The following is a 208,778-nucleotide window of genomic DNA, read 5'->3' as shown; positions in this document are numbered from 1 at the left end:
AAATAGCAGCTTTAGTACCGCTAGCCTAGAATGGCAGCTTTAGTACCGCTAGCCTAGAAACAGCATCTTTAGTACTAGCCTAGAAACAGCATCTTTAGCACTAGCCTAGAAATAGCAGCTTTAGCACTAGCCTAGAATAGCATCTTTAGCACTAGCCTAGAAACAGTATCTTTAGCACTAGCCTAGAAACAGCATCTTTAGTACTAGCCTAGAAATAGCAGCTTTAGCACTAGCCTAGAATAGCATCTTTAGTACTAGCCTAGAAACAGCATCTTTAGTACTAGCCTAGAAACAGCATCTTTAGTACTAGCCTAGAAATGGCATCTTTAGCACTAGCCTAGAAATAGCATCTTTAGCACTACTAGCCTAGAAATAGCATCTTTAGCACTAGCCTAGAAACAGTATCTTTAGTACTACTAGCCTAGAAATAGCATCTTTAGTACTAGCCTAGAAATAGCATCTTTAGTACTACTAGCCTAGAAATAGTATCTTTAGTACCGCTAGCCTAGCCTAGGTGCTAAGTCTACTTATTTAGGTCTTTATTTCGGGTATCTAGCCTCCCGACTTCGTGCTCCGCCCCTTACGATATAGAGCAAGTACCCTATCCCCGTTTAGAAGCGCTTGCTAGTATAGTATATACGTTAGAAGCTACTTAATAGCGGAGATAGTGCCCTACTTCGAACGACGCGGGCATTGTCGTTTAACTCGTTAAATTATCGACGGTAGCGACACTACTACTATCGCTTTCTATATTATAGCCGATTCTAATTTATAATCTATAGCCTACGGCCGATTTCTACTCGGAATATCTAGCCCGCTATCGATTTTAACTTAGAATTAGCAGCCTACGGCCGATTTTAACTTAGAATTAGCAACCTACGGCCGATTTCTATTCGGAATATCTAGCCCGCCGTCGATCTTAATTTAGAATCTATAGCCTATAGCTAAGACTTTCTATTATACTAGGAGGGATTTGCGTCTATCGGCCGCCCCCCTCCCCCCCTTTTCTATATCTCTAAAACTGTATTTAATAGACCTTAAGCATCGACGACTCGTATAGGATATAATAATAATATATACGGGATAGTAGACTTAGTTTAATATAAGTTTTACGTACTACTATATAAAGCATCTTATAGTATTAGTACGGTTATATTCTTCTTAAACGTTAGTATCTCTTCGCGACCTGCTTTTATAGGCTAAATAGCTACTAGAACCTCTACTACGGTATCGGCGGCTCGAAGCTACGCTTGCGGAAGAACTTCGTCTACGAACTAGGGCCTTTGCTATCCTTAGTAGTGCGGTATTAGCTATAAGTTGCTAGCTTTATACTACTACTAAAGTCGATTACTATATAATCCTCCTCGAATTGCCTTATCCGCTATATCTATATAAGATCTTTATATCTCTTAAACTAACGGATCTTCTAAACCTCGGGATATTCCGGTAGCTTCGAGGCCTTCCGCTCTATAACTATACTAACCCTCTTGCTTTCGACTAGGCTAGGAGGAAGATTCTAAATCCTGCCTAAATCCTTCTATTCGTATACGATAAACATATTAGAGCCTTAGATATCGCGAATGTCCTACTATAGCTAGTTCTATTTAATCTCCTTCCGATCGAATTCGATAACAATAAAGGTCTATAGTTTAGCGGCATACTACTTATTCGGTTTGTCCGTACGCTATTCCTTACGACCGATCGCAAGTAGAGCTATCGATCCGTCCTTATAAACAACCTCGCTAACTTTAATATACGAGACCTAAAGCGTATAGTTAGTGTCTATAGATCCTTAGCTTTCTTAGATCTATACCTACTAGTCTTAATACCGTACTATACCTCCGTCGACGTCGAAGTAGGTAGGAGCTATAGTAAACTTCGGTATTCGGGTTAGCTTAGACGTATGTTTAAGGTTCTAAGAAGATAGCTATATTCCGGAGGTTATTATTATTATCGATAAGATTAATCGAGGGCTTAGTATAGGCGTTAAATACCTACTTTCCTATACGAAGGGCAGGTAGCAACTAGCGCCTACTTCTAGAAGCGGCATATAATAGTAGAAATGTTACTACTATTAGCTAGTAACCGGCCCTACACCTATAGGCTAGTTTTGAGCCTATATAAGAGGCCTCCTTCTATAGAGTAGACAGATTATTAACCTCGTATAGCATATTGTTTATGTTACACTTCTATAATGCCTATATTGTAGGGCTCTAGTTATTAGCCTAAGCGACAGTCTCGTTATCCTATCTTGCTAAACATAGCTGCCTATATTGCTATAGGTTATGTTACCCTCGGTAGCCTGTACTATTGCTACAAGTAGTAGTAGTAGTATTAGTTTCCGTCCTTTACTACTAGTATAACTTAAACTATTATATACCGCGTAACTTCGTCTATTATCTACGTATACTTTCTAGGCGATAAGGAAGGAGCTCTAGTAGGTAGTTAGTTATAGTATATAAGACTTTAGTTAACGGCAATCCCCCTTCCCTTCTTTAATAACAATTATTAATTACCCGATAGTATAGAACACTCGAGCTACTTCGACGAAATGTCTAATAATATATAGTAGAACTAGGGCTAGTAGAACTAGGGCGGAGCGCTATTGTTACTAGCTTATTTCGATACGGATATAGGTCTAGTTCGTAGCCCTTAGGGAATAGTAAGTGCCTATAGTCGTCGATTCGTCCGTACGAATACTAATATTTAAAGGGTATTATTATCGGCATAGTTTAGAACGGCGTAGGTAGAGCGTTCCTAGGTATGCTCTATTTTGCTACGAAGTAGTACGATCTGCCGAACAATAGCGGCCCGGCGACTATACTATAGTTAGTCGTATAGACGCTAGTAGCGGCGAATAATAGATAAGGCGGTATTACCTTTGCGTATTAGTTTAACTCTAGAGAGGCAGGCATTTAGGGCCTTCCGAATTAGACGAGGCAAGCTTCTTTTACGCTATTCGGACGTTATCGCGACCTCGACGAAGACTACTAGCGTACGTTAATAATCCGAGACTCGTATACTCTGTTCCCGAATAGTTACCCTTAGGTCCCTACGCGTTAGGGATATTAGTATAACGATAATAGTCCGAATAGCGGTAACCGTATAAGTCTATAGTCGGTATACGAGCCTACGTTCCTAGAATAGTACGCGCGAGTATACGGGCCTCTAATGCAGCTAGTACTACCGACCTCTCGATAAGCAAACCGAAGGCAATAATAAGAGCTAACTCAAGCCGGAGATATTATAGGCGGGAAGGGCAGGGAGCTCTAGAAGTTAATAGACAAGAGTGCTAAAGTAGTAATATTATAGGAGGGCATCTAAAAAGCGTTCCGCGTTATAGCCGATAGCTAGGCCTTTATATCTCTATCTTAGAGCGAGAAGTTAATACGTTAGAATAGGGTTTATAGACTCGCGAAAGTTAATCCCCTACTTCCTAGCGACTAGTAGAGAACCTGAATTAAGCTATAGGTCCTAGTATTGCGACTAAGATTAGTATTAGTATATTAACTAGTAGTAGGTCTAGCCGACGAGTACTATATCTTAAGGGCTAGCTTAGGTAGCGATCGAGCGAGAGGCTATAGATATAGCGCGAGAGAATTTTAAGGCAGACTAGGGATATTATCTAGGGCAGACACCTCTACTAATATCGCCGAGATCTATAGGAGGCAAGAAGGTTAATAAGAAGGGCTAAGCATCGAGTATTAATATAGATTTCGGTATTTCTAGTATTAGTCTTATTATTTAAATGTTTCTAGCTTTGATATTAGTTATTTAAATAGCTTCTAGGTTGAACTTAATAGATTCGATTCCCTTTGCCTCGATAGAGTATAGTATTCCCTCCCTCGCCTCCTTCGTTAACGCCTTAGAGCGTACTACGACGTTGCTAGGAAGGAAGGCTAGGTTATAAGTTTCCTATTCACTTTTAGAACAATACGAGCTTACTTAAATAACTAAACCTGCTAAACTTACCTTACTCTTATAGTTATATATTGCGTACTTCCTAAGTCTATCGATATAATATATACTTTCTCGCTCTCCCCTATAACAACGTTACCTTAAATACAAGAACTACGTTAGCGGTACGGAAAGTAACAAAGATAGCACTAGTACGCCGCAAGTTGCTCTAGTAGGCTCGTCTCTACCTTAGGTACGCGCTAACTAGGAAATGTAGCCGTTATAAAGCTAAACGAGGGCGATATATAAGTAGCGGTAGCATAGATCCTACGGCGGGCTACTCGCTTCGGGGCTAGGTACGTTATCCTCTAGCCTAGTAAAATCGTCGTTTCTGCCGCTAATATAGATCTAGATAGGGTACGGTAGCACCGCCGTAGGTACCTTAAATAGTACTATTGCTAAATCTATAAAGTCTTAGACTATTCGCGCTAGGTCTATTTAGTCTAGCGCCGCTTGCCTTGCCGCCTCCTATCGCACCTCCGGCCGGACCTATAGTACTACTACCGCTACTACTACTACTATTCGTACCTACTCTACCTCCTCCTCCTCTAGTACCTATATGTCTCGTCGTACGTATCGACTTCTACTAGTTCTATCTGCTTTAGGTAGTAATCTTCGTAGTTTTAAAAGCTTTTGTTTTTGCTTAGGCTTAAACCGGTCTCTAGAAGATAGGCGAGAAGGGCAAATACGGTCTTAGTAGGTTAGTTTCTAGCAATTAATAGACTACCTTTAGGGCAAGGCCTCGTTCGATAATACCTACCTTAAGGCTATTGCCTTCGCCGACTACCTCCTCCGTTAGACACTATTATAACGCTTCGCTCGTAGTTAGACTCGGTCTATCTTAGGTAGCGGTATCGAGGCTTTTAAGGGTATATACTAGTCTCTACGTATCGTTTACCTAGGCCGCCTTTCTGTTAATGTCGATATAGCTAACGGCACTTTCTAGACTGCCGATATACTTTATTAATCTACTATTACGGTGCTCGCGATATTAGCGACCTTATTACCGGTATTTAGCGTAAGGGGGAGAAGGGCAAGTATAGTGTTAGTCTTAAGAAGTTCCGGAAGGTCCGCGTTATTGCTAAGCGCCGTAGCTAGTATAACGAGGATAAGTATTATATCGAGCGCTTTATCTACTAGGATGCTAAGCAGTATAAGGTATAGGTTACTAATCCTCGAGGCAATAAGGTAACTATATCCCTCTACGACTACTTCGCTAAGAAATACAATATCTGTCTCTACTACTTTCTAAAATCTTCCGAGAGTAACGTCTGTCTATTACGTCGAGACTTGCCGAATGTCTTAGGCTTAAGGTTATTATTAACCTTCTTATTTTACTAAGGTCTACTACTTATCTTAGGCTTAAGGTTATTATTAACTTCTTATTGTTGCACTTCTCGTCTATCTATTACGAGAATTTGCTAGTTGTTTTAGACTTAAGGTTATTATTTAACTTCTCGTAGATAAGTACTAATTGATATCGGCCTATTCTATAAGGCGAATAAGGTAATAACCGAAGCTGCCTAGGGTAAGTTCCTTAACCTAATCCCTTAATCTCCTTAGGGCTATAGGACTTGTTTAACTTGTCGATATTGCCGTAGATAAGGGACATTAATGTAGGCACTATATAGCCTTGCTATTATCTAATTAGGCCCTTTAGTATAGTAGTTAATTACGCTCTACGGCATAGCAACAGAGCGTAATTGCTCGAAGATCGCCTATTAAGCAGTTATATACCTCTAGCCTTAGCTCTGTATTACTCGCAGAGACTTCCTAGGGCCGGAGGTAGTACTACTTAGGCATCCGAGAGCGGTTACAATCTATATACTTGCGTTATACTCGATCGAGAATGTCTCTTTTATACTAGAGTAACCCGGGTTCGAATCTCGGAGGGGCTATCTTCTTTTGCTTAGGTATTAGCCTTTTATAGAGGTATTGTTCTTCTAGATAATAACTATTTTGATCTTTTTAGACCTTTATATAATTCGCTATCTTCTTTTGCTAGTCCTATTATTATACTAAAGTCTTGTTATTATGCTAAAGTCTTGTTATTATACTAAAGCCTTATGCCTAATATCTATTTTTTAGCTCTTTAAATATAGAAGTAATATCCGCGCTCCTTAAGCCTATAGGCTCCGGGATTCTAGTACAACCGTTGTCGCGGCGACGCCGGTATAATCTGTAGGCTTCTTAACGACTAGACTAGCTTAGTCTCTAGTGCCCTTAAATTTTGCCTTAATTAGAGCAATACGAGCTAGTATATCGTAGGCGATAGTCGTTAGCGATCGTGTTTAGCGGATAAAGTCGTCGAGTTGCTAGATATTTATGCCTATAGAATGTTTAGCTACGTTCCCTACCCTTAAGATATAGTATATCTTACGGCTAAGAAGGTTGCGGTTAGGCGACGTATGCTTCTAGACTAGCGGCGTTATTAATACTAAAAGTTAATAAGAATTTTCGGAGACAGGCTTCTTAACGTATAGTACCCGCTACTAAGAGGCTCTTAGGTCTTATTAGCCGAAAGTTAATAAAAGTTGCTAAAAGTTCGTTCGAGGTAGGGCCGCGGACGGGCCTACCCTAGCTAAGCCTACGTCGCCTATCTAACCCGTCTAAGCTACTAATTTTTACCCCTCGAGTATTATCCGCGCGCCTTAAACCTACAAAGTTTATAAGTAGGGTTTGTAGGACCTCGGGTCCTCGGGAGCTATAGGGTTTATCGTCCTCTACGCTATAGATTCGAACCGATTAGAAGAGGAGTTTTAGGTCGAGAAGAAAATGTAGTAGCTAAGGCGCGAGGATTATACGATCTTATATATCGGTAGAGGAACGACGATAGCGATATTAACGATCGGATTTAGCCGCTTAGAGCGCAAGATTTAAATAACAAGAGGTAGAAAACGAGGTATATCGCAGGTATATAGGTATAGATATTATTTCAACTTAAGAATCTATATATTTAGAATTGCCGACTCTACGGTATCGATAGCGGCCGCACTTTATATTGCCGGCACTACTATCGTATACCTACTTGCCCTCCTTAGTATATATACGATAGGTATAGCCTAAGCGGGTATAGCGCTTATAGGTAGGCGTACGCAACTCTCCTTTATCTATCTCTTCGATACGGCCGATATGCGTTAATCTAATCTATATCTCGTTCGAACTCTCTATCTATAGCTTTATAGTCTCGGAATAGTAGGCCTTATTAGCCTATAGGCAGCGTAGCGCAATCCGTAGGCTACTTAGACCCTTCTTCTTCTTCTTCTTCTAAGCCTAAGCTAGTGCTAGTACTAGTGCTAGTGCTAGCGGTAGTAGCGCCCTAGGTACTAAAGTCGAGGCTAGAGGTAGCGGAGGAGGAGGTAGAGAGATAAGAGGCAGGCCTTAGCGAGAGCGGTCTTGCTATCGACGCGCCTATATACTTAGACTAGAACGCCGAGATAGTGCTAGAGCTAGTAGCGCTAAGGCCGCTATATTAACGATACTAGGATATATTAGCTACGGCCTTATATAAGGCGAAGATAGAAGGTATACTCGTCTAGGGTATCGATATCCTAAACCGAGCCGCCCTACTAGTCCTACTAGTCCTACTAGTCCTACTACTACTACTATTATAGTAGAGGCGCCTACGCCCCGGGAGACAGAAAGTCTAGTATAAAGTCTGCAATTTCGTCGAGTTCTTAGTTAGATATAGTAGCGACTGCGACGGCGAGGTATTAAAGGCGAGGATAGTATATATCGGTAAAGAAGAAAGAGAATAGAAGAAGGTCGGCGAGGAGTCTAATTTATAAGCGACTCTCTTATCGAGCTCAATTTTACCGTATCGATCTTACTTCGGTATTATACCCTTACTATACGCCTTATAATACTATCCGACTACTATTGTTACTTTAATACTTAATTCGTTACTCCCTACCGCCCTTAGCGCTATAATCGGCCTCAGGGATATTAGTTATTTATAACGAGCCGATATCGTTTATCGAGTTTTAGCAACTTTTAGCCGCTTATAATACGGTCGTTATCTAGAGATAGCGAGAATATCTAAAGTCAAAGTATTAGTATATCGGCTAATATAGCCGACCGGCGACATCTTTTACTAAGTTTTATTAGCTTTAAGCCGCTTACAATGCGGTCGTTATCTAGAGATAGCGAGAATATCTAAAGTTAAAGTATTAGCATATCGGCTAATATAGCCGATATCTTTTACTAAGTTTTATTAGCTTTAAGCCGCTTATAAAGCGGTCGTTGTCTAAAGATAGCGGGGATATCTAAACTTAAAGTTTTAGCATACCGGCTAATATAGTAGGATATACTATTAGTCGCGGTAGTAGCAAGATTAGCGAGATTCGTAAGAGCTCCGGCGCCCGCTTTACTATAAGGTTATACCTTCGAGACTGTTTATCCTTTAGCGACTAGATATTATTCGGCAACTTTTATTAACTTTCGGCAAGTTTTAGACTATTTATATACGCCTAGGGTTTATTAGTGCTATAGACGCCTCCCGATAGGTACTAAGTCTACTAAGGGAGTAAGGGTTATAGCACTCTTGCTACCTCTAACTTAATTAATACTATTCCTTTAGTGCCGCCTATACTAAGTAAACAAACTAGCCCTTCGGTACTATTATTACTACTAAGGTAGAAGAGGCAGATCTAGCTTATTGCCGAGAAGTAGTTAATATAGGGTAAAGTGTAGTAGCTACTATAAAAGCAACTATCTTCTATATTTCTTTCTCCTTTCTTCTATAATACTTGCGCCGGTCTAGGAGATACTAAGCCGGCGGTAGCGACTAAGGGTCCTAATACCCTTACTAAGTAAATAAACACTAGCTTAACGCAATAGGCATTACTACGCTCGATAGGGAACCTTCGGGCCTATATAGATAAGCAAACGGCGTAGAAGCGAGTAAAATTAAAGCATTAGAAGCGAAGGTAGAGGCTGCTACTCCTACTAAGACTCCCGCTTAAGACCCTAACGAAGCGCGCTACTAGTTAGAGTATCGAATTCAAGACTCTGTCTAGGTCTAGGACCCTAACGAAGCGCGCTACTAGTTAGAGTGTCGAATTTAAGACTCTATCTAGGTCTAGGACCCTAACGAAGCGCGCTACTTATTAGAGTATCGAATTTAAGACTCTATCTAGATCTAGGACCCTAACGAAGCGCGCTACTAGTTAGAGTGTCGAATTTAAGACTCTATCTAGGTCTAGGACCCTAACGAAGTACGCCGCTAGTTAGAGTATCGAATTTAGAACTCTACCTAAGATACTAACGAGTATAAGCTTAAGGCTAGTACTACTATCGAAGAAGCGCTCCGTAAACGGCAAGCCGGGCCTACTCTCGATAAGCATTCTACGGTCGATAGGATAGGCCTACTCTCGAAGAAGCGCGCGTAAACCCTAAGCTAGGCCTACTCTCGATAAGTACTCTACGATCGATAGGATAGGCCTACTCTCGATAAGCTCTCTATAGTTAATAGGACGGGCCTACTCTCGAAGAGCGCTCTATAGCGAAGGAGCGCTCCGTAAACGATAGGCGCACTATAGACGATAGGCGCTTTGTAAACGATAAGCTAGGCCTGCCTTCTAAGACTACGGTCGATAGGATTATATACGTATTTAGCTAACCCGAGAATATTCGCTAAAGCTAAAGGAGACCTAATAAAAGCCGCTAAGGCCTTTAGTAGTAAGTACGCAACTCTTCGCGATCGTGCTTTATCTTGCCTATATAGGGTTAGCGTATACTTCGTAGTCTAGGGAGTATACCTTATAGGCGTATCCGTACCTTTCTTAGGTAATTAGTTGATATTCTAGGCAACTTTAATAGTAAATAACGGGAAAAGTAGGGCCTTGCTATTGTTAATCCCCCGAGTAGTAGCGGTCTATATAAAGTTTTAGTATCTTTTGTAAACTTTTACTAACTTACGAGGGCCCGAATATTAGAGCGGGTAGATATTATAGGCGACGTTAATAGGAAATAGCGGAAAAAAGTAGGGCCTTACTATTATTAATCCCTCGAGCGATAGCGGTCTATATAAAGTTTTAGCATCTTTTAGAAACCTTTACTAACTTTTAGCTAATAAGAGCCTAAAGATTATATCGGATAGAGTATTAACCCTTACTTCGATTCTGCTCTTATAGGGCGAACGTAGAGCTATTACCTCACTTGCCCTACATTTTCCTAGTAGTAAAGTTTATATACTATTATTAGTTAGTTTTACGTTGCTTCTTAGGTAGACAATAGAACTTATCCCGCCCTTAGCCTTATATATATATTTCTTCTCCCTCTATCGTTTCCTTCCTTCCTTCTTCTTCTATAAGACATCGTATATACCCTCTTACCCTCTTCTATAACGTTACCTTAAATATAAGAACTACGTTAACAGTATAGAAAGTAATAAAGATAGCTAGCCCGTTCTTTCGCCGCCTATCGGGGCACCCTCTTTTTAGTATAGATATATATATTAATTAGCAACTTCGGAGGCATTTAGAGATTAGAATACTATTAATACGTATATAGGGCGAGCGAGCTCTAGCGTCTACTACTTCGCGCGCGTAGCGCGTATCCCGCTACAACCGCCGCCGCTATATCGCCCTTCGATTGCATTTGCTATAGTAGTAGCAGTAGCAGTAGTAGTAGCAGCTATAGAAGTATGCTAGTTTTAGGCGTTTTAGGATAAGAATATACTAACATCTCGAAGTCCGACTTTCTTTATAACTCCTATAGGTATAGTAACGTACGTTTTTAGCTTATCGATTAATCCTTAGATATAGTACTAATTCGTAGAATAGCTATTAGCTTCTGCTAGCTCCTCCTCCGCTAGCTCCTCCGGCGTATATATCTTTAGTCTTATCTGCTTATAATCGCTAGGCGCTAATATATTGCAGACCTCTACTATAGTAGTAACTATAGTAGTAGCCGTAAGGCGGCGAGTAAGTATTGCTTTGCTCTATTACCTATTTTAATTAATACTAACTACGATATAGTAATATCGATATAAACTTCGGTACTAGCGGCGACAAGTAAGTTATTGCTTTGCTCCGTTGCCTATTTTAATCGATACTAACTACGATATAGTAATATCGATATAAACTTCGGTACTAGCGGCGATAAGTAAGTTGTTACTTAGCTCTATTAGCTGTTTTAATCGATACTAACTATACTATAGCGACGACTATAACCCTACTAGCGCTAGTAGTAACAACGATAGCGATAAGTAAGTTATATATTCCTAGGCTATTATCGTATTTATATATATACTAACTATACTATAGCGAGAATAAGCCTTTTATTAGCCCTACTACCGTAGCCTTCGATACTGCCGCCCTCCCCTCTCCTACTACTACTACCGCCGCCGCCCTCTCTCCTCCTCCTACTACTACTACCGCCGCCGCCCTCCCTTCTCCTCCTACTACTACTACTACCGACGCCCTCCCTTCTCCTCCTTCTACTACTACTACCGACGCCCTCCCTCCTTCTACTACTACTACTACTGCTACTATCCCTTTCTTCGCTCTGCCGGCCGTAGTACTAACGATAGGCGGGTAGGTTAGCAATATACCGCCTATTCCGGCCGGAGGTGTTCGCGTACCTCGCTCTTAGCTAGCTAGGCCGCCTATTCTAGGCACGACGCCTAAGCCTACTTAGGTTATAGGAGAGTAGTAGTCTCCGGACACTATCGACTATAAGTTAGACTAATCGAGCGAGCGATTAAGGATTATACTAACATATATTATAGCGGCCTATATAAATCGCTATAAGTAGCTACGCTACGTCGTCTATATTATAGAAACGACCTTAGGCTATCGTTTCGCCCGTCCGTACGACGCCTACTATCGCGATAGCCTTAAGTACTAGAGTTATTTAGTAGGTATTAAGGCCTATATTAAGAAGCCTAGTCGTAGTTGTACTCGCTACCGTCTCCGTAAGGTATAATATTCTTATTATATTCTAGATAGAATATAATACTAACTTCGTTACTTTTAGATCTCTTACTTCTATCGCGACGAGGAGCTTAGGCTCCTACTTAAGAAGAGCCTAGATCGCAAGCTAGATAGTTTCGGTAGTAGCTACGGTAGTAGTGTAGATAGTAGTAAAGGTAGTAGTACTTATAGTAGCGTCGCCGCCTGCTAATTTTTACTTATTCGTATAGTAAGTCCTAAAATATAGTAGTAAGACGTATATCGCTTACTAGGTGTTCGGTATTTAGGTATAGTAGCTAGTCTACTTCTTTATTTGCTTTTTTATTTACTAGCCTTCGGGAATAATAGTACTCTTTGTTATATTTTTATACTCTTAGCGGTCTTCTATTTAGTATTTAGGAGAAGTAGTACGGCTACTATAAATAGAAACTCTTCTCGGTCCTCTAATCTCGTTACTATATTACTTTACTATATTCTTCGGCCTTTACCTTATATCTACTAAGTTAAAAGCGCTAAAGTCTAGGTATATAGTACTCTATAGATTCGCCGCGGCTCCGCTTACCGAAGGCCTCCGACTAGCTAAAAGTTTATAAAAGTTAGTAGACGTTATAGCGGCTTAATTAACTTTTATTTAAAACCCTAGAATTCACGAAATTAGCCTAAAGCCGACCTTCTTCAACTTCGGCGCTCTCTCCTATATATCTTATCGCAAAGATTAGAGTTGCCGGCGGCCGCACCTCGGCAGGAAGCATCTCGAGGGTCTCTGGTATCCTACCTCCCTCCCTTGAACAACGCTGATTATTAGGCGGATCAATAGTTAGACTCGCAGAACAGACCAACCTCATCGTCGCTACCGCCATAGGTATAGCGTCTTGCCAAGCAGTATGGTCCATTATTATTGCGGAATCTATAGTGGCCGCAGGGAACACGTTGGTCCATTGGCTCTACGGATTTTGCGAGCGCTTTGCAAGGCTGCGCGTCGACGATGCTTGAGGATAGTTTTATGATTTATCGCCACATTCGGGCATCACACGGTAGCGATGGCCGGGAGTACGTCGCCAACGGCGGTGCAACTTTGAGAAGTCCACCTGCTATAGCCTGCGTTTTCCTAAAGCAGACGGCGGAGCAGGTGTCGATTCGCTATAGCAACGCGATAGCCGCACCATTTGTGTATTCTCCGATCGTTCTGCCAATACCCAAGGATCCATGCTAACAAAGAGAAAGACACAACCATTTCGAGCCCCTCGATCCCCTGTAAAACTCGTCGCCTCGGAGCGTTCGTCGGCAAAACTAGGATTCTAGTGGAGTTCTCATACAAAACACGTCTATGCCAACTTATGCAAAGCGGATTCGACCGACCAGATCCCCCAGATCTTATACAGCAGTTCTACGGACTTAACCCACGGACTTCGTTTAGGGGATAGGCAATTTACTCATCGCTAGGGTCAGCTATTGGTAGCCGCTAATGGTGATGACACCAGGGTACATGCAGGTGTACAGGAACAGGAACAACAAAACGGAGTAGTCGGGATCTCACGTGGGAAACTTGTTGCATGTTCAGGGTTCATTCATCTAGGCATCCAATTGCACCTTTGATGAGTTGGCTGCTTCGGCTGGCAACCCATGCATACAACGGTTCAGCAGCGACCATTTCAGGAAGGTTTTGTACGATTCAATCTCACCGCCGTGAACTGCCGTCTACCTATCGGGCAAAATGGAGCGCACGAAGCACCGGCTGCCCAAGGCCTATTCGAGCGTCAAGATGGTGAGGTCTCCGTCATCACTACTACTGCGCGTCCCACCGCAAGTTGGCGCAAGAGTGCAGTGAACCTGCATGAGCCAGGCTCCCTCGTTTGACCCAAGATGATGGAGGAACTCAAACGAGCTGCCACACCACGATGGTTCAGGACTATATCATCGCAATATCATCGCCATCAGTCCCCGCTCCATCCGCATTAATGAATGGGCCATGGACCTGCCATCGAAGACTTCGCATTCGCACAATCTTTTTCAAAGATTTCCACCATTTCGCCGGCGCCGACCACGTCACGCAAGATCAGAAGACGGACTGACTGTTGCTTCACCTGCCGCAGAGCAGGAACGGGATCCACCATACACTCTGGTAGGTCAACTATTCCCTTCGGCGCCTTGTTCCGCCATTGATTGCGCCGTCGCTATCAGGCTTTGTCGAACCCCTCCGATGCCAGCGTCGTGCAGCAGCGTCGCAGAGAAGCACATCGTCCACGGCCTCTCCCTTGGCCACCAGTTGTAAGAGCGATCAACAATGTCTCTGAAGAGTCACTGGTTGATCCCGCGATGTTCCCACGGAGCAGTGAGCTGCCATATACGCCCTTAGCAATACCCGAGAGAGGCTAAAATGCCATGTGAGACACTTATGTTTCTAAACGAGGCAAACAGAACGTCATCGAGAAACACAATTCTCATCAGGATCAAATTGGCGGTGCTGATGCCGAGCAGGATGATATATCCTTGGACTTCTCTGTCTTTGACGACGATTTGCTGCAACCTGAGACACATCAATCGCAGCAAATGGAAAGACGGATCGAGAGTCCTATGGAGAGGCCACCGAGGTGCGACAGCGCGATCTCCCCTCAACTTTCCGCCAAGGAATTCATGTGCTGACGGAACACAGTGATAGCAGCATTCAGCGCTCGCTTGTGTCGGCAGTATCACCATTACTGCCGCCGAAAGCTTCAATAACCATGTCACCGAATGGTCCCATCGCGAATGAATTTTCTCTCACAAACGGTGCCTCATATTCACACGAAGATGCGCCGGACTCGCAGACGGATTCGGTAGACTCTATCCAATCTGCCGCTCCGGCCGATCCAGTTCTGCCGCCCTTACAAAACCCCATTCCTGACAAGAGCGACTTGCACAACTTTGAGCTGAATAATGTGGATGACCCTAACTCCTGGGATGTGCTCAAGCCCAGACCGAGTGCGGAGGACCAGGCTACCCAGGTCTATTCGCTAGAAAGACGTGCCGAGCAATTGTACAGCGCCGAACATCTCCGCTTGATATTCGAGGATCCCAAGCTTCTCACCAAATTCTCTGCGTTCTTGCGCAAGTATCGACCGTGGAGAGTGCCCATTTTGCAGTACTACTGGAATGCAACCAAAGCGATCCGAGCGATCGAATACGCAAATGCAATCGTTGAATCTTTATCGGAAAAAGCGGCGCCGCATACCAGTACTGCTCATCCACCTGGATCAACACCCCACTCTAAGCTGTACGCTGCCGCCAAGGAAGCTTTTGACGAATTGCTCAGGGATGATCTGCACTATTTCATTGCTCAAGCATACATTCAGATTGTCAGCGTTGTTATTCGCAGTCGCATCACGGGGACATTGGCTGCACATCTGCAGGAGGCATCCAATGGGCTGGCCGAGATCTTCTGCATTACTGACCCAAGCCGGCCCGATAATCCCATCATATTGATTTCGGAGCAGTTCACTCGCCTGTCAGGATACAACTCGCAATACATTCTTGGTCGCAATTGCCGATTCCTCCAAGGGCCTGGGACGACAATCGACTCCAGACGAAGAATTGCCATTTCATGTCAGGAGGCCAAGGACCATACGGAGATCCTGGTCAACTATCGGCGGGATGGAAGCCCATTCTTGTGTCTTGTGATGATTGCGCCCTTGCTTGATAGGTAAGCCTTTTGTTGTATTCCCATAAGACGGCGCCGACGCCATTGTCTGACATGGTACAGTCGCGGCAATGTGCGCTACTTCCTGGGTGCTCAAGTCGACATCTCGGGGCTGTTGAAAAATTGCAGCGGCGTCGAAAGTCTAGCCCAGCTGGTAGAGCAACAGTCGCAGAAGCATGCCAACTCGGCACATGATGATGTCCGAAAGAAAGCGGACCCTCTACAAAACGTCAAATCACTGAGTGAAATGTTCAACGCCGCTGAGCTCGACATTGTTCGCAAGCATGGCGGTGCGCTTTCCAAGGGTTACAATCACGTGCATGACGCCGCGCCGTCAACACATGTCACGGGTCATGACAATCTGCGGCGAGTGCTCATCAGTACGAGCTCCGACGAGTCAGACGACGAGATCGAGAGCGGCAGTTCGATGAACGATCCAGCTGCCGGATTGATGCTCAAAGACGGCACAGCAGGCTTTCTGAGTGGCATCTATAAACATGTAGGCTCGGCACTTCATATTCGTCGTGGGCCATCAGCTGACCGTGGTGCGATATCAGTATCTTCTCCTGCGTCCAGCGCCACCGCTTCGGATCCTGTTCGCTTCCCCAACGTTGCGTGTGCCGGGCATATTGCAGTCGCCGTTTCTCAATCGCATCGGCGGCTCAACACGGATGCGAGCAGACTTGCAGAACGCATTTCAAGACGGCAAGGCTGTTACGGCTCGGGTGAAATGGCTCGCAGTACCCAACGCTAACGGCGAAGGGGTCGGCACGACTCGATGGGTACATTGCACTCCGCTCAGCCATGTCAGCGGTGGCATCGGGTTGTGGATGGTTGTGCTCGTGCGGCCGGATGAGACGGACAGTGCCGCTGAAAGTCTGAATTCGCGCAGCGGAAGTCGGCTGGAAAATCGGGCGCCAACGCGGATGCGCATGACAGCGCACGTTGATGACGGCGAGAGACGAGGGCGAGGAAGCATGCCAGCTACGCGAGAAGAAATGGAAATGTTCGAGGACATGCGGAAAGTGCGCAGGTAGGTAGGTGAGTGAAGGAAGCATTGGGGCTGGCGAGGGTCGCATGCAGCAATGCCGACTTCTCTCTTGCAGGACCACGCATGTTATTGACCCCCCCATTGCATGGTACACCAAAGCTATGGGGGTTGTCGGAGGCAATCAGAGACTCGCGAAACTTTGCCAAGTAGATAGATAGCTTCAGTTCTGCCCACAGCTTGCAACAATATGAGCGTCCACGCTGGCGGATTACGCGAATTACCACCTCCACCTCGTCTTGGAGTTTTCGTGGCCACCTGACGTCGAGGCGTATGTCGATGGAAAGAGGCTGTATGGTCGAACATTGTCACACGCCATGCCATCGCCCGACGGCTGTCAACCCGAGTCAGAACAGGCTTGAAGGAGCTTACTAATAGATTCGGATCTCGCCAATCCTGCCGGAGTCAAGCATTGTCCCTGCCGGCAGGGATGCGTCGTCGACCCTTTTTCATGCGGGCCAAGGCCAAGCGCAAGGTGCAGCTGTTGATGCGCAACACCACGTCCATGCCAGCGCAGTTACTGCCAACTTCCAGTCTTTCCGTCGTAGCGGAGATCCACAGGCAGCACTATGCTTGTGACCGTATATTAACGGTGCTCCGTGCCGTGCTGTATTCTTAGACACCCGTGTCTCGTCATCTTGGCCCGTCGACGCTCCCGAACGCTGCATCTCTCTCCCAGCAGACACGCCCGCCCGCCCATCGACGCCGTCGCCGCCGCCGCCGCCGCCGCCGCGTGTATCGCTGACACAACGTCAAAGCGGTCAAAGCGGAGGGAGGATGAGATGAAGTAGAGACAGGGATGACTGGGGCACACGCACACGCACACGCACTCGCACTCGACAAATGACGACAAACAGTAGTAGTGCTGCTCATAGTCCCACCCGTGCCACCCCCAGAAGAATACAAACATCCCGACGCCGGTAGCGAGACACCGTTCCCTATTCACTGCAGTACATCCACTATCCACACCATTCGGCAGCGCCTTCCGTTCGCCTTGGTGCTGGCTGTATGATATCGTTGCACCACCATGCCTGCCTCAAGCATGCGCTCCGCCCTCGTTGCTGCGGCACAGCGGAGTCGCGGCGCGCGTGCGAGAACTGGAGCTTCCTCGCTATCGACTGTCCCGCCTGCGGAGACCGACGAGGACTATCTACCCGACCTGGCTGCGACTGCCGCCTCTATCCTCTACCGCTCACCTCTGCCTTCAAAGCATGCCAGACCAATATACATCCTCAACGCCGCCGCTTTCCCCGATGCCTTCGAAGTCGACTACGACACGCTGTTGTCCTACGTCCTAGCACGCCTGCCGGGCGAAGATGAACTCATATCCGGCACTGAGTACGAAGTCATCTTCTTTGCAGGAGGCACGCCCGACAATGCCACGACAGAGAAGAAGCAAGGGCCAGCAACGGGCTGGTATCTGCAGGCCTACCATGTGCTGAGCAGAGCGCTGAGGAAGAAGTTGCAAATGCTGTATATCGTACACCCGAGGACATGGGTCAGGGTGTTGATCAATGTGTTTGGAACCATAGTCTCGCCCAAATTCAGGCGCAAGATCGTTCATGTCAACTCCTTGTCGGCTTTGGCACTACACATTCCTATCGAGCAGTTGTTAATACCGCCGTCGGCATATCTTCAAGACCGAAAAGCCTCCCCCGAGATCTATGCCCCATTTGTGACAGGCAAGAGGGCGTTTGGCGTCCAGCATGCCTTGCCGAAAAGCATCATCACTGGAACGACAAGGCTGCCGAGAGTGTTGAGGGAGGCTACTGCCTTCCTGCTGTATCCAGACAATATCGCATCCGAGGGCGTCTTCAGAATCCCTCCGCACTCTACGCTATCTGGAGTCCTAAAAGAAGCCTACGACCGAGGTCAGATGTGGATTGTCTGGAAAGAGCGAGGCGGCACTCTTGTTATGCCTGGCATGGACGAACAGCTTGTGCATGAGATTCGGCTGGAGGACGCTTATGGAGTGCATCTTGCGGCGTCTCTGATCAAGACCTGGTACAGAGAGCTTCGAGAACCCATCTTCCCAGAGTCCAGCTATGCCGAGCTCCGCGCACGCTACAGCCATCCTGACTCACAAGTCTCGCCTGAAGATTTGGTCGACTTCCTCCTTCCTGGCTCTTCTGCGTCGCCATTGACGCCAGTCTCGCGGGAGATACTTTCTCGGCATCTATTGCCACTGCTATCCCTTGTCGCATCGCACGAGCCCGACAACAAGATGAGCGCTGAAAATCTAGCAATCTGCTTTTCGATGTGCCTGGTTTGCGGCTCTAACCAGCTAGAAGATGCAAAAGCCGCAAGCATAGTCAAGCGAATACTGAGAGCTGCTATTGAGATGTGGGCGCAATTGAGGACGGGCATGGAAATTGAAGAGAGCGCATTCTTTGCGGATCTACGAGCACCTAGTGCTCTCAGCGAATATGAAGATCCGCTTGAGGATCTAAGGCCTCGCTCTACCTTGATCGAAGTGGGTGACGATAAGGACGGAGAGATTGGACATCGAATTCGTATGAATGAGTCCGACAGCTCACCGGGAGAGTCTCCAAATGAGAAGCCAGCGCTCCCACCGAGACGAAGATCAAGAGCGACGTCGCTAAAAAATGCGCTGAATGCTGCGATCCCCAACATTGACCTGCCCAGTCTGCCTAGGCGCAAGCCTGCACCTCAATATCCCGAGACACCTTCACCATATTCTGATCACGAGGGTACGATAATATCAGAGACAGCGATTGTGGGAGAGCCTCCAAGGTACTCAACTCTGTTTGGCGCGCCAAGCAGGTCATTACATGGGACTGACTCGCCTCCTAGCTATGTGCCTTCGCCAGCCGATGGCCTTGGCCCGCCCAGAGAAGAGGCTTATAGTTTCGATTCTCAAGATGAGAACAAATTTGATGTGTCACGCCCCCCGCCGAACGCTATCATCACTGGCTTGCCGAAGCGGAAGCCCGTCAGTAGAAATAATTCAGTGAAAGCGAACACAAGCGACCCAGCTACATCCAGATCAGCTTCAGGAGACACATCACGACAGCAATCAGATCCGACTGCACTACTTGCAAGAATGGCGGCACAGCAGGCTGCGAATAATTTGGCCCAGAAGAATGTCATTGACACATCAACCATACCTGCGATATTGCGACCTGGTGTGCCGAACTCAGCTCCAGCAGATTTCGCTGTCAAGACTCCAGAGGATCCAGTCTTCCGCAAACCTTCTTGGCCGGCCTCAGCAGCCAGATCACAAGGTCCAAACATCCAGTCACTTGCAAAGCCTGTCCTCCCAGTGCGAAAATCGAATACTATCGTCCCTATCATAACTGGTCTGGACGGCACGCATACAGATTCTGGCGTGGTGAGAAAGCCGAGAGCACCGAGTGCCGGCTTACTGAAGAGAATGGCGAGCATGGAAAGTCAAGAGGTTGAGAAGAGTAGCAGCAGCAGCAGTACTGGGAATGAAAGGCTGGGTGTCGCTCCACGACCTTTGAATCTCAGGAAAGGTAGCGTTGATGATTTGAAGAGGCTTTATGAAGAAAGGGCGAGTACAGCTGAGGCTTTGGCTGTGATTGGGGGTGTGAGGAGGGCAAGCAGTAATCATTGATTGGAAATTGCATGGCATGGCATGGCATGGTACGGGGGGTGCATCTCTGAGCGTTCTGATCCTTCACTGCGATTTTTCCTTCATAATTCCTAGTCGAGACTTATCACTCATGAGATACCCTAGAATTTTAGCTTGTGCGAGCTTCAGAGTCGAAGTTGGCACGAAGCAGTACGATGAGTTTGTGGAAATTCTTTCTAACGGAAGACCTCGTGCAGGCATCTGGAATTCAATCAGTGCTGGCAGATTTATCATGGCTCTTGAGTGTTTGAACTCCAACGTCATTCCCAGGACGAGAAAAAATCGACCGGATCCTCAGTTTAACGCAGTTGCCCGACGATCAACGACTACTCCTTTGCATACTTCGACAACGAATCGACCGAGTATCAGATCAGACACGAAGGTGCCAGGAAACCTCAGGGCTGAATGATATCGTCAAACCGAGACAGACAGCTATTGCTCGCTCACTGCCCGTCTCGCGCGCGATGGAACGCAGACATATCAGTTTGCACGGTTCGATGGAATGTGCGTCTCGTATCTATCGGCGAAGAAGGATGAATTGCTTCGGAGTCTCTCGTTGCGCAGCCAGATTCATCGGTCAACAAGCTCGACGAGAATTTTTCAAATCGAAGGTCTTCTGACGCATGCATGATACAGAGTCGACAGGTAATCAATCTATCCAACCGGCTCTCTCTCTCTCTCTCTCTCTCTCTCTCTCTCTCTCTATGCACCATGAATGCATGCATGCCTCTGAGACTCTGCTGCTACATTAGCCCTGCTAGCAATTTTTTCAGCGACTCTCGGCACCTTTTCTTCAGCAACTTTTTTCTGGTCAGAGATTTTCTTTCCTTGTTGACGGCCTGGTATGTATGATATGGCAGAAACCGGCCATCAATCAGGCCATACATAATTCTGTACTTCTTTATTGCCATAAGAGTTGGACTGGCCTTACTGGGTTCCTTCTTTCCGCCTGCGACGTAATACAGATGTCTCGATAGACGAGTCGAATGGATTGGCGTCTAATGTCTGTCGACAGGATTCGAAACGGAAGGCACTGGCTTTGGGTCCACACACTTTCTTCCTTACATGTCGCAAACACAAGAGTTCGAGCCTCAATGTTGATGTGGACTGTCTGTGGCTTCGAGGAGATAATCTGAACTCTGCACTCAAAGGGCAAGAAGCGCCCTGCAGTCCGTCGGCATCGAAGTCTCTGCGATGTGTCAGCAGACACTACTCTGAAACTATATATACCGGAGTGGCCCAGCTGCCTATTCTAACAGCGCTGGTTAGGCAACAAGAGAGCCGCGGCTACGGTTCGAAGCTTTGCAAAAAGAATTATCAAATGATCATGAGTCAAGGGCTGAGGATCAACGATGGCTCTATCTCTGATAAGAACAGCGAGAGACGAGCATGTTCAAACCCACTTGGTCATGGAAGCCGATGCCCTTGTGGCTAAGACAAAGCAGAGTAGCTGCATCTTTGCTCAAAGCTTGCTGGATATTATCATCAGGCTCTATGAATTGTCTCCAAACAACATATTGGTCGGGAAAGAAGGCTTATATATTGCACTCTGAGGCCTTTTCGGGCCGAAGCATCGAACCTTGGTGATCTTCCGCGGACAATAATGCATAGGACAATTGGGAGGTTGACGTCCTGAACGATGAAATTCAATCCAGGTTGGTTGGTCGGTCGGTGCTCGAGGCTGAAGTCTGCTCGCACTGTATTTTGAATGGGTATCTTCAGTAACTTCAGCGCCTGCTTTCATCTAGCTACACTTCGACAAGAATTTGAGCCAAGGTTAGTCGCAGAACTCTCTGAGCATGAGGCAGGCAGTCTCATCACTTAGCCAGCCAGCCAGCCTTCTCATTGACCACCCAGGAAGCTGGTGGTGATCACGGCAGGAAAGTTAGCTGCGTCTCTTGTGCGCATCGCCTCGCCGTCAATGCGCAGACACCAGCCCAGAGCGCAGCTTGACTTCGCCATCATCAGAGATTCTGGCTCATCGGGCCCGCTGTGAGAGCGGCTGGAAGTGAATGGAAAGTCTCTGGGCGCTGCTGCCGTTTTCCCCTTTGCTGGCCGGGCTTCAAGAAACGACAACGAGCTTGAGCCTGCAGCGATGGTACCTATTATTGTCAACCTTCTAACAAGACTTGAAGAACATCAATAAGATTCACAGCTCTGTTTCAGCACGCGATTCTACTACCATTATTGCAAACATTTCCTTCGCTTTCCAGAGCTGGTCCAGGAGACGAACCAGCATTCAACTGTTTGTTTGTTTTGATGCCGCGCGATTGATTTTCCGCGTCGTCATCATCAAGATTTCGAAGTGGAAGAAGGAAGGAAGGAAGAGAAAAGACTGGTAGACATTATGTACGACGCGGTGGGATGGAAAATCTTAACGCGTTGAAAGAAAAAGGAAAAAAACAACAAAAAAAAAAACACAAGTCAAACCACACACCACTTCCAGTTATTACTATCAATCAATAGGAAGAAACCCTGATTTTTTGAAATCGAAAATTTAACCTCGAGCTTTCTTTCTTTCTTTAACATCACCTATTATTATATGTACCTATTAAGACTCACCCGGCTACATACATGTATCCTAATAAGCGAAGCCATTTTCCACCCAAGTACTATATGTACCATTGTATTGAATATCCACCCCGAATAACAAAACCAACATCCAAGATCAGCTCCTTCATTCATTCACAGAAGAGCAAAGTAATAAAGAAAGAACAACAACAACAACAAAAAAAAAATCTCCGGTTCCGAGAAACGCCACGCCGCATTTTCGCTTGTTGGTTAGCTGAGATCGATAGATCGAATCGATATGCATAGTACATACGACGACGGGGGGCAAGGCGCGCGCGCGTGTGACGTACATCAATCCCAAAAGAAATAGTCCCATCCGAGGGACACGACACACCTCACCTCACCTTTCCCTAAGCGGAGCTCATCTCCTTCTCTTTCCTCGGATGGGGGATTTGATCCGTTGGTTGGGTTGGGTCCTCCGTTCTACAGTACTTGTTGGTCAGTGGGTGACGGCTGTATTTGCTGGAAAGGGGTGTGATTCCGAAAATCCGGCTATGCCGCCCCGTGTGTCCGAAGCGACAAGTGTCTGGGGTTGCTCTTGATAGTGTGAAATTATTGTTTGTGATGCTTGGATACTGTGCTTTCTTGTTGATAAGATCTAGTAGTACACTTCGCACAGATTTTTGGCAGTTGACATCTACAGCAAAGCTACCACTTCGTCCAGATTACTTCAAGGCTGTAGTGGTTGAACAAAACTTGGAAGGAAACTCAAAATATGGAAACACGACTCTTTCCCAATGAAAGAAAGTCCAGTGCAAACCTGGCGCCGCCCATGGTATCTATGCATCTCTCGTCTCTGCCAATGCGACATCAACTCGTCTCATCTTCTACAAACGCCTCAAAGGGCGTATTTTTCCGAGTTTCGTCTCAGTGAAGTAATATCGTCGCCGGTCTGGTGGCAGATCTATGAGCGAGACAGCGTCAATGAGTGGTCAGAAAAGCCTTTACGCACATGTGATTCTCACCATTCATAATCTGCAGGGGATGTTGTTGGTGTTGTTACACTGGTGGCAGTCACCGGTCTCAAGCTCTACTCCAGAGCCGCACTGGTAGCATCGAGACAATCTTTTCTCGATCTGACGAAGCGTCGAGCCCATGGTGTCCAGACGCGAGTTCAATGCCTCCATCGACTTTTGGCAATTCTCGACGAGGGAGATCAGTTTCTCCAGCGAGTTGTCTTTTCTGCAAGCAAAGCATAAGCAGGTTTTCGATGGGAGTGTGAAGGCTCAGGCTGATGACTTACTTGGTCGGAGACACTTCGCGATATTTGCAGTCGAGCTTCTGTTCTTTGCACGACTGACATGGTGTCTCTCCATCGCACTTCTGTTTTCTCTTGCGGCATTCTTCACAAGCCTGATGGCTGTCAATGCTCTGGACTCGATCAGTTGAGAGGGAGGCAGGCACTCACGGTAGCGGTTCGCTTCGCCTTCTGCCGTGGCACAACATGGCTTGGCGTGATGGGCACTGCAGGATACTTCATCGTCATGGGACCATTGTATGCTGGTGGTGGTGTCGCTGGACCTGCTAACGAAGCACCACATGAAGACGAGGCGCTACTATGGCTGATGAACGAATCACTGGTGTTATTGTTGTTGTTGGTGTTGCCGTGGTTGTTGATGAATGGTTCTGAGTGCGAGCGGCTGACGGCGAATTGATACATCGACTCAGAGGTCGGAATGTAACCTTCATACTCGCCATTTGGCGACGAAAAGGGATTGGGGTTGCTGAACAGCACGGCTGTCGGCGGAGGTGGTGGCGGAGTGTAGAAGCCAGCATGGGTGAAGTCCTGATATGCTACACCGTCCATGCCAATGCCACATTCGGTTGCGTGTTCCATCATACGGTGATAGGTGCGCTTGACGCCTGCCATTTGATCGGACAAAGACATGGTCGAAGGGTCGATATGATGATGATGATGATGATGATGATCGATCGAGATCCGTCCAAGGGCTGAAGCAGTTTCGAACCAGAGGGTTGGAAAGACAAGAGGAATTCCGAAAATGCAATGAACCGAAAATCAAGCGGAAAAAGTGGTGGATCTGGAGATTGAGGTGAACAGATGCGAGCCTCGAGTTCAGTGGGAGATGGAACGGTCGAAGTATCTATATGGAGTGTCGTAGCATGCTATCCGCGTGCAGGTCGATGTGGGCGACGGTGCTCACCCGGCTCTGGGGAAGGGTCAGGTGCAGGAACGGGCAGACAGACAGACAGTGAAGGGGTCTGAATGTGGCGGAGGGAGTCCCCTGCACCGGAAACAGGTAGGTGGGCTGCGTTGGCTTGCCAGATGTAAGAGACGTCGGCCGGGTCGGTGGATGAACGAAGGCAAGTGAGGTCCATCGACCCAGATTCCCAGTTATTGATGTGCATGGATGGGGAGTGCAGCAGCCAAGACGCAGACAATGCAATGCAAGATGTGGACCAAGGCTCGAAGGACGCTGATGCACGGCGCAGTCAAAGAGGAAAGAGGATACGTCTCCATGCATGGAAGGGACGCTTGTCCGCTTGCAGTCGGGGAGCTGTGCTCTCATTCAGTACCACCGCCCAATTCCCGGCCGTGCCTGCATTTGTTCTCTGCTTCCGCGCGCCTGGTTGGTGGTCAAGGCAGGCGCAGTGTACGGAGCAGGATGCTGCCGACGCCAGGGAGATGAGGAAGTCCGCTGGTGGCGTGGTTCAAGTCAGCAGCGATGCCCTGCTCGCCCAGGTCGGTGGTATGGCCGCTGGGCCGCTGTATGGGCGGAGCTGTATGGGCGGAGCTGTATGGCGGAGCGGTGTCGACGGAGCTGTATCGTGCAGGCAGCTCACAGAGGAAGCAGCTGGTGTCAGCGGAGCGAAGCGGCGGGAGAGTGCAGTGCGGTGCGGTGCGGTGCGGTGCGGTGCGGAGCGGTGCGGTGCGGTGCTCGTGCCAGACCAAGACTGTGCCGAGTGGTGTGTATGGCGTGCATGCGTACGGCGGCTCTTTCTCCGCCCACCACGCCAGCAAACCTTATCGACGCCGGGTATGCGTGCATACGCCATCCCGCAGCCCGCAGCCCGCAGCCCGCAGCCCGCAGCCCGCAGCCCGCAGCCCGCAGCCTTGAGCCAATCGAGCAGCAGCAGCAGCACGCGTGCATTGGTCCATACTGCAAGTCCTTCGCTGCCCACTCGACAGCGCAACAATCCAGCGCAGCTGTCCGAGCTCTCCAAGCTAGGTAGCCTGCCCAAGGCGCGCCCTCTAGGCTCTCGCGTCAGCACTGGTGATGGGACCACAGTGTTGTGCAGTAGAAGCCCGCCGTTCCCAGGAGCATAACGACGCCACCCGCAGATCACCGTCTTCACGGGCACATCGCCGTCTCCACGCGAACCCACTTTCAATCTTGATGTCGCGTGCAGGGAGCTGGAGCTGGAGCTGGAGCATCGTCCCAGCCCGGCGTAATCGAATCAGATGTCCCGTCGGTCGTGGTCTGCACAAGAAAGGACAGCAACACTGCTGTTGTCGCTGCTGTTCGTGGTACAGCATTTGTCAATGGCCCTGCCGTTTGCCATGCTCTCGCATGGTTCGGCGTGTTGGTCGCATGTCTTTGAAAGCTGTGATGTGCCTGCGGGTGAATGCAGTTGAGGCATCTGGGAAAGTGCTGCTCATGGCCTGGAATCCGGTTCACGTCACACAGCCGCGTCGCTGAAGCCTCCCTCATCTCAAGCCACTAGACGTCTCACACCCTTTGCCTCACTCCCTGATTTCTGCTGGCCTCTCGTCACTGCACGAGCTGCTCTCACTCTCCACCTGAAGTCTAAGACGGCCATTTCTTGGTCGCTCCAGCCGCATGACTTGCCCAGCAACCGAAACCGTACCCATATGTAGACGCTGCGTCGATCGCAGCCAGCCATGCTCACATACCTCAAACAAATTCCACCAGCTTGTCAGCCTCCCCCAGCTCAGGGCACAATAATCAGAGCATTTCCGACATTCCCTGCCTTGTGAGCGACCAGCTTTCTGCACTCTGTCTCTGTAGCGGCCGTTCCGAGAGCTCCCCAGAGTGGCGCTGTACCGTCTGTCATGCCTAGTAGATGCAGTAGGGCCCGTGGCAGCTTTCCGCCTGCCCAGCTTGCCTTTGGGCGCTCTGTCCTGGTCCACATCTAATTGGCTTTCTCTGATTCTGCCAGACTCCCAGCACACCATCATACGTTAGCGGGACAGACGGCGAGGATCTGCAACGTGCATTTGGCCGGCCTAAGCCTTGTTTTGGGAGCTGCAATCTTTAGGATGATGGGTCAAGCATCATCACAAGCGTAAGTCGGCCTTCAAGCGTGCTCAGTCCATCTCAGTGCCCACCGAACAGGTCTGAGAAAGTGCTCCGGCAATTTTCGACACCAGCCTTGCATACCAGCCCCCTGGCAAAGCTTCTTCACTCAAACGAGCAAGACAGGCCTTTGACGGAGCAAGGTCGGCACTCATTGCCTCTTATAGTACTAGCAAGTTACACAGCAGATGAACCACGTTGACTATGCAGAGGTCGATAAGCGAAGCGAGATTGTGGAGGAGTGCATTCGGGTCATGTCTTTTCACCGCATTGACAGGTCCGGCGTTGTACAGCATCGATTCGCTGTCCACTCCGCTGCTGAAGCCTGAGAGATTGGAGGAAGAGCGGTAAGTTGGCGTTGCACAGCATCAAGGAACGTGCCCGATCTCTGTCTCTTCACGCAGTTGGCTCCGTTCGAAGTCATTCATGCGAGGCTTGACAGCACAGACCGCTCATCTGCAAGGTCGTCGTTCTATTGTCCAAGCGTTCGTGTCGATGCTATTCAGAGAAGAGATGGACGCGGGCATCTCCTCCTCCTGTCTCATCGAAATGTCGAAGCACCGAAGAGCAAGCGATGTTCAGATGTTCAGCCGCCGACCTGGAAGCCGCGCTCGACTCCAACCTCACTATTCATCTGGATTGCGACAGAAGGATATCCAGACGCGTCCAGAACACGCAAATCTTGAGCACGCCTTGAACGGAGATGATTGTTGCAGGCCAACAGCCAGCCTTTAGCGTCGTTACTGTATGACCAGTAGAGGTGGATATTCTCCCAGAGATGCAAAAGGCATGCCATGGATCCCATGCCGCATTGCTCTCGTCCATTTTCTGCATCGAGGTCTGAGTGGCCTGTGGAGTGCAGGACTTCGTCGGCGGCCACGACGAGGATGCCTGTTAGCTTGAGCCCAGGCTCATGTATGGTGGTGTGGCGGTATTGACAGCCACTGGTCGCGTCAGCGTTGAAGGCCTTCTAGCATCGCGTAGAGAGCATCTTGCAGAGCGAGGAGCCAGTCGCAGTCGCAGTATCTCATTCCCCCCCATCATTCATCTTGGCACGCGTGTCAATACTACTGCTGTCTTCCTTCCCATCTTGTTCTTCGCTCCTCCTTTCCAACGTGTTGTTACGCGTCTGCAAGACGCCCGGGCGTCGCAGTGTGGGCTGTCTGACGATCTGCCACGCCCGATAGGCATCGTCATTGCAGCCCAGCCACGACCGCAACTGCCAAGATGTTCAACCACTTCCTTCCTCCGCTGCGGGAGATCGATCAACTCTAATTTTTAACTTGCCATGCTTCCCTCGAACCTTTCTTCTACCCGAAACCTTTCGCCTCTGCTTTTGCCGACTACACGTCTTGCTTTGGAAGCAAAAGTCCGTGAGCATCACTGCTTGCCTTAGTCTGCATGTTCAACTGCGAGGGCGGCACGCGGAAGCAAGAAATTCCATGATGACAGGATTTAGTCCATTGCGCCTCTCTCAACCTTATTATGCAGTTGCTAATAATGTGCCCTTATACCCGAGCCTGGGCTGGGCAAGATAGGTAACAATATACTCTACATGTTCTGCACCAATGCATGTTCAACCAGCATATACGATGGAGCCATTATGATCCGGTGTCCACTTCTCGCGCTCAATACGTCTTTCGTCTGCACGGACTAACTGGAATTCGCCGTCTCCTGATTCCTCTGCATCCATTTGGGATCGGGCTCCCAGCGGAAGGGCGAACAACATCCCCAAGCTGTTCGAAACAAGACACTACGCATATTAGGCCTCCCCTAAAAGCATCATCATCTCACGCAAGCAGCCCTGCGAGTCTCGTCCGCGAGACTAATAACAGTGATCGACACGTTCGATCACACGGCACATCTTGTTCGCCCCGAGAGTTACAGTCAGCCCTTGCCTCTTTCGCCCAGGCCAAGAAGACAGATGTTCGGGCATGTCCTTCCTTGATCTCAAGACGTCCGTCCGAGTCTCCACCAAGGATTCGCCGCTATGATGTCCTCACCTTCCTCGGACCTCAACGAAGTCGACTGTGAAGTCAGGGAGTCGGGCTCACCCTGCTCACATCTCAATCCATCCTTAGAGCGTTCAACCAGCTGCCTAATCTTGCCAACAAGCCGACGAAACCCAGGAACGCAGAAGTAATCCCTCCACCAGACCGACGACGGCCATCATCCTGCCCTCCTCCTGAGTTGAGCTTGTCTTCATATGAAGACGGACTTGGCTGTATCAATGTCTGACGCGAAACTTGAGTGCAAGAGCACGGGTTGGCATGCATTGGAATCATGGATGTGAGTACTACTAGGATCACGCGAATGAAACGTCGTGTGTCTCGATTGACCGTACAATCAGCGAGCTGCCCTGAACACATCGAGCCTACAACTTGCCTAGTGCTGAACAAACGATCATCCATAGCCCAGCCTTCACGTACACGTTAGCAGCCAGTCGTTCAATTCCGCCATAGTCGTCAAGAGTGGAGATAGAAAAGGGGCGCAGATGTTTGAAGCCTTCATGAGCACGGCGAGGTCATAATCTGGAACCTATGCATGCTTGTCTCGAGATACAGTCAAGATAGGCGGCGATAGATAAACGACGTGAACTTTCACCATCCACTTGGTTCATTCAATCTTGAGTATGGGCTTCTACCCATGCGTCAACGAAGTCTGCGAAGCCAACAACATTCCATCCCGCATCAACCTCGGAGACACCAAGTACCGAACACTCCTCCCATTCTGCCTCCACTCAACCACATCATATGGCGTGACAATGACAGACCCTCGTTCCATCACTGAGCCTCGATGCGTACACTGTCTGGCCGGCTCCAAGGCCTCTCTCATTGAAAGTCGTTGCTTGATGTTCTTGAAGATGCCTTTGATGCATGATCTTGTCGATTTCCTTGTCGGGAATCTCGTTTCCCCAGGCTGAGGCTGGTCGCACCGCTCTCCTTCCTCGATCTTCTCAGTAGCCGGAAGAGATGTACCTCGCTCGAGATTTCTGGGTAGTGGAGGTGCCGGAAAGGTGTCAAGCATATCTCGTAGGAACAGGCTCGAGGTTGAGCTCGGGGCGTTTTGGTAGCCCGTTAACGGCCGGCAGAAGTCGGTGATGCACGCACTGATACGGGTACTGCCATGTTTGATACGACCCCGAAGGTTAGCCCTAGTGCTGAGCGTCGATGAGGCTAAGATGTCTGAGATTCTTCCGGGAGCTGTCTGGGGCCTGTGTCCAACGCCGCTATAGCCTCGCTCGTTGATGCTCATCGACAGAAGGGATGCTCTGGGATCATTACCAGAAGTCAAATCCAGATCCCCCTTGTGGATATTCTGAGGCGGAAGGAAATATAGTGCCGGGTCAACGTCAGGAGAAACCTCAAGGTGCAGCTCGAAAGGGATGTCCTCTAGTGGAGGCTCATAGCCGCTGTCATGTGCGCTGCTTGCAGTGCTCGATCGAGCTTTGAGGTATGGTGATGCGATGAGTAAGTCTTGCTGAGGTGCTTCTTGTGACAAGGCCACCCGCCTTGCCCATTGCTCTGGAGCATCATCTATCAGCCCAAAAATGGTTGCAGCAAATTGGTGACTGGCGGACGTGCCGATGAGCGTAGCTTGGTCAGTGACGCTTGTTGATACAAATGCTCCAGAGAAAGCACCTATGGACGGGTGAAGCTCTTTCATAGCGGTGTCCATGCCGGATTGTAGATTGCGGTGAGATGGCTTTTGCTGAGATGTATGACCTCTTGTAGCGCCTTCACGCCTATATGTATACCACATACCATGACTTTGGCGCTGTAGACTTGTTTGCGGCTGAGAGACTTCGCAGACCTGTATCCTTGCGATATTGCCATGTTTCATGCTGTTGAACGGACGCCTGCAGAGCATATATGCGCGGTGGATGGCTCCTTCGTTCATGATGCAATGATTCTGTGAGTGTTCGCCTACGATCTCGGTTGCCTCACGCGAACAGAGCCAGCAGTCGTGTTTCATGTTTTCGACAGCCGCCAGTCCCGCTGCGAGACATGCGGAAGGCTACCTGATGAAGCATATGAACATCATGTCCATTGGGCGATCGGGTCTAGAAGCTCGGCTGAAGTTGCACATCATCTTATTAGCAAAGCTTGGTCAAGCCTGGCTGAAAAGTCTACGGCCGCCTCGAGAAGGTCGAAGCATAGAAATTGTTGCTGGGTCGAATCTGCGGCTCTACGCCCAGGTTGCTGTGACAAATACCTCAAGTAGAGAAGTGATATGAAACAGCCGAGTTGCGGCGTGAATTCGGGCCGCATTGTCGACATGTGCGCAATGAAGCCTTGTTTGGATCAAGATTGCCAATCTGCTCTCACCATCCGAGGCTGATCTTCAGATAAACTTCAAGCGAGGAATGCCGAGAGATGAGTAGCAGGGTGTCAAGGTGCAGCTTCCTGGAGGCCAAGCCGGAAGCAGCAACCAGTGCAAGCACACTGGCCAATTTCAGAGATTACCTCGTCGAATCGCAGGTAAGATGGTGATTCCCGGCGAAGTATCATGGCAACTCTCGTGAGCAGCGCTGCCAGATTCGTGCAAGAGCGGCGACAAATTATTGAGGCACTTTCGACAGTATTGGTGGCCAGGTGTCACTCCCGACAAATGAGGCTCACTGTCTCGAGATGAGGCTGGGGATACTCGATTGCCTTCGTCTCGTCGATCTCGTATGTCTCAGATATGGCAAGATAGTGTAGGAGATATTCCACGGAGAGTCCGAACGAGATGGCACCACCAGTAAACCAGGCGCCTTTCTTGAACCAAGCCCAGCAGTCGTTCACACTCTCAAGATTGACTTTCCAGATCATGTATGCCAAAGTGGCAGCCGCACCACCACAGGTACCGAGGAAGTAAGCAGGGCCTGCACCTATTGCCAGGCCCGCTCCAGTCAGAAGCGCGACTTGCACGCCGCCGACAGCGCCGAGAAAAGCTTTCGCGTTCGCCTGCTGGGCTAGAGCGATGCTCTTGATGCCAGCCTTTGCGTCATCTTTGATATCTTGGTAGGCGTAGATCATGTCGTAGACGATTGTCCATGCAACGCAGCTCCCGTACAAGCAGGCTGCGGAGACGGCAGCTGGAGCATTGGACAACAGATCGATGCCAAGAGCCGGAAAGCCCATGATGGCGCCCCACGAGAAGGTCAGTCCAAGCACAGCTTGCGGATAATTGGTCACTCGCTTGGCTAGAGGGTAGGATGCCACCAAGAGCAACGAAGGGACAGCATAGAACAGACACTGGGATGGGAATTGCAGCAGGAGAAGCAGGCCGCTGAGAAGCTGGACCGCGAGATATGGTATGGCTTGTTGAACGGTGATGGCGCCTCGCGCGATGGGCCTGAGCCGCGTCCTTGCTACATGAGGATCGAGATTCCGGTCCCAAAGATCGTTCACAGTGCAGCCTGCTCCGCGCATGATCACCGCGCCGGCGAAGAAGAGGCCGGCGGTATACAGGACCGTCGCGGGTGGCAGCACGGGCGAGGCCACAGGCGCAGCCAGCAACGTGCTGAAGAGGCATGGCAGGAAGAGGTAGTAAGTGCCGGCAGGCTTGTCCAGACGGACCAGCTCGGCATAAGGCACGCACACGCGAGGTAGCATAGCCAGAATGCCAGTGCTTGGTGGTCTGTATGGCTCCAGGACGGCTTGCTCTTTCCTGCTTTCCGAGGCCAACCCATTGCTCTTGCTCACTGCGCGTCCACTACTCGCTGCGCGTTGTATCGTGGCCGTGGCCGTGGCCGTGGCCGTGCATCTTCTGGCCAGTATTTGACGCGACGTTTTCGCGAACGAGCTCGGTCGCAGCAGCGGGGAGGTGATTCGCAGAGAGGCCATAGTGCTAAGGGGGGCGACGCGACCTGCGCCTGCGCCTACCTTAGATGCAGACGATATACGCGTCTAGACATACTCACCGGCGATCATACAGCTGTCAATGCGATAGAGAGTGAGTGTTGCTTGAATAATGGGAGCTCAGTCGAAGCTTCCGGCTCTGTGTCCAGTACAAACTTTGCAGGCGCCTTGGCAAGGATCCCGACCTCCGCCTCCGCTCTTACTTCTAGCCTCTTGCCCGCCACCACCACACCAGTCACGTACGTCCATCACCTTCACCTTCACCTCACCGCCAAGCGCGAAGCCAACCACCGACACCGCCGCCGACATCTCCAACATCACCGCCGAAGGCTGGAATTGAGCTGCGCGACTCTTTCCAGCTGCTTTGCCAAGCCATCGCGACCGCGCTCTCGCGACAGAGAATGCGCGTGAAGCTGTAGCTGGCTGTAGCTTATCGCCGCCGAACGCGCTGTGTCGGCGAGCCAGCGTCTCACGCCCATCACGATTACATTACCTGTGTACACACGACTCCGCCCAACATGCCGGCCCAGCGGCCCAGGGCTTCATTTGAGCCCATCCCGCCAGATTTCAACCTCAAAGCGCTGGTGGAGAGCACACCCAACTTTAGCTATGTCGACCGCATATCCTGCGAAATGATCGACCAGCAGGGCATGGAAAACTTCGAAAAGCTCGTGCTGCTACATGTCGTTGTCGGCGGCAAGCCTCTGGTCATAGACGGCTTCGAAGACCGTCTTGACCCTTGGACTTTCACTCCAAAATGGCTGCGCGACAACTGCGGTGATAAGGTCGAAAATGCGCGCAACCTCACTGCCAAGGAGAATCTGCCTCTCACCATGGCCCACTATCTGAAGAACATGGGTCTTCTTACCAACCAATTCTTCGACAAGCCTGGCGCCTATAAGGAGAAGGGTAGGCAGAGGGTGTATCTGAAGGACATTGATTGTCCGCCAGTGTGGTGGGACAAATTGAAGGACCACATCCCGCCAATGCTGGCCTATTTGAATGACAGCACAGGCGACGTCGGTGGTCCTGGTGCAAAGCCAGATCCGAATGCCACTCAGCCAGGCCGTCGACTGGGAAAAGGCATAGCCAGAGCAGGCGACTTGATGAGTTCTCTGCCTCCAGATATGCGTGCTGAGAATCTCATGTGCTATATTGGACACGAAGGCACCTATACTCCTGCCCATCGCGAGATGTGCGCTTCGCTCGGACAGAATCTCATGGTAGAGGCATCAAATACTGTTTCAGATGACGGAAAGGCCGAGAAGCCCGGGTCTTCAATCTGGTTCATGACCGAGTCCAAGGATCGTCACATGGTCTCGGAGTACTGGCTCAGCGTTCTCGGCCACGATATCGAGGTCGAGAACCATTTCGCGCAAGTCGTTGCCTGGAAGAAAGCCCCGTTCAGCGTCTACGTTGTGGAGCAGCGTCCTGGCGACTTCATCTTGATCCCGCCATTAGCTCCGCATCAAGTCTGGAATCGTGGTACCCGCACCATGAAGGTTGCATGGAATCGCACTACAGTCGAAACTCTCGAGATGGCCATCAACGAAGCGCTTCCCAGAAGTCGTATCGTGTGCCGCGATGAGCAATACAAGAATAAGGCCATCATCTACTATACCCTGCAAAAGTACGCCAGTCTGCTCATGGACGCGCAGCGACAGGCAGGCATGATGCCACGAGATGCTGCTCACCACTTTCTCTACTCCGGCAAGCTAAAACAGCTCATCAAGGACTTCAAGCGCCTCTTCGCGCTTTACAGACAAATTCTGCTGACCGAGATGTTCAACCCCTCCGATCGAGATGTACCGAGGAACATGACATACATTCCATTCGACTCAAATGTGACCTGCGCGTACTGCAGAGGCAACATTTTCAACCGCTTCTTGACATGCCCGAGCTGCAAAGACCGCCTCGGTCATGGCGCTGATGAGGATGGCGATCCATATGACGTGTGTATGGACTGCTATGCCATGGGCCGTTCATGTGCTTGCATCAGCGGGCTGCAATGGGTGGAGCAGTTCAAGTGGAAGGAGCTCGTCAGCAAATATGACGGTTGGAGAAAGCTGATTGTCGAGCTCGACGGCGGTCAGGTCACTCAAAAGACCCCACTTCCCCTTACCGAAGAATTCAAGAGATATGGCAAGAAGACTTTGGCCGAGGTTTGCAAAGACCAACTCAAGAGGCGACCATTCAAGGATCTCAACAAGCCCGACGAACCGAAAGATGATGACGAGTCGGACGAGGAGATTGTGGTCGGCGACGATGGCACGGTCAAGAAGCTGCAAAAGAAGAAGTCCAAGACCTTCCTCAAGAACAACAAGCCTTGTCACATTTGCTGCCACCGACATCCGATCTGGAAGATGGCACAGTGCACAACCTGCGATCGAGCGTGGTGTTACGGCTCACTTTTCCGGGGATGGGACAAAATGCCCCAGGAAATTATGGAGAATCCAGACTGGTCCTGCCCACACTGTTTAGGTATCTGCTTTGCCGGAGCTTGCAAACGCGAAGGTAAGATGACTCCATATGAGCCGAAAGGTACCTTACTGGGCCACGACACCAAGAAAGTGGCCGACGTGCGGTCCGTCGAAGCGTTGGTGGACTTCTCAGTCAGCAATCTGAATTGGCTTAAGGACGATGATCCTGCGAACCGCGCAGATTCGCGTCGCCTTAAGAAGGCAAGAGCGGAAGCTGCGGCCGACAAGGAGCGCGACCCGGATCTCGACGACGAGGATGTCGTCGATGAGACACAGGTGGAGATGGAATACTCTCCCGACGCCGAGGGTGCGCTCGATCCGGCCCTTGGAGGTAGTGGTTCGATACCATCTGGCCGACGCCAGAGGTACAGCATGTCCGGAGCCTTGGAGGACGAAGATGAAGAAAGCGCCCTCGCACGTCAACTTCAACTGGCCAATTCCTCACTTCCTGGACCCGCAGCTATGGCAGCTGGCGCACCCGCGCCCGATGGCTACGCACCGCTTTCATCTGCTGGCTATTCTGGCTATGGCGCTCCTCCAGCGAATATGTACGGTGACCCCTCTGGCGACAATTTCTATGTCTACCCTGGCTACAATCGCGATGCCTCCGATCCTGCTGAACCTAATGGCGAAGCTCTTCGACCCTTTGGGAAGCGGAGAAGGAGTCGCAAGAATGCCGAAGAAGATGACGAGGAAGATATTGCAATGTCAAAGGCGCCTAAGCAGAAGAAGCCTCGGCTTGCGGCTGCTGGTTTCAGATCCTATGACTTGGCCGAAGAGGCCGTCGGCCCACAGGCAAGTAAGGCCAAAAACGAAGCTCAGAGGCAATTCGAGAAAGAGAAGGAGCGAAAGGCCCTAGACAAGGCCAAGGCCGAAGGTCGATTCATCATGCTGCAAGCCGCGATCAAAGGCAAGAAACGTGTTGTCCGGCTGAGCATTCCCGGCAACAGACTCGCGCAAGTCATTGCCCAACAGGCAGCGAAGGCCGCTATGGCTGCTGCCGCAAATGGAGACGCCGATGCAGAGCACGAAGACGAGGACGGCGTGCTTCAGTCTGCGCATGCAGATCACTATGACGAGGACGAAGAGGACGCCGAGGGTCTGCTCCTCAAGAGTGACATTGCACCCAAGAAGAGGGCTAGCGACGTGTACGAGCAGAAACTGCGAGACGGCCTGGTGATCACTGGCAACACGAAGAAGGCCTTGGTTCCTGTCGAAAAGGACGAAAGCTACGGCTACGTCTATCGCGAGAGGCTTCCAAATGGCAAGCGCGTTGCTAGGCACCTCGGCACGGATGGGCAACCGAAAGAGCGACGAAAGAAGGCCACGAAGCATAACAGGAATTACGAAGAGATTGACATTGGCTCAGATGATGACGACTTTGAGAATGACTCTTCCTTTGTGGCTATTAACAGTGCCACGAGCAGGGGTCGACGCTCACTGCCGGGCTATCTACAGAACCGCCACGCTGATGATGACCCTGACGCGCCTTCTGAATTGCCTGAAGACCATCGTGACCGACCGTATCAGCCATCGCGACAAAATCGACCGAAGGCTAAAGCGTCGCGGCTCAGCGATGCTGCTGATGCTCAACTTCAGCAAGAAAGCGAAGCCGCATCAGCAGAGAATACTCCTGCAAAGAAGTCCGCTCATCGACCATCCTTTGGCGGCAAGCAACCATCGATGCGTCCTCACAATGTCGACAATCCGATCAGTGTCGAGGACGATGGTGACGACAGCGACGACGCCGATGGTGTTATCGATGCGGTCGCAAATGGCAGCTCCGGCAATGACAATGGAACACTCGTCACGAACGGCTCGGGTTCTCGACCAACAAGCAGCGGCAGGCCTCGAGGCCGACCATCCAAAGCAGACAGTGCGAAGACAACACCCAGCAAGCAAGCTCAAGCCATCGATGCCGCCGCTCAGCAAAAGCGCATGGAAGAAGAGAATCGTCTCGCAAAGCTGCAAATGCTGGAGATGCTCGAAGGCGGTGGAGGTGACGACTTCGGCATTGGAGCACGTGGTGACTTCAACGACGTGAGCATGGCGGATGACTTCGAGAGCGACGGCGAGGACGAGATCCCAGCACGGAGGGTCAAGGTCTAGAATCTTGTTACTGCTGTTTGCTGCTCGAGCAGTCTTGAGCCGATGCTCAAATTCATGGTTTGGAAGGTTGAGCGACTGCAGACTGAGCTGACGCCTCATCAGATGTGTCGTTGTTTGACAGGGTTCTATGGTCTTGGCGCTACTTGATGATGTTTGTGATTGCTGTATGGATGCCCAATTCCGATTCTCAATGCACGCTCTTTCATCCCGAGTTCCAGGTTGTCTACTGCCGTGCCGAGAGAGGGAGGCGTTTGCGCCGAAAGCTTGATGAGGATTTCCGACTAGCAGTAGTCCGCGTCGACTTCATGGACCAGGTCTTGATGTATGAGGTTGATGCGAGTCATTGAGCGCTTGCTTCTACATGGTCTATGAGGCTGTGCGTTCGACAGGGTCTTGGCGTAATGGGGTAAGTAGTCTTGTGAGTTGCGTTTTGTCACATGTTGACTGTTCTAGGAACTGGTTACCAAGGGCTTCCTTTGATGAATTCAGTTCTTGGGTGGCAGCCTGGACTCGCCATTGAGATCGCCTATCTGTGCAGATCTAGTGGTGGCTACCGAACGTTTGGTCGTCGGAATTCCTGTACGAGCGCGAGGCGTGGTCATGGGCATGCTGCTAGGATCTAGCTACTTACTGTATATATAGCCGTGGCTGCATTGATCATGCTCGCTTTTGAATCCTCGGTATCGCTGGTTGGACGGCGGTACGCACGTCTAACGCCACTAGCCGTGAACAAGTGCCCAGGCCGTGGTTGCTTTCGGTAAGGTGGTGCTTCCGGTGGAGTGATACACGGATCGTCTTGGTCTCTAGATTGATAATAGGTGTTGTTATAGGTGTGTGTTCTGCAGCTGCTTCGATTCTTTCTCAGCTTTGGCCCTCCCTCATGCATGATCAACTTCGTACTTTCTGGACGGTTGACGAACAGCCACTCGGTGACGATCGCAGATCGCAGGGAGGTGACTGTAGGGTTTACGTTGGTTTGCCCGTGTGATGTAGTACTTGCAGTCACTTGGACATGCCGCCGTGCGAGCCGCGAGTGAAGAGGTGGTCAATTTGAACGCGCGCTCAGAAGCAAGATTGAATCGTGGATGTCTCTGCTCGGTCAGATATTGCCGTGCACCTGCCAACCCATGAAAGTCTGCAAGACCGTCCAAACGGTTGTGGCTGCTGTCACATTCCAAACGCTGTGCGTAGGGACATTGAGCGGAACCTGACTGTTTCCGACTCCGGCTGGACAAGTGCAGCTTTTGATGGTATCCAGCCGATCAAAGCAGTCAGAGCGGCGACGGCGTGCCTCACGAGCATGACAAGACATGTGCGTCGTGGCCAACTGCTCCGGAATGGCCCTGGCGGCTTCTGTCGGGACGAGAAGCATTGAGTTGGACGATCAAGCGTCTCGCTTTGCTCTGGACGCGTTCAATGATGCTTTTTCATGCACGGGCAATGTCACGGTGCAACATAGTGCAGTACTTGCCGATCTTTGCGCGTCTGCTGTCGGGAACGGCTTCTCGCCACAAGTCCACGGAAACACAGGCTCGCATTGCAAACGATATGGCTGTCTCGGATCCTGTAAGAGCGAGCGCACTTCGTATCTGCATTTTTCGTCATCATCGCCCATCTCACGGGATACATGCACTGCGATGCCAAGGAAAATGTGAGAATGCAGTGAACGACATCAAATCATGCGAGTGTCCTGGTCTTTGTTGAGGCGGCATGTGGTCCGTGGTCACGGCGACCATCACCCTTCTTCCTGCTGATCGGAATCCGTGAAAGACTCCGAATGGGGTTTGATTGTCTCTCAGCCTGCGCGGCGAGGCTCAGCTGTACTGATTATCTTCTGAACGGAGTTCATGTCGTCATTGCGGTCGAGATGTGCATGATGTTCGCGTCCATCCTAGCCTGATCTTGCGATGATACGGCTTTTGCGAAATCTTGTTGATCTCAACAGCAAGTGAGGTCGCGTTTGTCTTTCGATGATGCTCCTGGAGAATGATCTTCTCGAGTTTCTGCTGCTCGGCGTTTCAGATGCTGTTCTTTGGGGCCCAGTGGGTGATTTGACAGGCATGCTGCAGTTTTCCTGCTTCAGAATTCTGTCGCAGCAAAGGCAGATCAGATGTTTCATACTTCTGCAGGGCAACAACCTGGTTGTCGCAGCGGCATCTGCCATGTGAGCTCGAGCGTAAGAGATGCAATTCTGAATCGTCACCACGTGCATGATTTGCAGTGCATGCCGTCGTTTGGATCTGTTTCGTCTTTTGGCTCCAAGCCTAGGCCAGCAATCATGCCCAAACACTGCTGCTTGCTGCTTTCGCATGATTTGACGGTCGCAAAATTGGTTGCTGTGGTCTCACGGTCATGGTCATGGTCATACATCGCATGAGAAACCGACCCATGCCAGTTTCCGCAACCGCAATCCAGCTTCCTCGGCATAGCTGAACGGGTGTGGCTGATTCCTCCCTTCGAAGACATTCAAAGCTAAGATCTGTGCAAAGTCCATGTGCAGTGGCAATCGTGCTACAGTAGGATTTAGCCCCTGCTAACGTTGAGACATCTCGAAATATGAAAGCTTACAAGCGAGTTGATTGATGCCCTGTCAACGTCTGCACAAGAAACATTTTTGCCAAGCAAATCTTGACAAATGCGTAGTTCACGGTGCATGGAGGGCACTGGAAGAATGAGAAACGCAAGACCATTACCGTTTCTCACAGGCTTGGCTGTGTCGCAGGGAGAAACCAGCGTGACGGACCTAGACCAGCCAGTGGAAGCGATGGGCCAAGCAAACGTTGATCTTTGGAGTGTTGCACGATTCTGCGTGCCATGCGCCGTGGTTGCTATACGCTCGACTATGCCTTAGCAGAAGATAGATGCCTTGGAGCCAGGCCAAAGCGTTGAAGCGGTCCACGCGCTTCGATACGCTAGAAGGTGTGTCCCAGAGCCCGGAAGTAATTCGAGCCTTCTTTGGCATTGCCTATACCTAGCTGAGTCCTAGGATGCGCATCGCGCAAGCGAGGCGTGCAGCGCTGAATTGTCATTGCAAAAACTCTCATAAGTAGGCCTTAATCGCACTCGAGCTGACTTGCAATGCTCGTTTAACGTGGCTGCTATATCCAAAGCACAAGCAAATCACTTCACAAAGGATCTTGCAAGAGGTCCAGGTAAATTCAGTGCCCAGGCTAGGGATTGTCAAAGGATGACTTCACTCTTGACATGCCTGTCATCGGGCCAGCTTCTGCAACGTAGTCTAGTAATGTCAGGTGTGAATGCTTCAACGCAATTTCTGAACTTGAAGTTTCAACTCAGTCGTGTGCACACCGAGCGTCCAGCACTCTTTAATGAGTATGGACTTTCCCCGAAGAGCTTCGACAGGAGGCAGCGCCCGAAGGTGAAGCGCTACAACGGTAAGGGTGCATATAACCCAATTGCAGTGGCCTCCATGAAGGCCTAGAGTCTTCAAGTGGTCTTTGGCGAGTATGTCGCTTGTAGAGATATTTCCCATTGGCCTCGCCTCGCATTCAGAGGCGAGTTGACCCAGGCTCGACTTTCACAGAGCGCTCAATGGCGATGTTTCAAAGCTCTGCAACCAAAGATGCATTTGAACTGTAATAGACCACCTGGAAATAAGAGGGTTGCAAGCTTAGACTCTAAATGGACGTCTTCGAGAAGAAGCTGAGAAGCATCCGGACTCGCCTCGCTGCGCCAGCGCACATCGCGAGTCATGGGCAGATGTCATCGATGTGGGATTCGGGCGATCTGCTGCAGATCCACTTTTGCACCGCCACATGTGTTTGTGAGCTTATATGCTGCTGTTGCTGTTTGCCAAGACCATGGATCAGCTTGTTCAGAGTTGAGACCGTTCTTACGATGTCGCGTCCTGTCAAGGGTGCAATACAACAGCTCTGAGCTTCTCGGTGAAGGGACCGCTTTTGCCCTTAGACTTTATGCAGCCTTACAAGCGCGACAGCAGTGCAATCATTCCGGTCGTCTAAACACTTCCGAAGGCTACTGTTTTCTCCCCAGTTTCTGGCTAGCAGGGATCTCTGCCCATTGAAATCGCCTTTTGCTTGGTCAAACTTATTCTAAGCGTTTTAGCCCTCCGACGTGTTCAGACGCTGTATTTGCATTGGCAGACACATAGCTACTCTGCCCTGTGAGCATGGTGGAGCCATGTGTGTGCGATGCTGTAGTGGCCGCAGTGGGCCATGGCTCGGCAGAAGCGGGTGGACGGCAATGTCGATATGCTTCAGCTGTCATTCTGACGTTCCAGGCGGCAGCGAAGTCGAGCTCGTGCAGCGTGTAACGACGTGAGCTGCTCCTCGGCGGACGCGGGACGACGGTACTGACGACTCATCGTGCGGGTGCGAGTGCGAGTGCGGGTGCGGGAAATATCTCGGGCGGCGGCGTGCCTTTCCTCGGCGGACATCATTCATCATCACCAGCTGGTCGATGGTGTGAGAGGGCAGGAGATGGAAGGGAAGGGAACTAGGATTGGCGGAAGAAAAGCTGCCGTGCCAAGGGAGAAAGCCAGGGATTTCATGCGCCACAGCCAGCGTCATGTCATCCCGAGCATCGACATGTGTCAGGTCGACTTCAAACGTGACGCGAGTTCGATTCAATTCATCAGCACTGCAAAGAGAGTTTCTGCAGCCCAAGACGCTGGCGGCAAGGCACAGAAACGAGCTCAACGAAGGCCAACGGTCACACATTTAAACTTCAGCCGAGACATGAAGATAAATCATTGGCGTGAACCTTCAGAGTCAACTTGGACGGCTGGCCTTGGCGACGCTGTAGTAGTCGTGTTGGTGGCACTGCAGACACCGCAGGCCAGCCAGGGAATGATGGAGCCCGAGAGACGGACTGTATGCAATTGTCAGAGGCTGCATGGTCCATGCGACGCCATGTGCGGTGCAGTGCTGCCGCGAGAGGTTGACGCCTTGGAAGAAGACCAGGAGGTCGAGGCAATGAAACGAGTATGAAAAAGCATGATGAGCGCCATTGCTTTGCAGTCATCTCGTAATTATTACATTTCTGCTCTCCGGACTCAGCATAATGCCGTAGACCGAGACACGGAGGATTTCACCGAACATAATCCGCGCTTAACGTTTTCCTCCATGACAGCCTCCAGGTGCCTATTACCATTCCGTGAAATGCACGCTCCTCTACCTGGCATACCAGATAGAAGGACTCCACGACCATCCTCGGGCCAGGTGTGGTCATGCGTAATGCTTTTCCCAATCAGAGTTTCTTGGTCCTCGATGATTGTACCGTCGACAGCCAATACATATCGCTGGAATAGCTCATCAGACTGCGTGAACTTCGGAAAGCTTCGCTGAGCTCTATCGAAGCTCACATGGGTCCCAGGAAAAGACATGCTTTGCTCAGTGGTCCCGAAAGTGCAACACGTCTTTTGCGTACTGTTCGAAGTGTAATGCGCCGTGCCGTTCTGCCACGTAGAAAGCGAAGCGCCCTGGTCGCTTCCCGAATGCTTGTGGTCGCGACCTGAGGTATCTTGTAAAGTAGTAGAGATATTGCCCTGACCGGTGTAGTTGTTGCTGTTCGAATAAGAAAGGCTCTGGCTCCAGTAAGTGTCTTGTGAGCCCGAAGAGAAGTTGACCGTCGCGCTGATGAACAACTCTCGTTGAGCCGACACGTGGTAGACCAAAGTCTCGTTAGTGCCATTGCTGAGCTGTGAGAGGTGCGACGAGACTTTGAACTCAGGAGCTTGTGTGTTGACTTGCACATCACTCCCAGTCGTGATGTGGCCGGCCTCGTCAAGCTATACAAAGATCTTGCCGCTGAGTAGCCAGTATTGATCGGTAGTCTCAGAAAGAATAGCTTGGCCTCCCGAGCTATCGTTCAACCCAGAGACCGCCAGACCAAAGTTGTGCGGGTTGCCATCGCACAGCAATGGCAACCATGGTGTGATATCTATCTCATCCTCTTTAAGATCGAACGCGTCTATGCCAACGACTGGGCGCCAAAGACCAGGGACGACACCACCAGTGAAGATGATGGGAAAGGGCCAGACCACTCCAGCGAGCTGTCCGTCGATGAAGACTTGAACCTCACGAAATGGCGAAAACCCAGGCAAGTCGCCATAGGTTTCGTTGAAGGTGTAGATGTCAGATTGCAAAGCGTTGCCGAACCAAAACTGTCGCTGTCAGCTGGGGTAGTCTTGTTCCGTGTGTTTGTGCACACACCTCTTCCACACTCTGCCCTGTAGCTGCAATCGTGAAGATCGCCTTCACAATGTTTCGTGACAGCGTCACGGTGTTCGAGGCCGTGTCCTGCGGGAATTGGAAAACACTCGCCTGGCCTTGATTGCCAGTCCTGTTGGATATTGGGACGACCAGATCGGCTGCGACTAGTGAATCGTCGGCTGTGAAATATGCTGCCGTGAGGGTGACGTTGAAACACGCCGAGCATATATCGTTGATGAGATTCGAGGTCAAAAATGAGTGTCTGCTGTGTCTTGAACAAAGTGACTTTGAATGGATTTCGGCCCGGTCTTCTTGATGCATCCTCGGCTCGGGAGCAGGGGTTCCTGCTGTGCATTCCGTGTAGCAGGATGCAGACTGTCTTGAAATGCATCGGCCTTCTTCCGAAGCAATTTGTTGGGCTGCATCGCGTTGACGAGGTGTGATAGGAAGAGTGGTTCGCCGGGTGTCGGTCATCGTCAAGGGAGCTGTCGTGCTGTCAAGTCGAAGGGACTTTTAGATTGCAGCGGACGCCGAGCCGTAAGTATGGGTCCAGTAGCGAGCGACGGCTGTTTCTGCGACTTCGCCCTTGAATCGCGCTCGGTAGAAGTTGAAGACGGCGAATTCATCCTGGGTCATCAAGTAGGAGTCGGGCGAGATGTTGATGCGTGTCCAGATGTCTGATATGGCAGTCTCGAGATAGGCTGATACTCGTGCATCAAGCTCTCCTTCGCTGTTGCGAGCGATGTCGACGGCACGTTGGTAGTTGAGCTCTCCTATGCCATCGATGTTGACGGCGGTAGTGGCGTTGGTGTTTGGTCCCATGGTGAAGAAGTCGTCGTCCGAGCGTTGATAGGAGGTGTCTGATGAAGCCTAAGAGGGTGGGCTTGGATGTGGCGATGGCGAAGGTGCGTTGTATATGCATGGCCTCGAAGGTTGTGCAATGCTCGTGTCAGAGATGATAGTCACTGTGGATGTAATGGAGAATTGACGAGAAGAGTGGGCTCGCCCACCCTGGACAGAGGTCAGCGTGTGGGCTGAGGGCTTTTATGTGCTTCCCGAGCTGGCCTAGCTTGCTTGCACAGCTGCGGGTGTTGGAGCACCTTGATTGCTTCACGTCTGCTCGGCATTCCTGGCAACGTCAGCCTCGCAGGAGGTGATTGAAGCGAACCGCTCTGGGCTGCCGTGCCGCTAGAAGAAGGCTCCACATAACTAACCTTCGCCAGGCAATGAGCGAAGTAATGGCGAGGGTATGGCGTTTGGGTGTGTTCGTCCTGCTGATCAAACTCTCCAGGCTGCCTCTGCCAACTGCACGCACGTCGCACGTCGCACGTCGCACGTCGCACGCCGCACGCACCCACGCACGCATCTCCTTCAGCCACAGCAGACACAATCATCGGCGTCGGCGTCGGCGTCGGCTGTTGTGAATCGTGCTAGGGATGCAACTAATCATCGGATTGACAACTATGTAACTATACAAAGAAGAATTAGGAGCCTGCTATAGAAACTGTAGTTAATATACCTATTATGTGTCCTTCCTCTTAGTACAGGTTAGCTAATAGTATTAGCTAACTAGCATATTACCTAACTAAACTACAATACTCCCCCTTAGGCTAAGATAATATACTGTTTAGATTAGATACTTCAAATCTAGGCTTAGAGCTTCACTTTATCTTCTAACTGCCTTTAGATGTTAGACTATATCTGCTTTATATACGGCTTTATATACTATACTACTCGCACGTACTTATATTATATTGTTTGCTAATTAGTTTGCTTTAGAGTAATGTCCTTAGTCGTAATTATAGGGTTAGTAGGCGCCTATAAAAGACACTTAAACTTAACTAGATAACTTAAACTTTTACAATCTACTCTTTAGCAATCCTCTAAGTACTAGCAGCCTCTACTAGAATTTAAATTCTTACTAAAACTTTTTAAGTCTAATAGCTAGCCGAGACTTTATTATAGCGATAATTCTTTACCCTAGCCTAGGGAGTATAGCGAGTAGTATAGGTAGTAGTAGCAGCGGCGGCGGTAGTAATAATCTAAACAAGAATCGGTACCCTTCGCGTTATAATAAGCTCTAGCTTATAGAGACTAGTAAGTGTTGCTATTAGAGTTTCCCCTTTCTAATAATTTGCTAACTAGGCGCAGTCCTTAAGGAAGTTTAGTTAACTATCGCGATTCTCTAGAGAATTATCTAATACTTAACTAATATTAGTCCGGAGTAGACTCCGCCTTAGCTACGTAACGTTAATGTTAGGCATTTCATTACGAGCTAGGATAATGCTCGGCTATTTCTAAGTATGCCTCCGCGCCTGCGTAAGGCGGCTAAGGTATTTAATTTAGGCTCTAAATCGAATGTCAACTACCTGCCTACCGCGCTTGTATATACGGCTACTACTAGACGCGTGCATACTAGTAATAGCTAGTGCGGTCCTTGCAAGCAGTTAAAAGGTCTATACTTAGAGTATGTAACTCTAAGTTATCGAATTAATAGCTAGGATGTTGCTTTCCTAAAGGGCGCTTGTACTAACTATACTAGCCTAAATTATTATAGTTAATGCGAGTTCTCTAGTAAGTTAAATCTAGTCTTATACATTTTTTCTTTAAAGCAAAAAACACTAATTCTTTTATTAGGTTACGTCTCTCGGCTACGCTCTAATACGAATCGTTAGACGCCTATAGTACCTCTACCGCCTCGCAATCCGGGGAGCAGAGTAGGTACTAATTAGCGTCGTCTATACGTACTAGTCCCGTCTAGTATCGATTAGAGTACTCCTTAGGGCGCCTAGGTAGTAGCAAATTTGCTGCTATAGTAGGCAAATGCTTATACCTAGGCTACTGCTTAGGGACGTAGTCGTAGTCTAGGTTCTAGGTTGTCTACTAGTCCTAGCTCGACTCGTGATTCTAGTAGTCCTTAGAGGGGTTTCTCTAATTACGAAGACAGTAATACTAAGATAGGTAGCTAATTAAGGAGATTCGGTTTCTTCTAGTAGATAGAGAGCTATAATGTATGTTTTCGATTTTAAAATAGGCTAGGTAGTCTAGATTAGTAAAAGCCTTGCAGCATTAGAGAGTTTCTAACTCTTAAGGGCTAGGGTATTTCTTCCTACTTAGTCTCAATGTTGTTATAAAAGAAATTTTGCAGCTTAGACTGTATAGTATAGCTAGGCTGTTTCTAGAAATTAGAATAAAATTCAATAAGTATATAAAGCTTGTTTTCTAATCCTACAAATAAGATTTTTCTTTCTAAAGGAGTAACTTAGGAGTTTGTCCTAGAGACGCTATATTATTAGAGAATTTTGTTTAGAGATTTAGGCTTAGTGAAACAGTCCGCTAGCTGTTTGTTAGTAGTAACGAATTCGATACTAATCTTTCCCTAGGCATACTGTTCTCTATAGTAGTAGTTCCTAAGGGAAACGCACCTCGACCTCTTAGAATTTGTATAGTCCTTAATAAGGGAAATAGCTAACTAGTTATCTACCTAGATATAAATCCTATTGACTTCTTCCCTAGTAAGTAGTTAAAGCTTAGTCATCAAATTTCGGAGCTAGCAGATTTCTCTATATACTTCTATTAGAGCAACATACTCTGCTTTAGTACTAGAGAGTACGACTTCCTTCTAGAGCTATAATCTCTATATAATTAGAGTGTTGTTAAGAAGTATAAGGGCGCCTAATGTTAATCTTAATAATAAAGGGTTACTAGCAAAGTCTGCGTTAGAGTATGCCTGAAATTCCAAAGTTTTCTTCTTTCTAAAGACAAGTCCTTTGTTAACTATGCTAGTAATATACCTCTAGAGATGTTTAGCAGCTATAACATGCTTAGGTCCGGGATTCTAAAGGAACCTAGCAAGGTAGTTGACGGCGTAGCTAATGTCTAGTCTAGTCTAGTTAGCTAGAAACTGCATTTTACCAATTATAGTATTAAACAGCTAGTAGTCCTAACGGTTATAGGGGGTTGTAAGAGGCTCGTAAAGCTTCTTAAGTGGATGCCTTATTAGCTTATACTAGTCTAAGCTATACTTCTAAAGCTTCTCTTTAGTATAGTGTATCTAGGAGATAGTAAGGTTTCCCTCCTTATCTTCCTTTAGATAAAGGCCTAGAAATAGGTTAGACGTAATAATCTTAATTGTGTACTTCTTACGAAGACCTTCAATTAGAGCATCGATCTTTACCTTAGAGGTTCTAAAGATTTAGAAGTTATCTATATAAAGGAAGACAAGAATACTATTACCTTGCTATAGGCAACAGTTACTCTTTGTCCTACTTAGGCTAAGTTAACGAAAAGTGTCTAAAGCATTATAGTACTAGAGATTAGCAGCCTGCTTAAGGCTATATAATCCTTTTCTAATACGGATAATCTACTTTAGAGGGTGCTTCTTAAACAGGTACGCGCCTTCTAGGGGTCTAATAAAAATCTCTTTGTCTAGAGGGGGATTTAAGAAAGCAGTCTCGATATTAACCTGTCTTCGCTTCTAGTTTTTGTTTACTAAAAGCCTAAGGACAAGTCTAGTAGTAGCTGCTCTTAGTATAGGAGTATAGGTGTTAATATAGTTAAGACCTTGCTTCTATATAAAGCCTCTAGCTGTCTATCTTGCCTTGTATTTATTAATAGAGCCGTCTAGCAGGTATTTGATCTTGAAAACCTATTTTCCTATTAGAGGTGTTCTGCCTTTTAGTAGGGATTCGGCTAGAATCTACTCGATTGCACTAGACTTTTTAAGAGACCTTATCTCTTTTGTAACGGCTTTTCTCTATTTATCCTAGTTAGGCCTTTTTAGGGCTTTAGCTAGGGTTGTTAGGTTAGCTAGCTTCTAAGTATCTTTTATAGTAGCAGCTATAGCAATCTTAGTAATCTTGCTATAGTTATGCTTAGCTACGGCTCTGCTAGACCTAAGTCGTACTTCGGCTTAAGGAGGGTTTAGCTAAGGTAGGTTAGGAGCCCTCTTTCTCTTACTAGTAGTCTTAGGGACTTAGAAGGGAGTAATTAGGGTGTCTTCTAGTTTAGCAGTATCTGTTTCTTAAGTGTGCTGATTTTTCTTAGGAGTAGCTTCCTACTAGGCAGCTAGTAGTTCTAGTTAGTGATTTTGGAGTATTAGCTTATTAGCTATAGGTGTTAGCTAAGGTGGTGTTCCTTGCTTAAGTATACCTTACTCCCCCTAAGCTGTAAGGGAGTCTTCCTAATCTTCCTAATTATAAGCCTGCTAAGGCTAAGGGATGCTACCTCCAAATAGCTCCCCCTAAGGTTCTAAAGAGTACTAAGGTGTTTAGTTATTACTAGGGAATAGTACTAGGATTCCTAACTCAAATGAAAGGTTAGACTAGGTTTCAAGTACCTAAATGGTCTCCTAAGGGACAGCTAGTCTTAAATACTCCCCCTAAGCTTAAAGGGTACTTAGAAGCTTAGTAAAATTGTCTTTGTAGACAAAGTCCTCGTTGAAGGTAACGTATAGAGAGAATCTAATGTTATACTACTATACGCCATCCTTCTAGTACGGGTTCTAAAGTAGATAGTTTGTTAACGAATTTTCTTAGAATCTAATAAACTAGTAAACGAAAGCTCTTAGTGCAAATTTCTAGGAGTTAAGTCGTTTAACTCCGGATTCGAGGTATTTGAATGCCTTATACTAGCTAAATCGTCTCGTCTTAGACAGGTTAATGTCTGTACTGCCGATATTTAAGTCTAATTCGAAAGCCTTAAGCGGAACTTCCTTAGTTCTTAAGTTTACTAGTCTATTAGTTAGGTAAATCGAATATATTACTACAAAGTACTAGTAGTATATTAGTAGGCTAGAGTCAATTATCATTGCTCTTGCCTTAAGCAGAATCGTCTTGTTTAACGACTCTGTAATGCTATTCTGCTCCGGTATATATAGTATAGACATATCCTATCTAATACTAACTTCCTCTACAAAATGTACTAGATCGTTGTTAGTAAACTCTCCCCCGCTATTACTAAAGATAATCTTAAGGATTTTGTTGTATTGCCTCTTGATTCTAGTTATCTAGTTAGTTAGCTTGTTACTACTTATTACCTTGTCTTTGTTTCGAAGTAACAGACCCTACCTAAGCCTAGTTTTAGCATTAGTTAGGATTATAATATACCTGTTTCTAAACAGATCAAATAGTTGTACGCTAACAAGGTCAATATAGACTTCGTTAAGGGCTTTTTCTAGTCTAGTTCTGTATTCTCTTAATATAACTCTTTAAGCTCTCGAGAGCTTGTAGGTCTTATAGTGCTCGAGTTTAGATATATCAACTTCTTCTAGGCCTAGAATAGCTTCCTTAGTAGCTGTTAGGATCTTGTTACCGACGTAGCTAAGTCTCTAATACTATCTCAATATGTCCGCTCGTAGTCTAGCGATAGCTAGGGCTAATAGCTGCCCTTTTTAACTCGATTCTAAGTTTAGTTTTAAAGCTAAGCCTAGCATTTTAACTCTAGCATCTTTAAGGGCAAGTACTCCTTATACTTCCTCAACCTTTCTAATTAGCTTGCCTTTAAGTATTAAAGTGCCTAAAGGTCTGTCTAAGTAAATGCTACATTTCTTCTAAAGACGCTCTACTAAGATTAGGTTGCAATCTAAGTTCGGGGAGTAGAGGACGTCTATTAGAGTAATTAGGGTTTTCTTTCCTTTATAGGTTAGGAAGATGTTAACAGTTCCTAATCGTAATACACTTAATTTTCCTACTGCTTAGGAGAACTGAACAGGCTTAGTTAGGTACTTAAGATCGCTAAACTAGCTCTTGTTCCCTATAATATATAGTAATATACCTATATCCTAAACTTTTGTGTTAGCTGTTAGGTTCTTAGAGCTTGCTATAGCTAGTCCCGGCTTTGCAATAGCTCCTTTAATTAGGCCCCTACTAAGGCCGTCTAGCTAATAGTCTCCTTTATCTTCCGAGTTAGAGGAGGAGTCTAATTTATCTTTATTATTGTTAATAGTACTACTAGATTTGCCCTTTCCTTTGCCTTTACCCTTCTTACCTTTGTCTTTATCTTTGTCTTTACTCTTGTCTTTCTTTCCCTAACTAGGTAGTACTATATTAGGGTATTGCTTATAGCACTTAGCGTTAGTGTGTTTATGCTTATACTAAGTGCACTAGTCGTTATTATTGCCAATAGCCCCTCCAATAAGCTTTAAGCCGCTAGATGACTGTCTAGGAGGCTTTTCTCTCCTTAGGGACGTTATTATTGCTTTAAGGGAGGAGTCCTTAGCTTTAGGCTTATTATTATACTTCTAGGATCTAAGCTATTCGTAACTAGAAAGGCCCTAAATGAATAGCATCCTAATAAGCATATTAGGCATCTTAATATCTAATAACTTTATAGGCGCTTCTATTATTGTGACTAAGCTAGCAAATTGTTCTATCGATGTTTAGAATCTGTTAAACTACTACTAAAAAGATTCGTAGTACTGCTAGGTATTCGGATTAGTAAGGGGCATCCTAATATGCCTAATGAGTTTGATAGTATTAAATATGTCTACGGTTACAATAGGCTTATATAGAGCCTTAATGTAGTCGTATATATCCTTAGCTAATTTAGGTATATTACCGAAGTCTAGTCTAAGAGTAGGGTCGAGTCTAGCAATAAGTATGCCTAGGGCTTAGATGTCTTTCTTCTTCTAGTCCCTAAATATGTCTCTATACTACTGATCGGCTAAGTCCCCTATAAACATACTTTTTAGAGGTGGTTTTATTTTATTAGCCTAGTTAAGTCTATAGAATACTATACTAACTAGGTCCTTTTCTAGAAGGGCCGCCTAGAATATAAGCTTCTAGTCTTAGAAGTTAATCCCCTTCCTAAGAACCTAATTCTCCTTTGCTGTCTTTGTCTAATTAGTATCTATCGTTCCTAGCTACCTTTTAGTATAGTACTAGGTAGGGCTTATAAGGGACACTTACTAGGTTTTAGTCCGAACTAGAGCTCTTAACTAGGTACCTAATAGGTCTAGATAGCTAGCTCTGTTTAGTAGACTCTAGAAACAGTTCTTTTATAGTTGAACTAGACAGGTAAGCGTATACGCCGGGCTTATAACCTGTTGTAAATCGTACTAGGGATGTAACTAATTATCGGATTGATAACTATATAACTATATAAAGAAGAATTAGGAGCCTACTACAGAAACTGCAGTTAATATACCCATTGTGTGTCCTTCCTCTTAGCACAGGTTAGCTAATAGTATCAGCTGACCAGCATATCACCTGACTGAACCACAACATCGGCGAGCACCTGGCCTGGCTTCCCTTCCCGGGTGCCGAGGCTGCATAGAGTTCGAGGTCACGGCGGCAACTATTCTAGGGTCAGGTCGAGTACTCCATACGCCATTGTCTGCTTCCAAAATTTCTCCCGCCGACAGTGTGCCGTGCGTGGGCCTCCGTCTCTATTGATTGCACTATGCATGCCTCGGTGACACCCAGGTACCGGCTGACCACATCGTCCACGCCAGCTCTTGGCCCGCAGACAGGACAGGCACCCCCCATTTCTGCAGCGCATCGAAATCTGGCCCCTCGTGCAGCCTTGGTGACCCTGTGGCTAGAATACAGCCTGCGTGCCGACAATGCCGATCACCGGTGCACTGTCGAAAGGGCTGCGCGCCTGGCTCAGGTCAGCTAGTCGTACGAGGTGCTTTCGGTCAAAGCACGAGTCCACTCTGCACACAGTGAGCGAAGATCAGCCCTGTTGGGTTGGGCAATTCATCGGGAGGCGGCGAACGCCTTCTGTATCATAGCCTCGATGTGAGATGAGAGAATCCAGAGGCTTTCCCATCCAAATTTCGCAGTGAATCATGCCCAACATCGATTATGGCAAGCGATCTGGTAGAGGCTCCAAGCATGCGACCTTGTTTCAGAGCGGAGTTCGACATGTTCACCGCGTCCGATTCGTCCGCTTGATGCCTATAGCAATCAATATACAGTACTAGATTAAGGTTACGTCCATCAGTATATGAAACATCTGCACTTCGAAGCCGGTATGGTATTTCTGCACAAGATCGAGATTGCTTCAACATGGCAGATCTCTTTCCGATTTCGATTCCATACATCTGCAAAGATTTCTTATTCAACGCAGATCTCCAGTCCAACGCTTCTGTGGACTTGGGCATCCAAACTGCATTGATAGACGTTCGTTTCGCCACGCCAGCCGGAGCCCTAGCCACTGTAGCCAGGTCTTCGATCGGGGACACGGGCACGCCTAGTGTACGATTCAATCACGAGGCCCACCGCGAATGCGGTCGTTCATCGGATCCAACAAGAGACCGTATCCGGCCCGTCATGTTGTTGTCAGTTGACAGTTCGTGATGATGTCTCGGAATCCCGTGTGGAGGAGACAGCGTGCTGATCGCCGGTCGGTCCAAGCCGGCTCCCGCAAAGTGTAACCACTTTTTTGGGGTTGGGTGATGGTCAAGCTGAGATTCTATGCACCCATAGCCCGAAGCCACACACATTCGCCGACGCCGCTACGGATCGAGCGCGATGCTCAAGAATCCTCGCCTACTCCAGCTTTTCGCCCAAGCACCCCTCCACCAGGCAGTCTCGAGGACGCCACTGAGGCAAGGCTTCGCCAAACAGATCTTCAGACCATCATCCAGAACAACACCACAAAGGCGCAGCTTCGCGAGCGGCGATCTGCGCTTCTGGAAATCTCAGAACTCATGGCGGTTGCATTCATCGCGGGTATGGCGTCAGGCACGACATAGCAGCGGTCAGGCAACGGAAGCTCCCAAAGCGAAGAGGACGCTGTCTGACCGGATGAAGGATATGTCGAGAAAATATGGATGGACAGTCACTGGCATATACTTGGGCTTGTCAGTACTTGACTTCCCATTTTGCTTCTTGGCTGTGAGGTGGTTCGGTACAGAGCGCATAGCGGGAGTGGAGCACGCAATTGTGGATGGCTTCTGGGGTCTTGTGGAAAAGGTCATTCCGAGTTTGACGGAGAGGCGACTACAGAAGCAGGCTGCTGAGGCTGCTGAGGCGGCGCAAGAGGCAAGCGATGCTGTTGCAGAAGACGCCAAGGGCAAGAATCCAGGTGAGCTCTGAACATTTTCTGCGGAGAATCTTCAGAAACTGACTCCATTTGCCAGGTCTCGGAACACAATTACTATTGGCGTACGGAGTGCACAAGTCGCTCATCTTCTTCCGCATACCCCTCACCCTCGCCATCACACCAAAGGTGGTGAAGACCTTGCGGAGTTGGGGGTGGAAAATCGGCAAACAGGCCACATAATGGATACAGCCATGTATGATGGAAAAGAGATGGTTGAGCGAGGGCAGGGCTCTCCACTCGATTTGTTTGTACAAGAGTTCGGATCAGATAGACTAGAGATAATGACTGCGCCAACTCTGGCGCTTGCATCGCGTTGAGATATCCTTGTATAGCAGTCGAGATGGCGTACGTGTCCAGCGACGGGCAGTATCTTTACGCTGGCCACAAAGTCGCGCTGACGAGAGTGATATTTGTCCACGCCTCTTGAACTCCGTGACAGCGTAGCACATCGATTGCCTTGCCGCGACTTCGACGATGAACGTGATGTTCGGTACGCGCAGCTATTATATCTCGCGCCTGTTCAGAGCGCGTCTTCTACGATGGCTAACCACTTCGTCGCAATGTCGCTTCTTCTCCAAATGCTCGCCTATAGCGCGCAATTTGATGAAAAAGGAGGGTCGCGTCAGCTAGAGTTAGTGCGATACTAGCGACACGGTGACAGGCGACATAGGCAAGCCCAGCGGCCGCCCATCGAGGGCCAAAAATAAGTATAATCATTGAAGTGGCCGTAGCCACGTTTCAGAGATTAAACTGAAAAGAACAGATACTACACTTGATCTAAGCCAAAAGGCCTGTGAAGATAGTCAGTAAGATGTTGTTGATGGTTGATGAAGGGTAGGGGTGGGTGTTGACATACAAAGAGAGCTGAAGAAGAAGAGAAGAGAAGAGAAGAAGCTCAGCAAGAGTGCGAAAGAAATACCTCTCGCGATTGCGGGCTGAGCCGTGGCGTGACTCGCTCTGTGCCGCGTGACAGAGACTGCCAGCAGCGGAAGTGAAGTGAAGCCGAAAACACATGAAAACCTGCTAGCGGCTTGGCACTCTGGCCCACACTGTGTATATTACCGATCTTCCTGATGGACCCTCGACAGTGTGACGCTCCGCTCCACAACGCGAATGGTAACTTACCTTCAAACCCTCGTTAAGCACCAAATTCCCAAAGTCCATCGGCCCTCTGCCGTCGCCCCTTCAACTTCGACAGCTTTAGATACATAGGGACAGCTTTCCGTCTCCATACGTGCGTGTACCGTGATCTTCCCCGCCAGAGCGTGGTCTTTGGCATACCAAGCATCACCCATTCTCTTCACATTTTGCAAATATTCGTCATGGTCGAAAGTTGGCGGAAGCCTGTTACACTCGGCTATATTGTCCTCATTCAGTTGAAGTATCCAGCACCCTTCTCCTGCAAATGCCCAGACTGTTGGGAGTCGATATCATTTGCAGGCAGGAAGGCCAAGATCTCCGGGAACTTGCCACTTAGGATGCGGGCCAAGCAGTTCTCAATTCTGGGTATGATGTTGTATCAGTTGCCTGTGGAGAAGGAAAGAGGGCAGCAGGCTGTCTATACGTATATGATTCGTGAGATAGTGAGCCGAAGTCATGTCTAGGTCACCTGAAGCTTCGAATGATGAAAAATGGCTCGCAGCTGCCATTCGAGAGCAGAGCAAGTGTTGCAGCCCTAGATGATACCGAAGACAAGTAGTTTGGTTCTCCTCAGAAAGTCTGCCGGCATTGATGTATTTATCTACGAGGAGCCATAGCAAAGGACGAGTAGGTTGTGTAAAATTGATGCATGTCGAAGATGAACTCCCCTCAGCCGCTTACTTTCTTGCTTCGAGAGTGCTTGTGCCGCCATCTATGTCTTTGGACGCAGGGGGAATACGAGCAGTAGATTGACGGACTCATTTATTGAAACATTGCCATCATAGCACTCGAGATCACTGCCCGAGCTCTGGTTTCACGCTTTTCCAGAAGGCACACTGGGCCAGCAGGTCTGCCTGTACCCTTTCCATTCTCGTTGCATTGCTCTGCAACCAAGTGTGATTCTGCCCAAACTTGTCTGCTCTTGCTTCGATCGCGCTCCATGCAAGCGACCTCTTGGCCGTTCTGAGGACGAGGAGGTCATTGCTGGACATCATTCGCTGCATTGTGCTTCGTGGGCGATGAGCCATTGTGGCCGATGACACTCCTGCGCATCGCATAGTCGTACGGAGGCCGTGACGAAGCCCGATTCTATATCGCTGGCAAAGGCTTTGATGTTGTCCGACTGTATGGCCGGTCGCCATACTGAGGCTTAACCACTGCCGATGAAGCTGTTGTGCCTGTGCCTGTGCCTGTTGGTTCGGTGCCTGCCAAGCATTTTCCGGCCACTCGAACGATTGGATTCAGCCGAAATCTCCGCTTCACGGATACAACTGTTACATCCCAACATCATCATCGGATGCAAGCATCCTGCGCTGCTGGCATCCTGCGCTGCTGTTGCTGCTACTGCTACTATGGAGTGGCAGGCCGCAATCATGTTCTGTACAGCATCGTCCTCACCAGCTTCTTGTTCACTCCAGGCCAGTGCACTTGGTCCCGCTCACCATGTCCGGCTTGTCGATATTGCTATGCGTGGCCACTTCTCTGCAGGCACGCTACGCTCGGGCAGAACGCACCGACGCCGACAGCATTTTATCCCTGGTCGACCCCATCATCGGCACCACGAACGGCGGCCATGTCTTTCCGGGAGCCACTTTGCCATTTGCCATGGCTAAGGCTGTGGCCGATGTGAATTTCGAAAACCAGGCTGGCTACTCGTCCTACCCGGACGACATAACCCAATGTCTGTCCTGCTCCTCGCCTCCGTACACTGGCAGTATCACAGGTTTCAGTCACATGCACGATTCTGGTACTGGAGGAGTAAGTTTGGATCTTCAAGCATTATTCACCGACTACATGATGAAAATTTCATCTCTCGACATTCAATGAGAGCAATATGTTTAAAGTTTGCCTGACATGTCGTTCAACAACACAAAGTCGAAGCATTGCGCGTGCTCTACCAATCATTGGCTGACCTCATGATAGTCACCCTCACTCGGCAACTTTCCCATATTTCCTCAGGCCGGATGTCCAGACGACGACCTTAACCGGTGTGTGTTTGCCACCGCCGACCGAGCGGTTCCGCGAGTCAATGGCTCCGCGGAAGCTCATCCGGGCTACTTTGCTATTACCATGCAGACCCAAATCAAAGCAGAAATGACTACTACAAATCATACCGCCCTATATCGATTTACCTTTCCAGAGCAACCAACGGAAAAGAATGCGACTCTCAGCCCACTTATTCTAGCAGACCTTACAGATCTACCCCGATCCAGAAGCAATGGCTCAATTTCTGTAGACGGAGAGAGTGGCCGCATCTCAGGGAGCGGCGTCTTCAATCCCAGCTTTGGGATCGGCAGCTACGAGTTGTTCTTCTGCGCCGACTTCTCTGGAGCTGACCTTCGAGATACGGGTGTTTTCATGAACACCCGAGCTGGAAGCGAGCCAAAGAATCTTTCTGTATACACGGATGGTATTAACAGAGTCCTTCCTGCAGGCGCCTGGGCTAGATTCAAGGCACCAAAGAGTAACAACCAGATCCTTGCTCGTGTTGGCGTAAGCTTCATCAGTACTAAGCAGGCCTGCAGTAGCGCAGAGAAAGAGATCCCAGACTTCGACTTCGACAGCGTCCATAGCGCGGCGCGGCAAGCGTGGGACGATACTTTGAATGTCATTGAAGTCAGTCCTAGCGGTGTGAACTCCAGCCTGCTGCGCACTTTTTGGAGCGGTGTATACCGCGCCGGCATATCCCCGCAGGACTACACTGGCGAGAACCCGCTGTGGGAAAGTGATGAGCCATACTACGATTCTTACTATTGCATCTGGGACTCTTATCGTAGCATCCACTCCTTGATCACCCTCCTAGACCCGCTACACCAGATCAAGATGATTCGCAGCCTGATCGACATCTATCGACACGAAGGCTGGCTTCCAGATTGCCGCATGAGTCTCTGCAAAGGCTTTACGCAAGGCGGCTCGAACGCCGATGTGGTTCTTGCCGACACATATGTAAAGATGAAGCAGCTGGCTGCCGATCATGGCGTTGACTGGACAATGGGCTACGAAGCTGTGAAGAAGGACGCTGAGGCCGAGCCACCAAACTGGTCTGTCGAGGGCCGTGGAGGTCTGCATTCTTGGAAGAATCTCAAATACGTTCCTACTAACGATTACGATCCCTACGGCGTGGGCCCGTTCTCGAGAAGCATTTCGCGGACTGTCGAGTACGCTTATGACGACTTTTGCATCGCTGAGATGGCCCATGGTGAAGGCAATATGGCCGATTACGAGAAATACGTTGACACATCCGGGTACTGGGCCAATATGTGGAAAGCCGACCAGAAGTCGTCAATAAATGGCACCGATACTGGTTTCACGGGCTTCCTCATGCCGAAGTTCCTCAATGGTACTTGGGGAGACCAGGATCCCATCTTCTGTTCGCCGTTGTCGAATTTCACATCCTGTTACCTAAACCCAGATGGTCACGAAACGTATGAAGGCTCTTCGTGGATGTACAGCTTCTATGTTCCTCATGACATGGCGTCCTTGATCACCACCCAAGGCGGCGCTGACACCTTCGTCAAGCGACTCGACTTTCTTCACGAGAGCGGTCTCCTCTACATTGGTGACGAGCAGGGTTTCCTGCTAACTTACCTCTATCATTACGCCGGCCGCCCTGGAAAGAGCGCCGAGCGCATTCACTTCTACATTCCATCGCAATTCAACGACACAGTGAATGGCATTCCAGGAAACGACGACTCTGGAGCTATGGGATCGTTCGTCGCACTTTCCATGATGGGAATATTCCCCAATGCAGGCCAGGACGTCTACTTCATTACAGCTCCATTCTTTGAGGAGGTCTCGATTAACAACAAGCTTACCGGAAAGAAGGCGACCATTCGCAACGTGAATTTCGATGCAGACTACAAGAATATCTACATCCAGAATGCCACCCTGGACGGCAAGCCGTATGCCAAGAACTGGATCTCACACAGCTTCTTCCTGAATGGAGGCGTGCTAGAGCTCACCCTTGGTCCGAAAGAAGGCTCTTGGGGCACTGCGGCTGATGCCTTACCTCCAAGCATCTCCACGAGCAGAAACACGACCTATGGCGCGATGTACATGTAGAACTTGTACTCCAAAGAAGAAGATAGCCTTGACTACTAAGACTAATGAAATTCATAACTCATCACTAGCACCAACCATTCCATCCATCCATCATCCCAACCTCAAATCTTCTTAATCGTCGGGTCCTGTTCATCCGCACCCAAAGTCGTTCCTGACATAACACTCTGATCATCTGCCCCAACCTTTCCCGCCTGCACCTCCTTCTCCACTTCCATCTTCTTCTTCTTCCCCCCAAACTTCGACTTCACCCATTGCAACGGTACAATTCCCTTACTCCCACTCTCCTTCTGACCACCCATCATCCTATCCGCAGCCCCGGGCTCCCCAGATTTCAAAGCCGCCATGACTTCCGCCGATCTCAGTCTCGCAGCCTCAGCTTTCTCCGAAGGCATACTTTCGCGATCCATCGTATTGGTATTCGCCGAGAAATAGAAGCCGCTGGAATTCCAGGAAGAACTCGTCGCCATGATTTAAAAATTTGTATTTATTTCTTTTTCGGGGATGGATTCCAGTGTTGGTGGGGCGCTTGTGGGGGTTTTATTCTTATTGGAGTTTGAGAATTTTGGGGATAGGTACTGCTGCTGTTGTTGTTGTTTTTGTTGCGATTTCTTGGTAGAGCTGGAAGGCTGATGAGATGAGAAGATCGAGTCTCTCGGGAACGGGAGAAATGTTATATCCACAACTGCGGTTCTTCGCAGTGGTGCAACTGCCCTTTCACACCGGATGGGCAGGTTTATTTTAAGGCTGATCTGCTGATCTAGAGCGCGAATTGGGCTTGCGGAGGCTTGCTCTAGTCTCGAAAGGAAGCGGAATGTGGTTTGGTGTTCTGGAAGTTTTGAAGAGTGTAATGATTGTTCAAGAGTGGTAGAACATGGGATAGATCATCTCTGTTGACAAGTGCTGGTACTGCCCAATCTGCTTGTTGTGTCTATATATTGAAGTCCCCACCGCACGTCAGTATCGACTTCGACAGTGCATCGCGATGTTCAAAGTCGGGTGGCGCGCAAGCTGGCTTTGTTCGGGCTGTGCAAACGTAATTCATCCTTCTCTCACATCCTCCCTCCGCGGCAGTCCTGGGCCCACAATCTTAGCGAATGAGCTTCTGAGCTTCTCTCGATACTGATCCCTTTTAGAAGCTCTTACATGCAGGAAGCGCTTGAGGCTGTGAAGAACTGTCTGCATGCTCTCGTGTTTCTCGGCGCCAGGATGCCGAATAGGTCGGAATATGGACCATCACAGTGAGGCATTTCGTTTTGTCTTCAGGTCGAGACCTGCTTCGGAGACTTAGTGGTATCAGTTACGGTATGCGGTGCCAAAAATAGCGTTGTCCTTGAAAGTTTCCTGGACACTCTACAATTGTGTGGTCTACCAACTGTAGGATTCCTCCTTGAAATGTATCACGGCCGTCTTGTGCTGCTTCACCAAATCGCAGACAATGGAGCGTACGTCATCTGCCATGCTCGCAGGACCACTGACGACGATCAAAGTACCGCCATCGACCGCGACTTCTTGTTCGAGAACTGTGCGTAGCTCGAGTCTTTTTCCTTGCACAATTGTGGTCTCCGTCCGAGGGGCTAGGGTTTGCAAGATGCTTTCTATGGAAGCGACGAGTGCGTCCGTTCTGTTTCCCCAGTAAAGCTTACTTGAACCCACATGTGAAAACAGGTATGGAAGTATCCCTGTGATTCCGACTCCACCAGCGATACAGACCAGGTTCGCACAAGGATGCAGATCTTCATCGGGAATGATTGTCTTTCCATAAGAGGACTCGATCAAGACGGGAACTTCTTTGCGGAAACTGAGCTTTGAGGTGACACCTCTCCGGGTGCGAATGAAGAACGTCAGCCCTGTCCGGTAAGATGAGCGGTGCATCATAGAGTAACCATGTTGGGATGGGGACGGGGACGAGATGACAGGTTCGACGGCATGCAGAGCCGGTTTCTCTACGTCCGCAGCCAACGAGCAGGAGTGGTCGGATAAGGCGGTCGTTCCCTCCGTTGGGAGTAGGATGCCGGCGACAGAGAATGGATGGTTCTCCCAAACCTTCCAACTCAATGTAGGAAAGTATAGATAAGCATGACCTGTACCAGTGGCTCCTGGAATATCGAGGCGGATGTACTCATCACTCAAGACAGTGACATGTGCATGCCGGACACCATTCCGCGCAATTCTGAGAATCCGAAGGAGTCGATCGAATGCCCAGCACGCGAATGCAATATACACCCATGTCTCATATCCCCACTGGTGTCCGAAAGCCTCGACGACATGCCAATAGCAGCCTAGGATGACAACGAAAGACAGCAGCACATGCCACGCCAAGAAGAGCTCGTACAACTTCTGACGTATTGGGAGAAGCGATGTTGGCAAAAGGACGACAAGACCGATCGTTGCCACGATGCCCCAGACCCAATACGGCAGCTGACTTTCCGACGAGTAGTCGTAGCCTGGAGAGTTACGATATATCTGAAGCAGCATTGCGGAGTGTATGCAAGCTTGAAGGCAGCAGATGAAAGCTATCCACCGATGAAGCAGCAGAAATGTGCTATGCGACCAATTGGTAACCCACAAGAGGACATTATTGCGACCAGCATACAAGACCAACAGGGCGAGATTGGCAAAGCTCAAGATGCCAGTCCGATACGAGACATACGTCGCTGTCTGCTGGCTTGGGCTGGTGTACCATGCGTTGGGCCATCGATTCTCGTAGCCGACCGAACAGAGGACGATGTTGATCACCCAAAGGTATGTAATGAAAAGACCTTGTCCTCGAGTAGGCGCCACGAACGTATTCAGCCACGGGACACGATGTCTAGTGCCAAACGCTGGCGGATCAATGAATATTGCATTGAACTGGCTGACCCAATGTCGTGGAAAAGGCACGAATCGCAGTAGTGACAGGGCGATTGGGATACCGGCTCCACCCAGCAAGAGGACGAGCCTGTCACCCAATCTCAGTAGGATTCACTGACAACTCCAAGTTGACTCACCCGTAGCGCACATGCGTTGCTTCATTAACCTCGAATATGCCATCTGCATTGTAATTGCTCTGATATGTTTCATCACTGACCAGAGTCGTATGCATGAGCATTTGGTCGCTTGGCACTGTCGAATTCGGCGGAGATATGATATTTGCCAGAGTCTGTTGGTATGTTTGCTTTGGAGGAGGCTGATGCGATTGCCTTCCAACTATCCTCTTCGCCCACCATTGCTCGAGTCGCCAATCCGACACGTCGTGGCAGCGCGACGAAATGCAATACGCCACCTGCAGAAACGGAACGTTAATCACAGTGTCACTGCTTCTTCGTACAGTCATGATCACAAACTGATTCCAAGAAAGGATCATTGCTCGCGTAGCATTCTGCACTAGGCTTCTTCATGCCTTCCATACGTTTGGTCACAGGAGCGGACAACGTGTCGTTGCAGACCAGAGGATTAGAGACACTGTCGCGACATGCTGTCGCACATGTGGGCTTGTACATGGTAATTCCTATGGCTTGGTCAGCAATGGGGAAGCATGATGTTCACCAGTATTCGGCAACGTGCCATATCCCACAAACCCATGCCCAGGAACACCTCTAGAGGCATTGACCCACGAGACACTCAAAATCAGAAGACATCCCAGTATAGTTGTTGCGGAGGATGATTTGGCCATCGGGGATGCTATGAGCAATGAAAGCTCAACGCGTCAACGGTCGCTGGAGATGATGGCAGCTTATAAGTCGATGTGATTGTCACGTTGTGCGCAAGTTTCTCGACAGTCAGAATCTATACCAGGAATCCCCGCACCATGCCAGTTGGAGAACACCAAAGGGAATGATTCGGTACGGCACTCGTGATTCCAATCTTCGCAGCAGCTGCAGTGCAGTACAGGCCGCAGTAGTTTCTACACATGCCGGTGGTTGTGCTGTCCAATGATCGGCGGGAATGCTCTATCCGACAAAAAACTTGCTCAGAGGTTGCAAGGGTTTTGCGTCTATTGGCAGTTGGCATTTCTGGTGAGCAATGCTCAACGAAAGAGCTGGAGTCGCAATAATTGCCATCTACTGCTCAGCTCTAAGTTTTGAAGTCTTGGTCGTGGTGAATAGGAAGCCTGTGACATTGAGATGCAACTAGAGGGTAACTGTTTGTGTTTGTAGCGGGAGCTCTCGTGTCTCTCCATCGAAACGCGTTCTCTATCTGACGCTCGAGGGAAAGGCTAGAACTAACGTGTGCGACATGGCACCGTCTTTCAAGCTGTGCGGTAGGCTCAGCCGTACATGGCGGCCGAATTGGTGGAAAGCGCAGCCTGATCAACGGCACAATGGTGTATGTAGTCCTGTGGAGTGGAAGGCATCTTTCGTTCAGGATCCAAATACTCAAGGCTATCCGCCCTGATGATACCCTTTGTGGCAAGCAGGCCGTCTCTTCTTGTCAGCGTCGTGATTGACGTTTGCAAATGCTGATCTGGATGGTGCTCATCGAGGTGTGCTTCACTTAGGCATCGTGGGTCGCGTCGAAATTGCATTTGCGTTACGTTGGAGGAGGAATACTGAGGTAAACACCAGGCCTCAACTTATGATAAGGTGGGAAGTGAGGTGTGAAGTGTGGTGCAACGAGAGATGCTAATGAAGGTGGACGTGAACGTGTGCGGCCGCCGCAGCCACCGCGACTGACGCCGAGGCTTGGCACAGACCTCGAAAGGTCAAAGATTTTGGAAGATCTTGGTTTTGCAGTGGTAAGTGAAGGAGCTTCTTCCACTGGCTAAAACAAATTCGACACATATATAAATCATGATCTTATACATCCACAAGGAGATTTATCGAACTCAATTGCCCCGTCCAGCCGTAATACCTATGTCCCCTAGGCACGCAGTCCGAGCATCAGACTTTAGATAGGAAGCGCATCTTCGATGATCTTCATGTAGTCCACCTTCGGTATGCCCGATGAAGTCGCCTTTGCTGCTGCAGTCCCTGTTGCTGTGCCTTTTGCAGTAGGCTTCATCGACGTTGAGTCTGCGGGGCCCTCACACCGGCCCTCCTCATCCTTGACGCATTGAATGTCTTCGCGCTTGATTGGGAGAGAGTTCGAGAGTGATCCAACAGCTGGGAGGTTTGGTAGACTTGGAAGACCGCGTTCCTTGACTGGAATTAGCCCACTGAGGGAGCCGACGACAGGCAGGTTTGGTAGACTTGGAAGACCGCGTTCCTTGACTGGAATTAGCCCACTGAGGGAGCCGACGACAGGCAGGTTTGGTAGACTTGGAAGACCGCGTTCCTTGACTGGAATTATCCCACTGAGGGAGCCGACGACAGGCAGGTTTGGTAGACTTGGAAGACCGCGTTCCTTGACTGGAATTATCCCACTGAGGGAGCCGACGACAGGCAGGTTTGGTAGACTTGGAAGGCCGCGTTCCTTGACTGGAATTAGCCCACTGAGGGAGCCGACGACAGGCAGGTTTGGAAGACTTGGAAGACCGCGCTCTTTCATCGGGAGTACTTTGGTGAGGGAGCCCACAACAGGAAGGTTGGGGACCTGCCTCTTCGTTGGAAGTTCACCAGCAAGACCTCCAACAAGAGGGGCAGTCTTCAAATCGGGCAGCTTGTTCTCGCGAGCTACAATTGGCTTCGTGAAGCCTTCGAGGTCCTTGACAACCGTCCTTGCCTCCAGCTGCATGCTGCGTTAGCCAATATCTGCAGCAGATTTACGTTGTTACTCACGGCATCTCCAATTGGAAGGGCAAACGCCGACCCAGTCAGGGCGGCAACAATGAAAGCTGTGAAATGCATGATGTCTGGAAGAGTGTGATGATCTGGCTTCAAATGAGTGTCTGGCCACGAATGGGGTATGTATGGAATTGAGTGAGTCTCGAAAAGAGGAAGGGTGCAAGGAAAAACTGTCCAAGAGTGCTGGTTGAAAGGAAGTGCAGACTTAACTCGCGACAGACAGGAGTGCCTCTCTCACATGTGTCTTTGACAACCATGGTACAGTCTCAACGTGCTCGCAGTGTTGTCGCGTTCACGGCTCATGCTTTAGTTGCCCGGCTCATGCTGTACAAGCCCACGCCAGTGCATGGCTGATGGGGCAATTGTGGTAGGCCTGATGCCATCAACAGCCCAGGCCAATGATGTCGCTGGTATCATGATCCGGCACGGGTGTCACCGGGGGGGAACAGAAGTTGCCGCAAGCAATGAAGTGTGTGAATGCCGATCGCCGCCAGCGCAATAAGACAGGCGTTGCATAACCAAGATGCTCGAATGGGGATATCCGGTCGTTGATTGCTCTCGTCTCAGAGTTCTCCAGAGACCATGGTACTGGCACGGCACAAGGCGACAGAAGTGACTCGGGGAGGTTCAGACGTGGTTCCGGCAGTGTGTCGCGACGAGAGCTGACGAGGTAGTCGCCATATTGCACTCAGAAATAGATCGTGTCAGGACACAGGAGGCCAAGGACGCTCGAGCCGGCTGCGGCTGCGGAGAACAAATTGGCTTTTCCGGATCTCGGATCTCGCCGGATTTTCCACTCTCTTGCTCGCTCCAAGTTTCGTCAACAAACAAGCACTTGATGGTAGTTGAGAAAATGCTTACGCTTACCTTGGCCTCCTACCAAATGGCACAGGCAGCTGATATTAGCTCATTGTCAATTTGATGCTCTGAAAGCACACTTACAACGCTGATGAAGCCCTTCCACGTTAGCCGGAAATCCGCCACCGTACGCCTCATTGATCTGGACATGGTTATGCGTCAAGCCTACTTGTGGTCCGACCTCTGCTGGAATCTGCACGGCTCGGCAATTTACGCCAAGAGCTTCCCAGGCTGCATCGACTTCAGGACTACCTTTCCTGCGATAGACGTTTTCTTCCATGAAAGATCCATTGAACTGCTGGATGTGGTATGTGATATCCAGGTCTCTTGTTACAGGCGAAGCAGCAGCTGTTTTCTTGATGCAAGAATCCACTTCCGGGCTTTGCGGTCTGAAATTGAGCACCACCAGTGTCGCAACGCCAGCAGAGATGCCGAGAGTCAGAGCGAGAAGGAAGGCGAAGAAAATTGCCCAGCAAATGTTTTCCGTCCGGAGCAGAGCTCTCTGTCTTCGAGTGGTGACGAGTTCTCCAGAGTCGCTGTAGTCATCGTCAGAACCCAAGGGCTCGTTCTTCAGCAGAGGAATTGCGGCCATCGCTTGGTGCTTGGTGTGGAAATTCGCTTCAGAGAAGATACGACCAGTTTTGAACGTTGCTCTGGGCCTCAAAAGCCTCCCCGGATCTCGAATCGTACAGCTATGCTTCTTGGACCTTCAGCTGCGAGGACAGTCGGTAGTGAATTCGAGGCGTTCTTCTCCCTTTTTTGACGAAAGCTGCATGCATTAGGGTGAAGCACAATACGCCTCAGCAGATACACGAGGGCGCTTACAGTGGCTTGCTTGCTAGGCGCAGGGCTATGCTTGGCGTGCGCTAGTCACATGTTTTCGATACTACCCAATAACACCACGACCTGAAGTAATCTGACAGCATGCTTCTCCCTGCAAAGCTTCCAGTAAGTCAGCTTCGAGATGTCCATCGCCGCCGTTGGGTTGTTCTATCGCCTTCAAGAATCATCGGAAAAGCCGCGACAGTTGGCTAGCAATCATGATCGGCGAATGCATAGTCTCAGCCCAATGTGACCAATGCGCCTGCATTCAGACATTACAGAAGTCTGAGTTGTCATTGACAGGATCTCAACATGAGCCAGAATCCGAACGCGAACCCTGTCCGGCGATTCATCAACAAACTCAAGGGGAACTTTTTCAGTCTCCCGCCATCTCTTTCGGGAGGAGGAACCGCCAATACTACTGATCAGAGACCTGGCTCAACGTTGCCAACGGAGCAAGAGAATCATGCTGCGAGGGCTTCTGCGCCGGAATCGACTCCAGAGCTTTCTCAAGCGGAGCAGATGGGCTGTGACACTGGTGAGAAGCTAGATCATGTCAAAACAAAAAGAAAGGCAAGCGCTAGGTTTCAAACGGAAAGGATTGGTCGACCGCCAACTGAGTGAAAGAGCTGTGAGGACGTGATAGAGAACACTGGAGGGCTACTTGCTGCTAAGGCTACGTGCGACCGAGTGTTCTACGACTCAAATAGCTCCAAAGTGAACCTCAAAATCTGGTAATGATTTGCACTTGAAGTGTGTGTGTTCGATGGTTGAATTGAGTGTCTACGGAAGAAGCGAGAAGTCGCTAAATAGGGTGCCGCGTGTGTGCACGGACCTAGGCACATGCCTCAGGATTCAACTCACCCCCTCGTGCACATGCAAGGCACGTTGGTGAATACAAAGTCGCTCAAATCAAACAAGGTAGTCATTCAATCAGTCAGCAACCCAGGCATCTTGCCCTTCCAATGGTTGTTTAATCAGTTAGCAACCTAGGCATCTTGCCCTTCATTGGTTGTTCAGTCAATCAGCAACCCAGGCATCTTGCCCTTCTAATGGTTGTCCAGTTCAGTCAATCAGCAACCCAGGCATCTTGCCCTTGCAATGGTTGTTAATCAGTCAATCAGCCGCCGCACCCCCTGCTTCCAGCAGATAGGTGTTGATTGCGGTTCAGTCAGTAGCTACGACACCCCCTGCTTCTTGTAGGTGGGTGCTTAAAGCAGCCGTTCAGTCGTGGTTCAGTCGTGTCAGGTCCAGTCGTATCAGGTTCAGTCGGTTTAGGTTCAGTCGGTTCAGGTTCAGTCGGTTCAGGGTTCTTTTTGAAGCAGGTTGGACCATGCTTCTTCTTGCAGTAATTGCAGTACTGCTTGTCGGTGTTCTTGTTGTCGTCCTTCTTAGCCAGCTTAGAGCGCCGCTTGGTAGGTGTGAGTTTGCGAATGCCGCCAGTCGCGACAGTCGCAGTAGTCGAGTCGGAAACGGCCATCTTGGCTGTTCAGTGTCGGTCGGGTCTTGTTCTTGTTCCTGGTCGCACCCCCTGCTTCTACAGGAGGGTGTTCTTCTTGTCTCAGGTCGGAAGCAGTCGAGGGCTCATAACCACTTGAAGTGTATGTGTTCGATGGTTGAATTGAGTGTCTACGGAAGAAGCGAGAAGTCGCTAAATAGGGTGCCGCGTGTGTGCACGGACCTAGGCACATGCCTCAGGATTCAACTTTTGCTTGGCTCACGATTCCGATTGCTCATTTGCGCAGTAATCGCAGTGCTGACATACCAACGTACCACTTCACGGCACACATTCCGCGTAGGATGCCGAAATAGGATCCCAAAACATTGTGTAGCAGGCTGCGAGCCAATAAGACGCATGATCTTGTCGTACGATCCTGAATAGTGACATTGAGCTTAGAAGTGAGCTGCATATGCCGCCTAAAGCTTGCATGATCTGATAAGCTATTTTGATCAGATAAGTAGATGAATTTGCTCGCGTGCCAAAAGCCTCATCTCCATCCACTACATACCTCTCCGTAAGCCCGGAAGCATGACTTCAACTACTCATAACATTTCTGCAGAACCAGAACCGGCATCGGTCAGCAATGCCATGGGCAACACGCAAGAAGACATCGAGCTCTCCGATAGCGCCAATGCTCAAAATGCCACCAAACTCGACGACCCATACCTCGTCGCCTTCGAAAGTCCCTTCGATCCAACCAAGTGCGTTCTCCTTCCAATCCATTTGCTCCCATCTTCGCTGACACCTCCATCGTATTTCGCAGCCCCAAAGACTGGGACAGAGTCAAGAAATGGACGGTAACAGACGTCCTGTCAGCAACAGGATTCAACCGTATCATGGTCTCGACGATTATGGCTCCTGCTATTACGACGATCGCCGCCGAGCTCCACATGTCCTCTGCTGAGTCAGTCATGGCTTTAAGTATCTACTTGCTTGCTACAGCGTTCGGCCCACTGGTCATTGGACCTCTGAGTGAAGTCTGGGGCAGGAAGCCGATTTTGCATGCAAGCAATATTTGGTTCCTGATTTGGAACGTTGTCTGTGGGTTTGCGAAGACGAAAGGAACGCTGATTGCTGCGAGGTTCCTGGCTGGCTTTGGGGCCAGTGCGATCTATGCTCTCGCGGGTGGTGTGCTTGGCGATGTATGGAAGCCGGAGGAGAGGGGGAAATCTCTGTCCATCTACATCTTGATTCCGTTACTTGGAGCCGCAGTTGGTAAGTGAAGTATCACACTGGAAGCTTATCGTGCTGATCTCGAGCAGGGCCGATCATTGGTGGCTTCATGGCTGAACGGACCACTTGGCGCTGGATGTTCTGGTCGACGTCAATCTTCCAAGCTGTCATGATCGTGGCATCTTTTATGGCATTTCACGAAACATACGCACCACTCATCCTCAAGCGTAAGGCAGCGAAGCTTCGCAAAGAGACTGGCGACCAGCGATACGTCACTGCAGCTGAGCGACTCGAAGGTGGACGTCCACTACCCATCTCACGCATTGTCGGAAGAAGCCTAGCGAGACCGCTGCGTCTTCTGGCATTCCATCCCATCATCCAGTACCTCGCCTTCCTGTCAGCCTTTCAATATGGCATTCTTTACATCGTCCTCTCAACATTCTCGGATCTCTGGGTCAAGCAATACCATGAGCGCATCGACATTTCCGGCCTTCACTATATCGCGCTTGCACTTGGAGAAATCTTGGGCTCACAAGTGACTGGCCCGAGCATGGATGGCACTTTTAAGTATCTCAGAGACCGCGCTAATGGCGAAGAGAGGCCTGAGTGGCACGTACCAATGATGGTTCCAGGTGCTCTACTTGGTCCTATTGGACTCCTTTGCTATGGCTGGGCAGCTCAAGCTCGTGCTCATTGGGCGGTTGTTGATCTGGGAGGAGTGCTGTTCGCGTTCGGAGGACAGATTGCTGGACAGCCAATGCAAGCTTATATCATCGACTCGTACCCGGAATACGCCAGCTCTGCGACTGCTGCGAGCCAATTTGTGAGGAGTGTAACAGCGTTCGCATTTCCGCTCTTTGCGCCGAAGATGTATGAAGTTCTTGGGTACGGTTGGGGCAACACCACCATTGCTTGCATTGGGCTCGCCATTGGAGTGCCTGCGCCGTTATTTCTGTGGTATTATGGGAGACGACTCAGGGCGAGAGCATATGGTCGACTCTGGTGGGATATCTGCGCAGTAGGACTACTACTTGTGGCCTCGTTGCAGCCAAGACGAAGTCAGCAGTCTGGTCGGGCAAATGTGCCAGCCTAGCCCTCGCCGTCGCTGTTTAGCAGCGCTGCTTCCCAGAAGTATTTGAAGTTGGAAGAATGCGTGGATTTTGCTGAGGTTCGTTCAAATCAGTTGTCGTGGTGAAGGATGAAGAGCAAGCTCCTTTTCCGCATTCATCCGCCCCGCCCCGCCCCGCCCCGCCCCGCCATTGAGCTCCACCTCGCCGACAACGCGTCTCTTGTGCTTAGAAGGGCGCGGCTATAGCGAGTTTTCCCGGGCAATGCTCTCCCGTAGGCTACTTACGGATTCTCAATGCCGCCGCCTGCCATATTGCGATCCTCCATAAGACGACTTGTCGCGACCAGATCAGCAGCATTATCCAAGAGGTCCTTCACAGCAACAACCGCAACCATGGGCAAGCAAGAGTGGATCTGTATCCTGCCCGACGGCGCCGGCAAGCTTGACGCGAGAATGAAAGTTAGGCCGTATGTGATCAAGCAGGGCAGAGGATGGCAGCCGGCTGACAGTCTCGCGCAGACAGCATCTCGAAGGTGTCAAGCCCAAAGTCGCCTCGGGTCTTGTCGTCATGGGCGGCGCTACGCTAGATGAACCCATAAAAGAAGGCGAAGGTCTGAAGATCAATGGGTCTATAATGATGGTTGAAGCAGACACAAGAGAAGAGGTGGAGAGGGCCATCAAGGAAGATATATACTACAAGGAGGGTGTCTGGGACGCAGAGAAGGTGAGTCGATCGTCGCTCGAGTCTTGTCAAGCAAGTACAACTGACGTGCAAGCAGGTTCAGATTATGCCCTTCAAGAGTGCCGTCAGAGAACCATTGAAGTAAATGTGCAGCGCAAGCAGCTCACGGTCATGTCTAGAGAAGCTTCCCAGATTTCTACGATCAGATCCTCGTCCATACAATCAGGACTCCTACTGCTCACTCACTTGTCTTAGATTTCATACTTTGAGCAGCGAGCACCCTGGTCATGTTTCAAGGCCCTGCCATTCTCACCATCACGCCCCAGAATGACACTCGGACCAAATCTTGCTTTTTTCACCTGCATGATGCTGAATGCTTTGGGCTGCTGGCATGTCGTTCAACACATGGCAGTGCTTCACGTCGAGCTTTACCGCTGCTCTTCTTGTATGGCGGCACAGTATGGTAGAACACGCCGTGCACCATACAGGCTGCCAATGTGGCGAACCAATGAAGGTAGTTGTACTGCATGTCTCCTCTAGCAGCCATCAAGCCAAGGCATCTAGCCGAGTTGAAGCCGGTGTACCACGATCAGCTTTTTGACAGGTGAGACAGACGAGTCGGGAATGATGCTTACAGATCCCAGAATATCCTTCTTTCACAAAAGCACTTGCCAAAGTTCCCAGTGCAAGCGTGAGGCCGACAAGCACAGGCGCAAATGCCGGACCATACGTCTTCGCATTTCTGGGTCCAAGGCCGACCCCAAAGGCCAGAAAGAGCTGCGCCAGTGCGAAGACATATTCAAGCACGAAGAGCTGACCTCTCGAAACAAGCTGCTGATCGACCGTACAACCAGGCACAACGCCAGAAGGGAAATACCCGCTCTTCCCCAGCCCAAGCCTTAACCAGAATCCTCCTACTATGGCACCAACACTCTGCGACACAACGTAAATTAAACTCCTTGGCAAGCTCGACAATCCTGCAAACAGTGTTCCCAAGGTGATCGAGGGATTGAGGTGTCCGCCGGAGGCAGGTGCGGTGGTGTACACGAACAATGTCAGTGCAACCCAGTTCATGAGAGCAGCATATAATGCTATAGCCATCGGCGAGACGGAATCTCCTAATGTAGTAAGAGCATTGGCGCCAGCACCAGATACGAAGACGAGCAGACAGGTCCCAGGCCCTTCGATCAATCCCATCTTGTAGTACTCAAAGACCAAGAATCCCGGCGGGTCCAGAGATTGGGACAAGGAGATTATCGGTGCGGCATCTGGCTGTTTCTTCACAGCCTCGTCATCTGGATCGAGGCAGAGCTCTTGATTGCCTCCAATGCGACCTGCGAAAGGGTGCTCGCGCACTTTTGCACCTTGGAAATGGAGTTGAAAGGACGCTGGGTCATTGCGAGCTGAACATGTCGTGACTTTCGACATTTCGATATCGTGCCGAAACTTTGCGTCTCAGTCTAGAAGTCGTCTCCTCAGACTTCAGTCCATTTTGTGGGGTACGCCTGAGATGATCCTTCTTACGGAAGCTGCTATGTCAGCAGTGACCAATGGCGGGCACGAAAGACGACCATATTCCGTCAGCTTGGAGTGTCATCAACAGGATCAGGCTTTGACATGAGCTTACAGTCGTATCGTCTCAGTGAGCGAATCGACCAGTGGAAAAAAACCAAGTCAAAGATGGCTTGCTTACGTTTCAGATCAGGGGTTCACTCCGAAGAAGGATTCTCTACAAAGCCCTAAAGACGAGAGTGAATCAAAGAAAAGCAATCACGACTTGATATGCCAGGAGCAAATTGGATCATCGATATTCTGCCAGTCGCGCACTAACCATCACTGGTCCCACTCAAGTCAGGCCAGAATGAGAGGGCAGGAACCTCAACACGAAGCTCTCCATGGTAACGTACAACCAGTTCTGCCACTCGATAGAGGTGCTATGCACAACATCAGTGTCAGGATCCGTCAGATTGTCAGTGTCCTGAGCACCGTCTGCCTCTCCAATCCCGCCATCTGTGTCGGTATCAGGATCTGACAGGTCGTCACTGCCCTGAAGACTATCCATATCTCCCAGCCCGCCACTCATGCCGCTATCATAGCCGTCATCATCATCATAATCATCTCCATAATCGTCACCATCATCATCAAATGAGCCTAGGGAAGACCACGATTCATCGCTAGCTTCCGAAGCTCCGTCATCGAAGTCCGTCTCACTCACATAGAAACGATCCTGCAAGTCCCATTTGGCCAGTCTCGCCGCACGAAGCTTTGTACTCTTGCGTTTCTTGGCTTTCTTCGCTTCGAGAAAGTCCTGGAGGTCGCGATTCTTGTCTCGGATTATTGCTCTGTAAAGCCTCTTCCGCTTTCTCTCCCCACGTGGCGTGAGCTCGAGCTCCTCGAAGATAGGGAGATTCATGCTGACGATTGCCAGAGCGAGCTGAGCTCGAGCTGACGCAGAAGCAATTTTGTACTCTTTCTTGAGTGCCTTCGCAGTCTTCTTTTTGCGAAGTACTGGCGGCTGGCGATTCGTGGAGTCTTGACCATGCTGCTGAGGACTTCTGATACTTGGCTTGGACTCTGGCAAGCCCTTCTGGCGATTACGGCGCAGAGTGCTGCGGTCAGAGACTGTCGGTGCTGCAATCAATTTCGAGATCATTGACGCGCAATGTTTGGTCATAGATGGCATTCTGGTTCGGGGCATGGTGTTGTTCCTGAAGTGCACCCTTCTTCGTTGTCTTGGGAGGTACATGTACATTTTGCTTGGAGGTTTGATGTAGGCTGTGGGTTAGAAATGCAGGCCGTTGGTCTCCAATAAATAATGTGTAGGAGAGATCAGCCTAGAGTTGAGATGTGTGCTTTTGGGCGACTCTACCTGCATGTTCGGCCAAGCTCTAAGACAGCCTCTGAGTCTGACTCTGCAGCTCGCGACTCAGCTCGATGTAGCAGCGCCGAGTGAAGGGGAGCAAGACAGTGACCAGACCATGGTCCGAGGCGGACGGCCTGTTCCATGTAGCCTTCCGCTCTTGTGCCTGCTTTTGCTTGGGAAGTACCGGACTGAGGTTGCTTGAAGTATCAGGTCTTGCCTTTCTTATCGCTCTTTCGCTGCTTCTCGGAGTTCTGTCTATTCAGATACTCTTACGCGTCACCATCGTCTACGGGGACCTTCAAAGTGAGTCCGATGGGAAGGGCCTGAGTGTGTTCCTTCAATCTCGGCGTTCAATTCTTTCCTTTCTCTCCGCGACATGCCTGACCATACGCTCGCGTCTTGAACTGGCACTGATAGAGGCCATTTGATGTTGTCAATCCCTCGAGGACTGTGTGCGAGGCCGGATGTGGTATGAGAAAAGACTCTCGAGCCCGCAGGAGTATTGCGTTTAGGTGTTTGTCCTTCCTCCAAGTTCCTCTGGCGCCCACTCTGGCGGAATGTCGATTTCGAGAAGTTTGTTCTAGCAAAATGATTTGACAATTTCTAAGACCCTTGCAACAACTTCAACTTTCTACGATGATCGAAGGCTGGAGATGGCATCTGGTGCATTCTCGTGGAGACTGCTGTTATCAATCGTGGCTTTAACCACACACCGTTGACGCTGCTTTTGAATTATGGCCCATGCTTGAAGAAAGGCCAGGGATTTTTGAGGACCAGCGCTCGGGTACTGAAAAATCCTAGATTGGTATTGATGTGACAGCATTGCCGAGACTGACACGAACCTTTCGAACTTTGTCTCGAAGCAAAATGATGCTTGGACTCTGATTGATCTGCGACGAAATTGTCTACCTGCATAGGCTCGCATACGTACGAAGAGACCTGAACAGATCATCGCAGCAGCTGGCTCCAGAAGGACCAATGTACCGAGCTGATCCTGAAGAAGCTTGAAGCATGTGCAGTTACTGCTCCCGTCTCTTTCTACACTTCCTCGTAACACTTGGCTGCCAAGGGAAATGCGCATGGGGAGAAACAGGTGTCGTGTGTTGGAGGAAGTGAAGACCCGACAATGCAAAGTGAATGTGCTAACCCTTAAGGCTTGGCATCAGTAATCTCCGGCGGTTATTTCCGTTCTTTGTTGATGCAGAAACATGTGACACTTCAGCTCAGCCCAACTTCCTTAAATGCAGACTTCTAAGCGTACAGTAACATCACCTAGAGATCGACTCGAGTGCTAAACCAAGGGACTGCGTACTTCCGATATGTTTTGGCGCGTGCGGTGTCACTTTTGTGGCACCAGACAGCCGTATAGCAAGTCTGTCACCAAGTTCCAGTGCAATACCTGCGAGGCCATCAATTTCCTCGACGGCAAAGGAAACATTGTCGATACTCCTGCAAATGTCGCCGCGAATACCCTCGATCCTCAACAGCAGGAATCACTCCTCTCCTTGACACGTTCGCAGCGTAGCGCCAGCACCAGCCAGAATCAGCCATCATTCTGTAGCACATGCACGCAGAACCAGCACCTTTACAACTCAATACTGGCGGAATACCTGCCCGATGAGAGTCATCCTAGCTATGCTGCAAAGGAACGAGCTCTTTCAGAGTACAAGAAAGAGCTGGAAAAGCGCTATCCGCTGGTCTGCAAGCGATGTGCGCCGATGGTGCAGGGCAGGATAAACAAGGCAGACTACTTTGGCATAACTCAGAATGCTGCGAGGCTGGGCGCAGCAACCAAAGCTCGAGGCGGAAGGGCAGCATATCGCACTCGCGACGATGCCTGGAAGAAGATCATGCGCAATGTGCTGCGGCTCATTGGCTTTGTGCTCTACCTGGGCCTGCTTGCACAAGTCGGCTTCCATTTGTACGCCATCCTCTCGACGTGTCTCTCGTCTGCCGCACTCCCGGAGGAGCCTGATACTATCGAGGAGAGCGAGGAATACTTTGCGCCAACAATCATGCAATGCGCGAAACGGGTAACACGATTTACGTTCGACATTCCATGCTATAATCTGTTCAGCGCCTTCATTCCACGCACCTTCGCACTGGCGGCAATCTTCCTTTGGTTCAATCCAGGAATCAAGGCTTGGTATCATCACACGCGCCGCATTGAAGCTGTCCATGGGCAGAACAACTACTTCTATATGCAAGTAATCATCCTTGCAATTCGGAGCATGGCGTGGTACACTGTTTCGGACACCACGCAAATAGCGAAGCTTGATAAAGAACATGTCGTTGCTATACACGGCTTCGCCATCCTTTTCATGCTCATGACACAGGCCATCGCGAACAGAAGCATTGTACTGCAGAATTGGACGATGAAGGGCAAGATGATGCCCAAGCCTGAGGAACAAGACATTCTCACGGAAACAGCGGCTGAGCCAGAGCCACACTTCACATCGAAACCGTCGTCAAATGATCCTTGGAAATATCTTCGAAGAGAAGAGCAGCCGTCCTGGGATAGTCTTCTGGCACCGAAAGAAAAGCAGCCAATACTGCGACCCAGTGTCGGCCTCTATAAGCCTCCACCATCGCCAGAAGATTCTGAATTTGGCGACGAAGACGCTATGGAGACAGACTATCGACCAGTCATGCGCTCGTCGCAGCGCCTGAACATGCAGCAGCGACCACGCTTGGAGCCAACGCATACCTATGTGAATCATTCGAATGCACCGCCGCTCGGCTTTGGAGATGTCAGGGACGGCTTATCAGGTGTAGAATACCAGATGCGCGCCGCAGAAGAGCGTCGACAGCAAGAAGAACAACAGAAATTGCAGCATTTACCAGAGCGAAAGTCACCATTCTACGGTAGCTTGCCACCGGCACCGATGAGCATGGAGAGACGACTTCGCAACCCAGTGCTGAGACCGACGGAGCCAGAGAAAGTGCCGCTCAGTCAGCAGAAAGACTTCATGGCGCAGATGCGTAGAGGCGTAAAGGCCGTACAGTTTCCAGAGAAGGGCAGCAACTTTGAACTCAAGAAGAGCACTTGGGTACTTCCGAGTGATAAGAAGGAGTTGGGCTTTGAGGATAGATTCATGAACACCTTTTCGTTGCAAGATGGGAGTCCGGCTGGACAGAAGAAGGGCTTGTTTGGGCTCTGGTAGACCACGACATAGCACGGAGTGGCAGACATCTTGATTTGGATAAAGGGCGTTTGAACAGGGTTGGTTTGGTAATGTACAGCATGCGCGAGCGTTTGTGTTGATGATGAGATGACAAGATACCCTATTCGCGCAGCATGGCGAAGAGCATGAGCTTGAGCTTGATGCTCAGTAGTGTGTGAAGCATAGCAGATGTCTGAACCGGTGCATTTTCTGTGCCCAGTCGCCGGAGCGACTTCTTGGCATTAGCAGACTTCAAGGATGGTCTATCGCGCTCTCCTCCATGACTTCATCTCCTCGGGCATGGACATGGACATGGAAGTCGACACGTCGCAGTCTCCGGCGTACCCACAGGCTCGACAGCATCGCACTCACGCTCGAAGCCGACATCATAGTTCCAGCCAGCCATGGCAGCATCGACCTGCAATCCCCAGTGCTCTGCGACGCCGAGAGCGAGCGACACAGCAAAAAGATTGTACGCGATGGCCCACCATGCATTCCATCTAGCTTGACGCGCAGTCAACCTTGCGATGTCTAGCACTTCTGGTACTCGTGCAAGATTTGGAGACGTGACGATGACATTCGAGGTCTGCCAATTTGTGGAGGCGGCGGGTGAGTGAGCCAGCGACCGTCCTGGCGAGAGATCTTCCACCCATCTCTCAAGCTGCACATGACTGCTGGCGCTTCGGGTCGAATGGTGTCCTGGAGACGAAGGCTTCCAACAATTTCCCCATCAAATCACACGTACACCGTACTTTGCTGAGTACGCCATCAAGTGCACTGACCGCGCGTTGCACAGCGCTTACGCAGGCTGCACATGTCAAGCCCTCGAGGACGAATCTCGATGCCACAAGACGGTCCTCTGCTTCTGGTAAGCAATCGCTGGGGTCATCATCGAATTCGTTGTACTGGACTTTGAGGAATTGTAGGTCGAGAAGTTCGCAAGCTTTGACAAGACGATTCATGCAGTATGCTGTGAAGATACAGCATGCCATTGTACGGATCTATCACTTTGCACATGGATTGATCGTATTATTGGAAGTTGCTCGCCTTGTCATGAATTGCTGACATAGGTAGGCCGCCGCATCGCACGGTAATCGGGTAGAAGTATTTGCGGCGAGTGTTGTTCAAGCTGAGGGACTGGGATCCAGTGAAGGAGGACAACATCATGGTCTCTGGCTACCTGCTGACCGCTGTTGGTATGGAGGAGGAACTGCCACCATGGTGGGTTCCTGAGAGATGCAGCTGACAGTTCCAGGTATTTATCAAAGCAACACTGGCGATCGACGATACTCCAAACCTGGCGCGTTGAGATTGGAAGTGTCGCCAAAACATATCTATCCGTACGATCTGGGATCGATCGCCGGAGCGGTCAACAACAATTGGGTACAAAATCCATACTGCTTGTTCCCATGCGAGCCCAATTGGATCTACACTCCTTGCAAGTAAGTGGTCGTTGACATGGAATCCAGTCCTTGTGTCGCCTGCCGATTGATGATCGACAGTCTCGTTGGCATCACTGGCATAAAGCTCTCAGATCGCTTGCTAGGGCGCGCTCTCATGGCGATGCTTTAGAGAAACGATTTGAGACTTCTCTCGAGGAAGAGTTCTCGCAGCAGGATGATAGCATTTTACCCATCAGGAGCGAGCTCACAGGTTTCACAGCAAGTCTTCTTCTGGGAAAGGTTCAGCGAGTCGGGACAATCGCCGATGAAAGCGCTCCAGATCCCCGGCCTGGCAGGTCGTCTATCAGACGGCATTAACTCGACGGAGAATCGATGGATCTTGTCTTCTATCGTGGCAAGAAACGCGGGAATTTCGACATCGGCTTCACTCGTCTAGTACCTGGACGAGAGTACTTGCTTGGCGGCGAGTCGGCGATCGCGGATAGACGGACGTCATTGAAACTCACGCCCGCATGACGGGAATCGAGATGGAAGAATTCAAATAATATCGAGATTGTAGTCTGTGATGCGATGCGATGCGATGCGATGCGATTAGTAAACCCATGTTCTTGTCGAAAAACCTTGTGTGGCGGCGATCGACGTCAAGAACGATCGGCAGAACGATCAACCATGTTCCGATTCTGACAGATTGTCTGTATGTACAGTGGTCCTTGCTTGAGAAATGTGAGGCTGCTCCATAGCATTTGTGCTTTTCGATTGCCGGCCCTGTTCTTCATCGATGATAGAGTCGCTGTGACCCCTGAAAATTCAAGTAGTGAGCGAGAAGAGCACGGCAGAAGAGGTGAAGTCAATTGAGCTTTCTTGTAAGAAGCTTTGGCGTACCTGTCGATCTGTGTTGTATGTAGATTGCTTACTAGGTACCGATAAGTGTCCTGAGACTCGTAAGCAAGCCAGTGCCGAGCTCTCATGGAGGCAAGAAAAATGCCATTTGAGTCCAATCAGGCCTCTTGGCTTCGGCGAAAGAGCATTCGATAGAATAGAATGCATGGGAAAGAACGACAATTATGCCCCGCTATCAGGCTCAAGGTTCGACATCTGGTTTGGCGTCCAGTTCGAACAACGTTATCGAGGTAGATGAGCCTAGACGTAGCTACAATGCTACATGTTCCTAGGCAACAAATGCATACAGCGATTGTGGGTTAGGAGCTCGCCATTTTGGGTCGAGCGAGGTTTCGGCAGAGGAACCGAGCTGTCAGGACTCAGAACTCAGGAAGCATCGCGCTATCGAGTCTGCTGCAGCTAGGGATGTTGGAATACAGCTTTCTGTAAATGCAGGCTCTGTACACTGTATAATACACTGGTGGACACCAGTATACATATGTCGGCCCCACCCGGATACTAGGATATCTGAGGATTATCGAGTAGCCTAGCCGGCTGCAGGCAGGATATCAGCGTATCCGATAACTCCTCATTGTATGTACACACCAGCTAAATTTTCCGCCCCTGCGTACATAGTGTATTACAGAGCGTGTACCCATACACATGTATGTGTAGCTCCATCACTAGCTGCAGCGTACCTGGTATTAATACCTTGCAGACATGAGCAAGGATGATGCTCGCCCGCTGTTCTTCTGCAGGATCGTCGCTTGCACCGTGCTTCACGATCATCGCTCGCGCTATTCGACCGTGCCTGATGCGAACTCCGCCCACGCTCGCAAGCGACGGCATACGCTCAGAGGTCGTCGGCCGGTCGTCACACTGGAAGGCATGATTCATGAAGCATCGGATGCACCGGTCGAGATCCCCTTCCTTTGTCATGCCAAGCTTGCTTGCTCACCGTTCAGCCTTATCGCCACAAGCGGGGAGGGGTACAAGGGCAGGCATGCAGATAAAGGGCCAGTCGATTCGAGAAGTACTCTATACGTACTGCACCTGCACTTCAGCACCGTGATATTGGATGAACCTGGGTAGACGGGCGCTAAAGAGGAGATACCCCACAGCGATGTATAGGACTAGCAAAACAACCATACGTGCCCTCCCCCCCCAACAAGGAAAGGGGCGAAATTGGAAGCTCATCTTACTGTAGCCATCCTTGCAGCACATCTGAGGAGTTGTATCCATTGCCGCGTCGTCAGCCGGAGAAGTCGACTCGTGATGATTTGTCAAAGTCCTTGGTGACTGGCATGGGAGATTGACGGTTGCAAGATGCATGTACGTGGCCAGTAGTGAGAAGCGAGTGAGAGTGGGTGGTAGGATGAGCTTGCTACGTGTAATTTGAAGTGTTGTCAGACGAGGCAGTTCACGTTTCGCCGGAGTGCAGCATCCATGACACGTGTGGAAAGGGTTCAACAAGGACCCGGTTGCCAAAGATAAGATATCTGACTCGCTTTGTGAGTTACCACAGATAGGTCCCTAGAGTGGCTTGGTTGTCGTTTTCATGGCCGCGCCGTTGCACTTGATAATCGTTGTGTACCAGGCGATGCAGAAACAGGCTCGCGGAAGGGCAAAAAATATTCTAGCGATTGGAGGTGAGCAGGCAATTGATCTTTGCAGCGGGAAGCGGCACAGATGTGTCTTGAGAAGTCATTTCATTTCGTGCTGAGTGCTGACTGTGTCGCGGGAACCGCTACGAGCCACTCCATGTGATGGAAAACAATGCAGATCCCTCTGTCCAATGTACCGAGGGTAGCGTCCGGAGCGGACAAGCGATAGTAGCCGACGAACGCTCCGAGCGGACGAGTTATTACAGGGGATAGGCCACTGAGTTAGATACGGAGGCACAGGTATCCCTTTGTAAAACTCGTCCGCTCGGAGCGTTCGTCGGCTAAATAGGCATTCTACCCTGTAGTATCTATATACTTAGCAATTAGTGTAGCGCCTTGCAGGTAAATAACAAGGGGTCTATTAGACTCGTTTAGCATATAACTATGCCTCTTCTAGTGCCGCCGCCTTCGGAGGTAGGATTCTAACTCCTAAAGGTTTAAACCGTAAAGTTAAACACGCTTATTTAGCACTAGCAAATAGACCGCTTTATAGCGACTATCGCTAATATAGAAGAAGCCGATAAAGAAGATAACGAAGGGTAGTTATAGTAGGTAGATAAGGCCTTTACTAATCTAATTAAGTATAATAAGTACCTATACTCGTCGATAGCGGATCTAGTTATTAAACCGGTGTCTATTACGGCGCCTCGAGGGTTAGATTAGGAGCTATATATTGCTAGAAATAAGGCCGATATTAAGGCTATTAGCGTTAATAATAGGGTAGGCGGCCTATATTATCTAGCGGAAGACGATAAGAATAAGATGCCCTTTAAACTACTATAGGGGACTAAGTACAAGCGGAAGTTAAATTTGCCTTTATACCTATAAGGCGACTTGTTAAAGGTTAATAACGTATAGTATAAGTTCTTCTACTTATTATAGACCGACGAGGTTATAGACCGACGAGGTTATAGACCGGCTAGTTAAGTATACTAATAAGTATATAGAGACTCGAGAAGAGTTTAAACTAGACTTATTTAGAAATCTACGGATCGATAGTAAAGGGCAACCGTAGATCTTTGTATCCGGACATCTATAGAAACTAGTAGGGCGTAAAGATATAATAATCTTCGTAGCCCTAATCGTCTATATATCCGCAATCTAAATAAACGATAAATCGGACTACTAGAGAGACGACAAATACTAGCCTGTCTATTTAATCGCTAAATATATAAGTAAGTAGCGCTTTCGACAAATTAAGGCCGCTCTATAGTATAGAAGTCCTATTCTAAGAGGGTCTAGTTTGCCTACGTAGGCGTAGATCTTGCTATTAGCAGACCTGTTATAAGAGAGGTTTAAGACTGTCGTTATACCTAGTACTAACTTATCGATCGACGAGTCTATAATCCGCTTTATAGGACGATCTAGCTATATTATAATAATGCGAGGCAAGCCTATACTAATTAGATACTATGTCCTTTGCCTATACGAGGGTAGATACCTATATTTCTTCTTATTCTCGAGCCCTCGAAAGCAACACTCTTAGGAAGCCGAAACAGACGAATTCGTAAGTTGAAGTAACTAGGGTTCTCGAGAGGCATATTGTCGTCTACGAAGAGCCTACAATCGCTAAAATCGCCGAGCGCGCGAAGGAGAGTAATAAGAGGCGTCGAGACAGGCTTAACAAGCTTGCTAGGGATAGTAGTTATAATAAATTAAGTAGTGTCTACGAGGTTAATAAAATAAAGGTCGACTTCTACGTACCTACCTCGAGAGGCGCTAATAATACGGAAAGCGCCGTAAGCGAGCCTAGTAGTATATAACCGACTAACTACGCCTATAGACTCGATCTTAGCGTATAGCTAAGTCTGCTAAGGGTCGCTATCCTTTAACTCTTATTATAACTCCCTTTCTAGATATACTTCTTCTACGTCTATATAGATAATTTGTTTAATAATATAGTCCTATTCGCTATACTAAAGCATCTCGGTATTACTATAAGCGGCACTATACGATCCGGCTCCTTATCGTAGCCTTAGAGAGGCGCTAAATTCGAGAAACTAGGTTAGGTTCTAAAGAACGGGATAAGGAAGAAATCGACCTTTATACTACTCGAACGTAAGACGACTCGTTTCCTATTCGATACACTTATATATAAGGTAATTTACGGTATAGCGGCGATCGTCTAGTAGGATAGAAATCTCGTTTAGTTTCTTACGAATGCTATCGACTGTAAGAAGGGTATGTTAGTAGGTAGATAGGGTAGTAGTAGGTACGAGTAGTATTCGATAAGGAGCTAGAAGGAGAGGGAGGAAGGTAGGCAAGTTAGCCTACTGCTAAGCGCTAAGCCCTGCCTAAGGCATTGAGACCCTAGCTTTACTCGAGCCCGGTTATATACCAATTACGTATAACCTCTTTAGTCCTAATATACGCTTCCCTTCTAAAGGCCGCGCCCTCGTAGCCGGTCTTTGTTCTAGCCTTAACCTCTATTGCTGCTAACTTAGTAGGTCTAATAAGCCGCTTAGTCCGCGCTAAATCGAACGTATAACTACCGATTATATAACTATATTAAACTTCACCTCTAAATAACACAATGTACAACTCTAACTGCGCTATCTCTATATATAATAAACTATAAAGTAATATGTATCTATAAGAATTAAGGGCTATCGACTAATTATAATACGAGCGCGTCTTCCCTACTGCAATAGGTAGACGTACGAGGTATTATAGCACTGCCTCTGTTCTAAGTAATATCGTACGAGTTCTTTGCGTCTACTCTAATAGACCTAGAAATGTCCGCTCCGAGGGTTTGTCCGTTCCGAGGGTTGTTCTTATTATTACGAGGGCTATTATTTACTGTCGTAGTTTCGCTAGCCTAAATTAGTTAGGTTTGGCAGCCTTTAAGTGTTAACTAATCATATCTTTTCAAAAAACTTAGTTCTTCTAGTTTCTATAGGTAAAGGCTATTATAAGTGTAGTAGTAGAGGTTCGCCTCGCTTAAAGGGTCGGAAAGATCGAGGAGTAACCTATTATCCGCAAGATCGACCTTGGCTAGCTTAGCTCTATAGTTTTACCCTTAGTTAGTTTATTAGTCGCTTAATCTTTTAACTTAGTTAAAGTTTTAACTTAGCCTTAAAGTTTTAATCAAACCTTTAATAGGCTTAAGGCTTTAATTAAAGTTTTAATTAAGGGTGCCTTAGGCTCGTAGTATAGGTAAGGTTGTATCTATAGGCGTAGCGACAATAGTAAGTAATGTTAACAATAGCAGCGCTAGTCGTCTTAGCGCTAACTTTATCTTGCTTTCGATTTCCTTCTTCGACTAATAATATACTCCGTAATACTGTTACTAATATAGCCGCGCCGGCCGTGTCGCCCTTTAGCACAAGCGTAACGCCGTCGTTACTATTATTATTACTAACACTATTCGCCTACGCGCGCGCGCGCCGCCTCTATCGACCGCCTAGGCCTTAGGCCTTAACAGAATAAAGGAATAAGAGGGGGACCTAAATACTAGGAGAAGAGCCTTATAGGGCGTATTAGTAAAGAGGTAGAGCCCTTAAAAGAGTATGCGATTAATTAATTAACGCGTCGTAGCGCGCCTAGTATAGTCTTATTGTCCTTTGTTACTAACAATTGCTTGTCTCTAATTAGTTAGCTAATAGCACCCTAGGGGTAGCATTATTCTTAGGCGACATTATAGCCCTTAGCCTTCTTCTTGTTCTTTATACTAGTCCAATACTTATCTAACAACTTAGTTATGTCTTTAAAAGAGTCTTCGGCTTCCTATAAGTCCTATTTAGGTAAATAGCCTTACTATCTTAGGAGGTACTCCTTCTTGCCTTACCTAGTCCGATAGTTTAGGATACGTTCTATAGACTATAGTTCTTCGCTATTAGCTAAGACTTCTTCTAACTTAGCAGGCGCTTCGTCGCCTTCGCGCTAGTAGTATAGTTTAAGGAGGGAGATATAGAAGGTGTTATAGATAGTATAATAAGGAGGAAGCTATAACTAATAGGCCTATATACCCTTAGCCTCTCGAATACGGAATAGGCTAATATATCTTAGTACGAGCTTAGGCCTTGTTTTGCTATTAGGTAATAGGTGTTTGCGGATACGGAGGTTCTTCGTACTAAGTATAACTATATCGCCTTGTTTAAAGGTTATTAGCGTATAGTACTTGTCGTAGTAGGTCTTTTAGTACTCTTAGGCCTTTGTTAACTTCTCGGCTATCTTAGTATAGATTTCTCGCATCTTCTAGACACGTTCTATTGCCGCTAGTATCTCTAGTACTTAACGCGCTTCCCTTTCCTTACGCTCGGCCTCGAGCGAGGTAAATAGATCTTGTAGTAGGGTAGCGTTTTGCCCTATTATAGCTATATATAGCGAAACCTTAGTTAATAAGTATATACTGTTGTTATACACAAACTCTATAGGCTATAGGAGGTTGACCTAATCCTTAGGGTTCTTATTAATATAGCTGCGTAGGTACTGCTATAGGGTAGCATTCTGCCTCTCTGTTTGTCCGTTAGTCTATAGATAGAAGGCTGTTAATAGCCGATGCTTTAGTCTTAGCTATAGGCATATTTCGCTCTAGTAGTACGATATAAATATCGAGCCCCTATCGGAGACTATCCCCTTAGGGGTTCCCTAATAGGTATAGAAGATGTCAGTCTATAGCGCCTCTGCTATATTAATAGCAGTCTAATCTTTGCGCGCCGGGATATATCGAGCGCCTTTAGTAAATCGATCTACTATAATAAGGATAGCATCGTATACGTCCTTACTGCCCCTACGCTTAGTAGGAGGAAGGCCTATAATAAAGTCTATTATTAGCTTAGCAAATAGCTTCTTTAGAATAGGGAGCGAAGCTAACTCGCCGAACGGCAAGTGCTTCGGTGCTTTAACTCGCTAGTATACTATATAGGTCTGTATATACTCCTTTATATACCGCTTACTATTTAGCTAGTAGTATGTACGCGATAGTAACTCGTGCGACCTCTCTATACTATAGTAACTAGCGAGCTTACTATTATAGTGCCTCTTTAAAAGCTCTTATCTAATCGATTGTCTGTCTCCTTTCAGAAGCTCCGTGGATGCCTCAGGTTCTGCCAAGAACCGGCTCTAGCGGAGCGTCTAACGACAACTTGTTAGAAACTATAGAATTTAGGCTTCGCATATAGTAGAACAAGCTCTATATCTCTACAACTATAACAAATGGCGACAACTTTCGCTAAAGGGGGTTCTAGCGCCTAGGACAAATTATATAATACTTAGAATTCATCTGCGAAAAGTGTAAAAGTGTAGGCTATACGGACTGAAAACTGCAGATTTTGACTAGGCTTCGCGTTTGTCTCGACGTACGGCTATATAGGATAGCAACTATATACTCTAACGATTTACTTAATATATCATCTGCATCGCAAAGGTCCCCTCCTTTTATCCCCGTTACCCGTTTGGTTGCGCGATACTTAGTTGTTATATACTGCGCTTCTGCGGAGAGCTAGTCTAGATTTCGAGATAGCAGCATTCTAACCGTATCTCCTCGTTTTCCGCTATTCTAACGACACTAAGCTTATCGATAGCACTCTGCGACTTCAGCATAAACTTGTTATGCATAGAGAGAGCCTACGTCCTTCGTAATCGAGGTACCTTGTTGTCCGATAGTCGCGGCGACAACTCTATTGTCGTATGTCCGATTTTAGCCGTTCTTTCGACATCTAGGACGTTCTAGGCGTATCTATTCGGTCGGTATCTCGTGCGTGCTACAGACGTCTTAGCTTGATTGCTAGTAAAGCGCCGATAAAGCAAATAGCGTAAGACCGGTGTCTCCGAGCAGCGCGGCGTCGTGTTTACTTACACTTAAGGTCCGTACTTTTGTTTCGTGTTTCGTGTTTCGTGTTTCGTGTTTAGTGTTACGCGCCGCGCCTATAAGCTTGTTAGAACTCGCCCTCTATATCTAATCCTAATACACCTTCGTAGACAATCTAACTACTCTACCTAGCTATTATGCTAGGTTAATACTCCGGCCTTAGTAAGAAACAGAGGCAGAAGGCGAAGAAGGCGGCTCGAGATACGAATGCCGCTGCTGCCGCCGCCGCCGCTACCGGCGGTCTAACCAATTTCGGCGAGATATCTACACCGACAACCTAGCGTAATTAGCGCCTACAAGGACGACTCGCTATTAGCCGCTATAATCTAGTCTTCGATATACCTCGTCGCCTAGAATACCTAGCTTACTCGTATACACTAGACGACCTTTAGAACTATTTTAGAGATCGAGTCGATATAATCCAGTTCGAATATCTGCTCGAGGAAGTGCAGCTGTTAGTATAGGATGCTGCTAAGCATCGTGAGGCGCGGCTATTCTTTAAGGAAATTATCCGTAATATCGCTAAAGAAGAAAGAGAACGGAAGAAGAAAGCCGCGAGAAGTCTGATATATATATACTAGATCGAGCTCACTTCGCTATTGTTCTATTCACTATGCGCCTCAATAATGCTATCGGTTGGCTATTGTTACTCTAACTCGCTTACTCGCTTACTCGCTTATTTACCTACTTACTTACTTACTCTATAGCCTCCTTAGCGTAACGGTTAGCCTCTACGGATATCAAATGGCCTATAACGAGACGACTAATAGACCGCACGGAGCAGAGCTTGGTTATTAGTTATACTTGGGTCCTAGTAGATAGATAGGTCTAGACGACTAGGCATTATCAACGCTAGAGGTGCACCTCCAACTCTAGGACCAACTCCGTTGCCTGTATTACTTTAACCGCCGGTTAGGTCTATTACCTAGACTAGATTAATTATCGTAAAGCTACCGACATCTACTATCTCTTCTCTAACAATAGCCGCATCCCTACGATCGGCGCTACTATTAACGCGCTCCCTAGCATTAGCGCTATCGATATTGTCTATACCATAGATAGCCTAATCGTTGATACTAGTACGAGTAATACCTATATCGAGAAGGCGGTTAGACTCGTTCAAAGCATCAACGATACTAGCGATAGCCTCTACCCCTACAGCGAGGATGTTATTAGAAAGGCTATACTTCCTACCTAACTCGGTGTCTACTAACGGATTAAACTCTGCTAATCCCTAGTCAACCAATCTCGATGTATACGAGAAGATCTAAAGGGCCGCCTTCTTTTCGGTATAGTATGAAGTTGTCTTTAGACCGAGGGCCTCTACTATCTTCTGGATGTTAACGGTAGCTGTACGGTTCTAAGATACCAATTCTATAGTCGTAGCGAGGTCGTATATAGAATTGGTATAGGCCTTAATATCCATCTAGAGCTCCTTATTTAGCATTTCTTATATCTCATCTGCACCTACCCCGCGACTATTACCTAGATCGACGACAGTAGAGGCTAATATAGCCTTCTATAGAGTTGGATGAGATGCATAGCTCAATAACCATTAGAAGTAGACTATTTCGCGTCTATAATTCCATTAGCGGGCACCGAGAAAGGCTAGGATAAGGTAGTCGATTATACGGCGTAGGTGTCCGGTGTCTATCTTCCGAATCGACTTATAGACAATTAAGTAGGCTTCAATCTCCTAGACTATCCGAGCCATAGTAGTGAATGCTAGGTCCTTAGCATTACCTTCATTATCAAGCTCTCTAATCCAGGCTTTACGCGTAAAGAGGGCTTCGTAGATAGCTAGAACGATCCTAATGTACTACTCTAGCTTTATAAACCTAATAACGGCCTCTACGATTTCTATGCGGCTACTAGCAATCCGAACGCGCGTAGCTTGGTCGTTAGGATCTGCTTTATCTTCTAGTAGACTAAGAGATGCTTCTAGTCTTCCTCTAAGGAACTCGATAGCTCGAGGGTCGGTAGGCTTTCTAGAAGCATCGATAAAGAAGTTCTTCTTCAGTTCAACGTAGAAGACAGCCGATATACGGGTTTTAAACGACTTGTCTATTACCTAGGCGTTAAGGTAGAACTGTAGCTTACTCTTACTAAGGCGAGGTATACTAAGGTTGATACTATCTGCCTCGATATTGTAGGCGAGCGGCTCGCCCTTGCTGTTCTTATCCCAATAAGTACGTAGCGGCGTATAGCTAGTATTCATCTCGATGTAGAAGAATGCTAGCACTAGTACTAACTAGGCCTTGCTATCGTATGCCCGCATACTCTTAGCACTCTCGGCCTTAACTATACGGTTGCGAGCAATAGTCATCTAGTTACTAATTACTAGGATTAGCTTATCCTAAAAGGCTTTATTGTCCGGATCGAGCTTAAGGAAATCTTCTAAGATATCCTTATACAGCTCATATGTCTCTTAGATTAGTGCTTCGTTATACTACGATACTAGGAAAGGGACGATCTAAGTCTTACCCTTAGCCTTAACTGCAATAGCCGGCTATAGGAAACGCTTATCCGGGCTGCTACCCTAAATATAGACGAAGAGATGGTTAGGCAGTCTACCACTATCCGCGGCGGCAGCGGTAGCGGTAGCTTGCTCTGCCTCTACCTATGCCTATACTGCTTAGGTCGATTAACGGCTACTCTTTCGAGTTCTCGCAGTAGGTTGTTTCTTCTGCTTCTTGCCCTTAAAGTCAAAGCCCTTAAAGACCTCTTTAATTACTAGAAACACGGAACCTAGAGCCTAATCGATGTTATAAAGGGATATAGGCTTCTTGTGCTTATCGCTAGAGATATTGCGGAAGATTGCTCGGACATTCAGCTCCTTGCTATAGTCAAGCATATCCTTAGTTAGGCCCTCTTTAGGAATCTCTAGATAGATAGCAAGATGCGACGTTGTTATATTCTCCTGCTTGGTATTAGACCTAGTTACTTAAGTCCCTCGTCGGTTCGACTAGCGATAGAAGTTATTATATACTAGAACCTAGCAGCGATTACGTCGAACGACCTTAGCGATAAACTTCCGATAGGCACGAGACGTTTTGCGGGCCAGTCGTTACAGTGTACGAAATGCTAGATAGATGCCGAGTGCAGCAAGAGTATTAACTACGCGGGCCTTTATACCGCTTGTATACAGATATAGGCCGAATTGCTTTCTAAACCACTCCGCATCCTAGGCGGCAATCGACTAGGCTATAACCTAGGTAATAAGTATAATGCGCTTACGCATGCGGCCAAACTTGTTACTAATGATATCCTACTACAAATCCTCGTCGACATCGATAGGCGTATCTTCTTCGATAGCGTCCGCCGCCTTAGTAGTATTAATGCTAGTTAAGATCTTGTCTATACTGTATCGCTAGTTAGGCAGCAGTATCTAAAGCAGCTTGTACTAGCTTGGTGCGGTATTCTTAATAATCTAGTCTATTTCCTCGAGCCGATATTCCTCACCCTCTATAACGCTATATAGATTATAGATATCGAAGAACTTCTAGCCGACTAATCGCCTTAGTTCTACGCGAAGGACCTTAGCGCTAACAAGACCTTCCCCTAGCATAACCTTTTTAATAAACCGATTAGCACGATGTCGATATTCTCGCTTGCTAAACCGCTAGAGATATAGCGATACAAGCCTAATAACCGACATATATTGCTTATTAAGCATATCTATAACTATATCAAACTTCTCTTCCTCGGAAAGCGGGCTCTTACGCTTCTTACGCTTGTCTTGCTTAGTCGATCTAGTAGCCTTCGGACCCTTCGCAGCACTAGCGGCCTTGCTATTCTTGCTATAAGATAGCTGTTCTGTATTAGACTTATCCTCCGACTCTTTATCCTCCTATTTACGGTTATATGCAGGGTTGTAATCAGGACTATAGGGTGCGCGCTCCTTAGCAAGGATATTATCTAGTACTACATCGTTACGACTACCCTTACGATCGGACTCTTCCTCGTCGCTTTCTAGGGCATCTTCGACGGTCGGCTCTATATACCGCTATACAATAGGCGCGTAGCGTAGGCGGAGGCTTTGCTTATTGCGGCCTACCTGAATAAGGGCTTCTTCTTCTACCTTCTGCCTCGCGCGCTAGTCGCGACGGAGCTTAGTCTTCCGCGCCTAGATAGCGACGGTATACGCTAGAAGCGCCTCGAAGAGATCACTAGCGAGGGTATCGAGGCCTAATAATAGCGGCGCGCCTAGGGGATCTGTATCTATCGGATCTGCTATAGTTACTTAGTTGTTGCAGGATTCTTAGCAATGTAGATATACCGCATATATGTATCGCAGGTAATAGAGGCTAAGATTAGAAGGGAAGAGGCGCTTCTTTTATAGGCTAGTAAGCAGTAGAGGTCAATGCTTTATCGGATAGACCTACCTTAGTAAAGACTATACACCGTCTTCTTATGCACTGTCTTACTTACTATACATTGTCTTGCAGCAGTCGCTTGCTACAAACACCTTTCTAGATCGATCCAACGCGCGACCAAGACGGACACCTACATATTTCGAGCGAGACTGTTTGCTAACGAAACCTTTTAATATACGCCTAGTCGCGATCGATATTGTCTAACAATAGTACACCGCGCACTTACGAAACCGACATTAATGAATAGCGTAGGCTTCTAAGAGCTAGATAAGGTATACATATGATTGTATGTGTCTCTAGCGTTGTGCAATACTAATCTCCGTAGATAGAATGCCCTTACTAAAAAGCCGAATTTAAGCTTTCAGAGTCGCTTTAGCGTATTCGATGTATCTTAACACTATAACGTCAAACACTTCCGAGCCGTATATAAGACTGGTTCAGAATTGGCCGCTCTATCTGATAGTATGTGTTTTATATCTATCCTAAAAAAAGCGACATGCGACCTTTCGAGCTAGCTTCGAGTAACCGGCGGTAGGAGGGTACATTATTACAACGCATCGAGATACGACAAAGGCGCCTATATTAATCCTACTCAGAATTGCACGCGCTACAAGCTTATATTGGTTTCATCGTTGTACGACAAAAAGCGATATCCGATGTGTTGTAGGCGTAGACCTTAGCGGCTAGCTATATACGACCGGCTATAGGAGAAACGATATAACACTACAATACAACGTCGCATATATATAATATTTATATTGGTCATCTTCCCTTTACATGCTCTATCGAATGCACTATTCAAATTTATGTATTTCGCGTTGTGTAATATACCTATATTTTGCGAATAGTCAAACCCGTACTTTTCTACAATTTAGCTTTAGACCCTCGCTTCGCTCGGGGCGGCAAGCCGCTAATAATAGAAGCAGGGTCTGACTAGAGACAGTCGATTGTTTAGCGGGGATATAATATCTGCCCTTAAACTTTAAGTAACCTTTGTCGTCGATCGACTAGTTATTACTCTTACTAGATCGAGTCGCCCGTCTACTTATAAGCTTATTAATGCGCTCGATAGCAAAGGCGTCCCTCTACTAAGTACGTAATAGCTTATCTATAAACGATTGACTATCCCTATTTATAAGGTTATTTAATAGCACCCTCGCTATCGAACGAGGTACGTATTATATATATCTAATAGTACTAGCAGCCGGAACTACTACAACCTCTTCTATAGTGCTATCGCTATAGATAGCAATATCTTCAATCGAGTTATTATAGCTCGAGCGATCTACGTCCTTCTTAACGTGTACTAGAAGAACGACAACTCCGCTATAGTATTTATTACCGCTACAGGGTCCGGAAGTCCGCTTATCCTACGCTTGCTTATTAACAATACGGGCTATAGCAATCTTATACTATAGGGTTAGAAACAATAAATTAATGTACTAAGTCTCGCTATCGTAGTTAGGCCGCCTCGATAGGCTATTAGTAGGGTTACTTACGCCTAGCCGATATAATACATTAAAATCGAACCCGGCGAGGTAGACGGCCTATCTAGCCTGTCGACCTATAACCCTAGTAACCTTCGTAATTCTACGGAGGTTGTTATAGTCCGTATAGACCTAAATTGTATACTAAGCACTATCGAGATAGTAGCGCTAATACTTAAAGGCCTCGATAATAGTTAGGAGCTCTTACTCGTAGGTCTTATATCGACGCTCTATATCGATTATCTTTCGTAAAAAGAAGGCAATCGGGTACTAGTAATAGTTATTATCTAATTGCTATAATATAATAGCCGATATAGCGAACTATAAAGCGTTAGTCTTAATTCGGATCTGCTTACTTAGTACGAAATAGTATAATAAGGGGACATTAGTAAAGCGTTGCTTTAGACCGTTAAAAGCGGCTTGTGCTCTATTAGTCTATTTGAACTCTCTAGTTAGGTTAGCCTTAGTTTTAGTAAGCTTAGTTAGGGGTATTATATACCGTAAATAGCCCTTAATAAAGCGACGATAGAAATTAGCGAAGCCGAGGAACGACTATAGTTCCTTAATTGACGTAGGAATAGGCCATTTAGTAATAGTTTTAATCCGATTAGGATTAGCCTTAATACCCTCGGTTGAAATAAGGAAGCTAAGGAATAATACCTCTTTAGTAGCAAAGGTGCATTTAGAAGGTTTGTAATACAGTCTATAGGCTTATAGGCGGTCGAGGACCTTACGCACTACGGCCTAGTGTTCTATAATATTAGGTAAATGTGTATAAACTAGGATGTTATCTAGGTAAACTATATAGAGATAGTCTAATAGGCCTAATAGGGCCCGATTAATATAGGACTAGAATATAGCAGGGGCATTAGCTAGCCTAAATAGTATAACTAAGTACTCGAAATAGCTATAGCGAGTACAGAAGGCTGTTTTCTATTCGTTACCCTTACGAATGCGGATACGATAGTACGCATCCTTAATATCTAGTATAGTATAGTAGTAAGCCCTAGAAAGGCGATCGAGGGTTTTATTAATAAGAGGGAGTAGACAGCGATCTTTAATAGTAACAGCATTAAGCCTACGATAGTCGACATATAGGCGTAGGCTACTATCCTTCTTTAGTACGAACAGGATAGGTGCACTAGCAGGGCTGTTACTATACCGAATTCGACTATTAGCTAGGTTTTCCTCTAGGTACTTACGCAATATAGCAAGCTCTCGTTTACTAAGGTTATAGAGGGGTCTAAAAGGGACCTCTTTACCCTCTATAATATTAATCTTATAATCCGTCTCTTTAAACATAGGCAATGTCGATACTAAGTAGTGTTAGAACATATTAATATAGGTCTCTCGAATAGGCTCTAGTATACGAGCAAGCTAATTAGGGTCTATACTATTAGGGGGCACAGGTTCATCGTTATTACTACTAAGTAGGTCGGCAGTTAAATTAGCTAAGGCGGGTATTAAGTTACTAATAAACAGGACCCTAATATCGTTAGGGCACTCGCTAACATTAATATACTTAATATCCTCTTTCCTAGCGATCCTAAATCGCTACTATTAGCTGCCTAGGTCTATAGCTATAGCGTAGTACTTGAGAATAGGGTTGCTAATAACAATATTAGATAGGAGGTTATCTATATCTACTGCGTAGGTAGTAAAGTCTAGAATGCGCTCGTTGCCGAGGTTATCTCTTAGTACTATATAGACATAGTAGGCTCTATAAGTTAAGTGCCGAGCGTTATTAAACTAAGCAAGGGTTAGCAGGTTAGTTCTAGGCAATTGTCGGAGGTCTAATTACTTAGCTAGGCGATAGTTGATAAGGGCACTAACTGAATTTCCCGGGTCTAGTATAACCTTAGCTCTATAATTGTTGCTATACGAGTCCGATACGAGACAGGTACGTATAATAGCTAGTACAATGTCGATAGTCTTACGCCGTATAAGGCTAACAGTTAGTACGGCGCTTACTCTTTTTTCGAAGGGTAGCCTATAGGGATAGCATTAGCTACTAAAAGGTGTTTCCTATACTTAGCGGAAGTACGGTCAATTCGGGCCTAGTCCTTAGGTTTGTCGCATTAGCCTAGTAGATAGCTAGTGCTGTTACAGTTAAAGCACTTCAATCCGGTTAGTAGGCTGCTATAGCTATTATTGCTGTTGTTAGCCGAGCGGTTAGCATTATAGGGATACGAGCCCCTTCTACGGCCCCTATCGCGGCCTCCTCTATATAGCCGGCGGCTACGGCCTCTTCTACGGTTATTGTTACTATTCCTATTGTTAGTATTGTTATTATAGTAGGAACCTTAGTTTCCTCCGCGGCTACTACGATTGCCGCGGTTAGTACTAGCTAGCCGGATCCTCGATTCTAGTCGTTATTAGAGCTAGATAGCTCGTTCGGCTGTTTCCACTTCGACTATAAATTAAATGCGTATTAGGTTAGCTTATTCGAATATACGGCGACGGTCTAATTCGAGGATAAGTTCCTATCTAAGTTTTAGGCGTATCTCGGAGATCTATATAGAATTAGTCTTAGGCGGAAGGTCGTCTTTAAGGGTTTTTAAATAGGCCTTAAACGAGCGGGCCGATTAATTAGTCTTCTATTTAGCTCGAAGATATAGGTCCTAAGCATATTATTGCCTTAGTATAGGGTTTCTAAGGGTATCTAGCATAATAGTTTTGTAGGTCTGCTACTAAATAGCGGTCTAGTCGTCGAGGGAGTCGAAATAGTTATCCTAGGTACGTTTTAGGTCTCTATCGATGTACTATATAGCATAGACGACTAAGGAATAGTTATCTAGTAGCGCTCTCGGTGTATTGCGCTAGTTAAGCTTATAGTTACGAATATAGTCGTTATATTGTTTTCGACTAGAGCTATCGAATACGGTACAATCCTTAAGTTTAGCATCCTTCTTTTAAATAGTTAGTAAGGAAGGCCCTACTATTAGTTTAGTTATCGGGGCTTCCTAAAGGCGGCGAAGCTTAAGAAGGTTATCCTTTAACTATTGTTCTTAGCGTAAAGTAGTAAGCCTGTTTTAAGTAGCTTCTTAAAGTCTCCCTACTAGTTAAGGACTAAAGGCTAGTTAGCTATATCGACGATTAACAATGTTATTAAGAATGTCGTCGACAGGCAATTCTAGGTTGTTACCTAGAGTTATAGGTTCTTTAGTAGGCTTAGTAGTAGGCTCTTTAGTAGGAGGCACTTTAGTAGGTACTTTAGTAGGCACTTTAGTAGGCACTATGCTACTAGTATTATCGTTGTTAGCACTGCTAGCGGCAGTACGGTTGTTGTTTTGTAATAAACTGGCTATTATAAAGGGCGACACTAATAATATATTGTTAGCCCCTAAGATGCGGATATAGCGGAATTAGTAGATATCGGCCTAGTATGCTTAACTTAGTGTAATAGGCCGTATAGAAGGCCTTGCTTGATAATTAGTACGGTTGTTTCGATAGAATAGTACGTATAGGTCCTATTCTTCGGGCGCAATATAGTTAGATTAGTCTTATTCGTAGCTATACCGCTAAAAGCTTGAAATAAGGACTATCTAGCTGCTACCCTTAAAGGGTAGATCGAATACTATATAAGAAGGGTATATTAGTAGGTAGATAGGGTAGTAGTAGGTACGAGTAGTATTCGATAAGGAGCTAGAAGGAGAGAGAGGAAGGTAGGCAAGTTAGCCTACTACTAAGCGCTAAGCCCTGCCTAAGGCATCGAGACCCTAGCTTTACTCGAGCCCGGTTACATACTAATTACGTATAACCTCTTTAGTCCTAATATCGACCCCCGAAGCCGTAAAACTCGCATATAGGCACGCCTACGAGCCTATAATAATACCTTTATCGATACCTACGTACGACCTTACTAGAAAGCAGAACGAGAACCTAAACAAATTCCGAAGATCGCGGCACTCTATAATAATTATATAGGCGGTATAGATATCTACGATTAATTCTAGTTCTACTATTTCTCTTAGTATAAGTCGAGGAAGGGATAGTACCCGCTATTCTACTTCCTTCTTAACGTAGCTATTATTAACGTATTTATACTTCTTCGAGGCGACAAGAAGAATAAGGACTTTACTTACTAAAAAGAGTTTCGAGTTAAACTAGCGTAGCAAATAGTCTAGAAGGCATAGAGTAAGAAGAACGCTCGCCTTACTAAAGAGGCTATAGCAAAGGCTCTTCGTATACTAACTCCGCTACCCCCTCGAAACTACGGCTAGTTTATCGCAGGTTATACCTATAATAGTAGTAGAAGAAGATCTAAACGCTATTAGATTAGGAAAGGTAACAGCTTGCCTATAGCGGAAGAGAAACGACGCCTCGAGTATAGTAGAAAGGCAGTCTACGTAATAAAGCCTCTATTACCTAAGCAGCGCTACTATCTCTATAAGTACGTAAGAACGGCCTAGCAATTCAAATAGTAGCCTATTAATAAGCGTAGTAAGTACAAGACAACTAAGATATATGTCTACTACGGTCCTATTGCTATCTATAGAGCCTACGAGGTTATATAGCATAACTAGCCTAATCTATATAACTTCTTTAAGAGTTAGGAGCCTAAGCAATCTTCGACCGCTACTAACGATTAATAACCTTCGCCGCTACCGCTATATTCGACTCCTAAAAAGCGTAGGTTAAGCACTGTTACTTTACGAGCGAGGTAATTGTCGCTTCTAACTAACTAACCCTTAACTCGAGCGCCTTAAACTCCGCCCTCTTAATAACTATTGCCTTACTTCGAGAGCCTTCTTTAACTACTAGCAACTCCTTAGCCTCCTTCTATAGAAGGTTTATATCTACCCTTAAGTCCCTTACTACCTCTACGAGCCGGTTAACCTTAGCTATAAGTAGACTAATATTAAACTACTTCTTAAGTAGACTTAGCGGTTTAATTAGTGCTAGAAGTGTGTCTTTACTAAGCTTATAGCGACTTAGTCGACGGCGTATATAAGACAACCGAGACTCGGTTATTAGTAGCTAATTAGTTATTAGAAGGTCTTAATCTACGGTCTATTATCTATATACCTATCTCGGTAGCGTACTTAGCGCCTCTATTATATATGCCTTCTTCTATACCTTCTTCTATACCTTTACTTACTAAGGTTTACTATAAAACCTTTACTAGGGGACGACTCGTAAAGGTGTCGGCTTCTTAACCCTAAGCTCTACTACGGCTAAATCCGAGATCTAATCGGATATCTTTGCTATTCGAAAGGCGATATAAGTTTGTATAGGGCTATACTACATTTAGTATTAGAAGTAGAACCCGATAAGAGTAGAGCTAGGGTAGGTATTCGACGGAGTTAACTACGGAGGCGGTTAAAGGGATAGGCATGCTACTATATACCGCGATTTAGCGAGATAGCGGACGGCGGTAATCCCTAAAAACGGGATCTAACTAGTTAAAGCTAGCGTACTGCCTAAAGGAATTATCCGCACCTTTAAAAAGTCTACGTCTAACGCTTTCAAGCTAGCTGCCGCTTACGGGGATTACCCCCGTCCGCCATCTCGCTTAATCGCAGTGTATATACTGTACAATAATGCATGCTTGGAAAGTCAAGGCGAACCTTGACTGCCGAAGATGCTTTGAAATTTGGCGGCATGTGGAGCCCCTAGACCGTTAGAAAAGTAATAGGCGTGCATCATTGCTTCCAATTGCTGTGCGGCGGCGCTCTAGCGTGCTTTGGTTGAGCTGACTACTCAGCGTTGGCCCGTTGCTGTGCTACGCCTCCGATGGACAGGCTGTGATGCGAGAGCAGAATGTGCTGCTATTGTGACTTGTCACGTACTGTAGTAGTAGTAGTACTGTATGATGCGTTGACCGTAGCTTTGACGCGTCCACAGACCGCATCGCTCTACTACAGTCCAGATATAAATCAGATTTCTCCAATGCTCGGCGTCGGCGTGCGTCGACTCCCAGGGGTCAGGCTGGCGAGAGAGCAGTGGTCGTTGAGGCTATTCTACCGTTTAGCACGGCGTCGCGCTGGTTCAAACCGTTGCGCTGGGCTCTTCTGACTGCGAAAGAGGCTACTCTCGTCGGCCGCATAGAGGTCGACGATCAACGGATGCCGGAATGGCGACGCTAAGGCAAAGCAAAGCCAGTCCTTCGCCATGCCATGGCCCATCATCATTGTGCCGACGTGCACGACGGCGCGTGAGCTTGTGCAAGTGGTCTCCTTGTCACATCGCGTCGCTCGCGTCGCTCGCCTGTCGTCGTTCCTGCCATCTGACAGACTGACACCTGGACAGCAGGAACGTCCCTTGCTTCTGACCTCGACCTCGACCCCGACCTCGACCTGGAACCTCATCAGGAGGCAGGAGTCAGCAGCAACACACCGGATTCGGCAGTTGGCATCGCGCACCCGACGACAGCAGCCAGGCCATAGAATAATACTACTGCTGCCCTACAATCAAGTCATTATTGGATTGCACCAGACTCCACCGAGCCCTGCGGCTTTTGATTGCCTTTGCAACGAAACTCCTGGTCGAGCGTGAAACCAGCATTCGTCGGGCACCCAGCGCGATTGCCTCCAGCATACGCTCGAGAAGCTAATTACCACGCGCATGCCCCGCAAGCCATCCTTGCCATTGCACGGTCAGTAACCAACTCTGCCTCGACCCCCAAACAGCTCCAATATTCTCAGTGGCACATTGCTGCCGACGTGCGGGCGACGCTCCCGACGGCATGGCATGGCATGGCATGGCATGGCATGCATTCCTCGGCCACAACACAACATGACATCCGAAAAGACTGACGACCCTCTCTCCAGCAGCACATTGTTGACGCCACCCGCGACACACCATCACCGCTGCCGCCCCGTGCAATCTTCATGGACCTGCGACTTGCACACTAGTTGGCTGTGACCCGGCCTGACCACTGCACCGAACCTCATTTCCCGACCTCTGCTCGACCGGTCTTATGGACGCTCCCCCCGACGAACCCGCTGCGCGTCAGCGCCCTCACAGCGAACACTGGGAAGGATCCAATGCCACCGCGGGAGCCCGTCCACCATCTGCCCCGGCCCTCTGCACACCGCATAGTGCCACATTACAGGCCAAGCGCCGCTCACGACCTCACATACAGACGGCCATCACAGCAGGCTTCGTCGCCCACATGACGCCACCACAGACGCCCGGCAGTCCGCCGCCTGACATGGACGTGGTGCCACTCAATCAATCACTTTTCCACAACTACCTGCGCGCCCTCTATGCCTTCGATCCGGCAACGAGTGCCATGCCAGAGGAAGACACTTCGCTTGCCACTGTCGCCATCAGACCTGGCGACCTCATTCTGGTGCATTGCATACATGCGAATGGCTGGGCTGACGGCACTGTACTCAATACTGGCGCCCGTGGATGGCTACCCACCAACTACTGCGAAGCGTACGACCACGCCTATTTGCGCAATCTTCTCAACGCCATGACTCAATTCTGGGACCTGATTGGCGCCGAAGAAGATGCAAATCTGTCGACGTTCGTAAGGCAAGACTATATCAGAGGCTTAATCGCCGGCGTCAGATGTCTTTTGGAGCGAGCTGACTGCTTGCATCGAGAATCCCCAACAGTCAAGCGACATGCCGGAGTACGGAGGATGCGCAAAGGGCTCTTGGCGGATTTGTCCACGTTGGTGCAGATCGCAAAGAGGCTGCAAGAGACCATCAGCGAACCATTTGCCGGAGAAGTTGTCCACGTGCTGCTCGATGACTTGATCTGCAAAGCATTCAAGGTCGTTACTAGAGCGGTCAGCTTCACTGACGTCTGGACTCAAGACACTGGCAACGACTCCTTACGATTAAGCATGTACGGGAAGCCAGTATCGGAGGCCCATCTGGAGATTGACACGGCAATGTCGGCATCGAAGGACATGGCCGGTCCAATCGACTCTGGAAAGCATCTACCGGAACTCGGCGTGCGTGCGGATGCTTCCCACGAGCCACAAGACGAACGCCAGAGCATTGACGAGAAAGCCCCGCGCCACTCGGTGGTGTTCACGCCTCCTGATGGCGTCGTCGCTCATCGTCTCTCCACCATAACAAAGGACAAGATTCCCCACGGCTTAGGATTACTAGCTTCTGAGCAACTCGCAAATGTACACGACGTCTGCATCAGTCACATCGGTGCATTCATTGGCCACCATTTGCATGCAAGACCTGCTTCTGAGCTGGTTGCCACTACTGAGCGCCTTGTGAAAGCGTGTCGAAGCATGCTCGCCATTATCGACGAAGTATATACGCATGACCCGCTAGCATCGCCATCCGTGCAGCAGGTGAAGAAGGACTTCGAAGTGAAAATAGAAGAGCTGGCAAAGTCCACTCAGGATGTGTTCAGATTTTCTGAAAATCCAGAGGACGACATCATCATGCTGCCCGGCCAGACCGACCATTTGATCAACCTAGGCACCAGCATGATCAGCAATACTGGGCAATGTGTGGTCAAGACACGGCAACTGATCGAGCAAATTGGAGATTTCGAGCTCAAATCCGCAGGTACTCAGACATCTAGGAGCAGCCGTGAGATTCAGCCTGAACAGTCGGTGGCAGCGCCCGAGGAGCCCGGCGAGCGAGATGTCAAAGCAGAAAATCGACAATCCATCGACATGAAGCTGACGCCGCCACCCGCTGCGCCTCCACCAGTGCCAGAGGAAGCACGCACCGTTGTAGAAGCGGAAAGTCCTCTCGCAACGTCTGCAGAGGCAGGATCGTCGACCGAGGAATTGAACAAGGACTTGCCACCACTACCTGTGTCGAATCATCGGAGGTCAATGGTTCGAGCCTCGCATACTTCAAGTATTCATGGCGTGGAGTCGCTGAAAAGCCCACGGACCTTCCGCTCTGACTCTATCAGCCCAGCCCGAAAGGATAGCTTTGGCATCTCGATAGCAGGCTCTACGGAGACATTTTTCAGCAGCACACGAGATTCAAGCATGACTGCTGCTTCCCAAGCTTCTACTAGGGCAACGACTCCTGAACAGTCTAAGGACTCTACAACTCCGGACCCAGCAATGATGGATAGCTTCGCGAGCCTGTCTAGCATGCGCTCGCTGGGTACGGAGGCCAGCTTAGACGTGGAGGCGCAGCTCCTGCAGAAGAGTTATGCACATGAACTTACATGGAACAAAGAAGGGCAGGTCACTGGTGGCAGTCTTCCAGCCTTGGTGGAACAGCTGACAACACACGACGTGGCACCAGATCCACAATTTGTGACCGCCTTCTTCCTGACGTTTCGAAAGTTCACGGAACCCCGAGAATTCGCCCGGGCCCTGATTGACAGATTTGATTATATCGGCGAGAGCAAGACGAGTGGCACCCCCGTGCGACTACGCATTTACAATGTCTTCAAAGGCTGGCTGGAGACGTATTGGAGCGCGGAAGCTGATAAGGATGCTCTTGGCGAAATTCGCTTCTTCGCCCTCCACAAGTTGAAGCAGGTGCTGCCCACGGCTGGTGACCGTTTGATAGAGCTGACGCGGAGAATCACTGAGGCCTACTCAAATGGAACCATTGACGGTCCTCTGGTCTCCGGCGTTGGGAAATCAAGCATGTCGATCAGCACGCAGACCAGGAACGATATGCCGGACTCCGTAGTCACCATTCGGCAGCTCAACGCTCTTCGACTCGCGGCAGAGGGTGGAACGCAGTGCAGCATCGTGGATTTCGAGCCCGTTGAGGTTGCTCGGCAGATTACTCTACTTGTCGCGAAAACCTACTGCGAGATCCGTCCCGAGGAGCTGATCAGTATGGAATGGTCAAAGGTCAACACCAAGAAGGCCAAGAATGTGCGTAAGATGTGCATGCTCAATACTGATCTGGCACACCTTGTTGCCGACACGATCCTGGCCCCAGATTCAGCCAAGTCCCGAGCAGCCATGATCAAACAATGGGTCAAGGTGGCAGTTGCATGCCTCGACCTCAACAATTACGACTCGGTCATGTCTATTATGTGTTCTATCAACTCTTCGCCGGTGCAACGGCTCAAGAAGACATGGGACGTGGTTAGCAAGAAGACCAAGGCCCGCTTGCAGGAATTGGACAAGGTTACCGACATGTCCAAAAATTACAACAGCCTACGTCGCCGTCTCGAAGCGCCTGCGGCGCCTTGCCTGCCATTCCTAGGTGTCTATCTGACGGACCTGACGTTCGTCATCGCCGGGAATCCTAGGAAGCGACATGTGCCTGGCAGCGTGACCGAAAGCGGCGAAGAGCTTTCTGTCATCAACTTCGACATGTACATGCGCATCGCCAAGATCATTAGCCATCTACAGAGATTTCAAGTGCCTTATCGGCTCAAGACGGTGCCTGAAATGCAGACGTGGATGGAATTGCACCTCGCGCGCATGCGTGCAGGCCACGATGATATGGTCGGCACCTTCCACCGTCGGAGCCTCTTCATTGAGCCAAAGGACAAGGATGGCGAGCGAAAACATTTCATGATTCCCGGCTCTCTTGGGGAAGAGCGGCCGAAGACGAGCATGACAAGCCATCACAGCGTTGACCGCCTCGACTTCTTTCACCGAAACATCTCTTTCTCAATGAAGTCGCCGTCTCCGAACTTGTCGGATGCGGCGGAATCGTCGAAACGGAGCAGCGCTCAATGAGGCACACGTTTGCCTAGAACGATGACCAGCACACAGTACAGCTTACGGTATTTGGAACAAGGAGTTATTTCTGGAGTAAAGTGGTTGGACAGACCAGAGCTGTTTTCTCTGTGTGTGTATACCTACCACAGTTTGGCATGTGTTATGAGATACCCCATTGCGTTTGAGAGCGCTTAGCTCTGATTTGATTCTACTAATACCGTCGATGGATTACCATGGTCGATGCCGGACGTCGGACTTTCACGAGATTGGGCCTTTCATGGCCGAGACACGGCATGGATCACAGGGGAACTGTGCTGCCGTGTCTGGGATGTGTCGACGAATGGAGAGGAGCAAGTCACAGGCACGACTTCTAATGTACAATGTAAACACCAGCTACCGAAACAAGTATGTAACAGATTTACTGTGGTCGACATGGCCGAAAGTGTCTTTGGCGCTATTCACTCCTTTCCGTGTATGGCGAGTTTCGCAAGCCACGCTGGCCGAATTAGGCAGTTGGGAATAGGAGGTCCGAGTAAATTGGCGTAACGGTCGTCCCAACATTCTGTGAAGGCGAACCCACGAATCCATCCACTTTGCACCATCCCGATCTGGACGTTTGTTTATACGCCATCGTGAGGCAAAAGTGTCGCGTTCTGGACACGTGAGAGCCTTGTCAAAACAACATGACCATGTCAAATGTGATTGTTGTATCCGCGGCTTTGGTGGAGATGAGAGCGGCGTTTTCCTCTCGTCCAATTCCGCTGCGGATCGCCGTGGCCGTGGTTACATGTATGCAAGATGCTGCAGAAATCTCGATATAGCGAGTCTTGGCGATGTTTTCCAGGTTATGCAACGATGACGGCGTCGTGGGATGGATGCATCGGCCGGGGAATCGCCCTTTCCTTTGCTGCCACTCAGACTCACTCTCACTACTCTCAGCGTTGCCAGCGCATGTCCTATGTTGATTCTGTTGCAGAACTCCGTGTGCCGCCAGTGCCTGCCACCATGATTCCGGGCAGCGCTTTCCGAGCCGGGCGGGGCGGGGCGGGGCGGGACGGGGCGGGGCGCAAGAAGCAGCAGCACCTGCCACCAGGTCACTTCTAAGTTCGCAGGCCACCACTCCCGTCGGCGTCACCGTCATTGTCACATGCAAGCCGTGATGAGCTCCAGCAAACTTCGAAGTCTTGCTCAAACTTGCTTCTTTGACTCCGCACACCACAACGCCACCACCGGACAGCGACCATGCTGCTGACGCCGCCCTGTCCGCCTGGGATCATGTTGGAGACACACATGATACATTCGATGTTTTGACCCCACTGCCGCACTCTTGCCGTCGCCCGCCAACATCCACCACGCCGAACAGCGCTGCGACCGCGCCGGCTGCGCAGTTGACCGCGAACACCGCTCAGTGGCACGCACAACTACAAACACACGTCCCGACAGAGTACTGTGCCATGGCAAACATGCAGAGTGCTTTGCCGGAGAATGACGGCATGGCTTCACTGCGCCAGAAGCTGCAAGACATTAAGCTGCTTGCCATTTCGACGGAAGAGAAGGCCAAGAGAATGCATGCACTCATGACCCACGAATACAATGCGAGACACGCGCACATACCCACACCGCAGTCTCCTGCGGGTAGTGCTGCTTCTGGTGGTGTGGATTTAGAAGGCACATCGACGCCTTTGCTGGCTGCGGCAGCCATGCCCATCGATCCTAAGAACCCATACAATCTGCGCCCGGGAGATCTGGATCCAGTTTCAGTCCACTCCCCAAGGCGCCTAAGCATGTCGACGGCCATCTGGACGAGACTATGCAAGATGAAGAACACCTGCCAGATCTCGGATGCATGCATTACAAGCGCAATGTGAAAGTGCAATGTTTCGACTGCCAGTGCTGGTTCTCATGCCGGCATTGCCACGATCAATCCCACAATCTCCCATTTCCCCACAGTCTGAATCGAAAGAAGACGCAGAATATGCTCTGCATGCTATGTCAGACACCTCAGCCAGCCGGGGAGACATGTATAAACTGTCGCGAGTATGCTGCATGGTACTATTGCTCGAAATGCAAGCTATGGGATAACGATACCAATAAACGCATATATCACTGCGATGACTGTGGCATATGCCGGGTCGGCGAAGGTTTAGGAAAGGACTTTGTGCATTGCAAGCGCTGCAATGTGTGCATATCCATCTCTACATCGGCCGCACATCCCTGTATTGAAAAGGCAACGGAAGGCAACTGTCCCTTATGTCTGAACGTGCTGTTCGAGTCGAGAACATCGGTAGTCAGCTTGCCATGTGGTCATTACATGCACGGTACCTGCTATCAAGACCTCATGGCTGTTACCTACAAGTGTCCCGTGTGCAGCAAAAGCGCTGTTAACATGGAATTGCAGTGGCGCAAGCTGGATGACGAGATTGCTGCGCAACCAATGCCAGAAGACGATGAAGAACTGGAAGGCCTACTCCCTCACATCGAAGGGACACCGGAGCCAGAAAGTGTCAATCAATCCCAAGATGCACCACAACAGCATCAGCGAAGGCCGCGACAAGTCTGGATAGGCTGCAACGACTGTGGAGCGAGGACGTGGTCACCCTTCCACTGGCTGGGCTTGAAATGCGGGCGATGTGACAGCTACAACACAAATCAGATGGCGCCCACTGCTCATCACGAAACGGAAGCAGAAAGGCTCTTCCGCCAGCAGCAACAAGGACACCGACAGCACGACTTTACGGGCAATGCAGTCCTTCAGAATGCCGGTATTGGCGGAGATGGTAATGCCGACTTCGCTGCTGCCAATGGGGCCTTGGAAGTGCCAAATCCTGCGCGGCTCCAGACACCCGAATCACCTTCGAACCAACCGAGTTCTCCTAGACTTGCCAGTGGCGCGCAATCACCTGGGCGCTACTTTGTGCGAGACGAAGACCTCGAAACGAGACGACCCAGCTTCGCTACAGCCCGCTTTACAGCTCCCAGTCTGCCCAATCTTCCCACCTTGTCTGACTTGGCTGAGATTCGGCGGACTCGCATGCCCAACTTACCAAACCTACCAAATCTACAAAGCATGCGACAGAATTTACCCAATATGCCGAACGTGGAGATGCCTCGATTCTCGCCATACGAAATGATTGACTCGCTTAGCCGCAGCTTCTCACCTATGAGATATTACTTACGTGGCTTGGATACGCAGGACGAAGATGAGATTGGATCTGAGCATCACCGTCCAACAAGTGCTAGGAGTGTGCCAGGCAGAGCAAGGCGCGGAAGTAAATTGAGGACGAGAAGCGACGCCGATGTCCAGAGTATAGACGTTGATCTTTTTGAGCAGAGCGATGATGAAGATGGAACGGGTGAAACTGCTGGCGAGGAAGAGAGTAGTGATGATGAAGGGGATGAAGAACAGGATATGTCTGATGCCGATATGCTTGATGATGTGGACGACGGTGATGCAGATGAAGGCGAGTTTGAGATTTTTGGACACCGCTGAGGAGGGCAGGGCAGGGCTATTCTGAGCTGAGAGGTTGGAGCTGGTCGTGAGCAGCGAGAGCCATTATTCCTAGCGCATCAAATCCTACAAATCGAAACAAGTTCCGCAAAATGGCCATTGCTCCTTCCTTTGCGCAGTTCCGTACATTGGCACCAAGCTGAACGGTACCGCCATACATTCTATGCCTCGTTCGCGAGGAGGAGTGGCGGCGCTGGCAAATGGCGCGGCGAGCGAGAAAGTGCACCCTCCGTCTTGCATGGCGACGCTGATATCTGAACCGCCACACTTAACTGAGTATGATATTGGGGGATGTTGAAAAGGTGAAGTTCGTGCGTGAGTTGAGTCGATTTGGTGTGCGGTCGAAGCGAATATGCTGGGAGAAGAGAAGAGAAGAGAAGGGGGGGGTGGGGGGGGGGGTGGATTGCACAAACTTTTGAAATTTTTCTTTTCTCTTCATTGTTGTCGTTGTTGGCGCAGAGGAGAAAGCGATATCATAGTCCTATGTCCTATAGGTATCCATCTCGCTGCAGCTGGCGCCTCGACCACCATTCGCCGCGTTCGTTGCCAAGAGCTCTAAGTAGGGGGGGTGGGAGGAGGAGTGCTGTATCAATTCTCATCCAAAGTCACAAAGAAAGGGTTGTTGGCTCATTGCAAAGTAAAGTGGCGGATCGTAACTTATGTTTGATGCCCCTCTTAGAGACTAGGCAAATTTTACAAAAGACATCTGAAACCGACGGTGTGCTATCGATGCGCAACGGCTCTATGGCAACTCTCTTCCTACGCGACTGACATCGCGGAAATCGTGTCGTTGCTGGCGTTGAAATCTGGAGCGTTGTCGTCTGAGCCAAGCCTTGGGCGACAGCAACGAGACCGTTTTGCAATCTTGATTGACATGGCCCTGTTGCAGGTATTGCGAAGAGCTCGATCGTTTCCTCGAAAGGCGAAGAGCCTTTGACACAAAACGTCGCATTTCATTTCTTGCCATCACTGCCTACATACTTCAGTGGCTATCAGGGGGTGTATACACCGAAATTTCCATGTGTCGGACAATCTGCTCATCAAACAGATGCCCCCAGTTTCAATTCTTGCCGTGCCAAATCTCCGTTTCTGACTTCACTTCGAGCCTCCAGAGTTGAGCCAAGAGAACGCAGACGCCCCACCTATAGGATTCGACTTCGTCTTGGGCTGTGCGGTTGTAGAGCCAGCAGACACTGAATTCTCCTTCGACGTGATACTAGCAGGCTTTGGATCGAGCTCGCTTCTGCGCCGACCTTCGTCGAAGAACCGGCTCTTTCCATCACCTGGGCTGGCAACACCTGAAGTTGGAGTCGCACTTGTTGAGAACGTTCGGCTGGCAGTCTTAGGCTTGAGCACTTTAATCCCAGTATCCTTCCGCTGGTAAGACTGTTCTCGACTCTTGCTGGCGCCTACCCAATCCAAGCCGCTCGATGAAATGGTCGAGGAACCAGCGCCATCTCGTCGCCAGTTGCTCCAGATTGCAGGACTGCTTCCAGAACGTAAAGGTGTCGTCTGAGATCCTGCATCTGCGGGCGCCTCTTCACGCTCCGATCTATCTGACTTCGTATTCAGCATCGTAAGAGATGGTCGTGCAGTGCTCGCTGATGGGCTTGTTGGTATTTCGCTGTCCGAGTTAATAGCACCAGGCCTTGCAGAATCGGCATTACCGCTTTCCGCCGCAATTGCACCCGGTGGTCTGTATTTGCCCGGGGGAGGGCTTGCTGCAGCGGATGAGACCGAAGCTGTCGAGCTAGCTTGACCTAATCCATTCAAATATGGCTGTTCCCTCGGAGACCGCTCTGACTTGCCTATGCGAGGTGCCGACTGCGCCTTGCCGCTAGCAACGAATAACGTGTTGAAAGCCGACTCGTTCTCGGGCCGAGATAGAGGAATGCTCAGCTTATTGCGCTCATTGTCGTAGATGGTCATGCTGTTAGAAGAGAAAAGGATGTCTGCGTTATGAGCACGGAGGACGTCGCTGCCCAGGAAGATTTGCAGTGCCCTTTCGTTGTCGAAGTCGCCCTGTTCGATGACACGAAACTCTACCGTAAGTGACGGCAGCTGCGGTGCCGGGCTACTGGAACGCGAAGATGCAGGATGGGGAACAGCTTCCGGGAAGAACACTGGCAGCTCCACTACACGGGTACCATCGTCTTCGACAGTAATTGAAGTCTCGAAGCCAAGTTTCTCAATGAGGCGCAGATCCAGAAATGATCTATATGAGCCAGTGCAAACCGCCGCATAGAGCAAAGCGTCGTGCTTGAAATTGGTGTTCATCCAGCATCGTATTATTGCAGGGACTGCACCAAGAAGCATGAGTCCGGGAGCTAAGCCTGCAGGTGGTACCTCCGAGGGCAATCTTGAAAGCGCGCCCAGTCCGAAAGCCGCAGTATCCAGATTGAGGCTGTTGGCTCGTCCTGATGCAGCAGAGCGCATTGAATGCGCAGAGCTGGCACGCCCCTCAGACTTATGGGAGGAAGTCCTCTCATCTAGTCGAAGACCACCAAGGCCACTGCTGGTGCGAGACAGGAAATCCACCGAGGGTCGCGAGGAGTGCGAGACGTAATTTTGATTGGCAGACTCGTCGAAGCGAACGCTGTTCGCCCTCGACGCAGATCCCATCCCTCTCCGAGGCTCGCTTTCTGCGTCCAGGTGCAGGCTACTCATCAGGTTATTGGCCTCGTCGTCGAAATCAGCAAATCGGTCCGAATGTGGTTGTTGCAGAGGTCCTGCGCCATTCGAATCAACTCGAATTCCTTGAGAGCACATTTTCAGATACGTACCGTGCTGCGGCGTTCCACTCAATACACTAGGAAAAGGTGACTGGTTTCCCCATACACTCTTCATACGCGCATCATCCTCCTGCCTTCTCTCTAGTCTCGCTATCCGCTCGGCGTGCTCCGCCTGAATCTGTTGGACTCTGGTGATATCGCCTTGTAATCGCCAATTCTCGTTACTGCTGTTGTAGGATGGGGTAAAAGACTGGCTCTGCGGATCCATCATGCGACTGCTGCATTCGAGCAGGCCGTCGGTAGCGCGACGGCCTCGAAATGTGTACCGATGCGCTTACTACGCGTATGCGCACACGCTGCTCGAGATTGTACCTCTCGTCCGCGGTTCCTCCTCTCCTTCTCCTCCGATGCCCTACGGCGAGCGCCGTGTATGCGCAGGGTCGTGCTCCGCCACCGCTGCTGTATCTCCGCCGCTATAAGGGATTTGCTGTTTTTTTCTATGTTGGTTCGCTCAATACAGGCGCTTCTGTGATTTCGAATGCAGTGTATGGTCCCGCTCGGCAGTTCTCGGAGGCGGCAGATCGATCGCTGTTGGCAATCTCTCGCGGGGCGACAGCTTCTGACAGATGCGGAGGTGCAGTGCACTACGGTACAGGCGTGTCCAACAGCAGCGTATGTGGTTGCGATGGTACAGTCGTGTGGAAGTCTGGAACAGCGGCGGTCAAAGTCGTCGAAATATCGGCGCCGCGGCGGCGTGAGAGTTTGGCTGTGAAACTCGATGAGCAGCGCCGACTAGGATCAAGGATGATTGTCACGATCTCCGGTCTTGGTGCTGATATGGCATCGATTATTTGCAGTGATGAGCAGGTAGTGCAGTGGGCAGTTGATTTCGAGACTCGAGGCGCTGCAGCGTCAAACTAGGTAGTGCGTGCAGGCGGGGAGGCGTTAGCGCTCGCGCTAGCGATCAGTGAGGTGTGGCGCACGTGCACGTGGTGGGCATCATATTTGGTGCCTGAGGTCTATTCTAGATGGGAGCAGCGGACGAGACTTCAGGGCACACAGGAAAACAGCCCTTCCAAATTATGCTATATGCTATGCGCCATCCTAGGTCCGGCCTCTGATATCGTTGCCCATGCTTCGTCACTCCACATTCAACTCATGCTCAGTCGCACCCGATGCGAGTCCACGGGAGCCAAATGGGCGGACATTATCCTTTTCTCAGTTTTGAACCCCAGCTCAAGCCTCAATGACCTCCACATTGCTTCTCTTAAAGTACCAAATGCCTACAGCAGTGATGGCAACTGCGATTGCAAACCCAATGCCGACGAAACTAGACCAGTTAGCATTCGCTGCGACAGTTGCGCTGACATGCTATTCTTACATAGTGCTGAAATTTGTTTCGCGAGCTTGCTTCCCAAAAGTGCCAGAAACGCTCTTCGCTTTGTCAATCACGTCTCCGACCACGTTCTGTACCTTGTCGTCTCTCGGCTGCTTTTCCTTTGTGGGCGTCATGGGAGGCGTGATCGGAGCGGCTGGTCGATCTTTGGGCTCGGATATCTGGACGCGAGGAACGTTCGCAGATGCCTCCTCGTCTTCCTTCTCCGCCTCATCTTCTTGCACACTGGGTAGCGATGGTGATGGTTTGGCAGGGACAGCTTCACGTGGGGATGTTGATGGGCTGCGGGGATGGTCTGACACTTCGTCCTCGGGCAGAGCTTGCTTTGCCCTTTCGATGTGATCAAGGATCGCTCTATGATCCGTGGGAAACTGCTCCAGAGACAAGTCGGTTGGGTCGGCTTCCTTCGGCACAGAATCATTACTGCCTTTTCGACCTCCGAGAAGTGGCGAAACGTTATCGAGGATATGATCGTCTTGCTTGTCGTCGATTGCTATGCTTTCATGTCGAAATAGCGGCGAATGAGACTGCTCGTGCGACGAAGGTGCAATAGACTCGTGCCGCAGGAGAGGAGGACCTTCAGGCTTGTCGTGCTCATCTTCGGAGTCATCGACAGGTGGTGCTAGTTGCTCGTGGCCCATGACTGGTGCCGCATGATGTTGGTCTGCGGGAAGCGAGAGGTGATGGTCATTAGCCTTCAGAACCTCTGGCTTCTCCACATGGCCATGGTTCTCGTGCGGCATGAGCGGAGCATTGTGGACTGAGTCGATCATATCCTGTGTCATGTCTTTCGCTGGGGGTTCAATAAGGCGCACAGGGGGCTTGGGCTCGGACTTGACTACTATTGAGTTGTTCTTGTTGCCGAGTCCGTCGTCCACCTGCGGTTTGGTATCATCGCACACCCACCAGTCACCAGGACCGAGTCGAAGCTTGTACTGATATTCGCCCTCGGACACAGTAAAGGTCTTTGTGAACTTGTATCCTCCTCGTTCATCCTGTGAGACCTCCATCTCTATTGGTTCCCATTGCGGATCGCTGAGGCTCGTGCAAATGTAGACTGGCGGCTGCAAACCAGGCGAGCCATATGTGATGGTGACTGGAATCTTCATTGCTCGTGAAGCGCTTGGTGTGGCAGGCGGATCTGGAGGTCTGGGTCCAATCCAGGAGGGTTTCTTGGGAATAGTGCTAGGGCGCGCTGAAGAAAGTGCTTCTAGTTGCTCAGTCACTTCAGGTGGAGCGGTGTCAAGTACGGTATCGATTGAAGGAGCAGCAGCTTTCTCGAACTGCGAGGCGATTCGCTTCTTCGCGGATGGCATGTTAGCTAGGTCGCCGGCCCTTGAGGAAGATGCTGCTGTTGCTGCTGGCTTTCCGCGACTCTCGAAAGAAGTTTTGAGATCTGCTACAGTCTGTCGCTTGCTGTGCATAGGACGGGGATATGTGGCTGAGTGAGATAGTTCGGCGAGGGAGTTTATGAGGAGCAGGCGGTCTGGAAGTTCAAGTGCATTGCTCGATTGCTCGATTGCTTACCTGTGTGATCACCTGCGATGGCCAGCCAGAGGTTGATGGCAGGAGCAACAGAGCCAGGCGTTGTTTACTCTGCTTAACAGGAGAACGATGTCTAGGAGAGCAGGCGGTAGTGAAGAGGGCAGGTCCCGGGTGCAGGTTGGCAGACGGTGCTCAAGCGAGTGCCCAGAGTGGTGGCGGGAAGTAATTCCTGCTGAGCTCAGTTGTCGAACCATGGAAGCGGCCCCGGCATGCGACCTGCCTCAGCAAAGCAAAGCGTGGTTGCCGAGCTGCGAAGTTCGAACAACACGTTGAGGATGTCCACGGGTGGCAGCCATTCGAACTACAGATCGCACAGCATCACAGCCGCCAGCGCGTGCAGCACCCTTCTTCACGCAGCATTCGCATCGCATCACATCAGAGCGAGGAACTGCCATCAATGATCGCTGCAGTGGCATTGGTATGAAACGAAAGTGACGCTGGGATGACAAAACATCCCAGACAAAGTGAGATGGGGTCGAGGCGGGTGCCGATGAGCTGGGGGAGCTGGGGCTTGATTTCGGACGCAAAGCCGATTTGCTACCTTGTCTACCTGCTTTCACACGCGAACCAGTCCTCTACATCAACACCTAAGCCGATTTCACACGCATTCAGGTTGCAGTGTTGGTCAGAGCCTCGAAGTGGGCTCGTATATGATCGATCTCAAGAGCCGTCACGCGAAGATATAGGGCGATGGCACCACGAAAGCGTATGTGACGACCTTACATCTAGCCAGAGTTGGTCAATCGATTTGACTGCCCGTATCCGAGGTTGAGAAGTATGCGGCCAGGCTGTCTACCTTTGGTCTTTTCCTGTGCTCCTGAAAGATAGTGCACTAGGAAGCGTACAGAGGGCGATGAAGACGACGCCAGAAGACTGGACCTCCGGGCAGCTGGACACCATGCAGTCAGTCCAGGAAGCCAGCTAGGCGCCGAGAAAAGATCTATGTTCCCCTGAGTTCAAGAATCAAGACCTTGGTCTATGTCCTACAGTTCTTGTCAATTGTAGGTTTTAATCTTGAGACAGACCACGGCACAATCAATCAGACGTTCGGCTAGGAGGCTGAAGACCGTGAAGGTACCAAGCGATCGGTGGTCAAAGTGTTGCGTTGGTAGATTGCAAGTGCAGAATAATCGCATCCTTTCTGATTTTCCGTCCAATTCTGTTCTCGATAGTGAAGGTGTAGGGCAAGTGCAATGCCGTGGCCAGCAGCTCTCCCTCTCTGCATCCCCTTCAGATCTTCACGCTGGGTGTTTACTCCTCAGCGACCAAAAATAAACTTGCTCGTATCACAACGCAGAGATTATTGTGCCATGTCTGGGTTCAATTTTGCGCGATGCAACTCCGAGCAGGAGCAGGACTGCTTGTGAAAGTGACAAGAGATGCTGCGGAGGAGTTCGGGAGAGCCAAGCAATTTTGATGTGAATGGGTCCACTGAGTCAAGCCATTTTCGGCAGGCACACTGGCCAAAGCAATGCTGCTTACTACTCTCCGCAATCGGGATTCGGGAGCTGTACAAATAATTCCGAGCCTCACAACTGCGCTGCGAGGCTTGTGCGTGTTTATGACTCTCACATTGCAGTCACTATGTTTGCCCTTGGGAGAAGTGCACAGGCTGCGCGGCCAGCGTGGTGCTCGAGAACACAATCGCACTCAATGTATGTTGGCACACCGCTTCAATGCTGCACCAAACCACACCATTCAAGACTGACGCCTCCTCAGACGCTCCCTTTCGAATACACCGCGCCGCATGCGTGCTTCACCTGTCGACGACGATGCACAAGGCCTCAATGCTGTCTCAAAGCACATCACGCAGCCTAAATCGCAAGGTGCTTCGCAAGCCATGTTATACGCTACAGGAATGAAAGAGGCAGACATGAACAAGGCTCAAGTCGGTGTGTCATCGGTGTGGTTCAGTGGCAATCCGTGCAATATGCATCTTTTGGACCTGAACCACAAGGTCAGCGAGAGCGTGAACAAGGCCGGACTTCAAGCCATGCAATTTAACACCATTGGTGTCAGTGATGCGATCAGTATGGGAACCAGCGGCATGAGATACTCTCTGCAAAGTAGAGATTTGATTGCAGACTCTATCGAGACAATGATGGGCGGTCAATGGTACGATGCAAATATCAGTATTCCTGGCTGCGACAAGAATATGCCTGGTGTCATCATGGCCATGGGCCGCGTGAACAGACCCAGCTTAATGGTTTATGGAGGAACAATTGCACCTGGTTGTGGAAAGGAACCTCGAAACTCCAAGCTTGATATCGTTACAGCCTTTCAGTCGTACGGCGCTTTCTTGAGCGGAGAGATTAGCGAAGTGGAAAGGCAGGATATCGTGAGACATGCTATTCCAAGCTGTGGAGCATGCGGCGGTATGTACACCGCGAATACGATGGCTTCTATCATCGAGCTCATGGGCATGACTCTCCCTGGATCTTCGACCAACCCTGCAGCAAGCAAAGCCAAGCAGCTTGAGTGCATGGCTGCTGGTCCGGCCATCAAAAACCTTCTCAAGGAGGACATTCGACCAAGCGACATCATCACGAGGCAAGCGCTTGAGGACGCAATGGTCCTGATCAACATCACTGGTGGCTCAACTAATGCGGTCCTCCACCTGATCGCCATCGCACACAGTGTGGGCGTCGATTTAAATATTGATGACTTCCAGAAAGTGACTGATCGGACGCCCTTCCTTGCAGACCTTAAGCCGTCTGGCAAGTATGTGTTCCAAGATTTGTACGACATTGGTGGTGCTCCCAGCTTGATCAAGTTCCTGCTTAAAGAAGGCCTTATTGATGGTAGCCGTATCACAGCCACTGGCAAGACCATAAAGCAGAACTACGAGAACGCACCAGATTTCCCGGCCGACCAGGACATTATTCGACCGCTCAGCAACCCGATCAAGAAGACTGGCCACATCTGCATTCTTCGTGGCTCTCTTGCCCCGGAAGGTGCAGTCGGCAAGATCACAGGTAAGGAAGGTACTGTCTTTACTGGTAAGGCCAAATGCTACGACGCAGAAGATCTCTTCATCGAGGCCTTGGAACGAGGTGAGCTCAAGAAGGGCGAGAAGACCGTTGTCATCATCAGATACGAAGGTCCAAAGGGTGGCCCTGGCATGCCAGAAATGCTTAAGCCTTCCTCTGCTATTATGGGCGCTGGCCTTGGAAACGATGTCGCGCTGATCACTGATGGACGATTCTCTGGAGGCTCTCACGGATTTCTCATTGGTCACGTCACTCCTGAGGCTCAGGCCGGTGGCCCTATTGGCCTCGTGAGAGATGGCGATACTATCACCATTGATGCTGAGAAGCGCGTCATCGACATCATCGATCAGACGCCGGAGGAGCTACAGAGGCGCAAATTAGAGTTCAAGGCGCCTCCGCTCAAGTACCAAAAGGGTACCCTCTTCAAGTATGCTAGGAACGTCAAGGATGCTAGCCACGGCTGTATCACAGATGCCGCGGAGTAGAGCTCTGCATTTGGTGACAAGATCAAAGAATCTCAGACTTCGATGTTGCTGGTGCAGGACTGGGCGTTTGTGGGGCTTCTGGATAGTCGGGGACACTGTAAGTATAGCACGGCGCTGGGGCGAAAACATGAACAGCTCTGTAATACACATCGATGCGAAGCGGTGCACTGCAGCGAGCTCTATTCTGGCCCCGATGACGCTCGGTCGCAAGCCGTCAGGTGCATCGAATCTGCTCTTGACAAAAGTGAAGTTGAGTGAAGTGAAGCGCTGACCATACACTCACCTGTCACAGCTGTAACGCACCTGCAGAAGCTTCGATCACCCACATTTTATGCTTAGTTTCAATTTCTAAAGCAATGGAAGACTCGAGCTGTTGCACGTTGTCAACAACACAACCTTTACGCGACAATTCCTCGTCACCACGGAGCGCTTCTGACAACTTCGAGCCCGCCAACGGCGATGGACGATTCTGCGACACCGACGAAGGCGCGCAAACTTGCGGCGAACAGCAGTCGTGAGTAGCGATCAGAGAGTCCAATGGGCCCAAGGACAACCTGTCTCCAAAAAGCGGCGCCCACTGACCTGCCATCTAGCTCGATCGAACTCGACAGCTCGCAGCACAACCAGCAACACAGCGAACTCATTGGATGCCCCGTCATCGCCCATCCCCGCGATGTCAGCCATCACAGACGACAGTAGCGCCATCGAAAAGTGCATTGAAAACGAATATGAAGCATTCAAGATTGCGCTAGCCAATTCTCGCAAGAGCTTCTCCAAGGATACATTCGGAAATATTCGCTTCCCCAAGAAAGTTCTTCAAGCTCTCAATGTGGACCGAGACCATACTCTTCTCTCATACCTCGTTAGACCAGCTGTTCAAGTTGCCAGGCGCAATCACGGCCATCTCAACAATCACAACGGCGCCATAGCTGAGTATGATGCTCTACAGTTCAGAGCTCCAGTTGGTGAGAGCGCGCCAGATGGCTACGATGAATTGCATCTTCGCAAGGCTATTCACCACGACATAGCGTTCGCTGTTCACAAGCTCAACGTAGCACAGCACTATATCTACCGAGACGGCTACACCATTCAGCTCAGCGTCACCGACGCCCAACTCGTGCTTTTCCTTGACTTTAGCATGAAGTCGGATGGTCCCAATGAAGCCGTGTCATATCACGTGCAGCATCGTGTCGGTGAAGACGCGAATGACATGAGTCCAGCACATGAGGACGAGGACGAGAATGGCATGCCATATGATGAGTATGTGCCACCGGTTCCGAGGGAAGCCAGACCAATCTTACATCATGAGTACCATCGGCCGTACTATGTGCGCGAGGTGACGGACCTGAATGTCATCAAGGCCCTGGAGGGCCTGAGATTGAAGTGCTTCTGCTTTGTGGTGAAGGACGAGAAGGACCGGCAGTACGCGGCATATGCATTTTTCAGCGAGAAGGTGATGGAGGATGGGAAACTGGGGGTGGACTTGGAGATGAAGTATTACCCGTTGCCCAGCGATAAGGACACCTTCGTGAGATGAAGAGGCAAGAGCGGTGGTGTTGAGAGAAAAGTTTTGGATCGCCATATTTGCGATAGCGGTGAAATCTCGAATGTTTTGATATGGCACTGCTGCTGCTGCCAATGGAGCAATGCATTGAGAAATCATATCAAGTTCTGCAGTTTAAGTACCCTGGCAATGGCGTGCTTGGACCCTTGCATATTTCGATGGAAAACCGTTTCTTCCAGCTTAGAAATGCGAGCGGGCTCAGCGGGGCGCATATTGTCGTTATACACGCTCCGACATGGTCCTTGATGTTTCTTGGAAGAACGTCTTGACTTCCCGATGCAAATTTGTAGAAGAAACAGTGTCTGGAGGCCATGAGTACCTTGCGGACTTTAAGTTGCCTGACCAGGGCAGCTCCCCGGGCAGCCAGCAAGACGAATGCCCGCACACGATTCGCGCCAACGAAAAATCGTACCATCTCAAGCGATACGCAAAGACCAGCGCAAGCCTTCGCAGCGAAGCCGATTCAGGATGATCCTCCTTCTGGGCCTTCGATCGCAAACCCGCAGTTGTCATTTCCATGCCTTGAAAATGCAGAAGACCGGACGCGACAACTGGCCACCAAGCGATCGTTGTCTGGCCCAGAGCCATCGTATACTGTCGGCGAACACGAGACATTCCACTCTGGCGAGCCAACACTGCTAGACTGGGGCGGTGTGCTGCCCTCGTTTGACATCGCGTGGGAAGCATGGGGCACACTGGATGCGGACAAGAGCAATGCCATCCTACTTCACACTGGCCTTTCTGCAAGCAGTCATGCCCACAGCACCAAGTCCAATCCGAAGCCTGGCTGGTGGGAGAAATTCATCGGACCAGGAGCACCGCTAGACACCAATAAATACTTTGTCATCTGCACGAATGTGTTAGGTGGATGTTATGGAAGCACTGGGCCTAGCAGCATTGATCCCATCACCGGACAGCACTATGGCACAAGCTTCCCTATTCTGACAATGCAAGACATGGTTCGAGCACAGTATAGACTTCTCGATTCCATGGGCATCGCCAAGCTATACGCCAGTGTTGGGTGTAGCATGGGAGGAATGCAATCACTGGCACTAGGCGTTATGGACAACGAGCGAGTCGGCCGCATTGTGTCGGTCTCAGGTTGCGCTCGAAGCCATCCTTACAGCGTTGCTATGCGCCATTGCCAGCGACAGGTGCTTATGAACGATCCAAATTGGGCAAAGACGCGTGGAAACTACTACACTGGTATCCCTCCACACACAGGAATGAAGCTTGCTCGCCAAATAGCAACAATCACCTACCGATCCGGCCCAGAATGGGAGAAGCGCTTTGGAAGACAACGTGCGGATCCCAGCAAGCCACCAGCTCTCTGCCCTGACTTCCTAATCGAAACGTACTTGGACCATGCCGGCGAGAAGTGGTGTCTCGAGTACGATGCAAACAGTCTACTCTACGTCAGCAAAGCTATGGATCTGTTCGACCTGGGTAAAGCTCTTCAAGACTCGACTGCTGAGCGCAGAGCTGCGAATGCCGACCGACTGCAAGGATCATTCGTTGAACAGATCAAGCAGGACCGCTGTACATTGTCCATTCCGGACGTGCCTTATCAGGAACAGGAGTCGTCTGAAGAACTAATGGCGATGGAAAGATCGGATTCTGTAAGGCCAAGTACTCCAGGTTCCGGACCTCCTGAAGACCTTGTCAAAGGCTTAGTGCCTCTGCGCGACATTCCAACTCTGGTGGTGGGTGTTGCGTCTGACATTCTCTTCCCCGCCTGGCAACAGCGCGAGATTGCTGAGACGCTACGACGTGTCGGAAACAGAAGTGTTTCGCACGCGGAGCTGGGTGAAGACAGATCGCTTTTCGGCCATGACACCTTCTTGCTCGATCTAGAGGGTGTCGGAGGAGAGATCAAGCGCTTCTTGGGGTGATATCCAAAGTCGCAGGAACCAAATCTAAATGCACGCCTGCCCGCATAGGAGTCTAAGTGCTACCTCTGCCAGCAGTACCTCGTCTCAGGACACTATCTGATTTTTAAGACATCAGAAACTCGTCCATTAAGCCGGACTTTGAACGGCGACTGAAGGTCAACTCTGTATGTCCGAACATCATGCCACATCGCTATCAACGTGGGAGTTTGCAATGTGCTTCATAGCTCCTCGCGCGTAAGAGGCGCAATCATTCAAGATCAATGACTTTCGCTATGAGTCAAGAGCGAAGCACGCTGCCCTTTCCCTCGCTCAACTTGAAAGAGGGGCCCAGCAGTGAACATTTAATCTGCAGAAAACTGCAAACCAGAGCTATTTATTCATTTCGAGCTCTTGATTCTCCAGGACTTCGCCACTCAGCAATACAGATCATAATACCCAAGTACCCGAACTCCTTTCCCTCTACGGCCCACACGAACCGATTTCCTGGGCAACGGACCCTCATGCATCGAAGTTCAAAGTCGATGGATCAGAGATGTCACCAGGAATGTTCATATGCAAGGAATACGATATGTCGACCCAACACCTGAAGATGGGGATGAGTGGAAGCGCCGCTTGAAAGAGTTGGGAATATCTTCTTCTCGACTATCAAGGGAGCCAGTACCTACATGGTTACCAATGTGGTTGGCAGGAAAGCTGAGTATGTGAATTATGTTGGTGGCATGAGGAAGTTTAAGGAGTGAGATTAGGAGCAAGATTGCTAGAGGACGGGGAGGGTTTCGGGGTTGAGCACATGGATTCGAAGGCGAAGATGTGACACTATCGAGGATGAAGGCCTTCTATGCGGCAATGAGGATATGTCTGCTGTAATGTCTCAAGGGTTGTCATCCAGGGTGGGTGGTTGGTGGTTGGTCGGGCTGGGGTCCGTGGCCCGATGCGAATACGCGGATGACAACAACCGGGAGCAGAGGTCGATTCACATTCTTGAATCCATGCTGTATATATCACACATATTTTCAGTATCCTCCACCCAAGAAGATCGATGCGATGCGATGCGATGCGATGCGATGCGATGACATGCACATGCTCTCCTTAGTCCTTCGTCTGCCAAGAAGCTTGGTATTCTAGGCCGCGGTATTCTAAGCCTGTTTTCTCAAGCTCGACTCCTGTCCCTTCGTACTCTCCACGCGCTGCTATTCAAATGGAGCACTCATGACACATCAAATGGCGTGAGTGAAAAGAGACAAACCCACAGGTCCGGTCTACTGGGAGAAGTGCGAAACATGAAGACAGTCGCGTTGTACGGCACAATCTTCCTCCTGTGCGCCGGCGCATTAGTCTTCTTCGTCACGCAAGATTTTGGCTCGCAATACATCGACAGCTACAGACCGCACAAGCCTCGACCACGACCACTCGCGCAGCCGCATTTCGAACCCACTAAATCAGGCTGGCAATTCGATCACAGAAGAGACGGCAGGAATTACGGCTTGACGGAGGAGCAGTGCAATGTCGCTTTCCCGGAGCTTTACAGGGAAATTGCTCGCGCCGTGGAGCATCGTAAGGAGAAATGGGGTGAGATAACACCAGATGAAGTAGACGTGGTAAGAAAAGGAATAACTTGAAAGCATCGTCATGTCTACGAGATTTGCTGACCTTCGAGTTATTGCTTTTAGGCATGGCGTGGAGATGGGATCGTTCGTGCGATGATTCATGACAACCAGCTGTATGTGATTGATCCTCATGCTGTTACGGACCACAACCATCGACCGAGAACTCTTGCGACACTACATGCGATACACAGAGCTGTGAGCGCCTCCTCGGGCAAGCTACCAGACATTGAATTTAGCTTCACAGTGCACGACTTTGCGCTGCACGACCGTTACGGAAATCACACGACATGGGCCTATACGCGACTGCCCCACCAAGAGAAGCTGTGGTTGATGCCAGATTTCGGACTTTGGGGTTGGCCAGATGTTGGTTTGCGATCGTACGCAGAATTCCAGACCGTGCTGGACTATGAGGAAGACGAATTCGTAGACAAGATACCCAAGTTGGTCTGGCGTGGCTCGCTTGCTGTGGGTTCACACGATGTTCGAGCTGGCTTGGTCAAGCACAGTGAGAAACAGCCGTGGGCTGACGTACTGGAGCTGGATTGGTCCAATAGGACAAACATCGAAGAGCGTCTTCTCAGTATGCAGGACCATTGCGCTTACATGTTTGTAGCGCAGACCGAGGGCAACACATACAGTGGACGCCTCAAGTACCTACTCAACTGTCGCTCTGTCGTACTTTCGCATGACCTAGACTGGATAGAGCCTTACCACCATTTGCTGAAATCTTCTGGTCCGGATCAGAACTTCATACATGTCAAACGGGATTACAGCGACATGCCGAAACAAATGAACAAGCTCACGCAGCCCAAGCACTTTGCCGAGTCGGAAGCCATCGCGGATAATGCTGTGGCCACATTCCGCGAACGGTATCTCACGCCAGCAGCCGAAGCATGTTATTGGCGAGCATTGATTCGTGGTTGGGGATCCATGCAGGCGTTCAAGCCTAAATTTTGGATCGAAGTCGAAGAGTACGATAAAGTAACTAGGAAGAATAAGCTCAAGCGCAGGCCTAGAGGGGCACCTTTCGAATCTTATGCAATTATGGAAGAGGTGGATTGGGCGATTCCTGCGAAGGCGCGCAAGATATGTATTGACGAGTGATTTCAAAGGGCTTGCTGGGGATTAGCGCGGCGTTCTGGATAGGCTGGCTTACGAGGAGGGTGGTCTTCTTTGCACAGCATTGTTGCATGTGGCAGATCTCACAGTGTTCGGTATCATATCGGCAGTACTGATTATGCAAAACAGTTTGATCAAATCTTGGATACCCCTCTGTCATCTTGCAGCCATCTGATCGATATAGAGTTCATGGACAGGCCGGCCTCCACTGCGGCTTGTGGGGTAGAATAAGCACCGGACGACCTAAAGATGGCATCCTCAAACTTCCGTCATGGAGTCGTATAAGAGCAACATCGGCCGCTTGGAAGGCTTCCGGCGCTGCTCTGATCTTCATAGCACAAGGATCGTTAAAGGGTGCATGTCCGGACGTTTCTCGGTCACAGCAACACCCCTTCCACTCATCGCTGCAAACTTAGCCAGGTGCTCCCATGTCAATTGAACGAGGACCGCTTTGACCGCTACAGAGATTGGTAATCGAACGGACGTTTTGCAGAAGCATTGCTCTCGACAATTCGGCAAAGCACGAATTACTGACACAATGTCTGCCACTGATGGAGCCTCGACTTACCTCAAACATGAGCCGACCTACCACAACAACAAGGACGCAGCCTACGTTCTACCGAACGATGAACAAGAACATGTTCGTCTTGAAGAACAAGCTAGACATCTCTCCGCAATCATGGGCAATCAAATTATACACGCGCCAATAAAGACTGATATCAAGGACGCGCGTATGCTCGACGTTGGCTGCGGTACTGGTATCGTGACAGACAACTTGGGCAGCCGTTTCCCGCATGCGGAAGTCTATGGTCTCGACCTATCCGCAGTGCCTCAACTACGGACTCGTCTTCCAAACGTAACCTTCCTGCAAGGCAATATCGTAACGGACAAACCTAGTCAATGGCAACCACCTGGATCTACTTCTCCATTCTCAGAAAGTCAAGACTCAGCGCTTTTCGATCTCATTTTCTCCCGACTCCTAGTCTGCGGCCTCACAGATTGGCCAGGCTACATCAACAAATCCTTTCAACTCCTAAAACCTGGCGGCTACCTCGAAATTCACGACATAGACTTCATCTGGTACGACGGTTCGGGAAAAGTCATTTCAGATTCTTGGAAATGGCTAACAGCTTGTCGAACCATCGGCGAAGCGCAAGGCATGGATCTTGCTCTCTGTGCTTCGCGAGCCAAACCTCGCATGGAGGAAGCTGGGTTTACAGATGTTGTTGTGAAGGAGTATCGATGGCCACTTGGTGGTGCCTGGGAGAAGGATCAGAAGTGGAAGGATTTTGGCGAGTATGTGGCTGATTACATGCCTCCGATGATTTGGCATATGATTCCGAGATTGTTGAAGGGGAAGGGGTATGATGATAGGACGATTGCGGAGATGCAGGAGGAAGTAATCCGAAATTTGGAAAGAGAGGAGGGGAAGCATTGGATGTTCAAGGTTACTGTTGGGAGGAAGCCATTGTGACCAAGTCCTTGAGGTATCAGAGTGCCAGTGTATAGGAATACTGTATGCCTATGCTCACTCATATCACTCAGCATGTCTGGCTTGGTACTTGCCCCCTCAATATGAATATGCATCGATGCCACCCCTGAATTTTGTCCGGGTTTGCGGTACTGTATGCCCAGCCGGAATTCATTCGCTCAAGCCGTCCGGCCTTCACTCACCGGCACAAATAATACCATCAGCGTCCTTCTAGGCTACATCGGATGCCAAAACCATGGATTACAGCTCGCAATCGGGCCCCTCGGTAAGCGCCCGAACAAGCATTCGTTCGCTAGCGGATCAACCTTGCTTGACGAGAGGAGAGCTCCAACCTCATCCAATCCCCGCTTTAACATTACACGTCAAAGTACATCATCATGTCCTACCAAAGTCACAAGCAAGTTTCCTATACCTCTAAACCGACAGCCCGCTCCAAAACAACATTGAAAAAAGAGAAAAAGATTCTAAAATGGATACAGACGTCGTAACGACAGCCCTCCTACCCTCTCGTCAAGCCCTGCTCCAAGCAGTATTAGTCGACCAATATCCCAAACTAAACCTGAACGCATCCTCCACAATCCTCACAACCACAATCGAATCAGCACAAACCCTGACAAAATGGCTCCTGGACCAACAGCACGATATGCCCCGAAGCGTCATCCTCACCGAACCGGTCGGTCGAAATCATAAATTCGAAGCATCACTCCAAAAAGCCGCGAATCTAATCCCCGTCGTCAAAGTCCAAGATGAAAGCGTCACTCACGCATTCTCGCATATTGCCACATACAAAAAGTCCGAGACCTTGGTGACGCTGAAAGAGATTTTTGATGCTTTGATTCCCAAAGGTGTGGCGATTGTGACGGTTGCGAAACGGAATCCTGTCGAGGAGATTGTTTTGAGCACGTTTAAAAGTACGGGGAGGAGGGGGTCGAGTGGGAGTGTGAGGGAGTTTGTGGAGGAGAGTGGTTTGAGGAGTTTGGCGGAACAGGCGCAGTTTGAGTTGGGGAAGATTCGGGTGTCGGAGAAGCAGGTTGTGATTGAAGGGGAGGATCTGGTTGGGTTGAAGGGGAGTGTGGAGAAGATTTTGGATGGGATTTTGAGTCAGACGGGGGATGGACATAGTTGGGAGAATACGTTTGATCAGGCTTGGTCGGCGGAGGTGGAGAGGGGAGGAGGGAGGTTGGTTATCGAAGCTTATGTTTTGGTGGCTATGAAGTGGGATTTGCTTTGTGCTTGAGGGCGGTCAAGAGCCAGCAGCATCACCCACGCCTTGGATCTACATCTATGTAGACTTGCAGTTTGCTTCACTTCCTTCGATGTTGCAGTTCTGGAAGACTCGTGTGCTCATGCAACCCTCTGGGAGTCCGTTGGAGTCGGCAATACCCCAGCCAAGGGCCAAGTAAGTCTCGCCGTTGTAGGTGGTGTTGCAAGCTGTAAAACGTTAGCCCTTTGTACCAGAATACCTCACAGAAGGCAATTCCGACTCGAAGCGCAGTGATGACTTACCAAGGAACTGGTTGGTGGCAGCATAGAGCTTGTGGTGGACTTGGCCGTTGTAGACACTCCAAGCATACTGTTTCTCGTCCTTCTTCGCGGTAACATAGGTCTTGATGCCGTAGTTGTCTCCAATGTCCGGAGCGTAGAGTCCATACTCGCATCCATCGACGTCAAAGTTGAGGGCTTGGCAGTCTGGGTCTGGGCTGACGGGGTCCAAGTAGGTAGGTGTCCCTGGGTAGACTGAGAGTCTCTCGCCAATGAGAATAAGGTCCTCGGATGTGCCGTTCTTGACACCGTTCAGCGAGACGTAGATGGGTGAGTCTGTTGTGGACACATCCATGATCAGGCCGAACTCTGAGTTGCTCAGTGGAGTTTTCGAGGTGGCAGCTGGCAGAGCTGCAGCACCGGCAGCGAGGGCGAGAGTGATGATTCGCTGCATGTTGATGGAAGTGACGTGTGAGTTTGGAAGTTGTTGTATTGTATGTGTAGATGCTTGAGAGTGAATGCAGAGTGCAGTTGGAGTGATCAGGCCGATAGTTAAATATGAGTTGCTGCTCAAGCAAATGGGTCGATAGCGTGTGCTCCCATGTCATAGGGCTTGAGTGATTTGCCGCAAGAGCCGTCAACGTGTGTGCTATGGATTATCCATTCAGGCTTCCCATTCGACTACCATTCTAGGAATGTCGAGAGTGCATCGCGTGAAGTCATTCACCCACGAGTGTGGAAGCTCATGTGCCAGTTCCGCTTTGAGACAGGTTCGAAATTCGGTAGCGCCGAAAGCTGTTCGAAGATGACTTCATACCTGTGGCGCAGGACATGCAGCTTGCAGTGGCGTCGATCCTTGGGATGCTTCTCTTGACGCCTTACAACGTCCATCCCATCCCATACCCAACCCACACCAACCTCACTCGCAGCCGCTTTTCGTCAACATCCACTCGCGTTTCGAGAGGCCACCAGGACCTCATCACGACTGAATTGTCCCAGGTCGCTGAATCAGGACCGGGAGCACTCATCGCAGCCTCAAGATCTGCACGCAACCCACACCAAGAAAGGCAATCCGCTCGCTGTATGATCGACCAGAAAGGTACCTGAATATTGAATGCCAATACATGACCACGATGCAACCCATAGAACCTCCTACTGCATGGAAAACCTTTTCTCCCTCCCGCTATTTTGAGATATGACATCTTCGCTCGGTTCATTCACTGGAAGTCTGTCTGTTGTTCTGGAAGGCTGCTCGGACGTGAAGCTTCGGAACACTTCCATGGGCGTCTGCACGAGATAGAGCGGCCAGCTGCCTCGAAATGAAAGGCCGGCACGTCACACGTGGCTCTGGCAGTCCGCCTCTATACAGGAGCATCGAAGACGACTTCACTGCCAACGATATTGAAGGCATATTTTCCGAAGTAAAGTAACATCATCTGCAGCGGCGCTGCCAAATGGCCCAGGTCAGACACTGTTGCGGCAGCATTCACGGCTGCTTTGGTAGTTCTAAGTACTGCGCTTCTTCTCACACTTCATTCCCTGCCGTATGCCATGATTTTACTGTACCATGCAGTCGTTCCAATTTGCCCTTGTTCGACAGCAGTGAATGGCAGATCTGCCTGACGATCTTGAAATCATCGATTAGCGGCAAACATGGCTTTCAATATATCTTCATCGCACTTGCGAGAAGTAAGATTCTACGAGCAAGCACTAGACATCAACATCAAGCACATTCGTCAAGCTTCATCACGATGGCCGACAACGAAGCGCCCGGATTGTGGGACAACAGCATTCCGAATCAGTCTCCAGTCCTGGTGGTCGTTTCGCTTGTCCTCCTTCTAGTGTCCACGGCATTCTTTACGACACGACTTGCATGGCGCTTCAAATACAAGCAAAGAGGCTGGGACGACCTCATGGCTTCGGCGGCATGGACGACTCTCGTTGTACAGACAGCTTTCGGCGGCATGGCAGCACACTACGGTTTCGGCAAACATCGAGAAAACATATCTTCGACCTTTCCCCGAGCGATGTTCTACTTCTACCTCTATCAGATTCTGTACAAGATTCTCGGCACCTTCACCAAACTCACCTTCTGCTTCTTGTATTTGCGCTTGTTCAGCGCGCAAATGAAGTTCAAGCAGATTGTATGGGTCAACATCGCCATCATTATGGCGGGCGGCATAGCTTTCACGGCGGCCACGATCTGGCAGTGCAATCCACTGACTCGTGCATGGGATAAAGCAGTCTCAGGACACTGCATCAATAACAAGGCATTCTGGTATTCTCACGCTGCGTTCAACACTTTCATGGATATTGTGGTATTTGTCCTCCCAGTACCACTGATCCGCACTCTACAAATGGCAAAACGCACGAAGAAGGGCCTGATTACCCTATTCCTGCTGGGCTTCTTCACCATAATCGCCTCCGTCGTACGTATGGCATTGCTCAACAGCAGCGCCGAAAGTATTGCAGATCCAACCTGGGGATCAATGCCGGCACTCATCTGGACTGAGATCGAATCGAACACTTCCATGATCTGCTGCTGTCTCCCTGCTCTTCGAAAACTAGCAGCCAAAATCTGGCGCACGGCGAGCGGTAAGGCATCATCGTCAACACCAGAGAAGCCAAGCACCACTCGGCCGACAATGGACCGTAGAGCGACCATGGGCCAAAGCTGGCGCCACAACAATCCTAATCCAAAAGGCTTGGGCAATTTTACGGAGATACATGCCTCGCCACCCCGATCGCCCATCATACTCCCAAGCAAGAAGACACAGAAGCAAAAACATGAGGGTTCCGCATCACCAAACGGAAACCCAAAGCCATGGCTCGAGACTCTGCTTCGCCCTTTCACTCCCAAAGGGAAGGCGAGCAAGCCCGAGCAGGTTGTCTCAGACAAAGAGGCTTGGTTGAAAGAGGACCGTAATCATCTCGCTCCAAAGTTGGAGCTAGGAACTCTTTACAAAGACACGGGCTATCGAGGCGATGATTCCGCAAGAGATTATGTTCCCGCATGGCAAAATTCTGCAAGAATGAGTGTGGGTGGACCACCCAAGGACGCTCCTCGAGATGCTCGCGCTCAGTCTGAGAGCACGGCAGAGATGGCAGACTTTTTGAACACTTCAGGGCCGCAGAGCGGGCCTTATGATGTTGGGCATGGACGCCCGAGAACGTGATGAAGAGGCATATGGATGGCACTGACGAATGCGTGTCGAGACTCTCATATTTGAAGGCGGTGTCATTTGAGCGACATCTCAGCATATCAGATCAAATTTCAAATCAGTTTCCAGGTGTCACTATCTACTACTACTTCTGCCCTACTTCGCTCGGTCTAGATGAAAATCGAACATGAAACATATCAGCCGGTGCTTCAGCAGAGATGATCAGTATGGTCGCAGATGAATTCGCGAAGAAAGTCGTCGAAAGAGTTGGGGAAAGAGTATCCTTTTGAATTTATTTTTGCTTTTGAGTACGACTGATGATGTGAGTGCGATTGAAGAAGTCAGTCAGACAATACGTTGATACGGGAAAGGTACGGAAATCTTTTTGGAAGAGAATCAAAAAGTAAATGAGCCAGTTCAGCTCAGTCGACACGACAGGGTGAAGCGTGATAGTAGTGGCCTTTCTATTCGGAACACGAAATGTACTTTATGATGGCTCTCTCTAACCCTCCGATGAGCCTCACCATGATGCATGCGATGATAATGCTTGTAGTAACGAACCCGACCCACCCCTCTCCTCTCCACGCTCGGCAACTCTGTTTACATCAGAGACCAAGACTTTGGGTATCCATGCACGCCGTTTTCCCCGAACGAGAAGCAACAATAATATTCGAAGCCATTTCATGCATTGTCCGAACTTCGTACCGTCCATCAGAGGCGTCAATTTCGAGCTAGCACCTTCGCGGTCCGTGTGAGATTGAGCCGACCAGGCCTGCGTGGTGTCTTTCATATTCCTCTACTTGCATCTGCTTAGCGAGTTGAGCATCTGCAACGCTTTGTGGCATTCCATTGATCCTTTCATGCCGCTGCTCTCGCCTAGCAAAATATCCCTCCTAGGATTGACTTATTAGCCTGCAATCCTCAGTTTTGGCAGCAAAGCGCCGAAATGCTAGAAGCTATCTGATGTCGTCATGCCCTCCGATTGGTGATAGCACCCGAGCGGCCCTCTCTTGCCAAAGATCTTCGCCAACTCCTCCAGGAGTCATATTGCTGTCGTATTCGAGGCAAGGACACCTCCTCGGCACCATCTATGGGGCTCTAATCCATCTTGTCATGACTGTTCTCATCCAACGAAATGATAGCAGTGTCGGGATCGTCAGCAGCGTCCATTGCGTTCACGTCGACGAATGTAGCTCCGATGGGCGAGTTGTTCACACCAGTGTTGTAGGTATCACCATCTGAGATGAGACTGCCGAGGGCACTGTCGCGATCATCCATTTCGGCGGTTGTACTGGCGTTGTCGTCTTGCATCTGATCCAGTAGGGTTCCAGCCTCGTCAGGCTGCTTGAGGCCGTCGAAGCTCCAGCCCCCATCATTCATGCCTGAGAGATCAGTCGTCTCCGTCGCCCTCGTTGTCAGACTGCTGGCGCGACCAGCTCCACCACTTCCGTTTAGACCCTTCAGGTGGCTCTTCGCCCCTGCTTCGGCTCCTGCTGATACGCTCGGCGACCCATGCGGAGATGAACGACTTGGGCCGCCGAGCCTGCCTTCCCCCGAGTCTTCATCATCGGCTTCCTCAGCTGACGTGGGTGGGTTGCGGTATTCTTCGACGAGGTCCTGAAGAGCCTGGGGACCGAGAGGCTTGTCAGAGCGACGGCGATAGAAGAGAAGGTACGCTGCGGCCGATTGAATCTTGTGCGTGCTGCCCAGCTTATAGACCGAGGAGTCGTTGCAATCATACCACTCTCCATCGAAGAAGTTCTTCACGTAGGCGGTGTAATGACCACCTCCTAAGCCGCCGAAGTGAAGATCCACGGCGAAGAGATCATAGGTGTAGTCTTTGTCACCTTCTTTCAGACCGACCTTGTCGTTCATGTCTAAGCCTTCCACGGGATAGTCAACCAGAAGATCAATTTTGTCTCGGAAAGAGCGATTGCCACCAAAGCGCTTGAGGTGGACGACAAGAATATCCGGCAAGGTCCAGATTTCGAGCGTCTTGGCGGCTTGACGCATTTCCTTGCACCGATTACAGTACCACTCGTTGCCTTCGCTCAAAATCTCGCGTCGACGAGTGACGTCAAAGCAGTCGTCGAGGTCAACGCCATGCTTCTTGCGTTGTTCCCGCTTCTGCCGCTTAGCGTCTTGTTCGGGATCTGGAAAGATACGTCCTTGTTTGCCGTTGTCGTCGACGTAGCGGTGTCCTCGCATATCATCTGCGACATTTCCATCTCCCTCAAACAAGCTGTCGAAGGCCTCTGGCCGCCAATCGAGAACGATGCCCTCGCCGATCTGGATGTAGTACGGAGAGTCCTCATCTTGCAAACGTTTAGCAGCGAATTGACCGCCCACACCGCGAGTCTGACCATATCGAGCCTTGTCCTGTTTGCTGTACGTGACAGGGCCATTGCGGTTGCGGCCTTTACCACGTTTTCCTTTACCTCGCCCTCTGTTTCGCTTGTTTGCCCGTCGATTTGAGCGGTGATTGCCGTCGACAGGGCTTGGCTCCATGATCTCGGCATTATTTGTTGGACCAGCAAGCTCATCATCGCTTTCCTCAACCTGGTCATTAGATTGCTCGTTGGAGTCCCCGAGTACAAGATCAGGCTTATCGTCAATGCCATTGCTGTCACTATCATCAGTAGCATCTTCCGTTTGTGCTTGAGATGCACTACTGGTACTTGACTCGTCCGAAGAAGAGGATTGCACCGACGATCTTCGAGAAGGTCGCTTGACTCGGGTAAGCATGGGCGACAGATTGCCGTCCGTGTAGCCTGAGCTACCAGCCAGAAACATGTTGTCGTTGCTCGCTGGCACGTACTTGGCCTCAAAAAGATGGCTGCGCAGCGCTTGAGGAATGACATATCGAGGATCCATAAACTTAGCGGGGATAGGTGTCTCTTCATCACACATCTCTTTCGCGACTTCATGGCCACCATTCGTCATCTCAGTGTCCTGTGATGACTTGTCGAGCGACACATTTACATAGCCTTCCTCGGACTGTGCAGAGTGGTCACTGACGCCAGCTGCATCCTCTGCACTGTTGGTATCGTTCTCAGCATCCACTTCCTCGATGCTCCCAGATTCTTCGGTGCTCTTGAGCTCTTCATCAAACTCAGTCAAGATCGGTCTGCTTGTGATGTTTGCAACGGCAATCAGGACTTTCTTGAGGATGATCTCATAGTCCTTGGCTTCTTCACGAGTCAATGTGATATATAGCGGATGCAACGCCTTACTAAACAGTTGACTCTGACCCGACTTCGTGCGATTGAAAATGGGCACGGTGAAGACGTCTGCCTTGGCCGAGTCCATGCCTTCCTCGGGCACGATATTAATCTTGTCCCGGCTGAACAGGGATGTCTGGTGCACTTTCTTGGGATTGTTTTTCGGTGCTTGTTCAAGTTCGTAAATCCAGATGAAGTCGTTGCTCTGAATGTTGGTTTCTGCAATCGTTGAAGCATCGTCGAACACTTTAAAGATTTGATGATTGTAGACTTCCGCCATCCACATGGCATTTGCAGAAGCGCCCGCATGCTTCTTGGCGAGATGGTCTTTCAGGGCCTTGATAGTCCAGTTCTTGTCAACATCGAGCTCATGGATGACAGGCTTTCCATGTAGTGGCACATAAGTGATATTGTGCTGCAATGTTATCTCCATGGGCAACTGCACTGTGACGAGCGAATATGGATCGAATGTGACGCTGACTTTGTCGCACGTGGGACACTCCATCGTATTCTTGTAGAAGCCGCTGAAGAGATCCATGGCGATGGAGTCGTTGCGCTGCCTGTGATTGTTCCGATAAATCTCGCCTAGTTCGACGATGTATTCTGCGTCGTGGACTCGGGCATCATCTGAATCCGGATTCTCGATGTACGGCTTCTTCCTGATGCGGTTGAGATCCTCATGAAGCGCATCGACCAAAAAGCTCAAAAATTCTTGAGAATCCTGCTGTCCATAGCCGGAAAACATTGGCTGATAAGTACCCAGTTTGCGCTTGAACTCGTTCGGGGAGAAGGTGCTAGTGCTGCCGCTACCGTAGATACCTTCGAGCACATTGGCGTAGGCATGCGCCATGGCACCGTGATAGCCCAAAGGGTTGTCGTCATTGATGTCGCTTTTGAATTTTTTGGTCAGAAAATAGATGGCCAGCTCTTCCACGCTACGAATGCATTGCAAGGCCGAGTTCATGTAACAGGTGTTGCCGAGATTGGTAAGTCCAGTCACGCCGCGAGTCTTGCCATCCTTGCGAGCCCTGCCTCTCGTGACCATGCCTGGAGCCGGACTAGTTCTTCCAGATGCTGTCGTGGAAGCAGGTGTCGACCCGCGACCTTTTGCTGCCAGGAAACTGCTTTTCGGCTTCTTGTTGTCGGACTGAAATTCACCACCGCCAGGGCCGCCCGTTTGCTCTTCCAGTATGATGGTGCTATCCTCAAACAAGCCAACAAGCTCCATTGTGCTTCTGCCATTATACTTGTCGTTGTTCGTCTCGTCCTTGCCCTCTGTGGCCTCCAATTCAACGCCGACCTCCATCTTGGAGAATGTTTGTGGGCTTACTACGAGCTTCACGGCAGCCGAATTGTCAGGTGATGCATCGCGAGAGGCTGGAGGCGAAAGAACTCCCGGCTGCTTGCTGTCTGGACGGTCCACGGAGACATCGTCTGCTTTGTTCACTCGCCATACTTTGACTTTTGTTGCGATGGGAATGCCAGCAGCTTCTTTTGCGCGCCGCAAGAATTTCTGGTACTTCTCGGACTTAGAGGAGACCAGTCGAGGCGCGTCATCTGATGATTTCTGACCACGGTGGGCTAGATCCTTCCGGGCCTTGAGAGCCTCGAGCGCTTTCGTATGCTTTGTGCTGTCGGATCCGGGTTGCGGGACTTTTCGAATGGTGATGACAGGAGGATAGGTCTCGTACTGGATGTTCGGTTGAGTCGCTTCAGGAGGGGCAGTGTTGTGTGCATATCTCCGAATAGAGTGTGGATGCTTAGAACCATATGTAGTGCAAATGTAATCGTACGCTTCCATAGGCAAAGGCTGATAGTCGTCCTCAATTGCCAAACCTGGTTTGAGCGGCACAAATCGCGCCCCTTCCGCATCTTGCAGGTGTGGCTCCGTAAAAGCATCTTCAGGCAGAAGATCGCTGTTGTCGAGTGGTCCAACCGGGCCCTCTCTGGCTTCTTTCGGATATTTCTTGCTGGTGAGGCCCTGTGTACTTCGTGATCTGACCCGGTCCAGCCACCTTCGCGACACGATCACTCCTCGTGTGCCCTCGTCCAACTCTTTATTGGCTAGCTGGAGCACATGAGCGTACTGTTGATCGTACTCCTCTGTGGAGAAGACGGGCATTTTTGAAGACTGATCCCCGTTGTCCTCTTTCGAGTAAGGAGGCGGGGGCTCAGTGTCAAGACTGGTCGCTGAAGTGTTGACGGAATTTGTGCTCAAGCGGGAGTTGGCCAAGCTGTTCGTTACCGTCACCTGCGACTCTGCGCCGTCCTGAGAAGCCAGCTCTTTCATCTCCACGTCCCACTGTGACCGAGTGTCTTCCTGCTCGGTAGGGAAGCTACCAGGCGGCTTAGCCTGCTCACCGCCACTGCCCTCCATATCATCTGCCCTTCGCTTTGCTGGACTCACGCTCCTGCCGCCGCCAATGGCTCTGCCTGCACTTACTTGATTTGGGCGCTGCTCGGCGGCACCATGTTCGCCCTCTGACATTTCCGTATCGAAGGCTCCTGGACCACCACCGGCCTCACTTGCCTCGCGTGAAGGCAGTACCTCGTCGTGTAAGTGGGGTGGGATGAATCTTGGCGGAGTAGAGCCCCGGCCTCCGTAAGAAAAGGTTGCAGTGGCAGTGGTGTTGCTGCTAGCGGGAGAAGGCGCGTCACTGGGAGTGTCTATGCTCGGTGTGATGTGGAGGGGCGATGACGAAGGAGAGGAGCGTGCCTGCGCCGACAAGGAGTGGTATTCGTAGAGGGTGGAAGTGTGCTGCAGCGGAGGGTCGCAGGCGGAGGCGGAGGCGGACGAGGGAGTGGACTCTCGTGTTGGCTGGACGGCAAAGGGCGCGAGCTTTCGCTTCTTCTGAGACGAAGCCGTGATGCTCGTGCTCTCGGAACTCCGCGCGGGAGTCCCAACAGTCTAAGATGTTGTTGTGGTGGGATATGTTTGTTCCGGGAAACAAGGCTGCTGCGGGCCTGTGGGATGTCGACGTCGATGCGATGGAGATGGGGTGGCCTCTGGGAGGATGTGCACTGCGACCGAGGCGCGTAGTGACGTGAAGTCTGGTGCGGTGCGATCTCCCCTTCCAATTGTGCCCGTGGCTCCAACACTCGGCGCGTGAGGTGGTGACTTTTCTCAGAGCTTTGCTGTTGCCCGTTTGCTTGGCTTGGCGTCACTGACGAGGCATGCGCGATGTGGCGTCTCCAAGCCTCGCTCCTCCTCCGGCCGCACGCACGCACGCACGCACGCACGCAATTCAATCCACTTCGCTTCAATGTTGATCTAATCGCTATCACGTGTCTTTCTCAATATACATTCATGCGGACGTGTCCAGTGTCTCGAAGCAGCGAGAAGACGCCGGGCGTGCTTACCCATCGAGGCAGAAGTGAGGCTGGCGGAGGATGCCGCGTGCAACCCGGAGCAGCCTCGACGCGTATTCACTTTCCATCATTACTCTGGGAAGGCAGACTGGCACTTTCGCGCAAGCCACATGCATCTTCAAAGGTCTCTCTGCAGATCTACATTGATTCCATCCCCAGCTTGCGCCTCTCCATGTCTGCAGAAAATGCTGGACAACTGCAAGACAATGATCCGAATGTTCGCTCGAACGCAAGACCGAAATGCACATCCAACGCCCTTTCATGACTCGTAATGCAATGCTCCGCATGCTTTCAAATGCCCTCCTTCACCACGCCAAACCTCTGCTCATCTTGCACAGCTTTTACATACGCCACAAATGCCTTTTTGTGCACCATGCCCGCGTACTTGCCTTCGTGCAGCACGCAGATGTATCGAAGGCCAAGCTTAGCAAAGCATTCGAACACGAGGTCCATGGGACTAGTGATGTCGAGTGCCACAGGCGATGGGTCGATGTATGGCGTGAAGTCCGTGGGATCGTCTTCTTGCTCCGTTCTGCTTGGCTTTCTCCGCCATCTCTCCTCCCCACTGTCTTCTCGCGCAGTATCCTCGTCATCTGACTCCAGCGTGGCAGCGGTGCTTGGTCGATTGATGTGTAGGTCGTGTAGTGCTTGATCGTGTGCATTCATGAGGCACATGGTGTCTTCCTCGCTCTCAAGTCTGTCTAGCGCAAACTCGAGATCAGGCCCAGGAATGAGTCCAACCAGAACTCCATCTTTCAGGAGCGGAAGTCCACCATCCAGCTCTCCTGCCATGTGAAGATACTCCAGCTTGAAGCGTAGCTGTTTAGCAGGTACCAGAGCTGAGTTGGTGATGTCTATAACTCTGTTTGGCGTTGGCTCTGGAGTGATGTCGCCCAGATCAGTGCTAAACACAGGCCGAACTTTATGGTCGAGGTAAGGGTATGCATTCATGTCCGTCAGGAGATCGTAAATGCTCAGCGGCTCGAGAGCATCAGCGGTCCATTTGGCGATCAAGACTCCAAGTGAGAATGGCAGGACGTGCTCAAGGCTGCCTGTGAGTTCAAACAGGATGACGGCCAGCGTGACTGAGAGACGAGTGACACCGCACATGGTAGCACCAGCAGCTACCAAGGCATAGACGCCGGGGACAACACACGACTCCGGATTGCCATCGGATGGGCAGTTGCCAAAGAAGGCCAGGTCCGGATACTTGATTGTGATCAACTGCACCAAGTGGCCAACGATGCGTCCTAGCAAGCCTCCGACCACCATAGACGGGACGTAAATGCCAGCTGGCACTTTGATACCAAAGGTGACGGTCGTGAGGATGGCTTTCACCACAAAAGCGATCACAAGGTAGCGGATGGTAGCGGGAATCTGGTCCTCGGTGGGACACAACGCGGATTCTGAAGACGAGAAGCTGTCGCATGGTGCTGCTAGTTCGTAGAGCAGCTCAGCAACCGGAAGTCTGGTGTACCTATTCCAAAAGCTGACCGCACCGGTAACAACAGCGACGATCATGACTTCCATAATGGGGTGTTGCTTGATTAAGCTGAGACGACGGAAAGTCTTCGCCCAAATTCTGGTAGCTTTGATGAAGAGAGCGCCCAGAGCACCTCCAAGAACGCCGATGCACGCAAATGCAATGATCTCGAAGAACTTCCAATCTGTAACATATCGCACTTCGAAGAGCACGATCTTGTTCGTCCCGTATGGGTTCAGGAACTTCAGCGAGAGCGCAGCGGCAATGCAACAAAAGAACGTTCGGAAGAGCGTCTTTGGAGGGAAGTAGTAGCTTACTTCTTCCAGGCTGAAGAGGACACCGCCGATGGGAGCGCCGAATGCTACAGCGACACCGGCAGCTGCAGATGCAGACAGGATCTCACGTCGCTTGGCATCGTTGTTCCGATACTTGCTTGACAAACGTGTCGCGATATTGCCAATACATGTGGCAATGTGGACGTAGGGTCCTTCCTTGCCGACTGACAATCCAGATCCGACGCTGAGAACAAGACCGACGGTTTTGCACACCAGCGTGCGTAGACCAAGGTAGCCGTGCAACACGAAGCCTGAAAGAATGACCCTCACTTCTGCTACACCACTACCAGCGGCAGGATAGTAGGTCACTGGCGGCCGCTGTACTGCCTCCTTGAAGCGTTGGGTTGGGCTGACATAACCACTTGTGTATCCGCTAAGTGGTCCGCCCTCTGAGCGTGACTTGGATGGATCGTGGTGATCTGCAGCCAGGTTCTCGTCCAGCGTCGACAGCGAGATCGCAGACGAAATGCTGGTCTTGGTCTGAAGAGTGATGATACAGCTTATGAGCGACAACCCCACGCACCAGAGTATGAACGCTGCGAAGTCAACCCAAATCTCGCGTTCGCCTTCCCGGTTAAAGAGACTCGACCATAGTGACCATTCGTCGCAGATGCTGGCACCACTGCAGCATTTTCGCTTGTTGAGCCACCATGCTGTTGAGCAATAGCCGCTCTTGTAGTCGAAAATCGTGGCTTCTGTGATATCGATCATATAGGCAAAACCAGCAGTGATGCATCCAATGATGAAGACCAAGAGCCATCCTTGAGCTCCATCGAAAAATGCATGCACTCTGCCTTTGAAGTCTCGCCTGCTCCGAAGCTCTTTCACACGATAAGCATCCGCAATGCTGTCATGCACCCAGTCGGTCGATGTAAATTGATCGTACCATACACGGTCATCCCAATATAGCTTCTGCCTCTCTCGAGTCCCAAGTCGGCCTCCTCGAGCTTCCGGATCCTGATTTTGACCACCCAAAGCATTCATCAAGCCACGGGCAAACGAGCTTCGTCGACTGCCTCCGCGAATAGAGTTAATATAGCTATGCGCTCGTGCGAAGCCATACCGAGGCGTGCCAGGAGCACTGGTGCCTCCATGGATGCTCTTGTATCCGCCTGGTGCTGAGTCTGGGTTGGCAAGCAGACCTGATCGCTCGTCTAAGGCATGTCGAGAAGGCACTCGTAGGCGGAGCTCGCCATCGGACTGCTGGCGTCGTGCTGTTCCGCGGTCTCTTGTATCGACGGGCGAGACCGGTTGTGTATGTGAGTGTATGTTGTGTTGCTGTTGTTGCTGGCTCGAGAACGCGTTCCGATATGCATTGCGAATTGCCTCAGCCTGGTGCTCGTCTATTTCGTGATCGTCATCGTCGTCGTCGGTGCGTGCAGACGCCAGACTGTGGTACGATGCCACTGACTTAGGCATTGCGGATTGTGGTAGCGGAAATGCTGCACCCCACCGTGGCTGGCATCTCCTGTCTACGCCGCCTCTATCATGTGTATGTGTATTGCTAATACTATAGCAATGCCCCGTACGCCGTCGGATGCAAGAGCAATGCTGTGCGCAGCTCACAGACCGGACAGCAGCTTATGATGTATGGCGATGGCGTACTACTCTGCAGAGGTGTAAATGAACGAGGAGGTTGTAGCCTGTCATGCGACCCTAGACTTGTGAATCCAGCATCCTAGTGCCACAATCCCGTGATTTACCCTGCGAGAGACAGATTGTCACAGCTCTGTCAATGTGGCAGTGTTTCATCTCGTGCTCATTGTTTGTGAACGGCGCGAGCGGCATGTGAAGCATGTGAGGGTCAAAGAATAGTGAAACGCTGAAGGCAACGACTACCAGCTTCGTGCGTCAAAGCACAGCGAGTCCACAACCAGTCGTCCGACTATCGCGGAGTCGGGCATCCCGATGCTGAAGGTGGTATGGGTTGTGAGAACTTGTGGATGAAGACGGAATCGTCTCACGCACCACAATGATCTTCACGGCTCGGCGAGAAGCAAATGAGCTCGCTAAGAATCACCAGGTGACCAACAACCACGTTCACAAGATGGGAGGATCAAAAGCTGAACGGTACACAGGGCGCACGTCTCCAGAGCTGCCTGCATTATTGGCAGCGCAGCTGCCAATCTAGACACCGCGGCCACCGCCCGCGAAAATCCAAGTTGTCCGCCAAGACCGAAATGATTGGCTGAGAAATTTCGCAGAAGTAATATGCAATCAAAGATTGAAGGGAAATTTGACTTACCCCGGATTTCAGCGTAGAACGTCAATCGAAACAAAGATTAAAGGGGAATTTAACTTACCCCGGATTTCTTAGCTTATTAGCTAGGGTATTAGCTTGATAGTAGTAATATTTAATTCAAGATTTAAGTACATTTCCTATTAATTGCGTATAAATAAAAAAAATAGCTAGTGTAGGACTAGTGTAGGACTCGAACCTACGATAAGTATATTTCCTATTAATTACGTATAAATAAAAAAAAATAGCTAGTATAGGACTCGAACCTACGACCTCTTAACCCCCATCGATCTTATAACTCCTTTAAGACATATACCTTTATATAGCGGGGACTATATTAAGTAGTATAGCCGGGAGAAATAGAATCATTAATGGTTAAGAATTATACTACTAGACCAACTAGCCGATATATATAGAATGGAAACTAATACTCTCTATATACTTATAAAGTAGGAGCTAATAGCTCGATTTCCATAAAAATTTCACGTTTGATAGAACCGACCCGCGCGGTTCTAACGGTATAATTTTCATTGAAATCGAATCAATATTCATTAAGATATTAACCGCCGAAGTTAGAGCTAACACTAGCCAATACCTACTAATACCAAATTCGAAGGTGGTCGATTTCTATAAAAATTTCACGTTTAATAGAACCGACCCGCGCGGTTCTAACGGTGTAATTTTTATTGAAATCGGATTAGTATTTATCGAGATATATATAGGATACTCCGTATTCTATAGCTATCTAGTCTAGAGGCGCCCTAATATACTAGCCTATAGGGTACTAAATATTAGCCTAATCGGAGGGGCTATAGTAAGGCTCTAGGGCGTCTAGTAGGTATATCGACTTTTTTTTATACTAGACGTACAATTTTCGCTAAGTCTACGAGTTGCGCGCGTTTTAAGAGCGCTCGCGAGGCAGGGTCGCCCCCGAAGTAAGGGTTTCCTATATAAAAGTGGCCGGCTAGCGGACCTACTTTGGGAGCGGAACCGCCTTATATAGAAATCGTATCCTAGTACGTTCGGAGGATATGTATATAGGAGTAGTATTTTAGATTCTTTAAAGGAACTATTTTACTGTCTTATATACGTCAAGGAGTATACCTTTAAAAACCCCTTTCGCCGAGGGAAACTAGGTACATTTACTACGGTCCTAGATCGAAATTTACCTAGGATCTATATAATATAGATTCTAATTCGGATACTACTCGGGATCGAGTACAAAAACAATATTCGAGGTATAAAACACAACGACCTCTAAGCGATTTTAATCGAGAGGGTAGGCAGTCCTATAAGACCTGTCTTACATGTCGCGAGAAACAGGCACGCAAAAGGCGGCTACAAAGGCGTTCGCGTAGCCCTACTATTAACGTAGAAGCCCCTAATATTTATCGGAGAGGTCGGGACGAAACCTCTATTGAAAGGGAGCAAAGACGGGCTGTCGCGAGAGAGGACCGCGCAAATCGGGCGTTACGATCTACTAGGGCTCCCTTACTTGCCCGCGATATAAATTCATTTACCTGTAGCGGCTGTAATATACCTCGGCCCTATAGAGAATGTCGGGTAGTTAATTCTACCCTCTGCTCGTATTGTTCGAATCCCGGTATTTCGGATATTACTACTAAGCTAAAGTAGTGCGAAACGGGTAGCCACTTTACTACCCGATCGGAATTTCAGGCCGGTAGTCTCGAATATGGTTACTGCCGGCAACACGGTATCTTTCCCTCTACGATTCCTAGCTCTAGTAGGGCTTCCGAGTCGTCGAGGTCTCGAATGAATAGGCGTTCTCTTAATCGAATTCGCGAGGCAGCCCAGGCTACTCGCGAACTAGATAAGGGTAATCTTAGCCTTAAAAACGCCGAAACACTAGAACAACGTCGTACTCGACCGGCTCTATCTAATACTGACTTCGACCGGTGTATACGATTTAGCCGACAGGGAGATACTATATCTTGGATACGGTGTCAAATATGCCCCCGCCGCTGGTTAGATCTTAAGCTAGATCCTACTACCGGCGCTTGTAGCTCTTGTTTAAAGGCTATTAAGTCGAACCCCCCTCGAATTCCCCTATTCTCTAGGGCAAATAATATGGACCCGGGCGAGCTACCGGTAGATTTGCCTAAGCTTAGCGATATAGAACAGCTCCTAATCGCTAGGGTCTATACTGCCGTTAACGTACTTACGGTCCGGGGCCAGCAGTATAAGTACCGCGGACATGTCGCTTATTTCCTTCGCGATATAGTCTCTGTTTATAACAAACTGCCGCGACTACCTAATAAGGTAGATATACTATTACTTAGGCCTCGGAACCTAAATACTAATAAGATTGCGTCCTTTAATCGCGAATTCCGCGTTCGTAGGCAGGCTATTAAGTTATAGTTAGAGTATTTAAAGGATAATTATCCCGGATATTCTAATATCGAAATAGACCCTACGCTATTGTCTCAGCTTCCGCAAGATAATAGCGTATTAGGTCAAATTCAAACCGAGTTAGTAGAGTCCGATGAAACTACTACTAGCGATCGGCTACAATATTTAGATACTACCGGCGAGGACGAGGAATTTCCTATTAAAACCGCCGCTGTCCCGCAATTAGGGCAAACCCGGGATCCTAATCAAACCCTACTAGATAACCTACGGTCTGTAGAGAGTATAGTAGGGGGGGATAATCCCGAGGTTAGCCGGGTAGGCCCCTAGAATCCGACCGAAGTTAGCCGGGGACCCCCCGGGACGAGTCTACATCGATTAGCCTAGCCTCGCAGTCTACCCCACTTAACGTAGCCCCATTTACAGGCGCGACCTATCGACGAGTGGGATACTAATAGTAGCCTTCTATCACTTGCCTTTCCGTACCTATATCCTATAGGGCAGGGCGATTTTTATAGCCCTCGCGAAAGGACAGTTAGTTTTAAGGACTATATTCAAGCCCTACTATACTATTACGACGGTCGATTTGGTTCCCATACTAGCTGGCGGTATACGGTATTTAATATCTATTACCGAAGCTTAACTCGTAGCTAGTCTACGTACCTTGCCCGTAGTCTCGAAGTTGCTAATAGCCTTATAAAGGAGCAACTACGGGAGGCCTTACTAAACCCGGAGTCCCCGGATTCTAAGTCTATTTTAGACACAATTACAAGGCACGGGCGGTCCCTAATTGGTACGAGGCCGTATATAGGCGCCCGCCGAATAGAACTAGAAGCGATGGTTCGGTCTCTAGGATATCCGGCGCTTTTTGGAACCTGTAGTCCCGCCGATCTATAGTAGGACTATTTACTTCGGTTAAGTCCGTTCTATAACGAATAGAAAACAGGTAGTTCGGCCGATTCTATCCGTCTAGTACGGGAGTTTCTTAAGGACTATCCGCATATCGTAGTAGATCTATTTAAGCGTCGGTTAAAGCTCTTGTTTAAGACTGTCCTAGAGCCTAAATTTAGGGTATCTGACTTATAGATTCGGTTTGAGTTTCAAGGGAGAGGTAGTATTTATGCGCACTTTTTTCTTTAGATAGACGAGCTACTATCGATTAGTGTTACTACTGACGAGGGGCGTTCGGCACTTGCTACACGTTGGGATAGACATATCGTTGCCTTAAATCCGGATACTAGTCGGCAGGGTGCCCCTATTGGCCGTAGTGCTATAAATTCGGATACCTCGGAAATAGAAAACAATCTCGAGTTTCTCTCGGATCTTGTAAACCGACTTTAGCGGCACTCGTGTAACGATTATTGCCTACGCCGTAAGAAGGGATAAGATGCGGCCGATACTACGAAATATTGCCGGTTTCACTTTCCGCGTACTATCCTAGAGAGGGCCGAGGTTTCTAATCGCTATAACGACAAGTTTGTTACATATATTGCCGAGTGTAACGATTAGAACCTTAATCACTTTAATCCCCTTTTAACGATGGCCTAGAGAGCGAATACCGATCTTACTCCGTATACCGATATTAAGGCAGTACTACAATATATTGTTAAGTACTGTTCGAAAGCCGAGGTTGCTACAAAGCCCTATTCAGAACTTATACGGGATATCCTGCCCCGTATATCTGATAGGAGGCCCTTAGTCTCGCTTGCCGCTAAGCTACTTAATAAGCTAGTTTCTGAAAGAGATTGGTCCGCATAAGAGGTTTCGTTTATTCTACTAGGTTATAATTTAGTAGATTGTACGCGGTAGTTCGTTAACCTCGACTGTAGACCGCAGGCAGAGCAACAGGTACTATTTGGGCTAAACGACCTCGGCGAGGGGCACCCCTAGCAGACTGCGCGTAGGACGATCTATATAAAGTATAGCGATCGACAGGAAGTATACGCTACTGTTTCGCTCTTCGAGTTCGCGACTAGATTTAATCTAGGCCGGAATCCGCCTACGAGGTTAGCGGATAGAAATCCCGACCGGATTCTTCGCTATATCCCGCTATATCCTAGCGATACTAGCGATCCGAAGTACGCGTAGTACTGTCGGTTTAAGGTTGTACTACACGTCCCTTAGATAGTATATCCAGTACTACCCTTCCGATTCCCAAACTCGCCTATTTCTTATACTACGTGGCCGGCTGCCTACCGGGAATTAGAGCGCCGGGAGTCGCAGTATCCTACACTTAGGAGGGACTATTACGGCCGTCTAGCCGAGGAGAACGAGGATTTTGAGGACGAGTTCGAGGAGGAATATCCTATTACCGAGGATGAGGAGGCTATATTTAACGAACTCGGGAACGAGTATCCTAGCGATAATAATCGGATTCGCGAGGAGCTCGAGTTAGGACAGCGGGGTATTGATATTTCTGCTAACTAGAGTCCCTACTATAGCCGTTTTAAGGATACTATACCCGAGGTTTACGAACCGCTAGCTCGGAATAACTATTAGCGGCGGTTAAAGGAAAGTTCGACCTCGAATTTAGATATCGAATCTTAGGTATCTAACGCCTATCTATCACTAAATCCGGGGCAAGCGGCAGTATATAGTGTCTTTGTTAAGAACTACGAACAGTTTGTCCGAGAGTTTCTATTCGGTACCCGCTTAGGGGCGCCCGCTAACTTTGAAGGCGCCCTGTAGCTATTAATTAATCTCGACGGCGAGGCGGGTACCGGAAAGTCCTATGTAATCGAGCTACTCTCGGCTCGGTTACAGGCTCTTACGCGGCGTACTGAAGGTAGTACTCGAAGTCCTATTGTTAGACTTGCCCCTACTAGGGCAGCGGCGTTTAATATCGATAGCTATACTATTCATTCCTTCTTTAATCTACCTATTCAAGTCGATCCTATCTTAGACGAACTTAGAGACGAGGCTAGAAAGGTCTGCCGCCGACGGTTAGAAGGAGTGCGTTTTATAGTAATTAACGAGAAATCTATGCTTAGTATTCGTCTACTAGGTTGGATTAATTAGCGCCTATTCGAGATCTTTCCTGAAACTAAGGCCTCTACCGACTTTTTTGCCGGGTTTAGTATTCTTCTAGCCGGGGACTTCTATTAGCTTCCGCCCGTCGCGGCTACCGCTCTCTTTACTACTAAGCGTTTATATAACGCTATAGATATCTCCGGTCGTAATTGCTACCGAGCCTTTAAGTATACGCTACGTTTATTACAGGTTGTCCGGCAATCCGGGTAGGATAAGACTGCCCTATAATTTAAGGATGCCCTATAAGCCGTCCGGGTTAATAAGGTAGAAGATAGGCACTATAATCTTCTTAGATAGCGTACGTTTACGCCCTTCGGGGAGGCAATACAGAGAGACTTTAAGTCTGCTATCCGGCTTTACTCCTATCGTACTACGGTAGAGCAGTTTAATCGTACGCAACTCTTAGCTAGCGAATATCCGATACTTCGTATTAGCGCTAAGCACGACTCTATTTCGAGTAGTCGGCTTGACGAGAAAGAGTTTCAAGGACTCTATTTCGAGCTATACTTAGTTATTAGATATCCGGTACTTCTATATTAGAATATCTAGACGGAGATGGGTTTAGTTAATAGTAGCCGCGGCCAACTATATAGTATTCTCTAGGACGAGGACGTAGAGAGTCCCCGGGATACTATGCCTCGCTGTCTACTCGTTTATTTTCCCGAGTTTCGTAGGGTTAGACTAAACGAGCAGATCGACGCTCGGGGGGGGGCCCGGAAGGGTGCGGTTGTGCCTATCTTTCCCGTACGGAGGGCACGCGGTACTTACGGTACTACGGAGACACAATGGCGCGAGCAATTCCCTATAGTAACCTGCTATGCGATTACGATTCATAAGTCGCAAGGTATAACTTTAGATCGGGTTGTCGTAAACCTTAGGGAGAAGCAAGTATCTCCCGGGGCATTCTACGTAGCCTTATCGAGGGTTAGGGCCTATAAGGACCTCGCTATCGAACAAGACTTTGTAAAGTCGGATATTACTTTTAGTATCTCCGATATTACGAAAGATAGGGATCTAGATTAGCTAGAACGGACGAAGCAACTCCTATCTATCGAAATTACTAGCCCTACTACTACGCTACGTAGTATACGTACACAAAGTCTAGCCTTTAGTTCGCCAAGGTCTATTCCTTCAGTCTCGACTAGGAAAATACCTTCTACCCTCCGTAAGAGTATCGATCCTTCGCCGGTTCGGATTCTACCTATCCTCCGGCCGTCTTTAAGGGATACTAGGCAGAGGAGTCCGTTACGGCATAGAACTACGCAGGAGGAATTATGGGGTGGCTCGGTATCGCCGGATTTATTACCTAGCCCGGCGGATCCTAGCCCTACGTTACTACCGAGGCGAAGAGCGCCTACTATACCCCGTCCGGAGGGGCCCCCGGAGGAGTACCTAATGGCTGGTGGGATAGGAGGTAGTAGTCCTATACCGGAGTTAGGTTTCGAGGAGGAGGAGTACTTTGTATATTAATCTACTATATATGGTTTTGTACTTAGGCGGCGCTATATCGGAGTTAGGTTTCGAGGAGGAGGAGTACTTTGTATATTAATCTACTATATATAGTTTTGTGCTTAGGCGGCGCTATATCGGAGTTAGGTTTCAACTTTCGAGGAGGAGTACTTTGTATATTAATCTACTATATATAGTTTTGTACTTGGACGGCGTTTATAATAGGCTATAACTACTAAGAGGAAATTCTATTATCGAGTTCCTATCTAAGTAACTTAACAAGTTGCTAGACTATTGTACTAACTCGCGCGGCTCTAATTCTATAATTTAAGTAAACGTATATATTTCTTTGATTTTCGAATATATCTAGGGTTTATAACGGACTAAGTTGTCCGGTAATAACGGTATAGTTTCTACTAATATTGTCCTAATCTATCCTAATACTCTTATAATATATTATATACTAGCATTATAAATATATCCCCTTAACTAGTATATTTAATTTCTATATATACGTTTATATTTCCCCTTGCTATATATACTATCTTATATATTATATATATATATATAGACTTATAGTATAATTTTTATTAGAATCGTATTAATACTAATACATATACTAACCGAATACTAGACTCTAAATCCGATAGTCGTCGATTGTAGTTAAAATTTAGGCTTTAACGATTGTAATAATAAAATATTGTTCGTAGTTAATCTCCTCTACCTTAGTCTTTTTTTTTTAAAAAAAAAAAAAGCTAACCAAACACCCTCCGGAAGTACCTATTCCCGACCCGTATAGCTTCAACGTGTGCTATATTATAGCGTAGAATTAGCTACACGGTCGGGGGATTACAGTCCTACTCGGGAATACAGAATAGTAAACACTGTGAGTAGCCGGCTAGCCCCTGCTCCCCCGGAGGGGCCCTTAATAAAGCGTAGTCTAACGATTGGGCCTCGGGGCGCCCGCATCTACTACCCTCGTTAGTAGTGTATCTAATTGGCTGAACGTCCTCGGGTTTTGCGTATATATATCTGCCCATCTATGCCAAGAAATCCGGGGAAGCTGATATAGCTCAGCTAGTGGACGCTCGCTTTTTTAAGCAACGCCAAGCCGAAAATTTTCGAACGTAGGTGACCTCTGCGCTGCCACTCTTGGAACGCGCCCGCGGTCCACAACACTTCCTAGTTAGCGCTTGCGTAGCATGCACCTCTACCCTGCATCCCTCTCTCTTGGGCCACACAGAGACGTCACTCACATCGCCCGCCGCTCGCGAAGCTGCTGCACTATACGCCAAATGCCGGTCCGATCAGGCCTTCCTCTCGTGCAGAAGAACTGGCAAGGACTTGCACAATAGCCTGTCTCTGGACCATACTCGGGCAGCTGTACGAAAGAGTCTTGTTACACTGCTGTGCATGGCTGTAAGGAAGACCATTCTGGCATATCAAAGCACGTTGTAGGCTTGTAGCGTGAACCACGAATGCCCTCGCAGACTAGGAAGACCTCATCTGCTTATACATTGGACGAAATCATCCTTATCACCGAGCATCCGTCGATCATTGCATTTACACCGCAGGTTAATCTGTGGCAAAACTCAGGCCAAGACATGAAGACTTGGGACACTGATGTCTAGGCGTGGCTCACTTTGTACTGGCTGTTACTGCAGTGTTTGATGCCATTAACAAGGCTCTGTCCATGTCCCTGGTTGCAAAGATAGGAACTCACTAGAGAGCAAGAGCGTTGTGTCAGTCAAAGGCCGTTTGTGTGAAAATGAGAATTTAGACTTCGCTCACTCCATGCTGGCGGTCATCGCTTCACTGTTTGATGACGCCAATAACGCTCGGTCTACAACACTCGTTGCAGAGATAGAGACTCACTACAGAGCCAGCGTGCAGCAGTCACACACAGTTTGTTTGAAATCTTTTGCATGTCTGGAAAGCCTGTACTCAATCACACAAGAGGCACTTTTAATATCGGATCCTCTGCGTTACTATGAGCCAACTTTTGAATCTCCAAACAAGCAGTCCTCGTTGAAGCCGCTCGGTCTGACTCCGATTCCTCACCACGACTTCTCATATCGAAGCGACTTGAGAGCTTAAGTGACGACCTTAGACTTGCCCTTCCGATCGTTTGCACAGGTTTCGCACAATGGCACAGCTGCCACTTTCTCGTCGTTGCTGCCTTGCAGACAGCTCAAACACTTGAGGTCGATCTCCTCCACCACGCCCTCACAATCGAAACAATGGGCGTAGCATCGGTTGAGTCGGCCGTCCGAGGTATGCAACTCTGTCTCCTCTTGCCCTCGAGGAAGCACGAGCAGTACGTCCTGATGCTTGTAGAAATCTTCGTATCGTGGGAAGGAGGCCTCCATATATTTGACACAGTTTGCAAGATGATACTGCGCCTGAGAACCTTGCATTGCTGACACGAAGCCTTGGGTAGTAGCCAAGTGAGACAGAAGCTGTGCAGATTTTTCGGGCTCGTTTGTCATGCTTCTGACCACGTAATCCGCTGCCAGCACTTGCATTGGTGAGCCCGGAAGTGTCTTATTGAAACAGGCTTCGAGCACTGCAGCAGGAAGCGCAGCCTTGCGTATGTCGCATTCTTGGATGAGAAAGCATGCTCGTTTCATTGCGGCGTTTTGCAGCCCGTACATTCCGATTTTGTCGCCGAAGATCCAGATATCGATGCATAGCTTCAGCTGTTCCCAGCAAGCATCGGTGCCGTCGTCCTGAATGCAGACCGGCTTGAAAGCGAGCTCGTTGTGGTGAAGGATGAAATAGTAGAATGCCGCAAACACGGAGGATGAGTCCTCCGGAAGCTCAATGATGTTGAATTGGCCCTCCACGAAACGCTCATGCTTCAGAGCATTCTTAAACCATTCGCTCTTTTCGAAGAGCAGGTCCTTCGCAGATGAACATCACAGGACAGCCAGTCGAGCCATTTTGGGGATTTCTTACCTTTGCAACTTTGAAGTCGCGCCTCTTCTCAGTTGGTCCGACGCAGACCACAACTGTCGGTCCTTCGAGCTGTCTGTCTAAGAGTCAGCGACAGTCAAGCAACGTAGTCCAAGTTGTGCGCACCTGATGAAGTCGTCCATGGTGATGGTTGCTTGTAATGACACGTCTCATGTGGGGCACCAAAGATGTTCAGATCATGAGTCGCGGTGAACTTTTAAGAAATCAACTGAAGCCAGGCAGAAATTTGGCCGCAGCTGCAAAGCCGTTAGAGATGACTTAGGGAAGAGCGACTTCTGAGGAAGGAGTAGCAGTCGCACGAAGTGATCGTGCGGACACCTACTGCCAAATTGCCCTGGTAGTTGGATTCTAGAGATGTGGGTAACCTGCTTACTCGCCATGCTGCTCGGCCTCTTTCTCTGCCCTTTCCTCTTCACGCTTCTTCTTCCGCTGCAGCAAGTCTTTCAGCTTCTTTGCGATGCCAAAGCTTCCATTCGTGTCGGCACCACAATTGGCACAAGTCTTCTTCTTATCCTTCATGTATCTTTGCATGGCACACTTTTCACAGAAGTAGTGTCCGCACTTGGTCACGACCGGGTTCTTGTAATCCCCCTTGCAGATGATGCACTTGAAGGGGATCTCCTTCAGCATCTTCTCCTCGTCGTCAAGGCCGTCGTCGTCATTCTTTTTCTGGCCCAGCTTGTCCTTTTTGCCTGCCTTTTCCCATTCCTTGTCCAGCTGCCATCCTTGCGCATAGTCTTCTCGAGCGTGTAAGAACTTGCAGCTGTCTCCGAAACCACAGAAGCCTGTCTGCTTGTAGTCTTTGCACACATCAGGCGCAAAATCGGTGACGGTGATTGTTCTGATGTTTGTAGGCGCTCTCACTGGCCCCACCTGGCGTGCATCTGGATGCTTTTGAATGAAACTTGAGTATTTCGCGGTACCCTGATATGTTCCGTCCGGTGCTTCTTGAACCACTGTCTCCTCCTTTGTGGTCTTGCTTCCAGCATCTTTGGCAGCAAGCGCAGCATCTGTGTACCAGTTTGAAGCTTTTGTCGCGTCCTCGTTTGCCGTGATATTCGTTGTGCGATCGGCTTCAAAAGCGGTCGACTTGCTGGTATCTAGCGCTCGCTTTGGTCCGTTGCCTCCTACTTGCACGCCTTCCTTCTTGCGCCGTTTAATTCGGACACCCTGCTCATCGTCCGTGTAGTCTGAGTCGGAATTTGAGTCTTCTGGCGGAGGCGTGGCAGGTCGTTTGCGAAGATTGGTGTTCTTTGCACGCTTCTTGAACACGGGCGCTGCGATATCAGTCATTTCGGAGGATACTATGTCAAGTCGAAGCAAATAATGTGAGTTGAGAGTTCTGTCGGACGCCACTTCAAGGTTTCTTCTGCGACTGCACTGCCTGGGGAATCCTTTCACCACGTGCGCCGGCGCCGGCGAAAGTCAAGCAGTCGCGCTTTCAATGCAGGGGAACAGAGCTGCTGTGATGAAGGCGATACTGCGAGTCTGCAGCTTCGAAAACAAACACACAAACGCGCCAACACGCAAGACCAACGAGACACCATGCACACTCGCAATGGCGGTTCATGTGAATGAGCAGGGATGTGGGCATCCGAGCACAGATAGAGTTTTGCACAGTAAACCTTCCGTCTTGTATTCACGCGTCCTGTTTCGCCTTCTTTGGCCTTTCCTTCGCGCTGCTCCTCTCGTCTGTTGTTTGGTGTATTTTGGTCCCATTCATTGATTTTCCCTCCACTTCACCCCTCGAGCCGGCGAGCTTGGCGGTACCGACTTGCCGACGCAACTGGAATGTCTGGTTGCGCTGCCCCTTGGCCTGCGTCGTGTCCCGAGAGCGCCCCGCAGCATCGTGCTGTAAACAACACTCTGCCGAGAAACACCTGGTTCGCGATCTCAGGGCCTCTTCTTGCTCCATCGCTCCTCCCCCAGTCGCGCGTGTACAGAGTGACACCTCCTCTGCAAACACCCGGCAACGGGCAACGGACCCTTCGCTTTCTCTTCTTGCATCGCTGGCTTCCTGCGGGTTCCTACGCCTACGCCTGCGCCCGCACAAGAAACCTGGTCGACGTTCATCTGACCGGCTTCTCCGTCTGCTCTGAAACGAGACATACATTCATTCCGCAGAGCCGCAGTCCGCGCGCATGCTGAACCCTTTTACTCATTAATATTTCCTTTCCATCACAACAAACCACTCCCTCTTCCAAGACGACGGCAATATGGCCTCGGCCGCGAGTCCGCCAGGAGCGGTGAGCGCCAATGGCTCATTCGACCCCTTCACGGGCTCACTACAAGCCCAGCCGGCGCCAGCATTGCGATATGCCGCATTCGATACCGACCACTTCTCGCTGTACTCTACCAATTCCCCGACTTCTGCAAAACGCGCACTGGAAGCACACCTCAAGGACACAGATCGTCGATTGCGTGATGCCGGTCAATTGGGAACTACCTTGACGAAGCAGCGCAGAGAGCTGGAGGCCAAATTGAAGGAAGTAGAGCAGCTGCAGCAAGACAGTGAGATCCCGCCAGAGCTTCAGAGCAGACTTTCCGAACTCGAGCGTGAGTATAATGAAGTCGGTCGCGACTCGGCTCGCGCATTTCTTCCCAAGTCGAGGGTCGCCAGCGAGACCGAGGCCTCGCAACCTGGGGTCATTTCAGGATCAGGGCGAGAATCTCCAACCAAGATTTCGGCACCGTCGCGGAGACAGCGGAACCAGCCAAGCAACAGAGTTCACGACATCGAATTCGCCGCGGAGATCAGTACCCAGCTTCTCGCTGAGGTCAGGCACTATCAAGCTGCCCTGGCAGAGAAGGACGACGCCTTGAAGGACGCCACCGCTGCGAAAGCTGAACTGGAGTCTGATAATGCTGTATTGAAGCAAAAGCTCAGGCACTACGATATGAGCGAACAGAAGTACAAGGATGAGAATTGGAACCTGGAGACGCGCTTGCAGGAGATCGAGGCGAATTTGAAGCAGACAATGGACAGAGAGACTAGGCTGGCCCAGAATCTAAAGTCCTTGCAGTCGGAGAAGGCGGCGAAAGAGCGCGAGTTGGATGAGCTGAAGCTCACGCACGAGCGGCTAATCGAGGACAACGGCATGGCAAAGAAGGTTCAAGAGGCCGATTTGCATGGTTTGCGTCGTGACGCTGCGACTTGGGATGCCGAGAAGCTCAGGCTGCAGAAGAAGGTCGAGGAGCTGGCTTCTCAAAACACGGAGTTGGCAAAAGCCGTATCGTTCCGCTTCAACCAGCATGCCCAGCTCTCCGATACCGACTTCGTTTCTGCTGAAGAGGGCGTCGGCTCCGACGATGCCAGCCCAGAGCACAGTGCTCCGCCCTCGCCGGTCAAAGGCACACCAGCGCGCCATGGTATGCTCGAGTCCGAGACTTTGAAGTCAAGCTTGAATCATGCACATAGAATGATTCAGAACCTCAAGAACAACATCCATAGGGAGAAGACTGAGAAGATCGAACTCAAGCGCATGTTGCAAGACGCGCGTGACGAGCTCGAATCGCGTCGTGAGAGCCAAGGTGTAGCTGCGAACGTGGCAAAGAAGAGACGAAGCGAGCCTGAAGGCATCAAATTCAAGCGTCCTTCGAACAGCAGGCTTGGCGCAGCCCGCAGCAGCACCACTGAGATCATCGACGAGCCAGACTGGGAGGATCAGGAAGCTGAAGCCACGCCCAGCAAGCCTAAAATCGGTGCAATGATTGCCGGTGCTGGCGTGGCTGGTGTTGCAGCTGCAACAGCATACAATCAGGCGTATGGCAGATCTGATCGTAACACCACGGATGCTTTTGAAACCGCCAACGAGACTGATGCTGGCTTTGAAACCGCGACTGAGCGAGGAGGTAACACCGAGAGCGAGGCTTTTGCTACAGGAGCTGAGGACCTTGGAAATAACACCGAAGGAGAAGCCACCGAGACCGAGGCCACTTCTGCTCGCAAATTGCGACGAGTCAGCAGCTATCAGAACAAGGCTGGTAATCGCTCATCGTACATGTCGACTGCTTCAACATCTGGTGATGATGACGGTGACATTGTCAAGACCCCAGTCCACAGCATTGTACAGCAGAAGTACAAGCTGCGCCTTGGCCGTGGTGGACGGAGATCGGGCCGTGTCAGCGACATTATGGCAGATTCTCCTCGAGCTAGCATTGCCAGCCCGAGCTCAAGCACTGGCACACCGCAGCCAGCTGGTATGCAGAGTCTGGGTGACGAGCTCGATGCACTCGAAGATGGCAGCATGGAAGGCACTCCAGTTTCCGGCAGGCACCTGGACAGCGACCTCGAAGAGACGCCACTCACGCAGCGACAAGGCAGCGTTGAGCCTCGTAGTCCTACCATGATGGACGACGACGAGAAAGTGGGTGTCGATCCGGTCATTCCTACTCCTGTCAGCAGCCCAAAGAGTGCTTTGCAAGCCCGTGACTTTGAGAACCAGGCGGACTCGGCAATGCTTGCCCGTGAAGCTACTGCGAGCAAGCCAGTAATGGTCGATGCTGGTGTCATGACCGAGCCGTGGCAACCAGAGCCTGCGATCGAGAAGCAATCTCTGATGGATCATGCTGCTGAGATTGCTGGAGGAGCATTGGCCGGCTTCGGTCTGAGTCGAATTGCAGGTCACAAACAAGAAGCAGCTGAGAGCGATGGCTGCGAGGTAGAAGCCGATCAGCCGTATTTGAAAGACGTCGCGAGTGCACCTGAGCCAGTCCAGGCCCCGATTCCCGAGACGAAACAAATGATCAGTGTTGGCACCGATGCTCGCGGAATACCAGTCACCATCAGCACTGGCACCGATGCTCGCGTCATCTCGACAACCACGTCTGGTAATGATGTCAAACAACCTGCGCGGACGATCAGCACCAGTACGGATGCACGCGGTCTTCCCGTCACGGTCAGCATGAAAACGGATGCCGATGCTGGGCCGGAGACACTTGTGGTCGAAGATCTTCCTCTTGTCTCCACGGATCCCTCTCCAGTCATCTCGGAGGAGACTGAGCCTGAGATGTGGCCACTACCACCTAATACCAGTCGAATGCCAGTCGTCAATGGCGCACAGCGTTCTACTGAAGTCACTTCTGATGTGCCACCAATGCCTGCTGCGCCGCCTCCAGCAATACCTGTCCAGCTGGCCTTTTCAGACGTGCTCTCTCAAGAGCTGACACCTGTGCTACCAGAGCCAGTGACACCTATGCTACCCCAAAGGAGCTCTAGGAGACAAGATCTCCCGCTCAGCGGAGACGATTCAGACGAGGCAATCGAGACACCAGGATTCAAACGCAACGTGCGATTCGCAAGTCAGTCAGATGGTACCGCGGAAGACTCACAAGTCTTCGCAGGCGCAAGCGATGATGAGATTCAAGTCTACAGAGATGTGTCGAAAGATAATTCTCCAGCCGGCCTAGCGATACACACAAGACAGCCACTTGGCGATGTCTCACCGAACGTGACTTCGAAGAGCGCGATGGCCGACGAGGGCTCACAGACTATTGTTTCCGGTCAGGACATTGATACAATGATCAAGGACAAGGCTGTCGTTCCTTCACTCAAGGATGCTGGAAGCTCGCCATTCAAGAGTGCCGTTGCTGGTACAGTAGTCGGTGCAGCCGCTGCAGCTGCCCTATCCACGCCTTCGAAGAAAGACAAGATCAACCCTGAGATTCGACCTTTCATCTACGAGTCACCGACCTTGAAGAAAGCCAAGCGGCCAGCGAGTGCGGGTAGTCTCCGTCGTGAAGACGCCGCCAGCGCGCCTCCACTTCCTCCAGATCACAATGTCAAGATCGCTGCAGCTCAACAGAACCCGGCTGTGCCACTTACAGCATTTTCGGCGGGTACTATGGGTCCCCCAACGATGCCTGCGTCAGCATACAGACCGCGTCCAAACACGCCTGGAGGACGACCATACGTTGAGCGAGCAATCCATTCGCGTGATTCCACAACGCCTCGCCCTCCTCGACGAAAAGACAGCCGCAGTGCTATCGCCAGTCAGTCAGATAGGATATCGCATAGAACGTCGATGTCTTCCTTTGCGTCCGAGCTGGACGAACGCTTCAACATAACGAGAGGTCAGATCATGTACCCAGCAGATGTGACGCCATCAACAGATCCGCGAATGATCCAGGCTATCACACAGACCATGATTGGTGAGTACCTCTGGAAATACACGCGCAAGGCCGGCAGGAGTGAAACATCCACAACGCGACACAGACGATTCTTCTGGGTCCATCCTTACACTAGAACGTTGTACTGGAGTGAGCAGGACCCAAGCACGGCTGGCAAGTCGATGTTGAAGGCCAAGAGTGTCGCAATTGAAGCTGTCCGCGTCGTTTCGGACGACAATGCATATCCTCCTGGTCTACATAGGAAGTCTCTTGTGGTCGTCACTCCTGGCCGCGAGATCGTCTTCACCGCCCCTACTGGTCAAAGACATGAGACATGGTTCAATGCACTCTCCTACCTGCTTCTGAGAACGGAGCGAGAAAAAGCTGAAGAAGAGGACACGATGTCGCAAGATGAGCTTGATGAGTTCAACCCTGGGTTCGGCAAGACAGTGAGGCAAAGCTTCAGCAGGATGGCTGGCACTGCCACTGGACGCAGCCAAAGCCGCCACAGCCGCCACAGTCGCCGGACTAGCTTGAGCAGCTACAACAGCCGGACAACGAGGACTAACAGCCTTCCACGAAATGACGCCACTCTTCGCCAGACGTCAAGAAACGCCGTCCCAGCCATGTCTCTGCAAATGCCGTCGCTCAACCATCAAAGCAAAAGGCTGGCCGGAACAACTCCCAAAGAATCTCGCGTCTCGTCCGGCAGCATGGGCGCTCGAATGAGTTCACTAACTAGTCGCTTCAGGCCAGGCAGCAGTCAGCGTGCCCATTCTAGCGCCAGCGTTCGGCGAGATGATCCTGCGGATCCAGCAGGGATTTATGATGCCAGCATTATCGCCGACAGCGCAGAAGATCTTCGAGCTGTCATCGAGCAACAAGAGCGAGATGCTGACAGGCTGGAGAATGTCAGGGCATGCTGCGATGGTAAGCGTGCGATTAAAGCTAAGCGAGAGATCATGACTAACAATCATGTAGGTCGGCACGACGTCGCATCACTCAGAAATCGCAGCGGCAAGCACTCCAGCTTCGGCTCACGCTTTAGCAGCCACAATCACGGACCCGGGTATCACACACACGCTCATGGAACGGCTTCGTCACGGACGTGAGCCATATCATCAGCACACCAAGCATGTTTCCATTTACAGTTCCACCCACACTCCCTAGAACGGATAACAAACATTCTCGTATTTTCCTTACTTGAACAACACTGGATCGAACACGCGGCCTGGGTCAGAATCTCTCGTATGTCTTCTTCTCAGGATGGAAAGCGGTATCGGTTGGCTTATTGGGATAGTCTGGAAAGCGGGCACAAATACACAAGTATGATGGGCGGAGCCTTGTTAATGTCTAAGCGAAGCGTTTCCAGATTGTTGAGCCGATCAATTGAGGACGGTTTCTGATGACTAGAAAGGAAACCCTTCTTCTTTCTATCCGTAGAGAATGATGTGATGAAATTGCTCTTCTACAGGACGTGTCGTCCATTTCCTTCCGAAAATTCGAAGTCTGCTGACACGAGTCGCACAGTTCTACTCGAGTTCTTTGCGAGTAGCGATGTCAGAATCGGACAAAGCATTGGATACCTGGGCCCCTCTTCGTTACTTCCCAAGGTACAGACAGCATAGTTAAATTTAACTCCATATAAGCAGCTTTCCCCACGCTGACCGCACACCACTCATTCCTAGGCCAGGAATCTTTGGCGTTTAATAACAGATGCTATTGGTCTCGACTTGACGGCTCACTTTCTAATTCAGCACCTTACTCTTACTGTCGTGCGAGTGCGAGCTTTTGTTCGGCTGTGCGGAGTCGATCCTTTGGCAGTACAAAGAAACCCGTCAGTCCACCGCCAGTCAGCACAGCACAACAACACAACTATGGCATTCCTCAGCGTCGAAGGCAAGACTGCATTAATCACCGGAGGAGGCTCTGGAATTTGTCTCGACTTGACGAAGAAGATTTTACATCGTGGCGGCAATGTCGTGATCGCAGATCTGCAATTGACGCCTGAGGCGGAGAAGTTGGTTTCGGAATGGAAGGAGCAGAGAGTGGTGTTTTTGAAAAGTGATGTTACGGATTGGAAGCAGTTGCAGGCGGCTTTTGATTTGGCCATGAGGCAGTTCAAGAGGTTGGATATTGTTGTTCCTGGGGCGGGGGTTTTTGAGCCGGTGAGTATGGAGAGGAGAAGGGGAGGGAGGGAGGGAGTGAGTGAGTGCTAGCTACAGTTGCTGACGATGAGATTATATCAATAGGATTGGACGAATTTCTGGGAGTTCAATGCGGGGAAAGACACGAATGAGACGTCGAGTTACAAGGTTTTTGATATTAATCTTGCGCATCCGGTTCGGGCGACGCAGCTTGCGATTGATTATTTTCTGCGACAGAAGTTGGAGAGGGGAGCTGTTTGTTTGATTGCGAGTATTGCTGCACAAATGACGGTTTTTCCTGTTCCGTTGTATTGTGCGAGCAAGCATGCTATTGCTGCGTTCACGCGCAGTTTGGCTCTACTTGAACCGATGAAGGGGATTCGTGTTAATGCTGTGGCTCCGGGTAAGCATCTCTCCCTCATTCTTGCTTGACAGCTCTTTGGCGCTCATGACATCAAGGCATCGTCGAAACACCTCTCTGGCCCAAAGATCGTCTCGATTGGGTTGACGATGAGAAAGACAAGTGGGTCACAAAACATCAGGTCACCGAGGTCATGCTGGATCTAATCACTCATCCGGAAAATGTCGGTGGTACCGTGCTGGAGGTTCTGGCTGAGAAAGTCAGGAAGGTGGAGGGTTTGAATGATCCGGGTCCTCAAGGGCCGGGCTGTACGTTGAACAAGATCGGGGTGGCATTTGAAGATGTTCCTAAGAAAATTGAGAAGAATTTTGGGAAGTGATGGGCCAACAAGGAAGGAGGCGGGTAATGTGCTGGTTCGGGGATGGGCTGAGGCGTTTGCTTGAGTGAAGGAGCGGGCTACCGAATTGATAGGAGAAGGCGCAATGACATCGATGCAGTGAGCTCACTTGCAGCAAGGCCTCAAGCTCATTCCTTCCGTATCGTAAAATTCCTCGCCCTGGAAAATCCTCAGATGGACCCCTGCCGCAGGATATTTGACGTGCTACTTTTGACTACATATGACGATTTTGATTCGGTCTGTCGGAGTGATGATAACGGCCAGACCTTGTTGAACCTCATATGGGCTTTGAATATCCAGTGTCCGGACATTGTGCAGCAGCATCGAAATGGCAAAAGGTTTCGATTGTCCTGACGGCGCAGATGAAATTTTTGCTCACAGGGGGCTGGAAGACCCAAGTTGTTCCGAACCTCGACATGCATGGCATGTCATACAAATGAGGCCTCTCCTCAACCTGGCGAAGTGGTAGGCTTGCCGTAAGTCTTGCGGAACGAAGATACTGCTCTTCCGCTAATTTTTGGCATCGCAGTTGGGACCCAGAACCCTCCATGATCGATCGCTTCAGGTGCGCCAAAGCCGATTGATGAGGAAGACAAAAGGAGAATGGTGATGAAAACGGGCGAATTCAACGCCTTGGTACCTGAAGTTGTCCTAGAATACTTTGTCAGTGGACTCCTATTCTCGTCAAGCCCACAGCAATTCTCATATATCTCATGACAATTCTGTCAGATGTTCTACGAATTCCCGTCTACTGCATCAAATGAACCCCAATACTACTCAAATACCCACATCTCTCCTTCTGCTTCTGCGGCACACTCTCCATCATCGTATAATTCGTCTGAAACATCAGCCTCCGCTGTTCTCCCCACTGCTCCCACCTCGGCGTCCCAGCCTTGCGATGCATATTCGGATCAAAACTCCGAATAAAACTCGTCCAGTAGCCTTGCATCACAGGCACGATAGCAGCATTGACTCCTCCCGGCTTATACGAATCTGGAGCCTGACCCTGAGTATTCTCCGTTCCCCAAATCGCCTGAATCTCAACGGTATGCCTGACACCAAGTCCTTCGGCAGCATCTTTCGGATCAATGACATTCCAACGATAATTCCAAGATTTTGCGCCGTGATCGGCGACTTGTTGGCTGACGTAGATTCCTGGACAGGTGTAGCGGAGTTCACCGTATGCGTTGCCGATTTGACGCCAGAAGCGGCCGGAGTTAGGAAATGTTGGGGTGCCTTCGACTGGGTAAAATTTTGGGATTTGGCCTAGCTGGGCCAAGGTGAAGGCTGGGAAGTTGTTTTGAAGGAATATGTTGCCTTCGGCGTAGGAGGATGTGTTTCGGGGAGCGAAAGCGGGACCTTCGTCTGTGTCGTCGCCGTAGATTGCTGGGACTTTGACGAATTTGCCTTGTTTGTAGGCTCGCAGGGTATAGTCGCTGACGAAGTCGTAGTCGAGGACTGGTCCGTATAGGTATGCCGGGTTTTGCTGGGCGCCTGGGAATGGAGTGATGATGTTCACAGCTTGGATCTGGGCGGTTGTGAGGTTGCGGAGGCATGCAAGAGTGTCATTTTCACTCGTACAGCCAGTTCTGATGACCAGATTGTTGTATGCGAATTGGCTTTCATTGACCGTGCGAAGAGCAGAGAAAGATTGAGACTCTGCTGCAGTGGCTTGAAACAATCCATCGTCTCTACCTCCGAAAGCAGTGACCTGGAGCGTCACAGCTTGAGCACCAGCTGAATCACCGCCCATGACGACGTGCTTAGGATCTCCTCCAAATTGACTGATATACTTCTGAGTCCACTCGAGGGCCTTGCGCTGATCTCTGAGACCATTGTTCGTCGTGCCACCGTTCTTCATGATTTCTTCACCTGCTAGAAAGCCATAAAGACCAACTCGGTAGTTTATGCTGACGACAATGATGTCGAAGTTGCCTGCAGTAACAATCCCGGATCCATTGTAGTTGGCATTGCTCAGACTGTTGAATCCTCCACCTTGGATGAAAAAGTAACTGTACGATATCAGCATCTTCTGCTTTCTCTGAAGTTAGGTTGATCGCCTCACACGGGCAGCTTAGAATCCTTGGTCGCATTCGAAGGCGCAAACACATTCAGGAATAAACAATCCTCATCATAACTGTCATCTGGCGGACTGGTTCCGGTAGACATGCATAATTTCCCAAACTCTTTCGCTTCTTGGGTCGCATTCGTCACAACAGGATCTCGCGGTGCTTTGAACCTCAAATCTGCGATCGGAGGTGCAGCAAACCTCACTCCAAGCCATTGAGTGATTCCATTGCACAGTGCCGTACCCTCGTATGTGGAATAATCGAGGTCGACAAGTGGTGACACTGCCGAGACGCCGCTGACCAGAGCAATGCTAGCAAAGAGACGCATCGTCAAATGTGGGAGATGAGGAAGGGTTCAAAATGGATGATTGAGAAACAACCAAAGACAAGAAATGCCCGCCATGTTAACGTGCCAATGACAATGACGCCGGCTTAATTATGGGATTGGTAGTCTCGCTTGCAGCGCAGCGCAGCGCAGCGAAGCGAAACGAAAGAGGGCTTACTTCCGTGCGACCGTCTTGGTACAGGCGCAGAAAGTCATCGGAGTACGGCATACGCCATGCGGTCGGTTGTCATTAGACGGAGGAGGAGGAGGAGGTCCGTGTCGATCAGCGATTTAACTCCGGACGGGCAAGACATGGCTCGCAGCATTTTGAACTGCTCATGCGAGTCAGACTGAACATCTCTGGAGGCCCGATCCGACACCCGTGGGCCCCAATAAGTGCTGAATGCTATATTGTCGTATTGAAGAGTGGTCGTTGTTGGACAGGCATCTCGATGCAAGCGGCTTGCCCAGGCCTGCAACCCGGTCATCTGGAGAAAGCACGAAGGTCTTGCGAATCGCGATTCTATAACAGATTAGACCGGAGCCGGAGATCAAGGGAGGATACAGTCCTCGGTGAATTAACCAAGAGGCTACAGGTGCAAAAAACGAACAAGCGTCGATCTGGTGCTTCAAGCCTGGTATCTCGCCAAGTACGCAGAGGCATTTGCGATCGACCCGCACGATCACACCTGACCACCACATGCAGAATTTAGGCGACCACATAGATTGCTCGATAAAGAACAAGCGACCGATATTGCTCCATTGCGAGCCTCGTGGGACAGCGACCGCAAAAGAGAAGCACATGTGACAAATGTCTGGCGCAACAGAAGGCTTTTATACAAAGTACGATTCGCCCAGCTGGGTATGGCGAAAGCTAGGCGCCGTCGCACATCGCGAGCAACAACAGAGTGAAGTGTGACCTCAATCTTCTATTCCGCTACCTCATCGCATATTTCAAACAGCCCTCCGGATATGTGGTACATTTAACCCTCAAAGGTGAGCGAGGTGCCAATCTTGTGGCCAGCCTCGTTGAGCTTGTTGGTGTCGAGCGAGAGGCCGAGGCCGAGAGTGGTGCCTGGGTTGAGCTTGGTGCTGTAGGCAAGAGCAGCAATACCGCGGTCGTTGATCTTGGCCTGTTGCAAGCGTTAGTGCTGCTCGCTTGCGACCCATCCTTCGGTGCTTACCTTGGCGAACGAGATTGGGTCGAGCTTGTACTTGCTGGCGAGCTCAAGACCGCTAGCCTTCTGGCTCTGGACATCGTATCCAGCCTGAGCACCGACCTCCACGGCAGAGTTGACCTTCTGGTAGTAAGAAGCTGCGATGAGTGTCAGGTTCTGGGTGCCAACAATGCTGGCAACGTAAGTTGGAGTCTGGTAGCCGACGCCGAGGGAATATCGGGTAACAGCAGCCTTCTGAACATCGTAGCCAGCCTCACCACCGACGAGGAAGCCCTCGTGGCCTGCGGTGATGTCGACGGTCGCATCGATGTTGCCCTTGGCGGTGGCATAGTTGATGAAAGCACGCGAGTGAACATTGGGGTTCTTGAAGGCAAGGTTAACCTTCTGGTTGGCAGAGCCCTCCTTGGCCGGGTTCCAGAGGTTCTGAACGTCGACCTTGACGCCTGGAGCGACAACATCTTGGAGCTCGACCTTGCTGTCGAGGAGAGACGCGGTAGTCCATGCCTGGGTAATGGTCACGCCTTGTTGTCGAAATGTCAGCCCCAATTCTGCCGTTTCACCCCTGCCGTCTGGAAAGCCAACAGCGTAGAGTATGAGCCTTGTGCGCAAAGGTGCAGGTAGTTTTGTCACAAATGCTATACCCTCAACAAAACCTTTGCGCTGCTCTTTCTCCTTGCCTGCTTTGGCTTTCTGAGACGACTTTTTGGGCTTTGAGTTCTGTGTAGTTGAAGTCTTTGAAAGAGATGGGTCTCGCCTACCCTGTGGCTTAAGAGAGTGCTTTCCCTCGATCTAATCCCTTCGTTAGGAGCTTTCATGCTTTGCGCGTCAATGTATGGCACTTACGGATCCGCTGGTCACGCCGTCGAAGCCCTGCTTGCCCTTGACAGTGACGTTGGTGCCGTTTGGAGCCTTCAGCTTGACATCGAGGGTCGCTATAGACTTGCAGTCAGTATTGAAGTTTTTTGTGGGTATCGCGCAAGCTCTCCCAAGCCACACGAACCCTGGCTGGTGTGGTAGAAGTCCTTGTTGATGAGCTGCGTTTCCAATTAGCAGAGTTCACGTCCATCACTGTGCCTCGCTTTCGAGCTTGGTCGAATCGCATACGTCGTTGGCAGCCTTGCTGAGGTCGCCGAAAGCTGGGATTGGAAGCAGAGGCGCGACTGCGCGGTCGACCTTGTCTTCGACTTTTCCCTCGAGGAAGCTCATGTTGTCGGATGTGGATGAGAAAGGGTTCAATCGACGGATCCAAGAGGATTGTTGATGACGATTGTCTGTATGCGACGGCGAGTCGGGCTCGGTGGTTTGAGAATGGAGGATAGAACGGATCTACTGTGTTGTCAACAGGAGCTCCAAGCAGAAACGAGTCGGCCGCGTTTTTGCCGAATCTCGTTTCAGCCAATTGGCAGCGGCGACGATGCCGCATGCGATTCCGATTCCTCACCTCGGAGACTTTCGGGGACCTCTCCAACTCCCTCAATCCAGGGTCTTCATTGTAGAGCATCGTAGACATGGCCATCGCGGCGATTGATCATGTCTTGAATCGTGAGCATGCGTTTGCTCACGTAAATGCGGTTGTTTGTGTGAAGTTTCGATGGCAACTACGTCAAAGGAGGCAACTCCCTTTATTGTGTATCCACGGGCATACCTTAGCGGGGCATATGCTCAGTCTAGACCGTAGATATGCTGTAGATATGCGATATAATAATCTCAACTGTAGGCTCAGATAACAGCATTTCTCCAGTTTTCTAAAGCGGTGCTGTTTACAGTAAGATGCTATTGTAACCTAAGTACTATTTGCTAAGGCTACTGTTAATTAGGTCCTACAGTAGAAGTGGGTCCTACAGTTCAGCAATCTATGCAGTAGGAGCGAGTCCTACTGTTCAGCAGTTTATACAGTATAATAGTATATGCGAGAGACAGGCCTATTTAGTATAGAGATTTATACGGGTGCTTTAGTTTATACGATTGCAGTTTTCTATATAGGCTACTTAGTATATCCTATTCCCTTGCCTACCTTGCCGACTGCTAGCTATCCGGCTATCTACCTGTCCTTCTAGCTATAGAAAGCGTTAAAAGGTATTGTTAGTACGTAGCTCGGTCGTAGGAGAATAGCTTCGGTCGTAGTAGAATAGTATAGCTTCGGTCGTAGTAGAATAGTATAGCTCGGTCGCAGTAGAATAGCAAATCTATACTAAAAGTCAGCGATTGTTATTAGAGTATAGATTTCAGACTTACGAGTAGAAGAGCAGAGGGACTATATAAAGGACCGCGTAGAAAGCCTAGTTTCTAGTTAGTTAAGAGTGTAGTATTCTGCTAGAGAGTCTATACTACAAGGAGCGTATGTTCGATAGACATCTAGCGCGTCGGCTTAGCCTGTTTATTATTTAGCATTAAGTTATTACTATTAAGATGAAGCTGAATATACCTAACTACCTTTAAAGGAATTGTAGGTCCCAATCGACAAAGAGGGTACGGTTACTGCTTCTTATATTAATAGCAGCCTTGCCCTTTGCTATCTAAAGGCCCTGCCTAGTTACTAGCACTATCCAAATCTTACTGCTATTAATGCCGTTAATACCGATAGTCACCTGCTTAGCAGTAAGCTTATATACTAAAAGCTACAGCATTAGATCCTTTCGGTCTATCTAGGCGACAGTAATTAGTACGAAAAGCGAGATGCTACGAGCCGTACAGTGCGTAAAGATCTAATCGATACGGCCGATATTAATGCCGCCGCGATATCGAACAAAGTCTCCCCGGCGAAGGACAGTCCGGCGCTAGGTAGGCTTATTATCGAAGGCAAAGCGCTTATACTAGTATAGAGCATCGCTATTGTCTAGTATGCAATTAGTCCGGTTATAGTCGTATTAGTATACGGCTACAAGTGCATCTTTGAATAGCTTCTTTATAGCATTATTGCAAACAGGAAGCAGCAAGAAGTCTTTGTAGTAATACTATAGCAGGCGATCGCTAGTTGTTATATTTAGATAGTTGTCGTCGCTAAGCATAACCTCTGTACTATCGAGAACCGAGTAATCGTCGCTATTAGTGCCTCGCTTAGACCGCGGTAGGACATTGTCGAAGAGCTGTAGGTTATTCTTAAAGAGGTCGCTTATTTAAGCCGAGAGGTTAGGCTCCTGCTTATACGCACCTTGCAGCAGCAGTCGCATAGTCATTTTAAGACCCTGCCGCTCGAGGAGGTCCTTCTTAGGCCTATATTAGTTAGTAAGGTAAATCTGCTACTTTATAGTCTTATGCTTAGCTTCGCTAGCTAGTACATTAAGATTGCTAGCTATAGCATATTTAGCAATTGTCTCTACGTAGTGCTGCCCGATGTAGACATTTAGTCGCTTTGCTATGCTACGGTATTCAGCTGCGCCCTTAGTCTCCTTCGGTTGTTAATCTGCTATAGCTGTAGCTGTAGCTATAGGTATAGGTGTTTAGCTAAGCTAGGTGCTAGCAACAGGAGGGATGCTATAACTACGGCTACGCTGTCGAGTGTATAGATTCTTAATGTTCGAAATAGCTGCGCATTCTATAAGTTCCTAGAAGATGCGCCGCATTGCTACTATTTTAGTTATATAGTCGATACGTTGCTAGGTAGTAGTCTTTTTCGATATAAGGTAGACATTCGAACGAGCTAATACTATAAGGAAGCGAACTAGAATTGCAGCTACTAATACGTCGTCTATTGGTATCTAGAGCTCCTAAGCAAGACTATTAGCAACCTAGTATAGCATAGTACCTTGTTAGGATAATATACCCCGTACGGCATCTCGGAATAACTGCATAATATAGCTATCATTTAGCTAAAGACGACCCAAAATTGGGACTGTAACAGACTAACGCGCGTGCTTAGAGAGGCTGTATTGCGCAAGATAGTGTAGTAGAGACTAGAGGCGGTTTCAGCTAGGAGGCATTAGAAACCTATAAATTGCTTTGCCGTATTCGAGTTAAGCCGTATTAGTAAGAATCTCTGCGAGAAGGACAGTATAGAATATACTAGTTATGCCCTTATACTCTAAGTAAGTAGGATCCGAAGGTCGTAACAGGATAATATCTAAGGCTAGAAATAGCTACTAGAGTGCGGGAGTCTTACTAAGCATACTATATTACCGGCTAAAGGTCGCTCGTATAGAAGCTGCTATACCTATAGAAGACATGTACTATCGGATTCGCTCGTTCTTATAGTAGAAGCGTAGGCAATCTACGTCGAGGTTGCCGCGATCTGCTAAGTGTATATAGTAGAAGCGATAAGAGACATTAGCTCTAGGGCCGAGCATACTAGAGTTTTCTTACTATTATAGCATATCGCTAATACACGCTAATGCGAATACGCAAACTAACGCCTTACCGCCCGGTATATATAAATCAAGCTCTTGTCCGATATTAAGACTCTTTAGTCTCGGGGCAATAGCGCTAATTACGTCCTCCGTATTGCTACCGTATAGACCTAATGTAAATAGAATAACATTAGAGGTCCGATTTCGCTCCTGTATAGAGAGGCTAGCTATAATTATATACTAGCCCATTAATAACCGGTATATATTGCGGTATAGGCTAAAGCTATCGATGAATAGTAAGAAAGGCGCGGAGAGAACCTTTAAACCGGTTATATGCGAGTCAAACTTAAGGAGCTACTAACGACCGTATACTATAATTTCTAGCTTACCGCGGATTAGATAGGTTTAATGAATCGGGCGGATAGAACCATTACGGGTAACAATACGCTATACAACAAACTTATACCTATCGTCGCGTAGAAGCAGAGTAGCGTCGATCTTGCTTTCGTATAGGTAATATATAGTAACCAAACCTAAGTTGAACGGCTATATATTAGCTTCTAGAACAGTATAGAGTTGATTCTCTGCCTAGAACAGCTCGTATTCGACAATATTATTAGTAAGAGACTGTCGTATATATATAGGCAACGCGCCGTAGTTAAGAAGCGGCACGATCTAGATTACTATTAATCCCTTACTGCCCTTATAATCTCCCTTCGGGTTGCGCTTTATCGGCTCGCGATTATCGACCTATATAGCTATAACGCGGCTAGCGTAGGCTTGAGTCGATCGACAACTGTAGCTAATATCCTAGCATAGGAAACGGACAAAGTCTAATAGAAAAACAGGTCTACTAGCGTTGCCGATGAATTGCTGCTAGTTAACTAGAGGTGCTAGTATTAGTAGAGTCTCCTCGTTACCGTTAGTCCGAGCTACCTTCCTCGTACGAGTCTTCTTCTTAAGCTCGTATTGTAGTGCGACTCTACGTATAGGTCTAGTAGCGTAGGTAACTAGTACGCCGCCTAACGATAGATATCTCGCGAATACACTAGAAGTTATACGGATCGAGCTTGCCTAAGTACGGGACTAAAATAGCTTAGTCGGTAGGTCGATAAGCTTAGCTAGTCCGCTATATATAGCATTGTTAGAGCTAAGTAGGCGAGTAAACAGCTCTTATAGGTCGAAGAAGTATAGCGGCTCGGAGGTCTTAAAATCTTGAGACCCTAGTACAGTTAGCAATGTCTTCTGTTTCTATAGAGGGATTTCCTAGTAGCGTATTAGTAGTAGTAGAAGAACCGACTTCAGGTGCAATTTGATTGTATCAATTGACTTAGGTAGATCGGATAGCTTACTGTTTAGTACTAGGGTCGCAAAGATATTATATAAGGAGGCATAGTCGGATCGTAAGATGCCTACACCTTAGAGCTAGAGACTAAAGGACATCTCTAGGTTGTTAATAGCGCGGATACGACAGCCCCTTTTCTAATTAAGGAGCTAAGATTAGTCGCTCGCTAGGGTCGGAGGTAGAAGCATAAGGCTAGTCTATTAAGTCGGAGGTACGTGTTCCTTATTAGCTTTAATATATTCTTAACCTAGTATAGCTGTCGCTTCCTATACAAAGATAGGCTCTTTATTAGCCTGGATTTAATACCTAGCTGCCTCGATTACTTTATCTACGCTTAGCTAATTAGCATCTTCGATAGCTTAAGTTGAAGCTAGCTAAAGATCAAGCAGCTTAGTAGTTATACGTGCTATAGGATTAACGGCTTCCATCTATACTAATTCATCATTTTTAGGCTCGGTAGTTACAACGATATTATCTAGGGCTAGAAGGTTACTCGAGTCTTTAGCCGCGCCTTCGTATCCCTTATTATCCTCCTCCTCCTCTTATTCTTGTTCTTGTTCTTCGTATTCGCGAGGGCGCTTCGTTCCGGTTAGAATAGATAGTATTACTACGGCTGCGGCTGCGGCTACAGCTAGCTATAGTGTCGCTTAAGGAGGGTTTAGCTAAATACCTAAGACGCCTAGCGGCAAGAAGGTAAAACGCATAGCTAGACTATAGTTTTTAGACTGTGGTTTTTAGACTGTAGTGTTTAGACTATAGTGTTTAGACTATAGTGTCTCGAGGGATGAGTTTGCTTAGAGTTAGAGGTTGGTAGATAGAGGTAGGTATAGGTGTTTGCTGCGGAAGGCATACACGCGCTTTAACGCGCTAAGCATAACACGCGTAGCGAAGGTTGCTTCGTAAATAAAGACAATACGCGTAAATATAGTAGATCTTCCTTTGTCTTGTTTACGCGACCGTGTAATTTTGAGTCCTTTCTGTATATTCTTGCTTGTTTACGAAGTCGCCGGAAGCGCTAAATAGTATATCGATATCGGCGTCGAGTATATAGATCTATTTGTCGATCTATAAGGAGTAGTAGTTAGTATGTATTAATACTTGTTTATTATCTGGGTATTATAAGCTAAAATAAATACAGAGCAGAGCTAAAAAAAAAATAGTAGCAGCAACACTACTAGCGCCATCGCTTAGCTAAGATCTAAAAAAATACATAGAGATATAGAAATATAAAAATAATAAAGGGCCTATGCCTTTAGAGGCGGAAGAGCTATTAGCCGCTTCTTAGCGCGCTTAGCGCTAGCGAGGTTCTTTCTCTATTATATAGTTAGTATATCTATACAGCATTAGAAAGCTATATATACCTTGCGACCCTTGTCGCTAGTACTAGTCTTCTTCGGTATAACCTCCGCGAAGTCGGAGCGGACTACTCTATCGAAATCTTTATTAATGCTATATATATTAATTAGCTACTAGATACTAGATGCTAGAAGGTCTTACGGGTAGCTGTCGTATACCTCTACGAGGGCTTTGTTTGCGTTAGCGCATTGCTCGCCTATATATACTATTAGCTCTATCTATATATAGCGATTACCTACTATTCCGAGCGACTTACTAAGCTTCTTATCGGCTCGAGTAGCCGCAGCTATCTCTAAGCATAGAGCGCGATACTACCCTATATAGAATTAGTATATTAGCTATCGTACGAGTAGCGATTCTTCGATACGGAGCTTCGGAGGTATCGATTCAGGTATAAAGCTTATAATAAATAATGCTTCGAGAATCAAAGACTCAGTATAGTATGCTATATTGAATAACATACACTTGCAGAAGGCTTGCCCCTAAGGGCCGGACTAGTCGACATCTAGCCGACCTTTTATGTACTTAAAGCTATATATCTATATTAGCATCGTTTATTAGGCTAGAAGAGAGCATATTATATTAAAAGAAATAGGAAATAAAACATTAGCATTATAATCAACTTACATAACGAAGAACTCGTCTTCGCTAAAGCGGGCGTCGAAGAAATCTAGCGTCTCTTCGATATCTAGGCCTAAAAGGGAGGGGTCCTCGGCTATAAGCTTCTCGACGTATTTCTGTATATGAATTAGCTATATCTATACCAATAAGAGTACCTTAGTAAGCAAAAGTTGAAGGTTTCAGAACTAGAAGATTCGAGATTATACTAAAGATGTTAGGACTAAAGAGGTTATACGTAATTAGTATGTAACTAGGCTCGAGTGAAGCTAGGGTCTCGATGCCTTAGGCAGGGCTTGGCGCTTGGCGTTAGGCCAACTAGCCTGCCTTCCTCCCTCTCCTCTTAGCTCTCTATCGAATACTACACTGATTCACTACTACCCTATCTACCTGCTGACATAACCCTTCTTATACAGTATTCGATCTACCCTTTAAGGGCAGCAGCTAGATAGTCCTTATTTCAAGCTTTTAGCGGTATAGCTACAAACAAGACTAATCTAACTATATTACGCCCGAAGAACGGGACCTACACGTACCATTCTATCGAAACAACCGTACCAATTATTAAGCAAGGCCTTCTATACGGCCTACTACACTAAGTCAATCGTACTAGACCAATATCTACTAATTCCGCTACATCCGCATTTTAGGGGCTAATAATATATCATTAGTGTCACCCCCTACTATAATAGCCGGCTTATTACGAAGCAACAACAACCGTGCTGCCGCTAGTAGCGCTAGCAATAACAACGCTAGTAGCATAGTTCCCGCTAAAGTGCCTGCTAAAGTGCCTCCTACTAAAGAGCCTGCCGGAGAGCCTATTAAAGAAGAACCTATAATTCTAGGTAATGATCTAGAATTGCCTATCGACGACATTCTTAACAATATTGTCAACCGTCGATATAGCTAACTAGCCTTTAGGCCCTAACTAGTAGGGAGACTCTAAGAAGCTACCTAAAACAGGCTTACTGCCCTACGTTAAGAACAACAGCTGAAGGATAACCTCCTCGAAATTCGCCGCCTTTAGGAGGCCCTAACAACTAACACTAAGCCGATAGTAGGGCCTTCCTTACTATCAGTCCTAGTCTAGAAGAAGGATACTAAACTCAAGGACTGTACCGTGTTTGATAGCTCTAGTCGAAAGCAATACAACGACTACATTCGTAACTGTAAGCTTAACTAACGAAATGTACTAAGGGCCCTGCTAGACGACTATTCGCTAGTCGTCTATACTATACAATACATTGATAGAGACCTAAAGCGTACCTAGGATAACCACTTTAACTCCCTTACTGATTAGACCGCTGTTTAGTAGCAAACCTACAAAACCATTATACTAGACACCCTTAGGAACCCTATACTAAGGCAATAACACGCTTAGGACTAGTACCTCCGAGCTAAACAAAAGACTAATTAATCGGCTCGCTTATTTAAGGCCTATTTGAAGACCCTCGAAGACGACCTCCCGACTAAAACTAATTCCATCTAGATCTCCGAAATACGCCCTAAATTGAGATAGGAATTGGTCCTTAAATTGGACCGCCGCCGTATATTTAAACAAGCTAATCTTACACGTATTCAATTCATAGTCGAAGTCGAAACTACTAAACGAGCTATCTAGCTCTAGCAACGACTAGAATCAAGGATCCGACCTACTAGCAACCGTAGCAACCGTAGCCGCGGAGGAAATCAAGGTTCCTACTAAGACAACAACGCTAACAATGGGAATAGTAACAACGACCGTAGAAGAAGCCGTAGCCGGCGGCTATATAGAGGAGGCCGTAATAGGGGCCGTAGAAGGGGCTCGTATCCCTACAGTACTAATCGCTTAACTAACAATAGTAGTAACAACAGCTATAGTAACAATCTCCCGACCGGATTGAAGTGCTTCAACTGTAATAGCACTAGCTATCTACTAGGCTAATGCGACAAACCTAAGGACTAGGCCCGAATCGACCGTACTGCCGCTAAGCACCGTAAGCACCTTTCAGCCGCTAATGCTACCCCTATCGGTCCTTCGAAAAAAGAGTAAGCGCCGTACTAACTGTTAGCCTCGTACGGCGTAAGACTATCGACATTGTGCTAGCTATTATACGTACCTATCTCGTATCGGACACGTATAGGACTAACTATAAGACTAAGGTTACACTAGATCCCGGAAATTCAGTCAGTGCCCTTATCAGCTATCGCCTAGCTAAGCAATTAGACCTTCGATAGCTGCCTAGGACTAACCTGCCAACCCTTACTTAGTTTAATAACGCTCGGCACTTGACCTACGGAGCCTACTATGTCTATATAGCCCTAAGAGACGACCTCGGCAATAAGCGCCTACTAAACTTTACTGCCTACGCGGTAGATATAGATAGCCTCCTATCCGACATTGTTATTAGGAACCCTGTTCTCAAGTACTATACTGTAGTTATAGACTTAGGCAGTCAACAATAGCGATTTAGAATCGCTAGGAAAGAGGACATTAAACACATCGATATTAGCGAGTGTCCTAATAATATTAGGGTCCTGTTTATTAGCAACCTAACTCCTACCTTAGCTAATCTAACTACCGACCTGCTCGGTAGTAATAACGATGAACTAGTGCCCCCTAATAGCATAGATCCTAAACAGCTTAAGCGTATACTAGAACCTATTCGAGAGACCTACATTAATGTGTTTAAACACTACTTAGCATCGACATTGCCTATGTTTAAAGAGACGGATTATAAGATTGATATTATAGAGGGCAAAGAGGTCCCTTTTAGACCCCTCTACAACCTTAGTAAACGAGAGCTTGCTATATTACGTAAGTACCTAGAGGAAAACCTAGCTAATAGCCGGATACGGTATAGTAACAGCCCTACTAGTGCCCCTATCCTGTTCGTACTAAAGAAGGATAGTAGCCTACGCCTCTGTATCGATTATCGTAGGCTTAATGCTGTTACTATTAAAGATCGCTGTCCACTTCCTCTTATTAATAAGACCCTCGATCGCCTTTCTAGTGCCTACTACTATACTATATTAGATATCAAGGATGCATACTATCGCATCCGCATCCGTAAGGGTAATAAATGGAAAACAGCCTTCCGTACCCGCTATAGCCATTTCGAGTATCTAGTTATGCTATTTGGGCTAGCAAACGCCCCTGTAACATTCTAGTCCTATATCAATCGGGCCCTATTAGGCCTATTAGATTACCTCTGTATAGTTTACCTAGATAACATCCTAGTTTATATACACTCTCCTAACATTACGGAACACTAGGCTACAGTCCGCAAGGTACTCGATCGCCTAAGGGCCTATAGCTTATATTGCAAGCCTTCTAAATGCACCTTTGCTGCTAAAGAGGTATTATTCCTCGGCTTCCTCGTATTAACTAAGGGTATTAAGGCTAATCCTAAACGGATTAAAACTATTACTAAATAGCCTGTTCCTACGTTAATTAAGGAGCTGTAGTCGTTCCTCGGTTTTACTAACTTCTATCGCCGATTTATTAAGGGCTATTTACGGCATATAATGCCCCTAACTAAGCTTACTAAAACTAAGGCCAACCCGACTAGGGAGTTTAGATAGACTAACAAGGCGCGAGCCGCTTTTAACGGTTTAAAGCAGCGCTTTACTAAAGTCCCCTTGTTATACCATTTCGTACTAAGTAAACAGATCCGTATTGAGACTAACGCTTCACAGTTTGCTATATTAGCTATTATGTTACAACAGGCTAATAACAATTACTAGCACCCGATTGCCTTCTTCTCGAGGAAGATAATCGATGCTAAGCGTCGCTACGAGACCTACGAGTAAGAGCTCTTAGCTATTATCGAGGCCTTCAAGCATTAGAGGCATTACCTCGATAGGGCCTAACATACGATACAGGTCTATACAGACTATAACAACCTCCGTAGCATCACTAAGGTCACTAGAGTCATAGGTCGATAGGCTAGATAGGCCGTCTACCTCGCTAGGTTTGATTTTAATATATTATATCGGCTAGGCGTAAGCAACCCTACTAATAGCCTATCGAGGCGACCTGATTACGATAGCGGGACTTAGCAATCTATTAATTTATTGTTTCCAACCCTGCAGCATAAGATTGCTATAGCCCGTATTATTAATAAGCAAGCGTAGGATGAGCGGCTTACCGGACTCCGCGACGGCTTAAAGTATGTTAATGCTCTTACTATATTAACAGTACGTATTAAGGCAAGGGCTAAGGACACAGACAGGAGAAGTTATAATAACTCCCTAGTCGACATCGCAATATACAGTAACAGCGATAGCACTAATACAGTTGATCCGGCTGCTAGTGCTATTAGATGTATATAATGCGTACCTCGTTCAATAGCGAGGGTGCTGTTAAATAACCTTGTAAATAGGGATAGTCAATCGTTTATAGATAAGCTATTACGGGCTTAGCAGAGGGACGCCTTTGCTACTAAACGTATAGACAAGCTTATAAGTAGGCGAAAGACTCGATCTAGTAAGAGTAATAACTAGTCGATCGATAACAAAGGTTATTTAAAGTTCAAGGGCAGATACTATGTCCCCGCTAAACATTCGATCCGACAAGAGCTTCTTAAGCGACACTATAATAGTGAGCTTGCCGGTTACTATAGTATAGAGAGGTCGCACGAGCTACTATCGCGCACATACTACTAGCCAAATAGTAAGCGGGACATGAAGGACTACGTAAACACGTATGCCGTATGTTAACGAGTTAAAGCCCTAAAGCACTTACCATTTAGCGAGTTGTCTTTACTCCCTGTTCTAAAGAAGCCATTTGCTAAGCTTATAATGGATTTCATTACAGGCCTTCCGCCTACTAAGCGTAGGGGAAGCAAGGATGTATATAATGCTATCCTAGTTATCGTAGACCGGTTCACTAAGGGCGCTCGTTACATTCCTGCCCGAAAGGATTAGACGGCTATTAACCTAGCTAAGGCGCTATAGACTAACATCTTCTATACCTATTAGGGAACCCCTAAGGGGATAGTCTCCGATAGGGGCTCGACATTTATATCGTACTATTAGAGCGAAATATGCCTATAGCTAAGACTAAAGCATCGGCTATTAACAGCCTTCTATCTACAGACTAACGGTCAAATAGAGAGACAGAATGCTACCCTATAGCAGTACCTACGTAGCTACATTAATAAGAACCCTAACGACTAGGTCAACCTCCTATAACTAGCCGAATTCGTGTATAATAACAGTGTCCACTTATCTACTAAGGTGTTACCTTATTTCGCTATAATGGGCTAAAACGCTGCTATACTATAAGACCCCTTGTCGCTCGAGGCCGAGCGCAAGGAAAGGGAAGCGGGTCAAGGTCAACCTAAAACACTAGCGGCTATTAAGAGGGTTCAAAAGATGCGAGAAATTTACGCTAAGATAGCTGACAAACTAGCAAAGGCCTAGGCCTATTAGAAGGCCTACTATAACAAACACTACCTTCTAATAACCTTCAAGCAAGGCGACCTAGTTATGCTTAGCACGAAGAACCTCCGTATCCGCAAACACCCCTCGCCTAATAGCAAAATAAGGCCCAAACTCGCACTAAGGTACATTGGCCCTTTCCGTATCCGAGAACCTAGGGGCACCTAGGCCTATTAGTTATAGCTTCCACCTTATTACACTATCTATAACACCTTCTATATATCCCTCCTTAAGCCGTACTACCTACGCGAAGGGGATAAAGCACCTACTAAATCCGAGGACATACTAGCTAATAGTGAAGAACTGTAGTCTGTAGAACGTATCCTAAAGCACCGGACTAGATAAGGCAAGAAGGAGTACCTATTAAGGTGGCAAGGCTATTCGCCTAAATAGGACTCGTAGGAAGCTAAAGGTTCTTTTGAAGATATAACTAAGTTGTTAGATAAGTATTAGACTAGTATAAAGAACAAGAAGAAGGCTAAGGGCCTATAATGTCGCCTAGGAACAATGCCACCCCCGGGGTGCTATTAGCTAACTAATTAGAGGCAATCAATTGTTAGCAACAAAGGATAATAAGACTATACTAGGCGCGCTACGACGCGTTAACTAATTGCCTGCTCTTTCAAGGACTCTACCTCTTCACTAACGTACCCTTTAGGTCCCCCTCTTGTTCCCTTATTCTGTCGAGGCCTCGAGGCCTAGGCAATCGGCGAAGACGGCGCGGCCGGCGCGGCTATGTTAGTAACGGTATTACGGAGTGTGCTGTTAGTTAAAGAAGAAGATTAGAAGCGAGGTGAAGTTGGCGCTAAGACGACTAGCGCCGCTATTATTAATATTACCTAGTCGCTACTATTGTCAACCTTACCTACGTTAAACTTTGAGGCACCTTTAATTAAAACTTTAATTAAAGCTTTGAGCCTATTAAAGGTTTAATCAAAACTTTAAGCTGCCTAAAAAGATTAAGCGACTAATAGACTAACTAAGGGCAAAACTATAGAGCTAAGCTAGCCGGGGTCGATCTTGCGGACAATAGGTTACTCCTCGATCTATCTAACCCTTTAAGCGAGGCGAACCTCTACTACTACACTTACAATAGCCTTTACCTATAGAAACTAGAAGAACTAAGTTTTTTGAAAAGATATAATTAGTTAACACTTAAAGGCTACCAAACCTAACCAATTTAGGCTAGCGAAACTACGATAGTAGATAATAGCCCTCGTAATAATAAGAACAACCCTCGGAACGGATAAACCCTCGGAGCGGACATTTCTAGGTCTGTTAGAGTAGACGCAAAGAACTCGGTACGACATTACGCAGAACGGGGGCAGTGCTATAATACCCCGTATACCTACCTATTATAGTAGGGAAGGTGCGCTCGTGTTATAATTAGTCGATAGTCCTCAATTCTCGTAGTTATATATCACTTCATTGTATACAAGGATAGCGCAGTTAGAGTTAGACATTGTATTATATTAGAGGTGAGGTTTAATATAGTTACATAATCGGTAATTGCGTGTTCAATTTAGCGCGGACTAAGAAGCTTGCTAGACCTACTAAGTTAGTAGCGACAGAGGTTGAGAATAGTATATAGACCGGCCGCGAGGGCGCGGCCTTTAGAAGGGAAGCGTGTATTAGGACCAAAGAGGTTACACGTAATTAGCATGTAACTAGGCTCGAGTGAAGCTAGGGTCTCGATGCCTTAGGCAGGGCTTAGCGCTTGGCGTTAGGCCAACTAGCCTGCCTTCCTCCCTCTCCTCTTAGCTCTCTATCGAATACTACACTAATTCACTACTACCCTATCTACCTGCTAACATAACCCTTCTTATAAAAGATTAGTAGGCTTCGAAATTATTGAGTTCTGAAGCTAGATACTAATATACAAACGTATAGCTTAATAGTAAAAAAAGAAGATATAAATAGGCGGCTAGAGGGATCAACTTATACGATAATTTCTAATAGTTTCCGACTTTAATGTTCGGGTGTTAAGAGCTTTGCTCCGAGCCTAAGCAAACAGCATTTTGTTCTCCTTAAAGATAGCATCTCTATAAATTATTTTGATAATATCATCCTTTAGCTTATAGCTACCAGTTTCGAAATGCATCTATTTAAACGCTTAATTAAGTAAATTACGCTTGTTAGTCTCAGCTTCAAAGGCTTAAGACTTAGTAGTAGTAGGAATAGGAAGGGACTTTGTAGGTAATCGCATATAGGGATATTTCGCAAAGAAACGCAAGTGCTCTCGAATCTGTAAATGAATTAGCCTACTGCACTATGTTACTATAGCCGCCTGTTTACATATAAAGGCTTAGCAAACGTTAGAATAAATAAATAGTATAGAGGTGCAAGAGGTACATATATTAGATATAGTCGTAGTAGACAGTTTAAGCTGGATTCTGAAGCTGTATTCTAAAGCTGTATTCTGAAGCTGTATTCTGAAGCTATATAACCTGAATTCTAAAGCTAGTATTGTATAGACTAATACTATATAGGAATAGCAAAGAGTGTAGGATGTAATATACCAGTGCTTCTAGTAGTAGCCGCTTTGCCGGCGGCTCTGCTGCTGCTGCTGCTGCTGCTGCTACTGCTGCTACTGTCTCTGCTATATCGAATCGGGCGCGCGCGAGATCTAGAAAGTCGATATATAAAGGACTTAGTAGTGCGGAAGCGATGCGAATAGGTACGCGTAAAGGAAGATTACTATATAATAGCATAAAGTCGGAAGGAAATACGGGTAGTATCCACATCCCTAACCGCTTAGCGGCTATTCCTATTAGATCCTATAGCAAAAGTGGATCTCTACGGTTTAGAAATCTATATAGCACACAGATTCAACAGTAGGCTAACTGTCTACAGCATATTAGGAGATTACAGTAGACGTACAGCTAAAAATAACTTATACAGTTGGACTAAGAATTGCTATAAGATTACGGTTTTTTCTTACCCTATGTGCGCGCTAAGGTACCCGGCTGCAACTTGTGATAGGACCCAAGGAAGCGAGGCGCGTCGACCACTGGCCACTCGCACTCGCCAGGACAACGTGTCCGTGCAAGATCAACGTCCAAGATCATCGAAACATGCGCAGCCCATCCACGTCTTAGCTGCTGACCTCAGTGCAGGTTAGGTCGCAGAGAAGGATTGAGGTCACAAGCAAGTCATGGGATCGTGGTCAGAACGAAGCAGTATGTGATATGTGTGGTATGTGATTGTATTAACCTACAGTGTGTCGAGGTAGTAGCGGTAGTAGTTGGGTGATATCTCGTCATCGTAATCTCCTCTTTCTCTCTCTCATGTCCTCCTCCTTCCCTTCTCCACTACAAGTCTACAAATGCACAAGTTAAAAATGAAAACAGATTGATGTGTGCGCATGGCTCGCCGGCCATGGCAGCTTGATATCTTTCCAAGAGCAATAAACGCCTTCGCCATGAGTGTGACCAGGTTCGGCCTGATATCCTGGAACGATGATGGTCGTCCCTGTGCTTCGAGTCGTATCCCAAAAGGAAGCTCTGCGGTGCTGTGTCCGTTGATCCAATCGAGGTCTTCAACAAATTTCAAACAAATAGAAAACGATTTTTGACAGCGGTAACGAGCGAAGAACTTAAAAGTTCTGTGCTATGCCCGAGTTTCCTTGCTGATAATTGCCTGGCTGTTGTATGCGCGTGTTCCGTCGTGCCGATACATCCTGCACAACTGGCATGCCATCTTGGCCACCAGTCCCACCATACGAGCCGTCTCCATACGGGCCATGTTGGCTGTATCCATACCCTGCCGCTGGATTGTAAGGCTCATAAGAAGATGGCACGCTACCAGGCGGTGGCATCTCTGCCGAGATATCCGAGTGTGCGCCTGTCGTGTATGTTGACGAGGCGTTCGAAGGACCGCGCTTCACGGCTCCTTGTGTGCCAGCTCCGGCTATAGGTCCTTGACCCAAAGACCCGATGTCGCTGTTCATGGTCTCTCGCCTTTGGTGCATGAGAGGATCGCCACTCTGTTCGGAGACTCCACCACCAGGCGAATGGCCGCCGTATGGGGTGCTACCCGCGTCAGAGAGCTGGCCTTGGGTATGGCCTCCAGAGAGGGTGGTCGACATCTTACGATTCGATGCGCCCGCCGCACCCCATCCACGGTAGCCGTTATTGTCTTCCGACATTTCGTGGCCGCTTTCTGAGACGACGGTAGGAAGGGTGGGATCATTGTTGGGGTTGAAGCCATAATCCTCGACCTCCTTACGGCGCGCCTCCTCCGCAGCCTTCTTTTGCTTCCTTTTCCTCCAGAAGAAGATACCGGCGAGTACTAAGAGTGCGACAACGACTACAGGAACCACGACTGCGATGGCGGTGACTCCAGCAGTGCTAAGTCCACCGCCACTGCCGCTTCCACTGCTTCCACCGCCGGTGTTAAGCGCGGCTTGTGACGAAGTTGCGCTGCCAGTGCTGCTCGTAAACTGCGTGGTCACAGGTGATTGCGATGGCGAGTTTGTCAGAGTGACAACGACAGTTATAGGTGTGTCAGTGTCGGTGGGGTTGGTTGGAGATTGAGTTACGACCGATGTAATTACTCGGGTGGTCGGCGGCACGGACGACAGGCTGAGTGTGCTTGTTGAAACGACTTGCTGGCTGCTCGTTGTCGGCGCTCGAGTAGTCGTTGTGGGAGACACAATCTCGGAGGAGACGGAGGAGCTGATGGAAGAAAGGATGCTCGAGCTGCTCTCGGCCGGGTTGGTAGTCGAGGTGACTGGGGCGGGATCAGTTGTGGTGGCCATGGTAGAGGTGCTGGTGGTGGTGGTGGGAGGGGTGGAAATAGAGGAGGTGGCTATCAGTCGTTAACGCTGCGGTAGGCTTCGCGCAATTTGCGCGGACAAAGCAGCGCACAACTTGTGGACAAGGAAAGGGAAACGATCAATGGGGTCGAGTAAGACGTACTGGTAGAGTTCGACATCGTGAGGGCGGCACAGTGCACAGGATGGCGACACAGCAGAAAAGTACTTGGGTACCTGCGCGGTGTCTGATTCGCTGGGGCGTCGTATTAGCAGCGAGCCCAGGCAAGCACGGCAAGAGTCGAGAGTCGGGACGTGGAATGCTGCAGTGCGCTCAGCTTGCCGCATAAGCGAGTCGACAGCGCTGCGAGGAAATGGAGTCGTAGTGTCGGGTAGACGGTGTAGTGCAGTCGCTGCTCGCAAGATGGAATGTTCGATGGCTTCGATGGACCTGGGCTTCGTTGAGATGAAACCTTCGTCGCTCCTCTGGCTCCTCTGCCCCCTGCTCCGTCTGGTTCTAGGGCGCCTCTATTCTACGCACACGTTCCCGTGGGTCGTCGTCGTCGTCGTCGTCGCCGTCGCCGTGAGCTGCTCGGCGCCTCTCGTGCTCTGCTTGCTGGTCGGTTCAACCTTACGGCGGCTCTTCAAGCAGAGAGCGTCACAGGCTGGCAGATGCGCAGCAGGAAGAGAACAGAAGCTCGAGATGAACGCCTCGGAGGTGGAAAAGCCGACACACCTAGCACAGTGCGTCGCCTCATTTCCTGATCCACCGGCCGCGCAGAAGGTGCTGCTATGCCAGAAACAGCCAGATCATCTCGTTTATTACCTGGTCGACTCGCATCTACGACGTTGCGCTTCCTCCCGTCTGCCTTGATGCCATCTCCAAAGTGACGCGGTTAAGCGTGGATATCCTCGCCGACCACGAGCACAAGGCTGGCTGCTGACAGAATAATAATACCAACTGCATGCGCCCTGCTACCACTCATGGCCACGGCCACACCTCCTACAGTACAACACCGACCCTCCAAGGCGCTCAGGAGGAGTGACCGAAGCTGGCTGACGTGCCGATACCTGCAGTAGTGACAATGTAGTGTGCCGACCCCTCGCCAATGGCATCGTGCCATCGTGCCAACCTCGGCCCCGATACGAAGAAGCTTGTCGTACCTTGATGCGGCTCTGCTATTTTCCATTTTGGAACTCCAACTGGAAGGACCCCTCGGTCGCAACTGGAAGCTTGAAAGTGCAGCACTCAGTCTCAGTGCAGAGCTCTTGAATGTTTCCAGGGTCATGGAAGCAGCAAACAAGAAGCCAAATAATCATTGTGTCTCTGAGCAACGAGCACGACCTCCCAGAGTCCCAGTCCGATCCCTGATGTTGCAGCCACACGTCCCATCTCGTACAAGGATTCTCAAATACGACATCACACCCAAAATATCCTTGGAATTCAGCTTTCGACTTGATAATAACACGATTTGGCTACTGGCACTCGCAAAAGCATGATTTAGATAGATGCTCGGCATTTCCGATTACGACCTATCTATGGCAAGCGCAGGTCGCACAGCAGCAGCACTCTGGCTGGGTGCATTGTGAGATCGGGACATATGCCGGAGGATCACACGAGTGCTCCCGCCGTTGATGATAGACGACTGTGAGAGCGGTAGCCGGCAGTGCTTCTGCGACAAATTGATTTGCTGTAGAACTACAGCCCTGCATCGTTCTTTCCGAGGGAAAAGAAGCAACAACCCTGCGACAAAGCTATCATGGTGACCGCTTCCACTGCTCAGCGATCTCACGATGCGTCAAAAACTCCACCTCATCCCCAAAGCTCTGTAACCACCGCAAGAATCTCTCCACCATCCCCTTAACCGCCTCCGTGGTTAAGTCCGTCGAACACCCACCCTAGCAATCCCCTTGTCAGGTTCCACTTTCCATGCTAAATCCGGTGTGGCCCTATACAAAACTGCATCGCCCCTCGAATAGCGATCGTGTCCGATTGGGGCTCGGATTCAGCCGTAGTAGAGCTTAAGGTTAAGAAGCCGACACTCTTACGAGTCGTCGCTAGTAAAGGTTCTATAGTCTAAACTCTACTAAGTAAAGGTGTAGAAAGTATAGAAGAAGGCATATAATAGAAGCGCTAAGCACGCTATCGAGACAGGTATATAGACTATATAGACTATAGATTAAGACCTTCTAATAACTAATTAGCTACTAACCGAGTCTCGGCTGTCTCGTATACACCGTCGACTAAGTCGCTATAAGCTTAGTAAAGAGACACTTCTAGTACTAATTAAACCGCCGAGTCTACTTAAGAAGTAGTTTAATATTAGTCTACTTATAGCTAAGGTTAACCGGCTCGTAGAGGCAGTAAGGGACTTAAGGGTAGATATAAACCTCCTATAGAAGGAGGTTAAGAAGGAGGTTAAGAAGGAGATTACGGAGTCGCCTATAGTAGTTGCTAGCTCCGCTAAAGAAGGCTCTCGAAGTAAGGTAATAGCTATTAAGAGGGCGGAGTTTAAGGCACTCTAGTTAAAGGTTAAATAGCTATATAAGACGATTGCCTCGCTTATAAAGATGCAGTATGCTTTAAATGCTAGCTATAAAGCTAACTTATTAGCAATAGCGACTATTGTTAATCGCTAGCAGAGGTTAAAGAGCCCTCCGGCTTTAGGCTCTCGAAGAAGGTATATAGATTAGGCTAGTTATACTATATTAAGTTATATGCCTTATATAAGGCAATAGGACTATAATATAAGTAGGCGTGTATTAAATAGTGTTTATCCTTCTTATTAAGAGGCTAGTATTTGAAGCCCTAAGCGGTCCTTACGTACTTATAGAGATAGTAACGCTAGCGCTTAAGAACAGGCTTCTAGGAGTATATAGCGTTACCCCTACGAGCGAGGTAGCGAGCTTCTTTAGTAGTAGGAAGGCTATCGCCCTTTCTAATCTAATAGCGCTTCTATCGAGCTCCGCTAGTATTATAGGTATAACCTACGATAAACTAGCCTTATTGCCTAGGCGGCGGAGGCGTTAGCGTACGATTAGCCTTTACCGTCGCCTCTATAGCGAGGCGAGCATTCTTCTTACTTTGTGCCTTCTGCACTATTTGCTACGCTAGTTTAACTCTAAACTCGCGTTAGTTATTAAAGTCCTTATCCTTCTTATCGCTACGAAGAAGTATATATACGTTAATAATAGCAGTATTAAGTAGGAAGTAGAATAATAGATACTAACCCTTCCTTAACTTATACTAAGAGGAATAATAGAACTAGAGCTAATTATAGATATCTACGCTACCTATATAATTATTATAGCGAGCTACGATGCTTAGTAATAACTTCGGTTCTCGTTCTTCTTTCTAGTAAGATCGTACGTAGTTATCGATAAAGGCGTTATTACTAGCTCGTAGGCGTACTCGGAGGCGTGTTTCTCGGCTTCGTAGATCGATAGCATTCGTAAGGAACTAAACGAGATTTCTGTCCTACTAGACAACCGCTGCTATACTATAAATTACCTTATATAGCAGTATATCGAATAGGAAACGAGTCGTCTTATAGTTTAGTAGTAGAAAGGTCGATTTCTTCCGCCCTCCCTTTTTTAGACTACCTCTATTTAGGCGCTTCGTAGAATAGTCGTATTTGTGTATATAGGCTATATTACGCAAGAGGAAAGCACGTAAATAACTATTTAGGTTTAGCGTCGTGCCTCCTATTCTAGCGAAGCGCCTAACGGCAAACCGCTAGGAGCGGGTAGTGCTATAGAGGTTATATAACTAGTATAGAATTTAGAGGCTTTGTAGGTCGCAATCTATCGCACTTTTATATAGGACATATATCGTACGGGACCTAGACAAATAGCTAAACTTGTATATTACGCAATTACGGTATAGAAAATGCGAAAATTAACAATGTTATAGTTAGTATAAGTAAGGTATACGTATAGGCTAGCTATAGAGCCTACCCCTACCCTGCTATACAAACGGTAACAATCGCTAGCGAATGTTCGGACAACTATGTTTCTAGGCCTTCCTAATGCCCTCTACAACCTCTAAGTATTCGCGTTACTATATCTTGTTAGGCAGTAGAGCGATTATGCTATATCTCTAGCTTTGTCTCCCGCTTCTACTTTACTTCTTCTTAGCAATTTAGAAACTATTACGCACGGACCTGCATACGCGTACTGCACTCGAATGCTCCGCTTCGCGCGCTTCTTAATGCGTCTACTTCTTAATTATAGCCTCTAAATCTACTACATCTATTACTAAATCGTTTCTAGAACTAGCGATTCTGTTACTAAATCGTTTCTAGAACTAGCGCTTCGAGAACTAGCGCTTTAAGAACTAGCGCTTCTAGAACTACTATAGGCGGAGAGAAAGTACGCCGTAAGGCGCGGTAGAAAGAGAAAGAGGCTAAGATAGCGGCTAACAAGGCAGCTAAGGACACAAGTCGGCTAGCGTAGTATACACCGCTTCTAGGCCGCTCGGCAATTAATCGAGAGCGTCTAGACTTTAGTCTTAAGCAACTATTGCCTCTGCCTAAGCAACGCGATCGGTATCTTGCTTATTTCTAGAAGAGATGCGAGAATATTAAGACCGAGTCGCTTATACGTATCTAGGAGACGGTATAGGAAGTAGGCTAGCATTTAGAGGCTATTCCTATATAGCGCGATATTATCGTCGCTAGTCTAACTAAGATCCTAGACATACTGTACCTAGGCAAGGAATATATACTAATAGAGGCCTAGATCGAGGTCTTGTACGCGCTTATCTACGGACAAGCCGATGTGCTTATAATCGCTCGTACCGGCGAGGGTAAGAGCTTAGTTTTGTAGGGCTTTACGCTGTTAATAGGCATAGTTACTATTTAAGTCGTCCTACTTAATCGTCTTAGTGCTAAGTAGGCAGTAGCTATCGAGTATATCGGTCGAGGCGAGGGACTAGTCTATTTATGCTATATTACTACTAAGACTAAGCGTCTAGATCTAGCAATCTACGACAATATTAAGAATAGTAAGATCTGGTATATCTTGCTTAGTCTAGAATAGGCCGCTATACCGCAATTTAAGGAGCTTCTACGCGATCCTGTAGTCCGTAATCGTATCGGCCTCGAGGTATTTAATAAATGCTATCTTATCTATAAATAGGGCGAAGAGGCTAACTTCCGACTAGAGTATTCGCAAGTCTACTAGATTCGCGAGTACCTGCGTATCGATACCCTTATTCTATGCGTATCCGCTACAATGTCCGAGGCAATAACCGAGTATGTCCTTTAACACTCTAGTATACGTACTATCGGTAATAGCTACTTCTAGTCTCGTATTATTCGCAGTAGCATCGATCGTCTAGAGGTTATATATATCGTTAAGTATATCCCTAAGGACCTATTAGCAACGTATAACTACCTATACTATATTATCGACTATACTGTCTCGTATAATGTACTAGAAGGAGAACGTGTCTTAACAAAGGGCGAAGCTATACTATAGAAGATACGTAAAGTCCTTGTCTTTATCGATAGTTGTAAGCACTGCGCTAATTTCGTCTTAGTAGTACGTAGCTAGCTTGTATAGCTTACGAAGGATTATCTAGATCTAGCAAAGCGGTATATATATACTCGCGCTAATAGTAGTATCGATATAACCTATACGATTATAGTATATACTGCGACAGTTCTAACCTTCGATTAAGACTCTCGATATATAGAATACTATAAGCCTAACTCCGAGATCCGCTATATTAGCGCAATAACAGCCTTTAGTATTAGGCTTAATGTTCCTAATATTAGCGATGTTATCTAGGTAAAGCTGCCTATTACTAGGGATGTAGGCGATATAATATAGCGCCTTAGTCGTATCTATCGAGACCTAACGAAGCTGTTTTCGGAAGGCTTCCTAACTAAGCTATATTTCTATAGACCTCGTGCCTTCTTCCTCGTTCTATACTATAGTAGCGATTAGATTAAGAAGATGCTAGAGGGTTCTACGGCTATTGCCGTACTAACTCTAACTACTAGCTGTAGTCGTAGCGGCCGTAGTCGTAGCGGTCGTAGTCGTAGCGGTCGTAGTCGTAGTCGTAGTTATAGCGGAGGTACTAGTACGAGTAGGCTTCGGTAGGTCGAGATCCCCGGCGAGGATATTAGTAGCGTTAGTAATTAGGATAATGTCCGTAGTAATGCGGCGTCTAATGCTAGCGATAGTAGAGGTAAGAAGAAGAAGTCCGAATTCTAGAACAAGACTAAGCTAAAAGCCCGAGCCTTAGTCCCTAGGGTCTTTATAGATGCATTTAATAGCTATATCGTTAACCCGAATCGTTGCTTCCGTACCGTTATAAATAAGGAGTATAGCGAGCATATAGCGATCTTTTTATATCTAAAGGGCATAGCCGATCTAGTAGACTATTGTAACTAGTACAACCCTAAGCTAATAAAGGACCTGCCTCTACTACCGAAGCCGCTTCGAGATGTTAAACCTATTATACTACTAGGCGTAGGATCTCGACTAGCTTGTATACTACTATATATTAGGAAGTAGTGCTTAGAGAAGGCCGACGGTATGTTTCCGTTAACTAGCCGACGCTTCCGTATCCTAGGCAGTTACTTTATAAAGGATCGTCTTATATAGGCGGTAGCTAATATCTTTAAGTTAGCTCGCGAGTACGAGTCGTAGGTAGATATTAACTTAGAGAAGGTATTAAATGCCGCATAGGAGATAAAGGATTAGTAGTATAAGGATATAGCTCTACCGGAGTTATATACTGCTCTAAATAGTATAGCTAAGTAGGTGTATACTAACTAGGAGGCTGCAAAGGTCGCTAAGGCAAAGAAGAAGGAGGAGGCTAAGGCGGTAAAGGAAGCTACTAAGAATCCGTAAGCATAAGGCTAGACTATATAGCAATTAATACTAGAGGAACGAGAGGTAGAGCTTCTTAGTATACGACAAGGCCTATACTAGTCCGCCTAGGCTAATACTATCCGCTAGGTAGCTATAATTAACTAGCAAATCTAGGCTAACGCTGCCTAGGGTATAGCAGCTGCTGCTATTAATCCTTAAGCTAGACTAAGTATACCTATTGCTAGTCCTTCGACGGCGGTAAAGCGTACTAAGCGCGGTAACGGTAGTATTACGAAGAGGCCTCGTACCGGAGCATCTCTTTAAGTCGATAATAGCTCTTTACCGTCTTCCTCGTCTAAAGAGGACTAGGTCGAAATTACCGGGGAGGAAGCCTAGCAGTTGCTTACATAAGCATACTATACCCGTAGTAGTCGCAATATCCGCGTCCCTTAGGTAGCAGAGGGGGTATTTAGCGAGGGAGCCTCTAAGAGAAGCTATAGTAGGGCTAGCAGCCGTAGGAGTGCCTTTAGCGATAATATTCTATCGTAGTACCTACTAGGCAGAGGTTAAAGAGTCCGGGATAATAGCTAAATTAAGGATATAGATTCTTAGAGTCGATGCCTATACGAATTTGTTTGTTCTATTACTGTCTTCTATTATGTACTTGTAAGCTCGCTATATAGGCTCTTTACTACCCTTCTATTATGTCCTTATAGGTCTATTATGTCCTTATAGGCTCGCTAAGCATATTTGCCCTCGTAGTCGAGTATATTACCTTAGCTGTCGACGCGCTTGCCTATAAGGGCTTATAAATAGTCGTAAGTGTCGATAGTCGTAGGTATCGATAGTCGTAGGTATCGATAGTTAAATCGTATATAGGAGCTAGTCGAGGAGCGTAAATGCGAGGAAGCGATAAGGATACCGAGTCCCGCTAAGACCCCGGATTTAGTATAGTAGAGCGCTTAATTAGTAGGATTAAACGTTATAGCTGCTTCCTTCCGCGTATTAATAATACCTTTACGACTTTTATAACACTAATATAGCGAGATACGTCGATTTAGCGCGTTTCTAGCAAATAGCGCTAACAAAAGTGTCTAATACGATAACGACGGCCGCCTTAGGCACTAAGAACTGCCTCCGAAACCCGAGAAGTTACTAATACTAGCGACACTAGCGATACTAGCGACACTAGCGACATTAGCGACACTAGCGACACTAGCGACACTAGCGATACTAGTACCAAAACTATACTTATTGCACCGCGTACTCTTACAGGCAATACAATATATATAGTAAGGATAGATACGTAGGGCGATAATATATATCGAGCGTAAGCACTCTTCGAGAAGCTACGATAGCCCTCTTACGTTAACGCCCTCTATTACTTAGACTCTCCCTAGAACGATTATTCCGATAACTAGTTACTATATAAGGCAGAGAAAACGAATAGTAGCGTCCGGGGATCTAATTAACTAGCGGCACTAAGCGGCTATAGAAGCATACACTCCGAAGCATACTAGTATTACACATAGCCTATATGCTACGCGTAATACGTAACAATTAACGCATTCTATTACTAACTATAGTACGCGAGGTATATAGGAAGGGACTTATTAAGCGAAATACGATAGCGATCGCTAAAGCGACACTTATTAGTACCTAGACAATAATAGAGTATAACCGCGCCCTTAGTATTAGAGACACCGCAGAAAAGGGTTGTCGAGCGCGTTGCAGTCGTATAGCAATGTTAATGCGCTTGCTAGAAGAGGCGCACTATAGTCGGATAATAGTCTTAATGCGCTCGGTTCGGATCGGTACGTACTATAGTCGAATAGTAGTCTTAATACGCAAAGGGCTGCAGTCGTATAGCAGTGCTGCAGTCGTATAGCAGTAAAGACTAAGACTAAGACTAATCGCCTTCGGGCTTAAGTATACTAGAGGCCCTTACGTACTAAGGTTATTATAACTAACAGTCCTAACGAAGGCGTTACGCCGACTTAACTAGATGCGCATATATTATCCTATAAAGAATCCGAACGTAGGAAGCCTATAGCCGCTACTTAAGGTGTACCTTACTAAAGAGTTTTTACCGAGTTAGGCCTATAGCAATGCTACGAACTAACCTGCTTAGTAGGAGAGTCGCTATCGAGCCGCTACTTAAGGTATACCTTACTAAAGAGTTTTTACCGAGTTAGACCGTTAGCCGCATTATAGGTGTACCTTACTAAAGAGTTTTTACCTCCGCTAATCTATCTAAGACCTCTGTAGTCTGCACTAAGACTGCGATGTTCTAACAACAACTGTGCTCTTTCGGTTAAATGCGTAGTCGGTGCCCGCTAAAGCTATAGAAAACAACCTACTCGCTAGGAGAGTCGCCTCGCAACGTCTTACTTAGCAAAGCCTATCGGAGACTAAAAGGACTAAACAAACTACCTGCCGAGGAACCTTAACTAACTTAAGCGGTTCTATTAGTAGCAAGCCGTAGGACTAGTTAGGAGATAGTGTTAATCGCTATAGAGCTACCTATATGCGACAAAGAGGTATCGATACTATTACTATTAAGAGCTAATAGCTAGTATATTGCTAGGGGTGTTAGTATATTAGTATATATATAGAAGAAGAAGAAGTTAAGCTAGAAAGCGGTAGTCTATATCGGCGTATCGCAGGTAAGGTTTGCCTCTACTAATAGCAATGCGCTATTATAATAATAGTAAGGCAACAATAACGGCTATGTATTACCGCAGGGCGAGGAACTATACTATAGTACCTAAGGCTGCGATAAGTCGGCCTCCTTAGGCGCGGTAATAGCTAAGGCAATATGCTCGAAAGCAAGCCCGCTTAGCGAGCTTATAAGGATATAATAGAAGGGTAGCAAGGAGCTAGTATATTAGTTATCTGCTTAAGGAAATAAGGATTCTATAACATAAACACAACGACCGACAGACTAATGCTTTATACTTTACTACTACTAAGTATAGACGCAGTAGCAGTATAGCCGCGACCGCCTCTAGATCTACTACTAACACCGCTACCGATTGCTTAATCGTCGATCTTATAGAATAGGCGTTGTACGCTAGCAAGGTTATCCTACTTAGTATCGGCCTCTAGATCTAGTACTATATCCTCGATAGGGCCGTAGTCTCTATCGACCTCTTCCTAACCTACTAACTGCTCGATAACGGTAGCGAAGCTACGACTATAGCGCTAGTTAGCCTCGTTAAAGTTGTCGATCTTAGACTAGATAATATCTAATCTAAGGAGCTAAATATCGTCGGAGAGTAGGAACTTAGTACTAGTCTACTACTTTGTAAAGCTATTAATATAAATCTTGTCCGCGCGATTAAAGACATCCGAGCTACTATCCTTCTTAGTACGGTAGCTAGTACGCTAAATACTAGAATTCTCCTTAAACATATTCTTTAAGACTCGAGTCGCTTTACGGTTGCTAGCGACCTTCTTAAATATTGTAGCAAGGTCGTAGGTCGAATTGCTAAACTGCTTAATGTCCTCTAAGTACTCGTAATTGTATAACTTGAGCTATTTATTAGAAGCAACTGCCTTGCCCTTCTTACTAGAAGGATTAACGTACCTAGTCGATAGTACGGCCTTCTATACCTCCGGAGATCTGCCTTTATTTAGTAACTAATGTAGGTAGATTATAAGCCGACCGTAATTAGATTGTCTTGCTCCGAAGAAGGAAGGAATTAATAGACCGACGACCTAGCGGAGGTAGCCGATATCCTATATACGGACGGCATATCGCATACGCTTAAAGATCGAGATTTCCTAGAGTATACGATATATACTAGTAAAGGCATTATCTAGCTTAGCTTCCGGGTCTACATTGTCTAGATCCGATACTAAATCGCCTTCCTATACCTCTAAGCTAAAGGCAAGCTAGTATACCTTCTCGAGAAGACCTAGGTATTCTATAGTAGGCAGGTCGTTAAAGGCCTCCTTTACAATATTAACCTTAGTAATGTTTCTCTCTATATCTACCTTATTAAAGTCGATCTTACTACGGCTCTCGAGCAACTGTCGAGCGATTGTAAAGACTCGAGCCCTAAAAGACTTGTCTATAGTACTCTAGCCTCGGAAGAACTTAAAGTTCTTTAGATCGACCTCCTTTAGGCCCTAGAAGTCAATATCTAACTAGATTAAAGTAGAGAATAGGAGTCTCTCGCCTGCCTTATTATAGGTCTAGTAGGTACGGAAGACGGTTATATAGGTATTTATAAAGATATAGAACTATGTAGGAGATAGCAATATAAACTTGCGCTATTCGTATAGCTCCGAATTCTTAACGCACTTAAACAGAATAGCTAAGGTACGCTCGATAGTTAACTAGTCGCTAACGTAGATAATTAGTCGCTTTAACTATACTAGCGAGTCGCGAGGGATACCTATATTATCTAGGAAGATATTATTATGCACGAGCTTAGAGCCCTAGGTAGAGATCTCGTCGTTAAAAGAGACTAGCTACGAGTAGACCTTGTCCGGTATAGGCCTAAAGGACGACTCGATATTAGGGAACGAGGGCACTTCTAGGCCTGCTGCCTTAATATTCTTAGACGGTCTATTACTAATAACAGACTCGATAGCCTTATAAATCTAGAAGATTGCGACAGCCTTAGCCGTATTACCGTCCTTATTATAGTTTTCGATAATATTGTCGATTAGTATAGGTATAGTACGGTCGAGTATGTCCTATATTAAGCTATCTTTAGGCATATCGTTATAGGTGCTAATAAACGAGGTTGTTATTGCTATCTACTTATTAGTATCTCTAATAACCTAGTCCCGCTTCTTCTCTTATCGATTGAAGTTATCGAATGCGATCTACGAGGTAGGAAGTAGAGCGATTACCTTTACCTATTAACGGGCCTAATTAGCGTTCTTCTTAATAAGTTCCTAGATAGTGTCGTACCTATTAGTAATACCTATATTACTAAGGGTGTCGATAATATATATAGGCGCTCTACCGCTATATACTAGGTATAGCCTAAGAGCCTTAGTTAAGAAGGACGAACGCTTAGCTACTATAGAATGTACGACGATGTATATAATAGTACAAGTACGCTTCTAGACAATACTACGCTTATCTTCGAACGATATAGTATACTGCTTATACTTTCTACGAGTATTAGGTAGCAGGCTAGAATCTAGTAGATTAAACCACGTTAGCGCACGAGTCTTAATTGTTTAAGCTATATCCTAGAGATTGCGCGGCTGCAAGCCCTCCTCGCTTTTATACAAATCGAAGAAGTCCTTACTAATAAGGCCCTTTAGCTTATTACGCAAGACGACAGAGCTAACGAGGCCTTCGTTAGGGAATACTCGCTAAATAGTGTCTATATTAGCCCGGTATATCGTAGTGCCTAGCTTGCCGGCCTATATAACTAGTAGCTTCTCGAATAGTATAGTAAAGGATCTTAGTTGCTGTATAATAGCCTTATACTTCTACTTCGGATTTATGCTAGCTACTAGGCCTTCTTTATCGGCTCCCTCTTCCTAGATATTACTAATGCTACTAGGGCCTAGCATCTATCTAGTACGATTATGCTTATTAGGTGCATTAGACCGCAACTCGCGCTATAGCTTACTCTTACTAAGTTCTTCTTCCTCCTCGCTAGTATCCTTATTGTTAGTCTTATCTTTATCTTTATCCTTATCTTCTAGCGTATAGTTAACGACCTTGCCTTTCTACTATATAGACTTGCGAGGGGTCGGCTCGAGGATAGTACGTTAAGGCCTAGCCGGGCGCTAGTTAGATCGAGTAGGCCGGTTGCGAATTATGTCCTTAGATGTCTAGAGATCGTGCTAGCTATCGGACAGGAAGATAGCTTAACGAATACAAGCGGCTTCGTTAATCTTAGAAGGCGGATCGAGACCTTAACCCTATCCTAGTAGCTTAGTGTCCTCGTCTTCCTCGTCTTCTTCTAGGAGCTCGGTTAGGTCGCTTGTTTATTAACCTAGATGCTTAGTTTCCTCGTTTTCTTCTTCTTAATTACTAAGGTCTTGCTAGTTGCCTAGCTATATACTATAGATATAGACTTATACGCTTTAAGCGACTTATAGCGCATCGGACGAGAGCTTAGTAAGGTCGCTTATCTCTTAGTTATTAGCTATATTACCGGTATTGCGAGTGCAGTTGTAATTGTATAGCGAAGAGCTGCTATTATAGAGAAGTAGAAGGTAGTAGACGGAAGGGGAACGCTATAGAAGGTCGCGGTTAGGGATAAGTAGAGCCTTTATTTAGTAGGCGCGAGCGCGACGCGTTAATATCGTATATATAAGCGTACGGACCCTTGTTAAGCGGAAAGATATATATTCGAACTAGATCGGTCTTATTCTGTTACCGTATTACTACCGCCTTTCTATAGTTATATCGACCTCGTAATATTGCTTTAGCTCGATCGCCTCCTAATACCTTCTAAAGTAATATAATACGAGACGACACTCGATATTAAAATAGTTATAGATAGCGACTCGATCTAGGATCGCATCGCCTGCATCTATCCTATCGATAAGTAGTCTAACTTGCCCGACTAGGTCTGCTACGACGGCTTCGATCGCGGCGGTAAGACTAAAGCTAAGAATAAGACCCTCGAGCCTCTTATATACGGAGAAGTCTAGGAGCTAGTTGTTAACGTTAAGGCGTATCTATATACTAAGCATATTAAGTACGACATTGTCGAGAATACAATAAAGCGCTTACTAAAGGATATAGGCAAGGATATAGAACTATCGGAGACCTAGATTAGTATTCTTTAGGGCCTTGTCTTCGGCGGTAGTAGTAGCGGCAGCGGCAGCGATAGCGGCATTAAGCCGATTAAGCGCGCTAATAATAAGAATAACCTCGTCTACTAGGCATATACTATTATAACCGGTTCGATTATTAGTAATACTATCGGCGCTACGAACGAGGAGGAGATAGCCGATAAGATAGCAGACTCTTAGCTTAATTAGGTCGATTAAAAGGACAACAACCTAGAACAAAGCGGCAGAGTCCTTATATCGGATAATAGTGTATATCCTAGTGCTATTGCTTAATAGGATACTAATTTCCGACTAGAGATCTAGCTAGCTTGTACTAACCTCCGCTTATCGACTATATCTTAGTACTATAATATCCTATAGCGTTCTTGCAAGCATAAAAGAGTTTCGAAAAGGGCATACCTAGAACCTCCGGGCATTAGATATTATATATTACGAGGTGCGATTTAGTATACGTAGCGATAGCGATAGTATCTTAGCAACGAGAAGTTATATATACCTACTTCCTTACTTAGTATCTATCTAGAGTGCTATACGATGCTCCGCTAAGTGTTGTATATATAGTTTTTCAATGTTGTGTTTTAGTATATATTAGCAAGCCGGACAGCTATATAGGGTAGCGTCGCGAGATTTAACGCTATATATCGTATATTCGTCGCACTAACGTGATTTTTAGATCGGTATATTCGTAATTAGCAGCGCTACAACCTCTTAGTGTTATATTGTCGTAAAAGTAATGTCGCGTTGTAATCGCTATACTAGCCTCTATAACTATACTAAATCTAAGTAGTTGCCCTACAGACCTCTAGCAAGAAGAATTAGGGATGTAGTATTTAATTAGTTGTTCGGATAGTCGGCACTTTAAACCCTAATTCTAAGCTGTTACGTGTAATCTAAGCGTAATTCTTTATCTAGAGGTCTGCCGTAGAGATAGTTTTTAGAAGCTAACCTAGTTTCTCGAATTTAGCGCCTCTCTAAGGCTACGATAAGGAGCTAGACCTTACTATACTAGTCGCTCCGATGCCGAGATGCTTTAATATAGCAAATAGGACTACATTGTTAAATAGGTTATCTATAAATATATAGAAGTAGTATATTTAGAAAGGAAGTTATAGTAACAATCGGAGAACAGCGATTCTTAGCGGGCTTAGCCTCGCGCTAAGATTAAGTCTATAGGCGTAGTTAGTCGGTTGTATGCTACTAGGCTCGCTTACGGCGCTTTCCGAGCTTTCCGTAGCTTCCGAGTAGTTAGCGCCTCTCGAGGTAGGTATATAAAAGTCGACTTTTATTTTATTAACCTCGTAGACACTACTTATTCTATTACAACTACTACCCTTAGCAAGGCTATTAAGCCTGTCTCGGCGCCGCTTATTACTCTCCTTCGCTCGCTTAATTACCTTAGCGCTAGTAAGCTACTCTCGAACGATAACTAGCCGCTCGAGGATCCTTATTACGAATTCGTCCGTTTCGATCTCCTAAGAATGCTACTTTCGAGAGCTTAAGAATAGGAAGGAATATAGGTACCTGTCCTTATATAAGCATAGGATATAGTATCCGATAGGTATTAGCTTTCCTCGCATTATTATTATATAACTAGATCGGCCTATAAACCGGATTATAGACTCGTCGATAGATATATTGCTTCTAGGAAGAACAACGCTCTTAAACCTCTCTCGCAATAGGTCCGCTAACGGTAATATCTACGACTACGTAGGCAGTCCGGAGCCCCTTAGAATAGGACTTCTATACTATAGAGCGGCCTTAATCTATCGGAAGCGCTACTTACTTATATAATCGGCAATTAGATATATAGGCTAGTATTTGTCGTACCTCTAGTAATCCGACTTATTAGCTATTTAGATCGCCGATATATAAATAATAAGGGCTACGAAGATTAATATATCTTTACGCTCTACTAGTTTCTAAGGGTGTCTAGATATAATAATCTTAGGCTCCCTATTGCAGCTAATTCGGGGGTTTCTAGCCTTATCTAGTTTAAACTCTTCTCGGGTCTCTATATACTTATTAGTATACTTAACTAGCCTGTCTATAACCTTATTAGTCTATAGGAGGTTAAAGAACTCGTACTATACGTCGTCTACCTTCGAGAGGTCCCCTTATAGGTAGATAGGCAAGTTAACCTTCCGCTAGCGCTTAGTTACCTCTAATAGCTTAAATAGGTCTTCCTTTAGGTCGTCTTCTACTAGATAGTAGAGGCTACCGGCTCGGTTGTCTATACTAATAGTCTTAATTAGGTCGTCCTTATTTCTAGTATTATATAGCTCTTTATCTAACCCTTAAGGCACCGCTATTGCCGTTGCTATCGCTGTCTTATAGAATAGACCTTCTGTCTGCGAATAGACGTACTTATCGTACTTAATAGGGTTACTATAAGCCTCCTTAACCTATTATAGCTACCCCTAGTTATTATCTTCTTTATTAGCTTCTATACTATCGATAATAGTAGCTTGAAAGCGGTTTAAGCCATCTATTGTAGCTGCTAACTTAGCAGGTTAAACTTTACGGTTTGAACCTTTAAGAGTTAGAATTTAGTCTCCGAGAGCGGCGGCGACTAGAAGAGGCAAAGCGCTGTTACAAGCGAGTCTAATTGAGCCTTATCTATTCACCTACAGAGCGGCTTCTATATGCTAACTATGTAGACACTATAGGGGTTGATCCCTGTTTACCCGACGAACGCCGACCAGCAACGAGTTAACCAAGGGGATCCCAATCACATGCGCCATCCCACTTGTACCAGGATGTATGATGATAGAACAACTACCTTCCCTCCTTCACCTCCTTCCTCAACCACTCAAACCTATCCTTCCACATATTCTCAACCACCCTCACATCCACATACCCAGCACTATTCGGCGTATCCGGAAAGAACTGCAAAGGCGTCATGTCTTCTGCATACCAATTCCCAGGTATCTCGACCAATTGCGACATGGGCAACTTCATCCAGTCGGGCGAAGGATGCATCCAATCCGCAGCCTTAGCTTCAGCTTTGAAACCCCGGAGCTACAGCATTGATCCTCGCCATAGAATTCACCCTCACAATCTCATTCTTCACCGTAGGCACAAGCCCATACTGCAAGCCAGCTTTGCCGCTCGCGTACTCTGCATGACCTGCTTGACCAAACTTGCCACATTCACTCCCAGTCACTACAATGGCTAGATTGGAGAGTTCTCGGCCCGTCTGCGCCTGGGCTTGTATAGCTTGCCGGAGAAAGTGCTTGATTGACAGGAAACATCCCCGTACGTTCACGCGGTAGACGTTCTCCCAGGTCTCGAGAGGTACCTCCCAGATATTTGGATGGCTCTGCTCATTAGTGATGCCAGCATTCGCACATAGAATATTCATGGGTCCGAAATGGGTGACGGCTTGCTGGATGCATGTGGAGATGGAGTCTTCGTCGGATATATCACCTTGAACGTGGAAGATATTGGGGTTGTCGGATGCGGGTTTGGCTGCCCGGAGATCGTGAGCGGTCACCTTGCATCCATTGGCTGCGATAGGGTTAGCATGATATCTTGTTCCTCGTGGACTTTCTTACCGACGAGCTCTTTCACGATGGCGCTTCCTATGCCTCCCTGAGCACCGGTGACGAAGGCGTGCAAGCCTTCGATTGCAAGAAATGACATGTTTAGATGTTGATTGATGCAGCTATTTGACAATCTGTCTTGCGATCATGAATTGAGAGAAGTGATCGTAAAGGGAAGGTGCTTACGATTGACACCCTTACGTAAACGCTTTGGCGCTACCATCTCGCATCTAAAGTTGTGAAGGCACGAAGTGTCTTTCTGCTTGTGGTGCTCCACATCAAGATGATCTGGATAGCTGCAAGAGTCTCGGTCGGAATTCTCAGGTGAACGGATGGGATTACCTGTACACATACGCATCTTGCATTAGCAGCGAGAGATATCAGAGTGAAGACAGCTTAGCCAGTGCTCTGGCTGAGCATGCGCGGATGTATTACAGGCAGTGCAACAACGTGGTGCTTGCAGTCGCTTAAGTTGCTCTTCCTAGAGATATTGTACACAATGGCACGGCCGTGAACATCACCGTTATTATACGGTGATTATAGACCCCTTTAGCGCCTGTCTTATGAACACGTAGGTGAATATAAGATTAGTAATAAGTACTCGGAATAGTGGCTAGAATAGCTAGTTTGCCGCCCGGCTACTAGGTAGCCGATCTTCGAGATACTAGCGCTATAGAGATTTCTTCGAGCCCTTATCTATATTACTTCGAGAACGCGTCTACTCGCGTTCTTTCGTATTATTATCGCAAATATAAGCGATCTTCTATATAAATGTAATAGTTAAAGAAAGGGCTATAAGCTTATTAGATCTAGCAAGTATACCGGACTAGGAAATAACGAATACTAACGAGAACTCGCTTATATAAAGACCGCGATTACGGATAAAGAAGTCCGTACTAAAAGGTATATAATAGAGGATGTTTTGTAGTAGAATACGTATAAATAGACTATTAAGTTCCTCCTTTTATTATTAGTCGTTTTGTCCTTAATCTATTACTAATTACTCTATCGTTTTTAATATATCCGACAACCTCTCTATAAGCTAGTAGTTACTATTTACTGCTATTAATAGTCTATTAACTCTAACTGTAACTCTAGTATATTATGTTCTTAGTAAGCGGAAGCGTATAGAAGATCCTTACTAGCGCGAGGTATCGAGAGACCGTTTAAATAGCAAGTAATACGCTGTTATCGAATATAACTATTATAGCGACTCGTAGGTATTAAATAAGCGTCTTCGAGTAATCGATTACTTATTAAAGTGTAACTTATTACTAGAGAGCTTATAGCCGCAATATTAATCTTAATTAATAGACGAAGTAGTAGAAACTAAGTCGCTAGTACTAGAGCTAACTAGACCGGCTAAAGACCTAGATATCGAGGAAATCGCTCGTCTAGTACGTAAGAAGGTCGTTCTCGTCGGTATATTAGGCTTTGTCGATAAAATAACGCCTACTAAGTACGAGAAGCTATACGAGTTAGTTACTAAGTAGGTGTTTGCCTCTAGTAGTCTATTAAGTGCTATAGAGTATCTAGTATTCTTAAGATAGGTAAAGAGGCTACGACCGGCCTTTAAACCGCTAACCCGCTAGTAGCTTAGATACGTGTATTTGTGTTATAGTTCGAAACGTAGTTTTAAAGTGTGTTAATTTATATTATATCTATCTAGCTATAGAGGAAGTATATACCTATAGTAGGCGGCTAGTAGTAGCCGCTAGGTATCCCTTTCCCTCTAGCTTTGTAACAAAATCCCCTAGTCGCGAAATGTCTACGACTACGTAGACTATATATATAGTAGACTAATAATGCTGCCGTATTCTCGTACTCGTCTACTACATTTCCGCCTAGGTTTTAATAACTTACGCGTTGCGCGTCGCCTACTCGGCTGTAATCGAGTAGCTTTAGGTTACTAATTCTAAGCCTTCGGCCGATAGCCGGCGCTCTAGGAATCTAATAGCCCTCTTCCTATACTAGACGTATAGAGCGTTAAAGGCGGTAGCGATAAATATACTAATATCGGCGCGGTCTTCGTCTTTTCCTAACTAGATTAATTTAGCGAGCTCGGCTATAATGTCCGTAAGAGAGTCGTAGGTAAGTCTAGTAGCCTAGTCTTATAGCAATTCCTATATTGCCCGAATCGCGGCTTTCTCGGAATTGGCTTTAGTATTAGAGCGTTAGATCGCGTCTATCGCCTATAGTAGACGTAGGATAGACTATTCTACGTCTTCCTTAACTATACCGTCCGTATTCTAGAAATAGGAGAGTTCTAGTATATAGTTAACAACGTCGTCTATATTGTTAAGCTTTCCGTTCTATTCTTCTAAATTCTCGTTATCCTAGTCGATATTGTCTTTAGCGTAGGCTACAATGTCGTCGCGGATTTCCTTAGAAAGGGCGTTATAGGCTTCGAGGAATTTCTTTATAATAGATATAGCGTAGTTATATAAGACCTTCTTGTCTTCTAATAACTGCTCGCAAGACTCCCGGTTTTTAACGTAATTCTATTCCTTTGTTGCTACTACGACTATATAGGCGAGGACTCCTACGAACATTTCTAGCTCTTCCGGCTCGCTTCCTAGCTACTATTTCCTAGTAAGCCTAGCTAGGGCGATCTAGACGAATAAACTGCTCTAGCCTTTATCGCGGAGGATATTAATAGGAAGTTAGGATTCGGTCTTGTCTATATTAGTAATAGACATAGGGTTAGTAGTTATAGCGGTGCCCTTATCGGCGGTAGCGGCGCCGGAGGCGCTAGAGGTACTAGCTATAGGGACGACGACTATAGCGGCGCTAGGATTGCCTTTGCCTTTATCTAAGCTGTCTAGTCCTACTAAGATTCTTATACTCGCTATCTTATAGGGGTCGGATTAAGATATAGCGGGCATCTCCTTAGTAGATATAATATAGCTACGCCTATTAGAGACGCCTACCTAGCCGGCGTTTTCCTTAAGTTCCCTATCTAGGAAGCGGATTAGCTACTTAGCCTACTTGTCGTACTTATAGAATCCGATATAAAGGATTTTTCTAGTCTTGTCGTTAATACGTAGGAGAATAACTACCTATATCTAGTACCGCAATACCGCCGCCTTTAGTAGTATAGGAACTGCTACTATTAGGAAATCGTCTATTAGGGCTAGGAGGTCGGTCTAACCGCCTTCGACTGTTTCCTTAATCTATTATAGGGAATAGCTAAGTATATATACCGACTAGTCGCCGAAAATCTTTATATCTACGGCTCTCTCGGATACGGGAATATCCCGAAGATATTCCTTTTAGGGAAAGCCTTCGTCGTTCTTTAATCCCGCTATAAACGATCGTATCTTCTTAGCTAGCTCTATAGTATCGAAGTAGGCGTTAAAACAGTTATAGTTAAACTTCCTCGCTATCTCTACGATATAGTTTAGATACTATTGCTACTCTTAGTTAGGGAATATTACGATAATTACGTATCCTACCTCTATTATAAGTTCCGTTATACTCGCTACGCGACGAACGAAATCTATTTCCTAGGTCTTAGATAGACGTAGACCGTCGCTATAGAGGGTTCGGCCGCTATAAGCCTTACGTAAAACGTCGAACAGGCGTACAAATCTATAGCGCCCGAATAGAAGCTAGAACGTTAGGTCTATAAAGAGGCCCCTCGGAGCAATACCGCTATCTCCTAGTATAGGCGGGTCGCGCGCGTCGATTAGAGGATCCGCGGTGCTTATCTTAGCCTTCCTAGCTAATTTTCGCTTACTAGAGGCTTTCCTAGTACCTAACTATTCTAGCTAGGTAGACGAAGGGTCTTAGTCGCGCGCGTCGATCGGCGGATCCGCGGTGCTTGTCTTAGCCTTCCTAGCTAATTTCCCCTTACTAGAGGCTTTGCTAGTACCTAACTATTCTAGCTAGGTAGACGAAGGGTCCTACGTAGTAGTCTACGTAGCCTTGTCTTTAGCGGCGGCAATCCGCTTTGCCCTCGTATACGGAGATTTAGCTACTATAGTCGTAGTTACTATTATAGATTTTAGCTTCTTTAGAGTCGGCGCCTCGTCGGCGGTAGGTACTTTACGCTTCTTAGGCTAAGTTTCCTTAGCGGCCGCTAGTAGTTTGCGCTTAGCCGCTTTTGCTTCTACTTTAGCGGCCTTTACGGCGGCCTCGCTAGCTTTCTTCTCCTCGCGGTGCTTCTACTCGATTGCGTCTAATTTCTTCGACACTTTAGCTTTAAGCTTTTCCTTTTCCTTTATATACAAAGGGAAGGGTAGTGTCTCTAGCCGTACGCCTCCCTCGGTTGTTACCTCTCGGGATTTTAGCGTATAGTAGGTTAGGGGAATGTCCTAGAAGATAAGGCCCTTAGTAGCCGGTACGAGACTAAATATTAAGTCTATTAGTAACGCGCGTAGGCCTAGAGGGAACCGTCCTAGCTATAGCTAGAAATTTTAGATTATACAGCGGAAATCTTATTCGATGTCGCCCTAGACTAACTACTATATCTGATTTTTAGCGAGTTTGGCGATTAGCTATATATACGTAGATCGCTATATTAATAGGAGCTTACCCTTAAGTACGGCGGGCTTCGACTAGTCTAGGGTATCGGGGCACTTCTCGCCGGTTATATCGAAGATAGCCTTAAGGTACTCCGCGATCCTACTAGGCTCGCTTTCGGCGTTTAGTAGTAGGCTAATACTATCGGAGAAAAGTCCGATAAAGCAGTTTTTAGCCTCCTTATATGTCTTAAGGTAGGTCTAGCCTTCGGTTGTCTAGTACGCTAGGGCGACGTAGGCTAGCGCCGTTTCGGATATCTTCTCTTAATAGAGCTCCTTAAAGAGGTCGGCGTATTTCGCGTTTCGGCTATAGAATAGAACCTTGTACGTAGGCATCGCGATATCCTCCGGCTTACGTACCTTATATAGAATAGAGTCGTCGCTGCTAAAGGTATCGTATTTAATATTATAGACAAGAGGTTCGCCCGCTATAGCCTACTCCTACGAACGGGCGTCTACGCTAAATTTCGGGTTCGCTAGGCCTTCTTTGTAATTCTGTATCTATTATAGAGGATAGAGCTCGCCGGTCTTCTTATAGATTGCTTTAGGCGGTTCTCCGGCCGGGATATACTTCTAGTTAGTATACTTAATAGATCTATATACGTTATCGGAGTCGACGAGCGCGTTTTTATATAGAAGTAGGTCGAAATAATAAGGCTAGATAGACGTAAGATATCGGCGCAATTCTTTAGGCAAGATACTTTAGCTATCGGACGTTCGTATTATAGCGCGAGCGCCTAAAATAGCGTTCTTCCGGGCGTTTATAGGCTTGTCTTCGTCGGCGTCGAAGTTATACTTATCGACGAAGTTCTTTAAATCTACCTACTCGTAGTAGTTATAGATATCGAGCCCTAGCTCCTTATTGCGGCCTTTGAATTTTCTCTTATACTACTTTGCTTGCTTAGTCTAAGCCTTCTTAACCTAGTTAAAGTAGGCGGCCTTCTAGTCGTTAGTCTCGGTTTTAATCTATAGAGCCTTAACGGGTAGCTTTACCTTCTAACCCTCTTCTTTAGCCTACTTGCGATAGACTAAGGCTTTGCGGTTAATTGCGCCCTCCTTTATAAGCTTTTCTTCTAAAACGTCGAGTTTTTCCCTACCGAAACAGTTATAGGTCTTATAGAATAGCTCGGCGGACTTATCCTAACTATACTATTAGGTATCGTAGAGGTAGGCTCCTTAGGCGCCGATTAAGTCCTAGAATTGTCCGGTAAGAGTACACTCGCTCCTCTATATACTAAAGGCTATCTAGCGTAATACGTAGGCCGGGGCGTTAGGTAAGAAGGGCTCTACGCCGTATAGCCTCTTATTTATAGCGATTTCGTAGAAGAGCGAGCTATTACGGCCGACTATATTATTTAGGGTGCGCGCTATCGCTATCGGAATATCTAAAATAGCGTTAAGAGGCAGGCCGGCTCTATCGATATAGAGAAACATATCGGAGAAGTTAGGCTTTATATCCGGGTAGGGAATTCTTAGAAGTTCGCCTTTCTTATATAGTAGTATAGCGTTCTTTATTTTCTCGTCCCTTTTCTTCTTACGCGCTCGCTTAGCGGCTTCTTTTTTATCGACGACTTCGTCGACCTCTTCGTTAGCGTAGTTATCGTCTTTAATCGACTAAACGACGTCTTCTATCGAGTCGCCGACGTCTCCGTCGTTTTCGCTAGTATAATTATCGTCTTTAGTCGACTAAACGACTTCCTCTATTAGGTCGCCGACGTCTTAGGGCGCACTAGTAGACTTAGACTTGCTTCCTAAGTCCGTATAGGTATCCTACTCTTACTCCCTAGCCTCTACGGGCTGTTCTTATTCCTTAGCATTTCTAGTTATAGACTGTCGTTCTTCTCTATTCTTAGCACTAGGCTGTTCTTCTTTATCCTTCTTAGTAATAGGCTACTATTTTTTACTATTTTTAGTAATAGGCTACTATTCTTTACTATTTTTAGCAATAGGCTACTATTCTTTATCCTCCTTAGTAATAGGCTGCTATTCTTTACTATTTTTAGTAATAGGCTACTATTCTTTATCTTCCTTAGTAATAGGCTGCTATTCTTTACTATTTTTAGTAATAGGCTACTATTCTTTATCTTCCTTAGCAATAGGCTGCTATTCTTTACTATTTTTAGTAATAGGCTGCTATTCTTTACTATTAGTAGATATAGGACGCGGCTGTCCTTATCCTTTACTAGGGTTGTCGTCGTCGCGCGGCGACAGTAATATATCGAATATACCGCTCTACTTACGCTAGCGTAGGAGGTTAGGATCGCTTACTATAAATAGCGCGGTAAGCCGGTAGGGCGTAGTCGATATCGAGTGCGGATATTACTAAGATACTTATAGTAGCAACGGTATACCGCCGACTTATAGTATATTATTATATATATAGTAATTGTTACGCGAAGGCGGACGGCAAAAGGTTACTTCGCGGTAGGGTCCGAGCTTCTACGCGCTTTTGCGCGACTAACGGTAGCGTATATACGCGAACCTTAAAACAAACTTTCGAAGTAAAGCGATAAGCGAGGAAAACAACTTCTAGAATTTATAGGTTCTGTATAAGATAGCCCGGAAGTCTACGTCTATCGGTATTCGAAACCTATATCTAGACCTTGTAGTAGTTCGGGTTAGTTTAGTTTAGTTTGCTAAGCCGAAACTCTAGTTTGGTTTAGGTTGGTTTGCTAAGCAACTATATAAGTAGCTAGTTCGAACTATATAATTTATCGGTTTTTAAGAAGTGTACGAATGTATACGTAGCTTTAAGCAAGCCCTTTGTAAGACTTAGTAGTGTAGCCGGTAGCGTAGCCGGCATTTTTAGTCCTTAGTACTTATAGAATTTTCGAATCCTACTTAGGCTACGTAGTTGTATAAAGGTACTTATATAACCTTAAATCTATAGACAATTAGCTAAGGGCACTAACTAATTAAAAGTATATATATATATATATAAGGCATTATGGTTTAGTTCGGAAACTATACTCCTTAGATATAAATTTCATCCTTTCGTTTACGGTTCAATTCCCTAACTGCTTAGTAGAATGTCTTTATCTAGATCTAGGCAGAACTCATCGATTTCCCTAGAAGTCCTCCTCCTTAAGAAGTTTATATACTTTCCTACCGAACTATTCGATAACATTAAGTACTAGGATAGCTCCTCCCTCGGTATCGGTACAGTATATAAAAGAGCTATAAGGCAGCTCTATAGAACGTTCTACTAGTTACTCGCTATACTAAGGCCGAATACTAGTTTGTTCCTTAGAACTCTTAGTTATTTAGGAGATATAAAGGGTAGGGTAGGTAGTAACTTCGTATTATATAAGGAGGTAGAGGCTGCTATAGAAGAGGCCTTCAACCTATAGAAGATAGTAAAAGATATAGAGGCAGCTATAGGTTTAGGTACTTAGTTGAATTTTTAGTAGGTAGAGTATAAGGATATTTAGAGGGAGTATTAGGTAGAGTTGCGAAGGCAGGTATATAATATACTCTAGAAAACAGGGATAGTGCCTATAACTATAACTATTAGGCTCTTTAACCTTCCTTATTTTTCCCTATTTTCTTTTTATAAAAATCTAAACTAATACAAATCAACCGGAATGTCTATCTTCTTTTAGTTCTTTAAAAAACCTAGCAGCGTAGCTAGTAGCGTAGCCGGCAGCGTAGCCGGCAGCGTAGCCGGCCTTTTTACTCCTTAGTACTAACGGGATTTTAGGAGACTTCTATTCCGTACGGCTAATAAAGTATACTATACTATGTATATATGCTTAGAGAGTATTTAGAGCGCGGTATATAGCGCCGTATAATAGCGGCTTATTTCGTATATAGAAAAGCTTACAGATAATACTACGAACATCCTTTCTACTAGAACATCTATCCTACCTAGCACCGTCTCGAATGTAGACATTCTAGCCTTTTAGAATCTAATCGAGTACTTTAAAATCCTTGTCTATAATCGTTATACGCTTCGCGTAGATAGCTATAAGGTTAACCGCTAAAATAGTATTAGCATAGTCCAAAAAGAGGTAGAAGAGAAACATATATTCGAAGATACGAACTAGGTAGGCTTCTATAGCCTCTTAAAGGGCGCCTATCGCGGAGGCTTAGAAGCGAAGGTCCGTTCTATAATCCTAGGCAATTTCGCGAACAAGTCGTTAGAAAGGAGTTTTGCGGATTAGGAGCTAAGAACTCTTCTAATACTGCCGAATCTTATAGAGGGCTACGGCTAAAGAAGGATTAGTAAAAAGACAGTAAGAATGCCGGCTACGCTGCCGGCTACGCTGCCGGCTACGCTACTAGCTATTAAAGGACGGAAACTAACACTACTACTACTACTTGTAGCAATAGTATAGGCTACCGAGGGTAACATAACCTATAGCAATATAGGCAGCTATGTTTAGCAAGATAGGATAACGAGACTGTCGCTTAGGCTAATAACTATAGCCCTGCAATATAGGCATTGTAGAAGTGTGACATAAACAATGTGCTATACGAGGTTAATAATCTATCTACTCTGTAGAAGGAGGCCTCTTATATAGGCTCAAAACTAGCCTATAGGTATAGGGCCGGTTACTAGCTAATATCCCTCCCTTTCTTCGTGTCTAACTAGACACGTTTTATATTATACGCGCTCAAAACATGTATGCATCCTTAGCGCTCTTAGCTAAGGCTATTCTTAGAACTCCGTAATAACACCCCTAGGGTAGTATTAATCCTAGATACTATAATTATGCAAAAACAACTTCCTAAGCAATACTATACAGACTTACTATTGCTTTAACGCGCCGTAATCCTTACTAGTAATAACCTTATCTGCTAGTCGGTTCTCGAGATCTCCTCCGTATGCGTTAAAGCTGTTAGTACCGAAGTACTGTCCCTCGTAGAAAGCTTAATTAACGAGGAGGTTAGTAGCCTTTTCCTTCGTAGTATTCTCCTAATCGTATAGATATTCCTTAAGTCCCTCGTTATTAAGCTAGAGGATCTGTTTAACTTCGTTCTAAACAACGTAACTTAACTAAGGAATCCTACTAACTAGGGCGTCGGAGATACAACTAAAGCCTTCGACTAAGATAGCGGTAGGGAAGGGGAACGGTACGAAGGTGTTCGAACCTAGAAGGGCGGTTAGATTGCAGTACGCCTTAGTAACCTTAGCGACGGTTAAGTTGTCGTAACCCTTAATCTTAGTACTATCGATAACGCGAGAATAGCCTAGGTTAATTAATATACGGTTGCTCTCGGTCTTTAGATTACTATATAGTAGGTATAGTATCTAAATAGAGACCTCGCACTCCTTTAGAGGGTTGAGGATCCACTCCGCCTTACGCCCCTTACTATTAGGCTAACTATCGAATATATAGTCGAGGTCGTCGTCGGTAAGGTACTTATTAGTAAGCTTGCCGATCTTGCTTAGTAGGACTAGGCTACGAGCCTTAAGCTTCTTAACCTAGTTCGTAAAGACCTCGGGCTAATATATACCTTCGATAATAGTAGAGTAGCTAGTCTTATCCTTAGACATAAGGCAGACCTTAATGCGTAGGTAACTAGCACCCTCGCTAGCTGCGAGCTTAACTATATCTTGTCTAAGACGAGCAGACTCCTTAGAAGGACAGTTTTCGTAAGTACCGCTAACCTTAAAGAACTTAGTAGGCTTAGGGACGGAGATAAGCTCGTATACGTAATTAGGTCGAAGGGCGATAGCTAAGAGCTATAGGGCAGGGTGCTAGCGGACGATTTAGTTGCTTATACTATAAGTTTAAAGAGCATTACGGCCTTCTTGCTTAGACTTAGGCATCGTATGTATATACTAAAGGTATATTTCAAACTCCTCCTATATTAGGTCGATAAGGAAAGGAAGATATACTCTACGAGGCTCTTATAACTAACTAAAGACTTAAGGGAAGATAGCATTACTAGTCTAGCGAAAGCGGTCGAAGGAGGTGCCTTAGCTAAGGATGCTAGTAACGAACTTGCTCTAGCGATCCGTTAGTATAAGGGCGCGAGTAATAGTACTAGTAGGGTTAAACGCGTAGAGTCCTAGAGATGTCGGGGCGGTAGCAGGGCGTCTAGGAAACTAGTTAGCATAGGCCTAATTAGCCTTAAGGGCAGCGAAGGCGTCTTAATTAGGAACCTCGCGACTAATCTTTAATAGGCGACCGACGAGGACAATCGCCTTAGTACTAGCATAGAGACTACAGACCTTAGCGGCCTTCTTAACATAGTTAGCATATATAGAGAACGGCTCTTCTCCTAGCTTGCTAAGGTCGTCGAGCTATTAATAGATAGAGAGGGCGGTAGGAGCTTCGCCTATTGCGGCTTTAGGAACTATATCGATCTTAGTAATAAGGTGCGTAATAGAGTCGCCCTTATAAGAACTATAGATGTTCTTAGTTAATAGGATCGGCGAGAGCCCTCTATCTCTACGCTCGCTAAAGGAGCCTTCGGAGGAGACATCTTCTAGTAGCGTATCTAGTATATTAATATCCGAGTTACTATAGTTAGTACTATAGTTAGTACTAGAAGGGGCGCTGTACTTCTTAGTAGCCTTGCGGAGGGCCTAGCGAGTATACAATGCCTTCTTACGCGCTGCTTCGGCCTTGGCGCGCTCGTTTTTAACTTCCTAAGAGATCTTACGGTTACGGGTCGAGCGACGGTCTTAAGCCTATATCTCCGTAGCGAGCGCGAGACTAGCAGCCGTATCGGCCTCTATTTCTAGGCGAAGAGCCTTACGTTTAAGGACATTAACGATAGGAGCCTCTTAACCTTTAATAATAAAACCTGTACTATTAATACGATAGCCCTTCTCTTTTAGTAGATCCTTAGTTGTCTATGCGTTAAGATCGACCTAGACAATCGCATCGTAGTACTTCTTCTAGTAGGCTATCGTAAAGTCGTTAAGCGTAAAGGACAAGTTAAGTAACTGCTTGCCTACCTTCTTACTAGCGGTAGATATACGATAGATTATAGTACGGGAAAGATACTCGGCGCCTTAACGACGGACCTTGTACTTGTTAACGAACGAAGAGACCTACTTAGTACGCTCTTGTCTACCGTAGGCGAAGTTAATAAGGCTCTTAGAAAGACTGCTTAGTCCTCCCTAATGTTCGAAGGCCTAGTCGAGGGTCTTAAAGCGTAAGCGAATCTAGGTGCCGGCCGTCTCGAGGCTATAGACGATAGGAAAGGCTTGTTCGATGTCTATATCGTTAAGGACCTCGCGCTTAAAGATACGCTTACCGATAGACTAACGTAAGTTGTTTATACCGTACGCAACTAAGATAGTAGCCTTCTTAATATTCCTATTAATAACGCGTAGCAGGGTGCGAGCGTTCTAGATCTTCTCTTAAGGGTCTTTAAGGGCGGTAACGATCTAGAAGCAGTGCTCGAGGCTAGTTGCAGTAGCTAAGGCGCTATCGGAGGGGGCTTCGATCGGGACTAGTATACCTAGGTTTAGGGCTAGTAGGTTGCTACTGCTACTAGCGCCTAGCGGATTTAGGGCGCTAGAAGATATCTTAGTCGACTAGAGCGGAAAGGAGTTAGTAACGAGTTTGCAAAAACGTTCGTAGCTCGTTAATAATAATTAAAGGGTTTAAATAGAAGGAGGGGGAGGGGGTAGGCGGTAGTAAGTTAGTTAGCGTTTAAGTAGAAGAAAGAGCTTAGAAAGCTCGCCTTAAATAGGGTGCGAAGGTAGCGTAGTCCGTATATTCCGGTAAAGCAAACGGATAACGATTATATATAGACTCTAAAAAGTAAAGCTATATACGAGACTCCTTTATTAGTAGGGCGGCTAAAGTTTAATAATCGATCTAGCTAATTGCTAGTAGCGACTACGCGCCTTTGTTAACCTCTAGCTTTCGTAGATTCCCGCGCACTCGAAATATAACTAGTTAGTTCGAGTACCTAGTAGTAATCTATAGTAGTAAGGCTAGCGGGACTAATAGCACCCCCGGGGTAGCATTAGCTTTTCTCTAGAGATGCTCGGCAACTAGGAGCAAATCGCCTAGGCCTAGCGTAGCTTGTATTAGCCTATAGTACTATCGTTATAGATGTAGCATTACCTTTTATAGTAGCAGGCATATAAACGTAGCCCGTACGTTCTTCTTTCTTCTAGATACTAAGCTTGGCGGCCTAAGGTCCCTATTCTTAGAGGCTATAGGCCTAGGTTGCTATATCTATCTAAGAGCTAGGAAGGGAGAGGGATCCTCCCTTTCTTAGTATCTTACGTAGCTAGTACTAATTAGGGCAGGAACATCCTCTAGTAGAGTATCTTATTATCGTTATTACTTAAGGAAGGTTGCTAGAGTCTAGGAATCTAGAGGGAAGTAGTCCTAGAAGGGTAGAGGGGTTA

At 48.0% G+C, this 208,778-nt stretch overlaps 52 protein-coding genes across 52 annotated transcripts; 27 read left to right on the top strand and 25 right to left on the bottom strand.

Annotated features, from left to right (window-relative positions):
* Window positions 1–12,588: 12,588 nt before the first annotated feature.
* On the bottom strand, window positions 12,589–12,812 carry MYCFIDRAFT_173322 (uncharacterized protein; the record flags this gene model as incomplete). Its single annotated transcript, XM_007926742.1, has 2 exons — window positions 12,589–12,667; window positions 12,706–12,812. 2 exons carry the CDS (start codon window positions 12,810–12,812, stop codon window positions 12,589–12,591), a joined length of 186 nt encoding a protein of 61 aa, XP_007924933.1.
* A 1,862-nt stretch (window positions 12,813–14,674) lies between these two features.
* Window positions 14,675–16,403, top strand: MYCFIDRAFT_115868 (uncharacterized protein; the record flags this gene model as incomplete). Its single annotated transcript, XM_007926741.1, has 4 exons — window positions 14,675–15,552; window positions 15,613–15,854; window positions 15,921–16,048; window positions 16,107–16,403. Coding segments are annotated over 4 exons (1,545 nt in total), but the record flags the coding sequence as incomplete, so codon positions are not given.
* Window positions 16,404–17,143: 740 nt separating this feature from the next.
* Window positions 17,144–20,195, top strand: MYCFIDRAFT_214690 (uncharacterized protein; the record flags this gene model as incomplete). The annotated part of the gene is made up of 1 exon (XM_007926740.1): window positions 17,144–20,195. The coding sequence occupies exon 1, from the start codon at window positions 17,625–17,627 to the stop codon at window positions 20,193–20,195; it is 2,571 nt and encodes an 856-aa protein (XP_007924931.1). The 5' UTR covers window positions 17,144–17,624.
* A 3,152-nt stretch (window positions 20,196–23,347) lies between these two features.
* On the bottom strand, window positions 23,348–25,203 carry MYCFIDRAFT_214689 (uncharacterized protein). Its single transcript, XM_007926739.1, has 4 exons — window positions 24,193–25,203; window positions 24,028–24,137; window positions 23,750–23,966; window positions 23,348–23,688 (listed from the first exon to the last, which is right to left on the bottom strand). Exons 1-3 carry the CDS (start codon window positions 24,670–24,672, stop codon window positions 23,753–23,755), a joined length of 804 nt encoding a protein of 267 aa, XP_007924930.1. The 5' UTR covers window positions 24,673–25,203; the 3' UTR covers window positions 23,348–23,688; window positions 23,750–23,752.
* On the top strand, window positions 24,474–26,196 carry MYCFIDRAFT_214688 (uncharacterized protein; the record flags this gene model as incomplete). Its single annotated transcript, XM_007926738.1, has 2 exons — window positions 24,474–25,709; window positions 26,154–26,196. The coding sequence occupies exons 1-2, from the start codon at window positions 25,144–25,146 to the stop codon at window positions 26,194–26,196; spliced, it is 609 nt and encodes a 202-aa protein (XP_007924929.1). The 5' UTR covers window positions 24,474–25,143.
* Window positions 26,197–29,646: 3,450 nt separating this feature from the next.
* MYCFIDRAFT_210846 (uncharacterized protein) lies at window positions 29,647–30,870 on the bottom strand. The gene is made up of 2 exons (XM_007926737.1): window positions 30,646–30,870; window positions 29,647–30,585 (listed from the first exon to the last, which is right to left on the bottom strand). The coding sequence occupies exons 1-2, from the start codon at window positions 30,821–30,823 to the stop codon at window positions 29,702–29,704; spliced, it is 1,062 nt and encodes a 353-aa protein (XP_007924928.1). The 5' UTR covers window positions 30,824–30,870; the 3' UTR covers window positions 29,647–29,701.
* Window positions 30,871–31,659: 789 nt separating this feature from the next.
* On the bottom strand, window positions 31,660–32,661 carry MYCFIDRAFT_187365 (uncharacterized protein; the record flags this gene model as incomplete). The annotated part of the gene is made up of 1 exon (XM_007926736.1): window positions 31,660–32,661. One exon carries the CDS (start codon window positions 32,659–32,661, stop codon window positions 31,660–31,662), a length of 1,002 nt encoding a protein of 333 aa, XP_007924927.1.
* Window positions 32,662–33,425: 764 nt separating this feature from the next.
* MYCFIDRAFT_107362 (uncharacterized protein) lies at window positions 33,426–35,603 on the top strand (the record flags this gene model as incomplete). The annotated part of the gene is made up of 1 exon (XM_007926735.1): window positions 33,426–35,603. A coding segment is annotated over one exon (2,178 nt), but the record flags the coding sequence as incomplete, so codon positions are not given.
* A 187-nt stretch (window positions 35,604–35,790) lies between these two features.
* Window positions 35,791–38,168, top strand: MYCFIDRAFT_202970 (uncharacterized protein). Its single transcript, XM_007926733.1, has 2 exons — window positions 35,791–37,902; window positions 37,950–38,168. Exon 1 carries the CDS (start codon window positions 35,850–35,852, stop codon window positions 37,494–37,496), a length of 1,647 nt encoding a protein of 548 aa, XP_007924924.1. The 5' UTR covers window positions 35,791–35,849; the 3' UTR covers window positions 37,497–37,902; window positions 37,950–38,168.
* On the top strand, window positions 37,373–38,168 carry MYCFIDRAFT_210845 (uncharacterized protein). The gene is made up of 2 exons (XM_007926734.1): window positions 37,373–37,902; window positions 37,950–38,168. Exon 1 carries the CDS (start codon window positions 37,643–37,645, stop codon window positions 37,841–37,843), a length of 201 nt encoding a protein of 66 aa, XP_007924925.1. The 5' UTR covers window positions 37,373–37,642; the 3' UTR covers window positions 37,844–37,902; window positions 37,950–38,168.
* A 1,527-nt stretch (window positions 38,169–39,695) lies between these two features.
* MYCFIDRAFT_173316 (uncharacterized protein) lies at window positions 39,696–40,108 on the bottom strand (the record flags this gene model as incomplete). The annotated part of the gene is made up of 4 exons (XM_007926732.1): window positions 39,696–39,839; window positions 39,865–40,007; window positions 40,043–40,059; window positions 40,092–40,108. The coding sequence occupies 4 exons, from the start codon at window positions 40,106–40,108 to the stop codon at window positions 39,696–39,698; spliced, it is 321 nt and encodes a 106-aa protein (XP_007924923.1).
* Window positions 40,109–40,131: 23 nt separating this feature from the next.
* On the top strand, window positions 40,132–42,466 carry MYCFIDRAFT_173315 (uncharacterized protein; the record flags this gene model as incomplete). Its single annotated transcript, XM_007926731.1, has 16 exons — window positions 40,132–40,317; window positions 40,358–40,435; window positions 40,472–40,505; window positions 40,544–40,897; window positions 40,933–40,947; window positions 40,979–41,118; window positions 41,165–41,280; window positions 41,315–41,366; window positions 41,395–41,401; window positions 41,427–41,470; window positions 41,511–41,557; window positions 41,629–41,640; window positions 41,678–41,710; window positions 41,738–41,777; window positions 41,800–41,892; window positions 41,930–42,466. The coding sequence occupies 16 exons, from the start codon at window positions 40,132–40,134 to the stop codon at window positions 42,464–42,466; spliced, it is 1,788 nt and encodes a 595-aa protein (XP_007924922.1).
* On the bottom strand, window positions 42,445–44,626 carry MYCFIDRAFT_210844 (uncharacterized protein). The gene is made up of 3 exons (XM_007926730.1): window positions 43,691–44,626; window positions 42,571–43,641; window positions 42,445–42,518 (listed from the first exon to the last, which is right to left on the bottom strand). Exons 1-2 carry the CDS (start codon window positions 44,162–44,164, stop codon window positions 43,267–43,269), a joined length of 849 nt encoding a protein of 282 aa, XP_007924921.1. The 5' UTR covers window positions 44,165–44,626; the 3' UTR covers window positions 42,445–42,518; window positions 42,571–43,266.
* On the bottom strand, window positions 42,478–44,626 carry MYCFIDRAFT_182312 (uncharacterized protein). Its single transcript, XM_007926729.1, has 2 exons — window positions 43,691–44,626; window positions 42,478–43,641 (listed from the first exon to the last, which is right to left on the bottom strand). The coding sequence occupies exon 1, from the start codon at window positions 44,510–44,512 to the stop codon at window positions 44,204–44,206; it is 309 nt and encodes a 102-aa protein (XP_007924920.1). The 5' UTR covers window positions 44,513–44,626; the 3' UTR covers window positions 42,478–43,641; window positions 43,691–44,203.
* Window positions 44,561–52,021, bottom strand: MYCFIDRAFT_173313 (uncharacterized protein; the record flags this gene model as incomplete). The annotated part of the gene is made up of 7 exons (XM_007926728.1): window positions 44,561–44,731; window positions 44,771–44,798; window positions 44,828–44,862; window positions 44,896–44,986; window positions 45,020–45,120; window positions 51,887–51,956; window positions 51,987–52,021. The coding sequence occupies 7 exons, from the start codon at window positions 52,019–52,021 to the stop codon at window positions 44,561–44,563; spliced, it is 531 nt and encodes a 176-aa protein (XP_007924919.1).
* A 1,367-nt stretch (window positions 52,022–53,388) lies between these two features.
* Window positions 53,389–53,920, top strand: MYCFIDRAFT_111645 (uncharacterized protein; the record flags this gene model as incomplete). The annotated part of the gene is made up of 2 exons (XM_007926727.2): window positions 53,389–53,722; window positions 53,778–53,920. Coding segments are annotated over 2 exons (477 nt in total), but the record flags the coding sequence as incomplete, so codon positions are not given.
* Window positions 53,921–55,446: 1,526 nt separating this feature from the next.
* MYCFIDRAFT_182310 (uncharacterized protein) lies at window positions 55,447–55,980 on the bottom strand. The gene has a single exon (XM_007926726.1). It carries the CDS (start codon window positions 55,906–55,908, stop codon window positions 55,675–55,677), a length of 234 nt encoding a protein of 77 aa, XP_007924917.1. The 5' UTR covers window positions 55,909–55,980; the 3' UTR covers window positions 55,447–55,674.
* A 343-nt stretch (window positions 55,981–56,323) lies between these two features.
* MYCFIDRAFT_214684 (glycoside hydrolase family 92 protein) lies at window positions 56,324–59,005 on the top strand (the record flags this gene model as incomplete). Its single annotated transcript, XM_007926725.1, has 2 exons — window positions 56,324–56,638; window positions 56,804–59,005. The coding sequence occupies 2 exons, from the start codon at window positions 56,324–56,326 to the stop codon at window positions 58,940–58,942; spliced, it is 2,454 nt and encodes an 817-aa protein (XP_007924916.1). The 3' UTR covers window positions 58,943–59,005.
* A 1-nt stretch (window position 59,006) lies between these two features.
* Window positions 59,007–59,409, bottom strand: MYCFIDRAFT_173310 (uncharacterized protein; the record flags this gene model as incomplete). The annotated part of the gene is made up of 2 exons (XM_007926724.1): window positions 59,007–59,067; window positions 59,099–59,409. The coding sequence occupies 2 exons, from the start codon at window positions 59,407–59,409 to the stop codon at window positions 59,007–59,009; spliced, it is 372 nt and encodes a 123-aa protein (XP_007924915.1).
* A 34-nt stretch (window positions 59,410–59,443) lies between these two features.
* Window positions 59,444–59,703, top strand: MYCFIDRAFT_173309 (uncharacterized protein; the record flags this gene model as incomplete). Its single annotated transcript, XM_007926723.1, has 4 exons — window positions 59,444–59,470; window positions 59,501–59,514; window positions 59,561–59,642; window positions 59,674–59,703. The coding sequence occupies 4 exons, from the start codon at window positions 59,444–59,446 to the stop codon at window positions 59,701–59,703; spliced, it is 153 nt and encodes a 50-aa protein (XP_007924914.1).
* Window positions 59,704–60,307: 604 nt separating this feature from the next.
* On the bottom strand, window positions 60,308–62,430 carry MYCFIDRAFT_133650 (uncharacterized protein; the record flags this gene model as incomplete). Its single annotated transcript, XM_007926722.1, has 3 exons — window positions 60,308–61,880; window positions 61,930–62,204; window positions 62,266–62,430. Coding segments are annotated over 3 exons (2,013 nt in total), but the record flags the coding sequence as incomplete, so codon positions are not given.
* Window positions 62,431–63,808: 1,378 nt separating this feature from the next.
* MYCFIDRAFT_195384 (uncharacterized protein) lies at window positions 63,809–64,707 on the bottom strand (the record flags this gene model as incomplete). Its single annotated transcript, XM_007926721.1, has 2 exons — window positions 63,809–64,588; window positions 64,639–64,707. The coding sequence occupies 2 exons, from the start codon at window positions 64,705–64,707 to the stop codon at window positions 63,809–63,811; spliced, it is 849 nt and encodes a 282-aa protein (XP_007924912.1).
* Window positions 64,708–65,271: 564 nt separating this feature from the next.
* On the bottom strand, window positions 65,272–66,094 carry MYCFIDRAFT_195383 (uncharacterized protein; the record flags this gene model as incomplete). Its single annotated transcript, XM_007926720.1, has 2 exons — window positions 65,272–65,306; window positions 65,587–66,094. 2 exons carry the CDS (start codon window positions 66,092–66,094, stop codon window positions 65,272–65,274), a joined length of 543 nt encoding a protein of 180 aa, XP_007924911.1.
* Window positions 66,095–68,353: 2,259 nt separating this feature from the next.
* Window positions 68,354–70,111, top strand: MYCFIDRAFT_187358 (uncharacterized protein; the record flags this gene model as incomplete). Its single annotated transcript, XM_007926719.1, has 4 exons — window positions 68,354–68,526; window positions 68,589–68,953; window positions 69,088–69,990; window positions 70,047–70,111. The coding sequence occupies 4 exons, from the start codon at window positions 68,354–68,356 to the stop codon at window positions 70,109–70,111; spliced, it is 1,506 nt and encodes a 501-aa protein (XP_007924910.1).
* A 268-nt stretch (window positions 70,112–70,379) lies between these two features.
* On the top strand, window positions 70,380–70,907 carry MYCFIDRAFT_163123 (uncharacterized protein). Its single transcript, XM_007926718.1, has 3 exons — window positions 70,380–70,534; window positions 70,587–70,791; window positions 70,847–70,907. Exons 1-3 carry the CDS (start codon window positions 70,461–70,463, stop codon window positions 70,892–70,894), a joined length of 327 nt encoding a protein of 108 aa, XP_007924909.1. The 5' UTR covers window positions 70,380–70,460; the 3' UTR covers window positions 70,895–70,907.
* On the bottom strand, window positions 70,875–74,625 carry MYCFIDRAFT_173306 (uncharacterized protein; the record flags this gene model as incomplete). The annotated part of the gene is made up of 19 exons (XM_007926717.1): window positions 70,875–70,990; window positions 71,030–71,125; window positions 71,155–71,283; window positions 71,334–72,195; window positions 72,231–72,268; window positions 72,298–72,371; window positions 72,406–72,437; window positions 72,463–72,488; window positions 72,524–72,561; window positions 72,587–72,594; window positions 72,635–73,321; window positions 73,348–73,371; window positions 73,407–73,583; window positions 73,619–73,635; window positions 73,661–73,867; window positions 73,893–73,954; window positions 73,989–74,192; window positions 74,248–74,517; window positions 74,552–74,625. The coding sequence occupies 19 exons, from the start codon at window positions 74,623–74,625 to the stop codon at window positions 70,875–70,877; spliced, it is 3,141 nt and encodes a 1,046-aa protein (XP_007924908.1).
* Window positions 74,626–74,885: 260 nt separating this feature from the next.
* MYCFIDRAFT_214682 (uncharacterized protein) lies at window positions 74,886–77,631 on the top strand. Its single transcript, XM_007926716.1, has one exon. It carries the CDS (start codon window positions 74,932–74,934, stop codon window positions 76,774–76,776), a length of 1,845 nt encoding a protein of 614 aa, XP_007924907.1. The 5' UTR covers window positions 74,886–74,931; the 3' UTR covers window positions 76,777–77,631.
* A 21,856-nt stretch (window positions 77,632–99,487) lies between these two features.
* Window positions 99,488–102,802, top strand: MYCFIDRAFT_114242 (uncharacterized protein; the record flags this gene model as incomplete). Its single annotated transcript, XM_007926715.1, has 2 exons — window positions 99,488–101,489; window positions 101,550–102,802. Coding segments are annotated over 2 exons (3,255 nt in total), but the record flags the coding sequence as incomplete, so codon positions are not given.
* A 1,647-nt stretch (window positions 102,803–104,449) lies between these two features.
* Window positions 104,450–105,435, top strand: MYCFIDRAFT_152534 (uncharacterized protein; the record flags this gene model as incomplete). Its single annotated transcript, XM_007926714.1, has 2 exons — window positions 104,450–104,548; window positions 104,794–105,435. Coding segments are annotated over exons 1-2 (720 nt in total), but the record flags the coding sequence as incomplete, so codon positions are not given.
* Window positions 105,436–105,823: 388 nt separating this feature from the next.
* On the top strand, window positions 105,824–106,579 carry MYCFIDRAFT_210838 (uncharacterized protein). The gene has a single exon (XM_007926713.1). It carries the CDS (start codon window positions 106,008–106,010, stop codon window positions 106,464–106,466), a length of 459 nt encoding a protein of 152 aa, XP_007924904.1. The 5' UTR covers window positions 105,824–106,007; the 3' UTR covers window positions 106,467–106,579.
* Window positions 106,580–107,579: 1,000 nt separating this feature from the next.
* Window positions 107,580–110,053, bottom strand: MYCFIDRAFT_202962 (uncharacterized protein; the record flags this gene model as incomplete). The annotated part of the gene is made up of 1 exon (XM_007926712.1): window positions 107,580–110,053. The coding sequence occupies exon 1, from the start codon at window positions 109,485–109,487 to the stop codon at window positions 107,580–107,582; it is 1,908 nt and encodes a 635-aa protein (XP_007924903.1). The 5' UTR covers window positions 109,488–110,053.
* Window positions 110,054–113,904: 3,851 nt separating this feature from the next.
* Window positions 113,905–115,632, top strand: MYCFIDRAFT_187353 (uncharacterized protein; the record flags this gene model as incomplete). Its single annotated transcript, XM_007926711.1, has 1 exon — window positions 113,905–115,632. One exon carries the CDS (start codon window positions 113,905–113,907, stop codon window positions 115,630–115,632), a length of 1,728 nt encoding a protein of 575 aa, XP_007924902.1.
* Window positions 115,633–115,654: 22 nt separating this feature from the next.
* MYCFIDRAFT_173301 (uncharacterized protein) lies at window positions 115,655–115,960 on the bottom strand (the record flags this gene model as incomplete). The annotated part of the gene is made up of 4 exons (XM_007926710.1): window positions 115,655–115,710; window positions 115,743–115,767; window positions 115,801–115,910; window positions 115,936–115,960. 4 exons carry the CDS (start codon window positions 115,958–115,960, stop codon window positions 115,655–115,657), a joined length of 216 nt encoding a protein of 71 aa, XP_007924901.1.
* Window positions 115,961–117,507: 1,547 nt separating this feature from the next.
* On the top strand, window positions 117,508–119,088 carry MYCFIDRAFT_135317 (uncharacterized protein; the record flags this gene model as incomplete). The annotated part of the gene is made up of 1 exon (XM_007926709.1): window positions 117,508–119,088. The coding sequence occupies one exon, from the start codon at window positions 117,508–117,510 to the stop codon at window positions 119,086–119,088; it is 1,581 nt and encodes a 526-aa protein (XP_007924900.1).
* Window positions 119,089–120,506: 1,418 nt separating this feature from the next.
* MYCFIDRAFT_118382 (uncharacterized protein) lies at window positions 120,507–121,739 on the top strand (the record flags this gene model as incomplete). Its single annotated transcript, XM_007926708.1, has 2 exons — window positions 120,507–120,686; window positions 120,759–121,739. Coding segments are annotated over 2 exons (1,161 nt in total), but the record flags the coding sequence as incomplete, so codon positions are not given.
* A 661-nt stretch (window positions 121,740–122,400) lies between these two features.
* On the top strand, window positions 122,401–123,168 carry MYCFIDRAFT_100904 (uncharacterized protein; the record flags this gene model as incomplete). Its single annotated transcript, XM_007926707.1, has 2 exons — window positions 122,401–122,710; window positions 122,759–123,168. Coding segments are annotated over 2 exons (720 nt in total), but the record flags the coding sequence as incomplete, so codon positions are not given.
* Window positions 123,169–123,701: 533 nt separating this feature from the next.
* On the top strand, window positions 123,702–124,628 carry MYCFIDRAFT_210837 (uncharacterized protein). The gene has a single exon (XM_007926706.1). The coding sequence runs from the start codon at window positions 123,776–123,778 to the stop codon at window positions 124,541–124,543; it is 768 nt and encodes a 255-aa protein (XP_007924897.1). The 5' UTR covers window positions 123,702–123,775; the 3' UTR covers window positions 124,544–124,628.
* MYCFIDRAFT_195371 (uncharacterized protein) lies at window positions 124,589–125,242 on the bottom strand (the record flags this gene model as incomplete). The annotated part of the gene is made up of 2 exons (XM_007926705.1): window positions 124,589–124,737; window positions 124,813–125,242. The coding sequence occupies 2 exons, from the start codon at window positions 125,240–125,242 to the stop codon at window positions 124,589–124,591; spliced, it is 579 nt and encodes a 192-aa protein (XP_007924896.1).
* A 1,438-nt stretch (window positions 125,243–126,680) lies between these two features.
* On the top strand, window positions 126,681–127,370 carry MYCFIDRAFT_111433 (uncharacterized protein; the record flags this gene model as incomplete). Its single annotated transcript, XM_007926704.1, has 1 exon — window positions 126,681–127,370. A coding segment is annotated over one exon (690 nt), but the record flags the coding sequence as incomplete, so codon positions are not given.
* A 976-nt stretch (window positions 127,371–128,346) lies between these two features.
* Window positions 128,347–134,534, bottom strand: MYCFIDRAFT_214678 (uncharacterized protein; the record flags this gene model as incomplete). The annotated part of the gene is made up of 3 exons (XM_007926703.1): window positions 128,347–134,078; window positions 134,399–134,448; window positions 134,531–134,534. The coding sequence occupies 3 exons, from the start codon at window positions 134,532–134,534 to the stop codon at window positions 129,048–129,050; spliced, it is 5,085 nt and encodes a 1,694-aa protein (XP_007924894.1). The 3' UTR covers window positions 128,347–129,047.
* Window positions 134,535–134,857: 323 nt separating this feature from the next.
* MYCFIDRAFT_106625 (uncharacterized protein) lies at window positions 134,858–137,647 on the bottom strand (the record flags this gene model as incomplete). The annotated part of the gene is made up of 1 exon (XM_007926702.1): window positions 134,858–137,647. A coding segment is annotated over one exon (2,790 nt), but the record flags the coding sequence as incomplete, so codon positions are not given.
* Window positions 137,648–137,875: 228 nt separating this feature from the next.
* MYCFIDRAFT_173296 (uncharacterized protein) lies at window positions 137,876–138,567 on the top strand (the record flags this gene model as incomplete). Its single annotated transcript, XM_007926701.1, has 9 exons — window positions 137,876–137,889; window positions 137,919–138,002; window positions 138,040–138,051; window positions 138,085–138,125; window positions 138,160–138,171; window positions 138,200–138,283; window positions 138,307–138,427; window positions 138,451–138,518; window positions 138,551–138,567. 9 exons carry the CDS (start codon window positions 137,876–137,878, stop codon window positions 138,565–138,567), a joined length of 453 nt encoding a protein of 150 aa, XP_007924892.1.
* An 8,827-nt stretch (window positions 138,568–147,394) lies between these two features.
* MYCFIDRAFT_210835 (uncharacterized protein) lies at window positions 147,395–148,012 on the bottom strand. Its single transcript, XM_007926700.1, has one exon. The coding sequence runs from the start codon at window positions 147,965–147,967 to the stop codon at window positions 147,536–147,538; it is 432 nt and encodes a 143-aa protein (XP_007924891.1). The 5' UTR covers window positions 147,968–148,012; the 3' UTR covers window positions 147,395–147,535.
* A 775-nt stretch (window positions 148,013–148,787) lies between these two features.
* On the bottom strand, window positions 148,788–149,734 carry MYCFIDRAFT_152526 (uncharacterized protein; the record flags this gene model as incomplete). Its single annotated transcript, XM_007926699.1, has 1 exon — window positions 148,788–149,734. Exon 1 carries the CDS (start codon window positions 149,709–149,711, stop codon window positions 148,788–148,790), a length of 924 nt encoding a protein of 307 aa, XP_007924890.1. The 5' UTR covers window positions 149,712–149,734.
* Window positions 149,735–150,634: 900 nt separating this feature from the next.
* MYCFIDRAFT_187345 (uncharacterized protein) lies at window positions 150,635–155,638 on the top strand (the record flags this gene model as incomplete). Its single annotated transcript, XM_007926698.1, has 2 exons — window positions 150,635–155,456; window positions 155,508–155,638. 2 exons carry the CDS (start codon window positions 150,635–150,637, stop codon window positions 155,636–155,638), a joined length of 4,953 nt encoding a protein of 1,650 aa, XP_007924889.1.
* Window positions 155,639–156,403: 765 nt separating this feature from the next.
* MYCFIDRAFT_152523 (uncharacterized protein) lies at window positions 156,404–157,535 on the top strand (the record flags this gene model as incomplete). The annotated part of the gene is made up of 3 exons (XM_007926697.1): window positions 156,404–156,694; window positions 156,779–157,076; window positions 157,133–157,535. 3 exons carry the CDS (start codon window positions 156,404–156,406, stop codon window positions 157,411–157,413), a joined length of 870 nt encoding a protein of 289 aa, XP_007924888.1. The 3' UTR covers window positions 157,414–157,535.
* Window positions 157,536–158,089: 554 nt separating this feature from the next.
* On the bottom strand, window positions 158,090–159,835 carry MYCFIDRAFT_163104 (uncharacterized protein). The gene is made up of 2 exons (XM_007926696.1): window positions 159,497–159,835; window positions 158,090–159,443 (listed from the first exon to the last, which is right to left on the bottom strand). Exons 1-2 carry the CDS (start codon window positions 159,826–159,828, stop codon window positions 158,180–158,182), a joined length of 1,596 nt encoding a protein of 531 aa, XP_007924887.1. The 5' UTR covers window positions 159,829–159,835; the 3' UTR covers window positions 158,090–158,179.
* An 807-nt stretch (window positions 159,836–160,642) lies between these two features.
* Window positions 160,643–162,577, bottom strand: MYCFIDRAFT_214674 (uncharacterized protein). Its single transcript, XM_007926695.1, has 7 exons — window positions 162,445–162,577; window positions 162,108–162,329; window positions 162,004–162,037; window positions 161,847–161,935; window positions 161,762–161,792; window positions 161,010–161,524; window positions 160,643–160,958 (listed from the first exon to the last, which is right to left on the bottom strand). The coding sequence occupies exons 1-7, from the start codon at window positions 162,517–162,519 to the stop codon at window positions 160,809–160,811; spliced, it is 1,116 nt and encodes a 371-aa protein (XP_007924886.1). The 5' UTR covers window positions 162,520–162,577; the 3' UTR covers window positions 160,643–160,808.
* Window positions 162,578–176,973: 14,396 nt separating this feature from the next.
* On the top strand, window positions 176,974–177,216 carry MYCFIDRAFT_173289 (uncharacterized protein; the record flags this gene model as incomplete). Its single annotated transcript, XM_007926694.1, has 2 exons — window positions 176,974–177,139; window positions 177,170–177,216. 2 exons carry the CDS (start codon window positions 176,974–176,976, stop codon window positions 177,214–177,216), a joined length of 213 nt encoding a protein of 70 aa, XP_007924885.1.
* MYCFIDRAFT_210833 (uncharacterized protein) lies at window positions 177,197–179,534 on the bottom strand. The gene is made up of 2 exons (XM_007926693.1): window positions 178,949–179,534; window positions 177,197–178,760 (listed from the first exon to the last, which is right to left on the bottom strand). Exons 1-2 carry the CDS (start codon window positions 178,962–178,964, stop codon window positions 177,625–177,627), a joined length of 1,152 nt encoding a protein of 383 aa, XP_007924884.1. The 5' UTR covers window positions 178,965–179,534; the 3' UTR covers window positions 177,197–177,624.
* MYCFIDRAFT_207219 (uncharacterized protein) lies at window positions 177,197–187,901 on the top strand (the record flags this gene model as incomplete). Its single annotated transcript, XM_007926692.1, has 12 exons — window positions 177,197–178,759; window positions 178,949–179,097; window positions 179,121–179,566; window positions 179,592–179,677; window positions 179,715–179,843; window positions 179,874–180,040; window positions 180,066–180,135; window positions 180,163–180,402; window positions 180,436–180,449; window positions 180,480–180,655; window positions 180,686–180,724; window positions 187,887–187,901. Exons 2-12 carry the CDS (start codon window positions 178,989–178,991, stop codon window positions 187,899–187,901), a joined length of 1,491 nt encoding a protein of 496 aa, XP_007924883.1. The 5' UTR covers window positions 177,197–178,759; window positions 178,949–178,988.
* A 7,032-nt stretch (window positions 187,902–194,933) lies between these two features.
* Window positions 194,934–196,029, bottom strand: MYCFIDRAFT_195362 (uncharacterized protein; the record flags this gene model as incomplete). The annotated part of the gene is made up of 4 exons (XM_007926691.1): window positions 194,934–194,973; window positions 195,245–195,273; window positions 195,443–195,855; window positions 195,942–196,029. 4 exons carry the CDS (start codon window positions 196,027–196,029, stop codon window positions 194,934–194,936), a joined length of 570 nt encoding a protein of 189 aa, XP_007924882.1.
* Between the last annotated feature and the right edge of the window lie 12,749 nt (window positions 196,030–208,778).

This window comes from Pseudocercospora fijiensis (genome assembly GCF_000340215.1).
Source record: "Pseudocercospora fijiensis CIRAD86 unplaced genomic scaffold MYCFIscaffold_3, whole genome shotgun sequence".
Lineage (NCBI taxonomy): Eukaryota > Fungi > Ascomycota > Dothideomycetes > Mycosphaerellales > Mycosphaerellaceae > Pseudocercospora > Pseudocercospora fijiensis.
This window is presented reverse-complemented; position numbering and strand designations above follow the sequence as displayed.

What these genes read in the sequence shown, in the direction of transcription:
- MYCFIDRAFT_214689 (XM_007926739.1), bottom strand. Translation starts at nt 24,672, where the DNA reads ATGTCTTTGTCCGATCAAATGGCAGGCGTCAAGCGCACCTATCACCGT. An exon ending in AGGCGAAGCGAACCGCTACC is followed by an intron (nt 24,138 to 24,192) that starts GTGAGTGCCTGC and finishes GACAGCCATCAG; the next exon opens with GCTTGTGAAGAATGCCGCAA. An exon ending in CGCGAAGTGTCTCCGACCAA is followed by an intron (nt 23,967 to 24,027) that starts GTAAGTCATCAG and finishes CTTTGCTTGCAG; the next exon opens with AAAAGACAACTCGCTGGAGA.
- MYCFIDRAFT_210846 (XM_007926737.1), bottom strand. Translation starts at nt 30,823, where the DNA reads ATGTGGTATACATATAGGCGTGAAGGCGCTACAAGAGGTCATACATCT. An exon ending in TGACCAAGCTACGCTCATCG is followed by an intron (nt 30,586 to 30,645) that starts GCACGTCCGCCA and finishes ATGATGCTCCAG; the next exon opens with AGCAATGGGCAAGGCGGGTG.
- MYCFIDRAFT_202970 (XM_007926733.1), top strand. Translation starts at nt 35,850, where the DNA reads ATGGCAGCTGGCGCACCCGCGCCCGATGGCTACGCACCGCTTTCATCT.
- MYCFIDRAFT_210845 (XM_007926734.1), top strand. Translation starts at nt 37,643, where the DNA reads ATGATGTTTGTGATTGCTGTATGGATGCCCAATTCCGATTCTCAATGC.
- MYCFIDRAFT_210844 (XM_007926730.1), bottom strand. Translation starts at nt 44,164, where the DNA reads ATGACCGACACCCGGCGAACCACTCTTCCTATCACACCTCGTCAACGC. An exon ending in CAGGGCAGAGTGTGGAAGAG is followed by an intron (nt 43,642 to 43,690) that starts GTGTGTGCACAA and finishes TGACAGCGACAG; the next exon opens with TTTTGGTTCGGCAACGCTTT.
- MYCFIDRAFT_182312 (XM_007926729.1), bottom strand. Translation starts at nt 44,512, where the DNA reads ATGGGACCAAACACCAACGCCACTACCGCCGTCAACATCGATGGCATA.
- MYCFIDRAFT_182310 (XM_007926726.1), bottom strand. Translation starts at nt 55,908, where the DNA reads ATGGCTCATCGCCCACGAAGCACAATGCAGCGAATGATGTCCAGCAAT.
- MYCFIDRAFT_163123 (XM_007926718.1), top strand. Translation starts at nt 70,461, where the DNA reads ATGGGCAAGCAAGAGTGGATCTGTATCCTGCCCGACGGCGCCGGCAAG. An exon ending in GCGAGAATGAAAGTTAGGCC is followed by an intron (nt 70,535 to 70,586) that starts GTATGTGATCAA and finishes AGTCTCGCGCAG; the next exon opens with ACAGCATCTCGAAGGTGTCA. An exon ending in GTGTCTGGGACGCAGAGAAG is followed by an intron (nt 70,792 to 70,846) that starts GTGAGTCGATCG and finishes ACGTGCAAGCAG; the next exon opens with GTTCAGATTATGCCCTTCAA.
- MYCFIDRAFT_214682 (XM_007926716.1), top strand. Translation starts at nt 74,932, where the DNA reads ATGTTTTGGCGCGTGCGGTGTCACTTTTGTGGCACCAGACAGCCGTAT.
- MYCFIDRAFT_210838 (XM_007926713.1), top strand. Translation starts at nt 106,008, where the DNA reads ATGCCCAACTTACCAAACCTACCAAATCTACAAAGCATGCGACAGAAT.
- MYCFIDRAFT_210837 (XM_007926706.1), top strand. Translation starts at nt 123,776, where the DNA reads ATGGATACAGACGTCGTAACGACAGCCCTCCTACCCTCTCGTCAAGCC.
- MYCFIDRAFT_210835 (XM_007926700.1), bottom strand. Translation starts at nt 147,967, where the DNA reads ATGCAAGTGCTGGCAGCGGATTACGTGGTCAGAAGCATGACAAACGAG.
- MYCFIDRAFT_163104 (XM_007926696.1), bottom strand. Translation starts at nt 159,828, where the DNA reads ATGCGTCTCTTTGCTAGCATTGCTCTGGTCAGCGGCGTCTCGGCAGTG. An exon ending in AAGGATTCTAAGCTGCCCGT is followed by an intron (nt 159,444 to 159,496) that starts GTGAGGCGATCA and finishes GATATCGTACAG; the next exon opens with TTACTTTTTCATCCAAGGTG.
- MYCFIDRAFT_214674 (XM_007926695.1), bottom strand. Translation starts at nt 162,519, where the DNA reads ATGGCCATGTCTACGATGCTCTACAATGAAGACCCTGGATTGAGGGAG. An exon ending in TCAGCAAGGCTGCCAACGAC is followed by an intron (nt 162,038 to 162,107) that starts GTATGCGATTCG and finishes TTGGAAACGCAG; the next exon opens with CTCATCAACAAGGACTTCTA. An exon ending in ACGGCGTGACCAGCGGATCC is followed by an intron (nt 161,793 to 161,846) that starts GTAAGTGCCATA and finishes CGAAGGGATTAG; the next exon opens with ATCGAGGGAAAGCACTCTCT.